Source organism: Solea solea, chromosome 1, assembly GCF_958295425.1.
Source record: "Solea solea chromosome 1, fSolSol10.1, whole genome shotgun sequence".
Taxonomy (NCBI): domain Eukaryota; kingdom Metazoa; phylum Chordata; class Actinopteri; order Pleuronectiformes; family Soleidae; genus Solea; species Solea solea.
Window position 1 is genome coordinate 8,348,558 of NC_081134.1, and position 263,994 is coordinate 8,612,551.

The following is a 263,994-nucleotide window of genomic DNA, read 5'->3' on the forward strand; positions in this document are numbered from 1 at the left end:
TGAAATGACCAAAAAGCTATTTTTGGTTAAAGTCAATGTGATGTAATCGTTTGAACATGAATCCAGTTTATTTCTTTGGAGAGGGCACTTAAAAGGTTAACACTAAGTTTCTGTCGTGATGCCCAATGAAATGATCCCCACGTTCTTTACACAGCAGATGACTTTTTGTCAATTTGCATGTTAAATCTAAATTGTCTCTTATCGTTGCAGACCTGTTGATATAAAATCACTACAGTGGAGGGCAGGGTATATTATATATACATACTGTATGTACACAGTTAAGCTGAAAGCACTAATTTTATCAACAGTTTTAATTATTCACATTTCTTAAAGATAAATAGGTTGTACAGTTATATTTTTTCTTTTTTTATTCTTTGCTTGTGCATGTTGTTGCCAGAACAGATCTTTGTGGATGGTACAAACACTCAATGACCCCGGTTAAAAATAAGGCTTTTTTTTTTTTTTTACAGTCAATGTTTGTTGCCTACCATGAATGCACAAATTAAACATTTGTAATAGTGGGTTTGTGTGTACTTGCAGCTCTGACGTTCTAAAGTATGTAAGTGAAAGATTGTATTCTTCAAAACATGAGCAGATCATATAATGCTTTAATGAAAATTGTATTTTTTTAAATTACTTGAAACAAGGTTTTTCTACAGACAGATTATGAATACAGTATGAAACCAGCCTAAAATCTACAAGCATCAATTACACTTTCTCACTTGGACACATATACATGTAGGGGGCTGCAACAATAAATTGAGAAGTCATCCGTTACTAAATTAATAGAGTATGGTTTTTATAAATTCTGCATATGCTTCTTAAATGTAATTTTTCCTCTGACTGTAACCTAAAGATCTTTGGTTTGGGGAAAAAAACATTTAAGAACATTGCTATTTTGATGTTAGGGGGAAAAACGTTTCCATTTTCTGCATTTAATGTACAAGACAAATTGACAGATTGAACCGTAATGAAAATAATCATTACTTGCAGCCCTTTATACATAGTACAGTATATACACTCAAATGAAATACTGTATGCACAGTCTAAGCTTGTTTCTTTAAGCACTGGAATGTGTGTCTGATTTCTTCCTGTCAAAGCACCTTCATAAAAGGCTTTTAAAGTCCTTAGAAGAGACAAAAATCTTCCAAAGTCCAACAAAAAATAGGATAAAAAAAGAGCACGATCCTCTAAGTACAGCAGAAAAAAAATAAGAGTGTAGACAGCATCTGCTTCACAGCTGGGGCAGTTTGTCGACCGGTGTGTCAAACTTGAAATCTGGAGGGAAAAGTTCTGCAGCACGCGGGTAGATGAGTCGGTACGACTGTCTGATTGTGACGTCTGCGACTCCGGCAATATCTCCGATTTCTGTGGAAGTTAAGAGAGACAACGGTGTAATGTTTGTGCTGCAACCAATCACACTTCTGCATTTTCAGTATCTGTATCAGCACTGACCACAGAGAAGCTAGAAGGACGCAAACACCTGGCTTGTATTTCCATTTTTAAAATATTTTCCAATTAAGCCATACAACATTTGTATTGTCAAGGAAACTAATGCTGGTTCTAAAACTTCAACAGAGCAACAGTGCCACATCCTCACTCACCTTTCTGGGTCTTTTTCTCTGCAGATGCCTGGGACGCCATGTAAATGGCTGCTGCAGCCACAGAGATGGGGCTCCTGCCCGGCACCAGGTCCAGCTCCACGGCCTTCCTGGCGATGTAGGTGGCCGCCATCTGCACCTGTTTGGGCAGCCCGAGGTTTGAGCAGAAGCGGGACATAAAGTCTCCTGTGGTGATGAGGTCCACGCTGGTCTCCAGTGCCTTCAGGATCAACTTGAAACATCTACCAATTTCCTTCTTGGAGATTCTGGAGACGGCGCATATCTCTGTGGATCAAATGAGCAAAATCAGGAGAGATCCAAGTTTTTGGTGTCACTACAGGGCGACGGTAGTCTACATGCCGATGTGTCCTTGGGCAACACACTTAACCCCACATTGCTCCTGCCGGCTGAGCTGGCAGCGGGTGAATGAGTATGAAAGATGTGTTGCACATAGATGTGCTGTGTGAATGAGTGAATGGCAAAACTATTATCTAATCTCTCAAAAATATTGCAGAAAATAAAAGTAGTTCTGACCTTTAAAGGTTCTTGGTACACCTTCTTGTCTGCAGGCGATGTAGAGACAGGCTGAAGCAATGGCATCGTTGGCTCGGCCCTTCAGGCTCTTCTGTTCATAAACTTGCTTGAATAAGTTGTTTGTTCTGTCCTGCAGGGCAAGAACATTTTTTTAAAGCAAACAAATTAGTTTTCAACCTTCCTGAATTCAAAGGAATTGTTTTAAGTCTTTGACTTGAGGAAATGGAGTAGAGAAGAAGAACATGAAGAACATAAAGAGAAGCAGACTCCTGCTGTGAGGCTGCAGGAGTCTGCTCATAAAGAGGGAGAGAGGGTGGAGGACTGCTGCTAAACTAGCTCCGTTTATGTGCAATATGTCGTTAAACTACCACCAAAATGGTTAAAATGTCACTTCCAACACGTTACCACAGCGTTTACGTTAATATTCCGTACAAACAAACACTGACGAATCGCGACATTGGCGTATTCTGGTCCACACTTGAGTGGACAGACCAGAGTGGTGAGTGAGAGGATTATATTTTTATCTCTTTACGGGGACTTTAATCACCTCAATCATGCCCACATCAAGCTGCCACCACGGCAGTACTGCATGGATTTTCGAAAGGCCAATTTAAAAAATATAGTCCACAAATTTGATATTTTTCCCACATCTTTCAGCCCTGTGCTCCACCAGTATGTGACCATACACTTCAGTGATGAACGAGATTTGCACAGAATTACCACGAACTTTGCTTTCATTTCTCTGAAAGACAAATGCGTGTGGTTTTCAGTTCTCTCTACTCTGCTGACAGACACACCTGATGTTGTCTAAACTGAACCAGGTAAAGAGAATGACAGTAAAAACCTTCGCTATTATTAGCTTACTATGATGTTCCTTGGCAGGTTGATGCGATCGGCCATTGTGCTGATCTCTTTAAAGGCGTTGAGCATGGCCCGGTCGGAGCTGCTCATTGTCCGCCGGTTCTGGTACTTGGAGTTTCCAAACTCATCAAAACTAGCTGCACCAGTTCCCTGTGGTGGAAACCAGAAAAGATTATTTACTACAATTATTAGTACAATTAGTACTTTCTTCATATTTTCAAATTGCTTTGTGCCCCCCAAACTATTGACAATAGAAAACTGGAAGTGTTTGAACAGCGGCCACTGTCTCACCTTGCTGATCATGGTGGTCAGGTCTCCTCCATTAAGCAGTGGATTCTGGGCGTCTCCTACTCTGGATGGGTCTTTCAGGGCTTTCTCATTTGAAAACGTCCGCCACTCGGAACCCACATCGATCACACGGTCACCTGAGGAAAAATGGTGTGAGCACGCAGAGAAGAAATAGATAAGAGACTTCAATCTGAAGAGAACTAAAAGGTGATAATAGATCTTTTCTTTCCCACATTCTTTGTTACAAGCTTTAACTGACAGATTTGCTGCATGGATTTATTTCAATGTAAATTTAGTCTGAGGGAATAGTAATACCCAACAACCTCTTCAACTAAAATAAGAAAATATAACAGTATTTGACTTCTGGTTTCATTAATGTTAAAGGCTTAACCAAAAAGTTTCATAAAATGTCGTCATTCTTTTTTATCAAGTTCAGCAAATCACCTGCACTTTAGTTTGATTGCATTACATCCCTCTGGAATAATTTAACAGATGATGCAATAACAATCCCAATTCTCTCGACACTTTTGCACTTGTCCATGTCTCAAATATATGAACTGTGTTGATCCCTCTGTATTTTATTTTTCTCAGCTCTAAAGGTGGCACTCTGGTTCTACACGTCATCCTCTTCCCTCTCTTGTTCCACACCGTCTTAGAACTCTCTCTGTGAGTAGTGAAGCAGGAAAACATAAGTGACAGGGTGCGACAAACACCCTTGTCACACCCCTGTACCGAGTGTGAACAGAGCCATTATTTCTTCTTCCACTATGTAGCAGAATTAAGGTTAAGATTTTGATAGTTTAGTCTCATCAAGCCTTTTTATGCACGTCGTCATAGAGCTGTGCTGAAGTGAAGTGAAGAAACAGGTGAGGCTTCTTCTTGCATCAGAAAGCAGCTGGCGTCTCTCGAGTCCATGTCTGACCTGCTGTGTATCTAACCCTCTGGGGTCTCATTAGAGGAGAACACCATCTACCTCACATTTTAAAAAAAGATTATTGTACCTGCCCTTTTCACACACGTACGTGCCTTAGCGATAAGGAACATATTGATTAATACACATTCATATCAGACTAGACCGTCAGTCAAATCACTATATTGCGAATTAATGTAACGCTGCATAAGACTGAAACTTTTTTTAAAAATAGACTTTTAGAGGTTTCTCAAATACAACACAACTGTTGCGTTTACGATGCTTTAAATTCATCTAGTACACAAGTACAGGACATCAAAATGGAAAGGAAGGATATTATTGTACTTCTGCTGAAAGCTCTCCGATTCAGTGAGAGCATGGGTTTGTATTCACACTTACCTACGACAAGGCCGCACTCAGGGCAGATCATGTCCCCCGCTCTGTAGTCCTCCACCAGAATGGCTTCAGGGTGGTTGGGACATTGAACTCTGGGCAGAGCCAGGGCATCTCCACTAGAAGAGGAAAACATTTGTTTTATGATGGAAAAGCTAAAATTGCAGATAATGATGAGTGAAAGTAGAACACGGAGTTGTGAATGCTGAGTGCTCTCCTCATGTGGGTGTATTTATATTCTTATATTCAGTATGAGTACTCTGCTGTTGCCTTTGATCTGCGTTTCATCACCTTGCCCGACTTTGATTTGCCCTATCAATTGGTTTCCTATACAGTTGTCATCGCATTCATTCATCATCTTCTATCGCTTTATCCTTATCATTATTTTTTTAAGGTTATTCTTAATTGTTGTTAATTGTTCTTGCTACTCACCAAAATGTTAGGACATTTCACGGTGATTTAAAGCCATTTTAAGAGTTTAAGGCATTATTTTACATTTATTGCAATAATAATAACAATATTGTGAATCGCAATAGTTTAGGTGATCATAACATTCAAAGCTGTAGCTTGTTGGGGTGGCTCAAAATATCTGGTTTGGTGGTATATATCGTCGTCCTTCCTCGTTGCCATAAGAGAATCGATACACCAAGACAAATATCGATATTTTAAGTTATGGTAAAGTAAACAGTCCCTGCGAGTCGCTATTTGGGCAGAATTGACCTGCCGACGAAGAGGGAGAATTTACGTTGAGTTAGATGTCTCTTCAGTTAGACAGATGATGTCTCGCTTGCAATAATACTGATCATCGCAGAATCGTGATATTATTGGTATCATGGACCATGTTACGCATATCGTATCGTGAGGTCTCTTGTGATTCCCACCCCTAGTAGTTCACACAATGCTTTTTAAGTCTATCAGCTCCACAAGAGCTAGTGTTACACGCCAACTTGCTTTCAGGAAAAAGTCTACATGTCCAATGTGCTTTGTTGTCTATCAGTTCACGGTTATTGTTTTAAAAAAACAAAACATTATTTGGCAGTAATATTGATCATCAAAGAATCGTATTGGTATCATGGACCATGTTTTGCACATTGTGAGGTGTCTTGTGATTCCCACCCCTAGTAATTCACACATTGCTATCACCACCACAAGACTACTGTTCCTAGTGTCACACGCCATTTATTTTTTAATACTTTTGCTTAAAAATGTGTTACTAAAAATAATCTATTTGAGGCTAATAGATAAATGTATCTATTGCCTCGATCATAGGATTTTCGTATGATAATGTAACAAAACAGTACAAATCCTGGGCTCGATCCATCGTAACCAATACGTCATGATCACATAATAAAAGCATAACTGAAGACAGGGACACACCAACCATGAACCAGGTGACAATTAAACACAATTATTTTTATTTTATGTCCCGTGTTGAAGTCAGCGTTGAACAGAAGTCCCGTTAGAACAGTATACGAGTGTTGAGGAAAAGGCTAAACGTAGAGCGTCCATCCGGAGCTGTAGTTTCTGTTAGCATACGTTTCCGCTTCAAACTCCATTAGCGAGACAAAGCAAAACAAGTCCACAATGCGACGTTGTCGCCGTAAAAACGATCACGAGCTGAAGCTATTGTGCGCCGGGATTGACGCAGCTGTTGACGTTCACTTCTGGCAACATCTACCCGGCTAACTAGCTTAATAACGGCACAATACGTTGTTCGCTTTAGTGTACGAAGAAGAGCGCAGGGGTTGGTGGCAAAACTGTGCCACCAGGTCCACATTTAATCATGTAGTTTGAAATCAATAGTTGCGTGAGAACTAAACACGCACAAAACAGATTTTACGTGAAGGAAAAAGTTGCTACTCACCGGCTGGTCGACGCCATATCACTCTCCGCTCTGTACCCGTTTGTCAAAGAAACAAATGATTGGAGCACCCATATTTATAACCTTTGAGGTCACATGTCTCCTGGAGTACGGACAGTCAAAGAGCCCAAACTAGACCAAATGCGCTTCTCCCTAAAATAAACCTTTTGTTTCGTGTCTATGTATTATTTATTAAAATGTTATTATAAATATTACTATTTTATTTCATATGCTCTTCATGGTTGTAAACTTGAATAACATGTAGAACAGTCATGAATTTTAGCCATGAAGAACAAAGGACATTCATAGACATGCTCATTTTTTGCCGTTTGGGTGTGTTGGGAATGTGGATGGGGGATGGGATGGAGAAATAACCATAATCATTTTCTGAGAAATAATATTTTTGTTAAAATGGAAAAAAGTCTCCATGTCCAATGAAAAAGTGCTTTGTTATCTATCGGTTCACAGTTATTGTTTTTTTTTTTGTTTTTTGTTTTTTGTTTTTAAAAACCAGAACATTATTTGGCAGTTAATATACTGTCCCATGGGTGTTCAAATGTATAATGATGGTTTTGTGTTGCTCTGAACACCAGGCTGCACCCAAGACAAAAGACGAACAAATAAACATAACCAGTTTCCATGGTTTCATACAAATACAGTAATAATCTAATTACAGGAATAACAAATATCAGTGTGTTTAATTTGTTCAGTTTGTATCAGTCAATAAATCATTTTTCAGAAGGAAATTGTAATTTCAAGATCAAAATTAAGAAAATTACCAGAAAAGATAAGCATGTACACCCAACTAAAGTAATTCATTATTCAAACAAATATTTAAATAGTTTCATGTGTAATTGTATGTGTGTCAAGTAAAACTGTTCATATTTTGTCATGTTCTGTTGATCTGCTGTACGATAACTGGGAGATTCTGGGTTACATTAGTAATTGTGATCAGTTTAATTAACTGTTAACTTGTAATGCAGAGTTTTTGCTTTTTCTGTAATCATTACAAAAACCTGCTTGAATTTTCAGACCAAATGAATAATTTTCATGAGATTAGATAGAGATTAGATATTAGATAAATAATTATTACAAACACTTGGAGCACTTTTTGTAATAGAGGTATACTGTATATAAAGAATAAACAAAAACAAGGTAACATCATTTTTGTTTCCTCATACACTGGAACACAAAAGTACAACAGGCTGAAACAAGACTGATTCTTAAGTGTTTTTATTATTATTATTATTATTTATTTTTATTTTTTAAACAAAATGTGTGCAACTTGTTGCTTCAGCATTGTTATTGACAGCCAAGTGCTTCACAAACAAATAACATTTGAAAAGAAAGACACTGTTAAACTACTTCTTAAACAGTGACAACACTTATAATGCAACAGCATATGTGTCAGTTGACCTCAAGTGCATCAAAACAACAGCAGGTGGAGCTAGATAAAAAGAGAGGACAGTGTTTGAAAAATATTTGAGTTGTATTTGTCTGGCAGCAACACTCACTGCTTCAGGAGGAATGACAACACAGATTAGATTTTATAGAAGAACTCAGTGCCTGTCTGGGGGTGGCACCACAACCCAACTAATAAAGAAAAATGCTGACTCAGCATTCAGAGCTAAAAGCGGAGTAGGACACACTTCATACTATAAATCACTTCCCGACAGTAGTCCAGTTAAACAGAACATTGGAGCTACATAATAGTTATAGTTGTTAATAATGTGTGTGTATATATATATATATATATATATATATATATACATATACATATACACATATATATATTAACAGAGGCTACTGCTACCTTAGATATTTCACTGACAGCTGCTTTAAACCTCCATATTAAATAATTTATAACTCACTGTCTAATTCTCCACATACTGAGCTGGTTGCCAGGGGAAGCCGGGGCCCCTCAGCTGTCTGTCCCATAACCATTAACACATTAAGGCAACCCAATTCTTTTGAACCGCTGTCCCTATACTATCCACCACTATGACAACAACAGCAACAACATCAGCCCACTTCACGTCCTGTTTCCTCACCTGCACCACAACGACTATAACCACAGACGGAAGGGAGCAACACTAGCATGATTGTGTGTAGTTAGGGTCATTAAAGGTCAATGCACACATTTACACCATTTAAACACTTAATTATTAATATACTGGGAACAAAAAACTGTCTTTGTTTATTTTAAGGGGTCCACTAGTTATTAAAAGTCTCCTCTCAAAGCAGGCCTTTGGTTCCATGGCAGACACAAGAATCTTGTAAATATTTATTTTTATATTATTTTGTCTATTATTTTGTCTCAGGCACCAAAGCAAATTCCTCATATGTTTATTAAATACTTGGCAATAAAACTGCTTTATCCAGACCCTAGATTAGAACTTACAGTAACTGGTCATGTCTGCATGTGTTACGTCCACATTTGATCTTGTAAGCTGGCAGACAGTATCACACTTCACGCCCCAGTAGCTGTGTGTGTGTGTGTGTGTGTGTGTGTGTGTGTGTGTGTGTGTGTGTGTGTCTTTCCCTTTTTTTCTTACTTACATTCAATGTACATGAGCAGCGTGAGCATGAGAGCAGGCTGCCAGTACCAGCAGCCAGCAGCCCAGGACCGGTTGAAACCTGTATGCAGTTGTAAGTGAAGAGACACTTCCTCCACCCAGTGCATCGTAAGAGCTCACAGTGATGCACAAGCTCAGCACACAGGGTCCTATTGACTGTTGAGTTTGTCAATAGCAGTCATACACACTGATAGAATAAAGTATGTATAAACAGTGGAACAAAGTACAAACATTGTTGCCTTAATGGGGGTTTGTGTGCTTTGTAGTTTGGATTAAATCTAACACTGTGGTTGCGCTGTGACAGATATTTGCTTTGTGGACAAAAGGCACACTTGAGAAGTCTAGTTTAGTATAGCAAAGTCAGCAAAGTTATTTCAACAAACACAAAAGACAGTTTGCGGTGTCTTGACACTGAAACAAAGAGGGGGAAGCTGGTGCTGCGTTCAAGGCGCGTTGGAAAGATGGAAGTTTACAATCATTAAATAAAGTTTTCTGGGGGTACAAAAGGTCCTTTATTCACACTGCACAGGACTTGTTGTTCTTTTAACCGTGTTTCCTATTTTACTCTATCTATCTATCTATCTATCTATCTATCTATCTATCTACGGGTTCTTGTGACAATGCTTTAAATACTAGAAGCTGAATGGAAGAGAGAGGGAGTGGTGGAAGTATCACTAGCAGAAAACATCTAATGTTATCACATTGAACGGTGCAGGTAAGCAGGTCATTGGTGGCAGGTAAGCAGGTCATTGGTGACAGGTACACCAGTCATCAAATCATATGATTGGTCGTGTTTATTACAGTGTTTCCATATACAGATTTGGTTGTTTTTTTTCCAGACAACTTAATTTATATTATATTATAATATATTAACAAATAGAATTTAAAAAAAATGTTTTAGAATCCAAGTGTGGACTAAAACATGGCAGAAGTAAGATCTCAGTTGAGACTTAACCAGTAGTTAGCTTGAGAAAACCTGCTTAGTGTGTGCTTCACACTAAGTGTGCTTCATGTATAAATGTCTTAATTTAAGTGCTGGGAATGTCTCTCCACGTTTCAAACACAAGTTTGTTGGGTTCTGGGACGTTATTCAATATCGCATTTGACGTAGACAAAGGATGTGATGCATATTTTAGTGGACGAAATATTGAACCACTTTCATTTATCACCTTGATACCTAAAAAAAATAAGTGTTCACAAGAAATAATGAAATATAAACCTAAATCTTTCCAAAGCTACAGGGAGCCATGCGGCTCGAGAGCCACAGGTTGCAGACCCCTGTTATGGACTGTTATCAGAATATATACAGTATGGGCTTGATATTTACAGTATTTACTGTTTTTATTTTTTTTTGTCTATTTTGCTTGTTTGTTTTTTCTTTTGTTGTTTTAAAAATCTCACGCTGTTAACATTGACTGAAGGTAAAAAACTTCATCAGACTGTGTAAGTTTTCTGGCTTGTGCTTGTATGTATTATCGCCAACAGGCCGTGAAGGCAGCATTAGATAAGCTGGCGGGCGGTGTCTTCGAGAACTGGCCGTCGTGTCATCCTCCAATGAAAAGCGTCGATCGCAGCCACAGCAGTAGCAGCAGCAGCGGTCTGTCCGTGCGGCTCCATATTGGATACGGCTCTCCTCCACATTCGCACTGGTGGTCTCCTCCTGCGCATGCTACTAAAACGGCCCCACTCTGCTCCGCGGTGTCAGGTGTGAGGGATGTGACCGACATAAAAACATGCTCTCCGCGGTGGCTTTGTTCCTCAGACCAGCGCCATCCTCCCAGTTTCTCACAGGGCGGAGAAATTAGGTTGGAGTGGAGGCGCACCTGAAGAGCGGGGGCAAGAAGTGGCATGCGACCAGAGGAAGACATAAGTGGATTGAGATAAACCCACTGAGGCAGTGAGTATATTTCTGCTGTTATGTCTATGTTTTTAAATAAGCGGTCACAAGTCAAGTGACCACCCGTAACTTGGCTGGTTTGTTCCCGCGTGATAGTGGTCCAGTTACTTGTCACCTGGTGTGAATGTTTAACAGCATGATTCTCAGTTTTCTAATGTTTCAACAGGTCACCTGACCTGAACCAGTGGTGCACCAACTCACACCGTCCACAAACTTACTGTGAAAACAAATCAGCAGGGGCTGACCTATTTAATATTCCTTAGTCAAATGATGACACTCTCACAAACTTGGTAGTAGTTGCTCTAATAGTTTCTAAAAAAGATATTATTTTATTTGAAGGTTTAGGGTTGGTTTTTTTGATGAACTGTTTTATGTATTTCCATGTATTATGTATTTATTTATTAAAGTAGTTTATTTCATTTTATTTTAAAGTATATACAATGCACACACAAAATGCAAAAAATCAGTGAGACAGACCATAAATGAAACAATTCTGTATATCATTTTTTGTTATTTAATTGTTTTGAATTGTTTTGCTCCACATTTTTGGCTACCCTGACTTTTAATGACGGGGCATCAGCCATAGAAAAACCTGTTAGTCAACTTATTATAATAATTTCAATAATACTTTTTTGTATAGTGGCTTTATGAAAATGCTCAAAAACACCTTACATCAATACAAAACAAAGTATAAAATCATATCAAATACACACATACAAATATATATACAACATTGAAATACACATCATTTACCTACAGAAATGTGTCATTTCCTGTCTGCCTGCGAACACAGCTCCTTTATCCACATGGCCAATCTGGAGCATATATATACCAAATTGCTTTACACAAACCTTCTAAGTCTACATTTGAATGTATTTAACAGAAACAGAGTACACTGGACTCCTGTGACTCTGCTGCCAGGTCCTGCCTCCATGACACCAGGCTCCACCCTCTCCTGGAAGTCCCCCCCCCCACCACAAAGCCTTTTATCCCTTCAATCCCAGACAGCTGTAGGCAGCAGGCGTCTTCCTTTTGTCCCGTTCTCGTAAATGCGGTATTAGAGAAATGCTCTTGACACAGCCCAACATGTCCTTTTGGAGTCGTCAAAAAGTCCCACATTTTGGCCTTTATCCAGAATCTCCACACTTTTATATCCAGAAGGTTAAAGGTTGCCTTCACTGGGATGTTTGATGTTCTGCGCCACTTCTCCATTTTTCATTATTCAATACAATGACTCAGGAACAGGGAAACAAACTGAAAATTGACCTGCTGTGAGGCACTCCTTCTCACTGCCCGCCCGGCAATATCCAGAATAATCCAGATATAATAATCAAATCTAACCACCTCTATCGGCCTCTTCATGACTGTGAAGAAGGAAAATCACAGGTATTATTAATTACAACTAAAATGACTTGTCATAGTAAATCTGTGGCAGTGTTTCTGTCTGCACACCTGGGAAACCTGTTACTGTATAACACATGTGTCATCATACAATAATATACTTGAGTTAAACATAGTGCCACACTGCAAAATAAGTTTAACTAAGTGAAACTCGTATGTGCCAGAATGAGTCGGAACAGTTGATGGACTTTAACTCTGTCCCAGTAACAACAGGTTGTACGTAGTAAGTCTTAATTTAGTACCATTTAAGCTCACCATATTTTTGAAGCATTAATGAATGAAAGTAGACAGGAAACTAAGATTGAATTGAGAGTGGACAAAAATATGTTAAATATATGATCAAAATATGATGCACATTTCCACTCTGCAGTGCCTTCCCTTCACACTCACACCTTGTAGAGCTGCAGGTTAAATGTGACGTGGGTGACATGATAGATTTGAAATGTGGTGGATCTTTTACCACATGTCATACTCCAACATAACGGTTAAGTATAAAGTTTAGGTCAGATATGCTGTGTAATGTATCTCCTAAAATGCAGCCTTTGTGATTTGCTATTGAAACTATTTCAAATTGTTTTTGAAGCTTCTTTCCTGAAACTCATAGCTAAAGGGACCAGTGTGATAATGTTTGAAGTTTGAAATTTGAAATCTACAGTATAACAGTGAATCTTGAACTGACTTTTGACTTTAAAAAAAACTAATGTCACTGAAATATTAGAGCGTTTGCCCAAATTGTTTAGATTGCTTTTTGTTTGAAAATGATTTAAATAATGAATTGAGTCAGTCCTTTGCGTGTACTAAGGGTTAGGGTACTAACCCTAACTCTAACCCTAACCCATATCATAACACACTAGTGCATTACCTTAATTGATTGTCTGTGTGTTGCAGCGATGTTCACACTCACCGAGGTTGCGTCTTTGAATGACATTCAGCCAACGTACCGCATCCTAAAGCCATGGTGGGATGTCTTCATGGACTACTTGGGGCTGGTCATGCTCATGCTGTCCATATTCGCCATGACCATGCAGATCACCAAGGACCAGGTGGCATGCCTTCCTTGTTTGGAGGACCCTGACGAGGCCTCGGGACCTAAACCTAACTCCATCCCCCAGCAGCCCACACACCAAGCAGCCACATCTGCAGCCACTGAGGCTCCAGTGTTAACCACAATCCCGCACATCACCAAGGATTTACCGGACGAGGCTGTTCGCGAGATCCACATCACTCACCAACACACTGCAGTGGTGGCAGAGAAATATGTCAATCAACCTCAGCCGACGGGAGTCAGGACCAATCTGGACTATCAACAATATATCTTTGTCAACCAAATGTGTTACCATGTTGCCTTGCCCTGGTACTCCAAGTACTTTCCATACCTGACTCTCATCCACACACTTGTTCTTATGGTCAGTAGCAACTTCTGGTTCAAATACCCCAAAACAAGCTCAAAGATTGAGCATTTTGTTTCTATTCTGGGACGATGTTTCGAGTCTCCCTGGACTACTAAGGCTTTGTCTGAAACTGCTTGTGAGGACTCGGAGGAGAACAAGCAGAGGCTGACCAGCACCACAGCACCAAAACATGTGTCTTCAGAGGGGAAGGATGAAAGCACGGGCGTCAACTCATCCACTCCCATGCTTGGGGTGAAGTTCTCTGCAGATAAACCCATCGCAGAGGCCCCAAGCAGTATGACAATCCTGGACAAAAAAGATGGGGAGCAAGCGAAAGCCTTGTTTGAGAAAGTGAGAAAATTCAGAGCTCATGTGGAAGACAGTGATTTCATCTACAAGCTTTATGTTGCACAGACTGTTGTCAAAACTGTTAAGTTTATCTTGATATTATCTTACATCTCAACCTTTATGGCTAAGATTAACTTTAGGCATAACTGTGAACCTGATATTAAACAGCTAACAGGATACAAAAAGTTTTTCTGTACGCACAACATGGCTTTCATGCTCAACAAGCTGCTTATTAGCTACATGGCTTTGATTCTGATCTATGGGATGGCGTGCTTGTACTCTCTCTTCTGGGTGTTTCGACGACCTCTGAAAGAGTACTCATTTGAGAAGGTTAGGGAGGAGAGCAGCTTTAGTGACATTCCTGATGTCAAAAATGACTTTGCATTCCTTTTACACATGGTTGACCAGTATGACCAACTCTACTCCAAGCGCTTTGGCGTCTTCTTGTCTGAGGTCAGTGAAAACAAGCTGAGGGAGATCAGCCTCAATCATGAGTGGACCTTTGAAAAACTACGGCAGCTTGTGACCCGTAATTCACAGGACCAACTGGAGCTTCACCTTTTCATGCTCTCTGGACTCCCGAATGCAGTGTTTGACCTCATAGACTTAGAAGTGCTTAAACTGGAGCTGATTCCTGAGGTGAGGTTCACGGCCAAAGTCTCCCAAATGACCAGCCTGCAGGAGCTGCATCTCTGCCACTGTCCTGCGAAAGTAGAGCAGACAGGTTTTGCTTTCCTCCGTGACCATCTTCGCTGTCTTCATGTGAAGTTCACTGATGTTGCCGAGATCCCGGCTTGGGTGTACATGCTAAGGAGTCTGAGGGAGCTCAACCTTATTGGCAACTTGAGCTCTGAAAATAACAAAATGATCGGTCTCGAGTCCATGCGTGATTTGCGACATTTAAAGACACTATGCCTGAAGAGCAACCTGTCTAAAATGCCCACAAACATCACAGAGCTTTCACCACATTTGATAAAACTAGTCGTGCACAATGATGGCACAAAACTGCTGGTGCTAAATAGTTTGAAAAAGATGACAAGTATAATTGAACTTGAGCTATACAGCTGTGAACTAGAGAGGATCCCCCATGCTATTTTCAGTCTGATCAACTTACAGGAGCTTGACCTGAAATCGAACAACATTCGAACCATAGAGGAGATCATCAGCTTCCAGCACCTCAAGAGGCTGACGTGCCTCAAACTGTGGCACAACAAAATAAACTCCATTCCATCCTCCATCGCTCAGGTCAGGTCTCTGGAGTCTCTCCACCTCTCGCACAATAAACTAGAGTCCCTGCCTCCAGCTTTGTTCACTCTACCTAAACTGCGGCACTTGGATGTTGGCCACAACTCCATCACAGTGCTCCCTCCTGATGTTGGCCTCCTCCAAAACCTCCAGCACTTAGCCATCAACTCCAACAAGCTGGAGGTGCTGCCCAAGCCTCTCTTCCGATGCACCAAGCTGAAGGTGCTGTGTTTGGGGCACAACGCTCTCACTGTGCTCCCAGAGAGTGTGGGTCAGCTGGTGCAGCTCACTCAACTGGAGCTGAGGGGAAACTGTCTTGACAGACTGCCGCCCCTGCTTGGAAACTGCCGCCTGCTGCGAAAACATGGCCTGGTTGTGGAGGATCACCTCTTTGACGCACTGCCTGTGGAAGTGAAGGAGAGCATCAGCCGAGAGACCAACGTGTCCTTTACAAGTGGCTTGTAGCACAAAACGCAGCAAACACACACACACACAGGCCTGCAGCTCTGCGGGTTCACAACAGGCTTGTACTATAATGGATTATATAACAAAAACCAATGAATTGTCTTGATTGTTTTAATGGGTTTTATTTACATGTATGTATAAACCAACAAGATTTTTATTTTATTGTTATTATTATTATTTGTTTTGTCGTGTAAGGATCTAATTTAGCAATTTGTTTTGGCATTTAGCTTTTTCATAGAATAAAACTAAAACTTTAGAAATCTAGTTCCTCTATAGACCAAAACTGTTTGCTCTGGTGACACAGTATGTAGAGATTTCATGGTTTTAGGTACTCAGGTGTAATTGTTACCATGGGGAACAATCTTTTGCCTTAACTGCTGCTATTTTTATGGAGAATACTTTCACAAACTTCAGGCCAAATAGAAATATTTTATTTTTTCCATGTCATTTAAAAAAAAACAAAAAAAAAACCCACATACACTATCCATCTGTATGGTGTGGAAGCAGACATGGTGATGCTCCTTTTTTTGGTATTATTTAATATTTGATATGTTCTAATTTTCCTCAATGCTTTATAACTAACAGAATGATCTCAAAGTTGTAAAACTCAGGTGGAGACTAAGCACCAGAAATGAACTTTTACCTTACCATTGTAGAGATTGCATACCAAGGCCTATAACAAGTCATTTGCACAATGAGAACACAATTATTTGAAGACCAGTGAATAATCTTTGTGATAACATGGTCAAAGACCAATGTGAGCAGATAAAAGGGAAATCTGTTGACTGCCTTTTCTTAAATCATGCTTTAGAATTTAGAAATGTGTGATGAAACTGCTCACATGTATTCCTGATTATCCTGCATGTCAGAGTCACGTTTTGACAATAAGAATGTCTGCCTTCATTTTTTTTTTTCTCACTGCATTTCTGTGCAAGCCTACTGTATCTATGTGTTTCTCTGAGCTGATGTACCAGCTTGGTAGTCCCTTGTTCAAAGTTCACAACTTTATGGCACAATAAAACAAGATTTTAGATGAATGTCTCATCATTATTGGTCCACTTCATGTGCACTGAACCCTACTGAAACAGAACCCACAACATTTAGTTGATCGTTACTTTTTCTGAGTAATCAAAGGGACCATTAGTATTTTTTATTATTATTGTTGTTCTCAAGGTAATCAGATTCACAGGCCTTACACACAGCAGACAGTTATGACTGTAATAGCAAAGGAGGAATTAATAACGTTAATTGTTACTTTTGTGTTTGATTGATCACACTTTTCTCTATTGTCCCAAACTTTCCTTTTTACTGCCTATAAAACTGTGTGGTGTTTTCTTTCCCAAGTTTTCCCAAGTAGGACTAAAATTGATAAGTTTACTCTGACCTCAGCCTTTCAGTCCAGCCAGTACACACAAGGTGTGTCCAGTTTTCTGGTATTCAAGACATGTCGTTGTCGTCCTGATATGAGAAGCTGAACCCACATGATCCATTATCTTTTGCACCATATGTCTTGTATTAAAATGACATCCACACGTAATATAACCTTCAAGTTGGAAAGGAAACTCATGATGATTTTCTGCAAACCAGCCGATTGTGTGAGTGAGTCCCTGTTTGGCAGGAAAAATGACCTTATTGTGTCTGTGTGGACTGACAAGTTCATAGAGGTTAATCTATGCTCAACAGACTTCAACTAACGGTCTCACAGAAATACTCAGAAAAACTGAACTGTCCTGAGAACTCGCATCATGTGGTGGACGACCTTGAAAGATCCTATCCTGGCTCCACAGGCATCTCTACATACCACAACTTATTTTGTCTAACGATGTTAACTTTGTGGAAACTAACTGAACATGCCTCTGTAGTCCTCTGCAGAACACATGTTAGAACTAACACTTAATCCACAACATCTGTGCTTGCTGCTTCAGGAATAATTCAAGATCAATCCACTGGAAAAGCTCAGGGTAAAAAATGTCTATTGACATGAGGAATATGCAAATATACATGTACACAAGTTGATAGGATAGGTGTTAATAGAGAAGCCACCTTAAGGCCTTTAAATAAACATTGTCAAACCAACTCAGTACAAAGGAGTTCCCCCACAGTTCCCCCAAATGTAATGCATAAGACCAGCTCAGTGTCCTCAACGTCCCCTTTATAATTATGGAAAATATTAATCTGACTACAAACAATTTTATTGTTTGAGAATGAATATCATAATTGAGAGCCCCCTACTGGTGACAATTAAATGACGTGTATAAACCTGATGCCTGATGTGTCATTCCGTCGTGTACAAATACAATATCAGCACAAATGCAGGTGCGGGTGCTATGTGTTGCAGAATCCTGCCACCTGTCGGCGCGTGTGAGTATTCGTTCCCCAGGTGGACAAGCTTCACTTTACGCAAATGCAGACTTATCTGCACTTGTAACGCCACTAAACAATGAAACGTCAGAATAATGTTCCGTTCACGCATTCAGCGGCGCCTAAAGGAGTTGCTCCTGTATACAAACAGGTGCCCTCAAGGTAAATAAATGCTACACGTTGTCTTTATCGTGTGTCAAGTGCTCTTTGTCTAGCTAGCAATGTAGCTAAAGCTAGTAGCACAACATTGCTAAGCTGTTACTGTCCTGTTCTGCAGACGTTAGCACAGTCACTTTGCCGTTGACTTGTTATTTTGGTGCTGACATGCTTCATAGCAGTGCTCTAACCTTTGTTTGTGATGAACAGAGTACCCAGGGAGTTCATGGACGCTATGAAACGAATTCCATCAATGGCAGCAGACTACGCAAATATCAGGACTCCTGAACCTACTGCCAAAACGCAGCCAAAGACCAAGAAAGGTAAAGGTAACTCAACCTACTTATATCTTTTTAAATGACAGTGTATCAATACACATATATAACGAATGCTGACTCAACTGTCACCGCTTCAGATATTGTGTACAAAAGACCAGTGTGGTTTTTGATCAACATGTTTCAGCATCTTCTGATATTTTATGGACCAAACAATTACTCAGAATGGTTATGAAAATAATAATTAGTTACAACCCTAATTTAAACTCAGAAATACTTAGACCAGCCTGTCAAGCACTAACAACCATGACATGTTCAAAGTCACTTAAATTACCCTTTTTATTTATCATTCTAATGCTGACTTGAGTCCAACAGGTCATCTTAATCATGTAAGTGTGACATGGATTGAGTTGAGATGATTGGCTGATTAGGTATTTGCATAAATGAGCAGGTGTACCCAAGAAGGTCACACAATCAGTGCAAAAATAGAGTCCAGCATCAAATACAGACAAATCAAAACACATATCGGAGGTTTGATGGAGGTGCAATAATAATACAATTTATTTATACAGGGTCTATCACACCCATTAATCATTTCTCAAAAAGGTCTACGTTGGCGGTTCCTTTGACGACTGCAAAAAGAACTCAAGAGGGGAAAAGCCCCAACAATGCTGCTCAGTTTCCAGAATCTACTCTTTATTTCTCTGTGCCAAAACCTACATCCTTAGATAATTTCATTAAAATCTGTTCTTGGCTCTGCTCAAAAATAGACGGTCGGCCAGATAAACACAAACAAACTTGGATGCAATCCTGACATCATTAGTGGAGGTAATGATAATTCTGACCTCTCAAAAGGAACCTAGAGATTGCATTTCTTGTTCATAACAACTAGAATATGTTATTTATATTAATACAATGCGTCAAATGATATGAGGTAAATAAAAAACGTGGGTAAATACCTGTTTAGGGTAAATAGTTTTAAATTGTGGCAGCAGTAATTTACAATTATTTTTGGCCACATAAAATAGACTCAGGGACAGCTTCTTCCCCAGAGCTGTGAAAGCAATCGCCCCCCAACAGTGAAAACAATTTGCATCCCTTCTCATCCCTTTTGTTGGGTTTTACATTTTACATTTGTTGTGTCTCATTAAGTGTTAAGTCTTTTGTTGTGTCTTATTTAGGTGTCAAGTCTGTTGTTGTGTCTTATTTAAATGTCAATGTTATTGTGTACCTCAAGCCGGGAGTCTCTGCAAAAATGTCATTATGTCCTCATAATGACAATAAAAATTCTTGAATCACATTTGTCAGTCTGTCTTTTTTGTCTGTGAGCAGCATACCTCTAAAATTAAACAACAGATTTTGATGATTTTTTTGGGATGTAGGGTACACTCCAAGAAAGAGCTGTCCATTGGTACAACACACAACCATGGGTGATATACAGTATGAACAATGTTAAAATAAACTTTCTTCACATTTACCTTATGTATTTTACAGCACAATCATCTGCTAATAAATGGAGGTCTTCATTCAAACCACTAGGAGATGAAGATGATGACGATGATGATGATGATGATGATGATGATGATGATGGTGGTGATGATGATGGTGGCAATGATGATGATGCTGCAAATGACCAAAGCAGTTCAGAAAAGTAAGCCAGGGGCCTTAATAATTAAACTGAAACTCCTATTCAACATTTTGTATAATCTCTGCCTTTCTGTGATGACTCTACTTCCTTCTGCTTGACCTCTCCCTCAGGGTTGAACTTTACAACCCGTATGATCCCGGTTCGCCAGACTCGGAAACTGAGAAAAAAGATTACAACCGCTCTTCATCTGAGCAGAATCAGGATCACAAACTGGAACGTCAGCGTTTGTCTCCAGGAATAAGCTGCCGTGACAACCGATGGGACTCCACCTTCTCAGAACCAGGAAGCCGACACTTTGTCAGACGTGACTTTTTCCCTGAACCCAGAACCACAGAGAGTCAAGGTCTTAGTTCAGGTCACAGGCTGCCTGAACGACAAGCTTACAGCCCACATGCTGAAACACTTGATCGACCAGTGTTTGGTTCCTTAAGTAAAGATGTGGACCACAGGATTTGCAGCCCTGACATGATTTTTCACAGCTCTTCCCCCCAAGAGTTTCTTGCATCTTATGGAGGACAAAAGGCCAATGGAGAGGAGAGGATAAGAGTCCTAGAACACAGAAGAGAGGTATCATTGATACGAGTGTGATGAACAGTTTTTATGAAAGTGACAATCTAAATCAAGACAGTGTGTGACTCGTAAGAAAGAAATCTAGTTTGGGATCAGTCATCATGTTAGTTCTGTAGTCTAAAGCAATACATGTTCATGTTTTATAGAAAATACATAGTTTTCTTTCTTTATATTCAATGATGTAACCTTTCTCTCTATAGATGACCACTGTTAGATTATCTCCACCTAAGGTACAACACCATTCTAAACATCACTCGGGGCTTATGGAAAAAGGTAAATTGGCATGCTCATGATGTCACACCAGTTTATCTGCTGCTATATACACATTATAAACCCCAATTTTAAATTAAATAAAGGAGAACATGACTGAATGCACTACACACTAGAGAATATAGTCTGAAAATTTAAATATCAACTAACAAATGTATTTTAACGAGCAATGCAGTGTCTTTACCATGTTTGTGTTGACAGTTAACATAAGTTATTCTGTGTTTTATGTTCTGCAGGTCAGGATCCAGTCACACCTGCTACAGAAGTGACGAGAAACAGAATCAAAACTGTAATGATGGACGAGTAAGCACCCGTCATACTGATGCTCTATAGGCCCTTTGCACAGCAGCCATCTTGTCAAGATATAGCAGGAAAAGCACAGGTGCTACTGATGACAATAAATATGGATCTGTTCATTCCATGCACGTCAGAGCAGTGTCACATTGAAACAGCACTCACCCTAAAACTGAGAAAGCATTTATTTGACTGACCGTTACCTGTGAGAATGGCTGCTATATAAAATACATATGAATATGAATAAAGACACACTTCTTCTAGTTTTATATAGTCAGCTGACACTGTCTTTCTACAATGGGGCCTGTGCACAGTCATTTTGACAAGTTCCAGCAGGAAAACCACAGGTTAGGGTTAGAGTTCCATTTCCATACTTAATTAGATCAGGAACACCTGCTCTGCTAAAACATGACAAAATGGCTGCCGTTTAAGGGGTCCATTTTGTAGGATTAACTCATTTAGAGAGATGATCCACTTTAAACCTGACTGCATGTTTTCACAGAGGCAATTCTAAATCCAGTTGTCTCTTATTAACATACTTTCACTGTTCTTTGTTTATTCCAAATGAAGCTGTATAGCCCAAAATGTTGAAGTTGGATGTTTTAATTTGAATGCCTCTAATGTCAGAAACTTTCTTTAAAACGCCAAATGAAGATCCCAGGCTATTAAACGGTCTGCTTTTTAACTTTATGAGATTTAATATTGTGTATTCACTGAATCTTAATATTGTTTTTTTTTTTAAGGAGCCCTGTCATCTGTGACCTTTGTGATGTTGAGCTGGCCAATGGGCAGGAGCTGGAGGATCATTTGGACAGTAAAAACCATTGGGTGACATTGGAGTACATTCAGCAGAATAATAACTATGATGATCTGGCGATAGCTTTCCTGCAAGTAGGTTAATACATCAAATGGATCAATACGTCCTGTTGATTAATTGATTAATGATTAATACCGTCAACACTCCAGGACGTAATGATATATAAAAGCCGTCACTGCAGCCGAGCCATAGAGGACAGTGCTCTTCTAGGTAAATGAGTGTGAGTTGTGGTAAGAAAAACAAATCTTTCGGCTGGTTACAGTTAATGTGTAAAGAAACTTAACAAAGTCTAAATACTGTGTGCATTTTCAGCTCTGCAGGAAAACGACCACATGACAAAGGTGGAAATGTTCCACTGTGCAGCTTGCAACATTTTTGTGTCCACCTCAGCATTGTCCGTTCAGACCCACATCACCTCTCAGGAACACCTCGCCAACACAAGGGTAAATGCTGCTGTAAACTAAAATATTTTAACATGAGTAAAATCTGTCTTCATTACTTGTGAATTTAACATTGGTCCTAGAAGAATTAGCTGAAGTGGTGACTGATTGATTGTGTTTGTGAAGGAGTTTGGAGTGCAGCAGAGACGTACTTGCCTTGAAAAAGCAGGAACCATAATGAAGGAGCTGAAACCTCAGTTTGAACTCTTCGTAAAGGTACTTGGCAGAACTGAGCACCATTATAAATTAATTTATGCATGACATTATTATGCAACACTTCTTTTTAATTCATTTAATAGTTCCTTATACTGAGAATAGCTAGTTCTCATTATTAGGTACACACCAAACACTGTTCAGGTTTTGTGGTTTGTTTGTTTGTTAAATCAATAGCATTGTCGCAATTGTTTGATTTACTTTGATTACATTTAATCTAGTGTCAACCTGCATTTGTAACATAACATAGATCAATACTTCTTTTCTCTGTGACCTCCCTTATTCAGTGTATTTTGTAACTTAGAAATAGGTCAGTTTAGTTTTATTTTGTGTCAAACTACTGATTTGAAGGAATTCATTCAAGTATTAGAAGTTACAAATTACAAAAGAAACAAACAGGATACCAAGTGCCTTTAACCAATGTGAATAAAAAGCTATTTCAGATGGGCTCTAGCCTTAAGCCACCCACATGTATTATTAAAGATACATAGATACTGTGAGAAGAATTACGCAGGTGTCATACAAAAACATGGGGAAATATGAAACTCTAGCCGCTTTTAGAAATGCACTGAAGTCTGGACAGTGGGGTGCTGAGGGGTTGTACTGTATGTGAGAATGCGAATATCCTCTAAAGTCGCTCTGGACATTATCTGGAACGTCTCCTGCCAGCTCAAATCTCAGGAGTTTCTGAGTGAGCTCATGTGAAACCCAGCAGTTAAAGCCCTGATTAATTCACTGTGATTAAGTTATTGTTGTACCTCCTGCATCAATGATCCAGGTGTCACCCCATCATCTGGATGTTTCCACACATTCTAATGCGGTTGCGAATTCTTCAAACAGAACAAACTGCAAACCCCAGAGAAAGACCATACTCACATCTTCAGACATTTCCCAGAGTTCATGTCATGAATGAATGTACATCTAAAAATGTGTAACAATTAAGTTAATGTCTGATTTTGTAGCACAAGCAAGTGTAAAAGAGCAAAGCCTCGAGTTATAAGCAATGTTTCCAAATGCTTTTATCAGAATACTAAAAGGATTGCTCTCATTTTTCAGGGGGACAAGCCGTTTGAATGATGGAAATGACTGAAAGTCATTGGCTGCTGTTAAACAGTAATGGACTTCAGACAACAGCACACTTTGAATCAGAACCACCTAAATGCTGTATCAATTGTACCTTACAGTAGACCAGAGAGCGCACTTTATGTGCCATTTAGGATTTTGCAGAACAAATGAAGAGACTCTTGAGTGCAGGTTTGCTTGCACAGTATGAAACTTTCCTAGTAAAGTGCATTTGTGTTTTCAGTTCGTCTATGCTGAAGGAGACTCGGCTTGTGGGCTTTTATTTTATATTTACAGATTCATGTTTAACATTTCAAGAAAAAAAAAGGTCAACGTGTTTCTTTGCATTTTTTTTATTTTGAACAACAAATGTTTTTAAGCATTGCATCTGTGAGATATTGTACATTTGAAATTAAATTACTTCAACACAGTATATTTTAACATTAAATATAGGTGAGATGTATGAAGGGCAGCACAAGCACAGGCTGTCCATGTTAAGTCTCTTTCTGCACCACTTTCATTTCTGATTTTGGACTTGTATTAGGAACATTGCATTCACTAATACTATATAACACTTTCTATGCACAACATGTTTGCAGTCATTTCTATTTTTCTTAACTTCACTATGCTATCACTTTCAGTTGAAATTTATCATCTCAGTAACTCTGTGACCTAAGACAGTTTGTGGGCTCTGATTTAAACATGATGCAGTATAAAATAAATGATTATATGTATCCTACGAATGTGAATATTGATATAAAACAAAAGGTGCTCCCAAACCATGAGAAAAACAGACTCAAACCATGAAAAATCTGAGGTAAAAGTTGTTTTCATTAAAAATGGATTCCACACTACATTACTGCATAAACAAGAAAACATTGTCCATTTGGAAAAATGGACTGTAAAACCAGAAAAGGTAACATTATCCAAAATAATTAATTTTCATCTGTCCAAATGTCCAGTACATGTACAATGCCTCCATCATTGAGTAATATTGTACGTTTGGCCAGTATTTAATCATTAAAAAAAAGTGAAAGAACATCCAATGTAAATACACATACAGTCTAGTGAAATAAAACAAGTCCCCATTGGCTTCATGAGGCAGCATGTGTGGGTGTCAGAGAGCTGTCTTGATCCGTTTTGAGGGCTTGGGGGTCCATGGGCAGTGAGGTGACCTCTACCATGCTCAGCCCAGTGTGAGGGACACTAGTGTTCATAATGTGTCTCTGTAAATGTTTAATCCAGTCCTCCTGGACTGACAAAGGTCCTTGGAAGACCAGGTCACAGAACCTGTGAAGAAAAAGAGACACTTAAGATGACACACAAAACAAACAAAATATTTTTTCCCTCCACTTTCTGCATTTGTTTCTACTATACTTTTGTAAAAATACCAATGGTGCAACTCGGGGTGCATCATATAGTTAAGCTTCTGATCTGTCCATAACTGCACTTTATACTATTAAAATAATCACACTGTCAAGCGTATGTGCCAAACACTCACTCTAACATCAGCCACCATCTGCTGATGTGATACCTGCTTTGACTGGAAACTGTTTTTAAAAATTGGTGCTGTGTGTAAGAAATACATTTAATGCAGTCACAACAATGCAACTAGTATACATTCACAGTAATGCAGCTTGTAGTGCTTTGACAAACAGTGAGTTGCAACTATGGGTTGGAAATACAGATTTTTACTTAACCTAGAGACTAAGACCTAGTTACAGGGGAGATGCATTTAAAAAGGCAGAAAGGAAGTTGAAGACTGATACCAGTGTGGATAAAAAATAGTCAAGGTTGCCACCACCATAAACACTGTGTAGATGGATATGTAACATAGATAATATTTTTACAGCCTGTTATAGCTGCCTTGTCATCTCCCCTCATCTGTGATGCTGTTACTCAGCAGAGTCACTTAAAATCTCCACCTATTGCTGACATGCGACAACTGACCAAATGGATGTAATACGTTTAGACGGTGGCTCAGTTATGCAGTTATTGAGTTTACAGTGTAATATAAGTGCAGCTCTGTGTTCCCTTGTTCCTGAAACTTTGGTAACCTTATTGCTAAAGGTCGCTGCTGTCCATGTTTTACCTTTATCTCCTATGAGCCCCGAGTGATGTTTTTTGGAAAAAAAAAAAAATGCCACCACTGTACCTGCAGGTGAGTCTGTACATTTCCTCTGGGGTTTGTAGTAATGGCAGTGTCTTCTTCTTAGAGCCAGGTCTCGAACGCTGCCTCCTTGCTTTACAGTCAAATGCTGAAAGGCAGAATTCAAGTACTTAATTTACAGAACCTTTGAGTTCACAACACAGCTCTAGCAATATAACACTTCAATGGACAGAAGTATGGGGTAACTACCATTAGTTCTGTAAAGCAAGGCATATGCTACATATAGCAGCACTAGCGTTTTGATTCTCTGAATCCATTAATTTTTTTTTACTGGGAAATCCTTTCTGTCTGGCAGATGCAAAGCTTCATTCTGCAGATCTGGCATTTAGGTGAGCACTGAGGCTTATTTAAATGCATATTATTAATGGAACTTTCAAAGGTGAACACTATGTAAAACATGGCAATTACCAAGATATTACTTCAATCTGTGAACTCATGATCTGTGCCCACAGGGATTACTTCTCCCACATATCCCCCAATTAAAATCTTTGCAACTTCGTACTTTCTGATGGCAAGGAGAAACTTATCACTATGGGTAAAGTAAATATGACTGATAACTAATAACTGATTCCAACGCCAACACATTCTGCGAGTTATACAGTGTAGATGAAGGCTAGCAGTATACTAATTATAAAGAAAAGTTGCAATAGATTATCGGTAAACAGAACCAATGTTTTGTTACAACAAATAAAAAAATACTGCTTGTAGGAGAATAAATACCCCTCGTTTGCTTATTTTTTTTTACTTAAATTGATGTCACTTACTGGTTCCTTCAAGTAAGGCGTTCCTTTTTCTTTTTGCATAAGCCCGGAGGTGATTAGACAAACTAACTCCACTGTGGAAAGATGCATTGCAATGGACACACACCTTCCTGTTGAATTCGCCTTTCTCTGGAAGAAGAAAACAAACAAACAAACAAATGACATAAGTCGAAGTGAACTTGTGTTTTGATGTAAAACGAAAGCATATTATGCTAACCATCTATTTGCAACATGTAAATAGATTTTTGAAAAATTATACAGCAGTGAAGTGCACATCTTTATGAAAATTACATATATATTATGACTATGCACTTCCACATTAACAAGAGGAAACAGTGGCACAAACTACAGACGTCTCAGTTTATCATTTCATTACTTCATTTCATGTCAATACATTACCAACAGTCCATCAGAAATTGCCCTTTGTGTGTGTGTTTTTTTTTTATTCTGTTTGACTCTTTGAGATTTGACATTTATGGTTATGGGGCAATAGATGTACAATATACTCCTCTATGCAGATGACACCTCATTTTTACAATACATAAGAACTGTTGATCAGTTTGTGGATGTTTTTTTTTTTAAAAGTACAACCAGCATCTATGGTTTGTTTATGTGTCATAACATTTCCGAAGCTGAGGCATATGTTCTCTTTGCACACATTTGCAAAAAATAAATAAATCTTCAAATAGCGAACTGTGGGGAATCCTTTCAATTATGCTAGTTGTATCAATTTCATCTGACATGTATGTTAAAAAGCAAATACTCAAAATAATCAAACTCTGCATGAAGATTTTCAAAACTACAGCTCTGATGACTGCGATGAGCTTACTCCTTAGAGTTCCATTAGTACATCATGTATTTGATGTTAATATGTAGATTTTTTTAATTTGAGGTACTTAAATATACAGTTTTATTTATTATTTGCTTCTTTTAGCTGCTTGTAATCAGGCGTATACTTGCTGCACTGTACAGCAACCGGCATAATGGTGATAAGTAAGTAATCGGGTGTCACCACAGAGGATTTTTACCTATCCTCATTTTATTATTTCAAGTAACTGTTCTAAAGTTGCATTTTTAAAAGAACATATGTCCACAGAGTTACACTGTAGGTAATACTTAACTGGTCAAATGTACTTACCACATATGAATGACGCTGCAACTCCTGATTCTAATGTGTGCTCACTGTTTGAAGAAACCGTTAACATGTTTTTGGAGATCTGGGATCCCTTTAGTCTTGCGTCTTCCTGACATTTTCTTCTCTTCAGAATTCCTATCAAGGCAGTTGAAGAGACATCCAACTTGGTCTCTTCTTGCATTCTTTCAGATTTCATATCCTCTAAAGAAAATGTAGACAGTGTTTTGGCATCAGTGCAAATGCTTGTAATAGAATTATTTTTTGGGATTCCAATGGGGGGTGGAGTGAACCGATCAGCATTGGACAGCTTTGGTGAACCGCCGTATTGGAAATGGTTTCGTCTCTTTCCAACAATTTGAAGAGCCCGCTGGAACTCCTTCTTGTCACGCATCAATTCACGGAGTAAAACTAATGGGGATTTCTTCTTTGTTGAAATGTTTTTACCAAGCTTTTTAAGGTGGCCTCGGATGTGGTTGGACTGCCCAGTCCTGTTATCAAATGAATCTCCACATAATGGACAGGAGTGAATATTTGTCACAGTCTCAGAATCTGACTCCATCTGTAATGCTGAGAGGACAAAATATAGATTTTAGAAAGATAGTACACTGGTAGATTTCAAAATTCAAAGTATGTTTATATCAATAAATAAAAGGGAAAACTGTAGTTTAAATTAAGGGTTGATGAATTTACTGATGATGATAAACAGAGTGGTTACAATACATGATGATAGAAAATAGATTAAATCACAACCCAACTCAGTGGCAGTGATTTGCACTCAGGTAAACTGGTTTGCCAAGTAGGAAACCCTCTTTTACAGAGAAAATTTTGAATTATAGGATTAATCAACGGTCATTTTAGGCCAATTTTGTCAGTGTCAGGACACCCATAATGTCATAATGTTTTGCCCAAAAAAACATGCATACAGCTATGCTAAGTATGAGTAGCAACTGTAGAATAAAGTGGATTTGAATGAATTAAGCTGCAAACAAAAAAGCTAAATAATTTAAACCAATGTTTATCTTCAAACCATATACATGTAATAAATACTGAATTACCTTTCTTCAATCTCCGTAAGGCTGAAATCTTTCGTCTAATTCTTGGCCTCCTATCTTGGTAAGCCACCTGCTCAGGAGAAACTACATGGCGTGCATTGTAGCTTAGTCCAACCCTATGAAGATGTCCTCTGACATGATTGGACAATCCAACTCCTGACTCAAAGACTGCAGGGCAGTATGGACAGTTCTTGTGGTCCGCTTCCAGGTCTGATAAATCATCGAAGGAATCCTCCAGTGGTATTTGGTGAGAGTCAAATGTTTCTTGAGATATTTCTGTTTCAATGCATTCGTCTTTGATTTCAGGGTCAGACAGGTCTTGCTCCTCAGTCTTTATTTTCTCAAATAGCCTTTTAGATGCCTGCATAGCCCCCCTCATGGACATTCTTCTGCTATATGTATGGATGACATTTTGTTTTTGTTTCTCGAGACCATTGTCATAAGAGTTTGCATTAGAATCTGTATCTTTAAAGTGGAGAATATCAAAGTCTTCCACTTGTCCATGGTTTATTTTCTTCAGACTTGGAAAGGGGTTTGATAAGATAATGCTTGAGTCTTGATCAGATGTGTTGTGATATGGGGTTGACATCTTTCGCTTAGATGGTGACTTTTTCACACTTGACTGATTTACATTTACCTTGGGTTCACTTATATGATTGAGATATGTTTCAGCTGCACCAGAGGTCATGGAATGGCCATTTGGGGATACACTGAAATCTTCAACCTTGACAGTCAGTGGTTCTGGAAACTGACAAGAACCATCTTCATCACTTTCAGAATCATGAGCAGAAGTTTTGCAATTATTGCTGTGCTTCTTTTGTTCAGAATTCTTCCTTCCATGTTGTTGTCTGGACAAGAGAACATTGATGGATTTGTCAAGCTTTGATTCTGTTAGCTGAGACTTGAAACCTCTCTTAATCTTGCTATTTTTGAATAAGTCTGAAAGGTCACTGGACTCACTAGGAGAACAAGCTATTTTAGAAGGGATCTGATTTTTAAATGAGATCTTAGAAGTAAATTGTGCATTTTCAACAGGACTTTTACAGGTGGGCACATGCTGCTCCTTGGATGGCTGTGCCTTTTTCTGAGTAGCCTGTGCAGCTTCATATTCCTCATAACTTTGTTGATGGCGACGTAGAACGTGATTTTTCATAACATTTTTGCTAAAAGCTCTGTAAGAACAAATGTAACAGGAGATGGTTTCAGAGAGATTATTCTGGATCGTTGCCCTTTTCTCAGAAAGCTGTGTAGCGTCATATTCCTCAACTGTTTGCTGATGACGCCGCAGAAGGTGATTCCTGAAAACAGTTTTGCTAAAAGCTCTATAAGAACAAATGTTACATGAGAATGTTCCAGAATCACCATTCTGGACCTGGGTCCTATCCGTAATAACCGTGTGCTGCATAATGTAATGTCTCCTAAGGTCACTCTCACTCATAGACATGAAACTACATTTGAGACATTTTAACTTTCTCTTGTTTTTGTCATGTGTTTTTGCATGCTGAACAAATGTGTTTGAGCAAGCTGTTGCAAATGAGCACTGAGGGCAGAAAAGCTTCCTGTTTTTATACTCTTTTGCCTTCGCTTTCTTGTCTTTGATTTCATCACCAACTCTTGTTCTTTTATTCTGGTGGATGGACATATGCTCTAAAAGTGAAGCACTTTGTCTGAATGACTGTCCACATTCACAGCATATAAAAGGCTTTGGGTCACCGTGAGACTTCATATGACTATGCAAATGATACTCCTTCTTGAAAACGAGCTTGCACTTTGAGCAAGGGTAACATGACGACTTCTCTCCAGAATGCGAATTTATTGTAAAACTTCCCTTCAATGGTGAAAGCTCTTGACTCACAATGTTCAAGTGTGAATTTTTTGTTGGGGCACTGTAAAGAATTTCCTTGATAGCCTTTACAGTGCCATTGGGATACTTAGAAATATTCTCTGTTGGCAACGACTGTGAATTAGGGAAGTTCCTTGAGTTTTCAACCTTTTTGCCAGGACTGGAGTCTACTGGGTCTCCAGCATCAGACAATTCCTCAGATGACTTGTGGCTCAGATCAGGGTAAAGGTCTTCTGAGGGATCCACCATGACAACCATGTCCATTTTCCTCTTTCTTCTCCTTTGGCTGTTAGTAGGACTTTCCTCTTTAGGCTCCCCACAGGGAGAATCCCCATTCTCCCACAGAAACTGCATAAACTCTTTGTGAGGGTCCCAATGAAGGTTTCCGGCACTATCCACGTTATCCATTGTGTTCTCAGGTGAGTCTGCATCAAAGCCCCAAATTGATGCGGTGTCAATTTCCTGTACAGTTTTTAGTGGAGTGATGCTCTTTTCTTCCTCCTTCTCCATGGACAGGCTATTGAGTTCATTGGCTTGTGTAGCCTGATGCGAAGAAGGTCCATTTCCCAAGCCAACTGGAGACAACACATCAGTGTTTGACAGAACATCTAGGACATTGTTTTCTTTCAGAGAACACTTGCTAAAAGAATCAGTAGAAGAGGCTGAATCTTGAGCCATTCTCACTGGCAATTGCAGGAGTGAGAGGGCATTGATCTCAGAATCAGCACCCTTGTCATCTTCATCAACACATGTCAGACATGACATTTCAGCTGCCATGGCCTGGAAAAGAGAAGTAAAGCCTTTAAGATAATTAGCAAGAGTCCAAACTAGTAAAATGAGTAAAAACTGGGGCATCCCAAAGCAAAGGAGCAGTAATAGTTTCGCTTTTGGTACAGCTTTAGATGTGTCAATCACAGCCACAGTGCTAAACAACAACAAATTCCATTTAGAGAATCAAACCCAACTTGTACCAAGATTAAATGTTGAGGAGCTTGTGCATACACCTGTACAGGAGATTGTACGCAGTACACATGGCATCTTGGTATAATCCAATTAGCAACCCACTGTAACATCAACCACTGGTTTGTGAACTGCTGTTTTAAAACATCAGGTTCAACTCTTTTGACCAGTACTGTATTGGGTTTTTGGAAATCAAAATAACCATACTTGTAATATACTTGTGGGTGGGCCTGGCAAAGAGCTCATCTGCTGCAGTTCAACCTATGCCTGAAAACATATGCTTATTGGATGATACTAACCATCTTTAAAATGGTGTCTATACCTCATTACATACCCTACAATATTGACCATTTTACACTCAGGGGGTCCAAAATGTTTCTGTTGTCTTTCTACCCACCTACACGTCTGATCAATAACCGAATGGCATTTCTGCTCACATGACTTTTGTTCACAACCTTTGTAAACATAAACCAAAACAGCTGAACAATGAAACAATGTATCCAACATAGACTTGCATACAAATTAATTTTGTATAGTACAGGACACGTAAGCAACGGCTTCACATTCTGGACCTGGAGACCAAATCCATTTTTATTTAGTCTCTGATGAAGCCATAGCATAAGCAAACACCACAGTGCCATTATTAGAAGCTGCAACTACAGCTAAAAATTCTGGTCATTATACAAAGATTGGTTGATTGTTCATTTTATTTACTACCCTTTTGACTTTTGGGATAGCAGCATTAGGCTTTGTAATCCCAGACAAACTAAGTGATTTTTAAAAACATGTATATAATTCAATTTATATTATATTATTGAATTGAGTATTGAGTACCAACCAAGCGATTTATCAGTTACTGAGGAATATATTCAGCAGATAAAGTTGCAGTCCTATGCATTTAACTAATCCAAATTAATCAGAGCGTTTACATGCTTCTTCTTAATGTCATGTTAGTCTGAATAAAATCAAGCTAATCTTAGTCAGACTAATGGTGCATTTCCACCGGCTCTACTCACCACGCCACGGTTTAAGTAGCGTTTCTACTAGCATAGTACCTGGTACCAGGTACTATCTTTAGTACCTGCTCCGGCGAGGTTCCAAGCGTGCTAGTAGTAGGAACTATGCGATGATTGGTCAGACTGCCGGCCGCTGACTGGCCAGAGTCCCGTCACAGAAAGAGACGTCCCACTCACAAATCAAGCCGAACAGCGCCAAACTGTACATCACTTAAAACTACTTAATAATCCAAGTGAAACCTCTATATTAAACAGGAGTCTTTCAAAGTGGAGTGGCGTATTTAGGGACAGTGCTTAGCGATCATGAGCGGCATCACAGATTTATGTATTTATGCATGTATAGATTTAGTCGGACTGGAGTTGGACATGGTGTTCTGCACATCCACCAAAATGTTTTTCTTCCAGTCTTTGACCCAGAAGTAGAAGGAGATGACATAAACTGCAGCACGGTTTCCGTAAAACATAAGACGGCCATGTCTTCCTTTGGACAATACCGCAACCACAAGAGCCATTCTCCATCTAATTTGTATCATGATTAACATGTACAGCAGGTATGAAACATACAGAACCACAGTACGATCCATCTCACTGTTTGCTGTTTGTTTCTCTGTGAGGTAAAGGTCAACAGAAAACTGATACTATATGCACTGGCTCAGAGAGATACAGCACCACCTATAGAGGCGGAGTCAGACGTACATGGCCAAATAAATCGATTTTCTCCTCTGCATGTATACTCAGACTTTGCAAGTTGTCCGATTGCCTGTCTTACTCGGACTATGGCCACTAGCTTGATTACACTGTGCATTTAAACGCGACCAATGTTGGTTAAAATATTTAACTATCTGGATCATTTGTTTAATACTTTTATCAAACTGTCAAATCACTTAAGTCTTGACAGTATTTGCAGGAGTTCACAACTCCAATACTGAATATTAATCTTTATTTTTGGACATACAATTTGCTATAATACTGTAGCCTTTTTTAATTAGCTTGTTAGATGACAAAAGTACAATGTAGTTGCTTTCAGTGTCCCCAGAGTTACCTCCGTAGCCCAATCGAAACCAACGTCAAAACGAATAAAGCTAAACATAATTGACATTGGGTAAGATGATTAAATATGGTCATCTATAATGCCACAAGGTCAGGAGTGAGATGTCTCAGATTTGAAGGGCAATAAAAGTGTCATACCAAGTGACACTTTGGCTGTGGCAGTGGCGTGAGAGTCATCTAAAACATCGAAACATCGAAACTGTTAAGGGATGGACCTCGTGAAATGCGTTTAATCAGCGGTTGTTGATTTTGTACAGAGCTAAAACTTTAAGCTCAGTTGTTCGGTTATATGCCATCTAACAATAGTTGGAGCACGCTTCTACAGCGTCCACAGAGCACATTTCAAAGCAAACTAGGTTATTTATACTTTGACGAGGATTTCGTTGCATTTATTTGACGTTCATTTCACGCTGGCATATTAGATGCTGCTTGCAGGATCTGCAGACCATTCCATTAAGGCTGTTCCACATCGAACCTATTCCTCAGGCTAAGCTATAGCTAATGGTAATCGTAATTCGCTACTCACTATTCAGCTACGAGTAAAAAGATGAAAAACAAAACAACGTTACCTCTGAGCTGTGTGGATGGAGACAGTGAACAATTTATACGCTGCATTTGAAAATTTCTTACTTTCGTCTTCCATCTATTTCACAGTCGCCATTTTCTAAGGTGGTCTGGTGTGGGCCAAATCACTCGTTTTGTAGGGGGAACCGTAAATATATACTGTTATTCAGCGACAAGGGGGCAAATATTTTTTTAATAACTACATTAGACTTGAGCTCAATTTCATAACACAGATACAGTTAAAATGTTAGTCAAGACATTACTTTGTATAATTTCGCCACGTAATGTCAAAAGTCGACGCTATGTCCCCCCCCTCCAAAAGGATTGTAATGGTTGGTTCCAGATAGGAGGCATAAAAAATGAGTTAATGAGTGTTGCTTCTTTGGGGTTGTAGGTTTTTAAAGGCTTACACCAGTAAATCGCCACTTTATTTATAAAAAATAAACAAAACTTCAACTTATACTTGGTTTGTTCTTTATAAACAACATATTTGGTTTTGCCAATTAAACATGTCATTGACGCACAGCTAAGAATTGTCCGTCAGTACAGAGATTTTGCCAGTATAACCCCCCATGGTTGTCTTCTCTGTTCAGAGGTCTTTGTTGCTCTCGTAGCCGGTAGTTAGCCGGTTCACGGCAATTCAGTGTGAAGAAAGCATTCACAGTGTGTTTGAACACACAGTTCAGAAAACAAGAAATGTATGATACCATAGCCATCTGTTACAGGTTCCTATAAATAATAACATGTTAAAATTTAGCTGCTGCTTACATTTGTATTCATTTATTAAGTCCAAGTACAGTGCTGTCTGTCACTATGAAACATGCGCTAATGAATAAAGTTGTTAAGAATGACGCAGTCTGTGAAAACACGGTGAAGAGGCGCTGAAACTCCAGATCCTGAGGGTTCACGGGGTTCACTTGCATAAACCTGGTAATACCCGGGAAGTGACATTTTTCATTGTACAGGTAGGTAAAAGCGATTGACAATAAGAAATAACATTGAAAACGACATGTTTTGTTAGCATAAGCAGCTAATGCTAAGTGATAAGTGTTTTTTTTATTTAAAGAAGCTAGTTGTGTATGATTTATCCATACAGCGAATGCTAGCAAGTAATCTGAACCGTCTCAACCGCAAAACAACTTGTATTTATTGCTGTTCAGCAGGTGGATACCAGTATTCATTACTGCATTTTGTGAGTAGAACACCTAAGTCAAGTTAGCCGTGTAATTAGACCCAAATTAAACTCAATATTTAATTTTTTGTGTCCTAAACTGTCATTGAGAAATGGTTTGTCTTGAATCACTTAAATCCATACACTGCTTAATTAATGGTCCAGTCAGTGTGTGACATTTAGGAGGGTTTATCGGCAGGAATTGAACATATTATGCATATTAGTAAGTGCAAGATAAAAAAATAGATTTAAATTCTTTCTTTGTGGCATGTAAAGGCCATTGTAGTTCTCTGATGCACTTGGGAAAGGGAGGAAAAGGGATCAGAGAAGTTCTGCATTTTTTATTGTACAACGATTAAATGTCACTAATGTTTAAACACTGGACCTTTAATTAAGATGTAATTAGCTGAACTACTCGAGTTTTGTAGATATGTGATATTGAAGATATGTATATGAGTGTGAAAGAAGTATTAAGGGAGTTGTAAGGGAGGTACTTTGCAATGGACAAGCATTCTATATGGGGTAGTAGAAATGTCCACTACATGCTGCATTACTCTGAGATAAGCACTAATCGGGTTCTCCTTCATGGAATATATGACCTGGTTGCAACTATCTCTCATTTTAGCCTTGTTGCCACAGACCAAGGTGGGTCATAATCTGAATTGAGATGCTGGACTCCAGCGACAGCTCCTTGTCTCTGGACAATCTGTTTTTTGAGAAGCCCATTGTGCACAAAGTGTGAGTGAAAAAAACAGCACATCTTCCCTTTCACTTGCTCTTCTGGACAACTTACAAATGTTTTTCTTTTATGTGTTGTTTTTTATAGAAAGCCACTACACCAGGTGGCAAGTCCATGGCACTTGGAACTTCTGCCATCCCTTTCTCAGATTCCAGCCACTCAGTATATGCAGGAGGAGGCAGAATCACTCTATACCCTACCCAGTATGTTATGCCCTGGATTAAGATTAATTTAATTTGTGTAAATTTGAGTTAACTGCTCAGTTTTTGGGCTATTGAAACCCTGCTAGGTGACTTATTGACTCTATAGCTTGAAATCTTTTCCTGTTTTTTTGACTTGCCAAAACAAACCAATATCTGGGTCTTACAGTTTGATGTGTTCTCTAAATTAACTGGTATAGTATAGTAAATATCTGCTACAAATCATTTTCATTTTACCAAATCATTGTCAAATAATTTTTGAAAGAACTCCAGCTGCAGACAACTTGATTTAAGGAAACTCTATGCCTTTTCTGTATCGCTCACAGGTTTCTCACATAAACATGTTTCTGCTACACTGTCCCTGCCTCGCTTTAAAGTATCCGCTGGCCTCAAAGTCCCATCTAATTCTAACCATGACAAGAAAGAGATTGAAGAGACTCAGATTGCCAAGAGCAGGAGCAGCATCAGCACATGTGATGGCCTTTGGGGAGGTGAAGGGTTCAGGGATTACTCTGCGGGTGCCATTCAGAGTGGCAGAGGTGGAGATGAATCCCTGCAGGACTCTGGTCATGTGGGTATCAGAAGAAGGTGTTTGGCTCTGGAGAGCAGTAAAGACCCACCTTTACGGAAGAGGTAAGTGTCAAGACAATATTCACATCATTGTGAAGTAAAGAGTGTGTGTGCATTGTTATGTATTACAAGTCTCCTTGTAATACATATTTTAAAGATAAAAGATCTACATTTGTGGACAGAAACAGATTTCTAATTCAAATGTGTTTAACTTAAGTTTATGATTGACATGTAGCCTTGAATACATAATGGTTACGTTTAACAATCGGAACAGCAAGGATGTTATTCTGAGTAATGGATATGGAGCTTGATAAAAAAAAAAAAAAATCCAACCCCCATATCCAATCAAGCTCCAAAATTAGCAGGGTTTATATCATTACAACATCTTTATTCAACATCTTTTTCCAAAAATGTAATGTAATGCTGATTCACATTTGGATTCTTCTTTGAATATGTAATATGAAATGTATTATATGATTGGGAACTACTCTGAATCATAAGGAGGCTTAATTTTTCAATAAACGTGCGGCCCGTAATAAGAAAATGCCAAGTCATCCACTGTGTTTGCCTTAATGCCAGAGGACAGATGACAGTATGCCTGTTCCATCATGCCTCTGACTTCCACATCCTCCTTTTCTCCACACAACAGCCTGTTCAAGGTTCAGGGTCTGAACAGTGAAGGTGACTCGTCAAACAGAGACACCCTCAGTAGAAGCAGCGGTGGTGGCAGCAAGACAGCGTCCAGACCTCAAACTTTTCTCACTCAGGTTACCATGGTGACAGTGCCTCCTCCTCTTCAGCTGCCATGGACGACAGTTTGCCAGGCAGATCTTCCTCTCCCTCCAAAGCCCCCCTTTACACCCCCTCCTTTAGGCTCATTTGCAGCGAGTAGCCAACCCCCACAGCAGGCGACACACTCAGAGATGCCGGACAAGGGCACAAAGAGAGCCTTCGTCCCGCCTATGACTCCTCAGCCACTCTGCATACAAGGTGCTGCACTGGCACTGACACAATTTCAGACAGGCATGTGCTCCGAGTCTATGACTGGTGTACCAAATAACACTTATACACCTTATGTTAAGTCTTGCAGCTAATGATTGTACCTGAACCTAGCTGTGGCAGCTCCTGCCACATTGTGTTAGGGTGTGGTAAAATGAGTTGAGCTCTCCCCATTGGCCGTTCCAGTGTAATGAAACATGCTGGTCACCAGGTGGAGGATAGAAGCAATAGGCAGTTATAGTAACCTTGTAGTCTACAGTCATTTTTGAAACAAAAATAAAATTGCACATGAGGACTAATTTATACTTATATATGAAAAATTCATATAATTTGAATTGTGCACATTTTAGGTTCTTCTGGGTGTGAAGTTTTGCGACCTGTTTCTGAAATCCGTATCCTTTCTGTTGTTGTGTTAGTTCATACAATTTTAAAGTGTATAAAGCATTCATTTTGCTTTTAAGCTTGGAAGGTCATTTTACAACCAATGCTTCTCTTAACTATGCAACTACAGCATCTAAGTTCAGATCAGTCTTCAACGAGTTCCCATTTTTCAACTACGTTCAGTCCAAAGCGCTCGATGACGTGAGCATTATTTCAATCCCTTTATAAACAGTATGCTGCAGATTATGAATATTATGGTAGTTTTTATTGTTTTGTTCCAATCTGTGGCCATGTGGGAGTGGAAAAATCCCCTGGAGTGTATTTAAATTTGCTTTTTTTCACAGGTTCTTTACACAGATAAGAACTTTGTGGCATGTGCTCCTACTGGATCTGGTAAAACAGTGCTGTTTGAGTTGGCCATCATTCGCATGCTAATGGAGACAGCTGAGCCCTGGAGAGATGTCAAAGCTGTGTATAGTGAGCAAACAGTAATATCCTGTATAACTTCTTATAATACAACGACAGCAAAGGAACAAGGGAAACATGGTTTAAAATAATTATTTGTAGTCATTAAATATAAGGTATTGTATAGTTATATTTTTTAGTCCTAGCAGGTAGTAAATTGCCACCTCCATTGTAAATAAATTAAAATGTGATAGGCTTTATTGTTAATGCCCTTTGCCAGTGTAAACAAACCTTGTGCTGTTGTACTATGACGTGAATCCAAACCTATTGGAGCTTGTACAACAAACCTGAATTTCAGAAAATTATATTAAAAAGACCCCCAAACATTTGACTCCTTATGTGTATATTGGCTGTTGTTTTTCCAGTTGCACCTATCAAAGCTCTGTGCAGCCAGTGCTTTGAGAACTGGACAAAGAAATTTGGTCCTCTGGGGCTGACCTGTAAGGAGCTCACGGGAGACACAGAGATCGACAACTTCTTTGAGATTCAGGACTCGCACATCATCCTGACCACACCTGTGTGTGACACTACACTGCATTACACCTAAACCAGGAATGAAAATTGTGAAAAAAAGTATAATCTGAATGCAATGTGTGTGTGTGTGTGTGTGTGTGTGTGTGTGTGTGTGTGTGTGTGTGTTCTGTCAGGAAAAATGGGATAGCATGACCAGAAAGTGGAAAGACAACTGTCTGCTGCAGCTGGTCAGACTCTTCCTTATTGATGAGGTTTGTGTATTTGTCAGATATTTTCTTCATTCTTCTTTATCATCTCAAAGTTCGCTCACATTAGGGATGAGGATGTAGTTTTCACATTGTGTACCTTTGCACCACATTGCATGATGGCACACCAGCAGCCTCACTTTATTTCATTATGTTAGCAATTGAAATGTAAATCACTGCCACCATGTGATTAAAGTGCATACATCCTGTCTAATTCTTCAAGAGATACATACCCTTATGTTAATAATAGAATACAAGGAATTAATGTTCTCATTCATAGTCTCTGAATTAAACTGTGTGATGACGCTGTTCATTCTCCCAGGTGCATGTGGTGAAAGATGCAACTCGTGGTGCCACCTTGGAAGTTGTGGTCAGCAGAATGAAGGCAGTACACACTTACAGAACAATACAGAATCCAGACGCAGGCCTCTCTATGAGATTTGTGGCTGTATCAGCCACCGTACCCAACATCTCTGATGTAAGTGCCAGACAAAGAGAGTCAGCCACCACTTACTCTTGTATATGATTGCACTGAATCTCTAATATCAACCCGTGACAATTTATTGAACTGCCTCTCTGTCTTTAGATAGCAGACTGGCTTTCTAATGAGAGCGGTCCAGCCACATATCTGGAAATGGATGAGAGCCATCGCCCAGTGAAGCTGAGAAAGGTGGTGCTGGGATTCCCCTGCAACCCAAACCAAACTGAGTTCAAGTTTGATCTGTCACTCAACTACAAGATGGCCAACATCATACAGACTTACTCTGACCAGAAGCCAGCTTTAGTGGTAGGTTTGTTTATGCATTTGTTTTTTTATGCTTTTTAATTCTTTTTTTGGGGGGGGGGGGGTTCTTTTATTCTGAACATTTTTTATGTTATTAAATCAGTTAACAAAATAAACAGCAAACAAAATCACAAAACGGGCATAAGAATTGAAATATAATACATAGCACATGCCATTATCATGGAAGAATTATATTATGATCCTCTACCAGTTCCCCCTGGATGTGTATAGAATCGGTCATTTGCTTTCTTAACTGTAGATAATCAGTTTCAAAATGTCAACAAAGATGTTAGAAGTGGGACAGGTTTTCTGCAGCTGGTGTTTGGTTATGTGTTTTTGTTTGCAGAATCTTTAGAATAAAGATTGATTCATTTCTTGATAGTCATTTAATGATATGTTAAAATTAAAGGGATGGGAAGTTATTATATTATGTATATTATATATATGTTATATTAAAAGTTTTTGTTAGCAGACAAATACAAAACATCATCAATAAGGAAGAGTCTGACCAGCTGCAGCAGACTGTTGTCTTTCTACTTTCTGGTCATGCTATCCCATTTTTCCTGACAGAACACACACACACACACACAATGCATTCAGATTATACTTTTTTATTAAAAATTCTTTCATAAAATTGTAGCTACAGTACATCCATCCGAAACAGTTGAATTGATGGGCAAGAAAGCACATTCCCTCAAACAGCATAATAGAATCACATGCTTTTAATATTGATTTGTTTATCGTCCAATCATTAGTTTCTCTGTAGTTTTGTTCTACCAGGAAAGGAGTCCAGCAGTCAGCTGCAGTTCTGGCCAAGGATGCACGTTTCATCATGAACATTGAACACAAGCAAAGGTATGCTTATTGTGTTCATGCATATATAACTGTTAATCAAAATGTTTTTTTATTGTTCATTTTAGATCAATTCACTGGCAACTCAATCTTCCTTACTTTTTTTGTTAATATGCAATTCTGTTTAGGTTATTAAAATATGCAAACTCTACTCTGGATTCCAAACTTAGAGGTGAGTCTTATGAGCAGCACCCAAACTCCATTTGAAATATAAATGATGATGATGATTCATCCCATCAGCTACAGACTTTGAAACCAGTTTCAGTCCAGAAAGTACATTTGATGTACTTTCTGTAACTCTTGCTACAAACTGTATAACATAACCTTGTGTTGTGTTTGTACTGTAGATCTGGTGATGTTAGGCGTTGGTTACCACCATGCAGGAGTTGCTTTGTCCGATAGGAAGCTGATAGAAGAGGCTTTCACTCTGGGAGACCTTCCTGTTCTCTGTGAGACTTGGTCACTGACACACATATGAGACGACACCAAGTATGCCACATGATCAAGTGTTCATATTAACGTTATAACACATTAGACATAAACATGTATTAGGGGATTATTTGAGTCGTACAGTCATAAATTGCCACCAGTCATATTGTGCTGTACTACTGTGAGGTGTCTGTCCAAGCTTTGTGTTTATGTGTAGAAATGATTGTGAATGTTGAATGGTAATGAATGGAATGAACTAAATTGAAGTTATCACAATATGCAGTATTGTTTAAGTATAAAACAATCAAATGGTAATGATAACTAGTATGATTTAAAATGATATAATACTTATAATACTAGGTTTTATTATATTAATGTGGCTCAGAATTTGCATTTGTGGTCTAACTCGTTGAATCCTAGTTACCACCAGGACTCTGGCCATGGGGGTGAACCTTCCAGCTCATCTGGTGGTGATCAAGTCCACGATGCAGTATGTTGCAGGCTCCTGTGAGGAGTACAGTGACGCGGATTTGCTGCAGATGATAGGCCGAGCTGGAAGACCACAGGTAACAGGAGAACGACATATTTTTTTTAATTGTTATATTGGTCAGTGGTTCTCAAACGATTTATACCAAGTACCACCTGAGAAAACATTGATCTCTGCAAGTAACACCATTATCACCAACGTTGAAATCCAGTGTAAATAGGCCGAGCAAAATCAGCTATAGACTTTTCACAGGAGGCAGATTTATTATCAAAAAGATAATTCACTCTCCCATCATCCTCTACCTCACACATGCTTCAGAGCCAAATTAGATCAAGATGGAGTGAGCGATAAGGGGATTCTAACTATTATTTGTTTGATTTTCTATGCACTACGGTTAAAATTCCTCAGCTTCACTCCGATCACATACCCTGGTACATAACGATGAATGGTATTTCAATGGTATGGTACATGTACTGCAGTTTGAGCCATAGATTTAGACTCAAATTTGGGCTTTAAAACATACAAATTATGTTTATTATTAAGTCACAACATTTGATTATTTTATTTCTTCCTCTAGTTTGACACATCAGCAACTGCAGTGATCATGACCAAAGTTCAAACCAGAGACAAGTATATGAAACTTATGAATGGAATGGAAATCATTGAGAGCAGGTATTGTTAATAGTAGCTCTGTTCTTACTCCTCTAAGTCATAAATACATAGACGAAAGCTATTGTATGGTAGAAGTGACAGAAGTAACAGTATGCTTCAATCCCTCAGTCTACATGGTCACCTGGTGGAGCACCTTAATGCCGAGATTGTTCTCCAAACCATCAGTGATGTCAACATGGCTCTTGACTGGATTCGCTCCACCTTCTTGTACATCAGAGCCCTCAAGAACCCTGCACATTATGGTGAGAGCTCAAACTATGTTTAGGTATAAGATATCTGGATAATTCTCCACATTTATTGTCATTAATGTGTGTGTATCAGTCAGTGCAGCATGTTTCACCTCCCATTTCAGGGTTCTCTGCCAACTCAGACAGACATGGAATTGAAGCAAAATTACAAGGTGTGTCACAACTCTGAAGATAAATAAAGAAGCACATTAGGAGGAGAACATTCTTTAGATTGATTAGATTAATTAATTAATTAATTAATCATGTGAATTTTACTACATTTTCTCATCTTCACTTTAGATCTGTGTCTAAGGAACCTCAACTCTCTGTCGTCCATTGGTCTGATCAACATGGATGAAGATATTAACATCAAACCAACAGGTAGTGGAGACTGTGTCTGAATAGTAAAAATGTCTAATTAATTTATGTTTATTGATTTCCTTTTAAATAACTTGTTAATGATGTGGATGAGTTACATTTAACCATGCTCTTCTATTACAACTAAACATCATATTGTGGATTAAATATTATTAAGTCATTTTTGCTCTCAACAGAGGCCGGGAGGTTGATGGCTAGGTACTGTGTTGCCTTTGACACTATGAAACAGTTCTGCAATGTAGCTGGCTCTGAGAACCTGTCTGACTTGGTAGGTTTCTTGATGAACTCGACTGATATGTTTGATTGAACTGAAACCACAATTGTTGTGTGGTATATACTGGTTTCCTGCTAAATAAATCAGTGTAAGTTAATGCAACACATTGCATTGTATAACATAGTATTCAGTTTAGTGCTTGTACATATAGATTGAGCTGGTGTCCAAGAGCAGAGAGTTCAGTGACATCCAGTTGAGAGTGACTGAGAAAAAGCCCTTGAATACTTTGAACAGGGACAAGAACAGGACCACCATCAGGTCAGTGTCATAATCTGTGTTTAACTTTCGGGTGGGAATAACATAGTGATGGAGGTAGGCAATGCCCATAATAAATGAGATGTATGTGACTAGGTTTCCCATTGAAGGAAAGATCAAAACCAGTGAGATGAAAGTGAACTGGTAGGTTCATTCTTTCTGTGATTTCCCTATTGAAAAATAATTTCAAATATAAATGCAATTCTGTTTCCATGTTCAAATAATATTGTCATTGCTTTGTCTTTAGCTTGATTCAGGCTCAGCTGGGTTCCATCTCTATTCAAGAGTTTGGACTTACACAGGACGCAGCAAAGATCTTCAGGAATGGTTTGCGCATCAGCAAATGTATGTTGCATATAAAAAAAAAATAAAGCATTCTACACATATTCTATAGTTTTATAAACTTTGATTGTTTTTAATCTGCATAAGGTCTGTCAGAGTTTCTGAGTAAGAAATCCAACACAGGTTTCTCTGCTCTGCTCAACTCCCTGATCCTGGCTAAGAGCTTTAGAGCAAAGTTGTGGGAAAACTCACCATACGTTTCCAAACAGCTGGAAAAGATAGGTGGGTACTAGCACAGAACTTTTTTACAGGAATTAAGTATATTTTCAGTGGTTCTTAATCCAAATAAAAATACATGTCCTGGACACCATTGCCAGCTGAATAAACTGGTGATATTATTTTAAATGTTGCCATTTGATTTGATTTCTATCTGTTTGATATTCCGGTAAATGTTCATGTTGATGTACATTTCTGCAGATGTGATCACAACATACTGTGTGTTTCAGGCCAGACTCTGTCAACAGCCATGGTAAATGCTGGACTCACAACTTTCAGCAAAATAGAGCAAACAAATGCCAGGGATCTGGAGCTGGTCAGTCTGTGTAATATTTACACTTTCTGATCATCCTCAATATTTGAGGATATTAAACACTTATAACGTGGAAAATATTTGGATGTTCTTTCTCTGATTCAGATTGTCAACAGACATCCACCCTTTGGCAACCAAATAAAAGAATCTGTCATTCATCTCCCAAAGTATGAAGTTACATTGGAGCAGGTAAACCATTTCAAAAGGTTATTATAAGAGTTTAAAGTACATTTTATTATGTTATTCAACAGAACATTTTTCTTTTTGGTGGTCACTGGATAGTGGTTTTCTTCACTGTTTTTCCTTAAACTGTTGCTGTATTTTGCAGCTTCCAAGGTACAGTTGTGCTACAGCAGAGATTGTGGTGAAGGTGAACCTCAAAAACCAAGCACAGCTGCTCTCCAGAAGAACAGCTCCAGACCACCACTACGTCTCACTGATCATTGGAGACTCTGACAACAATTTGGTCTTCCTACAGAAACTCACGTGAGAAAAAACCCCAAACATATTTGTGTCCCAGGCTAACATTGCCACTTCACCATCATGTAAAAAAACAGTTTACAGTTCATTTTCAGGAGGCCTCCTCCGTTTTTGTTTTTCAGGGACTTGGTGCTGATGAAGTGTGGCACATGGTCAAAGAAAATTGAAGTGGCAAAGGCCCCAAAAGGAGAGGAAATCAGTGTCAATCTCATCAGTTCAGAATATGGTATAATGGAAAATTCTTCACAGATGATTCACAGAACTTCTGTTGTCAAGCCCTTTTTTATGCAGGGCAATAATTGTTTAGTCTCATAATACATTCAAATTCTTAAAACCAAACAATATATTATTTACTGTTACATGTTTGTAATATCGAGTATATCTTGTTTTTGCACATCCTGTGTTGAACTGACTATCACTGTTTCTCTAGGCAGTTTAGACACATTTACAGTACTTACTGCCTCTTCCTCTCTTCAAGTGGGCTTGGACATCCAGCAAAAGTTCAATGTATACTACTCTGGAGCCAGGAGGTTTGGTGCTGATAATCCCTACAATGTACCACATGATCGCGCTGGACAGAGTCGGCAGCAGTCTGTACTGAATCCACCGTCCACAGAACAGGCAACACCTCAGTGGGAAAATGCCACTTCTGTGACAGACCAAGGCATGAGCGTTGTAGCTTTGTTACAGAGGATTTTATTCATACTGAAATTCTATATGTACAGCAGATATAGTACTACCTACTTTGAAAGGAAGATTGATATCAAACATATTTTTTTGCAGATTCAGACAACAAAAGACAATGCAACCACTTCTGCAAGAATAAGGATCTCTGTGGCCACGACTGCTGTGAGAAAAGTCTTACTTTCTTACTTTGTGTTTGTCTGTCACGATCCTCCAGTCTGTCAATCAGAATGCACCTGTGTCGTCTCTCCCTCAAGGTAAAGTCGGAGTAACCGTGACAAAGAAGAGGTCAGCAAATCAAGAGTCTAGTTTCTCTTCCTATTTAAGAGATCTTAGGAGCAGATGTGACACACTGGCACAGACTCCTGTCAAAAGACTCAAGGTGACGATGTTGAATTACTGCAAAAAGATAAGATGTGTAAAATACAGAAATAAAGAAATAGTTGCAAAACAAAAACATACTATCCACAAATAATACATGTAACATGTGGCATAATTATATGTCAACATGAACTTACTCTTTTAATGTTTGTGTTATTTTATAAATATATGCAGATTAGATACATTATGTGCATTTTACATTCTTTGCACAACCCCAGATGCAGTTGTCACAGAATATATTTGGACGATCAAGTCATGTGTGCATTATGTTTTCATCTTACTGTTACAAATGAAAACATTTCATTTCAGTTTTTGTGACTCAAAAAGAAATTTGTTTTTGATGTTCTGTTTTATTTCCTCAGATGAAAATGAATGAGGAGTCTTTGTCTGCCAACATGCATGGGTTTGCATACAAACCCAAAGACAGGCTTACTACTGTTTCCAGGTATTCACAGGACTACACTGACATTTTACACATTGAATCGGCCCTGATGCAAGTGCTGCAATTTGATTCCTGAAAACTGTTATTAATTATATGAATTTTCTGTGATCTGAAGGTTTGGGACCAATCACTATGGGGCTTCAGTGAGACTGCACTCGGACACTGTGGCTCTAACAGGACAAGACTGCAACCAACCAGCAGACGATGTTCATCTGGACAATTCTGTCAGTGGTGAGTAGCGTAGAGAAAATTACTTCAATTTAATGATCACATGTTCAGTAATTCCTGCCTCTTTCTCCCTCTCTCACCTTATCAGATTATAACAACTATTCTGGGGACATGTACGATGCAATGGAAAAAGTGACCCCAACTCCTGCTGCATCTCGTGCTCACCATCAAAGTATTGTCAAACAAATTAACTCCAACTTAATAGTGTTTTGCAGGTTGTGTTTTATGGACAGCAGATCTCATATACTTTGCACATTGATGTTAGCTTTCAGTGCATACTATTACTATATAGGTTGAGGTTTCCTAGCTGTTGTTATCAGTCAATTTCAGTATCAGTAATTCATGAAATTGCATTTGTAGCACAGAGCAGTGCATTCATGAGTTTGTGCATTTGTAATTATTGACTAGGATTGTTCTTTGGTCACAAGCTTTTGATTTTGGAGTATCAGAACCTCCAACAAAATATCAACAAAGAAAATTATTTGCTGGTCGTCAAACAGTCTTTGGTTTTATTTAATGATTGCAGTATCCACATACAGTCCAGCTTACACACAGACACTCACAGTTGACTGAATCCTTTGATGAATATGTCTGTATTCAGGTTCCTTTGTCTGGAAGAAGCCTGGAATGAGTGGTTGGAGTCAGAATCCTGAACAGCATCGAAGCCAGATCAATACAAGCAGCTCCAGTTACTCTAAGTGGTCCTCTGCAGTAACAAACCAGATCAATCACCTTGACACTGATTCATTCTCACAACTACCGACAGTCAGCTTTGACCTGGGTAATGACTGGGATGACTGGGGCGACTTTGATGATGAGAACTTGGTCAATGCTAGCAAGACATCGTTTGACACATGCCTGAAAAATCCTGAACCTCCAATCCAGAAGTCTGTTGAGAACAACATTCAAGGTAAAGTGGGAGAGGTTTTTATTTTTGTTTGTCCGATTTTCAGATGTTGATGTAACATACACACATTCATATTATAATCACATTTGCATATATGAACACACTCAACCACTTTTATTAATTTTGATAATGATACTGTATGTATATTTTATGTGTAGGCTTTGCCGCTGCAGCAACACCACATTTCCTCACCTCCTCACAAGTCAAACCCTCTATAACCTCTGCCAGGACACCACTGAAGTAGGGCCAGTAAATGATGCTCAGCTTACCTTTGATTATGGTTTTCTTTTTCAAACACAGACAGAATATTTATTTTATGTTTTCATATAAATGTTGCCAAAACCAAATCCTTTTTTTCTCTGTTTAGGGGGATTTCCTCCTTGGTCACAGTCGGACCACAGGATAAAGTCACACCTGACTGTAATAAAAAGGTGAGTTTGTGCATTCACAGATACACTTTATGGACAAGTATTTGGCCACACCTGTTAAGTATTGAGGGCCACACAGTTGGTGTAGTGGTTAGCACTCTTGAACTGGGACAGAGATTGCAAGCCAGGCCTTCTCATCTAACATCAGTGCCTGGCTTCAGAATAATTGGGCACACATTTACACACTTGAGGAAAGTCTTCCAAGAAGTGTGGAAGCTGTTAAAGCTGCAAAAGTTGGGACCAGCTCCATATTAAAGTCCTGTATATGTATTTGAATATGTCATTACAGTCCCTGTTGGTGTAATGGTGAGGCGTACAAATCCTTTTGTCCATATAGTGTATCTGCCTGTGCCACTAATTTCAACTAGAATTTGGTCAATGACCAAGGGACTCACCTCTCCTCTTGTGCAGAGACCTAGCATCTTCAGTGAAGAGCTCACATTAAAAACACCAGAAACTTCCCCACCGAAGTGCACGGCCCCAGCAATCAGAGGGTTTGATTTCTTCTCAACAATGAGAGTCTCAGCCAATACCAGCTCACATGTCAGCAGAAGGTAGCGAAAAAATACTGTATAATACAGAGAAATGTTTGTTTTTAATAATTATTCAAATGAATGGATACACTTTTGTGAAATTAAACCTAACCTAATTTAATTTCCCTCTTTTTATAACTGCTTCTTCAGCATCAATGGCAAAGAGGAGGAGGCGTTCCTGGGGATATTTGATGGGTTACTTTAGAAGATGTGCCCATCTTACACTGATATGAATTCATTGTTTTCTCTGTTTGTGCTTATAGTTCTATAAACTGTGAGCTTTACGCCAACAGTCATAGGAGCTGTTTTAAAGCTGTGTTGCTATAAATTAACACTATAAACAAAACAAGTTGGTTCTTGGTTGTACTTGTTCTTAATGTAACTGATTTATTTAAGTACTTGTTTAATAAAATATATTCATTGGGAGTTACAGTGCTGTCAAAGCTAAATTTATTGTCAGTGTATTCTAAAGAAAGGAACTTTAATCACTAAAGGATTATTTTATGAGTCATATTCTTTTTGTGCTGTAAATTCATGAGTTGATTGATGTCAAAGAACAAATTTAATTCACTGTGGAATCTAGGTTTGCTTTTAAAATAGGATGAGGAAAGGAGACTCAGCAAGGTAAAAATCAAAGACACCAACTGCTGTTTAACATAAACAACAACTTAGATTTTTGGATATAAAAATTTAAGTTATTAAAATTATAGAAATAGCAAAGGCTATGCACAGAAACACAGCAGTGCTATTACCTTACACAGTCCAAATGTTCCCTTAGTGACAACTGACCGGAAGTTCAGGTGATGGCTTATATTTTGTCAGATGTTGTGCATTAACTTTTCAGATTGTAATAATTTTATGTTTGTATTATTGAATCTTACTTTAGTTCCTCGTGGTCTGCTTTTGTATGGAATATGTTTTGATGAAAACTCCTAATGCGCCGTTCATTCTGGATTTCAATATAAAACTACTTCCGGAGTGTGTCTCGCTTCACACTGCGTGATCTTTGTGAATGTAACGCGAGAATATGACGTCACTTTTAGCGGGCAGATTGTTGTTGGCGGAAAGCTTCAGTCTTCTGGATTCAGTTGTAGACGGAGTTAGTATTACGTGCTTATTGTTTCACTAATTGAGCTGTATCGTGTGACTGCACTGTGTTTTTACGACACGGTGTTCTGACCAACTATTTACCTCACGGGCAACGACAGTGGTGAGTCTAAAGCCTTGTTAACTACTTCAAAAAAGTAGCTGTAGCATGCTAAATAAGTTGTAACGACATCATAGACAGGATCCAGCTACTTAGTTTTTACTGTTCTGACTCATTGTACGTCTGGATGTATAATCTGTGTGAGAGAAAACATCGACTTCATATGAATTGTATGTCAATTATCTTAAAAATCGTTTATAAAGTTTAGGGACTATTGCTTTTTTCCAGATGGAGTTGTCTCCTGTGTGTACTGAAAGCATCAGCACAGATGGCTGCAATTTCAAACATGAACGAGGTTACAGGAAGAGAAATGTTACAAGTGAGTTTGTGACGCTGACATTTTATGATTAATCTGTGATATGCTACAAATGGTAAATGGTTGTTATTCACACAGTAGGAAATAAAACAAGAGTAAGCACTCCTCCAAACCTCTACGAAAGCCACTCAGTTTCCCACAATATTTTCCACACCTTTGTTTACAACTAAGAATCTTGTTTCTGCTTCAGATCTGGATCTTGATCCAGATTTTCACCAAACTGCACAGTACAATGAGGCACTATTTCACTGTGTTTTTCAAATTAATACTGACAATTTCAGCAGAGTTAACAAAATTGTCTACATCCCCTATCTAAAAAATGTTAAGTTCTTTAAGAATATTAAGAATACCAGCAAATCTCAATCGTCTCTTGGGCCATAACCTGTATGCCCAGAAAACGTAAATAATCTGTGAACTATTTGAGTTATTCTGCTCACAGTCAGACAGACAAATAGATAAACAGCCAAAAATATAACCACCCTAGTGAAGGAAGGCAGGCTGTTGCCCTGTAAACCTGCACTTGTAAACCAGTGCATACTTTACTGGACCAGTCATAGAGAAACATTAAGTACTGGGGTACACAAACAAAAATACTTGTAAAGTACATGTATAAGAATTATGTTTTGTATTTTCTTCCAGGAGATGTGGAGATGGACATTGAGTTCCTCTACAAAGCCGTTCCTCAGTTGGCCAAGGTTTTCCGCATCATAGACAAAATTGGAGAAGGTATGTGCCGAGTTCAAATACTGTCTGCTGGAGACTTTCACACTGAATTTATGGTGGCAGAATAAATGATGTGGATCTGTACACAGGTACATTCAGCTCGGTGTACCTGGGTGAGGCTCAGGTGCGAGATGGAAGGAAAGAAATGTTTGCTTTAAAGCATCTCATCCCGACCAGCCATCCTACACGCATTGCTGCTGAGCTTCAGTGTCTCAATGTTGCTGGGTGAGTCTATCTACAACTGTGCTTTTATATCTATAAGTTAATACTCTGCCCCAACTGTCATACAAACTTTGAACAGAGGAAATGTAGCGACTGAACAAATTAAGATTGTTTTAAGTTGCATCATCCATGGCATTACAGACTTTTATGCAGAAAATGGGTGCTTGCGGTAATTTAGAAATGGTGAACATGGCATTAACTGACATAAACTATATTCTACTACTTTAATTCTATATTTTACTATTAAAAATAAGCATTAGGCAGTTATACAAATGATATTTTTTACTGTTGGTTCCTGGTTCAGAAGAAGCTTAATGTTCAGTGTTTATTTTAAAAGCCACAGCTAATCCGTGTGTGCTCTACTCAATTATTGCTGGTTTGGTGGGATGCAGCACAAAGCACACCATTAAAAATATGCATATTTGCCCTTATTTGAATCAGTTTTTTTGTTTGTTTAGCTTTAGAAGAGACTGGCCACAATGGTCTCCATCACTTGGAGATGCATTGAAATTGGTTATTTTGTCTCTTTTGTATAGAGGCAGAGAAAATGTGATGGGGGTGACATACTGCTTCAGGAAGGAGGATCATGTGGTGATTGTCATGCCCTATATGGAGCATCAAGCTATTGTGGTATGTACACTGTTGCAAGTTATATGGTATATGTTGCGCAAATGGCTGTGACTTTTTTTTAATGATGCTCTGACTCTTGAGTCAGTCTGTCTTTCCAAATGTCACTCATATAGTAGTTGTTATTAGGGGTGGGTGATATCGGAAATAAATATATCTTGATATTAAACAACTCTTATTTTCTTAACACTTTAGCATTCAATTAAAAATGTGTAGACTTCTAACTGAACTACAGTGTAGAAACATTGAACTCTGGGAAAACATTCAGATGATCTGCTGTAAGGTAAATTGTGCATCAAGCAAGCAAGAGCAAATAATAAAAGTATTTCAAAGACTTAGTTGCGGGGGCTGGTGTCTCCTTGTTTTCTCCCTATTAGCATAACCACATGCGGTAACCTGTGTGGAAGGGAGGATGCTAGCGAGAGGTCATGTGATTATTTTGACCCACTAGTGGTCATGTGGCACTGAATCATGCTCACTGGGAGGGCTTCTGCTGCATGTATTCAGGGAATGTGTGGAGTGTCATTGTGTGTTTTGTCTGGTTTTTTTTTTTGTCCTTTTAAATACTGAATAATGTCAATTAACTTCTGATCACCATGCTCTTATCAGGACATCATTGGCTCACTAAGCTTTGATGAGGTCCGTCTGTACATCTATCACCTGTTGAAAGCCTTGAAGCACATCCACCAGTTTGGCATCATTCACCGTGACATCAAACCAAACAATTTCCTCTTCAACAGGGGCAGCAGAACGTGAGTAGTTCTCCTCTCAGTGGTAATTTTATTTTGACAAGAGAAAAGTTTTAGACAACAACTGGGGGGTTTGTTTGATAAAGTGACTGTTTTAGCAGCATTCTTTGTTTAATCTGTTAGTGAGGACATTTCTGTGAGTAGTTGGGTCATGAGATAGTTTCCAGTGCGTTGTTTTACTTTGAAGAATGGACAGTATGCACATGAAGCATTTATTAATTTCCTTGTTTAAATTATGCATTTGTGTGTAGGTATGCCCTGGTGGACTTTGGCCTGGCTCAGGGAACAGCAGACACCCAGATTGAACTGCTGAAGGTGGTGAGGCAGAGGCCAACACATAAAGGTGGAGGGTCCACAGTGAAGCAAGATGCCACACAGCGGAGCAAAGCACTACCCAGACCACACCCTAAAACCACAAGCATTACCACAGCCTCAACCTCACTACCTCTGCCTCCCAAACAATCCACGGCCCTGCCATCTTGCTCCTCTTCTTCCACTACCACCATCACGACCACATCTTCTTCAGCTTCTAGGAAAATACTAGTTAAAAAAGCACGTTCTGTCACCACCACCTCCACACCTCGCACAAAGCACATAAAGGTGCACATGTTCTGGTCTTTCTCAGTCTGTTAAAGTTAACTGGTTATTGGGATATGCTAGTGGTCATTGTCTGTAGTAATATGTTTGTTTTTGCTAAACTCTTCCATTCCTTTTCCCCTAGGATTTGGCAGAACTGCGAAAAGAGCCGAGGCCTGTTTTTGGAGAGAAGAACATGAACAGCTGCCCTCCAGCTGCCTCTACCACCAAACAATCTGTTGTCAAGACAGAAGTAAGTTAAGTGGTAGGGATGCCCACTCATTGTTAAGAGGCTGTTTTTTTGCTTAAAAAAAACCCCCACTGTAATAGTTACTGTTGCTTTTGCCATTGTAGTCTTTAATTTACCTTCTGAAATGTATCCCATTAAAAATACCATCCACACCTTGTTTTTGTAAAGCTGTTAAAGCCTGTCAAAACGGAGGACTCAGCCAGCAGAAGGTTCTCGCCACCCAATCGGGTTTCTCCATCTGTCAGGACCCAGAGCAGCGGTCAGAAGCCACAGAGGTCTGTACAGCCAGGCCTCACCTGTAACTGCTACATGACTGACCGCGTCTGCAATGTCTGCATGTCCAGGTAACAAATAACTACAGCACTCTTTACTTTATACATTACATACAGTAGGTGTAATGTTATGTTCTCATCAGAAATAACTTTAAAATGTTATTGTCAACTCTATAGAAACAGCATCACTTTCTTTTCTCTGAAAAACCATAGAACATGTGTTGTTTTTACGTTATTCTAATCTGGACATTAAGATGGCAATTTAATGTTTCTGTTTTTGAATTAAGGAAGCAGCAGGTGGCACCCAGAGCTGGAACTCCAGGCTTCAGAGCCCCAGAAGTTCTTACAAAGTGTCCCAACCAAGGGACAGGTAAGTATCTCACACCACAGATGATGTACTTGTTAACAACACAATTTTTTCTCAGCACAGCACATAGTTTTCATTCCTCTCTCATGCCTCATGAATACCCTGAAGAGACTGAGGTTTTTATTTGTGGCCAACTGTTATTTTGTACTGTCATTAATATTTACTGTTGTACCCTCCTCTGTCCTTTTATCCTGCATTGTAGCCATAGATGTGTGGTCAGCCGGTGTAATTCTGCTCTCACTGCTCAGTGGTCGTTACCCATTCTTCAAAGCCAGCGACGACCTGATTGCTCTCACACAGATTATGACCATACGAGGCTCCAAAGAGACCATACAGGCTGCCAAGTCATTTGGTTCGTATTCATATTTTTATTTCAGAACCAATCTTCAGCATGTGGAAGAAGCCAGGGGTGTATTTCGCTTACGTGTTGCACTTGTGTCTCATCTGTTGTTACTTGTATGCATAGATTGTCATTCATCCAGGTCTTAGTTATCCAAAAGTCATTGTATCAGGAGCAACCATACGACCATTTGACAATGGTCTTAATCCTGAGTGTAGTCTCTCATGACTCAGTGAACAAAACCTGGGAGCTGGTGGGATAACTGAAGTTGCTGCAGACTCTGTAAAATAAATGATAGCACATTACTAAGAAAAAGACAATGGACAACATCAGCACTACATTTCCCTCACTTTGCTGCTTAATACGAGCGTGAGGAAAAAATAAGCTTGTTTCAAGATTAACTGATGCCTTTCAGGTCAAGGGACATTGTATGAATACAAGTCATCAGATTTGATCCAGAGGAACAGTTAACAATATTGTCATATTTTCAGCCTGCAGTGTCCAGTGTGTAAACTATTAACCCTTGAACAGACGAGAACTGTTTTATCATGGTTTTAGTTTTTGAGAGAAAAACAATTACATTGCAAGGGATGCATGTCACTGTGCGTGCATCTGTTGTGTGTCTCCATTTGAAATAATTAGTTTGTGTGTGCAAAAGATGCTGCATGTGAACACCTCTTTTTATTGTTGATAACCATGTCACCATATTGAAGTTACTGCTGCATATTTAAAGAACTCATTATTGATATGCATTATGCATTTTAAATATACAAATACACAAGTCTGTTGTATGAAAGGATGTGTTCTTATTGTCAATTTATTTTGTTTTATTCAGGGAAGGCAGTGGTTTGCAGTCAGGTATTTCCTCAGCAGGATCTCAGAACACTGTGTGAGATGCTCAGAGGACGAAGACCATCGCCAGATGATGTCACACCACTTCACGGAGCCACCAAAGACTCCACTCACCATCAGAAGATCCAAGATGATACTCCTACACATCGTCCCACTGAAGGAACATTAAAGCAACATCAGGATGAAGAGGCTGAATCTCATTTGCCGGTCTCTTCTAGTCTCCCAAAACACCAGGAGGCCTCAAGCAGCAGCAAAAAAAACTCCAGTCACTTCACTAAACAGAGCTCAGAGGCAGACGACTCTGACAGGGGCTGGGACAGAGTCCCCGATGAGGCCTACAACTTGCTGGACCGACTGCTGGACCTGAACCCTGCCACCAGAATCACAGCTGCTCAGGCTCTTCAGTACCCAATATTCAAAGACCTGCCAGAATCTAATTAAATCTTTTCCCTCCCAGTAAGACATTTTAAATTCTACAGACTAAATATTAATTTAAAGGTCCAGTGTGCAGATTGTAATAAAGGCAGGGCTCCTCTGCTCCCTCCTACAGAACTGCAATAGTTTTCCCATCCAAGACAGGATGTCACTCTTTGTTTTTGCAGTAAGCTTTCAAAACACACCCTCTGGCTGGTTTGTCTGTTTAAGCTAAAATACATATATACGTGGTTTATTTTGAGGCTATTAAAACCAAACCTAATACTTTGAAACATTTTATTTTAAACCATTTACACTCATGCTCACTCACACTTTACACACTGGATTTCTTATGGCAGCTATGTAACTAGACCAGAGAACTGGGGTTTTGCAATTTGAAGGGCTCCAGTGACAAAGCATTACATCAGCTGCAAATCAGTTTTAAGATGAAAGAACAAATGTTAAATGTTCTTTTTTTTAGGCTCAGTCTTGTCAAAGCTGTATGAACTGACTTATGAATGTGAGTGTCTATTTCAGCTGTTCACTTAAACCACTGAAGTGAACACTGATATTGTCCTCATTGCACTGGTATAATAAAGACAAAAGCAAGTGACAAACTCCCATCATTTACAGGGTGAAGCCATAATTATGTTTAATTGAGTGTGACCTCACACAGGGTTTTCCATTAAATTCAAGAAGGCACAGGTACAAAAGATTGAATGTGCATTATAGAGGCCGTAAAAACTTACCAGCCATTGTTTGTGACAGTCTGCATCATTTTACATGATGAATTCTAAATAACAAACAGACCTGCTGAACAATTTTAAATATAAAAAAAGGTTTTGTTTTTTTGTTTTTTTCAGAAACATGATCATAACAGTCGTCTGTTAGGGAGCGGGACAGGCTAGTGCAGTTGTCTAGACGTTTTCCTTCACATTGACGAGTTCCTCTATCCGCACCAACACGCTCTCCATCATGTCAAACGTGTGTAGAGCTGTGTGCAGAGCCTGAGGAGACACATTAACATTCGCCCGTCATTAATGCCATACAAATGCAAATAAATGTGACATGAGCATGATTTCAGCATTAAACAGTGGCAGACCTGAATCTGTGACTCTGACGTAACATGAGGCAGGTTCTCGCCATCCACCAACACGGAGATCTTCGATTCCTCTGTGGAAAACACCCGAGCTGTCAGAACATTAACTGTCACATCCATGTTTATGTTCTAATGATTCTGGGACATTTGTGGATGAGTGACAGTATAATGGGATTAAAATGAAGCTCAAGTTAATCCTTGATTATGGTTTCTCATAATTTCAGTTTTTATGTCCTGTCAAGCACAGCCAATGATCACAGTTCCTAGCTGTCCTTTGGTGTGATCAGCTGTTAATCAGCTGGTCTTATGTGTTCGAGTCGTAATGAACACGCCTACCTCATCAGCCACTCATATCTTTTTAATATGTTATCTCTTTATGCATTAGTTTCCTCCACCTACCCATCACGTCTAGACATTCTCATCATTCTACATCCTTTGAGTCTCGTCAGGTCACTAACCACCATCGCCACCAGTGTCTTGACTTATTTTAGTCATAGGTCAAGTGCAGATGCCCTCAGCTTTCATGTCCAAAATATGCCATAGATATTTACACCCTCTCCTCTCTTTTTCTTTTCTTTTTACTACATTTGAAATAGACACAGATGTCAGTGTCAATGGGGAAGTGCTGGTCTGACCTTTGTCCTTGCTCCTCTTGGTATCCATGGTGTTGTGCAGCTCCCTCTCATAGTGCGCTCTCGACATGTTCAGCCCAACACGCAGAGGCTTCATGAACGTATCCTCGATCTTATAAAGCTCTGTCCAGATCCCCGTCTATGACGCAGCAGCAGAGAAACATGAGCATAGTTGAGGTGAGGCTGAAAGCAACTGCTGCATTGTTTTACTCTGACTTTTTCAGCAGTTTTTTCTCTTTTTCATCATTTTTCACACCTACATTTTGCAAAAATCCTAGTGTATGTTTTAAATCCACCTGTAACCTCAGTATCCTATTAATGAACCATTTACCCAGTGCATCATTATGTGACTGATGAGGCTGCACTCACCTGGTTCTCTGTCACTTTGTCTCTGATGATCAGGTAACGCAGCAGGTTCAGAGATTCCATAAGTCTGAAGAAAACAACACAAAAACAAGAGCATGGCAGTTCAGTCTGGGAGAACATTTACCTTCCATATTCAATAATAATGTTTTTTTTTACAGTAAAGAGTGTTACAGTACGTGTGAGTGCTCACCTGTCCAGGTTCTCCAGCAGGTCAGTCTCTGGACCGCCAGGGAGAATGAGAACCTTTCGCAGCAGAGGGAGCAGATGAACTCCCTGAAACCAAGTGTTACCGTCACCTGACTGAGGACAGAGAGAGTGAGTGAGAGATTTTTACCACTTTATTCACATATTTATCATTTCTATAAACATGGGGTCCGAATATAGTGATAATTTAACACCGAATTTAGTTAAAAAGCTGAACATCAGGGCCAGAAACACTGCCATTGCTTCCTGCCCACCTCTGTTCTCCAGCCTGTTTTCACCTGACTTTAATTACCATTTTGGCTTTTCCAGAGAGGGAATTAAGAAGTTGTACTTTTCTGTATTACATTTTTGTATCCATCACCCATGACTAAAACCTTGGAACATGGAAGGAATCTCTGGCAGATTACAGAAAGAATTGTTAAAAACCCAGGATTAAGAACAGAAAACAAAAATAAGGGCACTGTGTAAGGTTTTTCACTGGAGAGAGAGAGAAGTTTTCATCTTGACCAGACTGTCATTGAGTTCGTAGTTACCGCTCCATCAAAATGGCAGCCAAGTTAACAGTCACCACTGAATTTGCAGTGGGAACTCACCTGCAGGGCAACATTGATCTGGTTCCTGATATTTTTGATGATGTAGCCTTCAACTCCTGAGTGATGGCTCGTCTTCAACATGTACCTGAAGCAGCATCACAGATCAGGGAATTAAAGTCAGGAGTGAAGCCAAGTTAAACTTTTAAATCTTTACAAAGATGTCAAGAACGGAGCTTACTGGAAAAACTTGTACTTGGCTTCAGTGTCAAATTTGTCAATGCTCAGCTGGAAAACCTTGAGACCTTTGGACCTCTGGTGACAAAAAGAAAAATGAAATGTTCACTTGGTTACAGGTTTAATCTCATTTGACCAAAGTGCTGTACAAAAAAAAATGTACTTGCAACATATTAATATGGGAAAATATATTCAGTTCAATAGACTTATATATATGTCATTTCCAGTTGCCTGGCATTTAATATCAATATGTGAATTAGAGGTAGATGACATTTGCCTTTTTTATCATTAATAAGTCATTCAAACTTTATTTCCAAAGGTTTATTTGACATGGTTTAATTTTTTGATGTATTTAATATTTTAACATTGTGCATGGCAGTGCAGACACAAAATGCTAATTTCTTGTATAAATCACATAATTTGTTATATTATAGTGTTATATTTTATCAGCTGGAGACTGAAAAAGTTACATAACTGTCTTGTTATTATTGCAGAATCTCTGTATCTTGAAATCATCCTGGGCCACATGTGCGATTCACACCCCTATTTACAATTACACCTACTGTACGTAAATACACATTGTGTGAAAATGATAAAACTTACCAAATCCTGCCTTTGACACATCGTCATAACTTTCACTAAGTTCTAAAAGAAAACAAATTACGTGAGTCAGTAAAGTAGAAAATGAGTTTGCATGAGTAACCTGAGTGGAAAAATGAGTTCACCTGAGGGAGTGTGAGGAAAGTTTTGATCTCCATCAGGTCGACAGGCAGCCTGCCATCTTCTACCCGCACCAGACTCTTCTCATACAGCTCCTGTATGATGGCAAACATGTAGCCTTAACGTGATTTACTGCCTCACTACAAGTAAGGCCCAAGTTCTCTCCATATCCATTCATTTATCCATACATACTTTGTTTTACTGATATCTCATGAGCACTGCTGCTTTGTTTGGCTGCTGCTGTTTCAAAGTGACTCATACTGTGAAGTACAACTGAGGTGGGAAGCTGGTTTTTGAACTTGGGAGGATTCTCAGTCAAGATGAGAATCTAAAAACATTTGAAAACACTGGTGTCTTTTAATGTGCCTCTCTATTTTTGTTTGTGCATTTTTACTATGCTATCTAAAATTTGTGAGCTTTTACACACCAGGCCAATTCCTGGTTTGCACAATTCTAAAATAAACAAGCATGTTTTTAGAACAAACGTGAAAACCTGTCTGAAAAATCTGACAACCACAGAACTAATTCTGAGAATGTAATAATAATTAAAAAACAACAAAATCCAATTTTTTGCGTTAGTGTTTCAGGTTGACGCACCAGTCCCTTCTGAATCCTGGTCTCCTCCCTCCTAAAAACAAAACAAAAAAAAAAGGATAGATTGTGTTATATTAACAATCTCCAACTACAAACACCACTTTTATGTATTCTGTATGACAAGACATTCAAAGTTCTAAATGATTAATGTATAATTTGAGTGTCTGGATAGCGATGCATGTTTAACCAATTACAAACTGAGATCCTATAAACGTGTCAAGAAAAATCACTGCAGGAAAAAGTTTTTTGTGACCTGAATTTGCTAAACTGTGACATTAGTGAGCAATAAGGATACAAAAAGCTGCAACAGCACAGAGAGGAGGTATTGCAATATAAATAATTGTATATTCACCTGGACAAGAGGGGGCAGATGTGCTCCATGTTACAACGAAGAGAGAAGACAGGACTGGAGAGACACAGAGGAAGTTAGTGGAACTGTCATTCCTGATGTTCTTTTTATGTTTGATTTCACATTTCCTATGACCAACCTGAAAACGCAGGGGAACACATCAGCAGCCAGGTGGTGGACAAACACCAGGTGAGCCACGCTGGCCAAAGACTCTTGAGGATAACGCACCTCCTCCTCCAGGAAGCCTGGAACCTGTTTTCTCTTCAGCAGCGGCTGGTACACGAGACTGGTGATGGACTCTCTGATCGTACTGAGGGTATTCTGCACCAAATAAACACACATGGTGATTTTTAAAGAGCTGTTACAGAATGACATTTCCAGAACACTGTAGAGAAGAGAGTTTTAGTTTTTCAGTGAGCATGACATACCAGAATCTCTGTAGCAAAATTCCTGAGTGGAGACACAGCAAGAGAGTCTGTATCCTTGAGTTGTACCTCAAACAAGGGGTAACTTAGAGTCTTCATACAACTGCAGAACAGAGAAGCACACAGATAACATATGGGCTTTATGTTTTTGTGCAAGTCTCAGTGGTGACATTGTTCACTTACAACTTCAGCAGTTCTGTCCGCAGTTCGTCCTCTTGATCATTGTTCCGTCCTATCGTCATCTTGGTAGTGCTCTCACTCAGCTCTTCACTGGTCAGCAGGTTAAGTCTGACCTCTTGGACGAAGGGTCTGACAAAGGCCGTCAGGTCAGTGCAGCAGCGACAAAGTGAGAAGACGTCGTCCTCCTCTTGCTCTTTGGTGTGAGGCAGAGGAAGTTTGGCCAACTGGTCCAACACAGTGGACAGGGCCATGCCCAGGGACGAGGCCTTACGGCTGCCCAGTCGTAGCAGCACTGAGAGGAAGAAAATTAATAATGGTAAACATAAAAAAAATAATGGCTGAATAAGCTGATCATGAATACAAAGGAGAGCATATTTAAAGAAATACAGTGCTATACAAAAGTCTCAGGACACCACCAGCTCTGTTGTTATGTCTGTCAAATTCTGTGATCACTGGCATTTGGATTGGAATAATGTGACTGAATGTTGGTGTCTTTTTATGAGCAACATTAATAAGGGTTCCACTCCAATGATAACTATACTGTATCATTCAAAGCATTGCTAAAACAACAAATCTTATAGTGGCCAAAGACTTTTGCACAGTACTGTATTTCTGACCTTTCTGTAGAGGGTTCAACAGCAGATGGAGACTTTCTGCGATGGTGTCAGGGTCATCCTGCTCCAGCAGCTCCAACAAGCCGATCAGCAGCTCCTTAGGCCTGCATGTCTGGACACCAAAGAAAATTGAATTCACTTAAACATAAAACGGCCCATATATTTCACTTTTCCAGTGTTTAACTTGAATTTGTGATATCCAATAACATAATACATTTGAGGACTGAGGTTGGGAAATATATCAGTATAGTTTCCGTTATGTTTGTCCGTGAGCAGACATAAAGTAAAAAGGAGTTTCGATTTTGGCAGGAAAATCATGTAATAGTATTATAATAGTATATAATAGTATCTACGTGTACCTCTGACTGCTTTCTCAAACTTCTTCAAACAGGCTGGTTTATGTTAGTGAGTGAGTGAGTTTCTGATTTGCTCGCTGTTTTCTGAGAGAACGGTGATGCACAGGTTTATCTTGTCTCTCTCTCAACCAGGAATTTTGAAATTCCGTTTTTAATGCTAACTCAATAACAGTATAACCGTTTGTTTTGTTTATTTTTTTATGAAGATATGGGTACAGCTAAAGGGCAGTAATTACGCTAATCCAAAATGACATGGACATTTTCTACTGCTCTGTCCGTGTCGCTTATAATCCTGATTTTGAACACAAATAGACCACTTTCAGTACTGTGATATTGTAAAGCACCAGTAGAGCAGATGAACAGACCTCTAGCAGGTGGTTGAAAATGCCCAGACACTGACGGAGGTTGTCTTCTTTCTTTAGTAAAACCTGAATTAAAGGTGGCAGCAGATTCCAACCCATACAGCTCACCATGTCCTACAAGGGAGACGGATAAAGACGCATTATGTAGAGCTACACATTCATGAACAATGGTTTGTGATGAAAAGCTCTGAGCAGTGTACCTGATTCTTTTCATCTAGGATGATACTGAGGACCTGCACACTGTTTCCCTCCTCGATGCAGGTCCGCCCAGCAGTCATGAAGACATCATGATCCTCTTTGGTGTAGCTGTCGACAGGAAGCGCTTGCTATTAAATGGAAGAGAAAACATTTATTGGTCCCAGCTGCTCAACTGTATCAATGTGCTGCTTTTCCTTGCTTTAGATCGCTGTTATTAAATCCTTAGAAGTTTTGGACTGGTGGTGCAACACAAACAAGCAACAGTATTTGAATACATCTCACCAACGCTTTTAAATCTGGATATTGATTTTATGGATATAAATCTAGAAGGAAATTAACTGCAGCCCTGCTATTAATGAACTATTAATGGTGTCTGGGTAGTGATAGGGGATTTGGTGCCTTGCTCAGGGGCATCTCAAACCTTGACCTTCCAGTTATGAGCCCAAAGTGGCTGCAGTAGAAAATAAAGAAGTGTGTGTGCTGATAGAAGGACAGGTGGATGAAGGATGCTGCGGTGGACTCACACATCTCTGGACCACATCACTGAGCATATCCAGAGCCATTCTTGCTGTCTTCAAATGAGGTTTGTCTGCACACAACAATCCTCCAAAACAAACAGAACACATGTTAGAAAAGGACAGCAGACTAACTAATAATACACAGTTTCACACAGCTTAAAGCTGGCTGTATATCACCATGCACTCCTGCCCGTTAAGGTTAATGTCGGTGTGTGAGTCTACGGTAAACATGTATTATGTTAAATTCAATAAATCACAATTAGTTTCACTGTGAGACTGAAGCTAAAGCGTTTCCGACTATGAAAATGGTTTAAACAGGAATTGACCGTTAGCAATTATCGCCGGTTATATAGCCGCTTCTCCAGCAGAAATAGATACCCACCGATGCTACATGTCCAAAATAAACAGCTCTGTTGAACTACCACGCCGCTGGACTCACTCCTCTCACCGCTAACGGCTGGATTGTCAGCTTGGGCTTGCCGTAATACGTCACAGGTCAAAGTTGAAAGCTAGCATGGCGACGGTGGAGAAACGAAGGAGCGGAGGCTCCTCTAAAACCTCAAAAAAAGGTTCGATTACACGCTTAATTTATTCTCCCGAAACGGTAGTAGGCTTTTAAAACCTTCATACAACCGCGTTACATGTAGAAATAAGGCAAAACATAATTGACACTTTCATCAAACACGTTTTACTGTTGTAAATAAACCATCAAGTCAAGTGGGTGAACTTCTTGTGAGTTCTGTTAGCATGTTTTTTTTGTTAATTGTATGCATATGTTTGTTGTTTGTATGTCTTTATAGGTGGAAATGGTGTGAAAGCACTGGCTGCTGAAGAAGTAGAAGCAAGAAGGTGTGAAACCGTTGCACTATTTTTGTACAGTGACAAACTGAGATTGTAGTAGGACTGTAAACATCTTCATTTAAAAATACATTTTTTGTGCCTAGTATTGATCTGTTTCCAGAACCATGACTTACCTCTTCATCTTACCCTAAACTTTTTTTTGTTTGTTTTTGAGTGCAGACAAACATAAGCAAAAAAAACATAACCAAAAACATAATCTCCATGCTATGCTATACTTCTATGCTTATATTTGTATGTCTCGATTTCAGAAGAGAGGTGTTGAAGGAGAAGCTGAGGGAGAAGCTGGAGCTGGAGAGAAGAGCTCTGACAATAGTGGAGCGTCTCATGGAAGATAGTGTGGCTGAAGACTTCCTGCTTGACTGTGTATGTGTCATTTGAGTTCAGCTTTTTCCTGTAATGGGGAACCAGTAGGAATTCAGACACATGTCTAAAGCTATTGTCTGTCATGAATTCCCAAGGATGTCTAACATATCTGGACATCATATTGGTGAAACATGATCACACACAATTAGGAGACATTAGGAGACCATTCACTTGTTGTTGATTCACCTGAGTTTTCCTGCTGCATTCTCACATGATCTCACTCAGACAGCACGTATACTTGTGATCTGGCAGGGGAATTTCCCTTACTTCTGCAAATCCACAATCTCCAGAGTCCAGTGCATATCTGACAGCTCCACTGATACATCTGTTAGACGCAGGCTCATATTTTTGTCTCATATTCTGGGCTCAATTCAGTAGAAAAGTTGAAAGTGAAGTTAAATGTATTTCCCATGTTATTTGCTATTCATGGTCCTTTTCAGTACAATTACTTTTAATCAATCAAATTTTATTTGTATAGCACCAAATCACACCATACATTATCTTAACACACTAAGACAGAAACCTTACAATATATAGAGAGAAGAGAAAACCCAACAGTTCACACAATGAGTAAGCATTACGCATCAGTGGAGAGAAAACATTTCTGACAGAACTAGACCCAAAGATGTGCACTCATCTGCCACGGCCAGTTGGGATGAAAGGGATAATGGGGGATAGAGAGAGGAGAGGTGGGGGACAGAAAGGGGTGAGAGAATTATTTCTTACACCTCCTGTTGTGTGGAAAAAATGTGTATAGATCTACATTTTTAAATATTACAGTGACAATACTTAGGCCCATTCCTTGCTTACCTGCACTGGTCTAGCTTGTATTGGTGACAACGGTCCTCATTGTTGTAAAACAACAGTGAGCTGATGACTGATCCACACTTTTTCCCTTGTTGTTTCAATCTTAAAATGACTTTAGTTGTTGTGTTCTTCCCTTTTTCATTCTCCTTTCTTTGTAGGCCAAATTCATCACTCCAGATAATTACAAAGATGCTGTGGAGGAGAGATCCATTGCGAAACTGTGTGGTTATCCCGTATGTTCAAATAAACTGGGCAAGGTGAGACTCTTTGCCTTTAATTTTTTCTGTCTGTGAAATAAATGTCATTATTTTCAATGCATTTTATTTCTTCACCTGATAGATCCCAACTCAACAGTATAAAATTTCTACTAAGACGAATAAAGTGTACGACATCACTGAGCGCAAAGTAAGTGCTGCTACATATTTTTGGAAAAATATGAAGAAATATGAAACTCAATTTATTCCTTTCTGTTTTACATTTAGGGTTTTTGTAGTAACGTCTGTTACAAGGCCTCCAAAGAGTTTGAACTACAATTATCAAAGACACCTCTATGGCTCAGGCAACATGACAGGTACATTTGAATCATCTCTTTCCTAAACCACTAATACACACATATAATCATTTACTAGATAATGATATCGTGCTCACTGTTGTCATCATTTATAACAGGCCACCAGATATTACACTGATGAAGAAAGAAAATAGGTATGTGTTATATGTCATTATTTTTAAAATGCCAAAATATCATATATAATATATATATATATATATATATATATATATATATATATATATATATGTGATTTGTTGGAGAGCTAATTATGTTAACAATAAAGTATGCTGCTTTTAAGTGCTAGGTGTAGTTCAGTGCCAGATGTAATGTAGACTTTATAATGGATTTACTAATTCAGCTTTACTCATGTGTGTTAAGTGGGAGCTCTGGAGAGGAGGTGATTCTGTCAGAGAGGTGTCTCCAAGAGAAAGACGTTGAGAATCCACTGACAGATCAGCCCAAAGATCCTCACAGCTCTCAGCCGTCGTGTGTTGCAGGCGGCCTCAGCCACAGCGATGGCAGCGACATAGAACAAGAGCAGGAGTTTGTCTCCAGTGTGATCTCACAGCGGCAGGGACCCCGGGTGCACTGGGGTGACCTGCCAAAACGCACAGATTCAGATGAAAACAGGCAAGAAAAACCAGGGAAGACGGAGAGGAAAGAGAAACAGAATAAAGACGAGGATGAGGAGAAGAACAAGTATCGTCAGCATCATGAAGCAGAGAAAGAGGGAAAAGCAAGAGTGGATGAGAAAGAGAAAGACTCGCATGAGTGGAAAACAGACCCTCAAATTGTTGCCGAACACCTGCACAAGAAGATCGACCTTCCAGAAGAGAAACCCATAGTGGAGACTACAGCTCAGATGAATTTGTGCAGTTTGTCTGAAACAGTCAGTGACATTATTTCTCTGCCTGTTGACTCTACTGCTGCACACATGGAACACAATCCACTGCACACTTGTCCTCCACTTACTGACTCAGAAAGCCCAGCAGAGAACAAACCTCTTTCTTGTTCAGCACTCACCAACACTTGCCAGAACAGTCACAGTACAACAACGGCCACCCAGCTCAACATCACACAGGTGGGTATGAGCAAAAAAGGGGCAGCTGGGCTAAGAGATCTACTCAAGAATCACACTGCTGCACCCAAACCTGAGTCAGTGAATCTCCTTGAGGGCCTGAGAAGAATCCTGAAGGAATGGAGCACCGCAGAAACTTTTAAGTTCCTGTATGGTGCTCACCATTCCACAGTCGCTCTGTCTGCTGACATTAAAGACGAGGAGGAGGAGGAGCAGCTTGATGAAGATGATCTTGAGGAAGAGGTGACAGAGGAGGATGGTGCTGCAGCTCTTTCTGTGGTGCTGAAGAAACCATCGGCAGTCGCTCCAGATTATGAGATATTGAAGAAGGAGACGGAGCAGCTGGAGCTCAGAGTTAGGGAGTTTTACAAAGGGACATGGGTTCTGCCTGAGGAAGAGGCACCTAATGAAAACAAGGTGAGTGAAAGAGAAAGAGGGGACGGTTTTGTGTGGAATTACTTGTTCTAAGAGGCGTTCACCACGTGGAGGCACTGTATTGTGAATGCATCAATTGGTGCAGAATTAACTGTTATCCTCAATACTTTTTGATGCTGTCTTCCACCAGGTGACAGCCCAGGACCAGGGCATGAAGGAACCTGTTCTGCCGCTCATTGACTCTCATGCTCAGCACCTCATCCAGAAACGAATCGCAGTGGAGAAGCTCACTGGCTGGTGTGTGTTTGTTTGTTTGTTTGTTTTCCCACATGCATAACAATGAAGTTGTGATTATCAAATGATTTATCAAACAGAAATGTAAGATTTGCTTATTCAAAATAATACAATTTAAACAAAATCTGGCAGTAAAAATAGTCAAGTACATTATTGAAAGCACAAATCTGCTCTGCTCACAATTTATATCGCAAATTGTGTCACAATAGTTTGTGAAACACTGGTTTAAGCTGTCCAGAAATACCAGGTTCATATATGTCCCACTATATTATTAAGTCAGGTGCTTATTAACATATATGGGTGACATGAAGTTGTAAGTGGAATTCTTCACTTTCTGAAGCACCTTCAGCTACAGTGTAATATAATATTAGTAAACACTGGTCAGGAACAGAAATTCATATGCTTAGTGTTTCTTGGATTTTTTTTTTTTTAGCTCTCCTAAAAGTTCAAGTTTACTGACAGCTGCACTTGTCTTTCTGTGTCTTGTTTGTCTCTCTGTGTGTCTCAGTCTCAGAACCATTGTGGGTCCACTGCACCTCACCATGAGTGACGTCTCTGACAACCTGAACACCCTGGTCAGGACTTTCAGGTCAGTTACACAAATCAACATCGGGTCTCCAGACAATATTACAGATATTTGTGTAACAATTTGGTATATACCGTACTCTTGCGATTTTGTTTTGTATGTGTATTATAATAATTATTATTGTTAGACAACAAAATAGGTGTAATGCGTCCTATTTCCAACATATCAGTAGTTGCTCATTATTTTAGTTATTGATTATAATTGTAAGCCTTCTTTGTTTTGGTTGTTTTTGTGAAATTACAGTTGTTTTTTTTCCTTTGGATTCAGACTTCAGTACAATTCTGTTTTCACAGCAGGCGTCTTGATAAGTGGGACATTGTGTTTTTTATTTAGATCATTAGATCATTGTCATTAGACACTTACATAATAGAAAGGTAATACATATTTTCCAGTGTAAGTAGCCCATAGTGTCTCATATATAGTTAATATACTTGCACCTTAATTGAGCACTTCCTGCTGTAGCCATGTTGCGTATTCCCATTGTCTGTTTGAGTTGTTTTCAACAGGATTGTTTTTAAATCACTGTGTCAGTGATCTAAAAAACCAAACAGGGAGCAGAGCAACACATCCAGAGTCCTGCTTCCAGGAATTCTTATTTTGTTGTCGAGAGGCCCCACTGATGAGAGGCTGAGGCCAGAGAATATACACAGAGCTGTCAGAGCAGCATACATCACTGCACTATTGCAGCCAGTGTTTGTGCTGTTTTGTTTTTGTATCACCTGCTTAAAGAAGCTTGCTCATTATTATTTTCACGTGTATTAAATTTCTCTCATGCACATAAACACATACATTTAAGTTAGATTGCTGACCTGTAGCTCACTTTTTCACCACAGGTTAACCAACACCAACATCATCCATAAAACTCCAGAGTGGACCCTCATTGCTGTGTTGCTTCTCCACCTGTAAGTTTAAACTGTGTTTGTTTGTTTGTGTGTCTGGGCAGGGCAGCTGCTCCTCAGCTGGATCGAATCTTTGAAGAAGGGTAGCGAGATAAAAGTGTAACAAGGAAATCAAACACCGTGGTTTCCAAGGAAATGTACTCTGTCAGAAACTTTACACGCTGCTGCTGTTTGTGTCTCTCCAACATGACAAGTGTTTTTCACATTGGTTTTATTGATGAAGCACTTGTCATACGCAAAGGCAGATTAAAGGTGTAGCATTTCAGAACAACACAGAGGCAGAATTTAAAGAAATCCATACCAAGTTTACTTCAAGCAGAGATTATAAATAATTAAAGTTTTAAAATATGTAAAAGATGTTTTAAAAAAATTATTTAAAGTAGAAGGTAGTTTGTAAAAATGAAGTTTAATCGACATACATTTTGAAATTAAAACGTATAACTTTTTTTTATTATATAGTATTATATTATAATTTTCTATTGAATCATCACCAGGTTAACAGTAGTTTTAAAGAATGCAACAAAGGAAACATTAACATTGCTTAACAACTGTGATGTGTATAGTGTGGCATTGTGTTAGCCCATGCCATATGGTGTGTGCATGAGTGAGTGTGTGTGCGTGTGTTTTGCTGGTAGTTCAGATCCGTGCTGCTCCTGTCTGAGTACACACAGTCGACTCATGGCCTTATCTTCACCTGATTACCCCTCTCTACATCTGTGATGCAGGAGGCACACACACAAGCAGCCTTTTGCACTTTCAAATTAAACACACACACTAGTTCCTCTGTACACATTCATGCAAAACTGGGCATTTTAAATTTCTGTGGGTGGGAAAACTTTCACCTGATGCTTGACTGACTCTGATTTATGAGTCCTTCACTCGCCCCCTGGTCAGTTTACATCAGAATCATAATTTACTTCCTGGGCTCTCTTGAGTTGAACAAAAGAATACAGTACTTGAGGTGCAGTAGGTAACACAAATCTATCACACTTGGAGTCCTGTGATTGTAAACACTTCCGCTAAAATGCATTACATAAAAATGATTAGGCTGCAAATGTGACATCCTGGTTGTGGGCTGTGAAATGGAAGATTAAGTTATTATTGTAAATATAATTATCCTGCACTACTTCTCAGAAATGTTCAGGAAATAGAATTAAGTTCAATAAAAATGTTCAAGAACTCTTTAGATTTGTTATCTGTGCTTTGTAGCTTTGACCCGTTTGAAGGTGTTTTGTAATATTGGGAGATGGATATTTCAGAAAAAGAAAAGGATACTTCACATGTCTATTTTCAGAGACAGGTTTCAGAGACCATTAATGACAATGACCATGACTATGGCTGAAGGAGAAGTCAAGTGAAGACTGACCATCAAAACACTTCCATGTGAGGTGATAATTCCCTTTTGGAAACATTTATTATGTTTTGTCACATGATTACTCTATGATTTTATTAGTTCCTGTTTAACTTCAAGCTTCTCCATCCTTTCATTCCTCCATCATGAATAATTTGTTGTGCTGTCTTATCTGTCTGCTGCATGGCAGCTGTGGAGCTAGTCTGGCCTCTATTGTTCAGGCCAGCTGAATAATGGATGCCCCCCCTGCAACACTAGACCCCGGGGTGAACCGGAGATTATCCAGCAGTGCCCCTCCACAGAGGTGGACACAACAGGTAGAGATGGTGGGGGGAGGAAGGGATGAAGAGGAGACTGGTGGGGGTTAGAGAAGCAAATGAGATCAGCTACAAACAGTTGATTTAAAGCTGGAGTGATGTCAGTCTGTGTTGACTCGACACTCGACACTGTGAGCCTCCAGCTCCACCTGAAACCCTAAAAAGTGGTTGATTGAGTGGAAATCACCACTGTGTAGAGATGCATGTAATCTTTTTTGTTTTAATGTTGAGGGGAGGCAAACAAGTGAAGTCTGTGTGTTTGGAGAGTGCCACATCTTTTTTTTGGCCCTGTGCCACGATGGGATTTTCAACAAATCCAGTAATACTGTGAAGTGTGATAAAGTTATCACGGCAACGATAGAAACGGCCCTGATAGCACAGCAGCCATTTTGACATGATTTACATTGCTGATTACATAAACAATGGCTCTGTTCAACTCATGTAAACCGTCTTCCTTTAGATTATTTACACCTGTGATTGTCCCACTGTGACCTCTCAGAATGGATGCAACATAATTATGAATATAAGGACACTTGAATGAAAATCAGTGACTGCATGAAATCAGTCTGGAACAAATGAATGTCCTACTTTAAGTAGCTTTACTTATGTCTTCACTAAGTGAAAAGTGAAAGCCAGGCTCAGCTGAATTATGGTCAGTTGGCAATTGAAGAATATCCTAAAATAATCTTTCTCTCCTTTTTGACATTTTGCAGCACCTGCATTGACATCTCTTTGGACCACATATTGAGATTTCTAATGAAGACTTAATGCAAATTGACCTCTTGTAAACAAATCTTGGCCTTATTTCTTCTTCATTTGTCCTGTGATGATGAAGAAACAAACAAGACACCGTCCATTACTTGTTTAGCCTCTGAAAAGGGAGGAACTATGGGTGAAGTAGAAGTGCTCAGAGGCAGGAATGTGAACCATTGTGTCAATGTCCTCATATTTACAGACCCAAATGTGCTGTATGCCCAGTAGTTGCCATTCTTTATCAATTCAAAAATATTTTTGTATTTCTACATTGTATAAAAGGACAAATGGAGTGGATAGATATTAGAGACACCTCTCCCTGAAATGCGGCACAAACAGTTACTTTTAATGATCTGGAAATTCAGTGAACATCCTAAAGTGCAAATTACTGTGGCGTTGGATTTATCTTGATACTAGAATGTGAGCCAAGTGAATGTCTGCATACGCTACAGGTATTTTAGACGAATGGTCCGTGTGTGTGATGATTTTGTGCATTTTGTCTTCCAGGTTGTCAGAAGTGTCTCCAGTGGTGTGTGAGGCCTTGGAGGCGACAACATCAACTGAGTATTTAAACACACTGATGGAAGAGCTTGACCTAAAAGAGGACGATCTATTGAACTTAATCCAGGTGTTTAAAAACCCATCACACTGACTCACACACACACAATCAGGAATGAACGTGTGAATAATTATGATAGTACACACTCTGGTGTGCTGATTTAAGAGTGTGACTCATGTGTATTTTTTCCACAAATAAATGTGTTTTGATAACTGTAGTAAGAATAGCTTTAATTCTTTTTGTGTGTGTGTTTTTTTCTAACTTGTCATTAACACTCCCGATGCAGGATGTAGGAGTGAAGACTGTTGAACTTGTATATCTGCTGCTCCGTATGTGCACACAATCTGTGGCGAGATCTGTGCAAATCAGATCAGAGACTTTCCTGAGCTGTGGATGTTTAACCTCTGCAGAGCCAAATAAATCACACCCAGCTTTTTCCCAGTGAAACTGCCATGTGGACACGCTGCTTATTGCTTCTTCTGCGGTAATAAAAGTGAAGCTATTCCTGCAGACTTCCTTCACATGAGGGTTTTATGGCACCATAATATCATTTGTGATATGGGTATGTTAACAATGCATGTGTCTGAAAATATTTGGTTTTGACCAGGTGGCGCACGCAGCAAAACGTTTTTCCTCCTCCATGGTGGAGATATAACTTTAAGCTGTCATGCAGATTGGGGATGTGATTGATGACCTGCATGGCTCCACACTGCTTCTCCTTTTTACACAGTCTACAAACAATCAGTGGAGGAAGGTAGAGGGATTTCTGATCAATATTCTTAAGCATGTCGATCTAACATCACAAAATTGTTAAAAGTTGTAAGGAAATTAGCTGCAAAAAGAACCCACACAACTGAGCTTTAAAGGTTAATATTTAATTTTTAATAATGACTGACAATAAATCCAACAGATTGACTAATGTGCTGCATTTCCATTTCACTGTTAAGAAAGTTTAAAGCAGGCGTTTAAAAATGATAAACCATTCAACCTTTTAAATATGAATAATTTAAAAACACACTCCATAAATACAATTTAATTTCCATGAACCAACATAATAGTTTGGTCTAAATAATCGACTACACTGAACAATAGAAAAATGAAAATGAAGGCAAACGCAACAAGCAATTAAAATAGAATAAAATAAAATGCATACAGGTCAAGTCAAATAAAAGTGCAGAATTTCTCGTTTCTAAAGCGTCTGTTCATTTGAGTCCGTGCTGCGTCTCCTTGTGTCTCCTCAGGTCCACTTTCCTCTGAAAGCCTTTCCCGCACAGGTCGCAGCCGAAAGGTTTGAAGCCCGTGTGTTTCCTGCTGTGCGTGATCAGGTTGGAGCTCTGACTGAAGGCCTTCCCGCAAACCTGGCACTTGTGCGGCTTCTCTCCTGACACACAAACAAAATCACAGTTGTCGGTTTTTGGTGTGATTTTTACGCACAATTAAGGCTTTTAAATGTGAGTGTGTTTGGACACTTTTGAGTTCGACAGTGTCTCTCACCTGTGTGGATGAATGTGTGCTTTTTCATGTCTGACTTTTGGTGGAACCTCTTCCCGCAGTACTGGCACGGATAAGGCCGCGTGTCCGAGTGGATGAGCAGGTGCGTGGACAGTGTGGAGGAGCGCTTGAAGCTTTTGCCGCAGATTTTACAGCTGAAGCTTCTTTCCTGAGGAAATAAACATCGACATGGTTTAGAGTACAAGGCCTCAGTAGACACACAACATGCCTGGAAACACCGATTTTGGGATGGGTTTTTGGCCTTTACCTGCGAGTGAACGGCTCTGTGCTGATCCAGGCTCACTGCGTGGCCGAAGGTTTTCCCGCAGATTTCGCACTCAAACGGCCTCGTTCCGCTGTGCGACCGCCGGACATGAACCTCCAAGCCGTGAGGAGTGGAAAACACCTTTTGGAAAATGTTCATAAATTACTCTCTTTTTACTTTGAAATCACTATATAAAAAACATAAATGATCATATTGGATTACAACTATTTAAAAGTAAAATAAAACGAACCTTGTAACATTTGCCGCACTTATAGGACCCATTTGACTCAAAGTTGGAGCAGATGAAATCCGTTTCAGACTTGATGTCCACGCTGAAATTCTTCGGCTTCACATCCAGACACAGCTCGCCGGCGTCCTGCATCCTGCGGATTTGTTGGGCCGCTGAAGAATAATCGTGGTAGCATCCGGACGCGGGGCCTCGCTGTGCGTAAAGCGCCTCTGCGCCTCTGTCCTCTGCTCCGTACATACTGATGGGTGAGCCGGGCTCTTTGTGGTGACCCGGCTGCTGCTGGAGCTGGTGCTGCTGGTGGTGATATGGTCCCTGGACCAGATGCCTGAGCTCAGAGTTGGAGTATGCTGACCAAGAGTAAGGAAAGAGGGGGGTGTTGAAGTGATGACCGTCCTCCGCTGCTGGAGTGGAGCATTTCTCTAAATCTGGGAATTAATTTTGATGTATAATGTGAGTTTATACGCTAACTGGTCAATATAAACGGCACTTTACAGTGTGACTTCTATCAAACATTTGAAATCTGCACCAGGCCTCAATGGAAATGAGGAAAGCATACGTTAAAATATCGTTTCAGCAAATTTTAGCACATTACAGATTTTGATATTTTGTAACAAAATCATCAACAATAAAAATTCTAATAGTTGAATTACCTAACAGTTAAAACAATAATCCACAAAACCGGTAAATAAAAATGTATATACGCTCACGTAATAATGACAATCAAAAAAAAAGGCCTAAAGTTTAACGGCGTTAACGTGTCGTTACATATCATATTTGAGCAGCAGACCTGGTGAGGAGGAAGGAGACGGGGGACGCCAGAAATCACAGTCGGATGATCGGTGACACACGCTGCCTTCACAGCTCAGCGGGGAGCTAGAGGACAGCGACCTCGGGGACACTAGCCGGGACCCGTGGGCCAATCTGTCAATGTCGGCACACACATTCACCTGCGGCTCCAAGTTTTCCGCCTGGGATTTGGTCTCTGCAGGTAACACATTTAAGACAAATATTAATCTGACTCACTTTTGTGAGACAACGTTTTCTTTACTTTAATGCAACAGTCTATTCATAATTCATAAAAGACCAGCAGCCTAAGCAGACAAAATTCAACAGTTACAGTTTCCATGCGTAATTACGCACAGACGAACCTACCAAAGCACGCGTGAGCCAGAATCGTATCCAGTCCACTGCATTCATCATCCACGTAGCGGGGCTGGTGGTAACTGTGGGCCCGTTTACTCTTCACAAGAAAAGACCTCGGCATGATTTTCCGGTTTCTTTCTTTTCTTTTCTTTTCTTTTCTTTTCTTTTCTTTTCTTTCTCTTCTTCTTCAGTCAGTCTCAGCTCCTCAGCTCTGAAATCTTCTACCTCACTTCACCTCCTCTGCGCGCAGCTCGGACTTTATCTCTGGACAGATAGAGAGACACTATTGGTTGACAGGCAAGACAGCGTTGGGATTTTTGGCAACCTATTACGCATGCGCAGGGCATATCGTTTGCAAGGTGTTGCGGGTGCAGGTGGCCCAGAGCTGGACCACCATCCCCTGCTCTGAGGGTCTGAACAAGGGATTGTGTCGTCAGTAAACTTGTTATAAAAGGGACTCAGTTCGCAGGTATACATCATGTAATATATATAAACTATATATATATATATAGGTCAAATTATATTAACTCTATTAATTTGTAAGTAGCAGCAGTGGTTATAAATGCAATTGTAAGACATCAAAATGTTTTAGAACTATGAGACAACATGGATTTCACACATGATAACATATGTGGATACTTTGGAGTCTCTTGTGATGCTGTTAAATTTATTAGAAGTGTTTGCAGAGCAGGCACTGATGGATAATGAGCCGTTTGTTTGCCGCTTGTAAAGTGATCCTGTTAATGAGACGGCCGCTCCGCACAACAACAGCCTGCTGGTGGAGAGCTGCAGTATCCTTTTACAGTTAACACTGCTTCAGCCTCTATGTGCACCAATTACACCCCCCATCCATACCAGCATACGCCGGGTCCGACTGCAGGTTCTGTCCACTGAGGAGGACGCGGTGACCATTTTTATTTTTATTTATTTTTTTAAATATAGGATGTATGTAAGGAATAAATGTTCTCAGTGGAAATCTGTCAGAGTCCAAACACAAATCATAACGAATATTTGAGCTCAAGGTCGCAGCAAAGCACAGCGTTATCGACCTTTTTCTTTCTTTTTTTTTGTCCCACGTGGGAACCGAGTTTGTTTGACGCAGCTGCAGCAAGTGAGAGACCTGCAAGCGAAGCGCAGATAACAGTGGAATAAAACTAAAACACACATGTCCCATATACTCACACTCACACACACTCTGCAGCCCCTATATCCCAGCTGTGAGGAGACACACGCACTGTGACAGACAGTCCTGATCTGTGGACACGAAGCACAATGTCTCAAGATCTCTCTCTCTCTCTCTCTCTCTCTCTCTCTCTTTCTCCCTCACCTCAGTCTTTTTGTCTTCCTCCCTCCCTCTCTCAAATATGATTTCCCTGTAGTTCAGTCATGACAGGCAAACAAAAACACTGATTCATGCATTGAAATGTCCACCAGTGTCACTGTCTTTTGTACTTTGGACATTTGTATAACTCCCTAACTAAGTCCTTATTAAGTGTGGTGTTTATCTAGTAGCACCTTTAATGACAATTATGGGACATGAAATACAAGCTCTTGTTTCTTTTGTATACTTAAAGTTATCAGTTATATTGACTAATTGACAATTTTGTCCAAGTGGTCAACATTCATTTAACTCATGTCTTGATGCTGAAGCTGGCGTTCCCACATAAATCTAAAAAACTAATGATACTGAAGTTTGGTGCTGTCCTGACAATGAATCCACAGATGACAAACAGAAAAAAACAAAAAGTATAACATAATTGTTTGTGTTAGAATTTAGGGTTCTTTGTTGATTCATTGTGATTTTAAGGCACTTTTAGATAAAGAAAGCCTTTACATACAATTTAACTTAAAATAAACTTGACATTTCTAGTTAAAAAGTAACTTGGAAGTGTATGCTTGAAAATATGTAATAAAATAAGTTAAAGATATATAATACAGTGGACTTTTATGTTTGTGATTTATTTAACTCAAGACCACATTTCATATCTGTGATTTTTTTTTCCTCATTAAAAATAATAAATCTCATCTCTCCATCTCTGCTCAGATAAAGCAGACATCTATGGTTTAAGCAGACTGAGCATCAGGGACAGTTTCTGTGAGTTCAGATTTTGATTCAGAAACATACTTCTTTTTCAACAAGTGGGGTTGCCCCCTGGTGGCTATTCGTCATATTTTTACTACCATATTGGCATATTCAGGAGAACAGAAGTCAAAGTTTACAGTACCTGTGGCTCAGACTTTATCTCAAAATGGCAACTTACATTGAAACTGGTAACTAGTTTTATTCTGTGACTGAGGTCACAATTCAGTTGGTCAGTCTTGCACATCTCATAAATAGTACGTGGAGTATAAAGAAGTTCATGTGCTGACTGACACTGACAGTTTTCTGAGAAATGAAAAACTGAAGTGAGAGGCCAACAAGGACAGTGTTGATGTGCTTTAACACAAAGCTAAACACTGACTCGGAACAGGAAACCAAACACAGAGTTAAAAAAGACCATATCAGTGCTGCCACTCAGCAACTCCCCCCAGCTCACCTACCCACCAACCTCCTCCTCCTCCCCTGCAGGCCTTGATTCTCACTCTTTAACTCAAAAGCATGTGATTGAAATAGAAGCTCAATTGCAGTGATCACACCCTGGGGGAGGGAAGGAGGAGGGAAGTGTTTTCTTGCTTTCTTTTTTTGTAGCAGCAGTTTTTATATTATATATACAACACATATATATATATATATGTATATATATATACACATCTGACTAAGCATGACGTGCCTTGCGTATCCTCTCTATTTTGGTACGGCTGTCTCTGGCCATGCAGAAACGGCTCGTTTAATGATCTGTTGCATTTCTACCGCACTGTATACACTGGTGTCTATAGGTCACCTGCCAAGTTTGAAGTCTCTCTAGTGAACCGTCGTGTGATTAACCGACAAACGGACAGACATTTGTTCCTTGAATAATAGATGGGTGATTTTGAATTCATCCATCCATCTTCTACCGCTTTATTTTGGTGCCAATCTCAGCTCACATAGGGAAAAAGGCGGGGTACACCCTGGAGAGACAAACAACCATTCACCCTCACACTCACACCTACAGTCAATTTAGTGTCCAAGTTGCCTAATCTCCAAATCTGCATGTTTTTGGACTGTGTGAGGAAACCAGGTCTTCTTGCTGCAAAGACACTCTAAATGCTGGAAGTCGTGAGCGTGAGAGAGAATGGTTTGTCTCGGAACGACAGACAGACGTTTCTCGATAGAGAAATGTGTGTGCGTTTCTAAGATGTTTCTATGGCAGTGGGAGGGCTGGGCGATAAGGACTAAAAGTCATATCTCGATATTTTTTAGCTGAATGGCGATACTCGATATGTATCTCGGTATTTTTTCTGTGACGTAATTGGGGTTTCCCCTAAATTATTATAGCATATTAGATCAAATGTTTTCCAGAGGCAAACCCTTTAAAAAATAAACAAACAGTCCATTATAAGTTTAAGCCACGTGCCAAATGTCAGAGGTCACTGAAATAAAAATGGAACAAATATGACTAATAAAATAAAAATTGTATCTGTGAAAATCAATGCTTTATTGGGTTAGAACAATTTTCTCTATTATTTCACATAGACATTAACACACATTAAATAGTGTCTTATATTTTATTATCAATATTGACAACTTCGGCCTTCCAAATGTCCAAAAGTGACTGACAGTAATGGAAAATAAGTCAAAACTCTATCGTGTGTGAACTATGAACCAGCTAGTTCCCGCCTCCTCAGCACGAGCTGAACGATAAATGCCGGTGTCACGTTTGAGGCAACAACGGGAGAGTGGGGGGGGGGGGGGGGGGGGAGAGGCAGTCGCAGCTAGAGCAGAAACGGAGCGGCCAGAGTAACGGGGCGACTGTAGTAAGGCGTTTGCGCAAAATTGAGGAAAAACTGCCGAAAAAGTGTGGGTGTTAAACTCTCTCACGGGAAAAGTGTGGCAACACCCACATCCACGACGGGTGCGACGCCCCGGGGTGTGTGTAGGGAGGCAGGGAGAGGGAGAGAGAGAGAGAGGAGAAATAGGTGCGAACTTGCGGCCCATGTGTTGTCATTTTAACGCAAAATGAACTATATCGATACATGCGATGTTGTCCAGTGTTATATCTCGTTTAGAAATATATCGATATATATATTAAAATATCGAGAGAATATTTCACAGTTACCTTCTTCTCCGGCAAGCTGAGAGGTGCAATGTTGTCCTCCACAGCTCAAAGTCCAAAATCACAGTTGGTAGTTCTGTGAATATGGAAAGTTTCACACTACTGGATTTTTGCTCAAAGTCATCAAAGGAAACATGCATTTTGATGACTTTGATGACTGTTAAGCAGACCATACACATGTGGACACGAATGCACGCGCGCGCGCGCACGCACGCACGTACACGTCCCTTGAATTAATAGAGAACAACACACAACTAAATTTCTGCTAATACTGAGCTAAACTTTGCAAACAAAATCCAACATAAGCTGCAGACAGTTACTGGTCATCCCAGCACAAACAACTGAAGCAACACAACCAGGAAAATAATTACTGAACTGACTAATACTCACCAAAAGGGGTCCATAAAAGCAGATAAAAGTAAATAAAAAAATTAGAGATGAGCACAATATCACATTATGATCAATTAAATACAATTAAATTGTGTTTAAATGTGCATAAGTAATGAGAGCAGACAGCACACTGTACATCAAAGTTTTTGATTGTTTGATTGAACCTTCTAAGAATTTTGCTTTTAAGATAAAAGCAAAAAAATACATAAATTAATAAAATGGCTGTGGTGTGTCATCAGAGGTTAAGGAAACATTAAATTGAAAAACTGTTTCAATACTGACCAGATTTTTTGGACCACAAATTCTGTCCATGTTTTGGTTTCATCTGTTACACCAAACAAAAACATTTTCATCAGAGAACAAATCTGGTCACTCTACTTGATTTGGTATCATTGTCCATTACTATAGTACCTCCTCAACGTGGGTGGGAGTCATCAAAGCACGCTGCATGAAACTGCCGTGGCGCCACTTTATATGTGACACACACAAACTCCCTGTGTTTGCATGGGTTTTCTGTGGGTTCTCTTGTTTCCTCCTACAGTCCAAAAACGTGCAGATTTGGGGATTAGGTAAACTGGACACTAAATTGACGGTAGGTGTGTGTGAGTGAATGGTTGTTTGTCTATATACATGGTTCTGCAGTGGATTGGCACTCTGTCTACGGTCAGATCATATACTTTCATACACTTTAAATTGACTCCAGCCACACATCCAGTGTACACCTAGTGCTGGTCCCGAGCTCAGATAAATCGGAGGGCGTAAAGAAATCTCTGCCAAATCAAATATGCAGATCATTGAAATAGTAGGTGAACTGCCGTGGCATCCCCTAGAGAGAGGGACGAGCTGAGGGGAAAAAAAGATTGTGGCTTAACTGCCTTTCCCTTGTTTAGAGCTTTGAGCAGTCAGTCAGAGTGCTCACCTCTGCACCAGCACTCTGCTTTGGCATCTGAGTGAAAACCACATCATGTTATCTCATCCCCTCACACGTTCCTCTGGCTGCAGGAACTCTAACCACAGTGCAACAGCCCTCTCCCTCTCTTTCAACTATCCCTCTCTGTACTGCTGCAATCTGATTTTCTGCCTTTTCCGTGGGTTCAACCACATGGAGCCCCCCTCGTGGGAGTGGCTGGCCAAATGTCATCAGGCTCTCAGCTGGCCCCAACTGCAGCCACCAGATAGGGACTAAGTGTGAACACAATGAATGATTTACTGGACACTGCTGCCCACAAGACACTTCTGCTTTCACGCAGGACGTCAACAAACATCTTGTTTTCCTCACTTGTTTCTCACTAAAAAGTTACCGCCCAGCAGCATTGTAGCGGGACCTTGTGTCTCTTGTGGCTACTATAACCTGATTTCATTGATGTATTTAATTTTGAACATGCCGCTTTATAGACACTGGCTTATTCAGAGTTGTAATGTAACAAAGTACAAATACAAATACCATGGCTCAATCTTTACTCCTCACTATACTTTTACTTCTAAAACTTAAGTCCATTTTATATCCGAAAATAACTTTTGATAATTAAGTGTGAGGGTGAATTAATAATTTACTGAAGCAATATTATTAAAAGTGACTTCAACTTTTACCAAAGTCATTTTCTAGTAAGATACTTCTACTCAAGTTTCTCTTTTAGGTACTTTATTCAAGACTGGGCTTATTTACGTTTTAGTCCCTCTGCAGGTTGATGGAATAAGATAACATACAAATACACGAAAAGTAAAAAAAAAAAATAAGGAGAAGCAGCAACTGATGTGAATATAAAATGTGTGACGCAGCAAAGCAAACAAAGAAGTACAAACCACAAGTTTCCAGGAAATTAATGGACTAAAATGTAAAATGACTTTGTGACTGTTGCTCTAGGATCCTGACACTTTGACCCAGGTTCAACTTGGGTCAACTAGACAAAGAGAACAGAAAGACACTCCCCAGTCTCACAAGGTTAACAATTATTTTTCAAAAGATGTGAATCCAGACGTGATTCTGGATCACCACTAAAATCTACCTTGTGCCGTAAACTATTAAAATATGTCCTTTACTGTTATGAGTTAAAGCTTCAATGTGTAACTTCTCAATCTGTGCATTTACATGCACAGTTTAATCGCGCGAAGGCCATAGTCCGACTAAGACAGGCAATCGGACAACTTGCAGAGTCTGAGTATACATGCGGAGGAGAAAACACATTTATTGGCCACGTACGTCTGATTCCGCCTCTGTAGGTGGCGCTGTATCGCTCTATAAGCTAGTGCGTATCGAATTGGTTTCCTGTTGACCTTTACATCACAGAGAACGCAAAGGTGAACGGTGAGATGTATGATTTCATATGATTTGCAGTTTGAACTGCAGTTTAGGAAATTTTGGTGCATGCAGTCCGACTCCAGGAGTAATCAGACTATGAATCACATTATCCAGGTATGTACAACTAAGACTAGCCTTGATTTTAAGGTGTTTACATGACAAAAACCAATAATTGTCTTAGTCTGACTAAAATCGGATGTAAACGCACAGATTGGTAGCATCACTACAGTTCAGTACACTCCTCCCAACCTGGAGCCCACTGAACGACAGTGAATCAAAGACACTAAAGTTATTTTCTGATAGTTTCTCAATGACACGTCTTCTGCTGTAGTTTTGTGACACACACAGAGGCACAGGCTGTCTGCACAGTGCAGTGACATCAGTCTTTCCCCACTCCTTACGTGAGCCTGCAGAACTCTCTGCAAGGACGACTCTGGGTCCATATGCCAACTGTTTGCTGCCGCCTCTCTTTACCAGCTTAGCTGTCATGCTTCTCCATCAGACGTGACGTAAAACACATCACTCTGCATGCAGCACAGGAATGTCGCTACGGACACATAAACACAAGATCGCTGCTGTACTGATAAATACAGGAAGAGCACTCAGGAAGTGATAGGCTCAACCAGCATCGCATGAACTCGTTTTGCAAGCGTTTAAAAGAAGTGGAGGTTGTTTAAATTTAGCTTTAACAGACAAAGCGCAGCCAAAACCATACTCTCGTTGGCAGAGGGAAAACAACTGAGGGAACACTATAAAGACACTCATCTTACACTAAAACAGATGCCAGGATTTATGTGTAAAACAATCCACAAATCACCTCCATCATCCATCACTGCTATCAGCACCCCCCTTGTTTGTTTGCAAACAGCCCATTTCTGGTTGTAAATTTACCCCCAAACACTAACAATCTCACGTGGGACGTTGGTGTGTGGATGTTAAGAAACCTGGTCAGTGTTTCCTGGTCATTGTGTCTCTGTGCATGTCGGGGGGGGGGGGGGTTAACCCTAATTAGGCAGCCATTTGAAAGTTTAAAGTTCACCAGGCGTAGTCCAACCTGAACAAGCCTATAGATCATGACTTTGTCTCAGTTTCTGCTTCCCACTAGTGAAATGCACCTGCTTCTTCAGGGCAAACTATTTTCTTGTCTTTGTGATAGTGAGGCCAGACTGAAAATGTTTTCTTTGCCCTCCTACAAGTGCAATGTTCTTAAACTAAGCTGCTGTGACCTCTGTGGTGTGTCCACCTCTGACATATTCTCACACAAAACACCACCTTTTGTCCGTTTCTTGTAAGACACACTTACATGGAGGTGGGTGGAGAAAGAAATAAGGGCCGGGCCTTCATACCAAAACCATATCTTGCATCATCTGTGCTCTGCCTAATATATTCTTAAGGTTAAAGTTAGCAAGACTCTGTTTAGTTTCAGCAGAACTGATTTGGTTTCAGTGACTTCTCTTTGTTTGTCACAGAGGACAAAGATTTACGACTGCACTCATGTATTAATATTAGTAATATTTATCACAGCAGACATTTTGACAACTGGTGTGACTGATCACATTGATGATAATGACACTTCAAATAAGTCAGGATATCGTGACAGTCAACTGAGGAACTCAGCAGAGGTGGAAAGAATACTGAAATATTCTACTCAAGTAAAAGTACCACTATTTTAGATTTAGTACAAGTAAAAGTACTGGTCTAAAAATAAAATGTATGCAAGTTAAAGTGAAAAAGGAGCTTGTTTAAAATTGAATCAGAGTAAAAGTGACTTGGTTCCTTTTTTAACAAATATGTAAACACATAATGCAAACATAAACCTGTCCTCATCATTCACCATTCACCTGGCTTCATCATGTGTGTCTGCAAGACTTTTATTTTGTAAAGCACTTTGGTCACCTGTGGATTGTTGTAAAGGGCTATAAATAAAGTACATCACATTAACCGTACCATGTAAGTCTGTGTGACAGTGAAAAAACATGTACCCCGACAATGAGGACGCGAAATGGAGTCATCATTAATTTGAATTGAAATAATTTGATATGTACATCTGAGATCCCTTTTTACATTATCTCCATCCTTTTATATATATATATATATATGTATATAGATTTGTATTTATTCCTGTTTATTAATTGAAATGGAAATAATGGGTTGGGACTTTTTGATGTAAATATTGAAAAATAAAGGGAGACCGGGAGAGTAAATAAGTAAAGAATTCACATGTCAAATAAAATGTTTGCCAGTGAATGGCTTAAAAACACATTGAAACTGTTTAAGAGACACTGCACCTTTGGGTGCACAGCTCGCAGGCCTCTTATCTGTGGTATGGGTGTAACAAGTGTTGGTGTGGGACTTTCTGCAAAGTCATTAAGTCCTCTGAAATGTCAATGTCATCTTTCCATCCTATTTCGCGTCTCTGGGGGTGAACGCGCTTAACTGCCGTTCACCCTGCTGAACACTAGTGTGGGTGGCAGCATTTGTATGTGAGACCAATGTATTGTCACCCCTTTCCCCACTCACGACACCCTCCCTTCACTCCCTTCACAGTGAACCCTTGTTAACCGCTGACTACTGCTGCACACGGATGACTGGACAGTTGTTCTTGATTGTGAAATCAGTTCTGCAGAAGCCAAGCTTGAGCGACTGAGAAGACGCTGTCCACGAGAGTGACTTTGACTTTTCTTATCTGACACTGAGAACATATGTTTACCAGAGTGACAGGGAGGGATATTATCTCGCACAGAAAAGCAGAAGACGCTGGTTCCTTTTTCAGTAATTGTTGATAGATGGAACAGAAGGTCTCCAGTTGAACTGTCATTTGATCAAAGCAACCCATAGAAACACTTACCTGTCCACTAGCTGTTTTATATTTAAAATGCCTCAAGAAATTAGGCGTCTCTCACAAACTAGGATCTTAAAGGTCCAGTGTGTAAAAATTCACACATTTTCCTATACAGCATTCTCAATGCTGGCCTTGAAGAATGGGTGTTGTTTTTCTTTGTGTATTGAACGTCCTCTTCAAAGCAAATGATGATGCAAGATGGCAATCTCTGTAAAACAAGGCCCTTCCTAAATTTCATATAAAACCAAATAATTAATTTTTTTTAAATCAGTTATACACTCACACAAACATGCCCATAGGTAGTATATTCAATGTCAATAAAAGTTAAAGTAGCTAATAGTTAACCTTGTTTTTTATATTATATACAAACTTTGTTTGTACAGCACTTTCCAAATAAAGTATGATGAATTTGTCTTTTAAAATTAATTAAAAACAATAAAGTACAATATGCTGAAGCAAACCTTCCTGATTTCACAAGGTTAACAAAAAATGTAAATAAAATAAATCCGGAATATTTTCTTCCCTTGGTCATAACCTACATGACCAGAACATTTCTTTTGTTTTTTACCTTATGAGTTATGTTGGCTCACAGCTGAAAACACAGCATCTTCGGCAGAGGTAATAATTGAAGAAATGTACAGAGATTATAATAAAAGCTACACGTTTTCTCTTTCGCAGTGAAAAACCCTCACTTGCTTTGGTTTTAATTATGAACTGCTGGCTGGTGATCATCATCGTCTCGTGTCATCTGTCTCGCCTGTGTCTAAACAAGTCCATGTCCTTAAACTCTTGGACCCGTGGAATCACACTGTGGCCTCTGAATGACACCAGCACTGTGACCATCATTGGTCATCTTAATCAGAGCAGTGTTTCCTGGTGTGTCAGCAGCAGCAGCAGCAGTCTGTGACTTTTACTGTTACTTGTGTTGAACTCACTGATGCTGCATCCCAATTGTGACATAAATGGCCTATGGCCACGTGAAGGGGAATTGGGCTTGTAACCGAAGGGTTGCCAGTTCAAATCCTGGGACGGGTCAAGGACTGGGGTGCCCATTGCTCCCCTGGTGCAGATACGTGCTCAGTTTGTGCGCATGTGTAATAAGGATGGGTTAAATGCAAAGGTCAAATTCACTATCAGTAATTACTGTGTGTGCAAAAATAACTAATTCTAAATATGTGGGGGGAAAAAACAACCACTCTCCTCTCTCTAGTCTAGTAACTCAACATTTATTAACCAGAACAACTGTAAATGACGGACTTACTTTGGCTTCTGATGTTGTGATTTTAAACAAGTTACTCAAAATACTGTAATCTCTCTCTAGATTTCACTATTTATACTTTTCTTACTCACCCGATCATCACTTTCCAGATTAGCCTGATTTCACAACCGGCAATGTTACGACAACAAAAGTGACTGTAAGAGAGTAAGAGAGAGTAAGAGAAAGTGTCAGAGAAACTCACAGGACTCATTATCATTCAGGATTTATTCTGATTTCACTACCATTGATAGTTATTCTTCCCCAGTCTCTGGTGTTGGCTTCCAGTTAATAGTCACATTTTTTAATGTATCCTGAACATACAGTTGAGACAATATGTTCTTGACAGATATGATGTGTGGACAAAAAGTCTACCTTTTTATAATAACTATGGTTATAATAACAATAATCATAATCATAATAATGATAAACTGCTTGAATTTAGAAAATGTTAATATGTGCACACACTATTGTATTACCAATATATTTCCTTTAATCTTATAAGAAACAAATCAATAAATATGGTGTTTGTGTCTCTGCTGCCACCTGTAGGCGGTGTGTGGACGCTGTTCTCCCGTGCAGTAGGGGGCGCTGTCTGCTGTTGACGGGACATATGATTCCGGTAGTGAAGTAAGCAAGTTAAAGCAACGTTGCAGCAGCGTCACTGGCTTCCGCAGTCCGAAGACACATCAAATTTGGGAGGAAAACCCGCTAAAATGGTACGTAAAACATATCGATATTCATTTATTATTGATAATCTGCGTGTGTAGAAATGTGTCTGATGGCAGCTAAGTATTCCTGGCGGTTTAAAGCGCAGATGTTTGCGGATGTTTGCGTTCGTTGCGTTGTGCCGGGCCGGTGAAGTTTCTGCTCCAGCGTGGCGCTTTCATGGCTGACGAAACCTCAGCTGAACTTCTTTACTGCTGGACAAACATGCTTTAAAAACGTTTTAAACGCACTTCCGCTTCTCTGTGTTACACTGACAACACGGAGAATATGATTAAAGATGGGCATGTACTGTTATGCCGCTGTTTGCTTTCATGGCGATTCTGGTAACACCCTTTCTCTTCATTTCTTTTCAGGGTTTCGTCAAAGTGGTAAAGAGCAAAGCCTACTTCAAGAGATATGAAGTGAAATTTAGAAGGAGGAGAGGTGAGTGTCAACTTCCAATGCAAAATGCACTGTTCATCATGAGGTCCCCTCTCAACCATTGTCTTAACATTCTGTTCACAGAGGGGAAAACTGACTTCTTCGCTCGCAAGCGCCTGGTTGTGCAGGACAAGAACAAGTACAACACGCCCAAGTACCGTATGATCGTGAGGTTTTCCAACAGAGACATTTGCTGCCAGGTGAGTGGCTGCAGGACTGTATCACATTTGTGGGATCATCACTTATAGAAGATGACAAGATTTAACCTCTCTGTTTCTGCCTCTGTCCTGTCCAGATCGCCTATGCCAAAATTGAAGGAGACCAGATTGTAAGCGCTGCTTACTCACACGAACTGTCCAAATATGGCATCACCGTGGGCCTCACAAACTACGCTGCGGCCTACTGCACTGGACTGCTGCTGGCACGCAGGGTTAGAAAACACACACACAATGTTGTAGATGTCCGCAGAGACAAATCATTCAGAGTTTAAAGTTATTAAAGTTTGAACATCTGATGGTGAGAATTGTTACAAACAGGACTCCTGCTACATTCTTGGCCTCCACTGTTGGGCGCCAGGAAAAATGTACATATGTCAGTTATCCACATATCCAATCCACATATCAACATATCTGATAAAGTTCTAATATTGTGAGTCCCTAATAGCAGCACAAGATGGCTGCCTCCTTGAAGTAAGAGCCTTGCTTTACATATTAAAAAACACAGAAACATAACGGTTTAATAGTGATTACACTCATATTTAAACATACTTATGGGTAATATATTCAATTTCTGCCTATTAACTTATTGTAGTTATACACTGTCATAGTGACATTTTATGGCCCTACTTCATGGGAGGGACTATAAGAAACAGTTCTCTCGCTTCATCAAAAATGGGGTCGCACCAGACATGGTAAGATATAGATCACGTGATGCTTGTCATTTAAAAAAAAAACCCATCAACCTGTGTCATAGCTGATGCATGGATTTTGCTAAGAAAACATAACCATGTTGTCTTTTTTCTGTGGAAATGAAATATTAACCCTCGCATTGTTACATTTACTTTGTCATAGTGATTCTTTGCTGGGTGTTCTGTCTGCTTCTTGATGATGATACAAAGCAAGCTGAGCAAAATGTAGTTGGTCCTTCATTTGCATTAGCTGATGTTTACTGTCCTTTTCAAGACGGGGCTGAGAGAAGCAAGACAAATCATCATATATATATATATATATATATATATATATATATATATATTAGTGCAGCACAAGATGGCTGCCATGGTAAGAGCCTTGCTTTACATATTAAAAAACACAGAAACATAACGGTTTAATAGTGATAACACACATATTTAAACATACTTATGGGTAATATATTCAATTTCTGCCTATTAACTTATTGTAGTTATACACTATCATAGTGACATTTTATGGCCCTACTTCATGGGAGGGACTTTGAGCCCAATATGTTCAGGAAATGGTGCAAGTGTACATTGACTGGCCAAACTCATAGGACCTAGGACGCACAGGCCAATCTGTGGATCTGCTGTTGTGTAATGTCACATATACATGGTGCTAGTTGGCTGATGTCACGAGCTGGGTGAAGACCTCACTTGTTTGCCTACTGGCTCTGTGAATGCACAGTGCCGCACAGGGTGGGTAGTTCTGTGAATCCCCCTGGGCCCTAGTTTCTATGACCATAGTTTCTATAACTGTGATAACCACTAGAACAGGTGTGTTTTCTAACATTGTCTGTCTGCATTTTCCTTTCTTAGCTGCTTCATAAGTTTGGTATGGACCAGGTGTATGAGGGCCAGGTGGAGGTGACGGGAGACGAGTTCAATGTCGAGAATGTTGATGGTCAGCCAGGCGCCTTCACTTGTTACCTGGATGCAGGTCTGGCTAGAACTACCACAGGCAACAAGGTGTTCGGCGCGTTGAAGGGGGCAGTCGATGGAGGGCTGGCCATTCCTCACAGGTCAGTACGATATGACAACAACACATGTTTTTTTTTTTATGTGAGGACTCAAGGGTATCACAGGAGCAAATGGCAAGTATTGTCCTTACAAGTACATAACTACTCATGGAAGTGTTAACTTTTGAAAAGAAGAAGACATTAGCTTTCTTTATTTTAGTTTTCCTCACGTCTGATCTCCAGGCAGCCAAAGCAATTAGCTCATAATTATTGGTTCTTCTCTGCTTCTTGATGATGATAAAAAGCAAGCTGAGCAAAATGTAGTTGGTCCTTCATTTGCATTAGCTGATGTTTACTGTCCTTTTCAAGACGGGGCTGAGAGAAGCAAGATGAACCAAAGAGAACATTATTTAGTGTATGGCATTGTATTAAAGTTTATAAAATTATTATCACATTCAAGAGTAAAAAGAAATGCTTTTTTGGCAACTGAGAGTTTGTGTAAATACTGGAATACTGTCTGACTCTCGGCTCATGTCTCCAGTTTAAAACGCTTCCCCGGTTACGACACCGAGAGCAAAGAGTTCAACGCAGATCTGCATCGCAGGCACATCATGGGCATGAATGTGGCCGACTACATGTCTTACCTGATTGAGGAGGACGAGGATGCCTATAAGAAACAGTTCTCTCGCTTCATCAAAAATGGGGTCGCACCAGACATGGTAAGATATAGATCACGTGATGCTTGTCATTTAAAAAAAAAAACCATCAACCTGTGTCATAGCTGATGCATGGATTTTGCTAAGAAAACGTAACCATGTTGTCTGTTTTTCTGTGGAAATGAAATATTAACCCTCGCATTGTTAAATTTACTTTGTCATGGTGATTCTTTGCTGGGTGTTCTGTCTGCTTCTTGATGATGATACAAAGCAAGCTGAGCAAAATGTAGTTGGTCCTTCATTTGCATTAGCTGATGTTTACTGTCCTTTTCAAGACGGGGCTGAGAGAAGCAAGACAAATCATATATATATGCAGTGAAACGCTTAGACCTGGAGCATAATCTTTAATATGAAGTCAATATTTCTGTTTTCAGGTAGAAGAAATGTACAAAAAAGCACACGCCGCCATCAGAGCGAATCCTGTACATGAACAGAAACCCAAAAAAGACGTCAAAAAGAAGAGGTGAGTTCCAGGTTTCTGCAACTCAATGGTGTATTTTCACCAACACGAGGCATTCAAACATGTTGCTGTTGTTGTTGGGGACAAAAGTGTCAACGGATAGCATTCGTTAGTCAGTTAAATTTGAAAAAGTGAGTGCCAGAATGTGCAGTACAGCGACTCTAAAACTGAATCAGCTCCCCCTGAAAGTACTCAATGATAATTACTTGGGAGATCCCAAGGCTGAGATGAATGTTTCCCTCCACGGATGTGCTGAATGTTAATGGATCTGTTGTGTCTTTCCGGGCAGGTGGAATCGTGCCAAGTTATCTTTGGCACAGAGGAAGGACCGCGTCGCCCAGAAAAAGGCCAGCTTCTTACGAGCACAAGAACAAGAAGCAGGGGACGGTTAGGGGCTCGTCAGAGTTCCCTGCTGCAAAAACACACACTTCACAGACAAATAAATTTATTTCAAACTCATGCTCGTGTCTGGCTTAGTCCATACTTGATTGAATGTCATGCATGAATAGTTGTGTGTACTTAAGGAGAGCAATAATTGTTTCTATTAATAGTCTTGATTGTCTGGGTGGTGTAGAGTAAAAATTGACAGACGTGGACAGGTTTGACATAACAGTGAAGTGGTGTGTTGCTTTATTGTGCAAAGTCATGCTGGTTTCTAAAGGTTGGTAAACATTTTTACATTTTCATAAGAACAAAACTGCACTGACCACAAGCTGGACATGCTCTACAGGTCACATCTGTTTTGAAAAGCATTGAAAGTGGTACAATGAGTTCATCTGTCAACATGGCTGTGGCTGCAGTATGTGTATGGGACCATGGGGAAAAATCTTTTTTTACAGCATTCAAATGTGTCCATGGGAGGTGATTAAGATCTCCACCTTAATTTGTGGAAAACATTCATTAAATGGTCTCTGGCACTGTGACAGATTGACATCTACATTACATGACCACAAAATGCTCTATTCTGTGAAAAAATACATAGATAACATTCATAAACTAAATACATTAATACTTGATTTGTGTTATTGATGCAGCATAAATGATTCACTTGGGTTATAAGTGAGGAACCTTGTGTAGCACTGACAAACACCAGCACATTGTCCTTTTTTGAAGCTAATGAACAGCGGGTTCTTTAGAGGGTCGCTGTGCCAATCTTATTTGACATAGGGTGAGGGATAGGTGGGGCACACCCTGGACAGTTCGCCAGTCCATCGCAGGGCCACACACATGGAGACAAACAACCATTCACTCTTACCTATGGTCAATTTAGAGGGTCCAATTTACCTAATCCCCATATTGTATGTTTTTGGACTGTGGGAGGAAGCCGGAGAACCCGGAGAAAACCCACGCACACACAGGGAGAACATGCAAACTCCATGCAGAAAGGCCCTTGTTTTAACTGGGGCTCAAACCCAGGTCTTCTTACTGCAAAGGCAAATGTGCTAACCACTACACCAACCGCGGGCCCTTCCAAAAAAAACATTCTGTACTAAATTGTCAAGTAGGGAGGTGATGGTTTTAAATTTTCCCATTAATGCATTGAAGGAGAACTGGTGTGCTTAAGTGTCAGTGTTAACAGAGTGTAGTAAAGTCAAGTATTGGAAAAAATACAATGTACTGCGAGTTTGGTCTCATGGATTTGTTAAAAAAACAACATACTATTACTAATAATAGAAATGTCAACACAACACAGTTAAGGAACATAACTTAATGTAGTGCAATTTCAGTACACTTCACATTGTAGCTTTTGTACAATGATTTTGATGGAATAAATTTTAGATAATGTGGCAAAAACAGCAATTAAATCCCTCAGCTCTTGTGATGAAACAACAGCATTCTGTTTTTTTTCCAGCAGTGCCCCTTTTTTTAGGTGACTGGCGACATGCTATCATTACGTTTATTTTACTTAGACATACTTCATGTTTTCCAGGCACTAATTGCCCGGAAGATCAAGGAGGTAGAGTCTCCATCAGTCAGTTCATCCTTAGGTGTAAAGAGTTAATAAAAATGACGTCATAAATTTGCTACTTTTACATCACAGCATGTGTAATACTCGGCTCCATATGAGAAACCGACTGGACTCATTTCTTCTTGTCACGAGTCCTTGGTGTGCGAGATCTGTTTCCACAGCAGAGCTTTCAGATTATTGAGGATGAGTGAGTGCTCCATGTTCATCTGTCCCGCATTACCTTTGAGAGCCATACAGGCATACAGCTGCCTCTCCAGTTCCTCTCTCATTGATGATGGCGCCCCACGCAGGATGTAGTCCTTCAGTGCACTGCATGCTTTTGCCAAGTTTGGCTGCACGGGCTCCTCCCTGCACCTTTTCTCCGTCACGTCACATGATGTTCTGCAGTCCACCCCATACACGCAGTCAGCGTCCGTCTCGCACTTCAGCACACGCATGGTGCGTTTGAACTCGTCTTCAGACACGACTGCTCGGGTGTTGGTAAGACGGAGCTCGTGGCGGTCAGTGTAACCAAAGTGTGCCGCGGTGAGGTCACAGATGAGGAAGCTGCCGTAGGTGCCGTGGAAGATGTCCTCCACCAGCTCCAGCAAACCCATGGAGATCTTTGCTTTGCGAGGCCAAGAGGGGGTGAACCACTGGTCCATGGTGCGTTGCAAACTGCTTGGCACCCAGGACACCAGTGGCCATGGTAGAGACAAACCATACAGGGGCCCATAGTGGACTCGCTCTGTCATGTACAGGTCCCCGCAGTAGCCGAGGAGCCGAGGAGTGTGTCCACGGTCCTGGAGCAGCAGGCCCAGCAGCACCTCAAAAAACAAAGTGGAAAAAAATGACTATCTGTGATATGTTTCCATACTACAAGAAAAAGTCTGTTATATTTTCTAATTCAAGTTTTCATACCTCATCCATCTGCAAGAGGGCCCACATGGAGCGAGCTTCCGGCAGTGACACCCGTCCATCTCTGTTGCCGTCAGCGACAGACAGGATCTGGCTGACGAGGTTGGCCAGATTAGCCTGCTCCCCAAGTTTAGACTGAGGGGTGGAAAAAGTTAAGCAAGTGATATATTGTTGTTTCAGTCACATCGCAGACCTCAAACCTTAGTTGTACTTTACCTTGAGGTGGTTGAAGACCATCTCTCTAAACTTTTCTACTGATGTGCCTCTTGTGGGCTTGTCAAACACAGAGGTCTCCCTCCGAGGCTCTGGCTCTTCACCCAGCTCATAATGAACAACCTCCCCCAGGTTACAGTGGATGATCCCATCATGGTCTCCCCAGCTGCCTGTGTAAACCTGGTCAACAGTGAATTGCCATGGAAACACTTAACATGCTGAACATTATGAAAAGCCAGATTAATACCTTAATCATTAGTAATGACCAGTGTTTAATATGGAAAAACTTTTATGTCATAGTTGCATCAGGTACTGATACACAGAGTGTCACCATCCCCATCAACCAGCCTGAGACACAGATGCCTGACCAAAATGAAAACATGGCTGCCAGTGCCAGTAGGGACACAGGGGAAAAACCTTCTAACCCCTCAGTCACAAAAACTTATTTAGTTAACACTTTACAACCTGTAAAGTGCAACAAGCTTAATTTTCCAGTCAAAAAAGCTCCATATCAGGCAAGAAAATGTGGCAACCATAGTCTTAAGATATATAATAAAGTTAAACAGGTGTAGATTTTATTGGGTGAGCCTTTTGTTAATTGGCTAAAATCTGTTTTCATTTTATATCCGTATTAAAATCTGTTGCGTCCATGTCTGAGCCAGGTTCCCAGACGAGGTCAGTGGTCACATGTGTCAGTACCTCCTTGTATAACTGCACTTTGGAAAAGTTGAACCATCTCTTTAAACAGAGGGATCGTTGTTGTTGCTACATTACATTTCATAGAAGACAGAGGATTTGTTTTGTACCTGGTTGTTTGGTAGCAGTGACAGACACCTGCTCATGTAGAGAGTGCCTTTGTCACACAGACTGCTGCAGGCAGAGCCATCGATGATTCCCCTCCTGTATTTATCACACTTGAAGAAAGACACAATGCAGTTATCTCTTTGTACGTGCATTTTTCAATTTATCGTGTTTGCAATGTCAGACACTGAACATAAAGCAGGTTTAACACAGAGGGCACAATGAGTCTTATAACTTTCCTAACCCACAAATGACTTACGCATCCACATTGACCTCTGTGGGCCATATGGTCGCAAAATATTTTTATAACACAGCCACTAAATTCCTGAGGTCGACTTGATCATAAAACCAACTGCATTTCAGCTCTTCCTCGTGATCCTGTGTTTAGAGCAACAAGGTCTTACCAAATAAATGACATTACCTTAATAAAGCCAATACTTACAATGGCGTTCTTGCACTCATATCCTCTGCACAGCTCTGTGTAGGCAGAGTACTGCACATAAAGCACCCAGCTCCCCACCAGCACAGTCAGCCACGTAAGGAACAGGTACTTCACACGGACAAACGAGATCCGAGCCTAGAAACACACAAAAAGACAGATCCAAATCAGAAATTTGCTCATATGAAAACATTCTGGCAGAATCATATCTCAGTATTAATCGAGGCATGAAATTGTTAATCTATGTAACCAGATTAAACAATTAACACCATAGAGACACACTGCACTGGAAGTGTCTGGACCCGAGCAAGAATTTTGCATTCCCTAATTAATCCTGATCACATAATCTGTTGCCATGGTGACCGATTATATTGCAGGTTTCCAAAACAAGGTACTGGCTGGATGATTAGTCACAATGTGTGACAACAGCTTATTAGACTGGAAAATGGTTTTGGAGGTGCAGTTGTTGCACAGTGACATGACGTTACATATATGTATACACACATAAATATACGTATTTATGTGTGTGTGTGTGTATATATATATATTTACACACATGTAAATATATATATATATATATATACGTTAAAACAAACTCAACATACAATCTACAGACAAGAAGACACAACAGAATATTTAAAAAAACCCACAAAAAACAAGATATGGTATGCAGCACATCAACATTAGAGCTGGAAAATTGTTATTTAACTCCTGTGCCTGTGTACTGCAACTTTGAATGAAGTTGAACTTTAATTTGAACTGCATGGTGCCAATGAAAACCAGGTTAACCAGTTTAGTTTAGCGAGATAGCATGCTAACATTTGCTAACTGGCCCTGAACACAACGGAGTTAAAGGGTCCTGCGCATATAACATGTTAGAAGGTTTTATTGGCAAAAAATTGAATATACTACCCATATTTTTTGGATAGGTAAATACAAATTTGAAATAAAAGGAGGTTAGTTTTCGTTGCCTTGGAATAAAGCTTCGATAAAGGCCTTGCTTACAGAGCCTGCAATCTTGCACTAATATTTTTCTACAGCAGCCTGAACAGACAAACCAACCTGTTTGAGTGTGTGTTTTACAGCATTATACTACTACACAAACAAAAAAAATTACATAATGTCTAATATGTCAAGGCAAACTACTTCCCCACATGCCTGAGAGGGGGAGGGGTTAGTGGGGTGTGCTCAGTTTGTTACACTCGGCAGAACAGAGATGTCATAGAATTTCAGCCTGAACCAATTACATGGGTTCTGACCAAAACAATCAATATATTGTGGCTAAGAATCAAGCCCTCCATTTGTGTAAAACATCCAGCAAGTTAATACATTTTAATGGGACTGATATGGAGATGAATTAGTTAGTAAAATGGTAATTTCAAGATCAATGGGTGGACCTGTCTCAGGATTCAAACCACCAAACCTCCGGTTACAATCCCAATCGACTTCTACTTGACCACAGGCTGCTCATACAATGAAGTGGCTGAAAAAATTGCTCATAAACCTTTCTGTTTTATAAGCAATGTTGATATGACAGTGTGTATCTGGGTGCATGTTTATGATCGTGTATGGGGGGGGTAGTATATATTAAAGTTGTATATTATACGTGCATTTCTGTGCGTTTTGTGTCAATTCTCTAGAACTACAGATTTACTGCATATTTATGTAAAGATCCTATTGAGGTAACAAATTAACACACACACACTATAAACAAATAAATAAATAAATAAATAAAAAGCAGCAGGACGCCCTCAAATCTTTGGGTTTTTTTTGTATTTCCTTGATGATTTTCTTTTGGAACATGATCAAAATCACAATGAGGTCACTTTCATTGACTTGCTGACAGAAAATATATAAAACATCCCCACTGTGAACTGCAAAACCCCCACTGTGAATTTGAAAGAGGAGCTCACAAACAAAAACCAATACAGGAAAAAACACACACTTTCCCTGCCTCCCATTCCCCTCTGGTGCATTTCACAAAAAAATGCCTCCTGGCAGGAGGAGGCTGTTGGAGCTTTAAGAGTGGTGTTGACTTCAAACTGGAGAAATATCTCCTCCAGAGAGCTGCCATGTTTTCAAATGCTCTGTGTCTGGAAAAGACGAACAAACAGATAGTGGGGCCTCCAGAGAGAGAACGGGAGCTATCAGGGGAGAACAACGTAACTACTACAAACTGCTATCACATCCTCGTATGCATGTATGAAGATGTGCAGCAGCATGTGTCACACACAGTATGGAGTGACAAAAGACAGGCAAGGGACATAAAACATCATGGGTGTGTCTGTGAAGACACATGATCTACTTAAAAAAGTGAAACCCAAGCAACAAAATGGACTAATCCTTTATCTATGGAATCTATTGTGTAGTCATCTCTTCTAGGATTACTTTCAGTTTGCCAAATCATCACTTCGTGTCTCTTCCTGTCTGCAGCCGAGATGTCAATCACCCAGTAAACTGCACTATGAACGGGTCATCAAACCACTGCTTATCGTATGTCGCCATGACACAGAAAGGCTCACATCCCAAATGCAATGGCGATGCCAAAGAAGAAAGAGAAGCCAACGGATAATCAGGGTTAGCCCAGTACAGCAGCTGTATGATACATGTTTGGATAGTGGGCCCACTCCAAGAAAATCCTTGTCTCTAAAACTCAAAACTTTATCTCAATTCCCATGAGATTTCTTTTTTAAAAAAGGTGTTACTTTGCAAAGTTATTTATATAGCTCCCCAGAATTACAACAATACACAAACCTGTGGACTTCAGCATAAACAAGACACCTTGTCCTACAAAAGCTCTGGAGACCCCAGCTCTGCCGACACATTCTAGTGTGCTGCTATAAATCAGTGGACTCTTAAGAAACTTTTCAGATTTGGTACGAAGGGTAAACAAACTAGGGATGTGACGATACAACTTTTTTGTGTCTGATACGGATACGGATACCACAAACTTACTTGAGTATCAACCGATACTGACATTAGTCCGATACACTAATTTTAGGCCATTTATGAACTATGAATCTGTTAACAACACATTTATGCTGAGTCATTTCAAAGACATCATTCTCCAAGTGTGTAACAAATGTTGGTCTCCCAAAAAGAAGAAATAAGGAGCCCAAACATGACTCAGCTAAAATGCTTTTGCTGATTTTTATTTACATTTTTACAGTCTGTGCATAGTGATCCAGTGATTTTGACCAGTATCTGACACATACCGATTCCCACCCCTAAAACAAATGTCACCATAGTTGTTTACATATCCCCACTACGTCCTGTCATCGTCTGACACCATTTTCTGTGTGCCATTCATTGGCTGTTGGCAACATGTTTTTGCAGTTGGGTCGGTAATCATTTCACACTAGGCAATTGCGCCAACTAGCGCTGACTGGTGCAGACTCTGCCCAACGGTGGATTGTGGGTAAAATCAGGCAAAAAAAATCTTGTTGTGTGTCCCCAGCTTTAGTTTTAGCTGTGTTGATTTGTGCTGACCTTTCACATACCCACTATGACAACTGAGACAACACTATTGTACACACAAGAAAAGCATGCATAGCCAACAATATCACATGACTTGTCTATGTGCAGGACCACATCAAGAAAAATGTTGGCTGCAGATAATGAACTGCATAATGAATGTGAGCTGAATAAAGTATCTATCTATCTATCTATCTATCTATCTGAACTACTTTAACAAGCAGAGGATGAAAGACCCGAGTTGTGACATTCCTAAGATCCTGTTGACTTAACAGGCTGTCACAATACCCAGACCCAGTACTAACTGACTACAGATATTGTATTTCAATAATATGTTTACTCTACTGCTCTGTCAAGGAAATACAACCCTGTGTTCTCTTCCTCTTGCATAAGCTCCTGACTGTACTCTAACAACTGGCCACAAATCGGAGAGCTCCACCACTTTCATCCAATCCAAAAATGTGTGTCATGCTTCTCGTGATCAAAGTAATTGTGATTCATATTACTGCTATAACTGTTGAAAGGTGCTTTGTTACTAAATAGTTTAATGTTGCAAAGGATGTTTTGTAAAATGTAGTGTTATAAAGGAATATTACAAAGAACATGTTGAGTGAACAAAACAATGCAGGCTCCCTCTTGGGGCACTTCAACATAAATGACTAGGACTGTATGTTGGCTTTTTCACTCATGTGAAATAACACATTTTTCCCAGATTTGGATGGTTGAAATTCACAACAGTCGACTTCATGCCAGTGTTTTTATTGCAATGCACGATATGATCGTATACTCTCCCCGCCTCAATGAAATGTGAGCATTTATCCACAGTGTTTTAGGCCTAAACTCTGATCATCTAATACTTGTGCATCCACTGTCCAGCTAATCTTTTATCAGCTCTTACATTCCTCAGGTATTCTGAAAGAGAGTTGTCATTTTTACAGCAGCTGTCAGTGTGACGTGACACCACAAAGACATCAGCACTCACAAGTCACTTCAAACACAACCCGCCGTGCACTTATCTTTACACAGCAACAATCGACTATGGTGATTTTACCTGGAAATAGAAGGACTTTTTCACCCAGGCCCGTGGAAACAGACCCTTCGCCATCACAAAAATAGATCATCTCAGTGCGTGGACCGGGCTGTGGAAGATCATTCAAAATGCATGCGAGGAGAAAGCGTCTTCCACATGAAGTCAAATCCACTCGCACACGTCACACGAGCCGGGATTGTGGCTTCGTCTTTAACTGCGTGGATCATCTCTCAGATGTGCCACTCTGCATGTCTGCGCATTTGCTGCTTCCAGCAGCTGCTGACTGTAAAGCAAAGCAAAATACCTCACGCTGAGGGGGGAAAAAAAAAACCCGTCGGTTCAGGGCGCAGGCGCAGCGTGTTCCTGTGGCAAAACAACGCTTCAAAGTTCTCAGGTTGTCCGTCAAACCGGCGACAGCTTGTGTGAAGACCGCGGGAGTGAAAGCAGCGACGTTACCGTCACTGCTAGACTCTGAACTATGCTCTGAACCAAACCTGTGACCGGTGCAAGCTGACGAGCGTGAGGACAACACACTCCTGGGTTTTTCTTTTCAAAATAAAAGCATGGTTACCCCAGCGCCAAGCTTAACTTCCGGTCAACTCAAAAAACTCTGCAGTCAATAAAACACAACTTCACTTCAGCTCTATAAATATATGTTTCATCTGAAAATAAAGTAAAGAACCCAGATTACGACTCAACTCACTTCTCAGTTTTCCAAGCACGTCAGGTAACTACAGTGTCCTTAACATTCCACATAGTCATCATTCTTCTTCACATTCTTCTTCTTTGTTTGTGTTCGAAGCTTCCCCTAAAACAAATCCAAAATGCATGATTTGGCTATTTTGTTCATTTAGGCTGCTGTAGTGACATGGCAGCACAAGATGGCAGTTCTAAAAAGCAAGTCTTTAGGATTATTATAAGTAGGGGTGAGCCGGTGCGATACTCAGTATCGGTATCCGTCTGATACTGGTCAAAATCACTGGATCAGATATTGATAGAAATCCGATACATTCCAAAAATATTGCATGCTTAATTATGCACAGACTCTAAAAATATAAATAGCTGAGTCATGCTGTGGGCTGTTTATTTCTTCTTATGAGACAAGAATATTTTTTCCACAGTTGGGGAATTATGTCTTTAAAATAGCCTGAAATGTTTTGAAGGTCTAAAAATGATTCTATCTGACGATGACAACAACACTTGTTCCTATACACTCTGTTTTGAATTTGAATACACCCTGAATAGAATTCTGATATGATTTGTCACACTCATGTCACATTGACTAGTAACAAAATATAAGACTACATTTAGATTACTAGGCTGTGACTCATATCTTTTTTTTCTTCTTTTTTTTTGATGATTGTCAATTTCAATTTTAAGATTGGCTTTGTGTTACTTCAGTATGCGGTCCTAGATCTGATATATTTACAATATGTTACCCGGTATGAGATATGAGTGAGAGGAATCCATGTCACTTATTGTCTAATGTTTAATGTCATTGACCTGCACTGGAGAAGCTTTGGCAAAACCAATTCATAAGCCCACAAATTCGCTGAGATAGCTTCTAATTTTCTAAGTTTCCTCACAGGGGGATAAATACAGGTACATTTTATTTTATTTACCAATCTTTGGCTTCGATATTGAGTGGTGGCCTCACAAATATGACACTTGTTGTTGATGACACATGCAAAATAGATGTTTGTGCACGCCCATGGTGTTTGAGAGGTCAGTCGTGTTCAGATGCAAAACACTTGCGGTCATGAATGTGAACCGTCCAATCTAATCTGGTGTTTCCTTTGTGTTATCTATCATGAACCAGATTTAATTCAGATTTAAACGCCAATGGACAGAATTCGGATATAAGTCACTTCAGCCTGGTAATGTGGATGTAGTCAAAACCCCGACACCAGTGACAAGCACAACTTTCGGTCATTCCAGCCAAAATAAACACAATTGGCCAATAAGTAGCTGAAATGTTCCGTGTTTCAGACAAAGCGTCTCTGGGCTTTTGAGCTTTGTGAGTAAATGCGTGTACGTGCAATCCACACAAACAAAAAACGACTTTAACTCGTGATCCTAAAATCAATACTATCCACACCAACTTAAAAAAAAAACCCTATGTGTGAACCAAACACATCTATCCTACATATTCTTCGTCTTTGCGGGGCGGATATGTGATTCTGCTGTTAGCGTGTATGTAAATGCCCTGCCTACAATTTCAAATGTTTGACAAAAAGACCAAACGCAGCAGGAGCAGCGGCAACAAGCAGCCGCAGCCGCAGCGCTTCCCACAATGCACTACCCGATCATCAGCGGGAAACCAAAATGGCGAACGTGCTAGGAGAAAATGAACCGTTTGTTATTTTCTGAGAGAGACACGAGCACCGCACGTTCCCGCGATATATTCTTGAGATAAATTCAACTCAGAAGCAGCCGGACGATAACGACCACTCTCATTGACCCTTTTTTATCACACCAGTCGTTGGTATTAGCGGAGGTGACCGAATGAGGTATTGTTGTCATCATGTTTTCCTCCTGTTGGGGGGTGTGGGTCCGACGGTCAGCGTCCTGCTCAGGGTTACAACTGTGCATGTGGATTGTTCGTGCTACCGATGAGGCCTATCGGCTAACCGTGTTTAAACGTTATTTCACTTTAGCTCGATCTCCAACTGTCCTCTAATCCTCTCTGGTGGCTGCTTTTGATCATGTTCAGTCGAACAAAAGGAATTTCGAATTGAAGGACAGGGACTTAATGGAAAACGAACAACATCTAACATTAGCTCGCTAATACAATTCAAAGTCATGTTTAAAAACTAAAGATATATAAATTAATCAAAATAATAATTGCAGTTGTCGAATTGCATTTCGAATATTGTTTTCAGTAAGTTATCGGTTCTGATTACAAAAACCCATGCGTTTACTTTACATGCGTTTTTTGACGTGGGGGGAGGTTATTGAAAGACCCAGCACTGCATTATCCTGCAGTCTCAGTACTAGAGGCTACTAAAATAAGGGTCTGTGTTGCCTGGTCTGATAAAACAAACCCAAAAAATAACCCAAATACCAGAACTCTACTGACACAATGATTTTGTAGGTTTACTCTATTGTGTACAATTAGGAGCAGTTATTGGTCAAAATGTAATGCACTACTCATGAGAACGCATGTTGCATAACGCATGTTGCCTAAAGTGTTGTTACATCTACAATGACCCCAGAAGACAGGACAATGAATGAATCATATTGGTTTTGTCATGATAGAGGGTAACTAGTAAACTATTGTATAAAGAAGATTATCAGATGGGCTATAGTTGCAGAAGACCACACTTTCAGTTTAGAACAGGAAACTGAGGCTACCTTTTGCATAACTCACCAAATTTGGATATTGGAGTATGATTTTGGTCTAAGTAACTTGAAAGCAAGGATCCAGTCATCAGACCAGACACTTGAACAGGAACTCTTCACAATTTGAAGAGTGTGGCTTGGGATCTCTCACTGTCTTTGGTCCTTGTCATGCAAAACAAGTCACTGAACATGTAGACGAAATGTTCTTCTACCAAACACTTTAAAGGAAGCCAAATGCCATGGTAAAACCACACACCTGGCAGCCCTGTATTTGACCAATTGACACTAATTATGACAATAATCAGCATTGTTTGTATCTATTGGCAGAAAATGGGTCATGGGTCTAAGTTTCAGCTCCTCTGCAACAATCTATCACTGTGATTTGATAGGTTGATCTAAATTGTTTGGTGGACTGGCAACTTGTCCAGGGTGTACCCCACCTTTTGCCCCGTGTCAGCTAGGATAGGCTCCAGTTGCCCTGTGACCCCCATGTGGAAGATGAAGCGGTCCACAATGACTGAATGAATATATATGTACTGTTGCATTTACACTTGCATTTGTATTTACTGGTTGTCAAATGAAATGTTAAGCACACTGATGCATAGAATGTGAGTTGCTGACAACTATGCAGGAAATTAATTACCTAAAAAAAATTAACTTGTTATATAAATGTGTGTGTTCCTATTTTTCATTTCACCTTCTGTTTTCCAGAGACTCAGGGGTTGGGGACCACCTGTCTGTCCATCACAGAACCCACCCTCAGCGGCAGCAGCAGGCTGTGTCCTTGTCCTCCACAAGCCTCTCGGGGGGGGAGTATGGAGAAGACGAGATGTCTGGCAGGTTTAGAGAGGGACAGGATGTCTTGGCCCGATGGTCAGATGGCTTGTTCTACCTGGGGACAATCACAAAGGTTAGTGTGAAGGAATAATCCCCTTTGATTTGGCATTACATATTCTGCTATTCATTGCTGTGACCATGTCTGTATGATTTTTGGAGTTACAAACAACTAGGTTATCAGAATTCCAAAATTGATTTGTTTTCACACTGAAATATTGCCATTTTGGTGTTGCACAAATGAATACCTGCTACAATTATCTTGTAAATCATGAAGAAAGGAGCTTGAAGTATTTGTATCTGTAACATTTATATTTATGCTATGTAGATATGTGATTTGTGTGCAATGTGTCTGGGCTTTATGGAAAATGTGGCTTAACTCATTTAGTATTTTTTCATGTCCTTTTCAGATAGATGAGGACAAGCAGCGATGCTTTGTTGTTTTTGAGGATCGCTCAAAGTCATGGGTTCTTTGGCAGGACATTCAGACTGGTAGGTTCCCTTTACTTCAAAGTTTACATTTTAAGTTGTTGGTGAAATATCGATAACTTGTACAAGGGTTTTTGTGGAATTTTTCCTCATTTGATGTGAGGGTCTAAGGATAGAGGGTGTCACTTGCTGGACAGACTGTAAAGCCTTTCAAGACAAACTGTGTTTGTGATGTTGGGCTATATAAATAGGACTTGACTTGTTAGAAATCTAAAGGTAAATGTGGTGTTTTACTGTCTGTTTCGGTTTGCTTTTTTAAATTCCGGATTTTCTTGGATTCCTAGAACTGTGTTGTGCTGTATCCAGCACAACACACCCCTGCCTGCCTTCTTCGACTTTACTTATCTCCTCAGTCTTGTTGCTAACTGTTAACTGTCAACTGTGTTTGGCATCAGTATAACGGCATTGAAACACGTGTAGGTTGAGAGGCTGGGCTCAGCTCATCAAGTTAAAATACAAAACTCAAATTTTATTTATAGTAAAATTAAAAACAATCAAATTCTAACATGAGTGGATCCACATGCTTTATCACATCTGCATGATCACAATGTCTTATACCAAGGTCTTTTTATCGGCTGACCGTATGTGAAGTTCTCACTTTACTGCAGTGTTACAGCACTACTTGTGTTTCATTACATCCAGATAAGACTGAAACACAACATCAGGTTGGTTATTCTCTGAAGGGTCAGGTATGCCTCACAGCATCAAAAGTAAAAATAAAAAAATCTGTCTCTTTAGTGTTCCTATTTCTCAAACTAACAGACTTTGTTGTAAACAGTGTTTTCGACTCTATACAGGCTATATAGCTGAAATACAAATGGAGGTGCTCACTAGCCTGACAAGTAGCTAGGTCATAAAGAAACATTCTTTGTCTGACGTCTTCTGTCTGTTTCAGGGGATGAGGATGATGAGGATGATGATGATGACGACGACATTGTGTGCTCCATATGTCAAGATGAAACTTCGGAGGAACCCAATGAGATCGTCATTTGTGATAAATGTGGACAAGGTATTGTTTGTTGTGTCTGAGGCTTATACCTTACACTGAAAACCTTAAAGCTGCAGTGTGACACAGCCAGAGTAGACATTATCCCATACCTGCAGTAAACCAACTTTCTGATAAACCTTCCCTCCTACACTGGGGAACACTTACACTTTGCAATTCAAGCATGTAAAACAAGCACCCAAGTTTTGCTGCGCCATGTCCCTTTTTTGTCTTGCGGTATACAGAAAACTTATATCATTAAAAAAAAATCTGTATACTGCCTAGCACTACCTGGGGCATAACAGCTATCCATCATCTTCACTTTTTATGAACACGCAAAGGAATATGTTGCCTGGTATACTATATATGCTGCTGGTTATATACTGTATGTCTAATATGGATTTGAACAGTGCAGTTTAGTGCCAAAATGGCATTGTTTGTATTTTTATATTTGAAAATGGAAATAGGCTCCAGCAAGCCATACTATCAGATTTGACTGAGGTTGTTTTTGTGTATATACAGTGCGCTGCGCAGGTGGTGAAGGCAAGAAATGTTTATTCCATCAAACTAATGGACAGTTTTTTGTTTGAGCAGCATACTTCACTTCTGAAACTTTTAATGGGAACCTTTTAGTGTTTTCAGTCATATTCCACCCTGTTTGCAGTCGTCCCACTTTACTAATGTTGCTGTTGTGTCCCTGTGTCTTGACAAATGGCTGACAAACACAGAGAAAGTCACGTGGAGCTGATAGACCTAATCAGCACAATGTGAACTAATTTGACAATGGTTTGAATGTAACTGACATTTCTTTATATTTTAAAGTTACACACTACTGTTTTAGCTATAGATAGTCCATAGTTGTTGGCAGCTGCATTACAAATGTTGTTTTTTTTAAGGTTACCATCAGCTGTGCCACTCCCCCATCATTGATTCCTCTGTCATCGACTCGGATGATAAGTGGCTCTGCTCAGAGTGCGAGCTCACCTCTATACCTAAGGTACAGCTTCTGCTTTACTTGTGTTTAAATAAAACACAAGTTGAGTGTCTATTTACCCGACAAACATTTTTTGTCATGATTTGCTCTGCCTTAAGTAAGCAAAAATAGTTAAAGAGACTAAATAAGTAATACAAAATAATCTGTCAGTAAATTAATTAACCTCTATGTGTGTGCATAGTTTCATGTAAACATGTCTTTTGTCTGTGTGGTGTACAGAGGAGGAGTGCACACAGGAGGGGGGCATCTGCAAAGAGCTTTCTGCAGCCAGAGCAGCAACAGCACCGCGCAGATCTGCACTTGTCCCTTCCTTACACTCTGGAGGAACTGGCTTGGGACCAGGACCACAAAACAAATATCCAGCAATGTTATTGCTACTGTGGAGGCCCAGGAGAGTGAGTACCACATGAGATATGCTGAAATATGCAAGAACGTAATGTCACATGCAGCAATACGGTTAACCACTCTCTTGTCACTTTCATTTAGCTGGTACCTGAAGATGTTGCAGTGTAACCGGTGTCAGCAGTGGTTTCATGAGGCCTGTCTCCAATGCTTACAGATGTCCTTGCTCTATGGAGATAGGTACAAACACCCACCACTATTCTAAAATTATAACAAATGTTTCCATTTGTTTGGTTTGGGGCAATGTTAAAATGTATTTTTACACACACACACACACACACACATATATATAAATAAATAAATAAAATAGAACATACAACACGGTTGTAGTTTTCTTTTCACTAAGAAAATAGATAATACCAGCTAATAATCTGTTTTGGTTTTTTTACCTGCAGGTTTTATCTGTTCATTTGTTCTGTTTGCAATGGTGGACCAGAGTACCTCAGCCGACTGCCTCTCACATGGTATGTGAATCCTAACAACCTTTGCCAAAGATTAAGATTCTTTTTAAAAACAATACATTGTTTCTACACACATTCAACTACTCTACTGTCTATAATTGTCTCTGTCTACATACAATGCCCCATCTTACATTAAATGCAATATTTCAAAACTAGTCAAAGACATTTTCTTTATACTTTGACTTTTTTAGCCAGACTAATTCAAGAAACCCTTGCTTTTACTAAATGTTTCAGGGAGGATGTGACACACTTGAGTCTTTACAATTTGAGCGTGATTCACAAGAAGAAGTACTTTGACTCTGAGATGGACCTCATGGCTTACATCAATGACAACTGGGAGGTGCTGCAGCTCGGGGAGGTAAGAAGAGAAGTTAATTGCTATAAAAAAAGTAAAAAATCTGTTTCGAATGTCGTACACAATATGGGACTAGAACATGTGCCTTCTATGTAGGAGTTTAATTAACCATCACATTTCAAGTTCATTGAAATTATTATTTCTTTATTAAACACGCTGGCTGCCAAATGAGTCTATATGATGTTGATTTAATTTTATTATGTTGACTTTCCTATATGGTAACCTCTCATCCCGTGTGTCCACAGCTCTCCAGAACTCCAAAATCAGAGCGATTTGAAAATGTGCTTGAGGCATTAAACAGCAACAGCAGCATGTGAGTTATTCCCTTCACCATTTAATCATATACAATCTTTACGATAGTGTTAGACTTATTTTCTCTTGTGTGGTCATAGGCATCATTACATTCTCTCTCTTTAATGTCTTTGCCAGGTTCATGTCAGGGAAGGAGGTAAAGAAAAAGAAGCACTTATTTGGACTGAGGATCCGTTTCCCTCCTGCTCCCCCCAACTCTAATGAGTCACATGGCAGAATGATGGAGAGAGCTTCACATGAAATTACCATTAAAGGATGCAAGTCCACAAAGCTTCTGTCTGGCATTAGGTAAGATCCCCCATCTTGCAGTGTTAATGAAAGCAAGGAGGTCATTTATCCACCTCCTTAATCAATCAATCAATCCAAATTTGAATGGGTTCTCCCTTTGGGAAGCCCCTCAACAAAGGTTCAAAGGGATTTGGTCCAGTAGATTTTGAGTTATACTACAAACATGGAAAGCAAAGTGGTACAACCTGCAATAGAAAATTACTTTTGGTCCTGAACATTGTAAATAGTTTCTTGACATGTAGTTGCCTAACTTGCCTTACAGCTGTCATTACCTGTGAAACTGTTAAATACTGATGCTGTTGTTCTTGAACTGGCAGGACTTTAACCAATGGCACAGATAAGAAGAAGAGGAAGAGGAAGCAAGGAGCATGTTCCTTGGAGAGACGAGCTAAACCACAACACTCCAATGAACTCTTTCCCCAGGTGTGTGTATGTGTGTGCATTGTATATAATGGGTGTCAGCTGGGTGTGTACATCTCTGTTAAAAGGGCTGGGTATTTTGCAATATTCTGTACTCACACAGCCATTGTTGAGGAAACGCCAATCTGTCTAATGGACATGTTGAGAAACTGGTAGATTAGTAATAAGCTTACTGGGAAATAATAACAATTTTTACTTTGCTTCAACAGCAAACAAGAAAGCCTCTTAAACTAGAGCCTCATACTGTGGATCACTTCACTTCTGTAAAGTAAGTAAGCCAATGTGATGCAAAATGTAGTGCTAGTCAAACATAAGGGTTGTAGTGAATCCACTGAATAACTACAGTAAGTGTTCACACAAATAGTTTCATATTGATTTGTCTATAGATTGTGTGTTTTTTTTACTTCAAATTGCTTCTTTTGACCCATCAACACTAAAAAAAAGAGATTTAATTTATATTGCAGTCAAATGCCAAATACATTTTCAATATGGCTGCTGATTAATTTAACTGTTTCAGCACTATGTGTAATACTGTGTCTCAGCAGCAGTTTGTATTTTTTCTCTATTATTTCTCACTTCTTCTCTTCTCTAACTATTCCTACAGCACCAGGAGTGACCGGTCTGCGCTGTCTTCAAGAACTTCCGACGTGGAATCCATAGGAGCCCTGAGCACCTCAGAAACTACCTCAACCAGCATTTCAAGACAGTCCAGGTAAGTATTTTCTCTCACTTTGACGCTTTTGATGCCACTGCTGCTGATTCGTCGTTTTTTTTTCCATCTCAACGGCTGTTTGATGGATTGCCATGATATTTGCTACAGGCATTAATAATCCCCAGAGGACAATTCATAATGACATAATCAATCTGCTGATCTTTTCTTCTTGAGTTTCTCATTTGTTGTTTTTACTCCGATATGAAAAGCTATTGGTATAGACATGTATTCCCCTCAGGGTATAAGAAGAATATTAGCCTTGTATTGAACATAATGTTCCGGGTCAGATTAACCAAGAACTCCTTACTGACCATCAAGGATTTGCTTTGTCTGTTATGTAAATTGTGGCATGGTACCATTGGGGATTAATTCCATAAACAATGTGTGCTACTTTTCCAATACACAGGAATATTAAAGTGTTGTATCTAACGTGTTAGTGAGTGACCAGTCACCACACCAGCCCAACTGGACAAATCAGTTAGCTCTCTCAGGTTTCAAATTCACTCACTGCAGAAATTTAATGCATTGAAATATCTGTATATATTTTAACATATACTTTTTTTTCACTGATTTTACAAATAAACCTATTGTGGATTAGCATAAAAAAAACAATTGATGTTTAATTTCACTAGATGGTGCCAAGTGCTCACTCTCACTGTAGCTGTTGTGTGAGTATATCGCAATATGTGATTGCGAATACTATGGTATTTTGCAATATCGTGATGAAAATATTCCAACCTTTTGAAAAGCAGTGAGTGACTTTCAATGTGTCTTTTGATAGTCAGTTAAGCTAGTCTTTGTTCACTCTGAAATAAAATTTGAACCCCCATTAACCAGACAAAGCACCTGAACCAACTGATGAAGGAGAGGATGCACAGACTCGGGAAGTTTGTTTTTCCCCACACGTGCATGGAGCATCAAAGCTGCTGTGAGGGAAATGTGGTGCTGATGATCCATTGTCTTTGTTTTTATTATTTAACTTAGTTTAGCTACGATCATTGCAGGAGCTTCCAGGTTTTGGTTGCCTAGTAAAGACAGATGCAACAGGAGAGTGACCCTCAAGAGTCTTTGGCCCCTTCCATGCATTTTAGTGGCACTGCATGTGATTGACTTCCTATACTGTTTATATTTCAGAGTAAAATCAAAATTTAACATCCTCCTTTTTTCTATTAAACCCTCTCCAGCCTCTGTAGCTCCAGCAAGATGCACATGACTGCCTGCATCATGCCTGCTTCCCCCCCACCCTTAAAAAGGAAACGGGGACGGCCAAGACGAGTCCTGCAGCCCCCTAACCCGGAGATCCCTCCGCCCAGTCATGCAGTCCCAACTCACTCAGCAGCAGAGATGCCAAGCTCCCTCCCAGGGCTTAACTCAACAGACATTGTTCATGGCATGGACCCCAACAGCCAGCTCTCCCACCTCAAGAGCTCCATCAGCAGCTATTTTGGTGCAGCGGGGCGACTGGCATGTGGTGAAAAGTACAAAGTCCTGGCGAGACGGATCACCCTCGATGGCAAGGTTCAATACCTGGTGGAGTGGGAAGGAGTCACTGCCTCATAGGCTTCTCACCGTCGTCATCACATTCAACGTTTAACCAGCACCTATAAGAGGTGTATGGCTGTAGTGAGGAGGCTTACACAGCCTGTATTTTGAGCATTAATTGATTGATGCTTTTGTTTAGTTTAGACAAGAGCAAGTTATGCTTGTTAAGCTTACTGAAAAGCCGAGTGGTTCTGGGCAGTCCAAGGTGATTAAAGCACATTCAGACAATTATTCTAATTACTGGTCAAAGGCAAGTAATTGTTGCCACATCATATTTGTGTTAACCTCTTACTTTCATTATCTGCTTTGGGTGTTTACAGAAACCCCATTTATTCAGGGGCAAAAAACTGATAATTGGATTGCACCTTTAGACTTTCAGTGAACCATTATTGTGCTTGGTTTATGATCCATTGATATGCTTTTTATTTCCAGGACCATTAAGTATGAAACTACAAAACGAACAAAAGTTGTGGGTCAGACATCTTAACTGGGAATCCTGAGGATGAGAGAAAGAGGGGCAGTTTTGTTCTAACATATTACTTTGATAAACTGCAAACACGCACTGAGGATTAATGGTTTGGTTGAACAATTACTTTTCTTAACCAATTTGGTAATTAAAACATCAGTGTCCCCTGCTTTTGTAATCCCAGTTACAAGTACCTCTTGTTGCTTTGGGCATGTATCCTTAATTTCTGTTTGGAAAGAGTGCCCATTTGTGAGCAGATTAAGAGGAACTCAGAACAAGAGATGTGCTGCTGCAAATGTTTTATTTTATATAGACATTTAACATTTATTATTATCTTTTCTAACTAAGTTCTCATATGCCTTTTCTGTTCAAGGAGGCCGAGTTATCTGATTTTCCTCTTCTTTTTTATTATTGATTGCACATATCAAATTATATCTTATAGGATATTATCTTTTTTTTTAAGCCAACAAGGCAGCATTTACCATGTAGGTTGCAAACTCCCAACTGTTAAATGTGAGAATTCATTTCAACAGGAATAAGTGATAAACTGTGCATTATGAAAATAAATAAATAAATAATTGATTTCAATTTTTCTAAATAAGCATATCCTTTGTAGAATTTGGATTTAAAAATCAACAAAATTACATAACTTTGAAATTTCTATGGACCTATTTGGTTTTTACTTTTAGTTCTTAATCTTACCCAGTGCTTGGTTCAGTTGTTCAGTTGTTGTGTTTTTGTTTTGTGCTGCCTATGCAAGTTAGTCCTGCAGACATGTATTGTTTCTTACAGCTTGATGGGAACTTCAGCATTACTAATTTGATAATTTGTTTCAGGCATTTCTATTTTGCCATGATGTGAGAAGTGCAACAAAAACTAATGCACTTGGATTTTTGCTTTTACACTAATATTAACCTTGTAAACCTTGTAGTCCTCGCACTCAGGATGTGCCCAAAAACATAACTGTAATGCATAGGCCAGCATTTGACAGGAGGTTTTGAAGTGTTGTTTACTGTGTTTTTGGTCAGTATTTTTATATTGGGCCCTCAGTTTTTTACATTTCATTGGGGCCATCATGTATAAATAAGCTGTAGTACATTTTTACTGCTACACTTGCTTGTTTAAACTGATTCAGAAAATAATCACTGGATAACTGCTGTACAAGGTGAATAATCAGTTAGAACTGCTCTCTTCCTTTGGAGATGTTTTGGTTAAAATGGACAGACCTGTTTGACATTGATACCTCCTTACTGTATGAATGTTTTCGGCACATTTAAAGCTTCTCTCCTCTGTTCAGTCAGTGTCTCAGCCCACATCTTGCTGACACTGACCTCCAGCAGGCTTCTGCAGCCAAAGAACCTATGTTTTTTTTCTCTCTTGAGATTCCTATTTCATTTTTACACATCCTCGTTATACAGTCTGATATGTTGTTTTCAAGCCTGTTTTGTTAAAGGATAAATAAAAGCAGATATTTTTAAATGTTTTGTGGATTACTGTGTGCTTTATTTGTAGTCTGTAGCAGATGTTTAACCCTTGAGCCTCCTCAGATTCAGACAAACATTTATTTAATGAACATAACTGAAGAGAGTCAAGTATGCATATCAGAGGTAAGACATAATAGGTAATGTTGGAGTTATGAAGCAACAATACAGAAAGAAAAGACAAATATATATATATGTATATATATACTTGCTGATTTCTGAATATTTCATGCTTTATAGATAGATGTATTTTATTATTCTTGTATTGTATCCTTCATTTCCTATATTTATATTTACAGAGCTGCTGTAACTTAAGAATTCCCCAGTTTGGGGATCAGTGAAGTGTGCCCACCTGTCTATAAATTAAAAGACAAAAATCATTGTACAGTTGACACAGTTCTGTAACTTTGTGTCAATACATGTCAGGTTTATATAGTTAAAATTCCCTCAGGAAACCAACAAAATTGGGGGACATTTTCGTAAAATATGCTCAAGGTACATTCTTACATGTAGAATCGATATTATTGTAGCTTTTACACAAAATGTAATGTTGCTTATTTCGGGACATAAAACTAACTGAGGGTAGATGCACGCGCCGTTCTTCGCGGCCACTATAGTTGACAGTCCCCTCTACCAATCACTTCACTGAAATAGTCTTTTATCCAATCAGAAAACGGGTTGTTTAGTCGTAGGCGCGGCTTAAATACAAACAGTTGGGCACTAACCTAGTAAGGTTTGTTGAGGTGGAAGTTACAAATACGTGTTGTTTAATCGTTTGTAGCTACAAAACGACACAATTGACATTTCATTCATGACTCAAACCGTCGGGTTGATGGAAGCACTTGTTTGACATACGATAATGTTAACTAGTTAGCTATCTGTTGATGCGGCGATCTTTGTTTACATTTAGCTGCCCTTCATGTGTTAGCTAGTTAGCTAATCTGCCGTAATCACACATGAGTAAAATGTCCACTACGTGTTAGACATGTTCGGCTTTATTCATCTTTAACATGAGTCACACAAGTTGCTCGAAAGACTGAACGCTAACCTCGGTAAGTTATGTCGTGTTTTTGATTAGCTGGGGGTCGACATGCTCTCTCAATCTTAAATTCAGTGTAAAAGAACGATGAAAGTCTTCACCGAGATGTGGACGGTGTGAGGAATCAACGTCAACCGACGGAGCAAATCCTGTAAACTGTGGGACACAAAGTTAGGTGAGCTAACTTCATCAGCACAGTATGACACCAACTGTAGACCGCTTCAATAGCACTTTAAGTATTTATAGAGTAAACCTGCAGACGTCATTTGATGACAGCACAATCCTCCTCACAACTAGTGTGGGTCATGTCAGTTGATGTTTCTCTGCACTCTCAGTGACAGGGCTGTATTATATATCTAATTATATATATATATATATATATATATATATATATATATATATATATAGCTTTATTTACAGACTCAAGGTCCAGATATATCCAGACATATCCAGATATATATATATATATATATATATATATATATATATATATATATATATATATATATATATATATATATATAAAGATGAACACATACACAACATATACACACACACACACACACTCAAAACACCTTATACAATATTACATACTGACATACAGAAGCGCCTTTCATTCACTTGAAAAAAAATATTTTGGTTTGTTTTTTGGAGTAATTCCGTTTTTCTGAGTAATTTTTTTCTTTCTGTTTTTCAGAGTAATTATTTTCTGATTTACTGAAAAAAATTTTTTCTGAGTTTAGAGCACATTTGAAACAATAAACGCATTCATTGAGAGTTTGGACTGCTTGTTTAGTTGCATTCAAGCTGGCTACGTGGTGACTCAAGAGACAATCAGGAGACAGCTGAAAATATGAGAGTCACCTGCAGTTTGGAGGTTCTCGCAAGAGTTCTTGATAATTCAGGAAAAAGATTACCCCGAAAAACAGGAGGGGAAAAAATTTGCACGAATAACAGAAAAAAAATACTTGGAAAAACAGAAAGAAACATTAGACAGAAAAACAGGCAAACCAAATTAATCAGAAAACAGAAGAAAAAAAAAATTAAAAAAAACCCCAAAAATAACTAAAAAAAATTGGATCAATCAATTAATCAATCAATTCCTTGACTCAGTTAACCTACACATACATTTATACCTAAAGCTCCTAAACCTGAAAAACTAAACATATCTAGCACTTCCCCACCTTGGATACTTCAACAAGATTCTAAGAGAATCATTATATGCCCCATTAATCGTATTCATCTTTGTTTTGCTTTAACTACGCACATACAACATAACATACAACAGTATACAGTGGAGTACAGTATGTTCTGAAAAGAGCTGTTTTGACTTCATATTCACTCAAGCATTCAATTTACAACACTGATGCTGAACATCATCAGCACATCAAGTCAGTCCTGGTGATGTGACCCAAGTATTTTACCTTTGTAAAAGCTAATAAAATAACATAAATACATTTCAAGAGAGACGCATCTGAGTATATTCTTTGACCTAGGATAATGTGTAGAGTTCAGAGACAATTATTCACTCCAATGCTATAGTATTTATGTGATATTTAGGGTTTTTATATCATAACAGATTTTCCGTTTTTCCTTTTTTTGTTCTTTTTTTGACTAATTTTAAAAAAAAATGCATAATTTACATTTCAGCATTTTTTTACATGTTCTGCTACTCTAAACAAAACAACCCCCCTTACTACCTGAAAACTGGTCACATCTTAATTTATTCATGCTAAAAACCTGGCCAGATTATGTTACATTCATTTTTTAACGGTGTGAATATGGTCTGTACAGTAAGCTGTGTTTGTTAGAGAGTGAAAAATCCCAATAATTTTTTTGTGTGTGCGTGGTAAAAAGACATGGAGTCCATTTCTTTGAGGAAGAAGGCAAGCTGTGTGCGTCAGGAGAACGCCTGCCTTTCCATGCAGGATGAGCAGCTCTTCGGTGACCTTGATGCTTTGCAGTATGAATTGGCCACTTCCAAGTCTCAGGTATGACCACATCCATACACTGCTGATTTGTGTGAATAAAAATGCTGCATTCTTTAAACACTTTATTTTGTACTTTTGTAAAATTTAGATATTGTCTAAGTGAAAAAAACAAAAACATCCAGTCTTGTAGGACTAAGGGGCAACTGGTTGTACACCACCCATAATAATCTTATTGCCTGTTTTGAAGCCTGATTTCACCTACAACCAGGCTCCTATAGGGCAATACCAGCTGCAATCACAACAGTATCCATTCAAATGTGCCATACATTATCATCTATTTCTTTAAGTGGGCTAACTTTCCCATAGACTTACTGTACATTCAAACAGAACACTTTTGCAACCAGTGGAGTATGTGGTCGTTGTCCCTCCGTCTGCTCTCTTTTGTATGTATGCATGTCCTTTAGTGCTATAGTGCTTTACAAAATAAAAGCATTACAGACACAACTTTAAAAACTAACTCATGAAACATAAACCAAAGCTATTAAGTGTTTAGAACCCAACAGCAGGCTATGGCTTTCATTTGTTATGAATGCTGCATGTAAAAAGAGATGAATCTGTAACTCTTGACTTAAGTATCAAAATATGTGCCTTGAATAGAAACTGTTTTGATTCTATATGTTGTATGTGTCTTTTTCCCAGGTCCACCTCAGGGGCTCCGGGGTTGTGGTCGAAGGCAGTGCGGCAGTCATGAGTGCACAAATTTGTCACCTTGAAGAGGAACTGGAGGCTAGGACCAAAGCATTAATGTAACGTCATGACCTATACATAGATTTCTTCACATGTCACTGTTTGTGTAATTGTGATGAGGGAATTTTCAAGCCTGTTTACATTCACTGAACACTGATTCTGTGTCAAGCTTATATAATGCTATAGTGCTCTGGGGCATAGTGCTGCTATTCATTACATCATCTATACACGTTAGGCTTTACTATTGTTTGAAACACTTTACCTTTTAACCTTTGTATTTTTTAATCATTAAAACTAACGTCTGATTGAATCTGGTGACTTGAATAACATTCTAATGACCCATTCTCGTCTGTGTTTCCTAGGACAGCAGAGCTATGGGCTGAATATAGCAAGGAAGAAGCAGCCAATAATGAAATTGTGGTAGCGACACTCACTGAAGAGCTGAGTGCACTCAAAGAAGAACTGGACAACAAAACAGCCATGGGGAAAAGGTGATGCCTTTATCTGGACTTAACCTCCCTATTTTCATATAGTTACTGTACATAACAGTAGAGTTTACATTTCTAACATGGGTAATGACTTGAATTCCTTATGAAACGGATCTACATCAGGCCTTGAGCTGCTATAGCCCAGGTCTTCTTTTAAGTTTGATGTCTTCTTACTTTGTTCTCCTCTATCCTTTCAAGGGCTGAGCAACAACGGAACCAAGCACTTGAAAATGCAGAGAAACTCAAAGAAGCTTTCAAAGAGTATAAGGCCACAGTTTCTATTAAAGTCAAGAGGGTAAATTTAAGTAAAATAAATCATGTACTTATTCACCTGTGTGATTATTGTTTGAAGTGACATATTGTTTTGAATGTTGATGACAAAATTGTGTTTTTAAGGTGATGGAGAGTGAGAGCAACCTAAAAGAGAGCCTCATTGAGTGTGACCGAGAAAAAGAAGAGGTGGAGAGAAAGTGCACATTGTTGCAGAGTGAAAAGGCAGAGCAGAGCCAAACAATCAGGTACACCCTGGTCACTGATTGTTTTTATGATTATTTCTATGTACTGTAATCAAATCTCAATAGATTGTGTTGATATATTGAACCCCCCCCCCCATATTCTGCCACACAGTCAGCTGAGGGAGGAGGTAAGGGAGGCCAAGTGTTTGGCTGCTGAGCACTCAGACCTTCAGAACCAGCTGAAGGAGTCCAGAAAGCAGGTCTTGCTTCTGGAACGGCAGCTTGAGGAGCACAGAGCAGAGTGCAGGGAGCAGGCCTCTCTGCGCAGGGAGCTGGAAAACCTGCGAAGTCTGACCCAGAGTCAAGACCAGAGGGTGGGCCAGAGCCAGGCAGAGCTGTCAAGCCTGGAGGCCATATTGGCCCTGCTACATCTACGAGAGGTGAATGTCAGTCTCGTATGATTTTGTACTCACAGTGTTTAACTCTTAACTCTTTATTTGTCACTGCTTTTAGTACCATGATGAGTGTCTTGTACAAGGGATGATGTTTTTACTGGTGTCATTTTACATCAGGGCACTTTAGGGCCACTCTGTTCCAAACCCTGCATGTTGCCCCCAGTGGACTATGCAGGGACTGCACACCTGCTGAGGCTACAGACAGGTAACAACAATAATGTCATTTACAATGATTAGCCACAATATTAAAACCGATTACTGGTTTATTATTGTTTTGAAATAAGTGCAATAATTTAGCTAATAAATTAGAAGGCAAAACATAGATTTAGCCCAGACCTTTTTTTTTTGTGGATCTTTGCAGGTGAAGGTTACCAGCAGCTGTTGCGGGTGCTGCAGTTGATGGAGGCTGAGCGAACTAAAAGGAGCAGTCTGGTTGAGCGGCTTCAGGAGCGTCTGAGCAGAGCCCAGGAGGAGATCTCCTCCCTGCAGAGCTCTATGGCCCAGAGAACCTCCCACTACCAAAGTCTCCATACAGAGCTGCTGGACAAAGTCAGCCTAGCCACTGACACAGAGAAAGAAGTAACTTCTTTTTATCAAGCTCCAGAGATAAGTTAATGGATTTTACAAGTTGCACAATTACAATTTGTAAAATTTTTCTGTCTGTGTTTCACCTCAGTTAAAGAGAAAGAGTGCACGTGTGGCAGCGCTGGAGAAGCAATTACAAGAGAAAACCTCTGCTTACAGTCAAGCTGCACTGAAAAACACTCAGCTAGAGAATCAGCTTCTGGTATAACACACACAAACACCCATATGTGTCCATATATTCTGGAGCAGTCTCGTTCTTTTACACTTTTTTTTTTCCAAATACAGGAGAAGACCAACTCTCTTCAACATTACCAGACTCTGATGACCAAAAAGCAGAGAGATTATCAGCAGTCTTTGGACAAGTGTAAAAAATCCCAGTCTCAACAATGCATGGAGCAACAGCACAGAATCGAAATGGTGCCATGTTTACACTTTATTTAATTCAGATTATATTAAAAAAAACAATCGTTCCATAAGCAACAAAATAATTCATGTCAGCTATGCTTTTGAATGTAGTTTAGCCCACAGATTTTTCTCTCTGACGTGCTAACAACACAGGCTATGACCATATTTTTAGTACAGCAATGCTTGTTCTTGCGTGTCAATATATGTTTGTAAGAGAGTTTGTATTGTCTAACAGGGATTTCTCTCTTTTGCAGTTGCAGTTGTCTGTAGAAGAAGCTCAGTCTAGGATGTTAGAAATAGAGCAGGAAGTTTGTTTATGCCAGAGGGAAAGAGACGAAGCTCAGAAATGTGCGGTCTTGCTACAGACCACTGTGGAAGAGCTTACACAAGTAAGGACACTTCCTATGTGCATTCAGTGCATCTGCTCACCCACTAACCCCAAATAAAGCAAAGGAACTTGTTGTAAAAAATAAATTATGAAATTATTCCTTAAACCTGCAGATACCTTGATGAAGCATTCCAGACTTATATTAAGATACAACAGTTATTTGTATTTATACGGTTATCATATATAAACCATTTAATCATGCTTTAATTTCAGCAGAAGCAGGTTGAAGTGCGATACAAGGAAGAGCTGTTGCAGAGTTTCAAAGAACAGGCAGCACAGTCTGCTTCCAAGGTTGGCCACTGACAAACACAGATAACCTTGTTTGAACTTTACAAAAACATTCCACCATAATACATTCATTAATGTGCAAGAACCATGTGTGACTTCTGTCTGTACATCAGGTGTGGGAGCTCCAGTCGTCTCTGTCGGTGTGTAGAGAAGAGCTGACCTCATACATGCAGCAGACTGAAGATGTAAAGAGGAGCTATGAGAGTCAGCTGCAAAAGAACAATGACAAGGTACTGGTTTGCTTATTATAATGATCTTTGAACTTTGAGGCTTTCCCTGCTCTATGGTGATCATTAATACTCCCCTGTCTGTCTTCCACTTTAGGTGTCCTCTCTGCAGGAGAAGCTCCACAGCACCAGTCTGGTTTGTCAGAGATCCACTGAGGAGAACATGCAGCTGCAGCTTTCTCTCCAGCAGCAGCAGACCATGCTGAGTGAGAGCACTGCCCGCATCTCTGAACTAGAGGACAGCCAGAGTCAGCTACAGAGACAGGTAATAATGATAATAATAATAATAATAATAATAATAGTAATATTTAAAGCTGCAAACAGCATTGGTGGGTCCTCTATGACTTACTGCAACAGCATCAAATCTCAGAATTACTATATAATCTATTTAGAAGCTGCAGATCTTCAAAAGGCACATCATGAGACTATTGAACTCTCTGCCAACTCTGACAAAAAAAACTTCACCAACCATCAGGGTGCAGAATTTCAGCTGTCCATTCTAGGAAAGACAGATTTTAAATTAATGGGGGTAAAAAGAAATCAGTTATTAAAACCCAGTTGTGGGAATTTGCACATTATAGAGATATTGGAAAATTGTTCATGAACAGAACAGTTCATCCCTCATGATAGCAGGTAATAAGCAGCCTGAGCAGAGAATCTCAGTAGGTTGGCAAGGATTCTTTTTCACAGACACTTCTTTGTAAACCTTAGAAATCACAGTAGATCTGCAGTTTCTCAAATACTCAGACCAGCCCACCTTGACGCCAACAACCATGTTACATTTAAAGTCTCTTAAATCACCTTGAAATTGTTTTTCAGGAACATTAAATATGTATTGAGCAGGGATTTGCAGTCAATGTTTTCAGTACTGTTTACAGTAAGTTTTGTTTTATGATTTATCAAGTTTTTATCTTTCAAAAACCTGCGTAGTCTGTCTGTAGTTCAGTCTGAAAACAACACGTTTGGAGTCAACTGAGCAGAAATGTTGCAGGAGATTAGTTTAATTTGTTTTGCTGTTTTTGAGGAAAACTCGAGTGTTTGTTTTCCTAATTTGCAGTAGATTAACGTGTACAAAAACGCCACTGTCGTGCCACCATCAGGACTACTGATTCCTGTTATAGGTGATGAAGGACTCATGTGACCTATGTGTTTGGTTTGCTAATTTTCATGGAGGAGAAGTCAAAACAGTAATGATGATTGGTGATAATACATGTTATTTATATAACGTAGTGCTTTATAGCAGGTCAAAAACAGAGACAGTCTGAAAACAAATATATAATAACATCACTAATCAAATCTCAGAAACAATATTCATAATTGATGCATCTCTGAAAAGCAGTGTTTACAGGTTGGAAGCTTTTTCAATTCCTAGGGCATAGTTTAAATATTGATTTATAACCTTTTAATTATATTTGACTATCATTTTATTGGCATTACATTTAGCCATTACCGTTGCCAAAATGAGATTTATTTGGTCATGTATTTCCAAGATGTTTAATCTAAACCTTTGCATAATCCCAGTCATGCATTCTCAGGGTGGTTTGAAAATTTGAAAATGTAATCAATCAGCAAGAGATTGCTGATTGATTATACATTCTTGGAAATACACCATTGAGGCCAATTTTAGCTCTCAAAATAATTTCAAAATTCTTCATGGCATGGAAATGATTTTTGAACTAAGCTGCACAAATGTGCACACAGTTTGCAATAATACACATACTCCTACACTCAATCAACAAGTTGTTCTCCATCCTTGGAACTGCCGCTCACGTGCTGTTTTTTGCTTTTGACTCCATTCTGCACAAAAACACTGTGACACTGTTGTTTGTGAGTTTGGTTTTTGCTGGAAGGTGTGGCTCAAGGCAAGGCAAGGACAGCTTTATTTATATAGCACATTTCATACACAATGGCAACTCAATGTTCTTTACATAAAACAAACATTTAACACTAAGAATTGGAATTAAATAATATACAAAGATGCAATTTGAGAAAAGAAGCTGCTGTACTAAGTATTTTCATTAGTGAACAGAAAAGAGCAAAGAGCAAACATTCAACAGCCACTTTATTACATATACCCACCCATTTAACTGCTTGTTAACATAAGTATATCATCAGCCAATCAGACATGTGGAACTGGTGATGACATTCAATCTGAACATCAGAATGAGGAAGAACGGTGATCGAAGAGACTTTAAATATGGCATGGTTGTTGGTGACAGGTGGGCGGGTCTGAGTATTTGAGGATCTACGGTGATTTCTAAGGTTTACAAAGAAGTGTCTGTGAAAAACAATACTTGACAACCTACTGAGATTTACTTTTGGTAAATCTGCATTGTTACGTGAAGGGAAACTTCCTTAGCTTGTAATTGCATTTTTAGATTATATCTGCTGGTTGTACTTTCTGTTCTCCACAACAAATGGAGCACAAAGATCTCCATTCAGTGAGCAATAACTGTGTGAGGACAGATAGTAATATTGAGCCTCTCTGAACATGTCGGTCTTATCTGGACACTAAAAAAACTAATTGTCTAAAGTGCACTTCACTGATCACTCTCAAAAAGTAGAATTTCTATTTACTCCTGAGTACTATATTATACTATTATAGACCTGGTGCATGTGCATGTGTCCTGTGTGTTTTAGTCATGTGGAAGATAAAGTTGGAACTCAATGCTGTGTCTGTGCGTACTGTAGGTGTCAAGTCTGGAGCAGGAGCTGGCACGAGCACAGGCTTCTCTGCTGGACGAGGTGAGGAGCAGAGAACTAGACACTCTGGAGAGGGACAAGGATCTGCAGGAGATAAACCAGCAGAACACTCAGCTGTCTGAGACTGTCACGTAAGAACACCTGCACACACGGAGACTATGGACCATGGTCTAAACACTGAGGAACCAAGTTTGAACACAAATCAGAAACGCTAAGAGTGGGACTTTTGAGACCACAAATGTGTTGATGGTGATGTTTTATTATTATTTTTTGTGGCTTTTAAACACACCATAAATATCATTGCTACTGTAACAGCATTGTTATTTAACTCCACATTCCAAATGCAGTAGCACGTTATCTACTATGCAATGTCACAGTAATTTACTCCCATTTGTGTGAATCTTTTGTAACTGTTTTTTTTTCCTGGCTGTACCTACTGACCTGATGCATAGACAATCAAATGCCTCAAACTGTCTGTGGGGGAGTCTTATGATTACACCACATTCCATTTGTCTTCAGGCATGAAGCAGCCCTCCCCTACCCATGAATGTGACTATATAAGTGAGGATCTTGCTTCTTGGATACTGTGAGAAACCAGTTGCGTTGAATCGTTTCAGTCTGCGTGGCTCCTGGTTGCTTTCATTTTTGTGAAGTTACTGTATCACAGGCTTCAGAGGAGCATCATGCTACTTTTTTAAATGCACTATCAAAAAGGCGTTTTATTTAGCTCAATTCAGCTGTGAATAGTTTTGGAGGCTTCTGCATCTTTATAAGTTGCTCTGAGACTACGATGGGAGCCTTGCTCACATTAAGGTGGGATTACTGGGGCTGTGCTTGTCCTGCTTGTCTGTCTGTTCTTTTATTGCAGCTCATGCTTTTCTTTGGTTTCTTTTACTGTTATTTTTGTAATGTGTGAAATCTTGCTGATTATGCTTGTGTATTTAATTTTTAGCCATATAACGTCAGACTTGGTCAAGTTTCGCGGGGAGCTGGTGTCTAAAGAGTCGGAGCTGCAGCGTCTGAGGAGGGATGTCTTCACTCAGGCTTCTCAGATCAAACACATGGAGGAGAGCCTGCAACAAACAAAGACCAACCTTACCAGCAAGAGTGACATGGGTATGTTTTGTAATTTTATATTCTACATCTGCAGGCTTTATTTATATATTAACATGTTTTTTACATTACACTGTGCTGAGTTTTCTCTAAATCCTCATGAGATGGTTAACACATACAAGTTACCTTTGCTTCCAGTCTTATTTATTTTTTGCCCTCTTCTCGTCCCATGCAGTCGTGGATCTGGAGGAGAAGCTTCATCGCGGCGAGGCAGACCAGCACAACTGTGTCCAGCGGTACCAAATCCTGGAGGGGCAGCTACAGACGGTGCGGGGAGAGTTGGCCGACACGCTGGAGCAGCTACTGCAACTTAAAGACATTCTGCAGACAACACAAACCGTTGCAGATGAGCGGCAGGCCTGTGTGGAAAAACTGACAGTTCAACTTAGGTGAGGATGTGCCCTCATGTGTAATATCCTTGTGCACACAGGGGCATTCAGGGACGAGTCTGAGATGGAGATCATATGCACGGGCTGTTGCTTGGATGAAATCCTTTGCTGTTTCTCTCGCAGTTTACGCCCCCAAGACACGGACCCTGTCAATGAGCCTGTTACAGGCCGAGTGCCTCTGTTAAAGACTCACACTTTACTGACTGTACATCATCTATGAAAAAAAGAACCAGCTAGTCTTCATTGTTCATGTTGATATAATGGCATCTGTGTAGATTTTTACACAAAGGAACACTTTGCTGTTTGCTGTTTAATATATATATTTATGTACATTTATGTTGATATTTTTTCTTACTAAAATGGAACTTGTGTCATTTTATTTTTTGTGACATTCTGTGGTTTGTTATGTAATGTTAAAAAACAACAAAAAACAACAACTGATAAAACAAAGATAATATAATGTTTATAGATACATATCAATCAATCGTGTGCAGCTACTGTACATCAAGCACTTGTCATGGATTACTTAAGAATTTTCTTTTTCAGATGTAGAACACATTTCACTTGCCATTAGTCATTGTCTATGGTGTTTAATCAGTACAGAGCACAATGAGCACACAGTGTTTGTATTTATTGTATTTTGTATTTGTATTTATTTATTTGCACCATAAAAAAAACGACAATTACAAAAAACAGAAATTAAAGAAGAATAGTAAGTGCAGGAGAGGTTAAAAAAACCTACATGGGCTTATAAGAAGCACCTCCCCAAGAAATGTTGTGCATAGGCATGGTCACATGTTGTAAAGGCCATAGCTGTTCAAGTTACGGCTGTCATCATGATCAAGGTCCCCCACAAGCAAAAAGCACTGACATAAGTTCACCAGCGTTCATGTTGATACAGTCTAGCTGGCAAAATAATGTCAATTACGTCAAACTTACATATAAACACATAAATGTGTATTATTTGGCCGTGTAAGAATCAAACACGGTTACTTCTGCCTCACATAAATACTTCAAATATTGTCTCTTTGAATTTTCTTTCACTGAATATTCATCAGAGAGATGTCTGATAAAGTGTTGAATAAAAGTGTCTGTGTCTGTGTGGCTTCACAGTGAGACCCAGAGGGAGTTGCAGGAGAGAACTCACGAGGTCTTAGACATGGACACTGCACTGAAGGAAAGACAGGGGGAGCTCCAACAGAGAGCACAGCTGGTACGACTCACACACAGACATGGATCATGATTTAATTAGCGTATATGAGTATTTTTTGCTGACTTTTTTTTTTTCTTCCTCTCCACTCTTTACCTGGACGTTGTGCTTCTCAGCTGGGCCAACTGGACGTGGCGATCAGAGAGCACAAGCAGGAGATGGAGAGAAAGGTGGAGTCTCTGCAGCAGACCCTTGAAAGCAGAGAGAGGGAGCTGAGAGATGCGCAGAGAGAGCTCACGGACAGAAACACGAAGGTCAGGAGCAGAAACACATTTAAATTAAAAGTGTTTTAAATTAGAAATCAATATACATTTAATTTAAAAATGGTTTTAAAAAGGCGAAATTGAAATATATTTTATAATCAATTAAGTTATTTTAAACATATACATTTTGGCAGCAATTAGATTTGATGGTAAAATACAGACTTTGTTTTTTGACAAAACGAATAATCTTTTGGTCCAAAACTGGTTATTAAATTTGCCATTTTCAAGCCTTTAATCAGGAGCTATTTTCAATAAAGGTTTTATCACTAAAGCCCCTGGTGATAAATCCGTGTAAACTGATGATTATGGAAACACATCATCAGTTTCCATAATTAAAAAAGAAATGAGTAAACAATATGCTGATATGATCCCTTGATCAAACACAGCTAGGTAATTATTGATGTTTGCACACTATCTTTGCTTTCATTTTGTCCTCTGTCTTCATTTAACAAATATAATTAGCAGGTTTCAACTTATTAGCACAAATCCAGAGAAGCATAGATTTAGTCCAGAGCAGTTTTTCAAATTAATAAATTACTTCTCTTCTTGCCTGAAACATGACATGTTGTAACATAGATCATTAAAACTGAGCGTATGTGTGTGTGTGTGTGTGTGTGTGTGTGTGTGTTGTTAGGAGTCTCAGGAGCTCAGCCAGCAGCTGCGTGTGTGTCACCAGAAACTTCACAATGTGCTACAAGAGCATGCAGAAACTCAACTTCGCTGTGAGATCTTGTCCAGGGAGCTGGACACCACTAAGCTCCAGACCAAGGAGAAGGTACAATTAAAAAATGATATTAATCACTTGCATCTGCTGAATATGCACAATTTTATATCACACCTTTTATGTAGTAAACGCAAGTCAGCTGTCATGATTTATTTCAAGATTTTGTTTTTAAAAAATGCATGTGTGATGTGTATGGGAATGTTATGTCCCATTGTGAGAACTAGAGGATGAGTGCAGTAACAGAATAATCAACCTAGGGTGAAAAAGAAGAGTTCAGAGAAACTGAGTTTTACCAGTACATTTTTTTAAATTTTTTTTTTTAAATTTTTTTAAGATTTTTTATTTAAAGGTCTAGTGTGTAAGAGAGAAACATTGAATGGTGTGGCTCTAGAGTGCAACAAATGGAGGACTCTTTTGCTAATCCCTTCCTTTCCTAAGTTCATCAGGGAACAACAGTGTCCTTCACATACCAAAAAAGACCTTCTCTCACAATTCTCTTTTCTAGTTATTAGTAATTCTACTTATTAGTGTAGTTGCCGTCTGCTCCAAATTTCAACAAAACCAGTATACACAGCATGAAAGCTGCAAACTGGCCTGACGTGGTCAACTCGGCTTTCCATACTGGTTACTATACACACAGTGTGGGGGCAGTGCCAATCTGTGGACAGTAAACACACATGGCACGGTCAAAAATACTCTACTCGACAGCTGCAACAGGTTAATGATTAAATGTGAATATGTATACTCTGCAAAGCATTACTTCCTTACCGTGTCCTTGTCTGTGCAGGAAGTCTGGCTGTGTGAGGTGAAGGAGGAGCTGGCTCTGAAGGAGGCTCACTGGCTGAAGGAGGAGGCCAGGCTGCAGAGCATGATCACCTCTCTGGAGCAGGAGATGGAGCTGGAGAAGGAGCAGCACAGCAAGGAGGTACCATAGTCACTAAGGCTTCACATTTCACATTTTTTATTGCCGGTGTACAGCACTTTGGACAGCGATGGTTGTTGTGAATGTGCTTTATAAATAAATTTGACCTTGACTAAGGCTTCCAAAACACGTGCCATCAATCTCATGCACTAAAGTAAACAAAAGTAACAGATCCGGCTCAGATCTGGTATTGACATCTGTCCTGGGTGATCAGATTGCACGAAGTACAGGTCTGGAGGCTCTCAATCTGTCCTGAATGCATCATCATATCCAGTCACAAAAACCTCTTTCAGAGGTGGTTGGAGGATACACATGCTCACATTCTTGAGCCGAATGCAATTCAACCTCAGGACAGCTTAGAGACTTCCTCCACAGCTGACAGCGTCTGACCACCTGTAGTTTCACAGTATGTTTCATGCTTATCAGCACTAATAAGTTCATTTATTTGCGCCACATGGACGTGCTGACACATCAGACTTGTTGAAAACATTATTTTCCTCTTGAGAAAAGAGGTGATGTCAAACTGCAGGTGCTGTTGAGAAATTTCGGCAGTTCTGTCTTGGTTCTTGGTTTTAGATCATATTTATTATCTCAATGATAATGTTGTGATTTGACAGCAACACTCTAATAGAGTATCATAATGTGTCCACCATTGAATTCCTGTCAGTGAGCAGTCTGTCTTATGATGTGCGTATGGTCTTAGGGTTATGGAGCTGTGTGTCTGTTCATAAGTTTTCTGTCTAATTTCTTTTCCTCTTTTGTCTTTTTTAAATGTCACCAGCACCGTGCGAGTTCCCTATTTTTACTTGATTTAGTTTCTTTGTTATCACCGCATTTCTCTCAGATGATCGGATGACTGACATCTCACTTCCTTCTAGAGCTGAAACAATTATTCGATTATTAATGAATTACTAAATGAATCGTCAACTATTTTGATAATCGATTAATCGGTTTAAAGCTTTTTTTCATGATTAAAACAAGATTTCTGATTGTTTCAGCTTCTGAAATGTTAATATTTTCTTAATTTCTTTGCTCCCTATAACAAAGATATTGAACACTGAATCATTCTGGTTTGTGGACAAAACAAGACATTCGCGAACATCATCATTTTGAGGTTTAATTGATGTTGTTCTAACTTTGCTATAACAAAAGTGAATGCAGCATGTAGAGAAACAGGTTTGCCTCATCACTCTGTATTCCGTCCCTCCCTGCACAGCTGGAGTCCCTGCAGCAGACTCGAGGTCAGCTCCTCAAAGTCTCAGAGCAGATCTCCTCCACCATGCGCTCCACGCAAGAGGATCTCACCTTTAAGCTTCAGCAGAGCCAGACCCAGCTGGAGCAAACCAAAGCTCTGCTGGACCAGACTAAGAGGGAGTTGGATCGAACCCAGAACCAAGCCAGTCACCTTCAGTCACAACTGGGCCAGAGCCAGAGCCAGCTCACTCAGAGCAAAGTCCAGCAGGAGCAAAGCCAGATTCTCTACGAGCAGACCAGGACTCAGAACAAAGACCTCCACGCTCAGGTGGAGCAGCTTAGCATGCTGTTAAATCAAGCCAGAGTCCAGGTTTCCCAGTTCCAGACTCAGCTGCAGGCCTGTCACAAGTCTATAGAGACCTCCAATGAGTCCATGCTCATCAAGGTAGAAATTTGAGATTTTGTTGATATTATTATTCAGCATCTGTTGGGTCTATTTTATTATTATTTGTATGTGTGTCCTCCGTCTGAAAATGGGCTCTGTCAAGAAACACTTTTGGACCTACTGAGGGAGTGTTTTTGGGTATACAGTGACAGCACAGAGGTGGGCAGAAGCAAGAGGCATTTATCCCATCAAGCTACTGAATGTCCCACTGTTGCTGTTGATTCCGTCTGTCTTGACATAAAACCAATCCCTTCCTGTGTGAAGTGACACAATATCAAAACACCACTATACTTAGAAACACAGGGAGAGTCGTGTGCTGCTGATTAGGCTTAAATGGCATTGTGTGGTTTGAGTGCAAGAGATATGTGTTTATATTTAAGAGTTACTTCCTACAGTTTTAATCAAAGTGTTTGTTGACGTCTCCCTGCAGGAGTCCGAGGTGATGCGTCTGCAGGCCAAGATCTCCAGTCTGGAGCGAGCTGCTGGCCGTCAGAATTGTTACAATCACACACCGTCTCTACCGGCTCTGCACACAGTCACACACTCTCCACAACAATCCTCGTCTGCTCACTCCCCTGCTTCCTCCCCCAAAAAGCCTCAAACAAACACCCAGTCTCTCTTACACTCTCAGTCACCTGCTGACACTTACCCTCACCTATCTGATCTATCTGAAACTCACGAGTGGCTGCAGAGCAGTAGCATCGACTCCTCCCTGGACCTTCCTCTCAGCCTGAAAGCAGTACTGAGGGAGGCGCTGAGCAAGCAGCCATGGTCATCGTCTTCCTCCTCCTCCTGTGTCTCCCCTCTCCCGGTCAAAGTGAACCACAGTTGGCAAGGCCTCAGCTTTGTGGAGGCTACAGCGCCCTCTGACCTTTCCTTCAACCCCCTCACTTACATGGTGGACAAACAAGAAGATGGAACCCCCAAAATGGAGGCTACATCGCTGCTGGAGGAAGGCAGTGAGCAGCTGGGTGAGTCAAGGAGGGAATCAGTGTGCACTCTGGTGGGTGAGGTGGAAGAGGTGGAAGAGGTGGAAGAGGTGGATGTGACTTCACTGACGGGAATGCTGAGGTTTGTTAATCAGACATTAGCGATGCAGGACGATCCTTCTTTATGGACCTCCACAGGTATTTCACAGACGTGACACAGCCTCACACATTTCTCATTTTCGTGTTTTTCTTCAGCATAAATGCAAAACATTCACCAGATGATTCTCCAATGCAGTCATTTTCTGCTCTTATCTGCTTCATATCTTTATAAACTAAATTATTCCAAGATAACCGCTTCAGCCTCATAATAGTTGTTACTTTTTTCTTCCTGACATCAGGTTATGACAGGTTAAACCAGTAGTTGAAAAGTCATAGGCTGAGAGTCTTCCATTTGTAATATTTAATGTGGATAAATGACATTGTTTTGCTTTGTAGATGCTGTTTTATTTTCTCTGTAAATATCCATAGCAATAATTACAGTTGAAGAAAAGTAACGTTTAGTAATCTATAAAGAATTTGCACTAGAAATTCTTCAAAGTTTAGTGTGGGTTTGATCTGTTTTGTTTGTCTTTTGCCTAGCAACAAAAACATTTACCCCAGCACTGTTGCTACATTTGGGAGCTGAACACTGATTGGTGAAGACAAACATGTGACATGATCTTTTTTCATTCTCAGACCCGCCCATTTAAAACCAGAGTGAAAGAACAAAAGTTATTTGAAGCGTCTTAATGTTTGACTCTTTCACTCATAGGACATCAAAGAGACGAGATGTTATGTTACCAGGGGGATGTCCACGAGGAGCAGCAATGTTTACACTGTTTTTGAAGAAATCTGTCTCCATAGCATCTGTTGTCAAAATCAAGCAGTAATATTGTCAGTGAAGGAAAATATGAGCGATTTGTCCAGTTCACACGACCATTGCTCGTCTTTTATTGTGACGCTGTTTCATTGAAATGTAGAATTTGTATTTCATGTTGTCTTTTCTCCTTACCAATATTTCAAGTAATATGTTTTTACATACTTTTAAATAAACCAAGTGAATAAAAGGTTTTCTTCTCTTGATTATAGTGTGATTTGTTTGTCTGTCTCAGTGACGGACATATTCCTTCTTGTTCTCTAGAGAAATGAAAAACCCTGCTTTCACTCTGTTCAGATGTTCCCATGCTGTTGCTGGCCGTGGGGTCGTGTTTCCAGAACAACTGGCAGCTTCTTTGGATCAGGATTGGCTCATGCTCGGGTCTAATACAGACTCCAGCTGGTTAAATTAGATTTGGAGCTCCGCTCTCATGCAGTTACATAACAGGAATATTACACGTTTGGTCTGCGGGTAGTTTGAGTTTTTTCCTCCTTTCTGCTCATTTTTTTCTTTTTTATCCCGCAGATTAATATTCCAGTGACAAATGTTTAACTGTTAAAACAAATTGACTGCTGTTTGTTTTCATCTCTTAGTGAAGATCTCAACCTTGCTCTTCCCCTTTTTATTGCTGTTGACTTTCAGGATGTTGAGAACGCTTCTTAGTGCAGAGGATGTGGTTCAGTCAGTGGTGTATCGCGTGCTGTGTAGCTGTTCTCTAGTTCCTCCATGAAACTTTCTCAGACCATGTCTCTATGCTCAGCTCAGAGCCTCGGGCTATTCAATTATTTGCTTACCTTTTATGCAATTCCTCTAATGGTGAATAAAAATGCTTAGTCTGTTGTACTTTTAAATGAACTCATCACAAACCAGGAACACCAGTAGTGCAAAGTAATGAGATAAGTACTGAAGTATTTGCACATTAAGATTTTGCCACGTGATTGGAAAAAAACCAACACATTTCCAAACAGAAATGTGATGCAAAATTTCAGTTTGTGTATTAAGTGAACAATCTTTGCCCCAATGTTTTCTCAATATTTTTTCTTCTTCTTTTTTTTTAATAGATTCTAAGAAATACTAGAACTGGACAAAACCCTTGGCTGTCTGCAGGTTTCCAGGAAGACTGATGAAAGTAAATCCTCCTTTGTTATGAAAGTTCAACAAAGACTATCCTCTGTCTCTATATTGCTTTGTGTCTTATTTAAGACAACAATGTACTTTACTGATATTATTATTGTTGTTGTTATTATAATATAAAGGCTACAGTAATTTTACAAATATCTCTCCACCTTGCTACAAATAATACAGTGATATAATTGAAAGACACTATTTTGCTATGCTAATTAAATTATTTCTATTAAAGCTGCATGCCATCAGCAAAAAAATCACTATATGTATTTTAGCAGCCTTTGTGTTAAGCTGTTGTAAGTTGCATGCATCAGTCATATCAGGTTACTGTTGCAAAGCTGTCAACTCGGGCTGGGGCAGTGCGTGCGAGAGTTAAGACTAATACACACCAACCACACTCATACACATTTGGTCGCACTATGAGGAGCTCTATGTCAAGCGGGTTAACCACAGCTGACATATACTGACAGTGAGCAAACTGAGCAAAACATAACAACAATAAGGTAACGACACATTAAAACAAGGCGATCCATTCCTGGGTCTTTACTCGGCACATCAGGATGTTGACTCTGTGGGCTTTTCTGCTTTGCTGAGTGAGCGGTAGACAGCAAGACGGCACAAACAGTCGAGCGCAGCCACATCAGGTTCATATGACTATACCTCTTAAGCTTACAGCCATCCAGCTAAACTGAAAACACAGTATGTTCCATCTACAGCAGTAATTTAACAAACAAAATGTGTTTGTTCATGGCCTCAAGCCGACAGACAATAAAAAGTAATCTGCATCTGGGACCCTGACAGCTTCTTTTAAAGCCTCTAAAGTGACAAATGCCTTTCTATACCTGTCACCAAGGAGCCGTGCAAACCTTATCTGACCACCGACACACTCAGAGTGACTAACAATAACTACTCACATGCACTAAATAACTCCATACTTGTCTTTTCAGTGTCTGCAGCTCTGTTTAAACAGAGGGTTTTTTTCCCCCAAAGAGATGATTCTGTGAGCGGTGGTTGCATCAAAGTACAGGTCAAACTGTCTTTCAGCTGAGTTTTCATGAATGCAGGGGAGCAGCGGGCCTGTTTTTTGACTCTGCATGATGGAAAACGTTGCTGAAAGATCATTGTTATCTCCTCCCCGCAGCACTGCACAATCACCAAGCAGCAGCTCATTGGCATTGACCTCTCCCTCATTAAACCAAACCTTTGGACAGAACGGCTGGGAGAGTGTATCCTAGTTACCATTTTTATGGCATTTTGTGATTTACTTCTGTAAATTAGTAGCATTGGGTCTGGTTAGGTGGTTTTCAACCATGGTTTAGTCTTCTGTAAATAGCTAATCATGAGGTGTTCTCACAAAATACTCATTGGTATAAGTTGTTCTTAGTATGGTCCCCTTCCTAGCTTGGGCCCCCAGGCACTAACCTTGTTATTTTTATTTGATATTTTTATTTATTTAATCAGATTAGTTCCATTGAGATGAAAACATCTTTCAAATGCTATAAATGTTATAAAGTAGCCTCTCTTTGATGTCCTTTCTTGCAAAGCCTTAGCTTGACAACAGATCCGCTTTAAAGTTACACTCAGCAGCCAGTTAGCTTAGCACAGAGACAGGAAGCAGAGGGAAACAGCTAGCCTGCTGCTGTTGGAAGGTACAGTAACTACCTCGACCAACCAGCACAAAACAAAGCTCACATGTGTAACACACACAAAAACAGAAGAGTTAAAACCAACGTGTTTTGGTTTTACAAGGTATGTGAAATGTTTCCCTCTGCTGCTTCCATTTTTGTTACGCTAACTTAACCGAACTAGTTTTGGTTATTGTGATTCCAGCTTCAGAACATTGTGGGACAGGACAAATAATGTTGAAATAGAAAGGAAGTTACTTTGCAGCACAAACATATTTTCATACTGAAGCAAGAATTTTATTGGGTAAAAGGTAAATAAGCTAAAATCTAAAATGGTAGAACTGTTTTCCACAATTCTGCTTTGTTTCCCTCAGTGGACATCACGGCTCACGGTGTATTTTAAGCTTCTAATCCGCTTTGTGTTGGTTGTATAGTCACTGAGGATGTGCATCAGTCAGCCATTATCTGTGTGTGGCACAATGAGGCTCCAGCAGCCACCAGCTCGACCGGCATGTCACATCCTGTTTTAATCATAAGACTCGTCGACCTCCACCGTCTGACACCAGTGTCTGTCCTACTGTCCGCACATAAAATACTGGATGACAATATTGCTTTAGTGTGGATAGCAACAAAATAAGGAAACGTTTTAATAAAATAAAGTGTACCAACATGCGTCCTGAAACTGTGTGAGCTAAATGGAACTCAGTCATCTTTAATTTACTTCATACACATGTGATTTTCCTATAGGCACTGTCAAAAAATACCTGTTTTGCAAAGTTATGTGTGTAAAGTGCATGATGTGTATGATGAACCCTATAATCCAGATGTTTCCTCCTTTATCCAATCACTGCGCTCCTTCAGTCCAATGTGTTCCTATGTAACAAAGATCACATGAAGGAGGAACACACACACACACACACACACACACACACACACACACACATATTGTTACATGTTTGTTTGTTTTTTTGTGCCGTGACGCATGACCACTCGATGACCAGCCACTGAAGTCATCACTTGTGTTTAGTCAAGGTTTTGTGTCTTACAATTGTGTTACAAAAGTGTCATGAGGAAACATGTGAGAATTAGTCATCCTAATCCACTTTTACACAGACTCAGCAAACTGCATCATTTATTTGTTGCACCCATTAGATTAAACTTGTTAATAACTTTAATCTATTTTGTTCTGGCCTTTTTCATTGCCCAGTTGGTTATTTATTGTTTTGTAAAATTACGACTGGTTCTCCTTCTTATTATTATTATTTTTGTTGTTGTTGTTGTTGTTGTTCTGCCTGTGTGCGCAATGTTTTACTGTGGACGCATACACAGTCTCCCCTGTGTGCATAACATGCAGGGACAAACAGCCAGTCACTCATTGCTGCTGACTGGAAATGAGGAGTATGTCTACGTATAAATAAACACACAGTCGACTACAGTGGGTAGAATCTGGGTGTGACCTGTGTGAACATGCCTCCAGGTTTGAACTAGGTCTTACTTAGAGACTAACAGCACAGTCAAGTATAGTGTTTGCTGTGTGTAGCCTTGTTTCTTTTACTTTGTTATATGAAGCATATACACCAGAGAGGAAAACCTGTTTTAATTCAAACAAACCCAATATTTGCTGATCAATTTGTTTAATAATGTATTATGATTTATTATTTTTTGCATTACAGATGATAAAAGCTGTGTGCCTGCACACAGGCTGAAATCAGCATCTTTGTTGTTCTAGCTCATGTCGACCAATCAGTGACTCCCCCTCCTCCTCCTCCTCCTCCTCCTCTTCTTCTTACAGACCCTGAATCCTCCTCTTCCTCTACACATTTAAACATTAGACTCACTCCACTCCAGGTTCACTCCCACATCTACAGCCTCCATCAGCGTCTCTGCTCCACTTTCTCCTCCGTGATTCATCTGCAAACCGTGAGTTCACTTTACTTCTTCCAGTCTACGTGCAGCTGCAGCCGCCGCTTGTGATTCTATTTATTTCTTTCTCCCACTGCTTTCGATTGTGAGGCAACTCTGTAATAAAGTGTGAGGTGAATTTATTTTCCAGATGTTGAGAGAGTGTTTGTTCCGTTCGCTGTTATTTCCTCATTGGGTTTTTCTTTCTTTCTTTCTGTCTTTCAGGACGTTCAGGTTTAAAGATATGGACAAAATGCTTTACATTATGTTCTCTCATACCCTGAGAATGTTTTGGTACATCGTACAATCTAAATGTAGGAAGTAGTTGTGACGATGTTGTGCAATACTCAAAGAAAAAAGAAAAGAAAGGAAGAGTGTGAAAAAAGATAGAGGTTTATCCAAACATTAAACACGATTTGAATGTGGTGGTTTTCCGTTATCAGGATTGTTGTGAGTGGGTGTGAATCCACGCCAGTATACAGTCATAGTGATGTATTTTGAAGTGCCACAAGGGGGAGCCTGCATCTTTGTGGTTTATTTATTTATTTATGATTTTTGTTTTTCACTTTTTTTAATAGCATTTTAAAAATCCCCATATTTTTGCGCCTTTTTCTAGTGATAATCATAATTTTTTTGCATTTAGTGAAAAAAAAGTCATTGATGTTTTTGTAACGTTGTGCATGTCTGTCAGTGTTCGTTCATACTCACAGATATGAACCAAATAAACCTAGAATATAGACAGAGGGCTGTGCTTACTTTTACTTCCTCTTTTTTTTTTTTACTTTTACACATTTTCTTCCAGTGAACACTATGATATAACCGTTACAGAAGGGATGAGCGGGTTGAGTCTCTGTGCGGTGGATTATGTTCCTGCAGCTTCATTAAAGATGCTCTTCCCAGCAGACGTCTTTGCACTGATCCCTACAGACCCACGGCATTATGTCAATAACAGTGAATCTGCTTCCAGACTCTTAATGTCAACACAATGGGTCTGCAGGTTTGCTCATCATGCAGTGTTCATTGATCAGCCTGTTACAGAAAGTCTACTGGGTGTGTTTTCCTGCCTCTGCACAGAAACCTGAGCCACATTAAACACATGCTGTAATACTGTAGACGTGTTGGCTTCAGGTGCTGGTGGTGATGATGTATGGTTGTTTGCTTTATCTTTGGTGTGTCAGGTGGTTTTGTGTAATAATGCCTTATCTACAAATAACACACTGCACACACAGTGATCAGGTAGAGGGCATAGTTTAAATATCACATATCACTGGGTTTAAGTATATGGCGTGCAGACTCCTGTGGGTGGCAGTAGTGAGCGCTGTGAGGTCACAGTTCATGTCAGCACCGATCCTGCTGCTGCCCCCGATCTTGTAATCTGGCTCTTTTGTAATCGATTTGCAAACTGTAATCTTTGCAATCTGGCAACCTTGATGGGACAAGTTGGAGTTGGAATAAAAACACTGAAAGTTGAAAAGAGGGAATGCTACTGCAGTCCCCGCCCGCCTCTGTGCTGCCACTGTATACACAAAGAAACGCTCCCTCAGTCGAGGCTAATCGTTGTCCATAACAGAGCAAATTATGCAAAACAATTATGCACTGGAGCTTCATCTGTTATGTAATGTTATGTAACATAAATGGGAAATCACCATAATGAGCGGTACATGTGATTAAATAAGAGATTTGAAAGCAGCAGCAGCAGCAGCAGTGGGGGAGTAAATGCGTGTTTAGGAACTAGCCTTTCTGGTTTCAACTATGCCCTGTCTATATATGACACTAAGCCTCCTTTCAACGTAACGCCTCTCCTTAGTCTCAGCTTTTACTTACGCCTCTAATTAAACATTTGCTGTTTTAGGACTAGGGCTGCAACTAACTTGTATCTGCAGCCTGATGAGAGAGGCTGAAAGTGGAGTGATCTTTCAAAGTGGAACCAGCCGTCCTCTGAGACTGTAACTGTCTGGCATATAGGGATTCTGGGTTAAGCTGTGGCTCTGGAATGAGTCGACTAGACCACTCCACAAGTTGATTCAGAGAGTGTCAACATGTTATTACAAAACAAACTTCCTTAAATTTCTTGCATCTGTCTTCATGTCCCTGTCCTCATCCTATCTATATGTACATGTATCTGTCATTTCCCCTCATTGTCTCCCACGCCCTCCTGCCTTTCAGGTCATCATGGTCTCCCATAAAGAGTTTGTGGGTGCAGGGAAGGAGCCTGGGCTGAAGGTGTGGCGTATTGAGAACCTGGACCTGAAGCCGGTTCCCAAGCCGCTGCATGGCAGCTTTTACACCGGCGATGCTTATCTGCTGCTCTTCACCACCGCAGCCCCTTCATACAACATACACATGTGGCTGGGTAAGGCATGGGGACAGACACACACACACACACACACACATCACTGTTACATGTCTCTCAACACATTGTAATGAGCCCTACAATATAGAGTATCATCACTTGCTGATGAGTTCCTCTTTGTCTTGCTCAATGAAAATATGCTGTAATTACTGTTTTCAAAACAGGGGCAGTCTTGAAATAATCCCTTGAGAAATAATATATAACAATTACAAACAAACACCTTTGGGAGCAGACATCATCTTAACATGAGCAATTTCCTGTTTCCACGTGTTATTATTAACCAATAATTATTTCATTGTTCACCAGTTACAGTACATTTTATGTGAGCTTTCCTAAGCCAATTACCATTATTTCAATGCTAACAAATTCAAATATTGTTCGCTGAAGTGGGTGAAACTGCGTTAGAGTCAGTTACTTCTGAGTATTTTGATATTTAGACCCATGCAAAGACAGATAGGTAAGTGTAACTTCCTGTGGCTTTGACGTGACACTAGATTAAACGAGGCAGTGGAAGTCCGTGCTGAAAGAACCCTCTGCTGAATGAGCTGCTGGATTGTCACTCCACTTTGTGAGATTCCTCTCTACAGAGTTCCCACTGGTCCGGTCTGAAGAGAAAGTACTTTCCGTGCTCAGTTACATAACAAAAATGGAGGCCTGAGCAAAACCCTGGCATGACTCACACATGGAATATCCCTGTGCCGTTTCTGTCATGTTTGTTCTGTTTGCTGCCAGTTTTCCTCCTGTGCCATTGCGCAGACACACGGGCCTTTTAGACGAGAAAGAACCGGGGAACATAATTATTCCCTGTGACTGAATCAGCGTTAGTCATGTTCACTGTTAGGAATTACTTCTATCCAGGATTTGTGCCATCTGTCAGTAATAGTAGGATACAAAGTCTCTGTGCTGCAGCTGTGGTCGATGTGAGTCAAAGACTCCAGTCTCAACTCAGAGGTCCTTTCAGGTCAACACAGAAACTAAAGAGGGGCCGTTTGCTCTGCTAATGTAAAGTTAGTTAGTTACTTAGTTAGTTAGTTAGTTTATTGTCCCTTTGGAGAAATCTGTTTTCACAGTTTCTGCGCATTTGCGTGTCTCACTTCACGAAAGCCACAGCAGAAAAACCTATAGGACATGAAAAGATCAGACACAAAAGAAAATCATATAACATACATTACATACAGTATATGACTTTGTTTAGTTTAGGGTGGAGATGGCTGACGGTATCAGGCTTCTGCTCAGGCGGGCTTTATTGCATTTCATGAGATGGAAATGATGACTGAGAGTGTGTGTGTGTCGTGTCCCGTGTTATTGTTTGTCTCAATGTCCAAAAACAGGTCAAAAAAATGGAAACTATGTACAGGCGTTTTTCCAACTCTCTCTTCTCTGGTGTCAAAGACGCTGATTCGCCGAGTGAAATTACTGTAATAACCATATATTGGTTTTTCACAAACCGCTGCGTCATTGCAGGAATGCAAAGTGCGCTTGCACACATGAGAAACTGTGTCGTGACATTTCTGAATCGAGTCTGTGTCTGTTAGAAGGAGGCCAAGAATCATAATTGCATTACTTGACGCGATTGTGAGAAACCCGACCCTTAAGAAACAAGCCACTAATGGATTCGGCAGGGGAGAAATACAGCACTTGAGTTCACTAACATCTTCACGTCTTGTCTGTGCAGGAGATCTGTGTTCCCAGGATGAGAGTGGAGCGGCGGCCATCTTTGCCATGCAGCTGGACGACTTCCTGGGTGGGTCCCCGGTGCAGTACAGGGAGGTGCAGGGCTACGAGTCCAACACCTTTCTGGGTTATTTCAAATCAGGCATCAAGTATCAGGTGAGCTTCATTTTATGTCAGAGACAGATAGAGACTGGTTCTGGGGTTCCTCCGAATTCAGAATTTGCTTTACTGTGCTGTGTATCTTGGGCTAATTATCTATATGATGGCCAACAGGATACCAGCTAAACAACAGTGCAAGCATGATGGTAGACTGATGTTTGCATTTAGTTAAAGCAGTGCTGTTACAAGCAAACAGAGCCACTGGCAACAGCTTTTCTCTTCTCTTGTTGTTCTCAAGCTCATTGAATTGAAGTGAAATTTCTTAAAATGAATTTTGCAAAGGTTTTGTAAGAAAATCACTGACTAAAGACACAGATTAGAAAATAAAAATATCATAACTCTCTGCGACTTGAACACATAGCCAGGGTTTAATGATTATCAGCAACCCATGAACTTTGTTGGCAGTGAAGCTCATGAGTCTGAAGTTCAGAGGAAATACAACATTCAGCTTTCGCTATGCACATCTCAGGGTGTGTCCAACTGACTGACTTAGACTGGTAACCAAGTCGAGGAGCCTTTTCAAAGGAGAAGTTTGGAAAGACTCACACTGAGCTACTTTTACCAGCCATCTGTTCCTCATTTCCACAAAGACCATCCAAACCAACCCCCCCTCCTGGTTTTAGTTGGATGTAATTACCCTGCAGACTTGTTTACTCCTTTTTTTTGCAAAGGTTAGAAACACTGTTTCACACATGTGCAGAAAGTCACAAATGGCACACAAAGACTTTCAGAAAAAGAGCGAGAAGCGGCCGTAATTCTCATTATGCTTTCATAGTTTTGGTAACTTCACTGTCAGGAAACAGTCTTTCCATTAGAATAAACAGTGCCTGCATTGTTTCCATGGAAAGTTTTACTGCCCCTCTCTCTCTCACAAAGGCACAAACAGCATAAATGTGGTTTCCATTTTGAGATCTGAATAGCCACTCCTCCAGATGCTAACTAGACTCTGTGCCTTTCAGGGCAAATGCTCAAACCTCAGTGGACATTTTAAGAAAGAAGACATCGCCTTTTATTTTCGTTCTCATGAAATGTCACGGGTTGATGTTTGTTTTAGTTTCGTCATGTCCAGCACTCTTCAAACACCATCAAGCCTGTTGTTTATTTGTGGTATTTCATTTGCATGTCTTGTAAATACCTGTTTTGTTTAATGGCTTCACCGAGAATGGCACATTATGAGAACATCCTGCCTCCGAGACACATGATCCTCCCTCTGTTCACACGCAGACATCGTACTTCATTTTTCATTTCTTTCCATTTTGAAGGTTTATTGGTTGCAAAGCTGTGATTTATAATCTGCACAGCAGAATTTACAGCCCTTGGTCTTTTGTGGCTTTACACTGTTGGTGTACAACTCATTTCACTTTCCCGTTAGAGCTCATTAATTGCCCTTTCGCAAGGCAAGTTATATAGCTTATATTCTCTGTCATATTCTGGGTTGTGAAGACAAACAGGAAGTACAGGAAGTATGGAGAAAAAATGCTGATGTTGTGTTTTCTTCCGTCTGACTAACATGGAGTAACGTCCTCCCACTTTGGTTCCTCTTAAAGGAATACTACACCGATTTGCATTTAGCTTTGTATTACTAGAATAGGGGTAGTGTTTTTGAAAAATTGTGCTTCCCAACCTCAGTTTGCTCTGAGTTGAGAAATATCTTCATTCTTTTATTTGTTATGTGCCCACCACACTTGGTCCTGTTTGCTTAACTGTTTGCAAAGATGGCGGACACTGTTTACATTCTGGGAATGAGGTCCCGTCCTCCTACGAGTGGTTCTAAAAAGTACGGAGTTAGTGTTGCACTTTCAAGCCTCGGACCAAGTGTCGCTGGTGACAGAGCCAGAACCAGAAGCATGTCTGTCATCTGTCTCCGCATGACTGTTCATGTGTCCTGCACATCATGATTGTTCACTAAAACTGTGCACATGGTGTAGAATTGGTACACAAACCAAATTCATGTTATTATTATCATTTTGGCACAGAAAGGGGGCATGGCCTCAGGTTTTCAGCACGTGGTGACCAATGACATGAACGTGAAGCGGCTGCTGCACATAAAGGGTCGGCGGGCCATCAGAGCAACGGAGGTGGAGATGTCCTGGAAAAGCTTCAACACGGGCGACTGCTTCATTATTGACCTGGGGAAGGTGAGATCCGTCTACTTCAGGTTCATGTTATTTACACTGTCGTACAGCGTCTTTGTGAAAGAGGGACGTTATGATAGCGAACCCTCATTTGGAGACTGTGTGTGGTCCTTTCATTTCATCCGGTGAGGGTTTGCAGTGAATGTACTCCAGCATTACTGTTTGTAATTGAATTTCACTGTCACCTCGTCCCATTTGCTCACGTGATAGAAAGTCACAAGTTTCTTCTTCTTCTTCTTTTTTTGGCCGCACTGTAAACCAAGTGCTTAAAGAGGTAGAACCTCCTCATTTACACCAGGCCACAGAAACTAAATTGAGGATGTTTGAATCTGGTTTGGCTCAGAATGATTTTACACACGTCAGGTACCATCTATAATACACATATATATATATATATATATATATATATATATATGTATATAAAAAATATATATATATGTATATGTATATATATATATATATATATATATACAGTATGAGTACTGTACATGCCCTGCCCATGTGCCTACCACCTAACTAATACACCTGTTTCTGTTAAGAGCTGTGCTCTAGTGTCTTCTGGCCCCTGAATTCTGGTTCTTTCAGTATCGATCCTCTCGTCATCCTGTGTTTTCACCAGTGGCTCCAGTGATCACCAAATCCCCAATCTCAGAGATTAAAACTTTTTAACATCACTTTCCTGTCTTTTGCCTTGGTGCAGGACGTGTATCAGTGGTGCGGCAGCGAGAGTAACTATTTCGAGAAGCTGAAAGCCTCCGAGGTCACCATCGACATCAGAGATAACGAGAGGAATGGCAGAGCCAAGCTGCACATAGTGGAGGAGGGGGAGGAGCCGGCCGCAGTCATAGAGGTGATGCACTCTCACATGCATTCCTCATTTTCTCTCCCTCCACGGGTGAATCTAATTTATGCAGTGAGGTTTTCACACCAATCATGATCTCTCTTGAGCAGAGGCTTTAAGTGCTTTTGATGCTTTTCCATGAGTTAGTCAGCGTGGGAATGAGCAGACCGGTGCTATCCTTTGTAATGTGCTGCTCATTTGCCAACTCTGTGCCAAAGTGGCATGTTAAACACTTTCTTTATACCAAGAGAGGAGGGTAAACTCCAGAGAGGCCCATGGATAGAGAGAGGAGTGTGGTTTAGATTCACACAGATGATTTTTAATCGAAGAGATGCTGAATAGTGTGTAAAACAAACCATCAAAGCTGTTGACTGCCTTAATACACAGTTATAACTTAAAAATAACTGATGATTTCACTATCCGAGGAATACAGTAATTCATTATTTTCTCTGGTTGTTGTACAGGCTTTGGGTCCCAAACCCACTATTGCTCCCGCCAGCTCCCAACCTGATGATGTGAAGGTGGACACCTCCAACAGGAAGAAGGGCGCCCTCTACATGGTGAGTGCAGGTTTAGTGTGTATATAATATTGTGGTTCATTCTTGTCTTCTTTCACGGACACAGTGAACATGCGCACATATTATTCATGAATTATTCATCAATATGTGAATCACTAATCATTATTTAAAAGCCCATATGCAGCTCATACTGTTTGATGGATTCTGTGCAATAAGTGTAAGAAACAAATTCATTAAATGAATGAACTATTCCTCTGTGATATTCCTCTAGATCTCTGATGCGTCTGGTAACATGAAGGTTTCAGTTGTGGCTCAATCCAGTCCCTTCAAACAGGCCATGCTGTCTCCTCAGGAGTGTTACATCCTAGACAACGGGATGGACAGGAACATCTTTGTTTGGAAAGGTACCAGCACTGTGTGTTTACACTTACAGTACACGCGCCTCCAGGCTAAACACACGACAAGAAGCAAAACAGAAACATTATGGTTGTGTAAATTAGGAATTTATTCAGGTACTGGCAAGAAAGACTGATTATCTATTGTAACCACATTGGCAGTCATTCTTGTCTGTGCTCAGATCAGCCTTAATTATTATTATATGTTCAATATTAACATTATTCTGCAGAATTCTGAGTTTCTCATCATGTCCTCACTCTTTGGCTTTAACCAGGTGCTAAGGCCAGCATGCCAGAGCGTAAAGCTGCCATGGCCACTGGTCAGAAGTTCATCAAAGACAAGGGATATTCCAACAAGACGCAGGTAAAGCTATGAACATGTGCTCGATGACTGTTGTAATATAGATCACATACTGTTTATGCACTCAATGGCCACTTTATTGGGCACACATGACACTTAGGAAAGTGGACAGTTCAGAGAAGTCTAATGCAAACTTTAGATGTCACATTTGAGTTATTGTTTATTGCTTGTTCACTTGGATCACAAAGATAGGAGCTATTCTTGCTGGGATCCATACACCAATCATAAAATACGTACAAAGAGGCCTCATGATATTAAAACCTTTTAAAACAAATAACAGTTCATTTACAATTCAACAGTTCTTCACATACATATTACTTCATGACTGTGCAAATAAATTAATAAACTTGAAAAAGGTTTGCCTTGTCAGTAGGTGCTAACTTATTCCTAAATGGGATTGCTCTGTAGATCAGTTCAGGGGTTTTGTTTCATCAAAGTTGTCTTTCTATCATTTTTGAACAAGTCTGGTCAATCTCCTCTTATCTCTGGCATCACACAAAGCATTTTTGCAGAGAGGAATTCTGCTCTCTGGATATTTCCTCTTATTCGTACCATTCTCTTAAACACTGAAGAGGGTGTGTGTGAAAATCCATCAAATACTCACACCAGCTTAAATCACTTTTCTCCCCCATTTGAACTCGTCTTGACCATGTCCACGTGCCTCCATGCATGGAGTTGCTGATATGTGATTGGCTATTTAGACAATAGACTTGAAAATGGAGCAAGTCAAACCTCATCTAACAAAAATGTATTTCCAACAGATCCAGGTACTTCCTGCTGGAGCAGAGACAACTCTGTTTAAGCAGTTCTTCTTCGACTGGAAGGACAAGGATGAGACCACGGGCCCAAGTAAGGCCTACACCATCGGCAGCATTGCAAAAATCAAACAGGTGCCATTTGATGCCTCAACCCTGCACACAAACAAAGCAATGGCGGCTCAACACGGCATGGTGGACGATGGCAAGGGCAAAGTCCAGGTATGATCGTGTTTTTAAAAAAAGTGACCCAGTTAAAAGAGTGGGATTGGTGAGTTGTGTGAAATGGTTGTGGTTTGTGGTTCTTTTAGATCTGGCGAGTTGAGGCTGGTGATAAAGTGCCAGTGGACCCCTCCACCTATGGTCACTTCTATGGTGGAGATTGTTACCTTATCCTCTACAGCTCCAAAGTGGGACACACCATATACACTTGGTGGGTAATAAGAGTGCAGTCACACACACACACACACACAATACATATGACCTGACTCTAGTGAAATCATCCCATGTGCGTGTGTGTGTGTGTGTTACTGTGTCAGGCAGGGGCACAAGTGCACTACGGATGAGCTGGGAGCTTCAGCATATCTCACAGTGAAACTCGATGACTCAATGGGAGGATCCCCAGTTCAGGTGAGTGCTCGCCTTCTCATCACGTGTTAAAACAAGTCCATACAGTACTTTTGTGATGAGGAATATCAAACAGCACAGCAACATGAGACTTGTCTGTGGCTTAAGAATGCAGAGATAGTGAGGGGACACAGTAGGGGACTGAATTCAACAGACTCAAACTAAACATGTTGTGTTCTTTTGTCCTCTTGTCCCTTGATGACAAATACGGCCTTTACTTACCAGCAGGGGGCAATGTTGCGGGAATCTTTTTAGGGTCCAAGCACCAACTGGTGCAAAAGGCCTTTTTGCTGTTGTTGTGGTTCTGTTCATCTTCAAAGTAATTGGAAAGTAACTTAACCATGATAAATGTTGCCATTAAAATGCTGCTACAGCAAATCACCCAATAAAACATGAAGCACTTTCTTAATGATTTTGGCTTCAAGACACAGGGAAAACCTGACTCTGAGTAAATAATAGTTCAAAGTCCGTCCCACAACAGTAATGAAGACATGCAGCAGTTTCAGGTCCACGTGTCTTACTTAAGCATTACCTATCCTAACAGAAACTGGAAAAGGGTTTTGTAAATTCAGCACTTACAACTTGAAATGAGCTGCAGAAGGACCTGAAGCTTTGTGAGTTAATCTCACTAACTACGATTAAACTGTTATTAGTTGAATTAGTCACAAAGTGAATTCTTCAAATGTTTACTTTTTGGTTTCCAGTTGTCTGGCAGCTTTGTTTTTGTGCTGCCACCTGTCTTGCCCTGGTCCCCCCTGAAATGTTCTTTTTCTTAGTAAATAAAGGTTATCTTTCATAAATAAACTTAATGAAAGAACAAATCAATATTTGCTTTTGCAAAATGACAAATGCAGTAATATAATGTGGTACGCAATCATTTGGACAGTGAGTAGCTGTGAGGTTTAGATTTAGATTTCAGGCAGCATTTGATTTGCAGTGAATTCTGTAGGATTCAGTGTGAAAATCAGAATCATTAAACGTCATAGAGTCATGTGTAATTCATCACAGATGCACAATGTATGTGTATGTTTCCATGTAGTTTCACTGCTTCTGCTGGTAAAAATAGACAAAAAATAAAATGAAAATGCCAAAATGAAATGGGGATAATGGCATCTAATTACCTCTGCCAAAAGTGTTGACTTCTTATTACTTGTATAATCCTCATTTGTTACACCATTCATATATCATGCACCATTTCAGTGAGACTTTTTAATGGCTTCTCATCCACAGGTGAGAGTGACTCAGGGTCAGGAGCCTCCCCACCTGATGAGCCTGTTTCAGGGCAAACCCATGATCATCCACAGCGGAGGGACGTCACGCTCGGCTGGACAGACTCAGGCCAGCAACACTCGTCTTTTCCACATCCGACAGAGCTCTTCCCGCGCAACTCGGGCTGTCGAGGTGAGCTGTGTTCATGAATGTCCCTGCGTCCTTGACATCATGCAGAGATGCATCACTTCCCCTTCTCACCCGCTTGCACGTGTCTCCACAGGTCGAGGCCTCTGCGTCCAATCTGAACACCAACGATGTGTTTGTGCTGAAATCCCCAGCTGGTGTGATTGTGTGGCGAGGCACGGGAGCCAGTGATGAGGAGATGGCAGCTGCAAAACATGTCGTGGACTTCTTTGGTGGCAAAGCCAGCCATGTGTCGGAAGGCAAGGAAACAGGTGAGGACCATTACACAGTTGACTTGTTTGTGACTTTTGTGTTACTAACTCCTGACCTTCATATAACACAACAAAAGCTCAGCAGAGTTGTATACTCACAACGTATCTACCATGAAAGAAAGTGAGGGACTATCTGATCGATGGCTTTTCCTTTATTTTTCTGTCAAAATTCAAAACATTCTAGATGATAACGTGTAAACAACTGACCTGCATCTGAGGATTATGGTGGAAATATGCACCATCTCTATAATTCTTGGGTTTACACTTTCATTTCACTGAACTGACATGAAAATGACCGGCTATAACTATTGCATGGTCACATCATGTTTCTCTCACCATGCAGATTCTGTTTTTCTTTTTTTTTTTCTGTTTTTTTTTTTACACGCAGTTTGTCATTTCTACCACTAGAGGTCTCTGAATCAAAACAATAACAAAAGACGTAGTTTGAGGAAGCAGCATAGGACCATGGGAATTGTTGTCTTGTTTTTGTTCACTGCATTTGCACTTCAGTAGTCACGATCCATTAGTGACAAATACACACAATAAAATGAAAAAAACAATAGACAACACACTTGCTAACGAGTATTAATGGATATTTCCCCCCCTCACTATAACGTTCATGAGGGATTTTCCCTGGTATTGAGCAGAAACAGGTAAAACAGATGATGTCCTTGAAAATGAAACAGTCCATTTAGCTTGGATAGAAATACTGACAGTATATAACATCAGTCTTGTTGCAAAAATGTCACATATCATATGAGACATAGCCATATTAACACTTTCTGGGCTGGTTTTCGACTTGAAAAGGTTATGAATCTTGTTGATGAAAAGGTACAAACATCCCGATGATATCTGTGTTTCTTCCCCAGGTGATTTCTGGTCTGCTCTTGGTGGCAAAAAGGATTATCAGACGTCCAAGAGTCTGCAGAACACTGTTAAACCCCCACGTCTGTTCGGCTGCTCCAACAAGAGTGGAAGACTTGCTGTAAGTCACTGAGTTTGATGACAGTTGTTTCATGTGGCATGTGATGTGAAGTTAATGTAGTGTACAACACAATACAAATGCTGACATTTAAGTGCATTTACAAACCTACACACAGTCCGTCTGAGTTTTCTTTTGCACTGTCTCTCAGGTCGAAGAAGTACCAGGAGACTTTACTCAGTCAGATCTGGCCACTGATGACGTCATGATCCTGGATACCTGGGACCAGGTAGGACGATCTCTGAGTTTTGAGTTGTGATGACTTAGATTATCAGTAGATCATCTGACTGACTCTGAGTGTGTCTCTTCTCTCTGCAGCTCTTCCTGTGGGTTGGCAATGACGCTAATGCAGAAGAAAGGAACGGAGCTCCTAAAATAGGTTGGTTGCTCTAAAACTAAAACAGACAAAACAAATGCACCACTCAGATTAAATTGGGCTGCTTGTCAAGTGAAAACTATTTAGTTTCATAGATGTGGTAGCATAGACATTTAAACACACCTGACATTTTAAGAAAAACTCTCACAGTAAAAATAACATGCACAGTTTTCTTTGTCTGTTGAGAGGAGAGAGTTAAATTCTCAAAAGCTTGCTGCCATCTAGTGGGCGGTTTAAATACAACACAATACCATCATCAGAAAACCTCTGGCAAGAGACAAAAACACAAGTGGCAAATGAACGTATGATATATTATAGTCAGTTGTTGTGTGTCCTCACTTTGTCTCATGTCTGTCTCTCTTTACTCTTTCTGATGCAGCACAAGAATATGTAGACTCAGACCCATCTGGTCGCAGAGGCATTCCCATCTCCACCATCAAACAGGGAGCAGAACCTCCTACTTTCACTGGCTGGTTCCAGGCTTGGGATGCTAAGTTGTGGGACAAAAAGCCAATGGACAGACTCCGGTCACGTTTCTAAACACAAAAAAATCCAGGCTTCTCCTCCTAGTCCATATTCTACCCCATCCTGCACTTCCTGTTTCCACATCGTTTATCGTACCTCCAATTCCCATAAGTGCCAAAGCCAATATGGTATCACTGTAATCAGGTTGAATGGCTGCCTCGATGCCTTTGTCTCTGCACAGAGCACTAAACCTCAAGAACGAACTGGAGGTAGAACCACATCAGGAGTCAAACGACTTCCTCTTGTAACATCATGCTGAACTGATGTTTATCGGTGTTCTGCGTCCAACAGCTTGTTGCGCGTTATATGTTTACCAAAATCCCAATAAGGACCTAATATGCCTAGGAAATAGGAAATGAGGCCATTTTTGACTATTATCCATTGCTCTCTGCTATCTGTCACAACAGTGTATTTGTATTTAGAGGACACCATCATGCCTTTCTCTGTCAGCAGCATATTTTGGTTTATCAAAATGATGGCGTTTGTTTGTTGCGTATTGTTTACTCAATTTCCACTCCATGTCGACATGTGTTGTGTCTCAACATCATCTCATTGTCGGAGTGTTGCAAAACTATACAAGTTCAATGCTGCATGTTTTTATCCAAAATCATTTCCGTGCTTGTGAGATGTAGAAGACATACAGTGCAGTGGTGTACACATATGTCAGCTTTGTTATTGCTCCAATAAATGACCCTGAAATGCTCACGAAGATGGCTTTTAAATAAAACTCCAAAGATTTCAACACTGTTTTTTTCCCTTTTTAACATTTTCAAGGCTAATAAATAATAATAAAAAAATAATAATAATTTGAAATATTCACTATACCCATTCTGCACCAACACCAGCATTTACTGTGCCATTTGAAACAGACCTACAGTACAGGTGGTGGTGTCTCTCTGGAACATAGAATGGGATTCTGGTGCAGCTCACAGAATCTGCCTCATGCAGAGGCAGATGCTGTTCAGGACGTGGCAGCACGTTTCCTTGAGAGAAAAACAGCAGCCAGCATTACAAACTGGAAAGTCCTGTATTGAAGATATTTTGCTATTTAAAATGAACCCTGATACAATCCAGTAGATTTCTTTTATGTTATTTTAAATGACACGTACCTGTGTGCTACATAACATACATGTGTGAAAAACCATACTTGAAAGTTAAAAAATAAGGTGCAAACCCATATGTTGGGCTCGAGATGATTTACTTACTCGCAATAATTATCAATACTGACTGATTTGAAAATGTTTATCATAATAATCCTTTGTAGCTATATCATCAGCCCTGATATTAACTCCTACTCTTTCTGTTTGATCTAGCTTCTTCACGATTTTAGCCACCATTAGTACCAGATTTTGTGCAACTCCACTAAAAATCACAAGATTAAGTGACATGTGTACGATTAACCCCTTTTTTTTTTACAACATTACATTACATGTCATTTAGCGGACAATTTTATCCAAAGCGACTTACAATAAGTGCATTTCAAACGGAAGCCACAGAAAAATATGCAGCATATTCTGGTCCAACAAGATCTCAAATGCAAGACTGTACAAGACGTTTAAAAGCCGGATTATGGTGCTAGAAATCAAATGCAGAGACATGCAATGGCTTGGACATATGTCCTCAGACCTGGACCAGAACCACACACCAAACACCATTCTAAGACGGACACCACCAAGAAAACATAAACACGGTCAGCCCAAAACAACATGGCAGTAAACTGTGACAGCTGAGCTGAAAGAGAATGGGGGGAAAACCCTGCATGTAGCCCAGGGGAGGCCCAGATGGAAGTGGATCACCACTAAACCTGATTTATACTCTTATATCAATTCCTTGCGTCACAGTCACCATCCCATTTTGCTCCCATACCCTCCCTGTTGCTCTCGATTCCTTCAGTACCACCCTGACCATCTCTCCGTAAATCTTAATTCAAAGATTTTCCCCAGTTACACAAAAGGAGCACAGATATGGATACAAATAAATAAGCTGTACCGATAAGGATGATACAATGTCAACTTGCAACTGAAAGAGCAGAGTGGACATGTGTGGTTACACAAAGATGACGAAACCTTTGAAATGTAATATTGAAATGAAGTAGTTTAGGCAAGAGCTGCCATGTTACACCACCATGTTTCTAAGAGGAACAACACCCTCTCTGGTGTGTAAAGGCCAACATAGTTCCCTAAAGTGGTTGGGAAAGGCAGTATTCATTAGATATCACAAATTCTTAGGCCAGATCCACACTCGATCCAGCTGTGCAGCTTCTTGTTTGATATAGTTTTACTTTGGAAGTAGTAAAGAATATACTTGTATATACTCCAAATATTATCTGTACTCAACTAAATACCAGGACTCTTTAGGGTGAAGTTGCACATCTGTCAGTCCTGCAAATATTTAACAGTAAAAGCCTTGTTAAAAAAAAGAATGGATTCAGGGAATAGAAACTTTATGATGCTTTTACTTTGAAACTGGATTGGGTCTGTTGTGTTTGTGACATATGAGACAGCTGTAGATGTTCACTGTCTGTTTTGCTGTGAACAACGCATGCACCACTAGTTATTGTGTTGTATTTCGACTGAGAACAATACCTTTACTTGGTAGGTGGGGTTGGGGCTGTGCCTGATGGGGGCATTGAAAAAACACCGGATGCAAAGGAGTAGCCTTTTTCTGAGGTCAAATCAGCTGACCTTACTGTACCATTTTACTCTGGTTCCCCAAGGGAAGGGTGCCAAAAATGGAACAGTTGGGGTAGTTATTTTGGTACTGCTCCCGAATAAGGGCCATACTGTACCAAACTTCCACTTGATAGAAACACGTTATTTTAAGTGCTGAGTTTCCATGAGTATTCTCTTCCTTGGTGTCTCTATATTGTCCAAAACAAGAGCACACCACCAACTGGACTAGAGGGAGCATGTGCAGTCTACTCATGCACTGTCCCTGTGGACTCAAACTGGAGGTGTGCTCAGACTTTGCAGTGGACCACTGTGGAAATGGGTGGATAATTTACCTCACATGGACCTAAGCAATCTGCAGACACGTAAAGTATGTAAAGTATGACCTGGCCCTGAACATATGTGCCAAAAGCCTGTTGTTTTTTTTGCGTTACCATTAGGAATAATACCAAAATAGCCTGGTTCAACCATTCAGTTTTTTTAGTACCCTTTCTTTGGGGAACCAGAGTAATGGTACTGGTGGAGCTAGACCGGCTCCACTCATGACAGTGGGCTGATTGGGCGCCAGAAAAGTGTTGCTCCCCTGCTTGTTGTCTTGTTGAGACAAACAGAGCAGGAAAAAAAAGGAGCTGTCCATTGTTGTATGTTGTGTCACGTTTGATGTTGTTCTTTGTTGTTGTCACACAAAACGCCACGCTACTTATCTTGCTGACGCGGCCATTGAGCACAGCGCACACCTGCCTACCAAGTAATGGTACTGTTCTCTGTTGAAACGCAAGCCTGACCCGGGGTGTACCTTTCCAAACCATACCGTACTGTACCAAACCGAACTGTACCATGATGCAAACACAGCTTAAATGTGTGCACACTTTTTTTTTTTTGACTCTGGCCTTCTAAGTCTCTTAAAACACTCCTGATTTTCTACAGGTTATGATGCAACATTTAAAGACTGCAGACTTAAAGTGAAATCTCGTTTGAGTTTTTGCAGATGACAACGTCCCTGCATGTCCCTCCGTGTCTAACATGGATTAAGAACAGACACTGTGGAGGACAATGTGTGGATGGTATAACACTGCACAACATGAGACTGGACCCTCTGAAATCCTCCTTTAAATAGCCCAGAGAGCCGCAAACAGGGGAGCTATTACAGGAATTCAGTGACACGGTAACCTGCATTACCAGGCTCTATTGCAATGCAGCGGCGCTCCACAGATTTTCCCCTGGTCTATAGTGTTGGCTGTGAGGGGATAAAGCTGAGTGCTGAGGTCATGTGATTCCTCTTTTTTTTTTTCTTCTTCTCCTCTGAAGTTGAAAAGCAGGAGCAGAGCGGTGGAGGGGCCCAGTTCGTCTTCCTGCTGACCGTGGATGCATCAGCGTCGTCTTTTTCCTTTCCACACACTGTTGTTTGTGTCACTCGTGTGATATTTTTTTTCTCTGTGTGTTTTTTCCTCCAGCCTTTGATTCACGATGGCGGGGGCTATCATTGAGAATATGAGCACCAAAAAGTTGGTGATAATGGGAGTTACTCTTCTTTTGTTTCAGGCGTTAGCCTTCATGGTCGGCGGTTTAATTGGTAAGTTACGTTTTTTTTCCCCCTCTTCATCATTCACTTTTTTCCGCTCGTTTGTTTAGCTAGCGCTTGCCTCGGTGCGAGTGTGTCTGTTGGGGGAAAATTCAAACGTGAATTGGCTCCAAATGTTAAAAAACCATTAAGTTTTGACTTCGGTACGTGCCTTCACAGCAGCGCGGAGGAACCTTTTCTTCACGAGCAGAAACACAGTACGGGCTAACTTTTTTAGCTGTGTTTACCTTCACGCTCAAACAATGCAGCGCTTTAAAACCCGTCACTTAAAGCTGCTGCACCTCCGCTAAATCAGTGCTTTGTATCAAGGTGTTAGCTCCCTGCACACATACCACCACTGTCTTTATGACCGTGGACAACGACATTACAAGACACTGCTGTTGGAGAGCTTTATTTGTGTTGTTTAACCAACACATATGTGCTCTGAAATCGCATTTATTACACTTCTTTGATCCAAACTCGAATGTTCTTGTTCTCTTTTCTCCGCCTCCTATTCCTCCTCCTCCTCCCATGTATAATGTGTGTCTGCCGTGTGGGGGCCTCAGGCAGCATCTCTACCTTCCTCTCACTCCTTCCTCTCCCCCCTGTGTCTCTCCCCTTCTCCCAAATCGCCCATTTGCCTCGCAGGCAGCGCATTCATGTCCCTAGTTTTTTTCTTCTCCCATTTACACAGAGACAGACAGTGGTGCACACACACACACACAAAGACACACAAGTGCACACAGCTGTCAAAGTTGCATTTTGCCTCAAGGACTGTTTTGGAGTTGCTGTCAAGTTTCTTAAATCCAGTCTCTGTCTGGTTTCCATTAAAATGGGTGATAAAAAACATTATTATCACAGTAAAAACAAAAGTTTAAATCAGTCCGTATTGGTTTATGCTGTGTTCACCGAGGTGGGTGTGGTGTCAAATTTTTGTCCAAGTCGCCACTGAAGAAGTGCGAAAAGGTGCAAATTGATGACACAAGTTAAGACCCGCACAACTGCCCCACACGAGAGGATTTTCAAATCTGAGACCACAGACACAACAAACTTTGTAACTGATTGTCAATGTTTTAATCCTGAGAAAGCACAGAGGAGACGATCCAGTCAAGACGCAGGACCACACATACTTGGTGATTTCAGGGATTTGGGATCTCACAGAAATGCAATTGATTTGATTTAATGTGACTTCAGAATGTAAACAGACATGGAGGTGTCCATTTGGTTGTGATGCGTCATCACAACAATCATAGCAATCATACTGTTGCCCTGAATCCACAAGTTTGCCCTCTTATTCTACCGTCCACCAGGCTTGGGACACTGTCTTCACTTTCATCCTCGTCACACTGGTTGTCTCTCATCACGCCCCAATCCTGGTTCAGTCGTATATGTCAAACATGTCTAATACTTATGATACTTGTGTGTCTGTTAACCCCTCACACTACAGGATAATTTGGCCAGATAATCTATTCATATCAGCCTAAAATCAGAAGGCATGCACGATTGTCGCAAGACCAGGTCTGGACTGAAATCGGATGTGGTTTTAGAAACTCAACAATTTTCTTGCGTGGGATTGTTGGCATAATAAATAGTTTTTGGAAGTGTCTTAAATGCATAAATCCAAGATGTGCATAAACCCGCTTAATGTAAACCCACCTTCAGCCAGCCTCCCTCTCACTCGCCACAGAGCTGGTGACAAATTAGCATGTTTGGCTCCGTCTAGGCAGAGATGGTTTTAATGAAGCCAGATTCCTTTGTGTTTGCTCGGTGGCTGGGGGCGGCAGGGATAATTGAGTAGAAAGGTTTTTTTCTTTCTCCCCTTGTTTCCCGACAAACCTGGGAACACAGTATGGGGTCAGCGGGCTCAGGGGACAGCCATTATTCTGGACACGCTGTGACAGAGACTGTAGGAGCCAGTGTGCTGCTGGACTCACAGGGTCACTAGATAATTGAACTTCAAGAGCTTTACAGATAACTGGGTTTTAATTTGGTTTGGTGTATCTTCTTCCCCACTGTGTGTGTATTTGTATTTTATTGTTGGACAGTTGTTAAGACAATTTAAGTGATAGCTTGGGTTTTTTTCTTGGAAGTGGGCTTATATTAGTTAAAGCAGTATCAACACTAGCTTGGTGTTCCACCAGTGCTGGGAGCCAACCTGAGACACAGAATATATCTGTCCACAGGGACTAGATGGATGGATGGATGGATTCATACCATGAACAACTAAACTTCTAAAAACCTGAACTGTCCCTTTAAGGCTGCCTTAGAGAGATGACCCCTGTTGGGTTTTATGACTGTGTGTTAACTTAGTGGTGCCCACCTTTCAGCCCTCTGTATCAGTGAACTGATCCGATTATACAGACAGATAAGTTGTTCTGGTACAAACTAGTGTGATACCTTTTTTGAAGCTTTGTTAAATTTGGTTTGTATTTCTTTTCTAAAGTTAGAAATGCTGAAATAGCCAAGCTTAAAGAGTAACCCTGTCATGAAGTCCTTTTGTGGAATTGTCTTTGACTGTGATTAGAGCTTTGAATTGAATTAGAAATGTCAGTAAACTTTTTGATGAGTTGTGTCTCATCAAAAAGTCTGGCCTTTCTCGCTCTTGCCAATGAGTCACTACTTCCTACAACAAACAGGTCATCAGCATTTGTCTCATTCTTTCTTTTCCAGCATTTCTCAATTTGGAAGCATCTGCTCTTCCATCTTAAAGCCGTACTTCACTTTGTTAGATTCAGGTCTTTCTAGGTCAAACGGGGACATCCATTTATCAATTTCAATGTCTTCACCTATTGATGCATTTCAATACCTACTCATACAAACTTGCAGCATTTATGAAATTATTAATACCAATACGTTTGCTATATGATTGCAGTTAGTGATCATCTTCACAATGGAATCATTTACTGATTATTTGTTTCTTGCTATATACTTTTTTTAGTCTATAAAGTGTATTTAAAATAAAATTTTTAGTACTTGTTTTGACCAAAGAAAAGTATTTTGCTTAACTGAAAACTGATTTGTCAAAATAGCTGCTAACTAACTTTAATTTTAAAGTGTTTCTACTAAATGTTAGTTCTCATTAGCTTTTTCACATAGATGAATTTTGACTTTCTCCTTTGACATACAAACATGCGATATGGCTTAACGATTTTAAATAAATGTCTAATTGCGATTATTTTGACTAAAATTGCCATATGAGAGGGAATGGTAATTTGTACATATTTATTCTCATTTTCACCTGAATCACATATTTAAAATGATTATTGTGTGATACTTGTGCAAAGGTGTTTTCTTCAGTCGGTCGGGACAATATTTAATCTAAAATGGTAATGTTCCAGTAGACCAATTTCGATAAAATATCAATTCAGTTCAGCCCTGTTGTGGTCAAACATTAATTTTGTGCTATTTTCATATCTTACTGAGTAAATGGCAGCTCACCAAAGCTCAAAGTAAATACTCTTCTGAGGGCAGAATAAATATGGTTTTACGCTTGAATAAACATGGAACAGGCTGAGAGTCTGACACTACGATTTGGTGAACCATTAAAAATGTCTCGTACCATATGCATGGTATAATGGAATGTTTAAGTGGTTTTGATAGTGAAATTGGTGACTCTTGAAGACCTGGTTTCATGTTGTTAGTCTCTGCTGTAACTGATATCAGAAAACAAGGCCACTGATAATGGAAAGGTTATCAGTCTGACATCACCTCTCGAATATGGTGTTTTAAAACTGGTTTGTCTTTATTTTTTTTCCCCGAGGCTAAACCTCGACTCTCAGATCTCTGTGATGTCATTCACACCAAACCTCCAGCTTTAACAACAGCCAACTAAAGTTTTTGTGTTCTCATGATAATGATGGATCCTTTCACAAGCACCACTCAAATCCTGTGAGTACAGACTACGAACACCGGTATTGCTCATGAATCTCATTGCGAAACAGTGTAATTGGTGCCTGAGAGCCTTCGGGAATTTTTCTGCTCCATCATTTCAGTGAGTAAAACTGGCCCGCAGGCGTTTTTATAAACCGTATTCCAACTAACGGCCAAGGTGTTTGGAATGGATTTGGCTCAAATCCAACCTGTTGCCAGCTCCTAATGGTTGATCAACTTTACTTTATTTATTTTTTTACTGAAACTTTTTAGGTGATTTATTAGTCTGAGGGGACATTTAGCTTGGCAGGACTACGAACCACTTTGCTGCCGTATTTCATTATAACGTCCACCCTAACATCTCTTCCACTTTGTCTCAACAGCTCCCAGCCCCACTACAGCAGTCCACTACTTGGCCACCAAATGTGTGGACAAAATCAAGCACCAAGAGGAATCAAAATGGTTCATGCCTTGGGGTCATGACCAATGTGAGAAGATCAGGACCTTTGATGAGGCTGTGGCCAAAAGGATTGAAGCCAACAACATTGTGTTTGCCATTCACATCCCTCTGCCCCAGAAGGAGATGAGCCCCTGGTTCCAGTTTATGCTGGTTATCCTGCAGTTTGACATTGCCTTTAAGATGTACAACCAGATAGGTAAGAACCAAGACTTTGCTAATATTTTTGGTTCATGAGTCTCCTCCAGGACATGGCTTGAAAGATGTAGAAGAGGGAAGTGAGGCTAAACTGAATGCAAACCCTTTTAGTGAAATTTTTATTCCTGTGCAACATTTTTTTTTTGTAGTTGTGTCAATGTTTGATCTCTCTGTTATTCCTTAGTTTCACAATCTGAAGGCATCTGTTGTCACTTCCAATTTCCTCACATTGTAAATTCAAGCACAGACTCACACATTACAACTTTACCAGTAATACTGGCTGGTGTATTTCTTTTATTACCAGGTTTTGATTCAGTTTTTTGAGGTGAATGTTTTCGTGGAATCCCCAGCAGTGTGTCTCTGTCAGTAGATTGGATTTCTGTGACACAGTTTGGCTGCAAACAATGATGGATGTCCTGCTGTTTGTTCTCCATAGCAGTAGATGGGCTTGTCAGGAGCCCTCGAGACAGATATTAAATGAGAGGAGAGAGGTAATCTGGACCCCTTTCATAGTTGGCTGACCCTGAGCAATGCACTCTCCTATTATCCATCCCTGAGACTCACAACCAAATCATTTACATACTTTGTGGATGACATCATTCTAATTTTCAAAATGTATGTGATGCCCCCCCCCCCGACCGTTCAACTTTAGTTAAGATATTACAGTTTTAATTTGTGTAGTGAGTGGAACAAATAGATTACCTCATGTTTACATTTCAGTAATATAATCATTTAAAGTTTTTGCCCTCTTACATTATTCAGGCATTTTACATGTGGTGGTACATATTTAAACATGGGAAGACCAGGGCCAAATGTGAGTCTGCTGCACTGTTTTTGTCTTATTTTTCCTGAACATATTTTGTTTTAAATCAGAATAAATCTCTGCAGCAGATTGGACATTAAAAACACAACGTGCCTGTCGCTTACACACTGTATCATGCAATGACTGCTTTCCTCTGTAAGACAGTCTCGCGATTTATGTGTTTTGAACTGTTCTTAAGGTTGAATTATGATTTTTATAGTGCTTGACTGTTGTCTGTAGTCAAAAAGGTTGGTAAACCCTGTGATGGGAAAATGTGTATCAAGAGAGTTTAATGAGAATGTTGCATGCAAGACATTTTGTTTTCTTTTGTAATGGCAACTCCCATTTATGAGGCACTAAACCTCTCTTAATGTGCTGTCACGATAGATAGATAGATAGATAGATAGATAGATAGATAGATAGATAGATAGATAGATAGATAGATAGATAGATAGATAGATAGATAACTTTATTTATCCCCAAGGGGAAATTGGGTCAAAGTAGCAGCGGTACAAAAAAGTCTAAAATACAATACAATAGAATAAAATACAATACAACCATTTTATAGTTATTATTCAAGGTTAAAGCAAACAAAAATACATTTCAGTTTTGTTGAACCCTGCATGAGTAAATTTAATCTGCTGTGGAACTCCAGGCGATGCAAGATTAAATATCCAGCATCTACTGTCACCTCAAATTCACTATCCTCGTCAAACAATACTGTTAAGTGTATCACTGGTGGACAAACATCTCGACGTGTTAAACCCTCTGAATTAGAGGAACGGGCGGAGGAGGAGGGAGATAACTGTTATGTTGTAGAAGAGGGATTGGTATCCTGGCAGGGTGTTTTGGACCCTGAAAGAAGGGATTAGAGAGGAAGATGTGAAAGCTTAATAAGATCACTAGTCAGTCCTGGGAAAGGTTTTGAGTCTTTGCTACAGAGCTTATAATGTATAGCTATGTATGATAAGGTCAATCTGAGCTTCATAATGTAGTGTGACACGCAATCATGATACTGACAAATGGTTATTAACATTTAGGCCAGTTTTTAACAATTGTTGTGTGGTCTTATGACTGAGTCTTTCTGCTCTGCCTTGTGTAAACAGTCATGTCACTGTTGTTTGGTTTCTAACAGTTTCTGGCTCAGTGAAATCTGTAAAAAGCTGTAGTTTGTTATTTTCTCCTGAGGTACAGCAGGAGCTGTCATAACAAGTGGAATATTGAATTTTGCATACCAGTTGGACCTGCCACTTTAAAACTCGAGTTGTTTAATATCACTTGGTTCTCACCGAGTTTGTTTTATGCAAAGTTTGATCCAAAAGTAGACATTTTAAAACACAATTAAACAGCCAAATGTGTTCTTTGGACCTACTCATACTATGAACAGAAACAGCCCTGTTATGTTTGAGTTTTGTTGGTTAAATATATGGTTTCATTTAGCCTCTTGTTTTTTTAAGTGCAATATTGTTTGTTATTCTGTCTGCTCAGTATTTCTCAGACTCTAAATATTAAAGTGCTTTGGCTATTGTTAAAAAGAAAATTGATAAAGACAAGAAGTGATTGAGTCTGCATAAAATTACATACTAAATTCAGAGTTGGTAAAATGCAACAACCTCCATCTACCATCGTAGCCACCACATTTACAATTAACAAAATGCTGTTGGGTAATCTGTTGAAATCCTGTCCAGAACACGGCTGAGACCATAGTTGCCAAGTCTGCTTATTATAAGTGACTTTGGATTTACACCTGGATCAACAAATAACATTACTAGATGCCCATATAAACTGGTTTACACATGGTTTAGTGGTTTGTTACACTTTAATACAAGGCTGTCATTCCTTGACTACCTTATCTGGTTATCAATGTTCATGCCATGAAAAGCTTTGCCTTTATTAACCACTCCTTCCACCCCACTCCACCTTGGCACCGAGCACTCATTGGCTGTGGTCCATTAATAACACAGCTGTTGAGGAGGCTTAGTTTCTGTGGCGATGACTGCTGGACTGAAGTGGAATGTTTGCGCGAAATAAGCTGACATTCGAGGGCGTCTGGCTCAACCAATAGCAGAGGGAAGGGCATTACAGAGACAGTCGGCTGCCAGTTCTCATCTGGCTCGCTCTCCCCCTGCCTCTCTTTTTTTCTTACAGCAAAGGCCACTGGGTTCCTTGTCTTTTCATTACAGCTTGTTTCATAACGGCACAAGAGGCTCACAAGAGGTGGGCTGGAGGAGAGAACACTTGGCTTTGTAATGTATCTAAATATGCAGTTTTAATAGCTTTGCTTTGGGTGTTGTTTGTTGGAGGCCAAGGCAAGGTGCTGTTGAAGTTTATGTCAAGGAGGAAGTAACCTAGACTTGGGCCACCTTGGAGAGCAGACTCAATCACACACACACACACCATGTTGACATGCAGGGAATGAATCCCCAAGTCTATTCAGGGGTCTGTACCACATATTGACACTCAGAATGTGTCCTTGTATTAACATGTTTGTTTTAGATGTAACCAGTCAATGTCAGTACTGTTGAAAATGCAAACTTCTTAATGAACACTGACATTTTCCCGAATTCATAGCAAAAATGAATGTCAACTCTTCCATTCACTTGCTCTGCAGTGTATATTAGCATGTTAAACATTTGAAAGTTGGTGGGAAGGAACACATTTGCACTAAATGTGAGTGCCAGCACTCAGCTTGTAATGAAAATGTCATGGCTGTCTGTGTTGTAATCATCAGCTCTTCATTTTATCCCGTCACTGGGATAATGACGTGCAGTAGTGTTGTGCAGGGATGTGTAACATTTTACAAATACAGATGAATGTGAATGTATTATTCATTTCATTATCCATTTATCCAAAAGAAAAAAATAGTGGTTTCATTAACACTGAGCTCATGATCTATGACGTGCTTTTAACTAATCAAACTGTCCACCAAATTGCTGTATTGATGCTAAAGTGCATTATCTTATCAATTATTTCCAGACGATGGCGCGATGGCCAGTCTCGACGTGCGTCTGGCTTACAGAGACGACACAGTGAGTGACTGGACGGAGATGGCTCACTCCTTTGAACTGAGGAAACTTAGCTGCAACTTTACCACTATCAAGGTGAGGGAAACGACCGTATCTTCTGTTTAATTGTAAAAATCGCAATGTGTTTTTAAAAACAATTGTGTTGCCAAATGTTTTCAGAACTTTGAGAATGAGGGACGTTACTACGAGTGTGACCTGCTGCCCTTCATGGAGATTGGCAGTGTGGCCCACAAGTACTACCTTCTCAACATCCGCTTGCCTGTCAATGAGCGCAGGAAGGTTAACGTTGGGATCGGTGAAATCAAAGACATTCGCCTTGTTGTAAGTTGTTATTTTGATGAACATATGCTGTATTTTTAGATGCACGCTACAGATTATTGACAATGATTTTGCCTGTGTACTCACCCCAAAGAGCATCCACCAGAACGGAGGCTTTACAAAGGTTTGGTTTGCAATGAAGACATTCCTCACACCCAGCATCCTCATTATCATGATATGGTACTGGAGACGCATCATGCTCATGAGCAGACCTCCTGTGCTGCTGGAGAAGTAAGTACTCAATCATTGTTGCATTGTAATGACTAAATGAATAAAGTTATCTCAAACAATTAAATCTTTTCTTAATTGCAATCAAGTTGTTTACTGCAATTTTCAGTCCATATTATCAATGCATTCATTCTGATTATCAGTCAAGATGCACTAGTAAAAGTTGCTTCACTAAGAAAGTTAATAAATTTGAATTTAAGATTTCAAATCTAAAGATTTGATTGCAATATCCCTGAGGTAACATAATGTCTGCTTCAGAAATGTTAATGCAACAATGTTAGTTACATTCTCTGTTTCATATATGCTTTGTATTCGGGTTGGGCAGATGAATGAACTGTTAACGTAATTATGCAAACAGTCGGAATGGCAGAATTATTTCTCACTCTCAGCAGAGCTTTCTTTGTTTGTTTGTATATTTTACTTCCTGACTGAGCAAGCAGCTCAGATGAACTCTGTATGTGAACATGGTGAGATGCTACAACACATGGTTTAAAAAAAAAAAACCCAAAAACATGTTATGTTGGGCATCAATTAAAATAAAGCAGCTGGATCTGTCACAGATGGTTTGAATGCCTTAATTTTTATACCATACTCTATTAAAGATGGTCTCTGTTAGGTGATAACTAGGGACAAATTCTACTTGTTCTTGAAAAACAGCTAGAACCTACAGTTATGGTTAAAGCCACAGCCTGTGCTTCAGTGAATCTACTGGGTGAAGACACATATTAACAATGGATGAAATATGCAAGTAGGTCATTGAGAGCAGAGGGCGTTGCTCATCAAGCCACCGAGGAGGAACGTTGTCAAGTTCCATCGGTAGGTTGTGCTCTGCAAAACTGTAGTGCGGTGAGGTGGTTTTAGCTTCCATCTGTGAACAATACTACACGGGCTTCTTAGTTTCTGAAGAAAGCTTCTACTTGCCAGATTTCCTCAGGGGAACAAGAATGTCTCCTTTTTTTTATAGGAAGATTTAAAACATCAGGTATTTGTGTTCATCTCTTTATGAACTGTTGAAAATGAAGCAGCTGGATATGTCACAGGTGGTTTGAATGTTATGCTGTGGGAAGTTGAAGCCTTGATCACAGCCGAATATTTGTGTAACCCCCTGGTTTTCTGGGAAGATGGATCAGCAAGAGGCTGCACTCTGTGCCACAGGAAGTGCCCGGTGAAGCGTGAAACGTGTTTTGAAAATCTGCAAGCTAGCACTCGGCTGACACATGCTTCACAAACACTCTCAGGACTTACACTTCAGCTCGCAAGACACCACATACGCATACCATATGCACACCAGCTCAAGGCTCCTACTCCCAAATGAGTAGCACACTCTTCATAAGTGTGACTCGTACCCTATTTGTGGACAGGAAATAATTTTTTTCATGCTGTAAAAGCTCAACCAGTCATGTTGTCCACAGAGTGTCAGAATGGTGAACCTCCAGACTTAAAAAACTTTGAAGGACAGATGTGGGAGGGAAATCTTGGTGTGCATTTATACATCTTAATATTGTTACTTAAGTGACTTTTCTTAAAATGAGACACTGCATCACTTTCCTGCTATTATTTGTCAAAAATCTCCTTTTTTTTCCCACCAGATTTTCCTATCAAACCCTTATTTTCTACACACAGTCGCACAGATGCGTTCAGGCCTCAGCTCCCCTGCCTGTGCTGGTAGTGATCAGGGCACATTCCCTGCATACCATGGTTTTCTGTCTGTTCACTTACTTGCTCTCTGGAATGGAATTGCTCCGAGCTTGTATTCATTTACGTCTGTTACCCGCAGCCTTTGCATAAACCGCTTGTACCCAGATGTTTATAAGGTCACCTTTATCTGCTGCCCAGCCCCCCCCGTCCGTCCGTCTCACACACACAGTCTCTGGCTCTGTTTTGCCCTCTTAAATGGCTATTTACGATCCTCCTTTCATCTCCTGGTGGCATGCAAGAACCTGCTGCAGACACTCTGAAGACGAGCTTCATTCTGTCTGTCTGTAGGCTGAGTGTTTTTTAATAAATGTCCACATTTCTCTATAAAAGCCTGGATTTCAAGGTTTAGCAAAGGTTCAGTGTAATAATGAGGCTACTTATGTAATGAAGGCAATGCATTGTGTAGATATTCTCCTAAAATATACCACAATTATCATGAGGTTTATGTATAATTTATCTAATATAAGGTTGACATTTATGAAGCTACAAATGCAGGACAATTGTACACTTAACACTTAAAATATGACCTTTTTGTTATTCTGCCTTTGTTTGATCTTTGTGAACAGACATGTTTTGTGTTCTGCGTATCCTTCACTTGAAAATGACCTGTCGAGCAATACTATCAAACCTGACTGACAGACTGCAGGGGAGAATGCGGGCAAGAAGTGTTTATAAAAAACTGCTGAATGACTGATGTTTTTTTTGTAGTATAATTCACCTGTGGGTCTTTTTGGTTGCTACGGTTGCAGAGAGAGTCGTGTGGATGTGAAAAGCCAAATCAGTATTTTGTGAATTAATTTGACATTTACCTGAATGTAATGGTCATTTATTACAATTTTAAAGTGGTTGGAATTTAAAGATTTTAGTGTTAAGACTGTTATTGCTCTTTCAGGGTTATTCTTGCACTGGGAATTTCGATGACGTTCATCAACATTCCAGTGGAGTGGTTCTCTATTGGCTTCAACTGGACCTGGATGCTGCTTTTCGGAGACATCAGGCAGGGTATCTTCTACTCCATGCTGCTCTCCTTCTGGATCATTTTCTGTGGGGAGCACCTCATGGTACAGTAGCCGGCAGCTTTTAAATGTTTCACTCTCATGATGTATTTTGACTTACCTGCAGTATTTCAATGTGTGCATCTGGTAAAATTACCTTTCAAACAAATAAGTTACTATTTTTTAATTTTTTTTTTTTACTTCTGGGCATTAATAGTATTTGCAGATTGGCTTTGATTTAAGGAGGAGGATCACATATGATCAATGGAAGTGTAATACAGTAAGCTGATATACAGTGTATCATACGTTTAAATATTTTATGTGTGTTCACCCAGGACCAGACGGAGAGAAACCGTTTCTCCGTTTACTGGAAGCAGGTGGGACCCATCGTCTTTGGCTCCTTCTGCCTTTTTATCTTTGACATGTGTGAGAGGTGAGACTGCGGTTTTCTTTTTACTTGATTCAAATACAGATATTGTTTTAACAAAAGTCGATTTCTAGTTTGCAGCAAGTTTTATAACAATTAATCTTAGTTGGGTTCTGTCTCGTGCCTTTTCTTATTTTAATGCATAATCTTCACCTGCTGTTAATTTGCTGCCCTCTATAATAAAATTCATGCAGTGAAAGTGTTCATGTGCTGTTTTTTTTTTTTTTTTCCCATCAGAGGTGTCCAGCTGACGAACCCTTTCTACAGTATCTGGGCATCTGATGTAGGAACTGAACTGGCTGTATCCTTTTTAAATATGTGAATATGTTTCAAATCCCAGTATTTTGTTACATGTTGACCTGTACTGTGCTAGTACTGTATATTTGGTTGTCGTAGTACCTGGTTTTTCCCCTAAACATAATCTCAGCTCTAGACTAATATGAGAAATAATTCAGCACTGCCATATGTGAAAGTATTGCCCAGGGTCTTGTAATGACATGTTTGTGTACCTGTGAGATTGCTGTGCTTGAACGAGCTGAGAAATGCTGGATTCATCATTACACATGAAAAAACAAAAAAACACCAGATAAACACTCGTCTTGTTCATCTAGGATCTATGACCATGATCTAAAGTTCTTTAGCAGTTTCTTCTCTACCTTTTTACAGCTGTGAAGTTTGTTAAAATATTATAAATGAGGCACATAACTAGGGTTGGGTCTTGCATGTGTGAGACTGTTTGTACAATCAACTTTAAAGATTGGTAAATGAAATACAGTTGTTTTTTGATCTTTTAATTTCACATCTCGGTTCATGTATGACCTAGCTTTGACACCAGTGGACAAATTCAACTTGATTTACTCTCTGTATTTGTTGTACTAAGTCCGCATGCACCACTACTGTTGGGCGATTGTTTTAGGAAGAATTTCCTTAATGGCATTTCCTCAGATGGCATTCATAATTGTGGCAGGGATTTGTGCCTGTCTCTACTTCCTCTTCCTCTGCTTCATGGTTTTCCAAGTCTTCCGGAATATCAGTGGAAAGAGGACGTCCCTGCCTGCCATGTCCAAGGCAAGACGGTTGCACTATGAGGTTTGTTTAGCAATGCTTAAATAGGGTCATAGAGGAATATTTGCCTGTCTCATCGCCTCATCGGAGGGCATTTCACAAAGGGGGAAGCACGATTATTCAAACAATGCTACCGCTATTCTAGTAGTACAAAGCTAAATGCAAATTGGTGAAGTATTTCTTTAACTCATGGTTTTTCTGACCCTTTAGGGTCTGATTTTCAGGTTCAAGTTCCTCATGTTGGTCACACTGACCTGTGCTGCCATGACGGTCATCTTCTTCATCATCAGTCAGGTGAGTTTGATGTGATAAATTGATAAAATGGGAATTATTTGTTTTTTTTTACTGATATGTGTGTATTTATGTGTCATCCAGGTGAATGAGGGTCACTGGCACTGGGGAGAGCACACGGTGCAGGTGAACAGTGCCTTCTTCACTGGTATCTACGGCATGTGGAATCTGTACGTGTTTGCCATCATGTTCCTCTACGCGCCTTCTCACAAACGCTATGGCGATGAGCGGTCAAGTGGTCAGTGCATCACCGGTAACTACATATTACTATGGACGTATGATACTCTCAGTCTTATCACTTATGGATTGGTCCTCTATCGGAGCTGGTCAGGATGAACCATTAACCTCTATTGTAGCTGTTGAATTTAGGATATATACGTAATGGGTTTGGGTTACTTATTTTGCATGAAATGAAGTGAGTGCATTTCAACAATCAGTTCCCCAGTTCGATTCCACCAAAGTCCAGAGATTTATTGGAGACTCTAAATGAATTGATGGTGTGAATGGTTGTTTAATTCCATATGTCAGCCCTGTGATTGGCTGCTGTTCTGACCTATCCATGTTGTACCAGCCTCTCTCGCCCAGTGTCAGCTGGGTTGAAAACCCTTAAAATAATAAGTTCAGAGCTTTATTGCCCCTCAAGGTGAAATTAATAAAAAATATTTTTGCATTACTTCCCTCTGTGTTACACAACCATGCCCTAACTGTTTTTTCTTCTCATGGTTTACTTAAAAAATGAGAATGGTTGGCTTGCAATAGTCTCCCAGTAGCTCTAACCTCATTCTGATGGGCAACAAGTGTCTGTGCTCTGCTGTAAAGCTGCCTATTCATCCAAAGTTTGTTTTTGGAAGAAGGGAAGGGAAGGATTGAATTGAGAAACACTCCGATTCCCAAGGGAAACAAGGGTGTCTTTGGCCCAAGGGGGTGATTCTAATGGACACCAGGCTCTCTTCCAGATGGAGAGGAGGGGGAAACAGTGAAGAGAGGGGGTGGAGTGGAGACCAGCAAAGTAATGAAAACCATCCATCTCCTGACGTCAGTGACAAGTGGAGAGAAAAAGAGATTTTGAAGTTCTGGAGGCTTTCCCTGATGTCCATCAAGCAGTTACATGGGAGAGATGTCATATTCCAAGTTTCAGTCTCTTCAGTCTTCAGCTGCTTTGTCAAAACCAAGAATATAAAGACCTTAATGTGTATTATATTATTAATATGTTTGATGCTGATTGTTCACCATATTTATATTTGCAGGAGATGCTGGAGCAAACAGTGGGGAAGACATCCAGCTGACTACAACCATCACTCACGTCGATGGTCCCACTGAAATCTACAAGCTCACTGGCAAAGAGGCCCATGAATAGATTTCGCAGGTTATTGAGACTCTCCTCCATTACCTACTGATCCCCTCCCTTATATTTAATCCAAGGGGCTTTTCTCTTTACATTGTCTGGCACTGAAATGGCAACTGTCCACCGTGCATGTATTCACCAGTTCCACTTTTTTTTTCTACCCCTCCTCCTAACACCAGACCCTCAGGTGTATGACTTGATACGTTTCACCCTCCTCCTAAATTCCCTTTTGTATCTCTACAGTCTAAATATAATCAACACTCAAATTTGTCCTTTTCATTTCATGGTGGATTTCGTCCCCCCTCATTTCATACTTTATGTAAAATATGTCGTATTTATAAATGTTGCACAATGCTTTTGACACCAAGTCAGGTACTGAAAAGCTGCTTTATGAACAGATTCGAGTGTCAAGAAAACGTTCTGCGGAGGTCCCACTTGTGTTTTCAGGAACAGTGTGCTTAAACTGACTGGTTTATAAAGACCTGTGCTTCTGACCAAGATGGACAATGGAAAGTTTGTGGATATTATTCATCCACTCCTTTTGATTTTCTGCTTTTATTACTTGTTCTCTTTTCAGAAAAGGCATTTAAAGCCCAACACACATACACTCTTCCATAGAAAGTAGATGACCTGGAGTGCTGCTGTCGATCTTAGTTTTGCAAGTGGGCTTTCTTTATTCTTTTTTATAAGTCATTGGGGGAAATGTACAGACCACATAGCCACTTTGGGTCATGCGTACTGTACGTTCATTATGTTACAATGTAGATATCTATTTTTTATAAAGTGCTTATTTTCAACCTCACACAATATATGCATCAAGCTCTACCAATGTTTTAGAAATTGACTGTAGCCTATTACACACTGTTCTTAGTTCTGTTTTGCTTACTATGCTAATTTAAATAAAAAAAAAACTTTTACTTAAGATCATTTTGTGTTGTCATGTTTTCTCCTGATGACTGAGTCAAATATTTTACAAATAAGTTATTGGCAATTTATGAGATGTCTCAGTAATGAACACCTTCAAGACTTTTTAAGGACTCTACATAGATGAAGACTTGGCAGGAAAGTTTGTTTTTGTTTCACTTATTTTAAATATAATGAGATGCGGTCATATACTGTATGGGATGGGAATTCAGTATGACTTATCAGGAACATGAAGTCCTGTAGGGTGACTGCGCCTCTCTATGGTTAACCTAAGAACAACAACCTAAATCTGGCAAGTTGGACAGAGGTAGCATGTATGTAACAGGAAGTAATATTTAATGTGAGATATAATTTTTTTTTTTGGCATTTGTAAGGCTTTATGAATAAGTATTCTCTACATTTTACTACATGGTTGGTAGAAGAACTATAATACAAATGTAATTTACTGCTTTTTTTCTGTTTAATAGGGACATCTGACAACAACGGTGGAGAAATCTTCTTTGTCAACCTTTCAGGATCTCTACTTTTGTCCCAGCGTGTTTTCTTTAAGAGTGTGGTAGGTGTCCTTTGCACAACAAACCTGATCTGTATTGAATTAGACTTGAATCAGGCATTGAACATTGTAGCTGGCAATGTGTGCATTTGAGGATCTGATTATTCATATTATTTGATTTAAGACCATTAAATAATTATTATTACCTTTCCCAATTGTATCTTTAAAGGTCTAATGTGTAATAATTAGTGACTGATGGTGGGGTTTTTAGGGTGTAATACTCATTACTGCTCTCTTTCTCAAAAATGTCGGGGAACTTTGGCCTTCTCATACCAGACAGGATGCCAGTCTTTTTAATTTTGTAAGTTTCTTTTACGAAATGCACACTCCTGCAAGCCCAATATAACTTTCATAAAAGCTACACAAAATACCTCTAAAATGTACGAGTGTATTCAATGCCTCAGTTGTCTTATTGTGGAACATTTCCGGAAATAGTTTTCGGAAGAAACGTCGTGCTCGACACTGGTGAACATCTGCCTCGCCTCTCGAAGTGCTTCGGGTTGGTCCGCCCCCCTCCGCTCGACAACACTCGAGTCTTCGCGAAGCGTTCAAGTGGAGGAGGAAAAGGAGAGGAGAGAGAGGGAGAGTGTTCGCACTGTGGAGGAAGAAAAAGTAAACGAGAGTTCAATATTGTCACCAAACCGTAAGCGGGAAGTGAAAGCGTCGACAGCTCGGCTTGTGTAGAGCTAGTTCTTCCACACTCTCATGTTGTAAACACTGTGGTTTGGCTGTGACATTGCGACGTGAGCGACAGAGAGCAGAGGGAAAGGTCTCCTCCCAGTTTGTTGACGGATAGAGTTTGGCTTCAGTGTAAGGAGACACGGCTAGACCCCGGCCAGGTAAGACTGCCTTGACTGTCACATTAATTACAACAGCCGCGGACATGACGAGTTTTTTTCCCCCCTTCTTTATCTAAAGCAACAGTTGGTCTGAGTCTGCTGAGACGTTCACTGTCACTGTCTACACCCGTTTATGCAACTCTTCTGTGGCTCAACTGTGTCACAAATACGCATCACAAATATGATGAGACGTGTTTTTGTTAGAATGGTGTTCAACAGGTGACAGCTGAGCTGCTAACAGCTGTCTGTGTGGGCCTTGTGCCCTCATCGCTGCCCTCCAGCCCAACCTACTGTACTGCCTTTGCCACATAATGATTTATTTTTTGTTAAAGCAAGTAGAAGAGCAGAATAGTGATGTGACACTGTACGATATTATTGTGTATAGCGATCCAGAGCTCTCACAATAAATTGATCGTTTTGATTTTGTACCGTAGGTTCAATTATTAACAGAGATATCACGTGAATTAGGTCTAACTCGCCAACATACAGTCCCAGTGAAGACATGGAGGACAGGAAAAATGTTATCAAGTGGGCGGAGCCTTGTGTACATCGATAAACTAATATTGACAAGTGATACCAAAACTGTTGCCCTGACACAAATTCATGTCACTAAAATTACAGAATACATTTTTTACCAAAACATGAAACTGCGTTTCTTATGTGCCCCTAAAAAGTCACACTGTTGTATTGTTACAGAAACGTGTCTCTAATGATACTAAAAACATTACTTGTTGTGTTACAAGTACCTGCTAATATGGACGTGTGTTTTGAGATTGATTAATTTTAAATCATGATGGCCTACGATAACTATATAAATGCAGTCGCCCCCCCATGTGGCAATTAAAAAATAAATAGATTTTCACCTTTATACAATAATCACGACAATGGAAATGAATCAGTGTCAACGTATTGCAAGCGCTTTTTTTTAAAATCCCAATACTTGCTAAAACTGCATATTGTCCCATCCCTGTGCTAGTTCCTTGTATGTTCCACGTCCCGTCTGTAATCGTGACATCCCAAGCCTAGAGAAGAATAGCTCTTTTATAAATATCTAAACCAGCTACTGCCTTCACATTAGTCCATTATTAAATAGATAAGAGCTTGCAGCGTTGCCTGTGTAGTCCAATGTAGACCAATTGGATTATGAAGTCAGAGTGATGGTTGAAGAGGACAGGGAAGTGGCTGAAATGTTTACATGGTGCATCAACAGCGTATTAGTTGATGTCCCCTGACCATTAGGGAGGACAGAATACAGACCGGCCATTGATGAGGCCAACTCATTAGTACCCTATTCACTGCCATCAAAGCCTCCTCTCTATACGCCCATCAATGTGAGTGGATCGCACCCGCACTGCTCACTAGAAGCTGAGAAGCGCAGCCCTGTCCTCACACTTGTGACACAGGGGTTTTGGACTGAGCAGCTTCACGACTGACACCAGACATTCAAGTTACACCTGAATTCCGAGGGGAGAGAGGAAGAGACAAAAAAAATCTTTCCCACGAAAGCACCTTTAGATGCTCACTGTGCTCCTGACATGTGTGTTTTCATCATTGGGTGTCACTAGTTAACGCAGGAAAACGCAGCCTTGTTTTGAAGATGATGCTGACCATTAACAGCTGTCTTATCTACTGCTGTTTGGTCTGCAATTATGGTTGACTGTTGCAAACACCAGCAACCCTGACTGATGTCAGGAGATTTATTTTGACGTGTAGACCACAGTTACTCAGATTATGCTGATTGAGGTTGTGGCATTTGACAGATTTTAAACTCTGCCTGCCAGTTTTGATGGCATGGCCTGCATGTGGAGCTCTGTAAGTAAGCCCAGATAGCTGGCAGGACTTTACGTGACGTGTAATGCATGTTAATTGATTAGTAACAGGAGGAGGAGCTAGATGGTCAGGAAGGGAAGACTAAATATAAAGAAAACAAGGCTGGACAATATTAAGAAAACACATGACAACATTACAACATTGTTGCTTGCTTCTGCAAACACTGAGTCTGCAAACAACACAGTTTAATTGTAATTCTTTTTTATATTTTCTGCTTCTATTAACTATCTGGATTGTTGAAATTAGTACAAATCTAGGAAACAAGTTGAATAAAAATATGTAAACATAATTAAAATCTCTCTCATTGCAGTTGAGTATGAGAGGTCTGACTTAGGGTAGACTAAATATTGGAAGAAAATAAAATCAATTGTGTTCCTTTATCATAGGTTCTTGACCAAGCAAAACTAGTAGATTTCAGATTCATTCAGTTCAAGAAGTCTGCATACATTTCTTTGCAATATGTACATTGCATATTTTGATTCCGTAAGCATGATGTTTCAGATATAGTGTGCAGCCCTTGTAGGAAAATCTCTGGGTAGCTTTAATTTTTCAGGAGGATTGAGTTTAATCTCCTTCCTCTGTCTTTGCCATATGAGTTAAAGTTGTGGAACAATGGCTGAACTGTTGGGATCATGTGGGAAGTGGCACTTTTAGCTGTAACCAATGCTGCACTGTAACTCAGGCGGCGAACACGCTACCCCGGAGGCGGCATGCATCTCCTCAGACACAGAATGCCTCAGACATAGAATGCAGGCCAACTCGACTGGCAGCTCTGCTGGCGAGTTTCTGAGAAACATCCAGTTTTGTTGCAGGAGGACGACGTGATGACGGCCACTGTCTGAGCCTCTCAGCAGCCAGGAGCCGGTTCCTCATCGTTGTCATCTGTGGATTCCCCCCCTGCGAGTCTTTCAGGGCAGAGTTTGTTGAAGTAGGAGTTGGGTCTTGTGTGAGCTTGCCACACAGCCTTTTGAGTGATTTCTCTACTTCCTTACTGGACTGAGGGATTCACATATTTTCTCAGACATGTTACACATACAGACACAGGGACTAAGTATATGTTTCTAAAAGTGCTTGTTGGTAACTACAGGGTTTCAGCTACTCTAAGAGAACACTCTCACTCTTCTTCTTCTTAGTTCTGCCTTATAATAATGCAACTACTTGTTCATAGAAACACTGACACGTCTGTCATTAAGGACTTCAACTAACAATTATTTCCATTCTTGATTAATTTGTCAATCTGTTATTTTCTAATTCCAGCAATTAGCTGTTTGGTTCATGGAATGCCAGAAAATTGTGAAAAAATTACACACACAAAAAAGTAAAAAACAGTGCTTGCAAAGATATAAACCATAGACTGTGGTTTTGTTTTTGTTTTTTTTATAAAAAAGCACTCTGGAAGACTTAATTAACGACCAATATATTGCTGTAGCTCTACTGTTACGCAATGAGCTACATATTTTTTATCGGTTTACGTTTGCAGAAATTACCAGTGGATTAACCAATCAGTTGATCAATAAAAGAAACATGGGTTGGTTTCATTTACTCTTTTTTCTAAATTGTACCAGTGAGAATTAAAAGCTTTTGCTTTTATTATTCCTTTTAAGTAATTTATAGTATTTAGACTGCAGGATGGATAAAACAGGCTATATAGGCTGAGAAAGTTTAACATTAAAACATGCATGACAATAAAATATGTATATATATATATACATATATATACACATATATACATATATATGTATATATATATATATGTTTAGGAAAGCCTAAAATTGATATGTTTAGGCTTTCCGGCTATTTTATTTTTCAGTCACTTTAGACTCCTAACATCTGACAATTCATGAGATTAAGAGTGTAAATCTTCATAAAATAGAATAAAAGTGTAGAATACACATGAATATAAACACAGTGAGAAGTTTAAGATGGTTTGTGAAGTGTTCTCTTCAGAATAATGGCACTCGTAGTATGTTCCACACCTACAGAAATTATGTTAAATCTTTCAAATCTTGATAACTGAGTAAGATTTGATCCTAGTTTTAGTTATTGTACATAATGAGTTAAACTGTATGTACTTTCGTAAGGGAAAAATTATAAATATTGCTCATAACTTGGCTTTAACACTTAAATACTGCCATTTGCAATACAAGACAAGTCAGTCTTGAGTTCAATATTGACTGTGTAATTGGTTTAAGAAGTAAAGAGCATTACCACATGATGACAACATGAGAATATAAACTATTCTCTATGTTCGAAGGCAAGGATGATAATGCGATTAAGTGTTTCCAACATGTACAGGGTTGTTATTAGGTACTGTATGTGTCCTGTGTCCCTGATGCATTTAGTCATGGGACAGTATAAGATATTATCGCTTATCGGGATTAAAAGCATTTACAATAAGTTAATAGTGGTGAATTTTTATTATCTTTTTAATTGTGAATGAAGAAAAACATTAATATTTCACGTGAAAATCCTAACTCACCAGCATACAATGCTGAAAATTATAACACATTTTTTCAGTCTTTGCAATAATATCGTTAATGGCATTTATTTTGGTCAGGATAATCGTAACGTAAACTTCTAAAATTGTCCCATGTCTAGATGCATTAAAATCAAAAAGGAACACACATGAGGCAGCTGACTGGTGAGGTGTCAGAGCAGACATCATATTCAACTAACTAAGAAAATGCTGATCAGCGTTTCTCAGACCTGGAAAGGATGATGTTCTCAAATGTCTCGTCTTGTTGTTTTGTCCGAAAACCAAACATGATCCAGTTTTTAATGATTTCTTTGTTATATGGAGCAGCAAAGAAACCAGTAAATATTCACATTTAAGAAGCTGAAAAATCAGAAAACTTCCAAAAACAGACCGATTAATCGATTATCAAATTAGTTGACGATTCATTTAGTAATCGATGACTAAATGAATCGTCAACTAATTTGATAATCAATTAATCGGTCTGTTTTTGGAAGTTTTCTGATTTTTCAGCTTCTTAAAAAGAAAGAAAGAAGAGGAATCAATTAATAATAGATTAATCGAGTAATTGTTTCAACCCTAATGCCAATGCCTCATTTTGATCCGCTGTGGCTCTCTTCCCAGGTTTCTTTGACACACGCACACATTCGTACAGATACTACTGTTCAAAACACACGTATTGTGTCATAATATAGTAAATAGTAATGTTTCTCCATGTCTTGTTTGCACAAGATAAAAAAAATAGTTTTTTTTTGGTGTCCCTGAGTTTTGGTTTGTTCTGTCGCTGGGGATTTTTCTTTCTTTTGTGTGTGTGTGTGTGTATACTTCACAGGGTTTTTTTGTGATGGTCAGAGGCAAAATGAACAGATGGAATTCAGTTTCCCATACATTGACCGGCACAAATTGATTACTATCTTTTTTTTGCATTGTTTCAAATTGCTCAATCGTTCAACTACTCACATGCAAGAACAGAAACTCCACAGCATTTGTATTTCCTGTCTGTTCATAAATAATATTTCCGCACCTCAGAGAAATTCAAAGATGTACTGTAGCCCTAAAGGTTTTGCCCCACTTAGTGTTTGTGGTGTGTGTGTTTGTGTGTGTTGTGAACTGTGTGTGTATAGTAGTCACAAGGCCGAGGCTGCAGTGGGTGGTTTGCATGAATTCCACCCTGCCCAGCAGCAGATGTACTGAGAGGAGTGGTGGTGGTGACTTTGCGGATACCCAGTCACACCCATCTGTTGGTTTGGCAGCAGAATAACTTGCTTTCATGTAATAGGATGGACTGGATGCTTTTTTTTTGTCTCAAACTAAGTCAACTCAGTAGTAACACGTCTACTTTTATTTTTTTCGTCTCCATATTAGTTACAGAGAATTTGAATGTTTCACAGTCAGGAAGTTTTAAGGCGCTGTCACTGCTTGTGTGCTAATCAGATTGACATCGACATCTGATGTACACGTTTGCCTTACTAAACAGGAAGTGTTGTCATAGCAACCCTCTCAAATAACTTAGATCGGTATTGCAGCAGACCTGATTTCCTCTCCTTGCTTTACACATGTGATGCTTGTTTGATTCCAAGTTATTAGGATGTCACTGCTGTTTTTTTTTGCTGACTGTGGCTCTTTGGTATCTTGAGGAAACACACGTCACAGACAGGACAAACTAGACATGAGACAACCTGTATTCAGTGGGCAGAGTGGAAGAGAGAGAGACAGAATGCAAATCCACTCAAACATGGGGTGTCCAAAATTCAATCTCCATTGTTGTTATTGTTGTCAATTTATATTTCTGAATAACCATTACCATCATTAATGAGGTTTCTTTTTTCATTATTTAAACAATTGTTTTAGTTTCTTCATTCTTCTTCAGAATGAACAAGACATGGACTCATTTCACAAAACTGAAGAACAATACAGTAACAGCCTTGAAACCTTCCCTAGTAATTTGGGAATGAGTCGACTCAGTGACGCCATTTTGAGTGTGTCTCATTTTTGTGGTTTTAGCTGCTGAATTTCCTCTTGGTTTTAGGTTGATGTCGTTAGTTTCTCAATTGTAGATGAATACAAAACGATGCATGAGTATTAAAGCTGTTGTTTATCGGGGCTGCAATACTTAATTGATCAGTTATGAATAATTTACTCGTTGGCAACTATTTTGAGAATGAATTGAGCAGTTTGAGTTTAATAAAATCGAAACAAGTTCTTTGATTTCAGCTTCTTAAATGTGAAGCATGTTCTGGTTTCTTTGCTCCTTTGTAACAATTAACTGGGTATCTCTAGTTTATGGACATCACCATAAGTTGTGCATATATAAGCAGAAGCAGGAGAATGTTTTTTTGTTCAGGTTTGTTTCAGCCTCTGTTACTTGACTGCTCAGACTCAGCTTCCATTGCACAGAGAAGGAAACAGATAAGATAGGTTTGTTTAGAGTGTAAACTTAGTTCAAGGTTGAAGCTCCTCATAGACACTGATCTGGGGTTGGATTCACAAATGTCCCTCACACTGGTAACATGGTTAGTTCTTAAGCTGCTTGTCAATATTCATGCACAACTAAATGTTGATAAATCAACCGGATTCTCTCTCTCTCTGAATTTTGTTTCACCGTATGAATCATTGAACATTCAGAGGTCTACTGTATCTAATTAGGAATTACACTCTTATTAAATTTTTTTCATGTTTTATGTATCAAGTGATGTGATGCCTAAATGGGTCATACAGCTAGCAGCATTATAGCCTCACAGCAAGGAGGTCACTGGTTTGAATCCTGACTCGACAAAGGGCCTTTCTGTGTTCTCCCCGTGTTTTTGTGGCTTCTCTTTTGCCCTATGTCCGCTGGGATTGGCTCCAGCAACCCATGACCCTCATGTGAAGGATAAAGTGTTAAAAAACAAGTGAATGATGCCTAAATAAAGAAATGTTAGCCCATATTTTTAAAAATAAGTCAAAAAAATCTGAATTCAGATGATTATTTTTGTTCTGATCAATTAAAATTATTATTTTTCACCATTTGCTAAATAGTTGATTAATTAAATAATTGATTCATTAAATTGTTACAGAAATGTAAACACTTTTTTAATATCATTAATTGTTTTGTATTTTATCAGGCTAAAATCCAATAAATCTACAAAATGCTTTTTCACTGGAGACATTTCGGACTTGTTCATTTGCCATAATCTTAACAAACAATTTTGTGTTGATAATAGTTTGATGAATAAAATATTAATTTAATTAAAAATGATTGTCCTTTTTGGCCCTATTTAAGATTATATCATTGACAAACTGCGATTGTATGTGTATATTGAAGCACATACTCGCATTGTATTTCAAAATAATTTTGTTTGTCAAAATCTTGAGTGCAACGTACAGTATGTTTCAGAACACACTGAGGCAAAAGGACGGAGAGTACAGGTTATTTATAGATGAAGCGGTTACGTAGAAAGTCTATTTTCGGGCCCATTGTGAACGTCAAACTGCCACACGCAGAGACGTGTCTGTCATCCACCTGCTGTTCTACTTGACTCTGTGATGGAGGACACAGGAGAGGGAACATGCTGGAAAGCAATGTCTCTCCTTTGACCTGCAGGGATTACATATCATTAGAAATGATTATTGCCAACTTCTTGAAACAAACAAACAAAATCCACAAATAGAAACATGATAATGAAAAAACTTGTGATCCGTGTGCTGTGTGTGAGGAATCCTCCTGCTATTTACATACAGTATTTTGCAGCAGTGCAAAGGTTATGAACAGTAATGAACATCAACTTGTAATAACTCCTTGAATTTCCATAGGGACAAGAAAACTAACAACATAAAATGTAAGATGTAAAGCAAGGAAAACTTAAAGTGACTGGTGGTAAAATGCTCATTCTAAAATGCTTACTGGACAGAGATTGCACATCAGAAACTGGGGTAAAAACTGATTAAGTGGCCATGTTTTAAATAATTGACATGTGCCTCATTACTTATTACGGCAGTGTATTACTGCCACTCCTGCCAAAAAAAGTGATGAAAAATGCAGATTGGAGTCAAGTGTGAAGCAATTTTTATGTCTCATTTGTTATTATTCACATGGTGTATTGTATTAGATGGGAGGAAAATAGAAAATCAGCCAAACATATTGACAAAACAAACATACTAACTAACCAAAAAACGGCGTAATAGAAAAATGTAATATTAGTCTAATTAGGAGTCAACTCTAAAAACAATGCACTACTGTGAGTGTTCTGTGAACAAATATCCACAGAGCCACAGGTTCTTCTTTCTTCCACTTGGTGGTGCACTCTGCTTTAGAACTGTGTGCCTGCCACAGAGATGAATTCATGTCCAAGGTTTATTATTGTGCTAACTCTTATGAAATCAGCTCTAAGGTTTTTAATCTAAGTCACAGTGTTTATATTGCCCCATATGATGCCAAGTTTGCAATGCAGCCTTTTTACTTAATCATAATGACAATACAGGCTACTTACTACTACTACTTTGTCTTGTATCGAATCTCTCACGCTCATGTGTGTGCCATCTGTCACTCTGGTACTGCCAGGTGGTCCCAACACCACATAAGCTTTAATTAAACATGTCTGTTAAACTTTAAATCTTCTGTTAACTCTGATGAGACAGAATTTGTAAAGTACAGTCTGTTTCACCTGTGATGTGAGTCAGTTTTTCGGTTGTCTCGCCAGGCAGCTCAGATAACGTCTCTGTGTGTGTGTGTGTGTGTGTGGATGCAGACCTGTAGATCATGTTTCTGCCCGGATGATTTACTTGACTAAAAGTCACCAACACGAGTAGAGTATCATTTACAAACAGATGATCTGCTGTAAGTTGGTGACCTATCGTTAGTTTTATGGATTTGAGAGATGGTTAATAATGGTGATGATAACAATAATAATGTTTTATTCCTAACTTAGTGCTTTATAAAGATCAGAGTTATTTAGCACCAAAGCTTCTGTAAACTAAAATATATTTGCCTGTAAAATAATTAAACACAAATAAAACTTGTAGTTGACGACATTGATGCATTATTAAACATTTATAGAATAAATCATGTCTGTTCTAAAAATAATGAATGCTTTTCTTGATATAATTAGTCCTGTGTGTTTAATTAATTTGACATGTCCAGGCTGCAAATTGCCTCTTTTCATTTGGTTTTATTTAAAACTCAGGAATCAATTGAAGGAGACCCTCATTTTCACTGATGCTGATCATGAACAGTTTTTATATGAAATGTCCGAGTGACACAGGAGAATGACATTTTAGATCTTGTTGCAGATGATTCCAAAAATGTTGCTGCAGTGATATTGACATCCGTCTTTTCTGGCATGAAGATCCTGAAGGACTAGCCAGTCAGTTAAACTCTGTGTAAGCTGGGATTGCCTCCAGATTTCTCTGTAACCCTCAAAGAACAAGCAGTAGATAATTGATGGAGCAATGGGGAAAAAAGTTTCAGTTTCCCTGAAATGTTTTGCAGGTACATGTGATTGCGTTTATTCTAAGGTCTGTAACATTTCCTCTGCAGTTTCCTGTACATGTAGAAATGTCAAGCCAGTCTTGTCTGGCTGGGCAGGGAAAAACTGAAAAAAAAACCTCCCACTCACAGGAAAGACACACCTTTTGTGAGGACACCTCACTTTCAGCACATTTATTTCTTCTGAGTATGTCATTAGACTGTCACCCATATATGGGCATTTCCTGCTAAAGGTGAGAAAGAGCTTCCTGCCTGACAGGTAACCGAGAAAGAGAATTTATATGACTCCATTCAAGTTCCGGATAAGCGTTGACAAATTGGCGTAGCGTGTGAGCTTTGAGCCTAACTGGAGGAAAGTTTAAGATGCAGCTGCAACAGCATGCATTTCCCCGTTAAAGCTGCGAAGATGGATGAATCATTCAGAATGCCGATAGTGGAATCAGAATGTAAATTTAGCTGTGGGTGAGCAGCAGGGGGAACAGTGTCACTTTGATGGATTCTTTCATTTCTTTAGAGGCCTTTATGAGTCTTTGGGGAACTTTGCTGGCATCTCAAACAAAGGCCAGTGTGTGCGCGTCTTCACTGAGGCCCAGTTGGGACTCGACACCTGTAGCATGAGGACACACATCAACATGTTGTTTGTGTATGCTGTTTGTGTGTGCCGTCTTTGACCCCCCCCCCATCCCATCCCATCCTATTCTTGAGTACAAGTGCCTTGGGCAGTTTTTGGCTGACTCGTCTTTATGTTTGTGAGTCTAAAACAAGCAGGAACAGGTGTCCCAGAGATGCATGATCACTGCCTGTCTTCTTGTCCGCAATCCCTGCCCCCCCCCATCTGCTGAAATCAGGTGCCTCATTCACATTCACTCACTTTCAAAGGTTTCCAAGGCTTTGTTTGACTATGATTTACTCACTCTTTTCTGGAACAAGGACTCACATTTTGTCCAGGAATGGTTCTAGTACAGTGACTCCTTGTGTGTTTATCTCTCTGAACTGTAACAAATAGGCTGTGTTCCCTTTCTATTAGTTTCTTCTTAGAAACTACACAGTTATCTCATTGTGTCATTTGCGGAATCTGCAATTTTTGTCACACACTGGCTCTATTTGAAAGAAAAGAAAAATGAGATTACAAACTTGTGTTCCCGTAACATGAGTGTGATTCTTTAAAAAAAAAAAAAAAAAATAACATACTGCACAAATACATGAGGGAGATGAACCTAGTGACCTACCATGGCAGAGGCATGGATGAAGCATGAAGAGAGAGGAAGTAAAGGGAGACGGTGGGAGGATGAGGAGGAGGCAGGCATCATTTTTGAAGGGATTCAGGGTGGGCTGCAGAGGAAGTGGCCTCAGTGTGACCCACAGTGTGAGCCTCTTCCTCCACCAGACATGTCTTTGAAACTGTTAGATGAACAGAGTCACAGTGATTGGAGGGAGGAGCCGCCATTCATGTGGATTGTGATTAATAGTAACTCATACTCCTTTGAGAGAGTGTGTGTGTGTGCAGGGGGAGTTTGTAAGTCCATCTGACTTCTGTGTGTAAGTCAATGCAAAATGTCCCCAATCATCAGAGTTTCTTTAATATAGTTAATTTTGATTTGTGAAAAGTGGCAGAAATCTGGAAACCTATTCAATGAGACCACAAAGATGGCTGTCCTTATCTTAACTGTAGCATCTGTATTGTCTCTGCCTGGAGCTTAATCACATGTAAGCAAAACCAAAAGTATTTTCCTTCACTTATGTTTCTCTTTCCCTTCAATTACATGGAATATTCCGTGTGCACAATCCAGAATTACACCAATTGTTTGGGGATTTTACAAAGTGAAGACTCTTTTTGTTGTGCTTATGCATGTTTCAAAGGGGAACTCTTGATTTTACTCACAAATGTCACAACTCTCAGGTTGTGATGCATTTTAATCATCTGTAACTCTCAAAGGGAGTTCTCTAAGGTTTGCACATACAAGCATGACATATACTATACTTAACCCAAACTGAACTTCAAGATATCTTAAATGGATTGTGTAAGTGTAAGTTTTGTTTTTTTAAAACCCTAAAAGTTCAACTAGTTTTGTTTTCGAACAACCAAGAGTCTTACCTTATCAGTTCTGTTCCAAGACCAGAGTTTTTTTTGGTCTTGGCCTTTTGTTCTGACCTTTTGCCTGTTTCTTTTCCATACTGACGCTGACCTTCACCCCCCTAATAAAGCAATCATAAAATCAGTCAGCTGACACTGGAAACACAAGCACACTAAATGCTTGCAGAGTTTATTGTCAGTATGAAGCCACAGCGGATACTCACTTGAATTAGGCTTTACTGTTTAGTGGTTATCTGATAACTGCCTGATGAAGATACTCTGATGTAGATGCACCTAATCTTACCTCTGCTCACTATATAAAGTGGAGCCAGTGTTTTTTTTTCTTCCACCATTGCATCACCATGGTTTTTTGTTTTTTACCATTGCATCACCACTGTGTGAAATGTGACGTCACAAAGTGCATCAGGAAATTGTAATGTGTAAATCAATGATAGTCAAAGACTCAGACTGCTAGAATCTGATGATGAGAAATTAAATATAATATAGTTAAATTAATATTTAACATCTCTGCATTCAAATATCTAAACATGACAAGATTGATGTTACATATGTTGTTGAGGACTGAGAGTTAGTGTTTGCATCCTGTTCATAGAATATCATCATAAATGTGCATCTGTCAGCGTGACTGTAAATCTATTTCTGCGTCAACACTTTTCTTTGACAGCTATAGATACTTCCCTCAAACTTGTTCCTGTTTCTGTGTGTGTTGTGTCTCATGCAACTTGTCCAGAGAGTAGTCACATGCAGTTATCTGTCCATTATCCACATGCCTGTCATTCCTGTCCTTGTTTGTTCAGAAGTGTCCCTTCTTAGTTGCAGATAACACAGGGGCTCGTTTTGGTCCTGAACTATAGGCAGTCAGTCAGTGCTATAGATAAAAACACCACCAGACCATACATTTTCTTGTTGCTTGTCATACCTGAACTAATCCCGTGTTACCTGAAGATTGAAGAAAGGCTTAGGTGCTGTGTTTTTCATTGGGGGCGTGTGTTTATAATTTGACAAATGTTTTTTCAATTTCACAGTTCTAGCACTACTCTACTCGGCTTCACTCGATTTGGTACCTGCTCTGGTGAGGTTCCAAGTGAGCTGAGCTGATACTAAAACATGACGTCGACATACTGCCGGCCACTGATTGGCAGACAGTGTCGTCACTGGAAGAGTCATGAGCGTGACGTCCGTTACAGGAATCAGTTAAAAACACTTAAAAATCCTGAAAACATGCATTAATCTCCATCAGTTAGTGAGGGAATATAAATAATAAAATCTCAATATATAACTGGTGTATTTAGCTATAGCACTGCTGAAAGCCGTTGATATTGAGCCGAATCCCATCCCGTATTTCAATTCAGTTCAGTCAGAGGGAGACTGCTCCAGTCATGCACGATGTACTGAACGGTTCAATGAAACAATCTTTTTGAGAAACCTTCCAAGAATTGGGAGCAGCGGGCAGCCACTGAGCAGATTAATGAACTGATTCTAATGATTCGGTACACCGACAAGAACTGCTTTGACCGCCACTAGTTTGTGTGCAAATAAAACGACATCACTGTAGTTTCGTGCAGCTCTGCTATGACGACCCCACCCACGCTGAGAACGTACTGAAGTAATGGAAAATGATGTGTCTGATACCAAACCGAGTCAAGTCGAGCTAGAACTGTATACTGGCAAAGTGCCATTTGACTCTCACCTTCTGTTTTTTTTCCCCTTATCTTAGTTAAACACAAACATGACAATGGTATTCACACTATCCTGGTTGTGCCTGTTGAACTCTGACCTGTGAGGTCAAGGATTAGCACTTTGTAGAGAAATGAATTTCACAGTGAGAGAGAGGCACACGTGACTAATCGCAGCTTCTCAAATATCGCCTGATTTAACGATGCAGTGGCAAAGTATTGATTGATGTGTCGTGCAGCAGGAAATGTGAGTACTGAGAAATGTGGATGCAGGTGTTTGCTTTTTCATTTTCAGTTATTTGCAGAATCAGCCATTCAGCTGATTCTTTTACTCGTATGAGTGCTTGAAATCCTTGCAAGTGTTTGAATTTAGGATAAAGTGCTTGAAATAGTGAGTGACTCTTTCTTTTACAAATCTGACCTTTTGCTTAATAGATGGAAGAATAAATCAAGTTGGAAAGTATAAATGAAAACTGCTCCGTCTGGACCTTGTGTGGACTATTGTAAAACAAGTTTAGTTTGTAGCATAATATCGTCACTTTTTATTGTGATTAAAAAAGAAAAATCCTGACTTTTTAATATGTATCTGTTTGTGTGGTAAATATTTAAATTGTGTGGATATGGACCTTGGAAGTGCTTAAAAAGTATTGCAGAGCTCAAAATGACGTGGGACAAGTGTTTGTTTAGTCTCCGCAATAAAGATTTTACTTTTTGTTTCAAAGTTTATCACCACATGTAACACAAAGATATATTCAAATTTGAGAAGCAAGAACAGTTATTTAAATTGTAAGCTGATCATCCAAATGCTGAAATAAAAATAGCAAATTTTCTTCATAGTTTCAGGTCTTTTTCAATAGAACATGATGCCAGTTTAAAATCTTTTTGTTTTGAAAATAATGAATTGTTAATTCCAAGGAGTAACACGACGTGACGTGATAATGACTATTAGATGATGCATACACCTTATGTTATAGAACCCAAATTAAAAAAACATCCTCTAAAAATAGACTTTGCACCGTCTGACACACGCATGCACACACACAAACAAACACACACACACACCCTCTGACTAATACTGTTTCCACTTCACTTGAAGAACAAAATAATCTTTATGACCTTCATGTTGTTTTCTAATGAGCTGTGTGACGTCCAGACCATTATCAGTTATTCCATCCATGCATTCTGGTGTTTAACACTTCCTACTGCGCTCCAGCAGGGAGGATGGGTTGTATGAAGGCCCAACTAGCAGCTCCACAGACCTTTGGCCTTCTCTGTTGTCACCTTTTCTGTACTGGTAACATGCATGCAGCCAGTCTCGCTCAGGGGTGGAGAGGTTGGAAAGACTGCCTGCGTTTGTTTATTGTTCTACATAGGCAGGGCCGTGTAGGGCCAGAGATGGAGATCTATTGTGTAGTATCTCCCCGCCACCGCCATGAATAGTAGCTTTCAGAGGCAAGAGACTCTGAGGCGAAAGGCAAAGTGCTCACAATAGCTTTAAGTTTTATTGCGTTGCTGTCGCCGTCCACAGATTTTTGGCATGTGACCAAATGCAACATACACACAGCTGCACAGCTTGCTTTCTCCAGCTGAATCACACACACACACATACACACTCTTATCTCTCCCTCAGTCTCACTCCACTTTTAATACAGCGCTCTGCCTGACCATTCATTCCTTCCCTGCATCCATTTCCAGCAAACTCCCCTCAGTTTGCACTAAGCTTTCTTTTGTGCAGTTTTAGCACAACAATGATATTTGTTTTCTGAGGGCGGAGCAGAGAGACACTGCTTGGTTGCCTCTCTGCCCGTGTCTCCTGCATGTCACCCTCTGTGCGTCTGCAGTGACGTCTGAAGGACATTATCTGCCATAGGCCTGTGTTTGTTTTGGGCTGCTCTGGGTGTGATAATGGCCCATTGCTGGGGAACCAGAGGCTCAGAGGCACCTCTGTGGAAACTGTAGAGACCTTGCTAATCTGGCTGATACCCAGCTGGCATTCAACTTGGTCATGTAAACTATTTTTGGGGGAAGTTTCTTCATCTGAAACCAAAGCCACTGTAGCCAGCAACAACACAGACCTGTTGGCTATTTTTAGCTTATACTCTAGCTGCTAACGACATCTCTGACACGCTGGCTGGCCTCTGCGTCTGTTGATGTCTCATTCCCAGACCTCTTGTGTGGAAAGCCAGGAAAACCAGTCGTGTCTAAATACTTGTTGAGCATCAACAAAGACTTAAACATAATTGTCTCGTCATTTCCAGCCTCTCCTGTGGAAGGAATGCAAGGAATTCAGCTAACGGTTGCATCAAAGGAAAGAAGAAAAACGTCCCTGCTATTGTTTTTGCCCTTCGCTCTCATTTTGACTCATTCTTTCTTTACAGACTGAACAGTCGGCCTTGAACCTTTTCGCCTCTCTTTGTGTAGACTTACAGTACATGATAGTAAACCAGCCTCTTCTGATACTGGTAGTTCCTCTCATTTTCTGTGTATGGCAAACCTGTTACACAGTCCTGGTTGAGATATGAAAAAGTTGAGCTAAAGGTTAACTATGTCTCCAATATAATGTTGCAATTAAATGCACTTGGAATGTAATTTCTGCCACTGGGGCAGAGATTAATATCAATTGGTAATGAGTAACCTTGATGCATTGGTGGCAAATGCACATGGCAAAATGTAAGGACAAAAGGACAAAAACACATTGGCCAACTAGTAGTACCAAATATTTCCTTCTTCAATGTGTTGTTTTGTAGGTTGGTTTTGCCCCAGAAGTTGTAGAAGAGACAGTAAAGCTTATGATGTGATTAAAAGATGGTCAGAATGAAATGGTCCTTTATTTTGAGCAGAAATACAGATTATTCTGAATTTAAAGAGTGTTTTATAGTTTTATGTATTTAAATCTGCAGTGATACACATTTTCAACACCCAACTAAATGTTAAAAGAAGAGAGGGTAGCAGGTAAATATTTTTTGTAACACATTAAAGCTAAATGTGTTCCATGCCCGACACCTACTGTATATCTCAGGCGTCCATTAACCTTCACTTGCTTATACACTACACTTACACTACATTCCCCCTAACATTTAAACCCCACTGCACCCACATTTAGGATTACACAACTGATAATTTGCAATCTCAACAACATGGCTGACCTTGCTGGTGTGAAATGGCCTACTCAGCAGTTTTGAGGCTATTTTTTTTTTTCACCACCTGCCTCACTAGAGCCGAAATTACAGAACATTGCTTTAATGAAGCTTATTAGTTCTGAATTAATGGACAACAATACCATTTTACGGATTGTTTTGAATATTTTCTGCAGAATCAACTCTGCAGTTCTAACGGTCTTAGTTCAGCATTACTGAAGTAAGACCGTGTGTGTCCTATCCCATGTGTGGAGTGTAGCCTTTTAGCCTTTCTAATTAGAGGTTTCCAGGGTGGAGATGTGAGATGTGGGGAGAGCTCCCTGCCTTGCTCAATCCTTGCAAACGGAAAGTGTGACTGATCCACTGTGCTATCACTGTTATCTGTTGCTATATCACTCAGAGTCCCTGACACACAAGCTGCTTCACTTCAGTCTTGTACCAGCCACTGAATGTGCAGTCAGACATGTTCATGCAGTCCTGTTCCAAATATCATCATGTTTAAGGACACTGATTAGCCTCCTGTCTTCATTTATGTCTCACGTTATCAAACTGGAAATGCAACTTTTTGTTTTTGCTTGTAAGGTTTTTTTTTTTTTTTTCTCAATGGGTTGATCACAAACTGGGTTGGCTTGAAATTCCTGCAGCCAAACTCCTCGGCCATCTCGTCTGAGCTTGAAACAAGCAATCATTCATGGTCTGTTTGGACAGGAATGAGCCGCGAGTAATTGCACTTGAATTTTGGATTTAGAAATCCTGCAGAAAGGAGTTACGTCTAGTCTTCTGTCTAGACACTGTGCGACTGTGTTACAGTATGCTGGATTGTTTTTGGATCCTGTCAAGCCACAGAACTTCAGGATTGTGCAGCCTGCCAGATTCTGAGAACTCACTGCATAACTGAGACCTTTTCTTTCTGGTGATACAGAAATGACATTGTTACTTATAGTGCAGCATGTTTAACCTGAGCAAAATCTTCCATTAACCTTTGTACAGTCCTCTGACTTTTTCCTGGAAACTTCTGTTTACACAGGACTAATGGATACCCCTCAGCCAATCACCACTGAGCAATCTGGCAGACCAACATTGAGAGGCCTGAATTTCCCAGTATTCCCTCTGTATCGCACTGACTTGGGTGGGGTGGTGTCAGCTTCACTTATCTCAGTGGCCATACCTATGAGCTGTGGGGTGGTGCTGCAGCGCTATCCTTTCACAGTTCCTCTCTAAACACACACAGTTTTCTGCCTCTCCCAGCTGTATATTATTCTCTGTGGGCTGTACTTGCTTGAAGCTCATACACCCAATGCTGTTGTGCACACTGCCTTCACTATTGTACTATACACAAGGGCTCTGGCTTACAACTAAGCTCGAAGACTTGTAAAGACTTGTGAAATTACAGAGTAATTAATGACTATTTTTGTTGTTAAGAATGAGTAATATTTCCCAGAGTTTGTGGGACAGGAGATGTGTTATGGTGTCTTAGGCCTGGGTTGTACTTCCATGCCTGTGTGTCTGCGAACGTCTGCTTTGCACATGTGCACAGTGCAAGCACCTCCACATTTTGCGAGCGCACAAACTGTACGTACTGACTACACTCTAGTTGGTGACACTTGCACAGCCCCTCACTCAAAGAATACAAGGATAAACAGTACAAATGTGGTAATAAATGCAATGTGACATTGAGTATGCAATGTTGAAACACTACACTGACACAGACCCTCATTTTAGTCTGAATGGAACGACTGTATGAAGCGACTCTGCAGGTAATGCACGTACAAAATATGAGTCAACAAAAGTCAAGTCTTCTGAGAAAGAACTAGAATTCTGCACCTTCTCTTTCATAATCTGGCTTATGACTTTGACCATTCACGGGGCAGTTTAGAGAGAGAGAGGACGTCTGATTGGCTGTTTTATTAAGTAGCTGTGCATACTCAGCTCTGCAGTGGAAAACAAGTGGCGACAAACGGCCTGTCCTGCAAAGTGATCTTTAATAAAAGGAAAACGAGTTGGACAACAAACACATGAAACCTGTGAATATTTCATAGATGGAGAGATTGCCTTGGGTCATCTGTAGCATATGAAGCCTGTGCATCTGTCTGTACTTATCTGGCAGGAGGGTCTCCACCCCAAAAGCTTTAATATTTTATGACCTTAACAAAATCAACAATCAACTATTTTCCTTGTGATTCTGCCCTACTGTAGGTTACATGTCAATAAATAAAATCATCATGACATTTGCAGTATGAACTGCATGAGAACAGCTGCCAAAAAAATGGCCTAGCAGAAACTCTTCTTTTTTCTGGTGGGAAAGTAAGGATATTACTAGGGTGGTTCTCACGGTGAGAATTAGTTTGAGTCTACACCACCCCCTCCCAGCCTCACCCTTCCTTTTTCTCAGACCTAGAAACCCAACAACCAGAGTTGTCTCTCTGTGGCTTATAAACAGAATCCTACTTTGCTCAGCAACAGGACTGATGACGGAGTGTAACTGAGATTGATAAGGGAACAAGGTGAGAACAGGCAGGTGTTTATATGAAAGCAGGGCTGAACTGAATAGTGACAGAGATCTGATCTGAGAAGCAACAGACTGAAATGTGGGGTCATGTTTTAGGTGGAGCAGGAGACGGTTTTTCACTCAGCTGGGAAAGTGCTGACTGGCACTGGAGAGAATGAGGCTTCTACTTTTAGCTTCAGCTGCAGACTGGGAAACTCCTGCCTGCAGAGACTGCAGAGGGTTTGTAAACCGGGGGGGAGGGGTGTACATGAGAAAGATGACAGAGTTGTGTGTGTGTGTGTGTGTGGGTACACATGGGAGAACAACTATATACTGGCTTGTGGCTGAGGCCCAGGTCTTTGAACTCTCTTTTGTTCAAAGCAACAGACATCTGTCTAGACACCAAATATCGTCTTTCCTCAATTCACTTTTCTGCGCTTGTCAGCTGGTGCACAAAGGCAGACAGACGCCAGGCAGTAGATGTTCCAGCACCTTTTTAACACGATCAACAGAAGCTTTACAGCCAGTAAAATGTCAGCTTTTATCAGGAAAAAAAGACTATAAAGTTGTGCATGATCATTTATGATCTGCAAGTCAGACAGAGAAGCAACTTCTGCAACCATTTAAAGTGCAACCAAGGGACAGATATTTATCTAAAATAGATGTCAGTATATTAAATTTGCACCCACAATCTGATTTAACTTTGCTGATGACTTACTCTGTGTCTAGTCCTTGGGAGGAAATCTGCAATCTTGGGGTCAAAATAAATGGAAGGGTTTGAACAAGAAAAAGCCTCATCCTCGCCCACCTTTTATCGCCTTGTGTCAGTCAAGCCTTAAGTGTAGCCGAGGATATTCAAGCCCTCAAGCAGTTTTATTTCCAGTGAGGTTATTTTATTACAAAAGTCTGAAAAGCCTCTGGGACCACACACACACACACACACACACACACACTGTACAGCTGACAGTGCCGTCTCTTCTTTTAGCCTTTAATGGATGCCGTGTACTTGTCATCGGCAAATTTAAGACTTTTCTTTGGATCTGAGCTGCAGTGTATTGCGTGTGCACGCACACACACTCGTGCAGTTCTTCATCTCTGAGTGTTGGTGTTAATGCCACTGACTCATAATGGTTCCCTGTTCTTGGCACTTTGAACTCTGTGCTAATGAATGGCATGTGTGCGGGTGGGTTTGTGTGTGTAAGGTACAGCAGAGCAGTGGGGCCCTCGCTGCTCTGCTGTAGGTGGTCCTGGCTCCTGTATGTGTGTGTATTGTGATGGGGTGGTCTTTTTTCCCCCCTGATCTTTGGAGGTAACTTTTTTCTGCACCTCGCTCATATGTACTGTACATGGTGGCGTCTAACACACACACACACACACGCACACATACAAACACACTCTGATGCCTCCCTCCACATATAGTTTCAGTCAAACTGGTGGTGCTGGTAGTAGCTGGCATCACATCACAGGGGCTTCACACTGAGGTGACTCAGTTGGGATAGTTTGCCTGGGAGTGCCAGTGGAATTTAAGACCAACCTCCTTCTCCCACTTCACTCGCTGGTTGAAGTGATATTTTGGCGCCACAGAGTAGTAAACTATCAATTCTGTCAATTTACTGCATCTTAAATTACAGCTATGGAGATGAGGTTTCTTTTTTTCCCCCTCCCTCCATTTCACTCTCAGTCACATGACACACTGACACAGTTACAGCTAAATGCTTTGTGCTGTCCTTAAAACGCTCTTGCTGCAAAGCAGTCACAGTAATTTAAGAATAATTAACCCTTTAACCCAGAGCGGCTCGCAGACGACACTTACCGTAATTGCGCGGTTTGTGCTATCTACGGTAACGCCACTCGCGTTGTTGCTGGAAGCCGGTGAAAAGGCGTCTCTGTCACCGGAAAGGGAAAAAGTGGGAACAACACCTGTACAAAGTTTCCATGTTTTGGCCTGTTTTTGGACATTTTTAATACAGACAAATTTAACACGCAAAAAAACCACAAGACACAAATAATCTCTTTTGTCTTGTTCAGTTTCTCACAACAGTGTGTAACCAAGTTCACCTGAAATACCAGAAGCACAACGCCCAGGTCATAAAATCATGTGACTTACAATAAAAGCTCTTCATTATCATGAATTACATTACAACAGTAGCGATAGTGTCACATCATGTGATCCTGCCGGTCTTAGTAGTTATTTCAGTTTCCTCTTTATTCACTGTTGTACTCGATCAGCAGCTTTTGTGTTGTGTCTGCATGCTACACAAATAAACTACTCACTTGGTTGTCCAAGTGGTGTTGTCCTGAGTGGTGTTTTTGTTGTCATTGTTGTTTTTTTTTTAACCTGGCACCTGTCAATTAACCAAGAAAGTCATTGACTTCATCACTGTTGCATGCATGTGTGTCATCTCGTCTCTGAAACAAACTCATCTTCTATCTTTTGAGTCTGAAACACAGCTCCTGCTCATTTTTACTCTCAAAACTTGTTTACCAATCTTGCAAAATAATGCAAATGTTGTCGATATGTAGTCCCTGAGTTGTGCCACAACATGTTTTTTGTGCAACTTTCTAAATCGTAAAATACCAGCATTTAAATGTCTTTGAAGGCTCACTAACTTGTAATAATGAGAAAGCCGTCTCTGCCATTGCTCTGCAGTGCTTTTAGTTTGGAGTGCAGTACCTGTTCTAAAGTCCAGCTGCGTTAAAGTTGCATATAAAGTGAATCTAGAGCAGGCGATGCTTCCTGCATGCTCAAGTGAGGTGTCATACTCTCGCCTGACTCCTCCAGAAACTCTCCTGCCGTTGAAACCCGAGACCTCACCTGGAGTTCATGTCTGAGAGCAGTTTGACTCAAACGGCCAGAACCAGAATCAGCAAGTTGAAACTCGATGCTGCTGTGAGGTCTGTTAAAAAACTTCAAACACATGTTCACTGTGGTTCCCTCAGTTGCAGCACTTTAAAACATCAGATATTTGTTAGACAAACAAATGATGCTATAAAGAAACCCCTTCCAGACTAGTCACTTATCATTTAAGGATGAAAGGATTTTATTTCTTCACCTGTAGCGTTTTGCCTTTGTGACTAAACGAAGAATGTTTTCTTAGTAAAATTGTTCACTTTACATTGTAGTATGCAGCCCTTTCATGTCTCACTTCCACATTATCAATAACATTTGAGCTCTTTGAGTCATCTCTGCCTGGGCTTCCTGTGGAGTGATTAGGTGTCAGGCGCTCCCAAACAGAGGGGCTGGAACTGCACGTTTCCCTACCCTTTCCCTTTTTTGTCTTTTATTCCTGCCTCACTGTTTGTTCCTGAAACAAATGAAGAGCGTCACGATCCAGCTGCAGCATCAGAGGCTTTCATCAGGGACATCCTGCAGGTTAAACGGGGTACAGACAGGGTGGAAAGTATCATATATACAGTCTGTCATGAAACAAAACGTGAGTTCAAAGCTGTTCAAAGATCAGACATGTTCAGCATTGTGACTGAAATGTGTTTATGTATAACTTCAAAGAAGTATTTGGAGCTCTTTTGCTTTAAAAGTGAACCTTTTGTCTGTGAACAGTTTGCATAGTACACGTGTAGCGTAGCACAGCAACAGAAAGCCCTCGTTTTGATTTGTGAAATAAATCTCTGAACATGCTGCAGCCCTCTTTGTGGATTTCACTATAAACTTCTGAGAAGCTGTACTTGAAGCTTCCTGTTCCCTGCTGAGAAATCACAAGCAATCGTGTGTGCCAGTTTATTGCAGAAGCATTACAGGAAATATGTGTAACAGTGTAACAGAAAAAAAAAGTGGCAATAAAAGGAAACTAGAGAGCCAGGGATAAACACTGGAGCCAGATCTCCCACACGGACTGTGGGATGTGTCAGGGCTTGTTCCCCTGCAGTCTGTAAATGATTAGCAGGAAGTGGAATCTCACAGCACCAACGTCGTCCAACCCACTGTCGTGTTGGATCGTTTAACGTTCAGACAACAGACAAAGACACATGCGCTGACTTTCAGTTACCGTCATAGTCATGTGGCTGGTGTATTGTGTCAAGGATAATGCGCTGCACTCCAGGTGCAACAGGAGCTTTGCACCGGCTGAAAACTATTTGCAAGTGCCTTAGGTGGAGTTGCCAACTTCCTGATAAGAAAATAGTCCCAAATCCCATTCTCTTCTCACTTATTATACAGTTTACGTACATTTACATACGCACTTTATGTAGGTTACATTACCCCGACACACACTATACACTTTCACTATTGAGTAAAGGATGTTTTACAAGTTTAAACATCTTTTATCCTTCAAATATGGAACAAATCTTTTATCTTTCAAATATGGAACAATTGGCAACCCTATAGCCTTAGCTTAACTCATGAATACATGATGATGATGATGTCACTATTGTTAACGACGTTGCAGAGGTAGACCAAGTACGGAGGTGTCGTCGTTGACCCGTTAAATATTAATCGTTTACAGCACATTGACCTGAAGAAGCTTTAGCTACATCATTCATTAAAATAACATTTCCTCCTGCAGTGTTTCTCATTTCATCGGATGCCTGCACATAAGCTGCATTCCCCTGCCATCTTCACAAGGAAAACATGCTTCCTGTAATACAAATGAAAAAGTAGTTTTTTTCCTGCTTCAGAGATGGTGTTGAATTGCATTCCTCATTTGACCTCATTTGCTTGTCTGTCCCAGATTTACTTGAAGCAAAAAATGTTTGCATCATTATTTATTTGTCATCAAAGTTACAGTTTCTCTCAGACCTGTCTGAGGGAGTGTTTGTGTGCGTGCAGTGGCAGGGCAGCGGCGGATGGCGGCAAGGAGTGTTTATCTTGTCAAACTGCTGAGCAACTGTACAATGCATTTCACTCTCATTTAAGATTGAGTATGAGTCTGGGGTGGGTGTGGTCACCTCCCACTATCAAGAAGTGTGACGCTGTAGATGAAAAGGCCTCTGTACACAACTGGAGAGACCTACGACTAGTGAGACCAGTGATCTGGATGACGTATGCAGAGCAGCGGAAAGTTACAAACTTGTTGTAGTCAAAGCGTTACAACAGCCACATTGAACAACAGCTGCTCTTCAGTGGCCTCCATGATGTAGAAAAGCTGCCAGACGTCACTTCTCTGTCATCATCGCACTAAGCCCGCCCTTTAGGGGTTTGTGATTGGTTGTCTTTATCTGAATTTTGCCAAAATGACGTCCTTGCCAGACATTTCTGAAGAACACCTGCGTGTTTTGAGCTGAAGAATTGACTCCTGAAACTTTGCATAGATGCGTCTTTGTGCTGTCAATCATACTCCAACCTGTTTGCAACCATCTCGCTTTACTACGGACAATGTTGCTTTTGCCTCCGTCTGTCTTGACATCAACAAATCACTTGTTGTGTGCTGCGCTGGAATGTCGACGTCACAGAGGATAGCTTCAGTCAGACACACATTTGTGTGTCACGGTTATCCAAATCCTTGATTCAATGTGTTTTTCAATTTTAAGGTCACAATTCAATTCTCAATCTTTTTTCTCTCTCTTTCACTGCAGATGGGTCTGCCATTTTTAGACTTGTCTAGTTAAGTCTAGGATCATTGGTTCTATTTCATGATGTCACTCATTTAATTTTGTAATGCAGGACGTCATACTGGGGGCGTGGTTAAGTCCTTGATTCCACCTTTGCCTTCGAGGGTCGAGCTTGTGAAGGCGTTTCGATCATTATTCCATTTACAATCGAGATCGCGACACCCCTATTGTTTGAGATTAAAAGCTCCACTCTACAGTTTTAAAGCCTCGTGTGAGCACTTGTGCAGAATAACTTCCTGTAAAGAAAGCCTTATCCTGTCCAGTATTAGTAAAACCTTTCCCTGTTGTTCTTCATCACAGTGTTGTAATTGCCCAGGATGTCTTCAAAGCCTCACAGTTCCAATAACACCACCCATGCCCGGCGGATGGTGCAGCAGCTGAGAATAGAGGCCAGCATTGAGAGGATAAAGGTATAGTGCAAAGATAAACATGATCTTCAGTGTCTGCACTTATTACTTCAGTGTTTAATCCACTCTTCTCTGATAAACAATTCATACAGTCAGAGGATTGTACAATTATTTTATCTACAATTTCTGCCAAAGGATTGTGCATGAGGATTAGCAGAGAGTTTTGTATGCGAGCACACATACCCACTCACTCCCCTGTGTTTCTCCTCGTATTGTTTCTATAGGTATCCAAGGCCTCTGCAGACCTTATGAACTACTGCAGTGAACATGCGAGAAACGACCCTCTCCTCATGGGCATCCCTGCTTCAGACAATCCCTTCAAGGACAAAAAACCATGCACTATATTGTAGTGGATGCCACTTAGCCTTTAATGTGTTTTGCTTATTAATATTGCTGTATTCTGTTTGTTGGAAGGAGTGTGTGTGTGTGTGTGTGTGTGTGTGGGGGGGGGGGCACGGCTATGAGTTCAGTTAACAATTCAAAGATGATTTTCTCAAAGGTAGCTGTGCATAAATAATGAGGTGTTGTGTGGCCGCCCTATTAGCCTGTATTTGTTCTCACTGAAACTCTTGACCACTGCTTAGGTTGAGCTCTGACCACTAACCAGCCTTTGGCTGCACAAGTTGTGATGGAATCAGGTACAATGTCATTGACAGCAGATATTGTTTTTGAACAGCTCCCTGGTGGATTGAGTCTGTCCTCTGTAAACAGTCTCACCGACATGACCTAACTGTTATTGACTCCCTCTTGTCTATTTTAAGATGAATATTAATGGCTTCACCAGTGTTTCTACAACTTTTCACCCAGTTTAAATAACTGAATTCAACGTTTACATCAAGCGTCTACTCAAATGTTACCACAGTGTATCTTTGATTGATCGGGGCAGTGTTAGACCAAACTATAAAGTGTTCTGACCCCATCACACTCTGACCTGTCTGCGTCAATCCACTTCCCATGAAACTGTCCGTTATCTGCAGTATGATTACTATAATTCACTGTCAGCTGATTTAACCAAGCATCGTTGCAAAGATCTTTAATCCAAGATCATCATTTATTCAGATTCAAGCCATCGGGATAAAATGACCCAGGTGCTGTGATACTTTAGGTACTTGTGAGATACAGAGTGTATGAAGCTGCAGTGAAAAATGCTTATATCATGTTCATGTAAGTGCATAATATTTAATTTAGTGTCAGCTCACATTGTGGAAATGAAGATCTTGGGACCAAGCGAGACCAATGTTATTGCATTTGAAGACATTTAAATGTGCATCTTTAATAGTTTCAGCCATTCCTTCTGATAACTTCTTGGTGGTTTTTAATGTTTTAAGGACGCTGACGTCACGGAGCATGGCAGCAAAAGTGTTACACTGTGAGCCACGCCCACCTGCTCAACAAAGCAAGTGCTTTTGGTGCAAGTGTTGTAGGTACAGGAGTATTAATGAGAAAACCACTCTCCAAGACAGCTCTCTCTTTTTTTAAAATGTTCTATTTTAAACTATAACACTTGTGTTGGTGTGGGTCTTTCTTAAATCTTCAGCCTAACATGTTCTTCATATAGCTGCTGTAGTAAATTAAAATAAAAACAAACAAAAAAAACTGAGTTAATATTCTTTCCTTACACTCTAAAGCCTTACTTACGTTTGCCTTGTGTCATGAAGAACACTTGTTATGTGGGTACTTTCCTTTTACAACAACAACGTTTCTATCAATGTTTTTTTTTTTTTTTTTTTTTTAAATCAAGTGGATTTCAGTGATTTGTAACAATATTGTGCCATCTGTATTTGTCTTCACGTCACATGATTTTCAGCAGATTTGCTACTGTGGCCTTCTCCAAAGGTTCTTTTAGACCTAGTGTTGTAATCCAGCAGGTTTTTTTTGTTTTGTTTTTATAAATGTCTCTAACAAGTCAATTGTTTTTACTGCAATAAATCAATCCGTATGTTTCTGAAGAGTAAAGTCAGACTAACACTGCCATGTCATGTCATGCCCCGTAATGGCCTTATAGGACTCTTTACCTGTCAAAAGTCACACTATCATGAATGTCTTAATTAATACACCAACCTTTGTATGAAAACTTACCTAAGATTAATAAAGTGAAGAAGAATTCCTACAATACAGTCCAGTGTGAATCTGTTCATAAATTCTGCTGATCTGCAGTCTGACGGTTTGACCTTCTGATGACTGCTGACATAATACCACCTTTAACAAATCCTGAGACGTCACACAGCACAGAAACCTGATTGTGCAGATGGAGTGCGACCAGAGAGATCGAGCCTCGGTGTGTGTCGTGGGCCATTTCCTCTCATTAGTTTTATTTTTATCATGCTCGGGAGGAGAGGGACGTTGGGCCTCTTGCCACAGCTGTCAGACTGCAGAGAACACAAGAGAGCTAAATATAGAACGTCCCAAACCCTGGCTCCCACTCTTGGAGAGTAGAATAACTATTGGGGTAAAATGCCTACTTTAGCCTGAGAGTCTGTTTTCATTCTCTGTTGGTGGCCACTCCTGTTTTTCTGACCTTGTTTCAGGCCAGCTTACAGGAAAAACACCTCCTAATGTAACAACTGCAAAAATACCCTATAATTCTGAAATGTTAAAATGACTAAGAATTGCAATCTATTATGTTAAGGCTCACAAGTATATTATAAAAACAAACAAACAAACATTGGAATGTTTTTTTTTTTGTAGCACTTTCTGTTTGACCTGTTAACATGCTCTATGTTTTACCTTTCACCCACTCACATGCATTAATTAGTATACCATTTCTGCTCTCACCAGCCACTTTTTCCACGTACACACGACGGACACATAAATGAATTGGCAGGAGTGTCCCTGGCATAGTCTTCTGCTGCTGTAACCCATCTGCTTTAAACTTCAACATCTTTTGTGTCCTACGTTTTCTCCCTCCTTCATCCCCGTGTTGTAACGTGGTTATTTCAGCTGCTTCATCTCAAACCAGACAATTCATTCCTGACCTCCGTTTATGAAGCATACATCTTAAGTAAATGGCGATAAAATAGTGACCCAAAGTAAGATTATGTCAAACTTGAGTAAGCGTTTGCATTAAGGAGCAGTTGAATGGGTGTACCTAATATAGTCGCCTGTGAGTCAATAAATGTAAAAAAAAAGTCATACAGTGGTATGTCGTCCACAATGTAACAAAAAAGTCATAGGTTAGTATGTCGTCCAAAATGTGACAAAAAAGTCATAGGTTAGTATGTCGTCCAAAATGTGACAAAAAAGTCATACTATAGTATGTCGTCCAAAATTTGACAAAAAAGTAATAGGTTAGTATGTCGTCCAAAATGAGACAAAAAATTCATAGGTTATTATGTCGTCCAAAATGTGACAAAAAAGTCATAGTATAGTATGTCGTTCAAAATGTGACAAAAAAGTCATAGGTTAGTATGTCGTCCAAAATGTGATAAAAAAGTCATACTATAGTTGGTCGTCCAAAATGTGACAAAAAAGTCATAGGATAGTATGTCGTCCAAAATGTGACAAAAAAGTCATAGGTTAGTATGTCGTCCAAAATGTGACAAAAAAAGTCATAGGTTAGTATGTTGTCCAAAATGTGACAAAAAAGTCATAGGATAGTATGTCGTCCAAAATGTGACAAAAAAGACATAGGTTAGTATGTCGTCCAAAATGTGACAAAAAAGTCATAGGTTAGTATGTCGTCCAAAATGTGACAAAAAAGTCATAGGTTAGTATGTTGTACAAAATGTGACAGAAAAGTCATAGGTTAGTATGTCGTCCAAAATATGACAGAAAAGTCATATTATAGTATGTCGTCCAAAATGTGACAAAAAAGTCATAGGTTAGTATGTCGTCCAAAATGTGACAAAAAACATCATAGGTTAGTATGTCGTCCAAAATGTGACAAAAAAGTCATAGGTTAGTATGTCGTCCAAAATGTGACAAAAAAGTCATACTATAGTATGTCGTCCAAAATGTGACAAAAAAATCATACTATAGTATGTCGTCCAAAATTTGACAAAAAGGTCATAGGTTAGTATGTCGTCCAAAATGTGACAAAAAAGTCATATGTTAGTATGTCGTCCAAAATGTGACTAAAAAGTCATAGGTTAGTATGTCGATCAAAATGTGACAAAAAAGTCATAGTACAGTATGTCGTTCAAAATGTGACAAAAAAGTCATAGGTTAGTATGTCGTCCAAAATGTGATAAAAAAGTCATACTATAGTTGGTCGTCCAAAATGTGACAAAAAAGTCATAGGATAGTATGTCGTCCAAAATGTGACAAAAAAGTCATAGTACAGTATGTCGTTCAAAATGTGACAAAAAAGTCATAGGTTAGTATGTCGTCCAAAATGTGATAAAAAAGTCATACTATAGTATGTCGTCCAAAATGTGACAAAAAAGTCATAGGTTAGTATGTCGTCCAAAATGTGACAAAAAAGTCATAGTATAGTATGTCGTCCAAAATGTGACAAAAAACATCATAGGTTAGTATGTCGTCCAAAATGTGGCAAAAAAGTCATAGGTTAGTATGTTGTCCAAAATGTGACAGAAAAGTCATAGGTTAGTATGTCGTCCAAAATGTGGTAAAAAAGTCATAGGTTAGTATGTCGTCCAAAATGAGACAAAAAAGTCATAGGTTAGCATGTCGTCCAAAATGTGACTAAAAAGTCATACTATAGTATGTCGTCCAAAATGTGACAAAAAAGTCATAGGTTAGTATGTCGTCCAAAATGTGACAAAAAAGTCATAGGTCAGTATGTCGTCCAAAATGTGACTAAAAAGTCATAGGTTAGTATGTCGATCAAAATGTGACAAAAAAGTCATATGTTAGTATGTCGTCCAAAATGTGACTAAAAGGTCATAGGTTAGTATGTCGTCCAAAATGTGACTAAAAAGTCATAGGTTAGTATGTCGATCAAAATGTGACAAAAAAGTCATATGTTAGTATGTCGTCCAAAATGTGGTAAAAAAGTCATAGGTTAATATGTCGTCCAAAATGTGACAGAAAAGTCATAGGTTAGTATGTCGTCCAAAATGTGACTAAAAAGTCATAGGTTAGTATGTCGTCCAAAATGTGACAAAAAAGTCATAGTATAGAATGTCGTCCAAAATATGACAGAAAAGTCATAGGTTAGTATGTCGTCCAAAATGTGGTAAAAAAGTCATAGGTTAGTATGTCGTCCAAAATGTGGTAAAAAAGTCATAGGTTAGTATGTCGTCCAAAATGTGGTAAAAAAGTCATAGGTTAGTATGTCGTCCAAAATGTGACTAAAAGGTCATAGGTTAGTATGTCGTCCAAAATGTGACTAAAAAGTCATAGGTTAGTATGTCGATCAAAATGTGACAAAAAAGTCATATGTTAGTATGTCGTCCAAAATGTGACTAAAAAGTCATAGGTTAGTATGTCGATCAAAATGTGACAAAAAAGTCAGAGTATAGTATGTCGTCCAAAATGTGACAAAAAAGTCATAGTATAGTATGTCGTCCAAAATGTGACAAAAAACATCATAGGTTAGTATGTCGTCTAAAATGTGACAAAAAAGTCATAGGTTAGTATGTCGTCCAAAATGTGACAAAAAAGTCATAGTATAGTATGTCGTCCAAAATTTGACAAAAAAGTCATAGGTTAGTATGTCGTCCAAAATGTGACAAAAAAGTCATACTATAGTATGTCGTCCAAAATGTGACAAAAAAGTCATACTATAGTATGTCGTCCAAAATTTGACAAAAAGGTCATAGGTTAGTATGTCGTCCAAAATGTGACAAAAAAGTCATATGTTAGTATGTCGTCCAAAATGTGACTAAAAAGTCATAGGTTAGTATGTCGATCAAAATGTGACAAAAAAGTCATAGTACAGTATGTCGTTCAAAATGTGACAAAAAAGTCATAGGTTAGTATGTCGTCCAAAATGTGATAAAAAAGTCATACTATAGTTGGTCGTCCAAAATGTGACAAAAAAGTCATAGGATAGTATGTCGTCCAAAATGTGACAAAAAAGTCATAGTACAGTATGTCGTTCAAAATGTGACAAAAAAGTCATAGGTTAGTATGTCGTCCAAAATGTGATAAAAAAGTCATACTATAGTATGTCGTCCAAAATGTGACAAAAAAGTCATAGGTTAGTATGTCGTCCAAAATGTGACAAAAAAGTCATAGTATAGTATGTCGTCCAAAATGTGACAAAAAACATCATAGGTTAGTATGTCGTCCAAAATGTGGCAAAAAAGTCATAGGTTAGTATGTTGTCCAAAATGTGACAGAAAAGTCATAGGTTAGTATGTCGTCCAAAATGTGGTAAAAAAGTCATAGGTTAGTATGTCGTCCAAAATGAGACAAAAAAGTCATAGGTTAGCATGTCGTCCAAAATGTGACTAAAAAGTCATACTATAGTATGTCGTCCAAAATGTGACAAAAAAGTCATAGGTTAGTATGTCGTCCAAAATGTGACAAAAAAGTCATAGGTCAGTATGTCGTCCAAAATGTGACTAAAAAGTCATAGGTTAGTATGTCGATCAAAATGTGACAAAAAAGTCATATGTTAGTATGTCGTCCAAAATGTGACTAAAAGGTCATAGGTTAGTATGTCGTCCAAAATGTGACTAAAAAGTCATAGGTTAGTATGTCGATCAAAATGTGACAAAAAAGTCATATGTTAGTATGTCGTCCAAAATGTGGTAAAAAAGTCATAGGTTAGTATGTCGATCAAAATGTGACAAAAAAGTCATATGTTAGTATGTCGTCCAAAATGTGACTAAAAAGTCATAGGTTAGTATGTCGATCAAAATGTGACAAAAAAGTCAGAGTATAGTATGTCGTCCAAAATGTGACAAAAAAGTCATAGTATAGTATGTCGTCCAAAATGTGACAAAAAACATCATAGGTTAGTATGTCGTCTAAAATGTGACAAAAAAGTCATAGGTTAGTATGTCGTCCAAAATGTGACAAAAAAGTCATAGTATAGTATGTCGTCCAAAATTTGACAAAAAAGTCATAGGTTAGTATGTCGTCTAAAATGTGACAAAAAAGTCATAGGTTAGTATGTCGTCCAAAATGTGACAAAAAAGTCATAGTATAGTATGTCGTCCAAAATGTGACAAAAAAGTCATAGGTTAGTATGTCGTCCAAAATGTGACAAAAAAGTAATAGGTTAGTATGTCGTCCAAAATGTGACAAAAAAGTCATAGGTTAGTATGTCGTCCAAAATGTGACAAAAAAGTCATACTATAGTATGTCGTCCAAAATGTGACATAAAAGTCATATGTTAGTATGTCGTCCAAAATGTGACCAAAAAGTCATAGGTTAGTATGTCGTCCAAAATGTGACAAAAAAGTCATAGGTTAGTATGTTGTCCAAAATGTGACACAAAAGTCATAGGTTAGTATGTCGTCCAAAATGTGACAAAAAAGTCATACTATAGTATGTCGATCAAAATGTGACATAAAAGTCATATGTTAGTATGTCGTCCAAAATGTGACAAAAAAGTCATAGGTTAGTATGTCGTCCAAAATGTGACAAAAAAGTCATAGTATAGTATGTCGTCCAAAATGTGACAAAAAAGTCATACTATAGTATGTCGTCCAAAATGTGACAAAAAAGTCATAGGTTAGTATGTCGTCCAAAATGTGACTAAAAAGTCATACTATAGTATGTCGTCCAAAATGTGACAAAAAAGTCATACTATAGTATGTCGATTAAAATGTGACATAAAAGTCATATGTCAGTATGTCGTCCAAAATGTGACCAAAAAGTCATAGGTTAGTATCTCGTCCAAAATGTGACATAAAAGTCATACTATAGTATGTCGTCCAAAATGTGACAAAAATGTCATAGGTTAGTATGTCGTCCAAAATGTGACAAAAAAGTCATAGGTTAGTATGTCGTCCAAAATGTGGTAAAAAAGTCATAGGTTATAGTATGTCGTCCAAAATGTGGTAAAAAAGTCAAAGGTTAGTATGTCGTCCAAAATGTGACTAAAAAGTCATACTATAGTATGTCGTCCAAAATGTGACAAAAAAGTCATAGGTTAGTATGTCGTCCAAAATGTGACAAAAAAGTCATAGGTTAGTATGTCGTCCAAAATGTGACAAAAAAGTCATAGGTTAGTATGTCGTCCAAAATTTGACAAAAAAGTCATAGGTTAGTATGTCGTCCAAAATGTGACAAAAAAGTCATAGGTTAGTACGTCGTCCAAAATGTGACAAAAAAGTCATAGGTTAGTATGTCGTCCAAAATGTGACAAAAAAGTAATACTATAGTATGTCGTCCAAAATGTGACAAAAAAGTCATAGTATAGTATGTCGTCCAAAATGTGACAAAAAACATCATAGGTTAGTACGTCGTCCAAAATTTGACAAAAAAGTCATAGGTTAGTCTGTCGTCCAAAATGTGACAAAAAAGTCATAGGTTAGTATGTCGTCCAAAATGTGACAAAAAAGTCATAGGTTAGTATGTCGTCCAAAATGTGGTAAAAAAGTCATAGGTTAGTATGTCGTCCAAAATGTGGTAAAAAAGTCATAGGTTAGTATGTCGTCCAAAATGTGACAAAAAAGTCATAGGTTAGTACGTCGTCCAAAATGTGACTAAAAAGTCATAGGTTATTATGTCGTCCAAAATGTGACAAAAAAGTCATACTATAGTATGTCGTCCAAAATGTGACATAAAAGTCATATGTTAGTATGTCGTCCAAAATGTGACCAAAAAGTCATAGGTTAGTATGTTGTCCAAAATGTGACACAAAAGTCATAGGTTAGTATGTCGTCCAAAATGTGACAAAAAAGTCATACTATAGTATGTCGATCAAAATGTGACATAAAAGTCATATGTTAGTATGTTGTCCAAAATGTGACAAAAAAGTCATAGGTTAGTATGTCGTCCAAAATGTGACAAAAAAGTCATAGTATAGTATGTCGTCCAAAATGTGACAAAAAAGTCATACTATAGTATGTCGTCCAAAATGTGACAAAAAAGTCATAGGTTAGTATGTCGTCCAAAATGTGACTAAAAAGTCATACTATAGTATGTCGTCCAAAATGTGACAAAAAAGTCATACTATAGTATGTCGATTAAAATGTGACATAAAAGTCATATGTTAGTATGTCGTCCAAAATGTGACCAAAAAGTCATAGGTTAGTATCTCGTCCAAAATGTGACATAAAAGTCATACTATAGTATGTCGTCCAAAATGTGACAAAAATGTCATAGGTTAGTATGTCGTCCAAAATGTGACAAAAAAGTCATAGGTTAGTATGTCGTCCAAAATGTGGTAAAAAAGTCATAGGTTATAGTATGTCGTCCAAAATGTGGTAAAAAAGTCATAGGTTAGTATGTCGTCCAAAATGTGACTAAAAAGTCATACTATAGTATGTCGTCCAAAATGTGACAAAAAAGTCATAGGTTAGTATGTCGTCCAAAATGTGACAAAAAAGTCATAGGTTAGTATGTCGTCCAAAATGTGACAAAAAAGTCATAGGTTAGTATGTCGTCCAAAATTTGACAAAAAAGTCATAGGTTAGTATGTCGTCCAAAATGTGACAAAAAAGTCATAGGTTAGTACGTCGTCCAAAATGTGACAAAAAAGTCATAGGTTAGTATGTCGTCCAAAATGTGACAAAAAAGTCATACTATAGTATGTCGTCCAAAATGTGACAAAAAAGTCATAGGTTAGTATGTCGTCCAAAATGTGACTAAAAAGTCATAGGTTAGTATGTCGATCAAAATGTGACAAAAAAGTCATATGTTAGTATGTCGTCCAAAATGTGACTAAAAGGTCATAGGTTAGTATGTCGTCCAAAATGTGACTAAAAGGTCATATGTTAGTATGTCGTCCAAAATGTGACTAAAAAGTCATAGGTTAGTATGTCGATCAAAATGTGACAAAAAAGTCATAGTATAGTATGTCGTCCAAAATGTGACAAAAAACATCATAGGTTAGTATGTCGTCTAAAATGTGACAAAAAAGTCATAGGTTAGTATGTCGTCCAAAATGTGACAAAAAAGTCATAGTATAGTATGTCGTCCAAAATTTGACAAAAAAGTCATAGGTTAGTATGTCGTCTAAAATGTGACAAAAAAGTCATAGGTTAGTATGTCGTCCAAAATGTGACAAAAAAGTCATAGTATAGTATGTCGTCCAAAATGTGACAAAAAACATCATAGGTTAGTATGTCGTCCAAAATGTGACAAAAAAGTAATAGGTTAGTATGTCGTCCAAAATGTGACAAAAAAGTCATAGGTTAGTATGTCGTCCAAAATGTGACAAAAAGTCATAGTATAGAATGTCGTCCAAAATATGACAGAAAAGTCATAGGTTAGTATGTCGTCCAAAATGTGGTAAAAAAGTCATAGGTTAGTATGTCGTCCAAAATGTGGTAAAAAAGTCATAGGTTAGTATGTCGTCCAAAATGTGACAGAAAAGTCATAGGTTAGTATGTCGTCCAAAATGTGGTAAAAAAGTCATAGGTTAGCATGTCGTCCAAAATGTGACTAAAAAGTCATACTATAGTATGTCGTCCAAAATGTGACAAAAAACATCATAGGTTAGTATGTCGTCCAAAATGTGACAAAAAAGTCATAGGTTAGTCTGTCGTCCAAAATGTGACAAAAAAGTCATAGGTTAGTATGTCGTCCAAAATGTGACAAAAAAGTCATAGGTTAGTATGTCGTCCAAAATGTGGTAAAAAAGTCATAGGTTAGTATGTCGTCCAAAATGTGGTAAAAAAGTCATAGGTTAGTATGTCGTCCAAAATGTGACAAAAAAGTCATAGGTTAGTACGTCGTCCAAAATGTGACAAAAAAGTCATAGGTTAGTATGTCGTCCAAAATGTGACAAAAAAGTCATACTATAGTATGTCGTCCAAAATGTGACAAAAAAGTCATAGTATAGAATGTCGTCCAAAATATGACAGAAAAGTCATAGGTTAGTATGTCGTCCAAAATGTGGTAAAAAAGTCATAGGTTAGTATGTCGTCCAAAATGTGGTAAAAAAGTCATAGGTTAGTATGTCGTCCAAAATGTGACAGAAAAGTCATAGGTTAGTATGTCGTCCAAAATGTGGTAAAAAAGTCATAGGTTAGTATGTCGTCCAAAATGTGGTAAAAAAGTCATAGGTTAGTATGTCGTCCAAAATGTGACTAAAAAGTCATACTATAGTATGTCGTCCAAAATGTGACAAAAAAGTCATAGGTTAGTATGTCGTCCAAAATGTGACAAAAAAGTCATAGGTTAGTATGTCGTCCAAAATGTGACTAAAAAGTCATAGGTTAGTATGTCGATCAAAATGTGACAAAAAAGTCATAGTATAGTATGTCGTCCAAAATGTGACTAAAAGGTCATAGGTTAGTATGTCGTCCAAAATGTGACTAAAAAGTCATATGTTAGTATGTCGTCCAAAATGTGACTAAAAAGTCATAGGTTAGTATGTCGATCAAAATGTGACAAAAAAGTCATAGTATAGTATGTCGTCCAAAATGTGACAAAAAACATCATAGGTTAGTATGTCGTCTAAAATGTGACAAAAAAGTCATAGGTTAGTATGTCGTCCAAAATGTGACAAAAAAGTCATAGTATAGTATGTCGTCCAAAATTTGACAAAAAAGTCATAGGTTAGTATGTCGTCTAAAATGTGACAAAAAAGTCATAGGTTAGTATGTCGTCCAAAATGTGACAAAAAAGTCATAGTATAGTATGTTGTCCAAAATGTGACAAAAAACATCATAGGTTAGTATGTCGTCCAAAATGTGACAAAAAAGTAATAGGTTAGTATGTCGTCCAAAATGTGACAAAAAAGTCATAGGTTAGTATGTCGTCCAAAATGTGACAAAAAAGTCATAGTATAGAATGTCGTCCAAAATATGACAGAAAAGTCATAGGTTAGTATGTCGTCCAAAATGTGGTAAAAAAGTCATAGGTTAGTATGTCGTCCAAAATGTGGTAAAAAAGTCATAGGTTAGTATGTCGTCCAAAATGTGACAGAAAAGTCATAGGTTAGTATGTCGTCCAAAATGTGGTAAAAAAGTCATAGGTTAGCATGTCGTCCAAAATGTGACTAAAAAGTCATACTATAGTATGTCGTCCAAAATGTGACAAAAAAGTCATAGGTTAGTATGTCGTCCAAAATGTGACAAAAAAGTCATAGGTTAGTATGTCGTCCAAAATTTGACAGAAAAGTCATATTATAGTATGTCGTCCAAAATGTGACAAAAAAGTCATAGGTTAGTATGTCGTCCAAAATGTGACAAAAAAGTCATAGGTTAGTATGTCGTCCAAAATGTGACAAAAAAGTCATAGGTTAGTATGTCGTCCAAAATTTGACAAAAAAGTCATAGGTTAGTATGTCGTCCAAAATGTGGTAAAAAAGTCATAGGTTAGTATGTCGTCCAAAATGTGGTAAAAAAGTCATAGGTTAGTGTGTCGTCCAAAATGTGACAAAAAAGTCATAGGTTAGTACGTCGTCCAAAATGTGACTAAAAAGTCATAGGTTATTATGTCGTCCAAAATGTGACAAAAAAGTCATACTATAGTATGTCGTCCAAAATGTGACAAAAAAGTCATAGGTTAGTATGTCGTCCAAAATGTGACAAAAAAGTCATAGGTTAGTATGTCGATCAAAATGTGACAAAAAAGTCATATGTTAGTATGTCGTCCAAAATGTGACTAAAAGGTCATAGGTTAGTATGTCGTCTAAAATGTGACAAAAAAGTCATAGGTTAGTATGTCGTCCAAAATGTGACAAAAAAGTCATAGTATAGTATGTCGTCCAAAATTTGACAAAAAAGTCATAGGTTAGTATGTCGTCCAAAATGTGACAAAAAAGTAATAGGTTAGTATGTCGTCCAAAATGTGACAAAAAAGTCATAGGTTAGTATGTCGTCCAAAATGTGACAAAAAAGTCATACTATAGTATGTCGTCCAAAATGTGACATAAAAGTCATATGTTAGTATGTCGTCCAAAATGTGACCAAAAAGTCATAGGTTAGTATGTCGTCCAAAATGTGACAAAAAAGTCATAGGTTAGTATGTTGTCCAAAATGTGACACAAAAGTCATAGGTTAGTATGTCGTCCAAAATGTGACAAAAAAGTCATACTATAGTATGTCGATCAAAATGTGACATAAAAGTCATATGTTAGTCTGTCGTCCAAAATGTGACAAAAAAGTCATAGGTTAGTATGTCGTCCAAAATGTGGTAAAAAAGTCATAGGTTAGTATGTCGTCCAAAATGTGGTAAAAAAGTCATAGGTTAGTATGTCGTCCAAAATGTGACAAAAAAGTCATAGGTTAGTACGTCGTCCAAAATGTGACAAAAAAGTCATAGGTTAGTATGTCGTCCAAAATGTGACAAAAAAGTCATACTATAGTATGTCGTCCAAAATGTGACAAAAAAGTCATAGTATAGAATGTCGTCCAAAATATGACAGAAAAGTCATAGGTTAGTATGTCGTCCAAAATGTGGTAAAAAAGTCATAGGTTAGTATGTCGATCAAAATGTGACAAAAAAGTCATATGTTAGTATGTCGTCCAAAATGTGACAAAAAAGTCATATGTTAGTACGTCGTCCAAAATGTGACTAAAAGGTCATAGGTTAGTATGTCGTCCAAAATGTGACTAAAAAGTCATATGTTAGTATGTCGTCCAAAATTTGACTAAAAAGTCATAGGTTAGTATGTCGATCAAAATGTGACAAAAAAGTCATAGTATAGTATGTCGTCCAAAATGTGACAAAAAACATCATAGGTTAGTATGTCGTCTAAAATGTGACAAAAAAGTCATAGGTTAGTATGTCGTCCAAAATTTGACAAAAAAGTCATAGGTTAGTATGTCGTCTAAAATGTGACAAAAAAGTCATAGGTTAGTATGTCGTCCAAAATGTGACAAAAAAGTCATAGTATAGTATGTCGTCCAAAATGTGACAGAAAACATCATAGGTTAGTATGTCGTCCAAAATGTGACAAAAAAGTAATAGGTTAGTATGTCGTCCAAAATGTGACAAAAAAGTCATAGGTTAGTATGTCGTCCAAAATGTGACAAAAAAGTCATAGTATAGAATGTCGTCCAAAATATGACAGAAAAGTCATAGGTTAGTATGTCGTCCAAAATGTGGTAAAAAAGTCATAGGTTAGTATGTCGTTCAAAATGTGGTAAAAAAGTCATAGGTTAGTATGTCGTCCAAAATGTGACACAAAAGTCATAGGTTAGTATGTCGTCCAAAATGTGACAAAAAAGTCATACTATAGTATGTCGATCAAAATGTGACATAAAAGTCATATGTTAGTCTGTCGTCCAAAATGTGACAAAAAAGTCATAGGTTAGTATGTCGTCCAAAATGTGGTAAAAAAGTCATAGGTTAGTATGTCGTCCAAAATGTGGTAAAAAAGTCATAGGTTAGTATGTCGTCCAAAATGTGACAAAAAAGTCATAGGTTAGTACGTCGTCCAAAATGTGACAAAAAAGTCATAGGTTAGTATGTCGTCCAAAATGTGACAAAAAAGTCATACTATAGTATGTCGTCCAAAATGTGACAAAAAAGTCATAGTATAGAATGTCGTCCAAAATATGACAGAAAAGTCATAGGTTAGTATGTCGTCCAAAATGTGGTAAAAAAGTCATAGGTTAGTATGTCGATCAAAATGTGACAAAAAAGTCATATGTTAGTATGTCGTCCAAAATGTGACAAAAAAGTCATATGTTAGTATGTCGTCCAAAATGTGACTAAAAGGTCATAGGTTAGTATGTCGTCCAAAATGTGACTAAAAAGTCATAGGTTAGTATGTCGATCAAAATGTGACAAAAAAGTCATAGTATAGTATGTCGTCCAAAATGTGACAAAAAACATCATAGGTTAGTATGTCGTCTAAAATGTGACAAAAAAGTCATAGGTTAGTATGTCGTCCAAAATTTGACAAAAAAGTCATAGGTTAGTATGTCGTCTAAAATGTGACAAAAAAGTCATAGGTTAGTATGTCGTCCAAAATGTGACAAAAAAGTCATAGTATAGTATGTCGTCCAAAATGTGACAGAAAACATCATAGGTTAGTATGTCGTCCAAAATGTGACAAAAAAGTAATAGGTTAGTATGTCGTCCAAAATGTGACAAAAAAGTCATAGGTTAGTATGTCGTCCAAAATGTGACAAAAAAGTCATAGTATAGAATGTCGTCCAAAATATGACAGAAAAGTCATAGGTTAGTATGTCGTCCAAAATGTGGCAAAAAAGTCATAGGTTAGTATGTCGTTCAAAATGTGGTAAAAAAGTCATAGGTTAGTATGTCGTCCAAAATGTGACACAAAAGTCATAGGTTAGTATGTCGTCCAAAATGTGACAAAAAAGTCATACTATAGTATGTCGATCAAAATGTGACATAAAAGTCATATGTTAGTCTGTCGTCCAAAATGTGACAAAAAAGTCATAGGTTAGTATGTCGTCCAAAATGTGGTAAAAAAGTCATAGGTTAGTATGTCGTCCAAAATGTGGTAAAAAAGTCATAGGTTAGTATGTCGTCCAAAATGTGACAAAAAAGTCATAGGTTAGTACGTCGTCCAAAATGTGACAAAAAAGTCATAGGTTAGTATGTCGTCCAAAATGTGACAAAAAAGTCATACTATAGTATGTCGTCCAAAATGTGACAAAAAAGTCATAGTATAGAATGTCGTCCAAAATATGACAGAAAAGTCATAGGTTAGTATGTCGTCCAAAATGTGGTAAAAAAGTCATAGGTTAGTATGTCGATCAAAATGTGACAAAAAAGTCATATGTTAGTATGTCGTCCAAAATGTGACTAAAAGGTCATAGGTTAGTATGTCGTCCAAAATGTGGTAAAAAAGTCATAGGTTAGTATGTCGTCCAAAATGTGGTAAAAAAGTCATAGGTTAGTATGTCGTCCAAAATGTGGTAAAAAAGTCATAGGTTAGTATGTCGTCCAAAATGTGACAAAAAAGTCATAGGTTAGTATGTCGTCCAAAATGTGACTAAAAAGTCATAGGTTAGTATGTCGATCAAAATGTGACAAAAAAGTCATATGTTAGTATGTCGTCCAAAATGTGACTAAAAGGTCATAGGTTAGTATGTCGTCCAAAATGTGACTAAAAAGTCATATGTTAGTATGTCGTCCAAAATTTGACTAAAAAGTCATAGGTTAGTATGTCGATCAAAATGTGACAGAAAAGTCATAGTATAGTATGTCGTCCAAAATGTGACAAAAAACATCATAGGTTAGTATGTCGTCTAAAATGTGACAAAAAAGTCATAGGTTAGTATGTCGTCCAAAATTTGACAAAAAAGTCATAGGTTAGTATGTCGTCTAAAATGTGACAAAAAAGTCATAGGTTAGTATGTCGTCCAAAATGTGACAAAAAAGTCATAGTATAGTATGTCGTCCAAAATGTGACAGAAAACATCATAGGTTAGTATGTCGTCCAAAATGTGACAAAAAAGTAATAGGTTAGTATGTCGTCCAAAATGTGACAAAAAAGTCATAGGTTAGTATGTCGTCCAAAATGTGACAAAAAAGTCATAGTATAGAATGTCGTCCAAAATATGACAGAAAAGTCATAGGTTAGTATGTCGTCCAAAATGTGGTAAAAAAGTCATAGGTTAGTATGTCGTTCAAAATGTGGTAAAAAAGTCATACTATAGTATGTCGTCCAAAATGTGACAGAAAAGTCATAGGTTAGTATGTCGTCCAAAATGTGGTAAAAAAGTCATAGGTTAGCATGTCGTCCAAAATGTGACTAAAAAGTCATACTATAGTATGTCGTCCAAAATGTGACAAAAAAGTCATAGGTTAGTATGTCGTCCAAAATGTGACTAAAAAGTCACACTATAGTATGTCATCTAAAATGTGATAAAAAAGTCATATTATGCACCGCTATCAGGGACACAGCATGTGGACATACAAATGTGGGGATTGAACCCCCAATGACACCCCACTCTAACCACTGTATCTACGTGTATGTGACCTAATCAGTACAGACTTTGAAAATAAACAAGTATCTAAATATGACCCATACTGTCTGGATATGTCCCGTAAAGCATGAAAGCTCCTGACGCTCAGGAGGCCAAAGCCTCTGCAATAATCCCAGTTCGTCATTGTGCAGCCAGAGGCTTGCAGGCTGACACCATGTGCCCCATCGTGGAAATCTCTCCTGGCAGTTACAGCGCTAGTGTTCTGGAATGTGCTGATGTGGGGGAGAGGAAGGGGAGGGAGAGGTGTTGGGTGAGGGTGAGGGTGTGTTTGTGGCTCTGATAGGCTCAGCTGCTTATAAAAACACACAAAAGAGACATTTGTGCTCAGTACATCAGCATCTTCAGCTAATTAATTTTTCAGAAACAGTTTATTCATAGCATACAAAGTAAGAACTATAGCAGCCTACTTCTACTTGCATGTTTCCAATCAATGCTTCTTAACTCAGTATACTACAGGTATTAGTTATTTTCATTTAACGTTCGACGTAAATGTGACGTTTTACTATTTATTGAAGGTCCTGCAATAAATTGTATAACACTGTATGTTAAGTTTCTTTATGATCTAAGTTTAGAGCTGTGCAATTGCAGATGCAAAGCTGACATTTTGACATAGTGAGGTCAAAAATGTAACATAGTGATGATTGCCTTAAAACCAACTCCCAGAAAATCTTGGAAATTCATTTTTTTTGGCTGTTACAAGTATTTCTACATTATTACAGCTACTGCTTCTGTTTGTTTTGCAAACCTTGCAAACACATCCCACCTAAAATGACACTGTAAATCTACAACTCAGTTTAGATTATTGATTCAAGATTCTTTATAGTAGACAAACTACAACGCTATACGTTAAATACTAACTCTACAAAGGTTATAATCATTAAATGTGTTAGACATAATATTGGCATCACATAGCTTCATTTAACAGCAAGAGTATAACATGTGGACCCACAAGATGACAAACCATCGTGACCCAGCTTACAATATAAACAGGAGCAATTTTTTCTTTACTGCTATTTCTGTATATTTTTGGACCCAGACATTTTTAAGATTTATCTTGAGTAATTATTTGTGGCCCCAAACTAAGTCTATGAATCCTGACCCAGTCTGACTATATTACACTGTATGTTTGATCTACATGTACCTAATAATAAGACACCTGGCGTTTCTTTTCATCCAGCAGTCGTGTTTATCTTAACCTGATATTTACTTTCTCCTTCACACAATGAACAGCGCACTGATTTCTGTAGACTTTCAGTCTGAGGCACAATGGCAGAGTATAATGCAATATCATATGCATTTACCATGTTAAGCAATGTGTTTCGACCATGTACAACATTTCAAAGTGCACTATGACTTATCAGGTCACCAAATGAGTTTCTGTAATGATCTTTGACCCACAAAACCACTGTGCCAGCAGCCACTAACGCGTGGCCTGGCAGTCAGACTGGCTCCACAACACTTATATCAGCCCTCCACTTTTTTTACGATCATAAAACAACCTTTTGCCTTTGGCACCTCACAGTCACACACCAGACGACCTTTCACACAGTGCCAGGTGAGATCTGTGAGGCCTGAAACAATGACTTGAAGTGCATCTTTCATCTTTGCATCATTTTCACATTATACCTGAAAGTGTTAAAGCAAAACTTTGTGGCATCATTAAAATGAATTAGTGCTGCCTGTGTTATATGAAGGTCATTGACCTATGGTTACTTAGTTAGTAGTGATGTTTAACGGCAGCTGGCATCTGTAATGTTGCATCACTGCTTGCTTCTGGATTAAAACCTCCAACTCTTTTCATCTTTCTCTTGGTTTCTTCTTCTCCCTCCCTCTTTTTTCCATGTGACTTTGTATCGAGACTCTTTAATGTCTTCAATCTGGTTATTAAACAATAGTTGTCATGGCAGTCTTGCTTATCCTGTTTATCAGGATCAGAGATTCGACTTTCTAGTTTGCCAGCACCAGCAGAAATCATGTGGCAGCCATGTGGCAGAAAAGTGTGACACAAAATGAAAACTCACAGAATGCATTGTGCAATATGTAATCATTTTCCCATTGCTCGGGTGTTTCATAAAGCATCTAAGTTAGCGATATTAACTACAGTCACATGGTCCATGTCACATGAAAGGCCAGAGTGGGTTGTGCAATTAAAGGACAGCCTTTGCCTCCATTCTTCCCATGATCATGACTCAGCTCTTTAAGAGGGGATTGCCTGCCTTACATCAGCCAGTGACATCACTGACATTCCACTCCACAGAGATCAGCTGCAAGTAAGGCACCGGTTGGAAAAGAGAGAGAGATGCAGCAGAGAAAGCCTCTGCAGTGGCTGCCATGTCACTTTCTCTTTGTTAAACTCTTTTTAAGGAAGATCCAGTCATGTGTTTTGTTCTAACCCACATCACAAGATCAGCAAAAACACCTGTGACCTCACTGTCAGTGCGAAACACACTAAACCCGTCTTACATGTAATGTCATATGAGTGAGCTGGTGAACAACTGAAAACCAACCCTAAAAATAGGTGAAAAGGTGGAAACTGTGTGTGGCTGAATAAAGCTGTTCCTGCTGAGCGAAGCAGAGGCGCGGGCAGGGAGAGCATTATTGTTCTCTTCATCTCAGTGATGGCACTGAGGCCACAGAGGCTACATGACCCCGGTGATCTGCACCACACGTGACTCTGCTTTTACAACTAAGGGCTCCAACGCAGCTCTGCTTAGCTAACATTTCCAGAAATGGAAAAAAAAAAAAAAACCATGTGCAGCTCTGGCTCCAAAGAATACTTTTTATTGACAGCATTACATATATTTGTGTTGTATTCGGATTTTGCAAATAGTTTAGGTAAAAAAAAAAGAAAAGAAACTTAAATACACTTAAATATCATTGGAAATAATTTAAATTGTAACAAAAGAACTATTTACCTTGAGGCAAAAAACAGCTGGCATCGGAAACACCAAAAACACTTGATGTGTAGCCCTTCCCTTTTTTTTATAAATTATGAACAACATCAACATTAACAATTTTAATCAAATAAGTGAAATTGCAAAAGGTCCAGTGTTTTTAACAAGTGCTTTGTTTCTGCAGAGAGAGATCGAGGCCTTGGTCCACTCAACAGCTTCTAGTTCCTTCCCACTTATCTGCAGAAGCTTTCTCAAACAAACACATGACATCATCCTTCTCTACATTGTCCAGCTTCACATTCAAAAGCACACATGCTTTTTATTGCCTCGCCATCTCATCTCGGTCGCAAGCGCTGACAGAGGGGACGCCGAACAGTCTTGTCCAGGGTGGAAGGTGGAAATCCATCCAATACGACCCACGTAAAACAGCCGGGTCTTTTATTTCTTTCCCCATCAGCAGTGCTTTGGAATTTGATCTCTGGGTGGTAACATGTCCATCAGGGTTCACACCACTCGTCCTCATCAATGTCATTTCACAGGTTTGAACTTCATCGTTCAGGCAGGTTGATGATCGGTACCCACTGGTCCATACAGCGGCTTTCTCTGCAGAATCGGTTCACTTTGTTTAAAGCCGGGTCCTTCCATGATGTGGAGTGTGGGCTCTGAAAATACAAATAAAAGGGTGTAAACCATAAATGTATTCATACAGTTACCACTGCACCCAGTTATAAACGGAGCCTCTGTGTGTGCACATACAAGGTATTTCCCTCTACTGAAATTCCTCAGAAGTCATGTGAGGGAGGAGTCATGCACATGTTTATCAAAAACACATGAACAAGTTGTGACAAGTTCTTCCTAGAATTAAGAGTTTCACCCACGTGCACAGGCCTTCCGTGCTAGGAAAAAAAGGACAACCTGCCAAGTTTCACGTGCCGTAGCTAATAAAATACTTTGCTTAATGAGAAAAGACACTTACAGTGACCAGGACACAGTGCAAGTCCATGGGTTCTCCCCCACTCGGTTTTCCACCTCCACCTCCTCCTCCACCCAGTATTTCTGCCAGGCGCCTGGTGTTGTTCACTCTGAGGATGTTGATGTCATTCTCGCAGCAGAAAGCCTGAATGAGGGTGAAGTGGATCTGCAGGGCCACATCTTTGACATCCTCGTCATCAGTGGCCAGGATGCACAGAACCACATTATCAGGGTCTCTATGGAAAAAGAAGTATAAAAAGATGACGTCAGTCTAGTAAACTTAAATATCCCTGGAGGGCATTTTGTTTTGCAGACAGTAGTCTAATAAAACACGCAGCACAATAAGTAATATATAAAACACATATGCAGCACAGATCCAACTAACCCACATGAGATAGACAGGGTCACATTACTACCTCTAATTGTTTTTGTCTGCTTGACTTTGAGAAGCATAACTCCAAAGTTAAAGGACACATTTTGAATACATTTTGTGCAGGTTATGACACACGGAAGAAATGGTGATCAGTGGTGGTCTGAACCTAGGTATGGTTATTTAAAAAAACTAAACAAAAAATGATACTAGAAGGAACAAAAAGTCTGAATGCTGTTTACAGTGCTGCCTTTGAGAAGACTAAACCCTGATGGAAACATCTAAAAAGCAGCATTTACAGGTCCAGGTCATTTCTGAGAGTTTAGTGGTCAATAATATATATACTATACTACCCTTATAAGAGTATAATTGTTTTTTGCCGATATACAATATGGTCTGTGCTTGGGCCGATAACATCTTTCCTTTTGCCCAACTGCACAGGTCATTTAGTCTCTTTTGTAGTAAAATGTACATAATATTCCCATACATATGTCACAGCAGATGTGGATATAAAATATATTTTTCGTGCAAAATAAATAAGCATAAAAACAATAGCTGTAGGGGGCGCTAGCATAAAAGTCAAGGAGGTAGCAGCTTTTTCAGCCCATTATTTTAGTCTTTGTCACATCGGCTTGTAGGCTTGTTGGCCGATATCCCATAATACTTTTTAAAGCCAATATATTTAATGCCGATACCAATAATATCATGCTTCCGTAATTGCTTTAAAATCAAAACAGTTTGGTTTGTGAGGCTTTAAAATAAGGGCCTTGCTTTACGGAGACTGCCAGCTTGTGCTGCCATGTTCAGCCACAGCATGAAGGCCACTGTAGTTTTGCCACTGCACTTGGCAAACTTTAGTCTCATCTTTAGATGTCAATATTTCCTAAACACTGGACCTTTAAGAGTAGTTCTGGTAATCTTATGGCACAACTTGATGTTGTTGTTTTTTTACCAGCTTGTTACCAGCTATTTCAAAGTTTAAAAATTGCTAAACTAATACATGTCATCACTGTCATGTCCCCATTCAAAGCATATACAGTTGACTGTCATACGTAAATGAAGGAAGTCCATGTTTGTACAGTGCAGTGAGTGTGTGTGTGTGTGTGTGTGTGTGTGTAGTAACTGTTGTCAGTAAGTGTTCAGTTAGCATGTACTTACACATTGAGTGACTTGGCAGCCTCGTACACACCGACTGTGATGCAGCCCAGCGGTAACGCAGAGGCGAGCACTTCTTCTAAAGCTGTCGCTACTGAATCCATTCTATAAACACAGAACAAGAGTCGTTAACAACCAAAGAAAAACACTCTTCACTTTTATATCGCTAGCTAATATTAGCCGGTCACCTTGCTAACCGGCCAGCTGACAGACGAGCTGAAGTTTCTCCACGTAAAAAAAGGAAAACACATACAAATAAAAGAAATAACACGTAGCAGTTTTCTTAGTCTTCGCTGAAATGTCGTTTACCTTCAGCGTGCGCTTGCTGAAAAGCAAGTTTATCCCACGTATGAACTGTTACCTGACCAAAGTTAGCAGCTTTAAAGTGTCCTTGTAACACGTGCATTAACTACTGCTGCACACGCACACACACATGTCATAATCCATATGATTTACCTTTCTTCCTGAGAATAATCCCCATGTAGTTCCTCAAATGTCATGTTGTACATAAAATCGTAATCCACTTCAGCGCACAGGCAGAAAAAGAATGAACCGGCTTGTTTCTCCGTGACGTTTTAGACTCTGAGTATGACTTGTGTCTGTGGAACCACTGAGCTCTAACTGGAAAATATATCTGGCAACTTCGCATTAAAAGGGGACAAAGACAGTGAGGAGGACATTTGCATGAGTGTGATGATTGGTGCTATGCTAATGTGAGTCACAGTGGGATTGGACAGTCACGGAGCTACAGGCGTGTCCGCCTCCACAGCACCGTTTCTACCCCAACTACAGAAACACATACTTTACTACAGCTGCAGCTCGTTTACTGCACAACTTTATAACTATTTAACATAAAAACAAACTTTCTATCCATGCAACGCTCCTATTAACTGGTGTAATGTGGTTGTATATCTAATATCACCCGCTGTTGCACATGAAAACATCTCTCCTTAACAACGATACAACACAAACAGTGTTAATAAAGTGAATAAAAGTAAGTTTCATCTACGTATTTAATAAAAGTATTGATGAATAAATGAATAAGATTGTGTTCTGCAGGACTCACCCTCGCTGCCGGACAGGACCGGGCAGGTCAACAGCTTGGCAATGGGACGCTGCTGAGAAAAAAAAAAAATGCTGCGCTGTGATTGGTCCGCTGCAGAGCGTGCGAAAACCTACCGAAACCGCGCGCGAGATCCAAAGGAGTGGCGCGAGAACGAGACGCGCGTGGAGGCAATCTCAACCGAAGCACACTAAATACACCTGACGTTATGTGGAATACTCTCTGACCCTAACACTGAGATGAACTGAACTAAGTCACACTGAAGAACTTATGAACACTCCATCATGTTTTTAATGCTTTTGTAAATATGCATTCATGATTTAACACATTTACAAATGCATAAAGCACAAAACAATGTAAAAACTCTACGTCAAATACAATTTTTTTTAATATAAATTATAGGGCTGAAACAATTACTTGATTATTAATCGATGAATAAATTAATCATCAGTGATTGATTGAAGTTTGTTTTCTTTCATTATTAAAACAGGTTTTCTGATTTGTCATCTTCTTAAATGTAAAGATGTTCTGTTTTGCTCCAATAACAAAGAAATCAACAAAACTGAATCGTTTTGGTTTGTGGACAAAAACAAGACATTTGAGAACATGATCATGTCCACGTTTGACAAACACTGATCAACATTTTTCAACATTTTATGACATTTTATGGACCAAACGATTACTCAATTAATCAAATAATGTAAATAATCAACAGATTAATCATTATGAAAATAATTGTTAGTTGCAGCCCTGATAAATTAAAATATTTGAATATTATTGCATATCTGTTGACAGATAAGTAAAATCATAATATGACACACTGTGAAGGTTATTCATTTATGCACTGATAGGATAAGATAACCTTTATTAACAAGTGACAATTACAACATCAGAGAGAGCTAGACTACATTTTTCTATTTAAACAAATATTTAGATAATATACAGGTATATGACAGGTATGATGTTTGACATGTAAACCCTTAATCTGCAAAGTAACTGTTAAGTAATTCTTAACAGCAGTGGAATAAGAATCATATTTAAGGCAAATCCTCCATACAATTATTTTTGACATTTAAATATCTCAGCAGCTGCAGAATGTTTGAACTAACTATGAATTACAATTAATTAGTCACTAAAATATTACTATAAACATTTAATATTGAGCATGAGATTCTTAAAGATAACAGATGGCATTGAGACAATGGAATGATCTGTCTCCGCACATTAGTGCACATTATTTTTATTACCTCATGTGAGTTATTTATTCTTTATTTATTCTACTGTACAGCACTTTGGTCCACTGTGGTTGTTTTAAAGTGCTTTAGAAATAAAGTTGAATTTAATTGGATACAAATGAAAACAAGGAGACAGGAAGTTTCAATCACTTACATGAGACAATTTAACCACGTGACATAACTGACACGTTTATTAAACAACACTGCTCTGACTTTATTTTCGTTTCCTGATCATGTGAGGATCACTTTCCATATTATTTCATAACTTTGCTGTTTGTGGAGGGATGATATGCTGCCCCCTGGAGGTGGCAGTCAGCACTCTGAATGTGCAATACAGAGTGTCTTAGATCCTGTTTTTCAGCACAACCAAGACAATCTGATGAATTTCAGTTTTTTTTCACCAACCATATAAACACACCTGGGCAAAAAGTACTCAAAATGTTGAACATCGTATTAAATTTGTGAAATTTGGAAATACGTCACAGTTCAAAGTTCACTTGGCTCGTTTTTATGAACAAAAAGAAAAGAAAGACGGTCTAATTTTGGGACTTCTGCACAATTATCGCTACTTTATATCACTACTAAAAATGTGATATAAAATTAATCATAACTTTGACTCAACAACACATTTTTTAAAAGCCTGAATATGAGACCTATAAACACACACCCACAGGATGTCCATATAAGGAGTTGTGTATTATTCCCATGGCAAATTACCATGGGTGCACCTGAGTGCACGTGAGCACTCCTCTTCATATGGGAAATGAAAAGTACAATTTGATTCAAAATGAAACCACATAGAGTGAAACATTTCAAGCTTTGACTGCAATATATTTGGTTTTCTTGGTCATTTAGATTTTTTTTCCTATCCAGTGTGTTTGTTTTTTTTGTTGAGAGTTGTGAGAGAGTTGTGAGTTATTGTGTGTTTTGTATATAGTATAGGTATATACAAACATCAAAATAATATCATGTTGTGTTAACTCTTTGACCATAATACAGTGTCCGAGGAGGTCAGGCTAGTCTAAAGGTCAAGCGTGTAAGGTTTAGCTATTTTGGCACAAATGCATAATCACCTGAATGTATGAGTTATTGTTTTTCATGACCTCAGAATGAGTCATTTATAAGAGGGTCAGTTTGACAGAGGCTGCTGTTTTGGACCACCATGTTTTTACAAAAGCCCACGATGGACAAACTAATCATGTTTTGAAGGTTGGTGCTAATTGAAGTAGTTTCTCCAACACACTTCAACTTCACCAGTAAATGTTGCTGAGTGTTAAACACTATCATTTCCTGTAAATCAGATGACATTTCTGAAACTGATTTTAATCACACTCTTGCCTTTGCAGGAAGAAGACCTAAGTTCGCGACCCGGTCAGAACAAGGGTCTTTCTGCATGGAGTTTGCATGTTCTCCCTGTGTGTGTGTGTGGGTGTGTTTTCTCTGGTTTCCTCTCACAGTCCAAAAACATGCATTTTTTTTTTGTACTGTGTGACTTGTGGATTAGGTAAATTGGACACTCTAAATTGACCGTGAGTGTGAGAGTGGATGGTTATTTGTCTCTATGTTTGTCCAGTGATGGACTGGTGACCTGTCCAGGGTGTACCCCGCCTATCGCCCTATGTCAGCTGAGATTGGCACCAGCGACCCTCATGTGGTAGAAGATGAATGAATAATTTGAATCACAGAATAATATCCATATGGCTTGTACCCTTACATGAACTGTGCTAAAGCCTCCACTAGGAGGCAGCATTGGCACACATCTCATGACCCTGTTCTAACGTCTGTCTGTTTATTTCACAGTCAAAGACCCTTACTGTTCCTTAACTTATCAACTCTGACATTTATTATGCTGTGTTAATACTTGTGTTTTATATCTCCATCAATTTGTTTCAGTTCACGCATGAAATATAGTTACTGCTAAACTTTATCATTGGGATTTCATAGTATCCATCAGTGTGGACCTTTCCTGCCTTTATGGAATAGAGACAGAACAACCTGAAATCATTTTAATTTTGCTTTTATATTTTCAAAGTGATTTGCATTTATTGCCATTGCTGAACATCATCTGCATTTGAGGTCATGTTTTGTTAGATTTATTGTGTCAAATGTCTTTGAGTACTGAAAAACTCTGAAGTGAACAATACCCTAAATCTGCAGCCAACATTTGTTTCAAGAAACTTTAACAACTGTTAAAGGAGAGAAACCACTGTTAAACTACAACAATGGCATTCAATGCTTCAGTCCTGCAGGTTTTTGGAACGGCCCTCAGCCATGCACTAAAATCCTGGAAAGCTATATTATTAATCACAAATAGATGCAGTGTTTGAGTCTGTGTCTACTTCTCACAACTAAGCACCTTCAAATTTTGAGAGAGAGAAAGAGAATTCGAATGAGTAAGAAATGAAGAATTAGTAATTTGATGAGGTTAAGTAAGTTTATCCACAGATTAAACTGTAGAACGTCGTAAATTAAGTTTAAGTACTGTGTATACTGTAGTACTATGTAAGTAAGTAAGTGTGTTCAAAAATAATTATTATTGATCTGTTTTCCCACTTCTGTGAAAATATGATTTGTTTAATACGTAATCATGACCTGCAAGAAGACAGATGTAGTTTAGTGGAAATTTGGCTTCAACAAATTAACATATTTAGTTTCACTGAGTGAAGATGTGGGCAGTTCATTAACACCAGAAGATAATAAAGACAAACAATATTAAACAACATAGCACAAGGCAGCAATATTTAGGTGTCATTTATCAAATAATTAAACCAACTGACACGTGAACACTGACAACTTAATATTATGTATTTTATACATTTTAAAATGTTAAACATAATGTAAAAATAGACTTTATAGCTTTATTTTTGACATTATTGCATGAGCACATTCCTGTGTTTGTATGTATATGTACAAAAACATATATGTGTATATATTCTGTATGTGCAGACTGATTTATTAACTAATCTAAAAACTGCTTTTTTTTTTAAACAGAAAATACGTTTTGTTTTTAGTCAGTGCAACTATATGTGACTGTTTCATAAAACCCATCAAACACTGATTTCAGCACGTCATATCTGCAAATACCCGAGTTTAGCTCAGTTCTCTGACGTATCCACCAGAGGGCGATAGAAGTCAGATATTTAGTCTTAGCGTTGAGCGTCCAGTTAGCTGTGAAGGTGCATTTTTAGGTGCATTTTGAAGTACTTGCATACACTGATATCACAGTGACTACACTCACTGCTAACTGTACTTTTTATTTAATTTAGTTTTAATTAATTGCATGCACACATACCCTTTTTCTAGACGTGAATATTAGGAACTTTTATAAAGTGGAAATGTATGTAAATGCATCTATAGGTCATGTAGTTTTTATTTTGCATTACTGTAATGCAAGTGTACAATGCAGGATATGATAATGATCACATCAGGTTATCATTAACAGTTCTGTGGAGCTTCCTGCCTCAGCCCATGTTCCTATATAACAGCCTCAAAATGTGCATAATAATAACAATAATAATAACAATAGCACTTATAACAATAATAACAATGCAGAAATCATCATTAAACTGAAGTGTTTCTCATAAAAAGAGGTAAATGTGTCACATCCAGGCTACAAAGACAGTGTGACGCCCAACCTACACAGTTGATATTTGATGTTTATTTGCCTGTACAGTAACATTTAATAATGTTCTAATGACCACCTCAAATATCACTGATTACTACGAACACTGCAAGGACTTGACTTTGTAGAAGAAAAATCATCATCATATTTTGTCAAGTCACCTTATAAACTAACAAGGGTAAAAGAAAACAAAAAACCCAAACAAATACTCATGTAAGTGACAGTCTAGCCTATCATTTCTCTTATATTGTACTTTTCTTTGCAATTTTAACATGGACCCACCACTGGGAGAAAAATGTAACAAGGTGTGCAAGCTGAAAGCCTTAAGACTGTGTGACAACCGTGATAAATGCGGCAGGCGCTGACACCACTATGGAAAAAGACAAAAGATACCTTTGTCTTGTCACAATAATCCTAATCTGTTTGAAGACTGGGCCACATTAGAGGGAAAGAGAGCGGGATAGAGGGGAGAGAGAAAAAAACACAGGAATGGAAGCTGGTTCCTGGTGAGCAGTGATAAATGTTGCAGCATCAGAAACACGACTCAGTATGATGTTTCTCTCTAATGGCCTGATTGCTCAATTAATTCTGCAGCCCATTCTTTGCCGGCCGCCTTTAATGTGGAAACAGCTATATTTTCTCCCAGATTAGTATAGATACAGGCTGACAGTCTGCACTGCTCAAGGTATTTGGGAGGTATAATTCATTCATAATGCCACAATGTGGCCCATCTATCATCTCAGGTTTTTCATCCGCTAACTTGCCGCTTGCTCCCTCTTCTCATTCCAAGCTCCTGGCTCTTCTGGGGCAGATGGGTGGGGGTGTTGGGTGGGTAGGGGGGCAAACTCAACCATAAATGTGCGTGTGTGTGTGCGTGTTTTGTATGTGTGCATACATACATATGCAAGGTTGAAGTGTGTGATGTGCCGAGTGTGTGGGTGTGTGTTTTCGGGGCGTGTGTGGGGCGTTGGGGCATGCAAGGTCGTGAGGTCGGCAGCTTCTCTTCTTCTGATGAATTAGCTGGCATATGCACCCGATGAATTACCAGGCAATGGGAGTCAATTATCCAAAGAAGAAGAAGAAGGAAAAAAAAAAAAGGGTTGTGGCCCCAGGGCCCCTTTTCCAATTCAGAGAGTGATTTTCCCAAAATGTAGAGAGGAAGATAAGAGAAGCAGCCTTGAAGGAGAGTGGGGTGATGAGGAGAAAAAAAAAAAAGAGAGAATGAATGAAACCCTCATCAGACTCTTTTCATCCTTCCCCTCCATTTTTTTTGTTTCTCTCTCTCTCTCTCTCTCTCCCTCCAATCAAACACAGGAGGCAAAGCACAGTGTGAAAATGCACAAGGCTATTATCGGGCCTTCAGAGTGCATAAACGCCACTTATGATGGATGAGTGTGGGATTTAAAAAGGCCTCCTGTCTAACACTGACCGTTACCCCTCTGTAAATGCTTTTTTTCCCCCCACTCGTCTCTTGTATCAGAACGTCACGGAGCCTCTGGTTGAAAGTGGAAGACGTTTGTAATATATTATCGTGGGTGTTCATACAAACTCACAGTGTCCCCTGCTGCTTTTTTTGGCATTTAATTTTCTAAGCTCTCCTGGATGGAAGAGGGAGAGATAGAGTGTTTGTGATTTATAATATTTCTGAGGAAGGTGTAGTGGTCACATCAGAAGCTGTCCAAGTGACAGTGGTCAGGAGTGACTCTGGGGAAATGAAATCACGAGCAGCGATTCCTGTGGGTTTTTATAGTTGGAGAATGGAAATGTGTCCAGTGAGGAAAGAGCACACACTGATTTTATTTTTGCTTCAGCAGATAGGAGGAAAAGAAAAGTGTTATTTTTTTATGAAATAAAAGGAAAGTGCGTCACTATGGGACAAGAACTTCACTGTCGCACATTTATGCAGAACAAAACAATAACTCTGAGAATCTAAATATTACTTCCATGGCCATAAATCCAAATCACCAGATGAACCAGGCCACAAGTGTTTATCTTTCAAAGAGTTGCACTTGATAGACCAATTTAATCTCAATAGTTGGACTTGCAGTGAAACCAAACTGCTTTGAGACCATACGAGAAAAGAGGATAATATAAGATTGTGTGGGCAAGCGGAGCCAAAAGTCATTAACAGTTTTTAAATCCGAAACTTTATGACTGCCAAAAAGAAAACACAATGCCATTAACAAAGGGTTCTTAAGTTATAAGAACAAGCACAGAGTTAAAGCTGGGAATGAGAATAAAACAAAAGACAATTATATCCAAAGGTTTAGCTGGCACCACGAGTGTCCTCACTAAAGACTTTTATGAGGGTAACACTTGAAATGAACCAGTGACGCACAAATGTGAGAACACAGACTTTAGCAATAAGGTGCTTCTCAGATTCAGAAACTTTGAACAAATGACATGAATAATACATTAAATGTAAGGACATAGAATGTTAGTGCAGTAGTTTCCCAAGGAGCAGCTTATGTGAAAGATGGGAAGCGGAACTCAAATTTTAATTATGATTTAAAGAAAACATCCACATGGGCCCATGATTTAGTTTTTGGTGTTGTCGTTTGTCAAAGTCAAGGGAACTTAAATGAAGTATTCTTATCTCTACAACAAATTCAGTTCTGACTTGATTTCAGTTCCCTAAAAGAGAGAAAGGGAATTTTAAAACTGATTCAATTTAAACAAAAATAAAAGTCATTCCAATATTCAAATTATGCAAATCTCTGAGGTTCAGTGATTTTCAAAAGGTTAATCTGAGGAGATGTTTATATTCTGTACTTTACATAGACATTTACACATAAACATGGGCTTGTAATGGTGACTTCACCAGTTTGCCTCTGCAGATGTTTGTTATGTGATTGTTATGTTTTATATTTTTCTAACGCTACAGTGACAGATTATTTTTCCAAATAAGGGAAAATAAATATTCCGATAATATTGATTTTTGTGAGATTTTGCAATTATACTCGGTCTCAAGGCCTCTCTATTACACAAACACGCTATCAAAATGTTTGTGTGTATTATCCTCACACAATTGTCTCATTCTCTACTCACACTGGTTTCAGTCCGGCTTTCCAGTCAAGCCAAAGGTCTGTCTCTGCTACTCTCGACCGTCACACTTTTCTTCTGGGACTATCATCCCCTTCACTTCCTCTATTACCCCCTCACACACCCTTACATCCTCCTACTCACCCTCTCTCTCTCTCTCTCTCTCTCTCTCTCTCACACACACACACACACACACACACACATCACCTCCCTTCCCTGCGGCGACATGCGCTCCACAATGGAGAACAGAGTGGTTTGGGAAATGATGGCCATTTATAACTGCCTGATGCTGGATCGCACCTCTCTCACACACACACACATGTGCACCCACACACACACACACACACACACACACACACACACACACACACACACACACCATTTCCACAAAGTGTGTGTGTGTTTAGTGTTAGGGAATAATATAGAGAATTGAGACAAAGGGATGTGGAACGTGTCTCTAGGATAATGTCACAAACACATTAACAGTGAACTGCACAGATGAACACTGTGTAAAAATGTCATATCATATCCAAACAATGTTTCTGTGTGTGCGTGTGCGTGTGTGTGTGCTGGCAGAGAGTGATTTAAAGTGTTATTTATGTCTGATTGATTTTATTTTGAGGTCGGTTTTCAAAAAAAACAGACAACTTTGGTTTCCATCGTGCTTCCTCGTGTAGTCATTGTCATAAAGAGGCAACAGTAGCAAGATATGGCAAAGGAAACCGGCACGGACAGTTGAGGAGACAGGTGTATGTATGTCTCTATGTGTCTTTGCTGTTCTCTACAGTGATCTGAACACAGAAGCAGGTGCAGTTTGTCCGTCTTCCTTAGCCGAGAGAAAAACGTGGCAAAAGTGAAGCTCAGAGGTGCTCAATGGAAACATGGATGTTTTTCTCTCTACCTAAGTTTCAGCAAGAAAAAAAGCTTTGTGCTCCAATATTCTATGTTTAACTGAGATGGTTCCACACGTCACCTGAGCACTATTTACTATAAGCACACCACGATATCTGACAATATTATGAGATAATCTATAAAAACACGACAAAAATAATGGGTATGGTTGATTACTTATTTGATGACTCAGCAAATGAATACTTATTTGTGTGTAGTTTACACATTTCTAAATTCAGACACTTGATAAATGCTGCTAAGTGCTCAAAAATCATTTCTTATCCAAAAGTTTATTTAAGTTAAGCTTTATGACGATCAGTTTCATGTGTTTGATATTCACTTTCATTTAAAATGTATACACTGCAGGAAGGAAAGGAATCAGTATCGATATCAATGGATCTGATATTGGACAGATCAAAATTTCAAATTTATGATATATAAATATATACAGTATATATATATATATATATGTATGTATATATATATATATATACATGCTTATATATTGCATGAGTGTAAAATGTAAATAAAAATCCACAAAAGCAGAAGAACATTTGTTACACAGTTTTAGAATTATGTCTTGCCCAATTCAGCACAAATGTGTTGTTAACAGCTTCATAAAGTTCATAAATGGTCTAATGGCTGTATCGGACTAATATCAGTAGATGCTTGAGCTTGTGATTTTGGTATCGGACACAAAAAAGTGGTATCGTCCCATCCCTATGCTGCATCACAGTCACCAATGAAGATAAAGAAATTGACAAAACATACAAGGGCGTAAATCAAATTTAAATCATTACATCAGCTACTGTCTGCCTTGATTTCTAAAAGATCGGCACAGAAAAAGCCACACTGGTCGACCTCGTGCGATAACTGGCTCATAGTGAGTTAAAATGTCAGGGGTTAATTTGCTCTTGTTCACCTCTGCTCCTCTCTTGTTCCCTTGTTCTGCTCCTCTCTTGTTCAGAGCTTTTATGGTAATTAGGCAGGTGATGACAGGGATGCTGGGCTGCGTGCACACATTTGTGTTTGTGTACGTGTGAATGTAGAGCCGCGGTGGCTGTCACGGCGCCGGACTGGCTGTCACTTCCTTAATTGCCTGAGTGCGACCCCGCCCCGCTACACTCACCTGCCTAATTACTGTGTCTTTCCAGCCAAAAGATTGAAATGAAGTCAACCCCATTCAAGCTTCACTGGCATGAAAAGTGAGGTTACTGACATTGTCATAATACAGTGGAGAACAGCACGTTTGTCCTTCTACTCATGTTTTACGATCATGTGAGACGTCTCCCTGTTAGAACACAAATGTGTTGTTTCATTACGTGTTATAGTGTAACAATACACAAATGTAACACATTTAAAGTGATTATGGACAACTAAATTAAGTCTGCAGCTTTTAACTTTGCACATTGAGGCAATAGCAACATAAAAGTGACTTAATCCACAAATAAAATTCACAAAAACACAAGTTACTGCACACAACGTACAACACAAGAGTGAGCGAGTTGTACTTGGGACAGAGACGAGAGTTAAAAACAACAAAAGGATGAGAGAAACTGAGCAGATTGTAGTGAATCAGATCAGAGCCATGTAGATTGTAGATGAAATGCTAATGTGATGCTAATGAGCAAAGGGAGGGAGGGGCTGAGTGTCAGGTAGGAGGTAAAGTTTGGTTAGAGAGCGAGCTGGCGAGACATCAGGCAAATGGGCAACGCTTGGGTGAGCAGTGAGCGGGCTACCCATGATGCCTCGATGAGAGAGGGAACATTAAGCGACGGAACGAGAGATGGGGAGAAGAGAGAATTGGAGGAAAGGCCCCTTGGGCTAATGAATGCTGATTAATTCCTAAATTACATTTCACAACTTCATCGTTCCTGTTTTCTCCGGCGCACATTTCCCCCCCATCAAAAACCATCATTCTGTCTCTTAAATCAGACTAATTTGTGCTCAGATTTAATTAAATCTGATGCCGTTAACACACATTCAACACAAACTGTTCAGAAAAGTCAATCTCCTCCCTCACCGCTAAACTTTTCCTCTTTGCATTCACAAAGCTTTGGCTCCTTTTTGACTCCTTTGGTATCCAAAGTAAAGGACTGGCTCACCGGGACTTTGGTTTCCTGATCTTCCTGACGTTTTACAGTTTAGAGTGCAAGACTGTTGGAAAGTCCACCGGGATAAATATGTGACAATAAATTCAACTTAACATAGAGATTTCAGTTATAGACACTTATATTCCCAATAGGGCAGGCTGGCAGGAAGCATGTTGTTTTACAGTACAGGAAGTTATGCACCTTAACTGTTCGGTGTTCAGAGGTACACTGTAAAAAACAAACAAAATAAACTTCACATAGAATGCATTCAATTAGTTCATTTAAACTAAGTAAGCATCATTTCAAATGCACTTAATTCATTTAAGATTGATAAATGTTACTTTTTTTCAGTGTAGAGTGATTTTCTGTTTTTTCATGCAGGTCTGAAATCCCACTGTAATATTATATAAAATATTATTGCACTATACTTTTAAACCCGCTTCACTATGGCAGCTCAAGTTACATGTAAGTTTATTTTTGCAAACAAAAGATAAGATTACAATGACCTGCAAGGACTCCCTGTACATATCATTAGTGCAAAGGACATTAACTTGCAATTGGGTATTTTTAATGTGTTGTATTGCTTTTTATTTTTAATTTTATTTTATGTTTAAGAATGTGAATACTAAAAACCTAACTGCTGACCTGATGCTGTGACAAATATTTGAGTCATTTTCTGTCAAAATGATTCCAGTCATCTATAAACTACTGCTTATGTTTCAGACTGACTTGGCCCTGGGTTGGTTAATGAAGCTCCTCCACCTTTTCCTGACACCATAGCTGCTTGGTCTGCTCCTGTCACTGTCTCCAAGTTAAAGACCTTCTGAAGAGACAAAGACCACGTACGGTTTTAAACGCCTGTCAGGTTTGTTTTTTTTCTCCCTGAGCCACAGACAAATGCGTACACACAGATGCATTCATCAGAGCTGTAACAGAAAAATGTGATCATCTGCATCTGCCGTCGCGTTGGAGGTGACAAGGAGAATCTCAATGGCAGGCAGAGCACGGCGAGGGGAAAATGACCATATTTAAAATGCGAGACACAACTCCATTTGTTTCTGAACAAAATATTAACGATCTTTCATTTGGATCTCATCACAGATGCGGCCGGGGAAATTGCATTCTGTGTGGCACAAGTCTGGCGACGACATGAGACAGGATAATAGCCAATAGGTGTTTGGAGGGAGAGAGAGGGAGAATGAGAAGGAGGGAGGGAGAGACAGAGAGAAACAGAATTGACAAATTCCCAAGATGGGTACACCATGAGGGAAAGGGGGGGGGGGGGGGTGAAGAACAAGGGGAAAAAAGAGCAGAAAGATAGGAAATTGAAATTTATGACATTGAAAATGAGTATGACAGAGACAGAGGCAGGTCCCTCTTTGCTCTCCCCTCTTTGGTTGCAGTCAACCTTGCAATGAGGGCAGATCAAACAAAAATAGGCTGTTAGGGGGGCAGAGGGGGCGGCGGGCGGGTGCTAAGCACTGTGGATGGGATGAGAGAGGGGGAATGAAAGAGTGAAGGAAGCGGCGAAGGTGTGAGGACCAGGGGAAGAATAACGGGGAGGAAGGGAGGTGTATGCACACACAAGTGAAGGAGGACATTAAAGGAGAAAATGATGATGTTGTCAGTGAGTGATGTAAATCGCGGCGGCGACGTAGTCAACAGATACAGTCGGCTGGCTGTGCGGGCCAGGGCCTGTCTCAGCTGCAGTGGCACTGACAAATGGAATATTTTCACAGGACTTAATCAGAGGAAAATGGGCTTTCATCTGCTCGCCTACCCGCTCTGCCGCTCGCACACAGAAATGATTGCCTGTCGCTCTCCCTCTCGCTGTCTCTATCTCTCTCACAGTCATTGAACGTGGCCACTGAACCCTGCAGAGGTTACAGAAAAGGGAATTTATCAGTTGTGTTTTACAAAAGGATGTAGGGACACGGAGACATGCAAACACAGTCCCGTCATCATGGACTGATTTGAGAACGCTGATAGCTGGTTTTTAAGAAGACATTTCAAAAGCCAAGAAAGACAATTTAAGTACTTGCACACAAACTCACTCCTACACCGTTTTCTTTGTGAGGTCGCAGTGCCGCAGGTGGGTCGAATGGATAAACACTAATAAATCTTTCTGTGCACCCCAGTTATCGGTCATTCATCAGCTGTCCGACGCAAAAAAGCAGAACTTTTAAGTGTTTCCGTGAGAAAGTCCAAAGTGAGCCACACAAAGATTGTCCTGATATACTTCAAACACACTCATCATCCACTCAATAAAACCTATTACTTGTCATGAAGGCCTCATTTCCTACAGTTGTGTTTGATGTAGTACCGCGGCCGTCTCGTCTGTGGCCCACAGGAGCAGCAGAAAGGCCCGCGCAGAACAGACAACACTGACATGATCTATTTCTCCTGTGATGAATGTACCAATCTGTTGCCCTGTTGCCTTGTCCGCCTAATTTGTTACGATGTGACACGATCCGGACTCTTTCCTATGATGATGAACTTGCTGCGCGTGTGTAACAGTAGGTAAAGTGGGTTGGGAATGTCAGGCTGCTCTGTGATGACACTTAGATTTCACATGATCACTCACAATTTGGCATCAAATGCATTGTTTAAAGGAGGCAGAGAAAACTCCAAGGCATTCTCTTTTAAATGATTAAAATCATGACTGAAAATCATCACGGTCAACCCTTAAAAATACATACATACCAACACGGTTCAGCCTTGAGCATCTCTAACCAAGCAGATGTGAGTCCAGGAAGTGCTCCTGTCCAAAGAGTTTTCAAAAAGCAACCTTCAAATGATTTCGTCTACTGTCTGATTTGTTGTTTTTCTTTTGAGGCTCTGCACAAAAAAACACCTTCCACAACATTTTAAGGATCATTTAAGAGGCAACTTGTATGGTCGCCTTTGTAAAGACACAACATTAGGACACCGGTATGGATCAGTGGAGACTGGACCTGTAGAAACCATGGAGACCTCTAATCTCACCAAGTCTTCCTCAGTGATACAGGACTTCTAATGAAGAAGCCAGAGACAGTTACCCAAGCCTTTTTTTCAGGGGCAGTGTGTAAAATAAAAAAACAAAAAAACCCTCTAAAATTGCAATTTGGTTGCCACCATGTTGACATTTTGTTAAAAAAGTGAAGTTCAGAGGTGTAAACTGCAACCAGGCTCCAGCTGTCAGTCACACTGGTGTCCATCCATATGGGCCTTATTTATATTTATATCTAGTTTCCTCTGATTAGGAACATAATATTTTACAAAAGCGACATTATGTGCAATTGAAGAAGAGCTGAAACCAGTGCATGGGAAATATTTACTAATGTGATAAATCAATTCAAATTGGAATCATTTTCCCATAGACTTCAATGCAAACTGACTTGAGTTACACTTAAGTTGGTGGCTATTACTGCTGTAAGTGGAAGAGTGCATCATTGTTATATCCAGTCTACTGTCATTATACAGCAGTTTTTAACCAGATCTTTCTTGTGATTTATCTCACAGCCGTAAAATTAACATGTTCTGAACAAAATTCTGAGTTCTTGTTTTATGGAATGTTTTTTTTAACCATAGGTTGTGTAACAAAATGGATTTATTTGTGGCTGCTGACACACACACACGTACACACACACACACAGAGTGAAGGAAGGCCATAATAGCATGTTGAGCTGCTCTAAGGCTGAGCCGTGGGGCTGGTCACAGCCATATCTCACACAGTATTGATCAGCTCAGAGCTAAGTGTGGCCCAGAGCCCTTCATCCCTTCCTTCCTTCCTTCCTCCTTCCCCTCTCCCCCTGTTCTTGATCCTGTAAAGTTATAACTGTACTCATGTCACCCGGGTAATTATCATTGATCTGCTGCTGCAAAAGGTGACAAATTCCACTGTTGCTCCACCGGCTGATCTGTGATCTTTCACAGTTTGCTGCCCTGCACAAGAACTCAGCTTGTAGAAGTCTTTCAATTGTGCCCGGGCTATTTTACTTATTAGGTGTCATGGTCTATCACTCATCAATGCAATCATAATCAAGCTGCTGCTGCTTTTTTTTGCACCAGTTTCTAAAAAACTAAATTGCCTATTTTTCACCCTGTATGCAAGTTATGTAAATGTGCAGAAAAGTTGGCCTGCAGTCAAAGTGTAAATAGTGTATAAACATAACTTTTTTTTATGTAGCACTTTGAGATTGTTTGTTCAATATAAAGTGCATTACAAATAAAATTAATAATAATTATTATTATTATCATTATTATTAATAATAATAATAATAATAATAATAATTATTATTATTATAACCTCTCCGGGAACCATCACCTTACCGTGGTGGAGAGGTTTGAGTGCCCCTGTGATTCTGAGAGCTGTGTTGTCTGGAGCCTAGTGCTCCTGGTAGGGTCTCCCAAGGCAAATTGGTCTCAGCGGAGGGGCCTGACGAAGAATGGTTCAAAGACCTCATGAAAAAACAACAGAGGAAGAGAGTGACCCTGCCCGGAGGAAGCCCGGGGCCCCCGCCTGGAGCCAGGCCCAGACGGAGGGCCCGTGAGCGAACGCCTGGTGGCCGGGTCTACCACGGGGCCCGGCCGGGCACAGCCCGAACAAGTCCCGTGGCCTCTTCATCGTCCTCCTGTGGACCCACCACCTGCAGGGAGATCGACTGGGGTCGGGTGCGCTGCCACATGGGTGGCGGTGAAGGTCGGGGATCTCGACGTACTGGACCTGGGCGGCAGAAGCTGGTTCTGGGGACATGGAACGTCACCTCGCTGTGGGGGAAAGAGCCGGAGCTTGTGCGGGAGATGGAGCGCTACCAATTAGATCTGGTGGGGCTTACCTCCACGCACAGCCTTGGCTCTGGAACCACACTCCTGGATAGGGGTTGGAAGTTATTCTTCTCTGGAGTTGCCCAGGGTGTAAGGCGCCGGGCGGGTGTGGGGATACTCACAAGCCCCCGGCTGAGCGCCGCTGTGTTGGAGTTTACCCCGGTGGACGAGAGGGTCGCCTCCCTGCGCCTTAGGGTTGCGGGGGGGAAAGCCCTGACTGCTGTTTGTGCTTATGCACCGAACAGCAGCTCGGAGTACCCGGCCTTCTTGGAGGCCCTAGATGGAGTCCTGCAAGGGGCTCCGTCGGGGGACTCCATAGTTCTGCTGGGAGATTTCAACGCGCACGTGGGCAGCGATGGGGAAACCTGGAGAGGCGTGATTGGGAAGAACGGCCTACCTGATCTAAATCAGAGTGGTCGTTTGTTATTGGATTTCTGTGCAAGTCATGGACTATCCATAACAAACACCATGTTCGAGCATAAGGACGCTCATAAGTGTACTTGGTACCAGAGTGTCCTTGGCCGAAGGTCGATGATCGATTTTGTGATCGTTTCATCTGATCTAAGGCCGCATGTTCTGGACACTCGGGTGAAGAGAGGGGCAGAGCTGTCAACTGATCACCATCTGGTGGTGAGTTGGGTCAGAGGATGGGGGAGGACTCTGGATAGACCTGGTAAACCCAAACGTGTAGTGCGGATGAACTGGGAACGTCTGGAGGATGCCCCTGTCCGAGAGGCCTTCAACTCTCACCTCCGGCGGAGCTTTTCCTGTATCCCTGTGGAGGCTGGGGACATTGAACCTGAATGGGCAGTGTTCAAAGACTCTATTGTGAAAGCTGTAGTGGAGAGCTGTGGCTCCAGGGCTTTAGGTGCCTCAAGGGGCGGTAACCCTCGAACATCGTGGTGGACACCGGTGGTCAGGGAAGCTGTCCGACTGAAGAAGGAGTGTTTCCGGGATATGTTATCCCGGAGGACTCCTGAGGCAGTTGCAAGGTATCAACGGGCCCGAAGGGCGGCAGCCTCTGCTGTGGCAGACGCAAAGCAGCGGGTATGGGAGAAGTTCGGAGAGGACATGGAGAAGGACTATCGGTCGGCACCAAGGCGTTTCTGGAAAACCATTCGGGGCCTCAGGAGGGGAAAGCGGGGGACCATCCAAGCTGTGTACAGTAAGGATGGGACACTGTTGACCTCGACTGAGGAGGTAACCGGACGGTGGAAGGAACACTTTGAGGAACTCCTGAATCCGACATCTGCACCCTCTGTGGTGGAGGCAGAGAGGGAGGCTGATGGGGGATCATCGTCAATCTCCCTGAGGGAGGTCACTGAGGTGGTTAAACAACTCCGCAGTGGCAAGGCCCCAGGGGTTGATGAGATCCGCCCAGAAATGCTGAAGGCTCTGGGTGTGGAGGGGCTGTCTTGGATGACACGTCTCTTCAACATTGCGTGGAGGTCGGGGTCAGTGCCAAAGGAGTGGCAAACTGGGGTGGTGGCCCCCCTTTTCAAAAAGGGGGACCTGAGAGTGTGTGCCAATTACCGGGGCATCACACTTCTCAGCCTCCCTGGTAAGGTTTACTCCAAGGTACTGGAAAGGAGGGTTCGACCGGTTGTCGAACCTCAGATTCAAGAGGAACAATGCGGATTCCGTCCTGGTCGTGGAACAACGGACCAGCTCTTTACTCTTGCAGGGATCCTGGAGGGGGCCTGGGAGTACGCCCATCCAGTCTACATGTGTTTTGTGGACCTGGAGAAGGCGTATGATCGGGTTCCCAGGGAGATACTGTGGGAGGTGCTGCGGGAGTATGGGGTGAGGGGGGCACTACTTAGGGCCATCCAATCCCTATACGCCCAAAGTATGAGCTGTGTCAGGGTTCTCGGCACAAAATCAGGCCTGTTTCCTGTGGGTGTTGGCCTTCGCCAGGGCTGCGCTTTATCACCAATCCTGTTTGTGATTTTCATGGACAGGATATCGAGGCGTAGTCGTGGGGGAGAGGGGTTGTGGTTTGGCGGGCTTGAGATCACGTCGCTGCTTTTTGCAGATGATGTGGTCCTCATGGCTTCGTCGGCCTGCGACCTTCAGCGCTCACTGGATCGGTTCGTGGCCGAGTGTGAAGCGGTCGGGATGAGGATCAGCACCTCTAAGTCTGAGGCCATGGCTCTTAGCAGGAAACCGGTGGATTGCCTTCTCCGGGTAGGGAATGACTCCTTGCCCCAGGTGAAGGAGTTCAAGTATCTCGGGGTCTTGTTCACGAGTGAGGGGACGAGGGAGCCGGAGATGGGCCGGAGAATCGGAGCGGCTGGTGCGGTACTGCATTCGCTTTACCGCACAGTTGTGACGAAAAGGGAGCTGAGCCGGAGGGCAAAGCTCTCGATCTACCGGTCAGTCTTCGTTCCCATCCTCACCTATGGTCATGAAGGTTGGGTCATGACCGAAAGAACGAGATCGCGGGTACAAGCGGCCGAAATGGGATTCCTCAGGAGAGTGGCTGGCTTTTCCCTTAGAGATAGGGTGAGAAGCTCGGTCATCCGGGGGGAGCTCGGAGTAGAACCGCTGCTCCTTCACGTTGAAAGGAGCCAGTTGAGGTGGTTCGGGCATCTGGTGAGGATGCCTCCTGGGCGCCTCCCAAGGGAGGTATATCAGGCACGTCCAGCTGGGAGGAGGCCTCGGGGTAGACCTAGGACAAGGTGGAGAGATTACATCTCCACTCTGGCCTGGGAACGCCTCGGGATCCCTCAGTCGGAGCTGGTCAATGCGGCTCAGGAAAAGGAAGTTTGGGGTCCCTTGCTGAAACTGCTGCCCCCGCGACCCGGCCCCGGATAAGCGGAGGATGATGATGATGATGATGATGATGATAATAATAATAATAATAATAATAATAATAATAATAATAATAATAATAATACAATTAATTATAATCAAAATCATGACTTATAGCAGTACATTGAAGGTAAACCTGAGATTATAGCCATGTTTAAATAACTGAGGGAAATCTTTATCAGACATTCATTTACACACTGACAATTTAACCTCACGTACAGGAAGTGCTTTGTATTGCAGAATTCTTTCAGATTTTCTTTCACAAAATTGTGCTTTCATGAAATGAGAGAGGATGTTAAGATTTTTAGGAATGAAGTTCATGATTTTGGCACCTGGTCAGTCTATATATATATATATATATATATATTCAGATCAGCTTCATGCAAGTCCAGAGTTAAAGACTCATTTGAAACAAAGAAGTCAAAAAAAAAAAAGTGTAGAAAGAAAAATGATAAATTAGATAGTTGAGACTGTGGTCAGTGAAAGCCCAAGGCAAATCATCTCCATCTCCAATTCTTATCCTCTGAGATCTGTTCACAAACACACAGACACACACACCCTCTCTCTCTCACACACACACACACACACACACACACACACACACACAGACACAGACACACACACGTGGTTCATGGGCTGGCAGATGATGAGGTCGTTCTTCCAGTGTCTCCTGGCAAGGATTTGTTTTGTTCAATCTGAATGTGAATCCAGGGGTTTTGGAGTCTGGACTACAAGCTTTCACTCTGAGGATGAAGAGGTGATGATGACCTACTTAAGCCATCTAAAAATGTACAGATACATGAAGCAGTGACTGCGACAGCGCTCGCACAAGTCACACAAATATACTGAGTTTTAAGAGAAGAAAATACTGCAATAAATTGGACGTTAAGAGAAGTTTCTAAAATACATGATTGTGTATATGTTTCATTTATTCATTTGAACCCTAAATGATCACATGACATTTACTAAATATACACTTTTTCTCCTTTTTTTACTTAACATGTTAATGTTTTTTTAAAAATGTATGTATTTAATCATTGATGACTTTCCACCCTAAACCCTCACTTTAACTACTGATGATTTTCAATAGTCTGAGTTGGCACGCACACACACACACACACACGTACACACACAGACACACACGCACGCACGCACACACACACTAATCTATAGCAGACAAATGAGGCTGGGCTAACAGAGTGGGGCAGAGAGAGAAAAGATTGACTCAGAGAGAGAAGCCTAATTAGCAGAGACTCATTAGGAGCCTTTAAGAGGCTGTGATTAGGGATGTTTGTTCACACAGCGTGCTGCTGCTACTGGGCTTAATGACTGGGACTGATTGCTCGCTAGTTTGGCCTACAGCGTGACGGGGGCCGCGGAGGGCTGAGGAATGAAGAAAAGTGTAAAGCTGTGTCTCAGCAAGTCATTTGTCCACAGTCAACTGATGTTAAACTCGCTTTTTTAATTTTATAATGCCACATTAGCACAGTGTTGCTGAAATTAAGAATTCGATTAGTGGCTTATCAATCCAAATAAATGTTTTTTTTTTCACCTCTCATTGTATAGTGTAAAAGTTAAGTATATAATAGAAGTTAAGTCTCATTTGCTGTATAGTATTATTATTATTTTTTAAACGTTTGTGTGTAACCTTTAAATATAAACAAATGTCTGTTAGACGGTAGGTGTGTTGTGTGTTTGATTCCCGGCTCCACTAGTCTACATGTCGACGTGTCCTTGGGGAAGACACTTAACCCCACGTTGCTCCTGTGCTGGCAGCGTGTGACTGGGTATGAAAGATGACTGATAGAAAATGTGCTGCTGTATGAAAGTGTGAGTGAATGGATGTGAATGAGTGAATGGCAAAACTGTAGCGTGAAACAGCTTTGAGTGAAAAGCACTATATAAATACAGACCATTTAGCTTCAAACCATTGTGAAAAGAGTTCACACAATGCTGATTAAACCTTTCAGCGACACACAACTCTCTCTGTGTTTCTCTGTAGAGTGGCTCTTGGATTTCATGTAACAGATGCCGCACACAGGAGGTGATTTGTCTCAGGTCAAGAGGAGACGAGGCAACGGCAACATTGTTCAAGTAAAGTGAGGAAAGTTTGGAGTATCACGGAAACCACACACAAGAATCGTGCAGCAAAAGTTTCAGCATAGAATTCTCCTGCTCAAAAAAAAAGCTGCACTGCTGTTCTTATACACACACAAACAACTGTTATATTCTCTTTGTTTCCTAAATTCATATGCATGCTTGTGTAAGAAAAGCACACACTCAGACCAGACAGTGATAATAACACAAAGTGTATTGGATTCTAATTATTTACCCCCCTTTTAAGGTCATGGTAAGCATATTGACTCTTACGGGGGTAAAACTGAGTTAATTGCATTTAGCAGAGAAACAGTTTGTGTCTCGTGTGACGGTTCGCGAGGAGCTGATCTGTGACGCATGATGCACCTCTGTGTTTCCGTCCAGTTCAGACACTTGGAAGCCTGTAAAGCTCTCTCTCCCTTTCGGCACAAATACATTTCAATAATCATGGCAGCTGCACACCACACCAGCCCATACCCAGTCTAAAAGTTTACCACTGAGCCCAAGCTCTTTGCTTTATAAACCCCAAACCCCTTCATTTAAATCTGATAAGACTCCCAGTGCTATTGTGATATGATTTTCCTCCTCGGAAGTCCGTCCATGATCCAGCATTTCCCTGAGTCCTTCTCGTTCCACTTCCTGAACTGGGATTGTCGGGAATAAACTCCAATCCTCCTTAAGAGAAGAGAGCAGGGAGGAATGGGGGTAAGGGGTGAGGTGTGTGTGTGTGTGTGTGTGTGGGGGGGGAGTAAAATCTGAGAGGATCATGGATGCGAGGGCCAAAGAAAAGGATCCGACAGAACAGAAAGTACAGCTATCAACTTTGTCTTCTGTCCACGAATGAATCAAGCCATCCATTTGTTTTTCTTTTTTAATTCATCCATCCATCACTACATCGCTCTGCCTCCATCCTTTAAGCAGCACTGCCTCTCTGGTGTTTGCTGTGGTGCATTTGTTTGTCGCACGCCACTCGACTGATCCATTTGTTTGTTTCCTGGATTCCAGGATTTGCAGAGATAGACAACAAAAGTATCTGGGAAAAGATAAAGAACACTTAGGTAATGGATTTTGGCAGCCTCTCCAGCACAGTGGACGACTTCATCCTCTTTCCCTGTCTCATCTCTTCTTCTTTCTCTATGCCTTAAATATGTTTGCTCTTTTTTGTCTAACACGCACTTGAGAAGAGAAAAAGCTCCCGCTGTTTATGAGGATGAAGAATGAAGAACAGTCCAAAGGTACTGTGTTGTGGACCAACTGGACCATGGCCTTTGATTTAATGTGCTTCCTAAGTGTATGTAAAGTGGCTTAGGTGTTGTAAAGTAGTAAAACAGAAACATACTTATACACATTTATATGGTTTCTTCCCAACAAAGCCTATTACAAAACAAGGAAATCCAAATAAGGTTAATTAATGTGATTTAGTTTATTTAAGTTTGTTGCCCTTTCAACACAGGAAAATAGAAACTAGAGCTTCTTTGTCAACGTGAGACAGGGCAAGTCATTCCTAGAGACAGGTCATTCCTAGAGACAGGTAGATAGTGTCATCTCTATATATCTCCATGTGTGAAAAGACTTTAATTTAAACCAGTTTTACAATCATTTGAATGATGAAGGCTCCACCTCTGCGTAGTTTATCTATTATCAATGAAGAATCATTTTCAAAACTATTGAGGAAAAGCCCCGCGTTTCATTACATTAATGACAGAACATTAGCTCCGGCGCTTGTTTAACATGAGTCAGTTTAGAGTTTAAACAAAACAAAAATCATCATCACTAATAGATCCAGAAGACTTTGTTATTGTGTGACGGGGGATTGCGTGCTTGAAAGTATATGCACGCACACACGCGCACACACGCACACACACACAGGTGCGTTAAATAACAAACAGCAAACAGCTTCAGTAACTCAACTCTTCTGAATTATCATCTCTTTGCTCGTGGCTGTGTATGAATACAAATTGAATTTCCACTACACCCCAACCTTGTAGTAGTCATGGCTCATTTGATTTATTCCTTAATGAATATTTCCCCTTTCAACTCAGGAGATGGGAAAACATTTCCACACTAAATGAGAGCAGGCTTTTATTGTAGTCCATTCTTTTCCTACATCTAGACGTACATTACACTTATGGTTGAGTCACCGCTTTGGATTGAATAGAATTCCATTTTGTAGCGGGCAGCAAAGGAAAGTGAATAAATAATGTGGTGTAGCAGCAGTTTGTGACATATTTTTCCTCTAATGGCTGCACTGCGACATCTTCTTCATATTCATTCTATTAGAATGAATATGAAGAAGATGTCGAAGATGTCATGTAAGTTAGAGACAGATAAGGGGATTCACAGTGACAAAGAATCTAGTCGCCACATCGCTCAGCCACTACTGTTAGACAAATTCCACGCCATTTACCTGTTAATGTTGTGTAGATAATGTGCAATTGACTGTACACCTGCTAAATAATGCAGCAGCTTGTTTGGAGCCATAAGGAGAATTTAAATAGTATTGATAGGCTAAGCTGCCAAGGTGTAGGATGTATGCAGTCAGAAAGCCCCAGTCTGTATTGATCAGAGAACGGGGCTTAAAGCAGAATAGCTCCCAGTTCTGAAACAAATGAGGAGAAAACAAGCAAACAGAGGAATGGCAGTGTGGGCCGATATTTCAGATGGAGGAGGAGAAGGTGACTGTTAGGGTGTGGGAGGTGGAGGAAAGAGGGATGATGTGGAGAGAGATGGAGTGAGAGTTAGACAAGGAGACGTTGGTGCTGTCTATCCATCCAGTGCATGGCCAGGGGCAACATGAGGGGTAAAGTTGTTAACGAGTGTGTGGACAGCGGTGTCGGGCAGAGAGGAGGTCCATCAGGGAAATGAGACGCTCGGGTTCTATTATGGCCCCAGGTGAACTATGGGAGGACAAAGGGAAACTTTTGCTGGGAATAGATTATAGACAGTATAAAAGCAGAAATATGGTTTTGTTAAAATAACTGATTTCTTTTTTTTTTTAAATCTCTTTTGCACATTTAAAATAATCTTCCCCCATCTTTCTAGGAATCAAGAACAAATATGCATGATGTTGAGTCTGATTGTCAGTGATCCACAGGCAACCTTAAGCATTTGATGCACGGACGCTTCTTAAATCATCACAAATGTGTGTGAGACTGCTGTTCATATAGACTTTACATAATGACTTTTTATTTACGTTAACTGACATTGTGACCTTTATGAAAGGATTTGTGCTGAACAATATGATGTCTGTTTATCAGAAAAAATGATTTTGTTTTTTTAGTTATTGCATACACTAAAAGCTACTATTTAACTATCTACTATGAATGCACTTTTCATTGGCGTGTCCTCCAAACGTCATGAAATCGACTGTCAGCTCGCTCCCTGATGGATGTGATGAAAACATTTGTAGAAGCAAAAGATTACAAAGCCTCATCTCATGTCTCAGGCAGATATTTTTTCTTGTAAAAACATCTTTAATATGGTGTTGTTCAGGAATTAACCACACTCAAAGCTGGACGCATGACAAGAGGGCAACAAACAACCAACGTACACTAAAGACGCATGTCATGCATTCTTTGGTTGTTATGAAGAAACCGCCGCATTAATCTGTTATGACCAGTGTCAGTGAGGGAGAAAAACATGTTTCTCTGACCATTAGTGTGTGTAGCCTGTTAGTGTATGTACAGTGGTGCTTGTGAGACGTGGCCTCAGGCGATGTGCTTAGTGAGGATTGAAGTGGGACAGCTTTAAAGGGGATTAATGCGGTGTGGTCGAGTGAGAAAAACACTCTTGCAGAAACAAACACAGGCAGTAATTAACAGGGTGAATACGGTATAAAGGGTCAGGCAAATATAGCATACTGAATTCATAGACAGACTCCAAGCAGACTGTGCATGTATCTACCCTGTGTAGTACAGAACTCTCCAGTCCACTCTTGCTTTGGTCAAATAAAACAAAGAATAAAGTGGTAACCATGAAAACTTACATGGGATTTTATGAGGAAGTCCACCAGTACCCACACATGTACTCAAAGAATACCAGGAAACACAAACGAGGGCGAGAAATAGCCACGACAGCAGGGATCAGCAAGTAAATCTGGTCGAGGGCCAATTTTTTTGTAAGCAATTGAAAATTGGGCCAAAACATCGTATCTTCATCAGGCAAAGTGCCTGAAAACAAAAACCCACATCTGCTGCCTTAAACTAACAATAATGTGGATGTTGTCTTTAAGATAAATGTGTGATATACGTACTACTTAAATTTTAGGAATGACTCTTCTTCTTTGAGCCTAACATGTGCAAGTCGTTATTGTACAGACATTTACTCCCCAAACCTCTCCGTGACAGCAGCAGTGTTTTTATTTGTATTTTTCAAACCAAACATTTAGTTTAGGCTAACTGTGAATTCTAGCAACTGAATCCATTTGAACAAGTTCATATTTTTTCAGAGTAAAAGCTCTGAACTCAATATAATATTTTATTTGTGTTGTGGAGATAAGCATCAGATTTGTGAAATCATCTGCCGGGCCAAATACTGACGCTGGTGGGCCAGTGTTGGTCCACGGGCCACCAATCCTGACCACTGCACTACAGGAATGGAATATGAGAGCGACGGAACCACAGGCTTGTACAAGCACACAGGCTTGTAAAGGAGCTCTCTGTGAGATGGTGAGATTTCAATAATTATCACGACTTTGACTTGCAAATGCTATTCTGTACGGTTCTAAACTGTTCTCTTAATTGCTGGTTTCTCTCCCTCTTTCATCTTCAAGTATGTCAAGGGATCATAAGTTCACATTTAATTTCCAATATATTCTACTATCTATAGTCTAATAGCTCAACCGACTGTAGCCACCTCCCCTCTTAGCCTGTGATGTTCCCTCGTCGCCTGATAAACAGCTTTTCAGCCCTGAGAATGTGTATGTGGTCCATATTTATTCATACGTGTGATGCGAGAGCACACAACACGGCACTGGGAAATATATAAATAAGAGAGTAAGCATAACAGCATAAATAAATAGCAAGAGTAATGAGGTTAACTGTTTTTTTTTTTTTTTGATATTGATATTTTCAGGGGAAGCCAGGAGAGGGGGCAAAGTTAATGACAGCAGACATAATGCCACTAGGATACTCCAGAGTGTGTCCAATACTTTAAGTAATAGCGTTAATGGTGAATTTGAAGGAATTTAATTTCCGACATCAAACAGCAGCGCCTTTCGAAAGCCACCTCTCTCTTGCCTCCACATGTTTGGGGTGCTCAGAGCTTCTGAACTTGTTTCCTCTCAGAAGGAGGAAGAGGAGGAAATCATCCTCGGGTGGCAGGCATGCAGGGAAGGCAGGCGGCTAAAAACTTCCAAGCAGAACAGCCTCTCGACTCGCAGGGTGACGCTTGTTAGGCTCAGGCCCAGAGGAGGGTGCATGGCCAGTAAGTAAGGTTATTGGGAAATAATTAGCCTAGCCCAGGAATCAGCGGGGATAGCAAAGTCCTCTGGGTAGAAACGCCAGTGCCCCTGGCCTCGTTTCCACAGCTAATTAACTTTGAAGAGAGCCTATTAATAAGGTTGTCTTCATAGAAAAAGCCGGAAACTATGTGCAGAGGGAACTTTTGGGTGTGGAGGAGGCTGGAATTCAATTTATAGATGAAACACAAAGAAATACTCAAGACTGTGTGTTTGTAATTGAAAATTGTGGGGTGTGTGTGTGGGGGGGAGTCTTTCGTCTTTCTCAGGTGTTTCAGAGCTTTCTGGGGAAAGTCCTTGCAGTAGACCAGTCTCACTGTTCAGGAACCTTAACAGAAAGCCTGCCCCAAATCATTTGCTCCCCACTTGCACTTACTCAATGGATGTTGTCCCCAAGTGGCCACATGTCCCCTTACCTGTCAGCCCGGAAACAGCTGGTGTTGCCACCAGGTCCTGTGAGCTAAAAAAAAAAAGAAGAAAAAAATCTAGCCTCACAGCCTCAGGCTGTGGGAGAGCGACGCAGGCCTCAGCGCCTAATCACCCCCTCCCACGACAGCACTCATCAAGACGGCAGCTCCAACAAATCAATCTCCCTCTGACAGTTCATTTAGACTGAATTAATTTGGAATTAGGGGCCATTACTGCAATTGGCAGGCGTGGATATTTCCCTAACGTGGGCTGTTATCCTGCTTTGGGGATAAAGAAAAGGAGCCAGGTTTTCTTTCTTTTTTTTTCCTCCTGTAGGATCGACTGGATAAGGTGTTTCTCTGTGCTGATCACAGGCTGAAGGAGGAAGGCATTGGATTTCCAGTTTAACTAAATCATCATTGTTTTCAATCAACAGTCAGACTCTGCTGATTGTTCCCCCCCCCCCCCCCCCCCCTTGTCTTTTTCTTGATACCAAATGGAAGTGAAATGGATGTTTAATGAGGGTTGTTGGTCTATCAACTGTCAAATTGTTGCCAGGGGCCAATTAAAAGTCTGATAGTCTGCTAAAATAGTAAAGACAACATTGAATAGGGATAAATTATAGAAACAAAGGACTGATAAAGTACTTTTGAATACTTTCTGCCAAGCCTTAGACCAAAACAACAAGAAAAGACAATATCAGTGTGTGTGTATATATATATATATATATATATATATATATGTATATACACATATATATGCTGTATATATAAAATCTGAATACATCCATTGGGGCTGTTGCAGTAATCACAAAAATGAAATACCACAGTTTGAACAATACTACCAACACACATGACGACACCTTGTATTAAGACTGGTTCCAGCAGAAACCATGACCACTGCACCGGCGGCTAAACATGTGTGCCTTTAAGAACACCAGTGAGTGACGGGCTGACGTACTGCGACGACTGCTCTGTACCACAAGTGGACCAGCAGTGTGCACGGCTTACTCTTTGCTTTGATTTTCCGTGTTCGCTGTCAAAATGTATCTGCTCTGCTGGTTTATGATTGCCAGTCACTTCTTAATATACTTCATAAAACTGTTTATAATCTCCATCAAAGCCTGACCCTGTGAGGTCCACATCACTTGATGCTAGGGTTCAGGTCAACACTATCATGACACAAAAATAAATACAAAATTCTACTTTATGGCATATTTCACAGCCCCCCCCCCCCCCCCCCCCCCCCCCCACACACACACACACACACACACACATTATAAAACATATTTTTTCCCCACCAGAGTTGTAATTATTGTTTCTTTTTGAGAGTTTTACTTCCATGTTCACTGATCTGTGGCTGAGCGACTGCATGGATCGACTCGACCTCCCTCTCCTGCTGGGAAGCGGCAGATTGAAGTTTACCCATGAGTTCACGACCCTGTGACCCAGAGGTTTGACCAAGACAGCTCAGCTCCATGGAGACCCCACTTTGAAAAGATAAACACTTAAACATCACACACACACACAGACACATGACTGCACAGAGGCACATGAAGACATGGTTAGGTTAGAGATATTTATTAGTTATGTTTGAGCTCTCTGGGTTTAGCTCAGAGTTAATTTTTGAAAATAATTATTTCAGTGCAGGTATGAACCCCTCTATGAGCCATCTGCTACCTGTGGTTACTCATTACCATTGTGTTCTTTGCTATGCAGATTAACACAAAGCAATAATAATTCTACAAATGGAAATAAAGGACTATTCTAAAGCTTCAGTTAATTCAAATGCATTGAAGTTAGTTCTAAATCTGTTCAATAAGACAAAATGTGTGCTGAGCATGCATAGTAAACAATATTTAGGCATTTATATATTAGACCACCATTTTATTTGAGTGTGAAGGATATATTATAGGATAGGATTATATCCTGTGCCCTCATAAATTAGACAATCAAAATATCTCAGTCTTTTGGACCCAACTATATGATATTCTACATTTACGTTGATTTATTTTTGGGGTTGTTACTGCACTTTATAAAACAAAAAAGGATAATGACTTGATGTAAAGTTGCTAATGATTATAGTTATGATGATTAAAAGTGATGTATAAAAAAATATATGTATAAAAAGTGATGTTTAAAAGCTCAGTATAGTTTTATTGAAATACTGATCATCTTTGGTAGCTCCTCTAAATGCAGTCAAACAAAAATAATATCCACGGACATTTTATTTTAGCCCTTCTATTTTCATACATTCAGCTTTTTTGGCACTCGGTGTTGTAAACATGGCCGAGAAGTGCTGGGGAGGTGTCGGCCGGGGCGGCGAGTATCCAACCATGAGATCAGAGTAAATATTAACACTGACACACCGCTGTGGAAATACCACAGTGACTTAAAGGAGCTAAGAAGAGCCGGGCAGGGGGGATGAGTGGGAGGAGAAGAAAGATGAGTGCATGCAGACGTTTAGGTGAGTCACAAGGTAAATGGCAGGGCAGAGTGCATGCACGCACCCACGCACACACACACACAGGTTTGCGCAGCTTTTCTTCTTAGGAAGTTGCGTTGACTTTCATTTGGACAGCCTGAACAAAGCAGTAACCCTAAACTGCTGCATAACCAACTCTTATCTTAACCTATAACCACAATTTATATCTTAGTCCTAAACAAGGTCAGCGTTTATGCCAGAAAAGGTCGTGGAGAGGTAACAAATGCAAGTGCACACACGTGAAAACACACTGAACTGCATAAGCCTTTCCCATTAACACTCGTCTCTACTCTCCTATTAACACGTTCCCTCAACACCTACACTAAGCTCACTGATGAAAACAGTCCTCAGCTGACACGACACACACAAAAAAGACGTTAGATTTTACTTACTTCAAAAAGTAAGCTGGTTGCAGACTTGTTCCTTTAAAAAAAACAAAAAAAACAAAGTATTTCCTTACACGTGCACACAGGTGTTTAATCATTTCTTTTTGTCGTCTTTCAGAACTGAGGAGAGGAAGTCGTGATCAAAGCTGACGATAAAAGGACACGGGGAGGTTGTGGGTTTGAGAATGATCACATTACAAATACATGCTAAAGCCCAGAGCAGACAGTACGGCCCTCTCTTTATTATGTTTTCAGGCCTGGGCAGAATGTTCCATCAGCCTGAGAAATATGACAGTGATTTCACCGACACACAATCAGGTTTCACTGCAGGTAGGTGTGTGTGAGTCAAACATTACATATACAGCGAGACGGAAAGAAAGACGAGAGAGGGACGGTAGGGAAGAGAGGATAAGAGAAGAAAAAAAAGGAGGAAGTTCATGATGCGTATTTGAAGTGAGGGTGTAACATTTCATCACTGGACTGATAATAGAGTCAACACACTGTGCACAGGTTTAGGGGCACAAAGATGTATATGAGGAATGCAAGAGTGTCAGATAAGAGTTCCTCTACACCGCAGACGAATACAAACACATACTGTGGTAAGATAAAACCACAACGTCACAAACACGTTGGCTTATTGATGGATTCAGTGTTCACAGCCGTGACTCATCAATCATTAGAAACACTTTAACTTTAAGGGAAGAAAATTTGAGACAAACCCTTAACTTCACATCTCACTTAAATCCCTTCAGAGGGACAAAAAGAATCATAGTTGCCGGGGAAACCACAGCCTGTAACACTACTGTACAGACATGAGAGTGGTATTGATCTCTATTTTCCCATTATGTTTACCAAGTCTGTGGGATATCAGTGTTAGACAATCTGATTATTAAATGTTCACATTATCAACAGTGTGAATGAGACCATACACAAATATCACTTGGTTTGATTAAAAATAATAACAGGGCCAACAGTGGCAAAATGACAACATACACAACCTTTTAGTATCCTCACTATTGCACAAACAAGATTGGAAGATTATGAGCAACAGAGAATCAGACTTATCAGTGGATTTGTTGCAGGAAATCCTTAAGAAATCACTAAATCCACAGGATTTAGTGATTTAGCTTTAAATCCATTCTGAGCTTCACTTTTTGCTCTTACAACAGGAAGCCAGAGCAGATCTTCACAGTACACGTGGATAGCATTTGTTGACTGTTTGAGAGCTCAAAGGTGAAAAAAATAAAACCACTATGTTTAAGATGTTTTACACAAACTTGCTTTTTTTTCTGTTTGTTTTGTCACACATGAATAGAGACGGTGGGAATGGGTTCAAAGGGAAAAACAGATTTTTCCACTTAATTCAAATCGTGAACAATATTTTACAAACAGTTCCAGGAAAACTAGGGCTCTACAAAGTCCACGAGCTGAACTTTTGGTCTTGTGGTACAGACAAACTCCCAGTGTGCTCTGCTACCTGCTGCTGAACACTGACCCTCGGGAGCAAGACAGAGGAGTGTGTGGGGAGAACAGAAATTGGGACATAAGGAGGGAGAAAGAGGCACAACAAAATGGAAGATGATAGTGATAGATGGGGAAGGCAGCGGAGACAAGGGGGGGAGGTGTGGGGAGGGTCACCGTTCTCGGTGGAGGGAAAGCACTCTCTGAGGAAGCAGTGTGGAACTACCCAGGGCCTTGTAATTGTTAAATCATATCAATTAACCATGGGACATCAGGGGATTAAGGGTTAATCTCTCCCTTGAGAAAGAGAAATACTAAATTAGAAAGGAGCGAAAGGGGAGAAAGGGAGAAGATCATAAACGTCAGAGTTGAAAGGGAGAAATCTGACATGATGAATTACAGAGCCTAAAAAAAGCATGTTTCAGACAAATAAAGAGTGTGCCTCAAGGATGACTTCTTGTTCACTCGTGATATCAACATTAAGGTGGTAAATTACTAAGCAGCAAATGAGCAGTGTGGCAATACATTTGCATTTCCCCAGCAGCAGTGACGGGGCCAGAAGTGGCATTTAGGGATTAAAAACAACACAAAACAGGAGATAATCCCAGAGCTCGGTCACACCCGCCTGGGAACTGACTTGCGCCATTTTCAATTTGGATGAGAGCTTGGGAGAAGAAAAGGGGTACGAATAATTTACCCCATCCCAAAAGCCTCATTGCCCCCCATAAAATCTTCCCCTTAGATTTAGAAACATCCACATTTGCTTAAAAAAGAAATCATATACAGTAAGAGATGATATATGGAGCAGAGGTTTGGGGATCTATATTTGGGCAGGATTGGGGCGCTGAGCTTTGGGAGTTTGCGAAAGAAGAGAGGAGGCCCTCTTTCTTTAGTGTATATGCAAAAATGGCTGCAGTAGGTAATAGAGCCGTGAGGTAAGAGGATTAAGATCAGCATTGGGTCAGGACTGATAGGGAGAAAATGGGGTGATGGGGAACAAAAGGATGAGTAGAAGAGAAAACGAAAAGGTGCACAAACGGAGCCGAGAAAGAGAGGCAGAGGGGGGGAAAAAGAGATATTTTAAGGCATAGAGAGGTGGTTTGGTGAGAAAAGATATGAAATAGAGACTGTGCCCCCTCATCCTCTGTCTATCATGACCCAAAGACTTTGCTTCAGACTCATATGTGATCATCATATCATGATATGGGATCTATGCATCTCCCTCACAGAGAAAGTGGCAGGATAATAACCTGATATCTGGATTGGCTTTACAGAGAACATAGGGGTCAACAGCATCTCCCCATTCAAGGGAAGAGTTTGAGGGAGGAACAGGCTGTGAGTTCAAATACTGAGCGCTAATGAAGCTGGAAATGGGCAGGGTGACGGAGAAGGAGTAAGGAAAACATCGGAGACATTTACAAATATATATATCATTATACGCCCCTGCCTTTGGAAGAACCTGATTGATGCTGCTTTGTTTGCCATGAATTGAAGAGACAAAGATTTCTGCTTCATAAATATTAAACTGCTGTGAGTAGTTTATCTTATAATTTAGCTCTTGCATCATTGAGAAAACAGGCCCAGATTAATCAGATTACAGATAGCCCGGCTTCCTTACTAAACATCGCCTGTCTCTGAACAGTTTTCAAACTTCTGATTTGAATCTAAACTTTTCTGGAGATCACCGTTTAACCATAGCAAATGTCCCAAACATCCAGGTGAGAGTTTAGGAAGCAAGACACTTGTTTGCAGAACTTTTCCTGCTGTGTGTTCACACGGGTTCACTTGGACATTATGCAGACATTTGAATGTCTGAGAATGTTTGGGGACATTTGCATTTTCTGACAATTTAGGAAAATGCCTAAACGTCAGTGTCTGTCTGAAAGCAGCTTCAGTCTCCTCACCTGACTCATCTCACTGTCAGAGTATTTATATAACACTTGGATCATTAAAAAAAACCAAAAAAAAAAAACCTAAAGGTGTCCAAAGTTTACAAAGTTATTTCCCATCAGTATCTGCCTTATATGGACACGCTGTGCGCCTGAAAACCACTTGAGAAGCCTCATCTAAATGTTCCCCCGACCGAGATGTCTCTTCCTTTAGCCAATTTGCTGCCTTCACAGGATCAGCCTCAGCTCTTATTTGCCAGCCAAAGACGCTCAGCTGCTCGACCCTGGCAGTAGCCTCATTGAGCCACGTCGCCTCCTCGCACCCCTCCCTGCCTCACTCACCCCACCCCAAGTCTTAATTCAAACACTTTGAAGTGTCTTGGTCTGTGGTGAGGAGCCACTCAATCAATTACGAATTAAATAATCTCCTTATGATATTTTGAGGTTTCTCCAAGTGGTGGAGGAGGTGGGGGGGACGCAAGAAGGGATTATGGAAGCCAAATCAGTCTCTCAGCTGTGTCTAAAATGACTCGAAAATGACAGCAGGAGAATCAGCTGAGAGGATGCTGGGAAATTAAATGAAAAAAAAAAAGATTATGTCTAAGTATGTCACCTCAAACGCTGCTGTGAAATCTATAACCTGATCCATGAGGTGGTGATGGTGGTGGAGCGGAGGAGCGAGACTGGATTATTGCAAACCCCGTTAGAAAAGGGCCCACGGTTTCTCCAAAAATAAAAAAATTATTTCGCTTACCTCGAAAAGGAAGCACAACACATAATGAACAAACATCTCTGTGACGCAGCGAATGTGTCGTTTTGTTGGAAATCGAACTTTAAACGCCAAGATACAGTACATCACATACAGTGTTTCTTTGAAACGTGAAACAACTCAATAAATACATGAATAAACCACTGGAGTCACAATTAAAGCTGCCCCCCCCCGCTCCTGTGGTACCACTTCTTTTAGATAAAGGACACATGATTTAATATTGAGGCAAAATAATAACTTCATCAACGACAAAAAAAAAAAGGTTTATGCACGGCAACTTAAATTATAACTCGACAAATAAGAGTTGAGATAACACAAGGTGACATTTGTCTGGAAGTGAACATTTGTGGAAACAAAGACAGGATTGATAAGATAAGACTTCCCAAAAACTTTGTTTTGACCATAAAAACCCAGAAGTCATTGTGGACAAAAGACAGCGATAAAAGATGATGAGAGCACAAAAAGAGAAGGAGGAAAAATAACTTTAAGAAAAAGCTTCGTGAGAATAGAATGGCACTGAAATAGACAAAATCAAATGTCTGTTTGTAGTCTTTTCTGTGTAGTATAGGGAAATTGTGCTGATAGAGACAAAAATCCATAGGTCATATGGATGAATTATTCACTGTAAGGATTATGGGAAAATATAATAGCATGAGTATGTAAACTCACTGTAGTGAGTAAACACATAAATAGCTGTAAATTGAATGTTCTAGTTCGGTCATTCATGTTATTTCTTCTCCAATGCTTTTGTGTCAAGTGTTTATTAAACATCAATAAATACATAACGGCTCTGAGACATCACAAGACACAGCAAAACCTTACTCCCCCTCTCTACAGCGCCCCCTGTCTCCCCTCTCTCACCCCCATCAGTGCTGCCTCACCCATCTTGCCTCAAGCCCTTTTTGATTTTCTCCATGGCTGACTGTTGTTTCTGCTGCTGCAAGCTCAGCCATCAGCACGCATTGATCGCTCCCCTTCATCCTCAACATCCCCTCCGTTATACCTGACTATGGCGGCTAATTCCCCCGCTCTCACCTCTCTTCATCCCAGATTGAGAGGGTCGGAGGAAAAATCAATAACTGTGCCAAGTGAGGCGGGGTCAGGGGTCAACGAGGTCCTTGACAAGTGTGTCAGGGGAAGGAAGGAGTGAGAGAGCAGAAGAGAGTGCCTGTTTGTGTGCGTGCAAGTACGTGTGAGTGTGTGTTGCACGAGGAGTGGTCAAGAGAAACTGAGTGAACCAAAGGCCTCGTGGGTGCAAGTGTCAGGCTTGTCAGGGATCAAATTTATGACCATTGATCGGTGCTGTGTAACTGTGTGTGTGTGTGTGTGTGTGTGTGTGTTTGCTGAGATCATAGTGGAATCCAACAGAGGTGAAGAGTCATCATATAAAGCCCATCATGGCCAAACAAGCCAGTGAAACAAATGAACCTCATGAGATGTCATAGTAAAGCCCCGTCCATCTGTGCGTCCGTCCGTCCAACCACACTGTGACCGAGTTGTGCTACATCAACATTTTTTTAATTTGTTTTCAGTTCTTGGTATTTTTTGATTAACGATTGATGAATTTACATCCTGTACTCTGCTAAAGTCTGCGTGAACAGAACACCGGAACAACGTGGACTCATTTTAGTGCAAATGAAAGACCAGAATACATACGTAACTTTCAGAATGTGGAAAGTATGGAGATTAAAGATTTTACTGGATTATGTTTACACCTGGTGTCCTAACACTCAGGGTAAACACTCAGGTACGAAGCATGCTGCGTGCTCGCTCCACTGCATTTAAATCAGGCAGCGAAGCTGAGTACAAAACCGCCAAGTACAGACTGAGACACGCCATCACAGCGGCAAAGAGGCAGTACAGAGAGAAGCTGGACAGCTTCTATTCCACTGCTGACTCTGGGCGGATGTGGAGGGGCCTGCAGCACATCACAGACCACAAGACCACCACCAGCACCATCAGTTCCACAGACAACCTGCCAGACGACCTCAACACTTTCTACACCCGCTTTGAGGCTACAACAAACACAGACACACACACACACACCTGGACCACTGGACCCCCCTCACCACCACCAACAGTCTCTTCAGGTCAGGTCCACAAAGTCCTGAAGAAAATCAACCCCCACAAGGCAGCAGGACCAGACAACATCCCTGGCCGTGCACTCAGAGCATGTGCTAACGAGCTGGCTGATGTCTTCACATCCATATTCAACCTCTCCCTAAACCAGAGCACCGTTCCCTCCTGCTTCAAAACAACAACCATCGTCCCCCTCCCCAAGAAGAGCCCACCCACTTGCCTGAATGACTACAGACCAGTAGCACTCACTCCTATCATAATGAAGTGTTTCGAGAGAGTGGTGCTGGCGCACATTCAGAGCAGCATCCCGGATTCACTGGACCCCCTGCAGTACGCCTACCGACCCAACAGGTCCACCACCGACGCCATCACAGCTGTCCTCCACCACTCACTGTCCCACCTGGAAAACAAGGAGTCCTACATCAGGATACTCTTTGTAGACTACAGCTCCGCCTTCAACACGGTCATCCCCTACAAACTCACCCACAAGCTGTCCACCCTTGGCATTCACCCCACCCTCTGCGACTGGCTCCTTGACTTCCTGACTGGCAGACCCCAGACTGTTAGGATTGGCAATAAAACATCAGCCAGCATTATCACAAACATTGGCACTCCACAAGGATGTGTCCTCAGCCCCATCCTCTACACCCTGTTCACACATGACTGTGTCGCCTCCCATAAAGACAACATCATCCTGAAGTTTGCTGACGACACTGCAGTGATAGGATGCATCACTGCGGCGGACGAAGCGGCCTACAGGACGGAGGTGGACAGTCTGGTTTCTTGGTGCGAGGACAACAACCTCACCCTAAACACAGACAAGACGAAGGAGATGATAGTGGACATGAGGAAGGAGAGGAGACCTCACCAACCACTGTTTATCCGGGATCTTGAAGTGGAACGGGTGAGCAGCTTTAAGTACCTCGGGGTCCACATCACTGAGGACTTCACATGGACCACCAACACAACACAGCTGCTCAAGAAAGCACAGCAACGGTTGTATTTTCTGAGGAGGCTGAGGAAGTTTGGCATGTCGACAAAGATCCTCAGCAACTTCTACAGCTGTGTCGTGGAGAGCAGTCTGACCAACTGCATCAGCGCGTGGTACGGCAGCACTACAGCCATGGACCGCAAACGCCTGCAGAGAGTGGTAAAGACAGCTGAGAGGATCACCAGGTCCCCACTGCCCTCACTGCACAGCATCTACCACCGCAGAGTCCACAGGAGAGCTGCCACCATCATCAAAGACAGCACCCACCCACAACATGGACTGTTTACACTCCTGCCCTCAGGACGGAGGTACAGGAGTGCCAAATGCAGGACAACCCGTCTAAAGAACTCTTTTTACCCCACTGCCATCAGAATCCTCAACAGCTGAACGGGACTACAATAATCCTGTCACCTGGTTACACTGTCACTTTAATCTGTTACCGTCACTTTAAAACCTGAAACATTGTCACTTTAAATCTGTGTGTCACTTTAAATCTGTGTTCACTTTATGTACAGTTCATATTTTTACACTTATTTTATGCATATATGTTATTTTAGTCTCTTGTTATATTTATATTTTTCTTATGTATATTTATACTTTTTTTACAAAAGCATCTCTTTTTTACTTTTTTTTTTACTTTTTACTTTATGCTGGTGTTTTTTGAGTGGACAGCAAAGTAAGAATTTCATTGTACAGGGAAACGTGTTTCTTTACTGTGCATATGACAATAAACACTTTGAATCTTGAATCTTGAATCTAAGTACTACCAGCCTTAAAGCCCTAACATGGAGACTAAACCATGCTTTGAAAACCCTATATGTTGAATTTACAGTTCCTCTGATTAGCTTCCCACATGCTATCAGTCACAGTTGAACTATTTAACTTGTTGTGCACTAACTGCTGTTTTTTTGAGTTCCTCTTGATGCCAGTCAAAACAATGATAACTATTTTATGTAAAGGAGAAACTAAGTGCAACTAGACAGTTTGCTTCCTGTTGATATGGGCAATGGCCACTGTACATGAAGGGCTGCAATCCACGCGGACGTAAACCGTTATTTATGCTCAGGACATAGAGTGAATAGAGTGAATAGAGTGAAAAACACAGCGGCACAAGCTATAACAACATAGACACAACCTTACTGCTCCATATCTGTCTGAACTCCTCCATGTGACCACTCCCTCTTATACTCTTAGCTCCTCCTCCTCCGTCCACTCTGCCCGCCTCACCAACATGAGGAACTCACTACCACTTGAACTAAAAAACATCAATTCACTTCTACTCTTTAAATCCACTCTCAAAACTCATCTGTTTAAGATTACTTTCTCTCCATGATCTCAATTAGACTGTAACCTGCTTTTATTGTTTGTTTGCACTTTTCTTAAATCATTGTTCGGTGTCCTTGAGTGCTGAAAGGCACCTTTAAATAAAACATTATTTTTTAAATTAAAACTCAATAAAAACATGAGATTTCAGGTGTGGTTATATGGACAGTGAAGAGAGAGATGCAGTGACACTCGTTGATTAAGGATGTTGAACTTCATGCTCAGCCGTATTGATTCCTTATAAACTATGTCCCGACAGCACTGGATTTTGATGGTGGAAATAAATACAGACAAATGTCACCCGGCAGTTTTTCAAATGTCTCCAGCTGCACTTCAAATGGATTAAAATGGCATCTCCAGAGCCCAAAGCACTTTAACACAAGTCTATCTGCAACAGTGTCAATTAGCACTTAGCTTAGCAATCTCCCACTGGTGCTCAATTTGGCTGTTCATGTTTAAAGTCTTCCAGCGACACATAATCTTAGCTTTTAGCGCCCAGGCATTAGCTCCCACTCCTCCCACCACAGGAACTCAGTGTGTGTGTGTGTGTGTGTGTGTAAGGAAAAATGGGTATTAATCCCTCTTTAAGAAAGACAGACAGAGGCCTCACAGAGTGTGACTCAATCAAGGTTTTGTGTCATGTTCACAAATAAATGTGTGTAGACTTAAGACGCACCCCCCCACCACACACACACACACACACACACACACACACCTTTACAGTACATCCATGCTACAGACTTGCAGTGTAAAAGAAGATGAAGCCTTGAAGAAATCCATTTGCAATTTAAATGGAAGAGTAATGAGCCCATGGTAACAGTGAATTAGCCAGCTGATCAATTGATCATGTCAAGGACAAATAGGTAAACAAACATATCCATCAGCCTCCTGCTCCACCTCCGCTCTCTCTGCTCCCTGCTGTGTGGCTCTCTGAGAGGTGAGTATATGTGTGTGTGTGTGTGTTATAAGACGCAGGAATGACAGCAAACACCATCTAAAGTATGTCTTCATGGGGAGACTCCCGTAAAAAAACCCGCAAAGTATCTACTGATAACATAAACATACGGACACGCACAATTGTGAACCCCACTGTGACTGTCCTGCCCAGCTCGTTACACACACAGTTGGGCTCAGCAAGGATCCTTTCAGAGGGGAGGAGGAGGACGAGGAGGAGGAGGAGGAGGGAGAAGGATGGTGAAACAAGGGAGGGAGAAAGGGTGAAGAGGCTGGCAGAAGACAGAGCAGACTGGAGCTAGACCTGCTGCCTGGCCTCATCCCAAACTGTGTGTGTGTGTGTGTGTGTGTGTGTGTGTGTGTGTGTGTGTGTGTGAGAGAGAGAGAGCGTGTGTCTGAGAGGGAGCACCCTGGATGTCATAAATGGACCAACAGGGATGTACTCTGCAAACGTAAATATTCTAATTATGTTTTCTTTTTTTCTTTTTGTTTTAAAAAACATGCTTAAAGTTGGAGGCGAAACATCGATGATCTATAAGTGATCAGTCACAGTTGCTTGTTTCTCTAATTTATCAGAATGTCCCTGAAAACTCAATTACCACAACTAATTCATGTTGATGAGGAACTGATGAAGAGCTTCTCTAGTTTAAACGTCAGTCACAATAACTTGATTGTCACCAAATAGTTAGATCAGAATCAAGTGAAAGACTGGTTTAATGGAGAATCATTGAGGCAGACTAATGCCAAGGTCAGACTACATGACTTTCACCAAAGTAGTTGGATCTTCATGCATTGCAGTCATCTTGAGTTCATACCACACAGGTGACAGAGGGTCACACACTACCACCGCACTCAGACCTGGTACTAACATCCATCCTCAGTGATGTGATCAAATGTGGATTGAGTTTATACCCGACATTAAAATGCATCCTGGATGTGTCCTCTGTGATAAGATCACATCTGACTGATTACATCCAAGTACCCTCAGTACGTTTATATCTATTTTAATCGACCTAAAGCCGTTGTCCCACTAAGTCCGGAGAAAATTGATTTACTGGCCATGTATGTCTGACGTCTGACTCCAGTCCGACTAAGCGTAAACATGCAGGAGTAATCAGACTATGAATCACATTATCCAGATATGTAAGTCAGACTACGACTAGCCTTAATTTTAGTAGGACTGACGTGTTTACATGACATTAAGAAAGCCAAATTATTATCCATGTTGGACTAAAAGCAGACTAATAACACACACTCAATGATGTCACATCTTTTCATGAGAACAAAATGATGTTGATAACAAGTCTATGTGTACAGGTGTGTCTCTTTGTGTCTGCGTGCGTGACAGGGGACAGAGAGCGAGAGAGAGAGAAATGAAAGAAGCTCAAGTGAAAGAAATCCCGACTCATGCTGCTGTAGCATGAAATAACATTTTAACCATTAGAAAAATCATGTGATGGTAACTGTTAAAATTGTGATGTGGCATCAAATAAATCAGTGTGCTGGTCAGTGTAAAACTCCTGTAAGATTATAACGGATGAGAAGTTTGTTGAAATGTCAGGAAACCACTGGGATAAATTATCTGGGGGAACATAAATATTAGTACAAACTTTCACTGCAACTCATCCAATATTTGAGATAAATATATAAGTATGTCCAATTAATATTTATTTTGTCTGAATCTATCTTATGTTGTCATTAATACTACAATAATCATTAATTAAAGCCTCTGCCTTGCTATATATATAGTTACTTGATTAACTTTTACAATTGCTGTCTTGATAGCATACAATACATTTATTCATGCATTAAGAATATGAACAATGCCATCAAAGTTGCTAATGCAACATATTTGCCAATGCAACTTACAAATATTGGCTTAAGTGGTATCCAGGAGACATGTCTTTAGAACAATAGTGCTACTTTATTCATCCTCAGGTCAAAGTATAAAGTTTCCAGTCATTAATTTGGATAATTGAATTGCTCAGGTCTCAGTTGCATAAACTCTGTCCAGATGGCTCAGTAAAGACAGAGGAGATGGAGACATGGGAGAGGATGACAGTGTGAGCAGTTCTATCAGGAGTTATTTCATGCCGGCTGCCTGTTCAACGAACAGAAAAAAGTGCCACCATCTCCCCTTTCAAAGCAGGACAGCATATTACCCTTAGCTTTTGAGGGCAAGGACACACGGAAAGGCATTTGGAAAATTATAATATCTTAGCATATATTGTATAACTATTTTGGTGCGGGTAACACACTATTATACCTAATTGGAAATATACTGCAGTCAACAAAAGATCTTTAGCAGATGAGTTGGCCCAGCTTCTAGTGTCTAGGAATATGGTCTACAGTCAGTATATACAGCACTGCTGTAATGTTTGAGCCCAAAATCTCACACACACAACAATAACAACCACCACAATAACAAATAAATAAATAAACAAACAAAGTGCTGATGAGGAGCTGAACAGTGGGTTAATACAGGATGAAGACCGGGAGAAAAAAGACCTTCCACAAAAAGAAAGTGCTTTTTAAAATAGGACCATTTGTAAAACAAGGAGTATAAAGCCAGATTATAGGCAAACAATGACTCAATCCCTTATGTTCATTCCTGTAATACGCTGTGAAGAAGAGGATTTATACTTTATTGTGGTGCGATGCATAGCGGCTGCCTTGTGTCTGCCGCATCTGCCTTCCACGTGGGAATCATTTTGCGCCTCCTGAGGCCAGGTGTAATCCCTGCGTGGTGGAAACAGAGATGCCTTCAGCCAACTGCTGATCAGCCTTAAAATGGCTCAAGAATTATGTGCGATACCACCAGAGGGAAAACTCCTTCAATCCAATCTGAAGCTTTCTCTGCTCGCGGACTCCACAGTGCTGTGCTTGTTTTGGGTGGCTGGTTGTTGGATTTCTCCTCTTGTCTCCTGGTCTCAGTTGGATTGCATTGGATTGTCTTAATTGTCTCTTATGACTAAATTGTCCCAACTACTTGGTTCATTAGCTTTTTGTTAGCGCTATTAAGAGGGAAGGGAGCTGAGGAGGGGCGGTAATAGAGGGCGTTAATGAAGGCTAAGTGATGAGTGCCATGCTGAAAGAGACTGAACGGGAGAGAAAAAAAGCGTTGCACGTGATGGTTAGCAATGTCACCTTACAGCAAGAAGATCGCCGGTTCAAAAACGGTTTATTTAACCAGGTAAAAATCCCATTGAGATTGAAAAGTGAAATCAGTTCACTGAACGCTCTCTTCCCTAATTCTGTTCTAACACGTGGAACAGAACGATGGAGAACTTCACTAGAAGTGGCTTTTAGATCTTTGAAGAAGAGTGTGCAGATATGAAGGAACTAAGCCAAGGAGAGCCTCATAGAGAAGGTCATTCAGATTCAATATAAAGTTCACAATGATGAGTAAGTCGACCACAGCCAGTGACAAATCTCAGAGCACAGTGATACACAGTATTCAAAGACTGTAAACATTCAGTCAAAGCACAACAGCACTTCGCCATAATCTAGTAACAGCAGAAAGGTTGAAGATACTAAAGGTTTTCTTGCTTTGAGCGAGAAGCAGGATTTATTTGTGTCATAGAAACCAAACTTTGCATGTTCTCTGGGTTTTCTGCAGGATCTCTTGCTCCCTCCTGCAGTCCAGGTCAACTGAAGACTAATTTGACTCCATGTGTGTGTGTTAGTTGTCAACAAGGACGACAACTGACGAATGATATTAAACAAAATGCCATTTTAAAAAGAAACCCATTGGACAGTTAACATTTACCACCAATGCAGCAGGTAAAGTCTCACCACCTATCCCTGTGAGCCGTGACTTAAACACTGTAATCTCTTTTAAACCCAGCTCAGGCCTGGAATCTGATTGTTCAAAGTGGTGAAGTGGAATTTTCAGCAGTAAAGACAGATGTTTCAGAGGAAGTAAGGGGATACTGGCTCCACAGAGGAGCTTTTTCACCGCTGCTCATGCACCCGATTCTTTGGCTGGAGTCTGAGCACATCCAGTGTCAATATTAGCACAGGGTCTAAGAGGTAAGACCACACCCGAGTCAAGCAGCATTAGAGATATAAAAGATACACTATCATTAGTCTATAAAACTTTAAATGCTGAAAAAGCCAAGCAACCACGTAAAAATAGACTAATGAATCAGACAAGAAACGTGCATGTAAACACTCAGAGACCTGAAGTCTATCCCAGCTTCCTGTCCCTCAGCCTTTCTAATAATAAGAGTGCAACATAAATATGCATCATTACCCAGTGTAATTGCAACAGATTAGATGTTTTTTTTATACTATAATAAAAAAAAGTGAAGTCATCACAGTGTAAATCACCAGACCACTGAGAAGCCATTATTTTAACATTATACTAATTAAACAACTTCATATCCTGTGACAAAGTCTCACATAAGTGTTTTTATCCCTGTCACAGTAATATGGTGTTACACTTGTTTCACAGCTAGTTGAAGGCATAACAATATAATCATATCGCAATTCAGTATTAGAAAATCTGGGGAAAAAAGGGGAGTCAAACGTACGACCTGCGGGCCAGAACCGGCCCACCAGGGAGTCCAATACGGCCTGTTGAAATGTTCGCATTATGATTAGACTCTAATCATAATAGACCATATATACCAGATTCCTGTGACTAAATGTTGGTGCCTTTGTAGATCTACTGTTGTAATGCACATGTATAAGGGCAATGTCAACAATATGATGCTTAAGTTTACCATTTAATGGTATTTATCTCAAGACATTTGAGGTAGTTAATTATGATTTTCAAATTTCAAAATTTTCAAACATAAAAATACAGCTAACAAGTTACCAAAACTTAAAACTCTAAATGAAAACCAGATTGTTTTGACATTAAATCAACACATTTAGTTACTGATGTTTGTGAGCAGGAACAGATGCAGTCAGATCAGAAACACTTAATGTGCAAAAATGAGTGCAATTATTGCACATGGCTGCACTGTCATCACCTGTTTTTATGTAATCATGTGTCTGTGCATAGTTTAAATGATGCATTCACTTGTGCAGCAGCAGTTACAGTATGAACACAAGTTGCAGGTGAAAGCTCGAGTTGAATCTTTGACTCTCCATCTATGATCTTGCCTTCTTCACTATAGAGTGTGAGATTTTTTTTCCCCTCTTGTTCACTCTCTCTCCTTTTCTTTCTCCTTCCCTCTTCTCTCTCATTCTCTGCTACTCTCTCCAGTTTTTTCCTCCTTTTTTCAACACATAGGTGGATTAAGGCAAAGGGGCTTTTGTTTAGATAAAGCGAAGGATTAAGGAGAGATTTGCCCCCATAAAGTTGTGGGCTTGATGGGCCTTTTATCCCTGCATGTCCCTAAAGCTGTGTTGCCTCTGGATTAGGACTATACAATGGGGGCCCTTGTGCAGAGGGATCCGGGCCAGAGAGACAGGAGAGAGAGAGAGAAGGCAAAGAAAATAAATGAGACAGAGGGATTGAGACAAGGGGGGAAAAAAACTTAAGAGGAAAGAGAGAAGGCAAAGGATGGAGAGAAGTGAGGAGGAATTATGCAGCTTTTAGAGGAAACTGACAGGTTGAAAACTTTTAGAGGAGGGATTTGCTGAGGAGATCTGAGATCTTGTCACCAATAAAAGGGATTTGAGCAGGTGCTGACAATAGATCGCTCTGGAAATACCCGCCGTCTCTTTAAATTCATTTATCCAACACATTCATAAATAAATAAATAAACAAACAAACAGGACAGCGAGTCTTACAGTGGGAGTGCTGCTAATAACGTGTCTAAGAGGTGGCTTCTGGCAAATTGCTTTGTTATTCTTGTCAAAAAAAGGTCTCCTGCAAGAAGTCGATTTTAAACTACACATCAAAATGATTAATTGCCGTGGGATGAACAGATGCTGAAATACCCTTGAATGGTGCCGCGGAGGCTGGGGCGCGCTGGATTGCAGACCATAATGTATTCATGAAGTTGCAGAAACATCATTAAGAGTATTAATTAGCTATTGGAGAGCAGAACTTCACTGGCTTCTCAGGATGATCTTGTTATTTTTGTTATATTATAGCGCAGATAAGAAAAGTGCAGCTCTGTGAGATCTTCTGAGAAGATGAGGCTGAAAAAAAAAAGAAGAGCTGGCTCACTGTTGGATGCCTCTGCCAAACGTATATTATATTTATATTTGGAGATGTTGGTCAGCAGGAGGTCATTGTTTCTCAGGGCACGGGGGTAAAGGGAGCTGTTTTTTTGGTGTTTAAGCCTCAGATGTGCTGGACAGCTCCAGACTCTAAGGAGCTTTAGGAGGAGAGGCGCTGAGAAGGAACTCTTTCTCGCTTTAATTGCTTTAGAGACGGTACTCACAAAGAGACAGTGGCCAGATTTACCTCCCGTTTAAGTTCTTATTTCCATTGGTTCACAAGTTAATCCTCTTTCTTTCTCAGACCTCGCAGAGAAGCCGAGTGATAGGAGCCTTTACCAAGGCGACAGAACCAGGGAGGCACACGAGGAGTTTTATTTTCTACAGGCGAGGGGAAGCACTAATAGAAAATAGTATATTAATAATAATAATGAATAATAATGATAATAATAATAATAATAATAATGATAATAATAATAATTATTATAATAATACATTTCAATTTTAACATATATATGTATTGATTTATCGTTTCAATTAATGCACACATCGAAAAAAGTCACAGATTATTAATCATTGTTGTAGAAGTGTTCTGTTTTTCTTCTCCGTCTAAATGTTATACCTTCTGTATTTCGACGGAAAAATTATGCAACAATTTATTCGGTTTACGTTAATTATTATAAATGAATTACAACCATTTTTTCCTCATATAAATGTTTAAACAACCGGCCACACACACACACACCAACGAATGTCCATAAAACGTGCACCTGGCTGCAGTTGTGTTTCAAAACAACAGAATAAATATTACTTTTTGTGTGAGTGAGGAAACATGGTCAGAGATAAAAAGTGCTTTAAAGGCCGAGCTCTGCGCTGAAAAACCTCCCAACAAAATAACGAGCTTTACATTAAAAATGCTACTTTGCGTTGCCCTTAATTCCTTACCTAAACGGTTTTGCTCCGGGAGAAGAAATCTTCTCTAAAAAACCCTTCAAGAAGAGAAGGGCATTATTGCCCTAATCCTCTTACCCGCAGTCATTTTAAGACAGGGGTTTTTGGAGGCTGAGATGGCGTCTTGTCTTCCCTATC

The 263,994-nt window shown here is 39.9% G+C and overlaps 17 protein-coding genes across 30 annotated transcripts; 11 read left to right on the forward strand and 6 right to left on the reverse strand.

Annotated features, from left to right (window-relative positions):
• Positions 1–590: 590 nt before the first annotated feature.
• Positions 591–6,590, reverse strand: gtf2b (general transcription factor IIB). Its single transcript, XM_058628487.1, has 7 exons — positions 6,452–6,590; positions 4,594–4,706; positions 3,288–3,421; positions 3,000–3,146; positions 2,136–2,265; positions 1,605–1,886; positions 591–1,368 (listed from the first exon to the last, which is right to left on the reverse strand). The coding sequence occupies exons 1-7, from the start codon at positions 6,466–6,468 to the stop codon at positions 1,235–1,237; spliced, it is 957 nt and encodes a 318-aa protein (XP_058484470.1). The 5' UTR covers positions 6,469–6,590; the 3' UTR covers positions 591–1,234.
• Positions 6,591–10,579: 3,989 nt separating this feature from the next.
• On the forward strand, positions 10,580–16,227 carry lrrc8da (leucine rich repeat containing 8 VRAC subunit Da). Its single transcript, XM_058631788.1, has 2 exons — positions 10,580–10,921; positions 13,211–16,227. The coding sequence occupies exon 2, from the start codon at positions 13,213–13,215 to the stop codon at positions 15,769–15,771; it is 2,559 nt and encodes an 852-aa protein (XP_058487771.1). The 5' UTR covers positions 10,580–10,921; positions 13,211–13,212; the 3' UTR covers positions 15,772–16,227.
• Positions 16,228–18,087: 1,860 nt separating this feature from the next.
• On the forward strand, positions 18,088–24,616 carry LOC131460945 (putative uncharacterized transmembrane protein DDB_G0290641). 3 transcript variants are annotated; one of them, XM_058631874.1, is made up of 11 exons: positions 18,091–18,294; positions 18,499–18,617; positions 20,058–20,214; positions 20,322–20,778; positions 20,982–21,054; positions 21,288–21,354; positions 22,089–22,236; positions 22,312–22,372; positions 22,475–22,605; positions 22,729–22,818; positions 23,872–24,616. In XM_058631874.1, the coding sequence occupies exons 1-11, from the start codon at positions 18,212–18,214 to the stop codon at positions 23,890–23,892; spliced, it is 1,407 nt and encodes a 468-aa protein (XP_058487857.1). In that variant the 5' UTR covers positions 18,091–18,211; the 3' UTR covers positions 23,893–24,616. The 3 variants fall into 3 exon arrangements, with proteins under 3 accessions (XP_058487874.1, XP_058487857.1, XP_058487866.1); XM_058631883.1 differs by having other exon boundaries at positions 18,092–18,294; positions 18,499–18,611; XM_058631891.1 differs by lacking the exons at positions 22,729–22,818; positions 23,872–24,616 and having other exon boundaries at positions 18,088–18,294; positions 22,312–22,392; positions 22,475–22,606.
• Positions 24,242–34,542, reverse strand: znf644a (zinc finger protein 644a). The gene is made up of 6 exons (XM_058631823.1): positions 34,434–34,542; positions 28,999–31,618; positions 27,947–28,510; positions 26,812–26,937; positions 26,033–26,135; positions 24,242–25,167 (listed from the first exon to the last, which is right to left on the reverse strand). The coding sequence occupies exons 2-6, from the start codon at positions 31,613–31,615 to the stop codon at positions 24,972–24,974; spliced, it is 3,606 nt and encodes a 1,201-aa protein (XP_058487806.1). The 5' UTR covers positions 31,616–31,618; positions 34,434–34,542; the 3' UTR covers positions 24,242–24,971.
• Positions 34,543–35,067: 525 nt separating this feature from the next.
• On the forward strand, positions 35,068–49,887 carry hfm1 (helicase for meiosis 1). Of its 2 annotated transcripts, none has more exons than XM_058631800.1 (40): positions 35,068–35,393; positions 36,225–36,337; positions 36,426–36,541; positions 36,865–37,171; positions 37,758–38,098; positions 38,458–38,499; positions 38,619–38,689; positions 38,833–38,965; positions 39,319–39,470; positions 39,601–39,678; positions 39,995–40,150; positions 40,259–40,459; positions 41,223–41,311; positions 41,437–41,480; positions 41,656–41,757; positions 42,158–42,303; positions 42,802–42,896; positions 43,005–43,138; positions 43,249–43,296; positions 43,424–43,504; positions 43,678–43,769; positions 43,927–44,033; positions 44,127–44,174; positions 44,278–44,375; positions 44,460–44,594; positions 44,819–44,904; positions 45,007–45,090; positions 45,230–45,387; positions 45,504–45,607; positions 45,860–46,045; positions 46,165–46,230; positions 46,323–46,447; positions 46,809–46,891; positions 47,004–47,119; positions 47,205–47,288; positions 47,718–48,026; positions 48,182–48,263; positions 48,391–48,454; positions 48,863–49,005; positions 49,135–49,887. In XM_058631800.1, the coding sequence occupies exons 2-40, from the start codon at positions 36,267–36,269 to the stop codon at positions 49,187–49,189; spliced, it is 4,632 nt and encodes a 1,543-aa protein (XP_058487783.1). In that variant the 5' UTR covers positions 35,068–35,393; positions 36,225–36,266; the 3' UTR covers positions 49,190–49,887. The 2 variants fall into 2 exon arrangements, with proteins under 2 accessions (XP_058487783.1, XP_058487792.1); XM_058631809.1 differs by having other exon boundaries at positions 46,171–46,230.
• A 151-nt stretch (positions 49,888–50,038) lies between these two features.
• cdc7 (cell division cycle 7 homolog (S. cerevisiae)) lies at positions 50,039–56,520 on the forward strand. Its single transcript, XM_058631846.1, has 12 exons — positions 50,039–50,194; positions 50,420–50,510; positions 51,147–51,233; positions 51,320–51,455; positions 51,989–52,082; positions 52,689–52,831; positions 53,080–53,428; positions 53,550–53,657; positions 53,823–53,998; positions 54,214–54,296; positions 54,496–54,645; positions 55,469–56,520. Exons 2-12 carry the CDS (start codon positions 50,420–50,422, stop codon positions 55,924–55,926), a joined length of 1,875 nt encoding a protein of 624 aa, XP_058487829.1. The 5' UTR covers positions 50,039–50,194; the 3' UTR covers positions 55,927–56,520.
• Positions 56,521–56,522: 2 nt separating this feature from the next.
• glmna (glomulin, FKBP associated protein a) lies at positions 56,523–63,758 on the reverse strand. Its single transcript, XM_058631860.1, has 19 exons — positions 63,666–63,758; positions 63,290–63,369; positions 62,768–62,893; positions 62,571–62,681; positions 61,853–61,961; positions 61,239–61,527; positions 61,059–61,158; positions 60,770–60,951; positions 60,634–60,687; positions 60,285–60,315; positions 59,693–59,782; positions 59,571–59,612; positions 58,972–59,045; positions 58,794–58,878; positions 58,187–58,296; positions 58,000–58,063; positions 57,634–57,769; positions 57,002–57,072; positions 56,523–56,906 (listed from the first exon to the last, which is right to left on the reverse strand). Exons 2-19 carry the CDS (start codon positions 63,326–63,328, stop codon positions 56,817–56,819), a joined length of 1,803 nt encoding a protein of 600 aa, XP_058487843.1. The 5' UTR covers positions 63,329–63,369; positions 63,666–63,758; the 3' UTR covers positions 56,523–56,816.
• Positions 63,753–72,296, forward strand: rpap2 (RNA polymerase II associated protein 2). The gene is made up of 12 exons (XM_058631833.1): positions 63,753–63,852; positions 64,084–64,132; positions 64,393–64,507; positions 65,473–65,571; positions 65,654–65,719; positions 65,797–65,885; positions 65,984–66,019; positions 66,246–67,362; positions 67,511–67,617; positions 68,123–68,203; positions 69,034–69,102; positions 72,028–72,296. The coding sequence occupies exons 1-12, from the start codon at positions 63,798–63,800 to the stop codon at positions 72,170–72,172; spliced, it is 2,028 nt and encodes a 675-aa protein (XP_058487816.1). The 5' UTR covers positions 63,753–63,797; the 3' UTR covers positions 72,173–72,296.
• A 644-nt stretch (positions 72,297–72,940) lies between these two features.
• On the reverse strand, positions 72,941–79,943 carry gfi1aa (growth factor independent 1A transcription repressor a). Of its 4 annotated transcripts, none has more exons than XM_058619588.1 (8): positions 79,815–79,830; positions 79,428–79,500; positions 75,238–75,492; positions 74,873–75,067; positions 74,086–74,432; positions 73,839–73,976; positions 73,574–73,739; positions 72,941–73,460 (listed from the first exon to the last, which is right to left on the reverse strand). In XM_058619588.1, exons 3-8 carry the CDS (start codon positions 75,347–75,349, stop codon positions 73,282–73,284), a joined length of 1,137 nt encoding a protein of 378 aa, XP_058475571.1. In that variant the 5' UTR covers positions 75,350–75,492; positions 79,428–79,500; positions 79,815–79,830; the 3' UTR covers positions 72,941–73,281. The 4 variants fall into 4 exon arrangements, with proteins under 4 accessions (XP_058475571.1, XP_058475325.1, XP_058475411.1 ...); XM_058619342.1 differs by having other exon boundaries at positions 74,086–74,510; XM_058619428.1 differs by lacking the exon at positions 79,815–79,830 and adding an exon at positions 76,411–76,482 and having other exon boundaries at positions 74,086–74,510; positions 79,428–79,490.
• A 6,829-nt stretch (positions 79,944–86,772) lies between these two features.
• Positions 86,773–90,902, forward strand: rpl5a (ribosomal protein L5a). Its single transcript, XM_058636421.1, has 8 exons — positions 86,773–86,929; positions 87,293–87,362; positions 87,444–87,559; positions 87,655–87,789; positions 89,128–89,330; positions 89,809–89,986; positions 90,358–90,446; positions 90,733–90,902. Exons 1-8 carry the CDS (start codon positions 86,927–86,929, stop codon positions 90,833–90,835), a joined length of 897 nt encoding a protein of 298 aa, XP_058492404.1. The 5' UTR covers positions 86,773–86,926; the 3' UTR covers positions 90,836–90,902.
• Positions 90,903–91,043: 141 nt separating this feature from the next.
• On the reverse strand, positions 91,044–99,442 carry dipk1aa (divergent protein kinase domain 1Aa). The gene is made up of 6 exons (XM_058636412.1): positions 99,288–99,442; positions 94,766–94,900; positions 94,329–94,436; positions 93,526–93,702; positions 93,313–93,444; positions 91,044–93,218 (listed from the first exon to the last, which is right to left on the reverse strand). Exons 1-6 carry the CDS (start codon positions 99,339–99,341, stop codon positions 92,538–92,540), a joined length of 1,287 nt encoding a protein of 428 aa, XP_058492395.1. The 5' UTR covers positions 99,342–99,442; the 3' UTR covers positions 91,044–92,537.
• Positions 99,443–101,539: 2,097 nt separating this feature from the next.
• Positions 101,540–112,351, forward strand: mtf2 (metal response element binding transcription factor 2). Its single transcript, XM_058641645.1, has 15 exons — positions 101,540–101,776; positions 103,320–103,518; positions 103,853–103,934; positions 104,827–104,940; positions 105,813–105,913; positions 106,130–106,305; positions 106,397–106,492; positions 106,708–106,776; positions 107,008–107,131; positions 107,374–107,441; positions 107,558–107,728; positions 108,046–108,151; positions 108,358–108,416; positions 108,753–108,860; positions 110,045–112,351. The coding sequence occupies exons 1-15, from the start codon at positions 101,772–101,774 to the stop codon at positions 110,418–110,420; spliced, it is 1,854 nt and encodes a 617-aa protein (XP_058497628.1). The 5' UTR covers positions 101,540–101,771; the 3' UTR covers positions 110,421–112,351.
• A 695-nt stretch (positions 112,352–113,046) lies between these two features.
• Positions 113,047–130,371, forward strand: ccdc18 (coiled-coil domain containing 18). Of its 4 annotated transcripts, none has more exons than XM_058628488.1 (25): positions 113,047–113,563; positions 115,246–115,379; positions 116,019–116,125; positions 116,429–116,557; positions 116,753–116,849; positions 116,951–117,072; positions 117,182–117,449; positions 117,582–117,669; positions 117,826–118,043; positions 118,141–118,251; positions 118,335–118,466; positions 118,709–118,843; positions 119,056–119,133; positions 119,244–119,360; positions 119,455–119,622; positions 122,049–122,191; positions 123,013–123,176; positions 123,349–123,562; positions 124,676–124,775; positions 124,889–125,026; positions 125,670–125,810; positions 126,547–126,684; positions 127,898–128,320; positions 128,751–129,447; positions 130,061–130,371. In XM_058628488.1, exons 2-25 carry the CDS (start codon positions 115,248–115,250, stop codon positions 130,132–130,134), a joined length of 4,134 nt encoding a protein of 1,377 aa, XP_058484471.1. In that variant the 5' UTR covers positions 113,047–113,563; positions 115,246–115,247; the 3' UTR covers positions 130,135–130,371. The 4 variants fall into 4 exon arrangements, with proteins under 4 accessions (XP_058484471.1, XP_058484484.1, XP_058484476.1 ...); XM_058628501.1 differs by having other exon boundaries at positions 128,751–129,291; XM_058628493.1 differs by having other exon boundaries at positions 125,712–125,810.
• Positions 130,372–134,707: 4,336 nt separating this feature from the next.
• scinlb (scinderin like b) lies at positions 134,708–148,927 on the forward strand. Its single transcript, XM_058628514.1, has 17 exons — positions 134,708–134,835; positions 136,984–137,170; positions 138,846–139,000; positions 140,980–141,141; positions 141,839–141,988; positions 142,444–142,539; positions 142,769–142,901; positions 143,168–143,256; positions 144,015–144,230; positions 144,320–144,441; positions 144,548–144,638; positions 145,866–146,036; positions 146,128–146,302; positions 147,172–147,287; positions 147,436–147,513; positions 147,603–147,663; positions 148,040–148,927. The coding sequence occupies exons 2-17, from the start codon at positions 136,990–136,992 to the stop codon at positions 148,198–148,200; spliced, it is 2,157 nt and encodes a 718-aa protein (XP_058484497.1). The 5' UTR covers positions 134,708–134,835; positions 136,984–136,989; the 3' UTR covers positions 148,201–148,927.
• A 3,163-nt stretch (positions 148,928–152,090) lies between these two features.
• wls (Wnt ligand secretion mediator) lies at positions 152,091–168,057 on the forward strand. 4 transcript variants are annotated; one of them, XM_058640861.1, is made up of 12 exons: positions 152,091–152,427; positions 156,669–156,941; positions 160,719–160,843; positions 160,928–161,089; positions 161,181–161,317; positions 163,905–164,073; positions 164,343–164,440; positions 164,672–164,735; positions 165,380–165,502; positions 165,710–165,793; positions 165,875–166,043; positions 166,747–167,016. In XM_058640861.1, the coding sequence occupies exons 1-12, from the start codon at positions 152,322–152,324 to the stop codon at positions 166,857–166,859; spliced, it is 1,623 nt and encodes a 540-aa protein (XP_058496844.1). In that variant the 5' UTR covers positions 152,091–152,321; the 3' UTR covers positions 166,860–167,016. The 4 variants fall into 4 exon arrangements, with proteins under 4 accessions (XP_058496844.1, XP_058496826.1, XP_058496839.1 ...); XM_058640843.1 differs by having other exon boundaries at positions 152,097–152,427; positions 165,380–165,523; positions 166,747–167,014; XM_058640856.1 differs by lacking the exon at positions 166,747–167,016 and adding an exon at positions 167,038–168,057 and having other exon boundaries at positions 152,102–152,427; positions 165,380–165,523; positions 165,875–166,028.
• Positions 168,058–169,119: 1,062 nt separating this feature from the next.
• Positions 169,120–195,156, forward strand: gng12a (guanine nucleotide binding protein (G protein), gamma 12a). The gene is made up of 3 exons (XM_058641103.1): positions 169,120–169,451; positions 194,480–194,589; positions 194,811–195,156. The coding sequence occupies exons 2-3, from the start codon at positions 194,497–194,499 to the stop codon at positions 194,934–194,936; spliced, it is 219 nt and encodes a 72-aa protein (XP_058497086.1). The 5' UTR covers positions 169,120–169,451; positions 194,480–194,496; the 3' UTR covers positions 194,937–195,156.
• Positions 195,157–214,288: 19,132 nt separating this feature from the next.
• gadd45aa (growth arrest and DNA-damage-inducible, alpha, a) lies at positions 214,289–218,040 on the reverse strand. 2 transcript variants are annotated; one of them, XM_058643087.1, is made up of 4 exons: positions 217,987–218,040; positions 216,924–217,025; positions 215,400–215,631; positions 214,289–215,085 (listed from the first exon to the last, which is right to left on the reverse strand). In XM_058643087.1, the coding sequence occupies exons 2-4, from the start codon at positions 217,022–217,024 to the stop codon at positions 214,972–214,974; spliced, it is 447 nt and encodes a 148-aa protein (XP_058499070.1). In that variant the 5' UTR covers position 217,025; positions 217,987–218,040; the 3' UTR covers positions 214,289–214,971. The 2 variants fall into 2 exon arrangements, with proteins under 2 accessions (XP_058499070.1, XP_058498976.1); XM_058642993.1 differs by lacking the exon at positions 217,987–218,040 and adding an exon at positions 217,377–217,576.
• Positions 218,041–263,994: the final 45,954 nt, after the last annotated feature.

Excerpts from the sequence above, each read along its gene's own strand:
- dipk1aa (XM_058636412.1), bottom strand. The coding sequence starts at position 99,341 with ATGGCGAAGGGTCTGTTTCCACGGGCCTGGGTGAAAAAGTCCTTCTAT. Across the intron at positions 93,703-94,328 it reads CACTGCTACCAAACAACCAG|GTTTACACAGGCAGCTGGGG; the intron begins GTACAAAACAAA and ends ACTGTTGACCAG. Across the intron at positions 93,445-93,525 it reads TGGTCTTCAACCACCTCAAG|TCTAAACTTGGGGAGCAGGC; the intron begins GTAAAGTACAAC and ends TCCACCCCTCAG.
- gadd45aa (XM_058642993.1), bottom strand. The coding sequence starts at position 217,429 with ATGTACAACATGACATTTGAGGAACTACATGGGGATTATTCTCAGGAA. Across the intron at positions 215,632-216,923 it reads GCTGCCAAGTCACTCAATGT|AGACCCTGATAATGTGGTTC; the intron begins GTAAGTACATGC and ends CTTTTTCCATAG. Across the intron at positions 215,086-215,399 it reads TGCACTGTGTCCTGGTCACT|AGCCCACACTCCACATCATG; the intron begins GTAAGTGTCTTT and ends TTGTATTTTCAG.
- ccdc18 (XM_058628488.1), top strand. The coding sequence starts at position 115,248 with ATGGAGTCCATTTCTTTGAGGAAGAAGGCAAGCTGTGTGCGTCAGGAG. Across the intron at positions 116,126-116,428 it reads GCTAGGACCAAAGCATTAAT|GACAGCAGAGCTATGGGCTG; the intron begins GTAACGTCATGA and ends TGTGTTTCCTAG. Across the intron at positions 118,844-119,055 it reads CTGTGGAAGAGCTTACACAA|CAGAAGCAGGTTGAAGTGCG; the intron begins GTAAGGACACTT and ends CTTTAATTTCAG.
- gtf2b (XM_058628487.1), bottom strand. Across the intron at positions 3,422-4,593 it reads TGAGTGCGGCCTTGTCGTAG|GTGACCGTGTGATCGATGTG; the intron begins GTAAGTGTGAAT and ends ATTTTTCCTCAG. Across the intron at positions 1,887-2,135 it reads TGTACCAAGAACCTTTAAAG|AGATATGCGCCGTCTCCAGA; the intron begins GTCAGAACTACT and ends TTTGATCCACAG.
- rpl5a (XM_058636421.1), top strand. Across the intron at positions 87,560-87,654 it reads ACAGAGACATTTGCTGCCAG|ATCGCCTATGCCAAAATTGA; the intron begins GTGAGTGGCTGC and ends TGTCCTGTCCAG. Across the intron at positions 90,447-90,732 it reads AAAGACGTCAAAAAGAAGAG|GTGGAATCGTGCCAAGTTAT; the intron begins GTGAGTTCCAGG and ends CTTTCCGGGCAG.
- scinlb (XM_058628514.1), top strand. The coding sequence starts at position 136,990 with ATGGTCTCCCATAAAGAGTTTGTGGGTGCAGGGAAGGAGCCTGGGCTG. Across the intron at positions 142,540-142,768 it reads AGAAGGGCGCCCTCTACATG|ATCTCTGATGCGTCTGGTAA; the intron begins GTGAGTGCAGGT and ends ATATTCCTCTAG. Across the intron at positions 144,442-144,547 it reads GGACACACCATATACACTTG|GCAGGGGCACAAGTGCACTA; the intron begins GTGGGTAATAAG and ends TTACTGTGTCAG.
- hfm1 (XM_058631800.1), top strand. The coding sequence starts at position 36,267 with ATGCTGGACTCCAGCGACAGCTCCTTGTCTCTGGACAATCTGTTTTTT. Across the intron at positions 43,770-43,926 it reads CTGAGAACCTGTCTGACTTG|ATTGAGCTGGTGTCCAAGAG; the intron begins GTAGGTTTCTTG and ends TTGTACATATAG. Across the intron at positions 44,595-44,818 it reads CAAACAGCTGGAAAAGATAG|GCCAGACTCTGTCAACAGCC; the intron begins GTGGGTACTAGC and ends TGTGTGTTTCAG.
- gng12a (XM_058641103.1), top strand. The coding sequence starts at position 194,497 with ATGTCTTCAAAGCCTCACAGTTCCAATAACACCACCCATGCCCGGCGG. Across the intron at positions 194,590-194,810 it reads CCAGCATTGAGAGGATAAAG|GTATCCAAGGCCTCTGCAGA; the intron begins GTATAGTGCAAA and ends TTGTTTCTATAG.
- gfi1aa (XM_058619508.1), bottom strand. The coding sequence starts at position 75,349 with ATGCCGAGGTCTTTTCTTGTGAAGAGTAAACGGGCCCACAGTTACCAC. Across the intron at positions 75,068-75,237 it reads TCTGGCTCACGCGTGCTTTG|AGACCAAATCCCAGGCGGAA; the intron begins GTAGGTTCGTCT and ends TGTTACCTGCAG. Across the intron at positions 74,511-74,872 it reads GTCTCCTTCCTCCTCACCAG|ATTTAGAGAAATGCTCCACT; the intron begins GTCTGCTGCTCA and ends ATTAATTCCCAG.
- mtf2 (XM_058641645.1), top strand. Across the intron at positions 105,914-106,129 it reads AGCTCACCTCTATACCTAAG|AGGAGGAGTGCACACAGGAG; the intron begins GTACAGCTTCTG and ends TGTGGTGTACAG. Across the intron at positions 107,729-108,045 it reads AAGCTTCTGTCTGGCATTAG|GACTTTAACCAATGGCACAG; the intron begins GTAAGATCCCCC and ends TTGAACTGGCAG.
- lrrc8da (XM_058631788.1), top strand. The coding sequence starts at position 13,213 with ATGTTCACACTCACCGAGGTTGCGTCTTTGAATGACATTCAGCCAACG.
- cdc7 (XM_058631846.1), top strand. The coding sequence starts at position 50,420 with ATGGAGTTGTCTCCTGTGTGTACTGAAAGCATCAGCACAGATGGCTGC. Across the intron at positions 53,658-53,822 it reads AATCTGTTGTCAAGACAGAA|CTGTTAAAGCCTGTCAAAAC; the intron begins GTAAGTTAAGTG and ends GTTTTTGTAAAG. Across the intron at positions 54,646-55,468 it reads ACAGGCTGCCAAGTCATTTG|GGAAGGCAGTGGTTTGCAGT; the intron begins GTTCGTATTCAT and ends TGTTTTATTCAG.
- znf644a (XM_058631823.1), bottom strand. The coding sequence starts at position 31,615 with ATGGCAGCTGAAATGTCATGTCTGACATGTGTTGATGAAGATGACAAG. Across the intron at positions 26,938-27,946 it reads TGCAGCGTCATTCATATGTG|AGAAAGGCGAATTCAACAGG; the intron begins GTAAGTACATTT and ends TTCTTCTTCCAG. Across the intron at positions 26,136-26,811 it reads CGCCTTACTTGAAGGAACCA|CATTTGACTGTAAAGCAAGG; the intron begins GTAAGTGACATC and ends TCTGCCTTTCAG.
- LOC131460945 (XM_058631874.1), top strand. The coding sequence starts at position 18,212 with ATGAAACGTCAGAATAATGTTCCGTTCACGCATTCAGCGGCGCCTAAA. Across the intron at positions 20,215-20,321 it reads GACCAAAGCAGTTCAGAAAA|GGTTGAACTTTACAACCCGT; the intron begins GTAAGCCAGGGG and ends CCTCTCCCTCAG. Across the intron at positions 22,373-22,474 it reads AGAGGACAGTGCTCTTCTAG|CTCTGCAGGAAAACGACCAC; the intron begins GTAAATGAGTGT and ends GTGCATTTTCAG.
- glmna (XM_058631860.1), bottom strand. The coding sequence starts at position 63,328 with ATGGCTCTGGATATGCTCAGTGATGTGGTCCAGAGATGT. Across the intron at positions 62,894-63,289 it reads GTGATGTGGTCCAGAGATGT|CAAGCGCTTCCTGTCGACAG; the intron begins GTGAGTCCACCG and ends TCCATTTAATAG. Across the intron at positions 61,962-62,570 it reads TTTTCAACCACCTGCTAGAG|ACATGCAGGCCTAAGGAGCT; the intron begins GTCTGTTCATCT and ends TTTGGTGTCCAG.
- wls (XM_058640843.1), top strand. The coding sequence starts at position 152,322 with ATGGCGGGGGCTATCATTGAGAATATGAGCACCAAAAAGTTGGTGATA. Across the intron at positions 156,942-160,718 it reads TAAGATGTACAACCAGATAG|ACGATGGCGCGATGGCCAGT; the intron begins GTAAGAACCAAG and ends AATTATTTCCAG. Across the intron at positions 164,736-165,379 it reads ATGTAGGAACTGAACTGGCT|ATGGCATTCATAATTGTGGC; the intron begins GTATCCTTTTTA and ends GCATTTCCTCAG.
- rpap2 (XM_058631833.1), top strand. The coding sequence starts at position 63,798 with ATGGCGACGGTGGAGAAACGAAGGAGCGGAGGCTCCTCTAAAACCTCA. Across the intron at positions 65,572-65,653 it reads GTTCAAATAAACTGGGCAAG|ATCCCAACTCAACAGTATAA; the intron begins GTGAGACTCTTT and ends TTCACCTGATAG. Across the intron at positions 69,103-72,027 it reads GCTGTGTTGCTTCTCCACCT|GTTGTCAGAAGTGTCTCCAG; the intron begins GTAAGTTTAAAC and ends TTTGTCTTCCAG.